At 38.3% G+C, this 288358-nt stretch overlaps 1 protein-coding gene across 1 annotated transcript; it reads left to right on the top strand.

Annotated features, from left to right (window-relative positions):
* The first annotated feature begins 88355 nt into the window (after positions 1-88355).
* SNTG2 (syntrophin gamma 2) lies at positions 88356-282234 on the top strand. The gene is made up of 17 exons (XM_052809394.1): positions 88356-88559; positions 109562-109699; positions 132157-132213; positions 132309-132366; positions 149314-149357; positions 149473-149514; positions 177359-177446; positions 184962-185053; positions 199934-200061; positions 215188-215317; positions 223598-223636; positions 234869-234985; positions 244500-244571; positions 249165-249374; positions 265585-265677; positions 270358-270468; positions 282049-282234. The coding sequence occupies exons 1-17, from the start codon at positions 88356-88358 to the stop codon at positions 282178-282180; spliced, it is 1755 nt and encodes a 584-aa protein (XP_052665354.1). The 3' UTR covers positions 282181-282234.
* The last annotated feature ends 6124 nt before the right edge of the window (positions 282235-288358 follow it).

The following is a 288358-nucleotide window of genomic DNA, read 5'->3' as shown; positions in this document are numbered from 1 at the left end:
CTGTGACCTTTTAAAGGAAAGACAAAAGCCTATTTCCTGTGCTGTCCCAGAAAACCCCAGCATTTTGTCATCTGGATGTTTTCTAGATGCAGGAGACTGAAGGCTGCTTGATGCGTCTCACACAGTGAGGGTCTCGTTTCGTTATTCTACAGCTTATGAGCTCTTAGGGCAGTAGGTTGGCACCAGAGGACAAAGTTGTTGAGGTGGTGATGCCACCATACCTGGATGTGAAGTATCCTTCTTTCCAAAGCCCTATGTGTTTCAAGCCTTATATATGGCCTTGAAAAGTGCTGCCTTTTTATGTATTTACTTTTATTTTTAACACTGACTCAGTAACAAAGGTGCCATAACAAAAACACCAAACAGAAAGATAGTCAAGGTTAAAACTGTAAGTTAGCAGCTTTTTCAAGTAAGGTCCGTTTAAGCTTTTGCTTTGTTTAGTATAGTAGTGTATGAAGAGGCAGCATCTTGATATCTTGCCAAATCATATACGCCTTTCTCCTTGCTTGGGCACAAAGGTACAGCATCTTGCAATAGTGATAACTATTCCAGGGCATTGCATCTCATAGTCCACACTGGGATGTTGTCAGCATGAAGCCTAGCAGTGTTTGATCCAAACCAGCTAGTGCTGACCCAAACCCTCCTCAGGCAGAGTTACAGGTTAGCAAGAGCCGGAGGAGTTTGGGTGAGGCCCCTGTGGTTGGGACAGAGAGCGAGAGCTTAATGGTAAGGACACGGGCTGTGTCAGCAGGGCTCCAGGCCAGAGAACAGTCCTGGCACATTTAATTCGTGAGTCTAGACATAGTTTTTGGACTGAAGCCATACTTGAGGCAGCAGCCAGCAGAGTAGGTAAGGAATGCATAGACCACAGACTTCTGCAATATCAGGCCTGCTTTGAATGAGAGCCGACTGCGCTGTTCTTCACCTTGTAAAGTACTTTGCTGTGGAAATGGAGCAAGTGAGCTCCTACTTGCTGAGCAGACAGAATATGTGCTGGGCAGTGGTGCGCAGCAGTCAGCAAGCTGGGAAGCCAAACACTATCCTTTTTGGCATAGTAAATGTCTCTGTCCTGGGGGTGTGCTCATCACTGGTTAAAAACTCTTGCTTCTTCCCAGGACAGGGGTAGAGGTGCTCAGGCACCTTTCTAGTGCCATAATCCTGCCCATCTCTCCTCTGTTGACATCTCCATGAAGAAACAGAGCTGCTGACAGTGTCAGCTGCTATTTTAATATCAGCTGTTGCTCATTCCAGCTAAGGGAGGAAAAGGGTTGGGCAAGATAAATATATAAGATCTGAATAGGGAAGGGCTAAGTTTTTCAGCTGTGGGTAGTGGATCTGGTTTTCTTGCAGGTTAGGCGCTCAGGCCTTCTTGTGAGGAGATGTAGCAGCTACTGGCAATGCAGGGGACTGAGGATGGATGATGGAGCAAAACTGTAGCTGGGACCAGGATGGACTGGGAGGAAAGCCTGGAAAGGATGGCATTGCTCCAAGGTGATCAGCTCTGACTTTGTTGGATCATTCACCAGGTCCCTTGGTCCAGCCTGGCCAGCGACTTAAGGCAGGTGTAAGTGTGCCTGAGGGAATGTTTTCCCTTGAGGTCTGCATATTTCTCTTGTACTTCAGTCAGCAACTCACAATAAAACTGCACTGAGTGTAGCTTGTTTCTTGACTAATTACTTCTTTGGGTAACACTTTTTTCTTTAAGATCATGTAGACTAAAGGTATTTGTAGGATATTCTGAGAAGTCCTTATGAATGTGCTTACAAATTATTTTCTGAGGCTGGTACTAGCAACAAAAATAACATATTTCTGGGTTTCATAGTCCATGCAGCGGTATGATAAGGCTTTTCTATCTTCTGGACTTATAGTGTAGGTTTAAGATATTAAGAGAGGACTTTAAAGTACCATTCTCTTCACAGAGCTGCAAATTAAGGAAGGTATAGCAGATGATAACAGGAAAGGGAGGAGTCCTATAGAATTATATAACAGCCTATAGTTAGATGGTATAACATAGTGTTGGGAGAATGATATGTTAAAATGTTAACTCTTTCCAGGCATCTGTAATATGCATAAACAAACGTGGTGCTAATTAGGAGTGGCATTATAGTAAATTAAAAAGTTTGCATGTATCTTGTGTTAATGGATGCTTCATTATATTCATTGTTTTTCAGCAGGCATCATCTGTTTCATTAATTTTCTTTAATCTTGAAAACATAATGCTGTGCCATATGTTGTGCTGTCTTGCTTAGATAGTGTGTAGACAAGGAAGACTTCTATATTTTGCTTCAGATTGCAAATTCTACTATAATTTTTTTTTTTAATAATTTGAAGGGACTCTCTTGGAAGACTGATGGGGGAACTTGTAATGTATTTTGTGTTGTTCAGGGTACAGGAGTGGAATTCTTAGTTCCTTTGAACTAACCAACTCTAGAAGAAATGTATGGGCTTAATTAAGAGATGTTAATAAATATTTTGTAAGGACTGCCTGAAAATGTCCACAGAGTCAGACTAAGAGATGACAGAATCTAGGTCTTAATTGGCAAAGGGATACTGCAGATAAACTTTTGCACAGCTATTTGGCAAGCTGAATTCCTTTGTTGTCAAAATCTGCCCATCTCACTTTCTTTGAGAACTAAAAAGTAATCCTTCCTTACAAACTGCTCGAAAAATGAAATGTAAAATAGGGTTGGAGTTGTCCTTAATAAAACATTAATTGCATATGAAGCCAACATATGTCAATGCATTCTTCTAGCCTGATTCTTAGTTGCAGTTTTGCGGAATGCATTTGCTAATTGAGTATGTAAAATGTTTAGCAGTCCAGATCTATAGTGACTTTGGAACATTTAGCATATATTAATTAATAGGGACTAGGTTTTTGAAGAAAACTTCAGGAGCCATTAAAAATGCAAGGGGATTCTGTTTTGACTAGCATGCTGTGTTTGTTTTGTTTGTTGTTTTAGCTTTGGGTCCTGCTACGTCTTTTCAGGGTAAGTTGTTCATGCTGATACTTTAAAATTGTTTGGTAAAAGCATTATGTTCATTTTTATAAGGTTTAAGCATGATACACTTTCTTAATATGTTGCAGTGAGATTTTATGTTCTCTGATGTGATTGTTGTCTAACAAGGCCTTTTTATAAATAAGGAGCATAATGTTTATTAACATTTAATGTAAATGCTATAATATAAATATTTATTGAGCTATACACCATACTAGAGATTATAATTCCAACTTACTTCCATTACTGCTTCATAAAAGGGCAGTGTTCCTAGTATTTCATAGTTTGGGGTTTTTTTCTTGGTGTTTCTTTTTTTTCTTTGAAATAGCAGTTGCTTCATAAAAATTTGGGAAAAAGAGTAAATAACTCTGCAATTTATTAAATGGTTAGTGCATACTTTTAACTTACAATTTCTATTAAAAATGAAAGATAGTACATTTAATATTTCCTGTGTTATGCTTGGGGCTGATGCAACTGTGTGGCTGAACTTTCTAGAGTTATGAGGTGCAAGTGAGACTAAGTACCAACCAAAAAAGCAGGGAGGAAGGGATAGAGAGTGAATTTTGTGAGGATGCTACCCAAGGACAAGCGACAGCTCATTTAAAAGCACTGGTCTGTTTTCTGCCCCATGTGTGCTACCTGTTAGACATGGTCTTTGGTCAGTGCTGTCTCCTGATGTGTGCTGGGGTGTTTGCTGAGGAATGCTGGTTAGCACAGGCAAAACTGTACCAAGGAGTAAACTAACATTTAATTAGTATGGGTGATTTCTGTCCATGTCCCGGTCCTAGCTAGTTTGTCAGAATGCATATGCTTTGGAAAAAGTCATAGATATTTCTTAGAATTTGTCATCACTTTTAGCATGTATCTGACTCAGATTGTTTCAGCCTCTTGTCGTTGTTTGATACTAAACTCTTGTCCATTAAAATGACAGGCCTTCTGTAACATACTGAATTTTTGTCACTTTAAACATGCTTGCTGTTATTAGAGTGCATGCTAAGAACATATATTTTCTTGAATTCCAACCAAATCTTTAAGAATTGTTTGGGGAGGGGTTTGCTGTGGGCTTGTTCTTTGCAACTCAAATTATGGATCTCCGATAGGGTACGAAGTAAATACTGTTCATCATGAGAAAGATCTGATAGCTATAAACAATGAGGAAATAACTAGAGTAGTGATGCCTGATAAGAAATTTATAAACTGGATATTTATTCACTTCATTGATTTATAGGTCTATGTCCTTATTGTTTCCAGGAGATTTGCATTTAAAAATGGTTGTATGTAAAAGAGCGAACTCGCTCTGCAGATATAACACTCCAGCATCTTTTAAGGTCAATATAACAGAGGATTTCAAAATCAGTAACTGTACATTTCATTTCCGGCATCATTTTTTCAGAAAGGCTTAGATTGCAAGTACCAGCAAAATATTTTAAATTAATGATTTATATAAAAGATGAATTAAATATTCATAGTGAATATAGGAATTATGTGTTCCACCTCAAAATACTGTAGGTACTATAGTAAAAAATGCTTCCAGTTCCAAAGAAGGTACTGCTTCTAGCTTAGGCATAATTAAGTGGTAACAGACAGAATAAACACCTACATAATGATAAAGATCACAGACCTGTTCAGGTTGGAAGGGGCCTCTGAAGATCATCTAGTTGAACTCGTCTGCTCAAAACAGGATCAACTACTGCAGGTTGTTCAGGGCTGTGTCTGGTTGAGTTTTGAGTATCTCCCAGTGTGGAGACTTCACAGCCTGCCAGGGAAATCTGTTCCAGTGTTCAACGACCCTGTCAATAAAATAAGTTCTTTGATGTTTAAACGCAGGTTTCTGTATCTCAGCTTGTGCTCATTGCCTCTTGTCTGTTCTGGATCTGTCTGGGTCTGTCTTCTTTACTGCCCCCATCAGTTTTTATATATGTTGATAAGGTTCCCCTGGGCCTTTTCTTTCTGGGCTGGACAGTCCCAATTCTCTCAGCATCTCTTAATGTCGGATGCCCCGTAGAAGTCCTTCTTGTTTCTGTTCACACCCCTCACCAGATTCAGCTTAAGGTGGGCTTTGGCTTTCCTAACCCCATCTCTGCACACTTGGACAGTGTCTCTCTATTCTTCCTAGATCATCTGTCCCTGCTTCCACCTCCTGGATGCTTCCTTTTCCTGTCTTAGTCCAGTCAGGAACACCTTGTTCACCCATGCAGGCATCTTGCCACCTTTGACTTGCTTGTCAGGATCAACCATTCTTGAGCTTGGAGGAGGTAATCCTTGAAAATCAATCAGCTGACCTGGACTTCCCTTGCTGTATCCCATGGGATTCTTCCAAACAAATGCCTGCACAGGCCAAAGTCGTCTTGCCTGAAGCCCAGTGTTAGCACCCTGCTTTTTGCTTTCTTTGCTACTTTTAAGATCATGAACTCTACCATCTCATTGTCGCTGCAGTGAAGGCTGTCTGTGGCCTGTGCATGCTCAGCTGGAGCATGTTTTTTACAGAGAAGTTATGAATAGAGCTATAAAATAAGTCTGTTTGAGCTAAAGCTTGCTAAAAGGCAATAAAAAGAAAACTTAAAGGATCTGTGTGGCATATTTGGATCTAATTATAAATTGCATATCTCTATAGAGGGTTTTTTACTAAGTTGTGTTTACCCAGAGATTTAATTCTTTTTTTTTTTTTTTAATTAATTTAATCCATTGTGCCAAACACTGGTAATAATGATACTATTTCTGACAGAGTTATTTCATTTGTTAAATGTCCGATATATATATTGTGAACTCTCTCATTTTGGTAGCACAAATGCAAGTCACAGGTAGCTGTCCTGACACAAATTGTTTTGACACTGAAGAAGAGAAAGTATGCCTTATAGGAGAGAAGAATCTTTTCTTCACTTCACATATTTATGCTTTTCTTAATAACCAGTTAGTGCAGTGACCACTAGTGTAAGATGTACAGCAGGTTTCTTTCATTATATGACAACAACTTCTTGTTTGGGGGAAAAAGTTCAAAGTTCTGGAGCTTTTGAATCCTGTTAGAAACTAAGTTCTGCTGTTACTGCTACCAATTACAATGAAAAATTACTGAAGATGTTATTGCAGGCTATTAATGTTCTGTGGTCCACACAGTATTTTTAAACTAATTGGAATTCAGTTTTTTCGAGTATGTTTTGGTTTACTCTTCATTAAAGTAATGGTATTATTGTAGCCTTTTCCTTTCTGACATTTTTGGTACCTCTTGAAGAAATGTGTTTCTGTATGAACCTTTTCTTGAAGGGAACAAAGAACATGTAAAAGTGTACTGTCTTCTCTGCCCATGCCTCATACAGCCTGAAAAGTGAAAAGTAGTTTCAGTTTCCTTTTTCTTACCATTTTGTGTTTAGATACAGAGACTACTTAGAAGCATTAGAAGCACAGATAACACAGGTCATTTAATGGGATTGAAGAGCATGTGTTAGGTGCTCTGTAACACACCATGTTAGAGGATCTTCTGTGACACTATGTCATGCAGTTCAATGTTAATGTGTCGTTCTTTTACCCTGTAATATCTCTTAGATGAGCATATCAAAACATACAAAAAGTGAGATGTGGAAAACTAGATTTCTGTAGAAATTAGTTGCTGAATTTTTTTTTTATTGGGTATTTCTTGAGTAAAATTGTGAAGATGGCACCCTAGAGCTTCACTTGGCCTTTGAGATCTTGCAGTCAGTAGATTGAGGAACATGGATGAAAATAATGCCAAGCCATATTTGTCCCTTTCAAAGAATAGGTTCAAAAAGACTCAGTGCTGTTTTATCAGAAGTGTCTCAAGTAATGAACATGATCTAACAGGTTTCAATATATGGAACTAAGTAGTCCTAAACTCTTTGAGAATTGCACGTGGTAAGCAAAGAGAATTTATAAAAAATTATATATGATTTCTTTCATACTGCAAGAGGAGTTCCACATTAGTTTTCTGTTACTAGTGGAAAAGATTATTTCTTACTACAGGCTTGGAACTGGGGATCTCCATGATGAATTTCACTTCTTTTCAGTTAATATCATTGCTCATAATTCTGCACAGCTAATTCTTTTCATTGTTGCCCCTGACCAGACCAGTTTGGGCCTTATAACTTGTATTTTAAAAGGTAATGGAAGTATATAGACTCAGTTAACAATAAATTATTCTACAGGTGATGAAGCTCTATCCAGTGATCTCCACTGCAGCGTTTTTAGTAAGCAATGGTCTATATGGATTATCTCATCTTAAATTTTCTTGCATCTTCCTCTGAAATATGTGGTTAACTTTCAGAGTAAGGATGCTAGTGTAGATAGCGTGAGAATCTGACTGTCGTGGTTTAACCCCAGCCAGCAACTAAGCACCACACAGCCGCTCACTCACCCCCCCCCCACCCAGTGGGATGGGGGAGAAAATCGGGAAAAGAAGCAAAACCCGTGGGTTGAGATAAGAACGGTTTAATAGAACAGAAAAGAAGAAACTAATAATGATAATGATAACACTAATAAAATGACAACAGCAATAAAGAAAGGATTGGAATGTACAAATGATGCGCAGTGCAATTGCTCACCACCTGCCGACCGACCCCCAGTTAGTCCCCGAGCGGCGATCCCCCACCCCCACTCCCCCCCAGTTTCTATACTAGATGTGACGTCACATGGTATGGAATACCCCGTTGGCCAGTTGGGGTCAGGTGCCCTGGCTGTGTCCTGTGCCAACTTCTTGTGTCCCTCCAGCTTTCTCGCTGGCTGGGCATGAGAAGCTGAAAAAATCCTTGACTTTAGTCTAAACACTACTGAGCAACAACTGAAAACATCAGTGTTATCAACATTCTTCGCATACTGAACTCAAAACATAGCACTGTACCAGCTGCTAGGAAGACAGTTAACTCTATCCCAGCTGAAACTAGGACACTGACTTAGTATGAGATGGAGACATGTAGTGGATCAACATTTTTTCTGGCTATTTTTGGAGGTGAAAAAATGTTGTATAGACATCTAAATTTTCTGAGCTAGGTTTTTATGTATTGTTAAATGACCAGAAATAGACAATGAAATTTCTCAAATGAAGCCTGACTTTTTTAGTTGAATGACAACACCTTTTTGAGTCAGTTTCTCAGAAAAGGATTGTATTCTTTTAAGTCAGTTAAATGCTACTTCCTTCTTATGAAGGTTTGTCTGATTTAGCTTATGGCTCTACAATACTGGTGATCTTCAGACATTGATTGCAGATTTTGTAATGTAGGAACATCTTATTTAATCCCTGATGCTGTCAGGTGTCTTACTTAGGACATGCTGATGCTACATTTTGATACTTGGCATCATCTAATTTGTGTCTTTAATAACTGTGAGGAACTTCACGCAACCACTGAACTCATTCCAAAGTGAGGTCATCATATCTAAAAGTCTTCATAAAGTCTTCTCTTGCCTCAAACATACTTTTGAAACATACACGTCTACGAAATCAGATGTTGTAAGATCTGTTTTAGAAAACCCTACATCATTTCCGAGAAGAGACGTGGCAATTTTTTTTGAAAGATCAGATTTCAGTGTTTTTCTCAAATATTTTAGTACTCACATTTGCTTATGAAAGTAAGAAAACAATTTGAAATACCCTGGAAATACAGGTAGAGTTCTTCTAACATCTGGCATGTTTTCTAAACAGCTTTCTCTAGACAAATTAAAGCATTGAACAATTTCCACTCAGAAGGTAATAGATTCAGAATGTTCTGAAAGTTTGTTTATAATAAAAATTCCGAAGCTTTGAGTCTTAGTCTAGATCTCTTGGAGTTGTTAACCTCTATTTTCAGTTTGGAGATTTTTGTGCGTGTATATGTGTGTATGGTTATGAAAATTGATCTAAATGCAGATGTATATTTTGCTAATGTCCTATATTTGCATCACTGCTTATCAATACACTCGTGAAGTGACAGTCTACCTTATACTAGTAAATGAAACCAGTGCTGGGGCTTAGACTGGAGACAATTCCGAGTTCAGGAGTTGGCACTGACCAAAGGCTGTCTACACTTGGCAGTTTGGGTGTGCCTCTTCCTTTTTGGAAACTGAGAGGTTTTAGAGAAACAGCTGTTGCCATACTATGCCCTTTGGTGTCCTGGTCAGAGAAGGGCCCTTGGAAGGGTTCAGTTTACTACTATAGAGATAACCTAACATTTGCTTGGCATTCCTTAAGGAATCAGAGCTCTTGCTGGGAAAACATGAATGTTTGGGTGATTTATTAAGGTAAATAATTTCATGTGGATTTTAGCAAAGATGGGAGAGCCTAGAGTTTGAGGGGCAATTCTGTGGGAGAGCTGGAAAAGTAACCAAGCAGGCACAAAAGATTAGCTCATGCAATAGTTCATTGTATTTCTGTCAGTGAAGTCAAATCCTAGGAATAAATGAGAACTTTTTGCCATGTTCTCGTGGGGAATGGCACTTGTTCGTAGGCTGATGGCTTAGATTAATGCTTGGGACTTTCTTTGACAAAGGAACAGTTTTTGCATATGATGGGGCAAGTGAAAGTTTGGGAGGATTTCTGTTTAATTAAGAGATAGCCTTAGTCTCAGTAATTGCTTTGATCTTTCCCCAGTGTCTGTCTAATTCAGTTAGAGTGTAACTGTGGAGGGAAAATACCTTTTAATATTTCCAAGTGAAAAAAGATAAAGAAGCAAACACAGAAAAATAGAAGCATATATCATTTAATTTTGATTGAGCTCATCTTCTGTGGGCGAGGGTGTTTTGCTGGTGAATGATGGATAGGCAAGTACACAGAGATCTTGCACTAAAAGTTCAGAAGGCAGACTGGTCTCAATAGTGTCAGTGCTTTTCTGCTTTCAGTTGAAGAAAGGAGGAAGAGGACAGGTGAGGATGAAAGCAAGAGCTGTATTAGAGAAGGCTGACTTGGTTTTCCAGATTTGATAGGAGGTATTTATAAATCTTCAGTTGATGTTTTCTGTATGATGTGGTTTCGTAACAGAATACACAATTATTGACATCTCTTAGTGTCCTCCTCCTTGCTACAGACCACTAGCTTTTCGTGAATGCACATGATGAACTTGAGGCAGAAAATACACGTGTGCATTAGAATTGGTCTTTATTCCTCTGCTTTTATCTTCAGATTTGATGGTTTCAAGGCTATTGAATTTGCCTTACAGATTAATTGTAAGTATTGAGGTCGCTTATTTACTTCTTACAGTTTGATATTTGATGTACCTTTTTACTGGGGAAAAGCTGTAAGTGCAATTAAGAAATCTTTAGTTATTAATATTGCAGTTTTGAAGTTTTTTTTTTTTAAAGTGGAAGAAAAGGGGGAAAAGCAGAAAATTTTATGCTGGGGAAAGGGTAAAAATTCAAATTTCTAGCCATTTTGAGCTAAAAGCTTTTTTCCCATAAATTTTAATTTGTGAAGAATTTCTGTAGAGGGGAAGAAAAAAAAAATCTCTCACCATTTTGTATTTTATTATTGTAGTAGGATCAAGGTATGATTGCCTTTATTAGGACATACACAAAACCAAACTAGCCTTATTTTTAAGATTCCCTTCCTCAGGAGTTGCATGTGGGTTATATGATATGGTAGAAGAGACATATGGATTGACAAATAGAAAACAAGCTATTACTGTGGTAAGGGAAAATTATGGAAGTTGTTACAAACAACTGCTGACCAAAGTGCTTGAAAGCCATGCGGTTTCTGCCAGCGTGTCAGATCTCTGCTCTGTTGATGACATCTGCTGCAGGAGGGTGAGCTGGCCCAGGGCATGCTTCTGGGCAGACGGGTCAGCCCTCTGCTCTCACAGGTTGCTGGAGGGGTCTCGGGCTTGGTTTTGGTGTGGGCCACGTGCCTTTCTCCATCTGTCATCGTGTGCATGGGGTGGAAGCTTGCGGGGATCGGGGCTGTTCCGAACAGGCAACAGTTATATTTTCCTCCTCTTCTGGGGGTGTAGAGTAGATTGGCAGGCTGGACCTGAGCTGTTCCATTTGGCCTCAGTGATAGAAGATGATCGTGGCTCCATCGAATTCATTTGGGTTTTATCCCATTGTGTCTGTTAGCTTGCTATGGGAATAGTGGGGGAAGATCCCTGACAGCTTTTACTCTTTATGCTTAGGGAGATATCAGTACCGTCATATTTATATTTAACCTGTTTTATAGTTTGTGTGATACCCCTGATGAGTATAACAAGTCTTAATAGTGTAATAGAAATAGGATTTTCCATCATTACATTGTTTGTGTTCCTGAAGGGGAGAGGTGTGATGTGAGAGGGTATGTGAGAGCAAAACAAATCCACATTATTGGCTTCTGACAACTGTTGTATCCAACTGAAGAATTTGATTACACTGTTAAAATAATATTTATTTTCCCAGTAGGTTCTGAATTGATCTTCAGTCATATTGTTTATTGAAAATATTTGCAGACTGTTAAAGGCCTATTTCTGTCCTAAGATTTTTGTTGATACACAAGGGTGATGTGTTTCTGATCATATTAGAATTTTCAATTTAATAGCCAGAAATTGAAGAAGCCAGTTTGAAATGCTAATGTGTTTATTTTCAGAAGAAAACAATTATGAAAAAGTTGTACCCCACCCTGAGAGTGCTGCTGGCTACTTGACACCAGCCTTTTCCTCTGGGATAGTTTAATTGTCCAAAAAGTTTAGAGGATTACATTAACTGGTAGAGGATTATTGGGTTCAAACAGAAAATACTTGCATGCTTTATTTTACTCTGATCTTAATCTTCACCATGGCATCCCACAGGACAGCAGCAGGGGAAAAAAAGTCTGCCCTTTTTGTCTTGGTTTGACTCTTTAGAGGCACCTACTTAGTGGTCATAGGGGGTTCTGCATTCATGCCAGAATGCTGTGGTCCTGGGGTTACCTCATTTTTCTGGAGAAGCAGTAACATCTCTTGGACTTGAGTGATTTCTTTGCTTCCACAAAGCATACAGTGTAATAGAAATCGTGAGAGAGTTATGCTATTTAGGAAATAATAGTATTGGAATCTCAGATATCCCTATATCTTAATATAAACAACTCGTATATTCTGAATTCCATAGATGGCTGAATGCATTTAAGAATCTAAAATAGCTAAATTCAAGTACCCAGCACATGCTGGTTATGCATTTTTGCAATCTTAAGGAAAAGTGATGTTTAGTTACAGAGGTTTTGACTGAATAACCGTATCAGTTAATTACCATTATTAATGCAGTAATTGGTGTTGTTGATCTACATAGGCTTTATGTAGAACTTTGTAGTAAACTAGAAAATGTGAAACAAAACCTTGAAAATAGTTCTTCCTAGCAGGGAAGGACAGCACATCTCCTCTACGACAATTATTTTGCCTATACAGTTTAATGTTTCAGATGTAAACAGTATGCAAGTGTCCCTTATGATGCTCTCAAATCTCATTTGTGACATGAATGTTTTTCTGGCAACAAGATCCAGGCAGTGAGTTCAAATGAATAATGTGTTTGAGGATTTATCCAATTTATGTTTTCCCATAAAACTAATTTTGTCTCTCTCTCCTTTTTCTCAGAGTTACCACATCTTGTGATGTTAGTGACCCAAACTTTCTTATTTCTGTCTTCCGCTAAAGTCAGTAAACATACACTAATAAAAAAGAACAAAAATAATCTTTACTTCTAATTCTATGCTATAAATCATGTATTGTGATCATTGTCAACTTTTAATCTATTTCGTTCTTTACAAATGAATTTGGATTAGTTTTGGTAGAATACCTGAGTCTTACTTCTTCTTGTGAATTACAGTTCTATTTCTATAATTTAAAAACTTCTGGTCAGCACGAAGGATATGAAAGAATACTAATTTAATAAATCCATGCTAATTTTGTGTAGGGGAATTGACTGGTGGGGATGCAGAAGATGAGAACAAATAGAACTAATTGCCAGCTAACCTTTATTCCCAACTCCTTCAGACCGTAGAAGAGATGGCTGTAGGATCACCTCCCTTCAGCTAGGAGTGGCAAAATGTTCTAGAGTAGCAAATATTGGAGTCTGTGCTGTACAGATTCCAGTTTTATCTGGTGTTTCTAGACTTGGCTACAAACCATTCTTTGCCATGTAAATAACCTTTTTGTGAAAAAGAGAACCAATGCCAAATAAAAATTAAGAAAAATCCTTTTCCCAAGATTGTTTGTATGTGCTACGTAGTTGATCCCACATTAATTTGAATTACATAAAGTCAGCTCAGATTTGGAATTTTTATCTTTTAATTAAAAAGTGTTTTCAGCAGAAATGATCGTTTGGCACTGAGTTTGTAGAGTGTTAATTATATTACAGTAATTAATTCTACCTCACTTTGTGACAAAGACCCTAAAGTATGTGCCAGCATAACAACACATCTGCTGAGTCTTTTGTTTATGCCTTGGCAGAAGTGTCCTCTCTCTCCCAGAAAAGAAATAATAGCTCTGCTTTAGATACATCTGCTACAACTATTAGTTAAACTGTATGCTTTTATGCTCTTCAGTAAGCTTTTCTACAAAGTTTATAGTTACATTTTTTTTAATGCTAAGTCTGTTTATCTTGAACAATTCTTTATTTATTTACTCATTTTTACTTTAGAAAAGCTACCAGTGGCACCAGTGACTCCAGTGGAGAAGACTGCCTGAAGGCTTTACAGTTTGTTAGGTACAACCTTACTCTAGCAGCAGTGAAGAGCTGCATCTTTGCGGAGGATCTCAGGAGAGACCCTTTGCAAGGTAGGGGAAATCAGCAAAAGCTTCTCCAGGGTGGAGAGAGAGCTCACCAATGGAGAGACAGCCTCTGTGGCTGGAGAAAATTGTTCTAGTAATATACTCCATGTCTAATCAGTTCAGCTGTCCAGTATGTATAACCATCTGCTGTTGGGGTTCACTTAAAGTCTTTGGTTACTCGGCTGTTTGTCCTTATGTTTTCAAATGGCTCTGGCACATATCTCTTCCACAACTGTATAGCCTTACTGCGAGAGATACATACCTTCCTTTTTTTGATTACTCTGGCTACTAGACTCAGTGTAAAAGTTCCAAGTCTTTATAAACAACTTGTATGTTCCCAGGCTCTGTAGCGGGCTGATAGGCATTTAGGGTTCTGAAGGGTCTGAATTCAGGTTCCTAGAAAACATTGGTTGTGTTGCTTTTGTACTTTTAAACAGTGGTGAAGGCAGAGCAAAAGGGTAATCTAGTAGCTACCTACAAGTATTTGAGGGGCAATTACAAAGTTGATGGAACGAGAATCACCTTAGTACTGCTAAGTACTATAACAAGGGCAGCCTTGGCTGCAGTGACCATGAAATGGTGGAGTTGAAGATCCTTAGGACAGTGAGAGCTCACAGCACGCTCACTACCCTGGACTCCAGGAGAGCAGAGTTTGGCCTCTTCAGGGATCTGCTTGGTAGAATACCATGGGATACAGCCCTGCAGGGAAGATGGGCCCAAGAAAGCTGGTTAATATTCAGGGATCACCTCCTCCAAGTTCAGGAGTGATGCATCCCAACAAAGAAGAAGTCTTTGAAGGCAAAAACACCAGGAGGCCTGCGTGGATGAACAAGGAGCACCGGGACAAACTCAAACACAAAAAAGAAGCCTACAGAGAGTGGAAGCTAGGATGGGTAGCCTGGGACAAATACAGAGAAATTGTGTGAGCAGCCAGGGATCAAGTTAGGAAAGCTAGAGCCCTGATATAACTGAATCTGGCCAGGGACATCAAGGGCAACAAGAAAAGCTTCTATAGGTACGTCAGTGATAAAAGGGAGAATAGGGAAAATGTGGGTCCTCTCCAGAAGGAAACAGGAGACCTGGTTACCCGGGACCTGGAGAAGGCTGAGGTACTCAGTGACTTTTTTGCCTCAGTCTTCACCTGCAAGTGATCCAGCCACACTGCACAAGACGTGGAAGGCAAAGGCAGGGACTGGGAGAATGAAGAACTGCCCACTGTAGCAGAAGATCAGGTTTGAGACCATCTAAGGAACCTGAAGGTGCACAAGTCCATGGGACCTGGTGAGATGCATCCACGGGTCCTGAGGGAACTGGTGGATAAAGTGGCTAAGCCACTATCCATCATATTTGAGAAGTCGTGGCAGTCCGGGGAAGTTCCTACTGACTGGAAAAGGGGAAACATAATCCCCATTTTTAAAAAGGGAAAAAAGGAAGACCTGGGGAACTACAGGCCGGTCAGTCTCACCTCTGTGCCTGGCAAGATCATGGAGCAGATGCTCCTGGAAACTATGCTAAGGCACGTGGACAATAAGGAGGTCACTGGTGACAGCCAACATGGCTTCACTAAAGGCAAATCATGCCTGACAAATTTGGTGACCTATGATGGGGTTACGGCATTGGTGGATAAGGGAAGACCAACTGACACCATCTACCTGGATTTGGGCAAAGCATTTGACACTGTCCCACACGACATCCTTGTCTCTGAATTGGAGAGACATGAATTTGACGGATGGACCACTAGGTGGATAAGGAATTGGCTGGATGGTCACACTCAAAGAGTTGCGGTCAATGGTTCGCTGTCCAAGTGGAGACCAATGACGAGTGGCGTTCCTTAGGGGTTGGTATTGGGACTGGTGCTGTTTAACATCTTTGTCGGTGACACGGACAACGGGATTGAGTGCACCCTCAGCAAGTTTGCCGACAACACCAAGCTGTGTGGTGTGGTCAACACACTGTAGGGAACGGATGCCATCCAGAGGGACCTTGAGAGGTGGGCCTATGCGAACTTCATGAAGTTCAACAAGGCCAAGTGCAAGGTCCTACACATGTGTCAGGGCAATCCTAAGCACAAATACAGGCTGGGCAATGAGTGGATTGAGAGCAGCCCTGAGGAGAAGGACTTGGGGGTGTTGGTTGATGAGAGGCTCAACATGACCTGGCAATGTGCGCATACAGCTCAGAAAGCCAACTGTATCCTGGGCTGCATCAAAAGAAGCATGACCAGCAGGTCGAGGGAGGTGATTCTCCCCCTTTACTCCGGTCTTGTGAAACCCCACCTGGAGTACTGCATTCAGCTCTGGGGCCCGCAACATAGGAAGGACATGGACCTGTTTGAACAAGTCCAGAGGAGGGCCACAAAGATGATCAGAGGACCTCTCCTGTGAAGACAGCCTGAGGGAGTTGGGGTTGTTCACCCGGTGGAATAGAAGGCTCCAGGGAGATCTTATAGCAACCTTCCAGTACCTAAAGGGGGCCTACAAGAAAGCTAGAGAGGGAGTTTTTACAAGGGTATTGTCCTGGTTTCAGCTGGGATAGAGTTAACTGTCTTCCTAGCAGCTGGTACAGTGCTATGTTTTGAGTTCAGAGCGAAGAATGTTGATAACACTGATGTTTTCAGTTGTTGCTCAGTAGTGTTTAGACTAAAGTCAAGGATTTTTCAGCTTCTCATGCCCAGCCAGCGAGAAAGCTGGAGGGGCACAAGAAGTTGGCACAGGACACAGCCAGGGCACCTGACCCCAACTGGCCAACGGGGTATTCCATACCATGTGACGTCCCATCCAGTATAGGAACGGGGAAGTGGGGGGCAGGGATTCGCCGCTCGGGGACTGGCTGGGTGTCGGTCGGCGGGTGGTGAGCAATTGCACTGCGCATCATTTGTACATTCCAATCCTTTCATTATTGCTGTTGTCATTTTATTAGTGTTATCATTATCATTATTAGTTTCTTCTTTTCTGTTCTATTAAACCGTTCTTATCTCAACCCACGGGTTTTGCTTCTTTTCCCGATTTTCTCCCCCATCCCACTGGGTGGGGGGGAGTGAGTGAGCAGCTGTGTGGTGTTTAGTTGCTGGCTGGGGTTAAACCACGACAGCATGCAATGATAGGAGAAGGGACAATGGCTTTAAACTGAAAGAGGGTAGATTTAGATTAGTCATAAGGAAGTTCTTCACTGTGAGGGTGGTGAGGCACTGGAACAGGTTGCCCAGAGAGGTTGTGGCTGCCCCATCCCTGGAAGTGTTCAAGGGTGGGTTGGATGGGGCTTTGAGCAACCTGGTCTAGTAGAAGGTGTCCCTGCCCATGGCAGGGTGGTTGGAACTAGATGATCATTAAGGTCCCTTCCAACCCAAACCATTCTGTGATTCCATGAAATTGTAGCTTGGGTGGTTTGGGTTGAGGAAAAAAATTCCCTCTGGAGGATGGGGTAGTGCAGCACTAGAGCACGTTGCTTAAAGGCTATAAAGCCTCTTTCCAGGAAGGTTTTTCAAGACTTACCTAGACAAAGGAAGAACTGAATTTGTGACTTCATGGTGGACATAGTCCCACTTAAAGCTCCAGGTCAGACAGGAGTCCTCCAAAGGTCTTTATTGTTGACATGATCCTGTATCTTAATTCTGAAGTGGATTGGCCAGACCCCAACCATGTGGTCACTGAGTTCAGCCTATTGCTCAGTGGGCTGCCAGGTCCTCCCATAACAGGCCTGACCTTTAGAGGCATACAATGTTTCCAGTGGAAAATAAGTTTTTTAACTATTTATTTTCAATTAAAAAAATTTATTGTTCAGTGACCTGGTCTGACTTTCCCTTAGTTGCTAATGCCCAAGCAGTAACAGGAATTTATGGGTGAGGCAATACTGGGCTTTTAGATAGGGAAAGGCCACCCATGGAAACACGATGCAATTACATGGGGGGGGGGGGCAGGGCAGGGTATAAACACCATTTTTGAATATAACTCTCTTCGTCTCTCAGTCACTGGAAATTCATATTTTGAGCAAAATATCCTTTACTTGATTAGAAAACTGCAAGTACTGAAGAATCCATTTACCTAACCAGTAGCATGCAGACATAAAGGAAAGACAGGTAAAGACAAGACATCAGGGAGAGACTCATGTTTATTTTATAGTTGGATGGTGTATGGGCAGTGCAGTCAAATTACAGCTCCTGCTTATATCACCAAAATCCCTGGATTAGAATAGAAAACAAGATGAAAAATTGTATCTAGTCAGGTGAAAAAAAATCTTTTAATAGGAAATTGTTTTGGGGGAACAGCTAGTTTTAATTAGTCTTGAAATCTGAGGAACTATCTATATGTGCTTTCATGGAATCCATATCTACTGGCATGCAGTACTTGTACACAGGCATTGCAAAATTAAGACCGTCTGCCACCCATTTACAGTTTCTTTTTAGAAACTACTGGGAAGATGCTTGTTTGGGGAGGATGTAGTTTTTCAATGATCTGAAGTCTGGGAAGGGTGATACCTGGGAGAATAAGTGCTTTTGCTTTCCTATGGAGTAACAGACAAAGTTGAGCAAGTTTAACATCTCTAAGTGCCTTTTTCATGGAGATTATTCTAATGTTGGGCATGGGAACTGATAGCAGGAAGGCTGTGTTCTGTGCTACAGGAAGGGGTTATGAGGTCATTTGGTCATCTGGAAGAATAGATTTCTAATACTAAAAACATTTGCTTCTCAAAAGAATGTAACTTTTTTCAGACATTTTGCCTTTTCTCATCCAAATTCATGGACAGTGCACCTTCTCAGAGCCCACTTTTGTCTCACATATGCAATGGTGCATACCACTGACTACTAAACAGTAACTCCTCTGAATAACAGATAAATATAGAAAGGCTTCAGGCATTCAGTAAAATACATTTCATTTTATGCTGAAGGAAAGAACTTAATCCTTGGCAAGTTGCATGGTTCTAACAGATAAAATTAAATTACTTAAATGTTATTCTTGTGAAAACCTGCTGTATTAGCAGCAGTCTTCAAAAATTATTTTCTCAAACAGTATTTTCATGTGGGAATATGATCCATTTAGCAGCTGCTCATGCGTGTGATTTCTGACCTAGTAATTGATCACTTAAACTGTAAGTTTATAAACATGCATATGTTTTAGTTGTGCAAGTATATTAGCTGGCTCTCTTGAAGAGTTTAAAAAAATAGTCAGGTATATGGAACTAGATATTTTTGTTAATTTGCTTTTCTTTGAAGACAAAACGTAACTGCTTTAAAAATGGAGTGTGGATATTTAAATGACTTGGAACAATAATCACTTTGAAACAGATCATTTTGCCTTCCTTGCAGACCAACCTGTCAGTGAATTAATAAGATTTTGGCAGATTTGCTATATGTAGAACTGTGTTTATGATGAATTCCTTATTTCTAGTTCAAATGAGTACTAGGCGTTTTTTTTGTTTGTTTGTTTTAAAGTACGTTGCTCCTTTAATTGAATGATTTAAAAAAAAAAAAAAAAAAAAAAAAGACCAAAGTCCATACAGCAAGCACTATTGGTATTCAGCAAAGACAGTGTGGGGAAATTTAAGTTCTGGAGTTCTGGATACTTCTGGATTTAGAAGAATATGAAGGTGTCTATCTTCACCTGAAATTTGCCATTCTCCTTGTCTACTGCTCGTTGCAAAATAAGTATTTTAATAATTTTTCCCATGTAAGTGGTTGAAGGCAAAAAAGGGTATTCTTTTATTACCTTCTTTCAAAGAAATAATAGATATGTTCATCTCCCATAACTGATTTCTTTTTTCCAGAAGTCTTTTATGTCGTCAGCCCTTTCCCGTATGAATAGGGAATGAATTAGTGCTATTAGTAAGGAAATGTGATGTTCTGTCTGTTTGGCAAGAAATATTTTATCACACTTGATGTGGCTAGTTTGCTCACAGTCAAATAGATACCTGGCTAAAAGGTGAATCAATCTGGTGGACAGAGGTGGTACAGAGGGCATAGGAAGGGACCCTTGATTATAGAAGTATTCCCATTTTAAGCATTAAAACCAAAAAGTGAACCTGATTTGTAACTCCTTACTCTGGCTGCTACTGGAGATTCATGTTGGAAGTAGTTGCTAGGAGTGCTCTGGGGTTTGTGTTGCAAGCAGAATAGCTGCCTAACTTTGAACGTTTTAGTTTAATTGGCTGAAAAAGTATACGTGCACCCAGTGGCTAGGGATTGGTATGCATCCAATTAAGTACAGCTATGGGACATATAACTGCACTTCAGTGTTAAAAGTGGATAGGACTGATTTTGGCCAAGCAGGATTTTTGAAAAATCTACAGTGTTGTTTTCTGTGTTTGCACTGCCTGCAGACTAGCTGTCCTCAGTCCCACAGCTGCTGGTTCCAAACCAGGAACCCTATTTGGGTAGCAAACTCATGCCTGAACCACAAGAAATATTTTCATTGTCCGTGACAGACTACAGGCTTGTCTTACCTCACTTGGCTTCCTGATAGGGCTTGTCAGGTATACTTTGTCTGAACTTTTCTTAGGCTTGCCTGGGGCTCTGTTACAGCTTGTTCAACCATAATTGCAATTGCATAATGACCAGGAAATTTTCCTTTTCTGTTTTGGTTTCAGTTAAGTTTTGTAGGATTGTGTAGTGAAAAGCGATTTTTCCCATAAAATTTCATACACTTCTATGAGTAATAATATAGTAAGGATAAGTTGCTACTCCATGTAGGATGGAGTAGCAAGTGTGTATGACCATAGGAGAAGGATATAGCTTAGAGGAGCAGAGGTGTGAAATGGCATCAAGGGAATTAAATTGTGAGCACAGAGGATGATATGCAGATCGCAGGGCTATAAAGACTTCACCAATGTTCAATTACTGGTTATGAAGGGAATGAACTTTTTGGAACAAAGTAGTATTGGTTTTAGGAATTCAAAGAAGAGAAAAGAACAGTATCCAAGACAGAAAACATAGTAAAGCATACCATTATGTTAAATGGTATGTAGAATTGCAGACCAAAGAAGAAAAAGGGATTCTGTTTTCTCATCTACAGTGCTTCATGATCTCAGTTTTGCTCTGCAGTTAATTTCTTTCTGTGTGGAGAAAGAGGAGGGTAAGAAAGGTGGCTGTGCAATGAGATACTTGAGCAAAATTCCAAGGCAGCAGCTCAGTCTTGGCTTAACTTCAGGAGGACTGTGTAAGTGTGTGCCCAGACATAAAAATTAAGAAGAATCTGAGCATGAGAGTGTAGTTTCTCATTGCTTTCTTTGGTACTAAGCTGAAATTGAGTTCTTGCTGACCAGTTCTTTTCATTAATCTAATTTACAGCCTGGCCCCATACAGAATTTCATTGAAATAACTGAAGAGGTTGCAAATTGGGGGATGGGAGAATTGGTTTGGATTCTTATATTGCCTTTGACATCCAAACAAGTTATAATTAAATCTTGAAGTCCTGTTTACCTAACAATGTCCCACTGTAGTGCTTAGAAAGAGTGCTTTTAAAATGAGTGTGTATTTGTGTTACTTTTTCACCATGTTGCATTTGTATAGGGCACAACAGTACCATGTTCTTTCCAAGTGTTTTTTGCTAATAATCTACCTGTTTTGCCTTCGTCTGCATTGTGTGGTAACATTATTTAATTAATTTATGAATGGTATAATAATAATTTCCATAAGAATCCATAAATTATAATTTACCTATCTATTAGCTAAAGCTTATGGCAAGACTTGTTAACAAAGTTTTCGCAGTATTGCATCTAGTCTCCCCTTTTTTTTCCCTAGATTCCTTTAGGCACCTCTGTTAAAGACTGAGAAACAAAATATTCTTAGCAAATGAGAAAGCATTTATGATGCAAGAAATTTGATGAGAAAATGTTTCAGCTTTTCTTAAATGTATTTTTTGGGCCAAGTCCTTGTAAAAGTCCACTGTATTAGAGAATCCCAAATAATTTCTGCAGCAGTTATGTATAGTTACCTTTAATATCTGTATGACCAATCATTTTTAAATTTGCATCATGTGTTTCTGCCATATGGTAACTGACTAAAAAGCAGTGTTGATTTTGTGCACTGTTATATGGTCAAAACAGATTTCAAGTTGGATATAGTCACATTCTGATTTTCGCAAAAATAAAATGCTGGAGTACTAGCAAATTTTTTGATAAACAATTGAACTTAATATTGTGAAGTGTAATCGCTTTCACTAAACTCATTGAATCACAGGTATATATTTATATATAGCCATGCATTTATATAATTCCAGATGACTGTCCAGTGTGGTCTTAATTTACCAGCATCTTCTCTCTTGCTACCGAAAGATATTAATAGTGCAAGCGTTTGTGATAATTCTGCTATAAGGCAGGTGAAGCTGTACTAAGTTGCCCAAAGGACTACGCGGTGAGAAAATACATAACAGGTAGTTGAAGACATAGCAAAGGTGTGCAGCGGAGACAGTAAGAGCTTGTCAGGGCATGGAGGAGAAATGGAAAAAAAAGTAAGGAGGGAGGGAATTTGAAAAAAAGAAAAGGAGACAAAATGGTAATAAGATACTTAAAGAAAAAAAAAAAAGTGCAAATTCACCTAAAGCTGCTGGTTTAGGACAGAGGTTATATGCACGAAATTGTATGCCTTAGTAGCATCATAGTTACTTGATTTGCATTCAATGCAGGCTATGTGGTGTTGTGATGTTAGTGACTATAGGATGTTTGGTACCATGGATGACATGTAGGATTTTTATAACTTGTTTTCAATTTTGCTCATTTCTGAATATTTTTGGTTGATTATGTGTGGTAAGGACTAGAAAAGAGGTACAATCACATCAGTTTCAAGTTTCAGTTTCATGTGGCAATGGTTTGCTTGCTAATAGGTCACTTGCAAGAGAGATGGAAATCCTTGCAGGCAATTTCTACATGGTATAATTAGCACTGTGTATGAAATCAAATGTAGTGGAAAATGTTTATGGGGTGTGATACAAGGATCTTCCTTATGAGGACTCTGGTATGGTCTCCTGTGTATTCATTATGAAATGACAACATTGAGCCAGAATGGGTATCTGCAGAAACATTTCTGGAACCTCGTAGTCTTGCATTAAGAACTGAGTGGAGCTTGGCAACCAATTTTCTGCTTACTTTTTCTGCTTCATCTTTAGGTTTAATCTCTGCTCATTCCTACTGGCCTTTATCATAGCTGTTAGCTCAGTGGGAGAATATGATATCACTTCTTGGTAATACAGATTGAATGCTAGTGCAAGTAAAACTCCTTGTACCATAAGTATTTTATAGCTACATTTATTATATGTTGCACATAGTGTGCTTATAGTAATCAGAAAAGAATAATGGATTTGGTATGTTATTCTGAGTTAATGATACCATAAATACTCTTTTAGGAGGATAATACACATAATACGTGGGGCGTACATATGCAACTTGTCAATGGAAACTTGGGGGAGAATAAAATGACTGCGTAACATCTTTATTGTTTCAGTGGAACAAGTGGGGATGTGAACAGTATCCTCCAGGGCTGGAATATTTGCTGAGGAAGGAAAGTAATCTCTGCTCCGAACATTCTCAGAAATCTGAATTTCTGAGAAAAAGAAGAAATAATCAATCTTCCTAATGACTTAATTGTCACAAACTGGAGTTGCTGTGGAGACTTTGTGAAATGGACTACAAGTAGGAACAAAAATCTACGTAATTGTATTGCCTCTAGCTGAAAAAGAGAGTTTGGCATTACACTGTATCCCCTAAGCACAAACTGAAATAGTACAAATGAATTTTAGAAAAGAGATGGACCATTGAAAGGTAGTGAATTCTTATTCATTGGCTCTGTCAGCAGTGCTAAAACAATAATACATTAGCATAAACCATCTTTAATAAGCATCTTCATTATTGACTCTCTTCTTTTTCTGATGTTACCATGCAGAAGTTCAGAAACCTTTCCTGTATAAAGTCATCTTCAATCTGTAGAGGTATTTCTTTCATGAAGGGACTGTTGCAGAAAACTGTATACTTCACAGATTTTATCTAGCATACTAATAATGGCTTGAAAGATTATATTCTTCACTGCTGAGGACACTTTTGAATATTTGTATTTCTCTTGTGTTACAGGTTGGTTTTTTTGTTTGTTTGTTTTTTGGGTGTGTGGGTTGTGGTTTTTTTCCCCCAAAGGAGTCTTTGGATTGCTTTTTAGTTTAGTCAGCTGTCATAGAGTTGTACTTGGCTTTTCCAGAATCATAATCAATATGAAGTCAAATGTTTTTAATGGAGCCATTTTCCATACTGAATACTTTGGAGCATAGGAAATAATTTTTATCATTCCTTCCAAATATTTTACTTTTTTACTTTATCTGTGTTGTGCCGATCCCATCAACATTTAATTTTGTTCAACCCACAGCAAAGAAACTGGCACTTTTTTCTATTTCCCATTGTCGGGAGGCTTTTGGATGTCATAAGCTTAGATTTTTGAAGGAATTAAGAATGTAGTGACTACATGAGCTTTCTCAAGCCTTCTTCTTTGCAGAGGTTTGGACAAGAATCAGACTCTTCCTCTCATCTATTGCAGTAATGCCCTAAGATAAAACCCTAGAGGGAACACTTTCCTGAGACTAAAAAGTAATCTGATAAAACAGCCTGGAGATCCAATTGAGGATCAAGATCTGATATATAGATTTCTGTGTGAGGTAACCTAAACAATAGATAATATGAATGTGTATACAAACAGATCTGTTTCCTACAGACTTTAGCCTCTGTTGCACAGAGTTGCCACACAGTTGGTTGAATGACCCCTGTGAAAATCATTTGGAGGAGAATGAGGAGGATTCCTGTGAGTTTGCATCACAACACTAACAATTGCAGTTAGTTGCATCTAAATGCAAGTTAGAAACTAATTTGTCTGGAGGCCACGAAGAGCATCTCTACAGTACTGTGGTGGCGTTCTTAGGCTCAGGCAAGATCGGAGCAGATGAGCTGCCAGCCTCTTTACTGTGGGCTTCATAGTAGGATGAAGTCCTTTGTATAGTGCTGCTCACTTCTTAAATATTGTAATAAAATGAATCCTGTAGGGCCTTTCTAGCAGTCTCCCTACAAAGAAGACCAGAAGTCAAGGATGGAAAACTGATTTTGCTGTGCTCAAGATTTGCAGTACCTATCGGTACGCTTCAAATGTAAGATAAGAAAATAGAAGTTAATAGAAACAGAAGAAACTTCTTACTGAGGTCAGAGCAGCAGTCTGTCTTAGCCCACCAGCCTGTTTCTGGCAGTGGCAATACAAGATGCTGTTCCATATTCTAACTTTGGAAAATGTTTTCCTTTAACTTAGCTAATTTCTGTTTTCAACTTGATGATGCTGTCTGCCTGGAGAACCCTTGTGATGATAGATTCCCCAAGTTTGCTACCTGCTGCCTAAATGAGTTATTTTTGTTTGTTTAAAAGTGATCTAGTTGATGCAGAGTTCTGGTATTGCACAAGGCTTGGTGAAAAGCACTTTTGTATTCACCTTACCCACTGCTTTTGTGATCTTGGAGACCTTGCTCATATTCTCCCCAGCCTTTCACTTCTGAGAGTTCCAAATTCCTTAATTCTTTGAAGGGCAGCTGCTCCACTCTCTTGGGTCTGCACTTTTAACTCTGCTGTGTCTTCCCTGAGATACAGAGACTGGAACTACACATAGAATTGTGGTATGGGTGCACTGAATTTTATCATTAGAAGTTGAAGAGAGATTCCAGAATAAGACTGGTGTAGTTTGTTGTGTGCCTTATGGTATAGATGCCCAGCAAATAGGGGCCAGAGGATGATCTTAAGATTGGTGTTCAGAAGTACTGTTTCTGTATTTGAGTAATACAACACTTCAGATTATGTAGCAGAGAGTGTTTTCACATGCATTAATTTCAGAACAACCCCAAAATTAGAGGAGATGGTGCATCAGTTCATTCCCAGCTCAACAGCTATGACTTCATGAAGGAGTAAGTATAGAACCTAATATGTTTTTTGGCAAAACTAATTTTATTAATTTCTGTTCAGAACTGGTCCAGGGACTTCTTTATAAGGCAATCATTTGTGTATGGTAGTTTCATACCTGTTACTTTCATATTTTTGGCAGAGAAAATCTGTGTAAAGAGAAATACACTTTTCATTGTAATGCTATGGAATTATTACACTATAAATTAAAAGTTTATTTCAGTGACAACTTCAGTGTTAAAGGTTTTGAGGCAGTATATGTGTAAAGTTTAGTTAAATTATTTTGGAGTGAAGTATATCTGAAAACACTTTTTAAGAAAACTGATATATTCAAGAAAGATATCAATGCAAGCAATATAAGAAAGCATATGGGTTGTCTAAGTAATTGCATTAATTAAATTTACCTAACTAAATGTTTTTTGAAATTACCAGGCAAAATATTTCTCCTTCCTATTACAATTACAACTTATTTTATATTGTATTTTATTTACATTTATTATCTTTTCTTTTCTTTTCTTCTTTGGGTGTTTTTTTTTTTTTTTTTGTCTTTTTAGGGGTTTTAATACCTTACAGGAAATTAAGCTGAGTTTATATGAAGCCACAATTTGGAGTTTGGGGTATTTCCCATTTGCTCTCCAAAATATCCTAGCAAGGGAAACTTTTAATGGTTGTTTATATCTACATTTATTGGCTTAAAAAGCTGAGGCTTTTTGTCTTGTAGAGAGAAGTGATGTAGACTCAATAGAGAGCAGTTGCCAATGGAAGCATAGCAATTTCAGCGTATTTATACCTCTGCATACTATCTCCTTCCATATCTTGAAGTAGCTATTTCATTTACACACATCTCTGCCAGCATCCCTGTTATTTGATTATGCATATTCATATGTCATAAACAAACTTGCTGTGAATATTTAAAATGTGTGCATATATATATGCATGCATGCCTACAAATATATCTACTTATGGCTGAACAGAGGAGGAAAATTTTCTTGTACTGAAGTGAGTCTGTTAAATACCTGTTGCAATCATACAAATAACACATGTAAAATTAAAACATAAATTTTTGATAATCAGTCTGACCAAAGTACTTAGAAATTTACTCCCATCTCTTATCTCGTTAAATGAATAACCTGAATTTATTTCTTACCTTTCAAGTTAGCAAAGATTTTTACACTTAGTGTCTTGTGGTATTGTATTCTGTGCAGACAAAAATATTCAGAGTTTTTATGTTCAAGCTGCACAACATGTCCTTTTAATTCAGTTTCTTTCCATTTTTTTTGTTTCTTTTTTCTTTTAAAGCGAGAAGGGTTTAATGTGTAAATAAACATTTGTCAATAATATGTTTCAGTGAATGAGTTTTCATTTTCCCAGAAAAAAAATGGGAGTTGAAATTTGAAGCATTTGAATTGCTATAGTACAAAATTTCAAAAGAGAAATTCTAAAAGATGGAGCAAGTCTGTAAGTTCCCCTGTCTGAACAAGGCAAGACTTTGATGCTACAGGAAAATTTACCATTTTGCAAAATTGTCTTAATGCTTTTGATTGTTCTTTGACTTCTCTGGACAACGTTTTGCCACAATTTTTCACAAGAAAAAACTCTCTACCATTCCTTATCTCTCCACTTGATATTCCACGTTCTGTCACTTCCTGTTCTGCCCAAGAGGTTCTGGAAATCGGTGGTTAGTTTGGAATCTGGAAGAGATGTGAAAGATAGTAAAGTTTTTACTGGGTTAGTGAAGATTGGTGACTGGTAAAGTAAGGAGAATAAAGTTAATCATCTCTTGCTGGGAAGGCAGGAGACTAAGGCTTGAGAAAAACTGGCAGAGTGATCGTGTATTTTTCTAAACCTTCTCTTACCTTGAGTAGAATGACAGATGGTGAAATAAAGGTGAGAAGTGGTAAGGTAACGAAGAAGGATCTGGGTTTATGGGAAGAAAGTAATAAAGAAGTGAGGTAATGAAGAAGGTCTGGTCTGCTTTCCTGAAGACGAGATTCTTTGGCCTGCTCAGGGACCTGCTGTGGAGGTCAGGGATCAACATGGGATGAGTCATCCCATGGGATACAGTTTCTGGAGAGAAGAGGGATCCAGAAGAGCTGGTTGCTTTTCAGGAATCACCTTCTCCAAGCTCAAGAATGGTCCATCCTGACAAACAGAAGATCAAGCAAAGATGGCAGGAGGCCACTGGCAGAGGAGCTTCTCACTAAACGCAAACATAAAAAGGAAGTGTACAAAAGGTGGGAGTAGGGACAGGTGACCCGACAGGATTATAGAAACACTGAATATGTAGGGACAGGGTTAGGAAAGCCAAAGCCCATTTGGAGTTGAATCAATAAGAGTTGTGAAGGGCAACAGGAAGGACTTCTACAGCTACATAGAATCATAAATAGTTTGGGTTGGCAGGGTCCTTTAAAGGTCATCTAGTCCAACCCCCCCCTGCAATTAGCAGGGACATTTTCAACTAGATCAGGTTGCTCAAAGCCCTGTCCAACCTGAGCTTGAATGTTTCCAGGAATGGGACATCTACCACCTCTCTGGGCAACCTGTTCCAGTGTCTTACCATCCTCATTGTAAAAAAAGTTCTTCAGCAGCAGCAAAAGGAAGGCTAGGGAGAATGTGGGCCAGCTGCTGAATGGGGTGGGGAACCTGGTGATGCAGGACAAGGCAAGGGCTAAAGTACTCAGTGCCATCTTCAAATTGGTCTTCCCTGGTAAGACTGGCCTTCAGGAATACCAGGTCCCTGAGACAAGAGGGAAAGTCTGGAGCAAGGAGAACTTTCCCTTGGCTGAGGAGGATCAGGTTAGGGGAAAATTGAAACAAACTGGATATACACAAGTACATTGGACCTGATGGGATGTACCCACTAGTTCCTATGAGGGAGCTGGCCAGTGTCATTATGGGGCCACTCTTTTTTCTTTGAGAAGTCAGGGCTAGTAGGGGAGGTTCTTGTGAACTGGAAGAAAGCAAATGTCACCCCTGTCTCCAGGAAAGGCAAGCAGGTGTATCTGGGGAACTACAGGACAGTCAAGTTCACGTCCTTTCCTGGGAAGGTGATGGAGTGAAAAATCCCGGAACCACTACGAAACATATGATGGACAGGAAGGTGATTGGGAGTACTCAGCATTCATTTATGAAGGGTCTGGCCTTGGGTTGGTCTGGCCTTACCAACCTCATAGCCAAGCCTCTCTCAGTGGATGAGGGGTTAGGAGTGGGTGTTGTTTATCTTGGCTTTCAGACGGCTTTGTGCACTATCTCACATCACATTGTCCTACCCAAACTTATGGATATAGATGAGATAAGTGGATAGTGAGTTGGGATGAGAACTGGATGAACTGCTGGGCTCAGAGGGTTGTGATGAGTGGAAAGAAGTTGAACTGGAGGATGGTCACTAGTGGTGTTCCCAGGGATTGATACTGGAGCCAGTACTGTTTAACATTATTAATGACCTAGATGATGGGACAGAGTACACCCTCAGCAAGTTTGCAGATATAATACACGGAGTGGTTGATACACCAGGTGGCTGCACTGCCATTCAGGTGGCTGGAGAAATGGGAAGAGGGGAATCTCATGGAGTTCAAGAAAGGTAAATGTGAAATCCTTCCACCTGGGGAGGAATAACCCCCGTACCAATACAGGGCAGGGTCTAACCAGCTGGAAAACAAATTTGCCAAAAAGGACCTGGGGGTCCTGGCCGACAGCAAGTTGAATATGAGCCAGCAATGCACCCTCACAGCAAAGGCTGTCAATGGCGTTGTTGCTTGCATTAGGAGCAGTGTTGCCAGCCGGTTGAGGGAGGTGATCCCTTCCCTCTATTCAGCACTGGTGAGGCTGCATCTGGACTCCTGTTCAGGGCTCCACAGTACAAGAAATGTGGACATAGTGGAGAGACCCTAATGAAGGACCACGGAGATGCTGAAAGGAGTGGAGCATCATATGAGGAGAGGCTGAGAGAGCTGGGACTCTTCAGCTTGGAGAAGACTTGGGGGCAGGGGGGGCTTCTTATCAACGTGTATAAATACCTGATGAATCATAGAATATCTCAAGCTGGAAGGGACCCATAAGGATCATTGTCTCCAACTTCCTGCTCCTCGCAGGACTACCTAAAACTAAATCATATGACTAAGAGCATCGTCCAGATGCTCCTTGAACTCTGACAGGCTTGGTACTGTGACCACTTCCCTGGGAAGCCTGTTCCAGTGCCTGACCACCCGCTCAGTGAAGAACCTCTTCCTAATGTCCAATCTGAACTTCCCCTGACACAACTTCATTATATTTTCATGTGTCCTATCACTGGTCAGGGACTAAAGAAGACAGAGCCAGGCAGTGGCTCTGCAGTGGTGCTCACTGATGGGCAATGGGCACAAACTGCAACACAGGAAATTCTGTTTAAATATAAGAAACGTTTTACTGTGATGTTGGTCAAACCTTGGAACAGGTCACAGAGAGATTGTGGAGTCTCCATCCCTGGAGATACTCAGAAGCTGTCTGGACATGATACTGTGCAGTCTGTTCTAGTTTATCCTGCTGTGAGTAGGTTGAACTAGGCAGTCTTCAGAGGACCCTTCCAGCCTTAACTCTACCGTGAGTGCTGTGGTGGGGTAGAGTTATGCATTATGTGTCTACCTAGATAACCACACTTTGAGGCCTGTCTAGTTTTTCTTCTTCCTTAACAAGCCCAACACCCTCTCCTGATTCTGTCCTGCAGTACCTTTTCTCTTGCCTGCTTTCTTGGGTGTTTTCCACATACTTTTAACTTGTGCTGCCCTCTGTCTGAGATATGTCTGAGCACTTTGCTGCTTGGAAAAGTGGGCAAAAATTGCTGTCTGTGAGCCACTTGATGCTAACTCCCACAGTCCTCCAGATGCTTGCCAATGCTGCTGAAGTACAAAGGGAACAGAAGCTATCTGGGAGAACTTCAGTAGCAGTGGATTCTTTCTTCACTCTGTGAGAGGTGGTTAGTGCTAATTTTCTTCTGTCTTAAATGAAAAATGGCAGTACGTGGTCTGATACAGTTAAAAATGTCGCAGTCGTTCATAGCACATTTAGCCTGTAATCCGTTTCTATTTTATTTTCTTGTCAGCTAAGCTTTCATTTTCAAAAATAACATCTAAAATTTCCTAAGGGGTGTTGACTTTAATGTCACTTTAATGCACTGCTCTGATTGTCAATAACTCGCACAAATAATTCTTTTTTTCCCCAAAAGAATAAAAGTATAGATTTTATTGAAGAAAGGAATGGTGTAAATGTCTGCCTTCTTTTCAGGTTTAGTAGTTATTAAAAAAGCTTGTTGACCCTTTAAATCACAGGTTGTACAGCAGCTACTTTATTGTTTTCTCTTGAGTTCTTTTTTAGCATTCTAAAATGGCGTCAGGCATGCGGTCCTATAATTTCCAGTGTGGAATCCACATCAAGAATAAAATAAAACTTTTTAAAAAAAAACTTTATTTTTTGTTTTTATTGTTTCATATCAATTCAGTAGTATGTCTCCCAGCAAAAGAGAAAAGTAAAACTATTTTTTGTAGAACAATGAGCTTTATTCTTTCTAGTTACTAGTAGTAAATCCTAATTTCATCTTTCCAACTTTACTTGAATGGTGTGACTGTGTGCTTTTAATATATTGAAGTAGGGGTTTTTTTTTAATATAAGGAAAAAAATCAATTTAGAAATTTTAACGATATTGCATTGCTCTAAAAGCTTTCTTAGTTTTTGAAGAAAACACTAGTTTTCTTGAGGTCAGGTGAGTTTTTTGTTTCATTTCTTGGACTTTAAGTTTGTGCTTTTCTTAGTTTGAATGTGGAGGTGAAATACCTTGCTGTTGGGAGTATATTTGCATAAGAAGCATTGATAGTAGTATAATATCAGCTGTTTTAAAGTACTATAATATATGGAAAGTAGAGAATTGAAGCAATGTTCAAAGCAAACTGGTGATATTTGTTAACTAAACTTAAATATAGATGATTAGGAAATGCTTGAAGAATCCAGGAGTGAAGCTTGGATTTTCTGGGTTTTTTTGTCAACTCTAGCCTCCATGACTATGTATTTATATTTTCTCTCTATTTTTCATCTTTTAAGCTCAAAATAAAGACTAATAAATTATACTTGATTTATGAATCGTTGCTAAATAGTGTCCAACTGTTCTGTATAATGTTTTGTTCTTTTTAAAAATTGTTGTATTCAGTGTTGCCTACTGTTACATCTATTCAATGTCCATGTATACTAGTTTATTAAAATGTCGCTATCAAACATTTTGTGTCAAAGAATGAAACTTCTGTCTATTAACAGATCTTTCTTTGACTTAAATTGTAACTTTTTAAGAATGTTGCTCTGTGATTGTATTTAGGTCAGAGAAGATGGTGGAAGTAGGAATATATATTTTTGTTCATTTGAAATCAGTTCTTGTTGTTCATATGAGGTAAATACTGGTGAAACTGAAGAACTCTGAAAACAAGTTTTGTTAGAGTAAAAGCTTAAACAAATCCCTCAAAGTCCTCAGTTGTGCACATTGCTCTGTCCAGCCCACAGAGAGCTAGTGGAATTGGTGAGAGATTTCAGTGTGCTAGAGGCCGATCAGTTCCCTGTCGGGGATTATAAACACTTCAAGGAAGTCGACAATTACAGAAATGTTTGTGTTTGAATAGGTGGGAACATGGAACAGAAGGAAACTTCCTAGTCAGTGGGTCCTCTTCTATCGCTGCTACTTATGTGTTAAGCAGTTTTGATAGGTTTATTTAGAAACAGGGATGGCTGCTTAATTTTGCTTTTTTGGATCGCTTGTTCTGAAGAAAATGCTGCCTTCAGCTTGACTAACTCTTACCTCCTGCATGTTCCCTCAACCTGAGGCAAGTTTGAGAGCAATCCTTTTCTTCTCCTCTCTTCTCGCTATGCAAAGCAAATTATTTCCTTGTAACATTCTTATCTTTAACTCAGTCCTTCTTGAACAAAAGTGACTAGAATTAAGCACAGTTTTCCATCTTTGTTGTGCTCCAGTTGAAATCTCCTTGTGACGTTTGTTTGTGTGATATTGATGGTTCAGAGCAACTCTGTACAGCATTCCTTCTCTTCCAGCCACGGAGATCTTAATGTTTCTAGTCTTGACATTCATAGCCTTAAACATACTATGAAATCTTAACTATTTCCTTAAGAAAGTATAGTTCTTGCTTATCATATTTTAAGCCTTTCTTGCACTGACGGTATCTCCTACCCTTGTGCTATTATTAATCTTCTTTTAAATACCCATATAATAAATTATAAATGCAATATTAGGTACATTTGGACAGAAGAGTATCCTTTGGGGAATTGCCCAAGTACCATCCCTCCAGTTTTGTACCTTTTCCTTTCAGTGCAGTGTGTGATTATTTTCTTTACTTGTTTCCTGCTTTCTATTTTCTTGTTTTACTGACATCTAGGAAGGCTAGATTGGATCAAATACCCTTATCTATAATGACAAGGTAGGTATCAAATTAAGTTGTATAAGGTAGTTGTTGTTATAATGATAATGTGTTTTACCATGTTTTGTGTTCACCCTGTCTTTTAATTATTGCTTTTATAAATTGTACTATCTCCTTGCAGGATCAGTGAGGTCACAGTAAGATGTCATCCTTGCCCATTACCTTCCTCCCAAAGGTAATGTAGGTGCTTTACATACTTGGTAGTCTCTCCAAATCTTTATAAAGGAAATAAACTTACATGACGACCTGTAACAACTAAGCTCTGTCTGTACAAGCAAAGAAGAGTATAAAAGATTATTCGTGGGATAGCATAATTTGTGTTGCTTGTAATTATTTTTTATAACAGAAACATCTGATAGCAATGCAAGCTTGTGTCAGAAGAGCTGTTAGTTATCGGTTATCTAGCCTTGTGAAAGTGCAGGTGGAGTACAGGTGGTTAACAGAGTTGGATACTCATTTCAAACTTCCTGACATGGTACTCAGTTTACATTACACTATACTGACTGAGCAAATATAACTCGAAAAACCTCAGCCCTTCTGCTTATTAACACTGCCATATATATATCACACACACATATGTATTTGTGTGCATGCGTAAATATATGTATAGATAGATGTGCATAGAAATATGGATACAAATAATCTGAATGCAATTGCCTCTTTTTTTTTCCCTTTCCCTCACCCCCTCTTAAAGTTACCGGGGGGGGGGAAAATAAGCCTTATACTCCTCTAGAGAAAAGTATTCTCCAGAATTATGCCTTTAGTAAATGAAAGGGATGCGTAAAGACCCGTTGCGAGAGTCGGGAAGCAGCGTGCTGTTACACTAAGTAGAAACAGAAACCTTGTCCATCAGTGTTCACTGCCCAGTTCATCTTCCTTAAGGCTTGGAGTCTCATTGGAGTATGTAACAGGAAGATGAAGCACATGTAGGCAGAGAAGAGAATAAACTCAATAGGAAAGAAGCTTTTACCTACATGAGTACAAGGAAGGAAGTATTAGAATAAAAGCAGTCAATTTTGCATCTGAAGTGTGTTTTTATGCCTTGATCTTACTGGCTTTTTCTGCCTTGATGATGAATAGGTACTGTGAAAGTAAACATTGTATTGGAAAAAAAAATATTTTTTTGCTTTTCTTATTAACTCTTCGGCTACTTCAGCAGGTTACAGTACTGAACTAAAGCTGTGAGTTTTGTTTACTGTCTGCTCAATAGCTGATTCTTCTTCCTCATTCAGAACACTGTTATCAAAGATGGAGCCAGGAGGGAGTTTGCATATTGGGCTCCATTATAGTGCAGTGTTAGTAAAAATATATAAATGAAATTGAAAGGTGACACAAGTTAAAATCAAGCTCTCCAAACTACTTATTCTGTGAACACAGGCCAGTGATTTTATAAAGTTACATTTAGCAGATGTGTGTTGCTATTATCTGTAGTCTATGCCAGCAAGAGAGAGTGCAGCTTCATTGTGCGAGCAGTATAATTTCATTAGCAAAGAACAGTTTCGAGTTTGCTGAAAGGTTTTGTGTACAGCACTTTAGTAAAGTAGCCAAATGCCCTCCTCGGCCAGGGTTGGCTGCTGTCTTGCCATCCTGGCAAACCAGCAGAAAAATAACCCTTTGTGCTTGTAGAAAGATCCTAATTGTCTTGAGTGTAATTAGAGGGAACACTAGGTCTGGAAGAATAAGTGCTTCATCAATTATGATGATGTTCTTGTAATAAAGGCCATTTCTTTTATCACTTCTGTAGCAATAGAATAGTCATTTACGTTGATTCAGAAGCACGGGTAATTAGTCCTTAACGTGAAATACTAGCTTCCTTTAACAGAAGTTTGATTTGCATTCACAAGTAGAAGAGACCTGATACTCTGCTGAACTGCCAGCCATTAAAGTTCCTGTGCTGTAGACTAGTAATTTAGAAGTGTATCATGTACTGATTTACTGCGTGACTCCCATCTAGGAACATAATATGGCTGATGTATAATGGGGTTGTTAGTGATCAAATTATAGCAGGTGAATATCCTTATAATAATGTTCAAGAACTATGTTGTAGGTTATTGTGATAATGTGAGTGAAAGCTGAGTTTGATAATTCACATAAGGAAATCTATAAGGTGGAGTAGGAATGCTAAGGGAAACATAAGAAACAGGTAAGAGTACTCAGAAAAAACATGACTCAGGGTATTTTGTATTAAATGTACTGTAAATCAAAGTAAAGGTCATAAGCAGATTGAAGGGGTAAGTTGATTGTGGTCATCTGCTTCAATTTTATTGGTCATTTATAATTGAACTTAAGCATTGAGCAAAATTTGAGTGTTGAAGTATCTGAGACTTCTTAGATGAAGAATTAAGTGATGGATTATCTTTCAGTGCATATTTGTGTACAGGTCTAACTGCATATGTTGTTTTAAGAGTGTAGAACTGATTCTGTACTGATTTTGAGATTGTAAAACTACTCTCATCTTTCTTAAATAAAACTTGTGTATTCAGAGGTATGTGTTCTGACAATGTTTTTACTGAGTTTAACACAGGTGTTTGTATAAAACACTAATGCATATATATGTCTAATTACTGGACAGGAATTAGATGTTAAATCAGTGTATATACCGTGGTGTTTCTTTTGTCTATTAGAATCTCTGTGTAAGTATACTTAAGCAGAAAGCTTCTTAGGGCAGAGTGTTTGTACTTTAAAGTAGGTTATTTATAGTAAGCTGTTCCTGTTGAAAGTGTATATCTAGTGAAGAAATGTTGCCATGTCTGACAGTAATGATGAGAATTGCTTGCAATCCTTCATTATGTTGAAGAATTATTTCCATGAGTTTCATAAGTGTTCTGTGAAATTGTATCAATTTATTTACTGAGACAGCACAACCTGGAGATAAATAATAAAAATGAGAAAAGTTACCGAGTATTTTGATTTTAAAAACAGGGAAAGACCATTGGCCAGTACTCCCTTGAAACAATGCCAAAAAAATTTGTTTATTTTTAAGTCCTAGAAGATTTAAAGAACGAATGTTTCAGGATGGAATTCCTTTAAAAGAAAATAATCCATTAAAAGTAGTTCTCTGTGTTTTGAGAAGTTTCTTATTGTTTCATTTGAACATGATGGTACCTCTTGAATTGAAAATCCTTCACACCAAGCATGAAATAGAGGTACCAGTTTTCTATTCTGCATCCTTTGGGAAAATTGTGTGGGATTAAGCAGGGAAAAACAGTGCCTCATTTTTTTCCAAATAAATTTATTTGTAATCCTAATTTGGGCATTTAAATGTTCTTTTTCTAAAGCTAAACTAGTCATCCTGTATACCTTTGGAAGATGAATTGCCATATGTAAAAATAGCTGATCTGCCATCTCATCCTGCAGTAGGAAAATGAGTCTCATTTGTATTGGTTATGTTAGCAGCTGCAAATATTAGGATATGGGATGCTTTCCTGACCTGCATAAACTCATGTAATTTTTCCTTATTTTTATTTCTTAAAGCAATTGAAGTTGTTTGAAAGACAAAAATCAGATTTTGATAACTTTAATCTAGATTCAGAGGATATCATATCTCATTCAATGAAGTTAAGCCCTGTTTTCAGAGATCACTATTGCAGTCAAGTTGTACAACTTCTTGGTGACGCAGTCCAGGGCATTTGTGTGGTTGAAAATTAAACCTAGAAAAACTTAAAAGTGTTCTTTCATCAACGATACCAAAGCAGTAGTGTTAGTGTGAAGGAGGCGGCAGAATATGCAAGTGGAAGTGGAATGTTTTAGATATGCTTAAGCTGTTGTAGAGCCACAGTCGGGTGTTTTGAGATGCTATTTTAAAATAATGCAGTCAAAAGACTAGTTTTAAGGAAGTTCTTTATTTCTAGAACATCAAGAAACTGGAAGAGGCCAGGTAAATACAGTTAATTCAAATTCAGAGGAAGATTTCAGCTTCTACAGCAAGTGACCAGGGTGGAGGAGAAAGGCATCTTCAGGCTGAACTGCTGCCTTCTGCTGGTGGGGAGAAACTCTGACTTCTTAGCTTATTATTGATTGGGGTGTCCTAGGCTGTGCTATGTGTGGTAGGGTAGGATAAGAACCTAATTTATAAAACATGTTTAGTGTGGTCTCATGGTTAAGGCTTTCATAAGTTCACTGTCACTTTGGTTCATTGCCACTTTGGCTCTTGTGTCTGCCTCAGAAGCATTTGAAAACTTTGAGGCTTTAGCATTAGTGGAAACTACAGGAAAACGTACGTTGTATGAAGTTAAATAGTTCTCTATTCTTCTTATATTTAAAAGTAAAATTATAAGCTGCATGCGATTTGAATATTTATAGTTCATGCTCTTGCCTCTTTTGCCATAGTTGAGCAGTTGCCATGGTTCCTATTATACTGTCTGCTTTAGAGGCAAACTTCATAAACAGACATTAAATGGAGCCAGGCTTCTGAAGTGTACTACATTTGTAGTGCCCTCAGCTGCATCTTGAATTGATCTGTATTTTCCACTGGCTCCCTCAATAGTGTGGAATCAGAGGTCAGGGCTCACAAGAATTACAAATATTAATACAGAATATTAATCCCCTTCATCTGTCTTACAAATAAAGAGCAACAAATTACTTATTAGACTGTTCGAAGGGTGTGTATTAAGAGGTAATTAATTTAAAAAAACCAAAACAACTACTGAGGTTCACTTAAATGTGGGTGACAACATACTCTGTTGGCATAATATTTCAACTTACTCTGCTTTGTGCAGGGCCTATTCTTCTTTCCAAAGGGATGTGAATGGGTATAGAGAGTTAACATAATTCTGTTTTGCAAGGATGAGAAGACTGGGGCAATTTGCAAGATATCAGCTTCAGGGAAAGACGTTGAAAACTTGGAAAAGGAGCAGATCTATATGTCCTGGTACTGTATTTACATCCTGTGTAAGCGGTGGGTATGTGGAGGTGTTCATATATCCAGTCAACTTCTCATGAAGAAATGAATGGAAATACAATATTCCTGTGAACTCCTGAACCAATACACACCTTGGGACCAAGCTATGACTTGAATTAAGAAGTGACTCTATGAAGACAACAGACACATTGAATTCATGGTCAAAGAGCAGAATCTTTCAACATAGTTTCTCAAAGACTGGTATAGCAGTTAATTTTTTTCAGTGATTTACTTTCACATTAATTGCAATTATTTTTCTTTTCTGTTCCACTGCAGTTCTCTTACAAGGGGAAATTATTAGCTCCGATCAACCTAATCAGCTGTCCATTTCTGACTAGAAAATATTACTAAGTTTAAATGTTGGGTTTCTTAACCAAAAAGATGTTAGACACTGAAGGTAAATGAAATTAAATGAGAAGTAAGTTACAAATGGTTTCTTTATACCTCTTTGTATGAAAGGGGTTAATGACGACTAACCCACTTTGATTCGTTATAACTTTCAGTGTTTTTAAATTGAACTTACTTGTCTTCATATAGTATGCTTCAAAAATTGCTCAGAGAAGTTGGTGATTTTCATAAAAGGCTGCTTTTCAAACAGAACTACACACACCTTGAATGTATTTTGGAATTAAATAGTATGGTCTGTGTTATTCAGAGAAAGCTAATTAAAGTGTAATGGCTCTGTTTTGCATCTGTAAGAATTTATGAAGAAAAGAGCAATGTACTATTTTTTTGACTATCAGATGCTTGATATTTGCCTGTTTCTGTGTGAGGATATAAAGGCGACTGCTGGAGTCTGTGTGTTTGAAACAAGCAGTTATGAACAGGTTTGAATATGGCTGCTACAATCCAAGGAACACCAAGGTGCTTGAGAAAACAGTGGTGAAGTAACTGATATGGTAATAATTCTGGCCTTGCTCTAGGCAGGTTGTCAAGGCTTGTTCTCCCTAGGTTTGTTCTAGGACCAAAGAGGACAATAAAACCTTTAACATTGATGGCACAGAAATGGGACTGAGCAGAGTGTTGCCATGAGAGGAAGCAGAGACAGACATGGACAAAGGAGTGCCCCATGGAGAGTACTACCATAAAACTGAAGGCTGGATGCCAGAGATTGATGTAGCTGGGCTGAATAACATTTGGCAACAGTTCATACTTTTCCACTCTTTTAGATAAGTGCGATGCTTTGTACAAGGCAATGATTTTTTCCTTAATATATTAATTTTTAGTAACAGCTGATGTAGAACTTAATATGGGTACTAAGTGCATCTGGGCATGTCCTGTCAGTGCAGTTAACTTGTTCCTAGAGTTGGTGAATTATACTCCAGCCCCTCTTGTCTCTTCCCCATCCCTTGGGAGTTGCAGAAAACCAGACTTACTGCCTTGGGGATGCACTTGACAATTGACTAGTTTAAGCTTACTTTACTAATTAAAATATAATTACTGCCTCGTTTCAGAAGTGCAATAATTAAATAGCCACAGAGGGATCTGGTATGACACTGCTGGGACCATTAGAGGAGCAGTCTTTATACAATAAAGTAGAAGAGGTGGTGGGGTGGCTCTTTATGTTAGGGAATGTTTTGACTGTTCAGAGCTACACGATTCTGATGACAAGGTGGAGTGCTTATGGGTGAGGATGAGAGGGAAAGCCAAGACAGATATTGTGCTGGGAGTCTGTTATAGACCGCCTGACCAGGTTGAAGAGACAGATGAATCGTTCTACAAGCGGCTGGCAGTAGTCTCAGAATCGTGTGCCCTTGTCCTTGTGGGGGACTTTAACTTTCCAGACATCTGCTGGAAATACAACACAGCAGTGAGTAAACAATCTAGGAGGTTCCTGGAGTGTGTGGAAGATAACTTCTTGACACAGCTGGTGGGTGAGCCAAGCAGGGGAGGAGCCTTGCTAGACCTGTTGTTTACGAACAGGGAAGGACTGGTGGGAGGTGTGATGGTTGGAGGCCGTCTTGGGCTTAGTGACCATGAAATGATAGAATTTTCAATTCTTGGTGAGGCAAGGAAGGTGGTCAGCAAAACCACCACTATGGACTTCCGGAGGGCTAACTTTGGCCTCTTCAAGGCACTGGTTGAGAGAGTCCCTTGGGAGACGGTCCTGAAGGGCAAAGGGGTCCAGGAGGGATGGACATTCTTTAAAAAGGAAATCTTAATGGCTCAGGACCAGGCTATTCCGATGTGCCGCAAATCGAACCGCCGAGGAAAACGACCGGCCTGGCTGAATGGGGAGCTTTTGCTAGGACTTAAGAAAAAAAGGAGAGTTTATCATCTCTGGAGGAAAGGGCGGGCATCTTGGGAGGAGTACAGGGATTTTGTTAGATTATACAGAGAGAAAATTAGAAAGGCAAAAGCTCAGCTAGAACTAAATCTGGCCGCTATCGTAAGGGACAACAAAAAATGTTTTTACAAATATGTTAACAGTAAAAGGAATCCCAAGGAGAATATCTGTCCTTTAATGGATACAGAAGGGAACGTAGCAACCAGTGATGAGGAAAAGGCCGAGGTACTTAATGCCTTCTTTGCCTCAGTCTTTAATAGTGAGTCCAGTCATCCTCAGGGTATCCACCCCATGAGCTGGAAGGTAAGGATGAAGAGCATAACATACCCCCCTTAATCCAGGAGGAATTAGTTAGGGACCTGTTACGCCATCTGGACACTCACAAATCTATGGGACCTGATGGGATCCATCCAAGAGTACTGAGGGAACTGGCAGAGGTCCTTGCCAAGCCACTCTCTATCGTCTGTCAGCGTTCCTGGTCAACAGGGGAGGTCCCAGAGGACTGGAGGCTTGCCAATGTGACTCCCATTTATAAGAAGGGTCAGAGGGAGGATCCGGGGAACTACAGGGCTGTCAGCCTGACCTCGGTACCGGGAAAGATTATGGAACGGTTTGTTTTGAAAGCACTCACATGGCAAGTCCAGGATAAGAGGGGGATCAGGCCCAGTCAACATGGGTTTATGAAAGGCAGGTCCTGCTTGACCAACCTGATCTCCTTCTATGACCAGGTGACCCGCCTAGTGGATGAGGGAAAGGCTGTCGATGTTATTTTCCTAGACTTCAGCAAGGCCTTTGACACTGTCTCTCATGGCATAGTCCTTGAGAAGCTGGCGTCTCGTGGCCTGGATAAGTGCACTATTCACTGGGTGAAAAATTGGCTGGATGGCCGAGCCCAGAGAGTAGTGGTGAATGGGGTGAAACCCAGTTGGCGGCAGGTCACAAGTGGTGTTCCCCAGGGCTCGGTGTTGGGCCCTGTTCTGTTTAATATCTTTATCAATGATTTGGATGAGGGGATTGAGTGCACCCTCAGCAAGTTTGCAGATGACACCAAGTTGGGAGGCAGGGTCGATCCTCTTGAGGGTAGGGAGGCTCTACAAAGAGATCTGGACAGGCTGGATCGATGGGCTGAGGCCAATTGTATGAAGTTTAACACGGCCAAGTGCCGGGTCCTGCACTTCGGTCACGGCAACCCCATGCAGCGCTACAGGCTTGGGGAAGAGTGGCTGGAAAGCTGCCCAGCAGAGAAAGACCTGGGTGTGCTGGTTGACAGCCGGCTGAATATGAGCCAGCAGTGTGCCCAGGCGGCCAAGAAAGCCAATTGCATCCTAGCCTGTATCAGGAACAGTGTGGCCAGCAGGAACAGGGAGGTGGTTGTTCCCCTGTACTCGGCACTGGTGAGGCCGCACCTCGAGTGCTGTGTTCAGTTTTGGGCCCCTCACTACAGGAAAGACATGGAGGTGCTGGAGCGTGTCCAGAGAAGGGCAACCAAGTTGGTGAGGGGCCTGGAGCACAAGGCTTATGAGGAGCGGCTGAGGGATCTGGGGTTGTTCAGTCTAGAAAAGAGGAGGCTGAGGGGAGACCTTATCGCTCTCTACAACTACCTGAAAGGAGGTTGTAGTGAGGTGGGTGTTGGTCTCTTCTGTCAGGTGTCTGGAGATAGGACAAGAGGAAATGGCCTCAAGTTGAGGCAAGGGAGATTTAGGTTAGATATTAGGAAAAATTTTTTTACTGAGAGGGTTGTCAAACATTGGAATGGGCTGCCCAGGGAAGTGGTTGAGTCACCATCCCTGGAGGTATTAAAAAAGTGAGTGGACGGAGTACTGCAGGGCATGGTTTAGGGGGCATGGTTAATGGTTGGACTCGATGATCTTGAAGGTCTTTTCCAACCGAAATGATTCTATGGTTCTATAATAAGGTTTTGAGTTTCTTTGATAAGGCTTTATAAGGGTCAATAGGTGAAGTACATGAATTTACTGCATAGAATACAAATGTGCCTTTGTGCCAATCCTCTCCGTCATAATTTGAGTTTAAGGTGATGCCTTGTGATACCTGTAATTTCTTGTCAGTGTTTTGCTTGTATTTTGTATTTTTGTATTCATATTGAGCTGCTGCAGGAAAAATGATCTTAGGTTTCTGAGCCACTTTTTTGTAGCAGTGGTTACTGCCCTTCAGTAGTGTGTGTATATGTGTGTGTGTGTATATATATATAAATAATGCACAAAATCTGAAGTCAAAGACTGATTTTTAGAGAAATGAGAATCAGGTGGACTAGGGGAGTAAATTTCATTTTGCTTAGAGAAGTCAAGTGAATTTGAGAATATTATAAAAGCAAAGTCCTATTTTTAGAGTAATGTTTTATTCAATATATTGAATAGCTAATATATTATTTTGCTAATTATATTTAGGGAAAGGTATTTAATACTGGGGTAATAATTTTAAATTCTTTTGCAATTAGATGTTATATATCACCTATTTCCTAACTTTCTCATAACTTTAAAATAATAAAATATACTACTAAGGGAAAGATAACTTAAAGTATTGCAGCCACTTTTTTACCATTAATAATTTCAATTAAAGCACTGAGGGAAATTATTTTAATAAATATTTGAGATTCACACATGGAAACTATTAGTGAAGACTTCCAACTGCAAGTTTTATTTTATCTTCAACTACATTATCTATTTGTATATAATTTGAAATAGGCATTAGACTACCATCTCTAGGCTCTTCAAAAACTTTGACAATGCCATTGCATTTCTCTTATCTATTTTCTGATTTTCATGTAAGTTAAAAATTTGTGTCACACTTAGAAAACGATCCAGAGTCTGAACTTCTCCTTTTTTCAGGTGCCATTTGAAATAGCATTATAGTTACAGTTGCAAAACAAGTTCTGTTCATCACATTATTTAACAAATCATTAACCTTTGTATTGCAATTTTTGCAACGATTTTGGAATTACTGTTCATGATATTTGGGAATATCAACATTATCCCCTGTGGAAATCATCTGGAGTAGAGAAAAATCTTCAAATGTTTAGTAAAAATCATAAATTAGATTTATGAGATTAGGAAACTTCCTCCTCCCTTTTTAGCCACACAAACTTTGTTCCCTGTACATGTATGATAAAACCTGGAATAATTTTCACTTCCCAGTTAAGAATTTATTATAAAAGGCTTCAAATGAAGCTGGCTGGAGAAAAATATGAAATTTATGAAATACCACTGATTGCTGCTTCTGTGACTCTGTTTTTCTTCCTGTTTACTTAATTCTCTTCAGTAACAATGGGACGCTTCTGAATGTGTTGTTATGGTGGGAGTTTGATAGAACGTCCTGTGCTCTGGAAGTCCTGACCTAGTTTTTACATCAACACTTTATGTTCATTAGAAGAGCCCTCAAGTTGTTCTGAGTAGGATATAAGGCCAAAGTATTTCCTGCCAGGAAAGAAGATAAGATGTTGAGAGAGATGGAGAAGTAGTCTGAAAATATGTAAATCCACTTCTCTCTTTCTGACTTGTGAGAACTACAATCTAATCATCCCCAAGAAACTGTTCTTTCTGTGAGCTATGGGAGATGTGGCAAGAAAGCATGTACTGTGCATGCTCAGTATTGCCAAGTGCTTATGAAACATCACAAATAATTACCCCAATCTTCCTGTTCTTTTAACCAGCCAGTCCTTTGAGTGGTGGTTCTGTCTCTTCTAATCCCACTGCAAGCACACACTTCAGAACACAGTTGAAGACCTGGACTATGCCGAGCTGTCTGTTGCTGTAGTGAATAATTCATATGTGGAAGTGATGCTTCATTTTCAGGAGTGTGGCAAAAAATAAATTAGAATAGAATGGAATAGTTCTAGCTGGAAGAGACCTATGGCAATCATCTAGTCCAACTGCCTGATCACTTCAGGACTGACCCAAAGTTAAAGCATGTTGTTAAGGGTATGGTCCAAATGTCTCTTAAACACCGATAGGCTTGGGGCATTGACCAACTCTCTAGGAAGCCTGTTCCAGTGTTTGACCACCCTCTCTGTAAAGAAATGCCTCCTAATGTCAAGTCTGAAACTCCCCTGGTGCAGCTTTGAACCATTCCCATGTGTCCTATCACTGGATCCCAGGGAGAAGAGCTCAGCACCTCCCTCTCCACTCGCCTTCCTCAGGAAGCTGTAGAGAGCAATGAGGTCACCCCTCAGCCTCCTTTTCTCCAAACTAGACAAGGACATTCCTTCCAGTCCTTTCACCAGCTTTGTTCCCCTCCTCTGGACACATTTGGATGCCTTAACATCCTTCTTAAATTGTGGGGCCCCGAACTGCATGCAATATTCAAGGTGAGGCTGCACCAACACTGAATACAGCGGGATAATCCCCTCTCTTGACCAGCTGGTTATGCTGTGTTTGATGTCCCCCAGGATGGGGTTTGCCCTCTTGGCTGCCAGGGCACACGGCTGACTCGTATTGAGCCTGCTGTCAACCAGCACCCCCAGATGCCTTTCTGCAGGGCTGCTCTCCAGCCACTCCACTCCCCATTTATACTTGTGCCTGGTGTTACTCTGTCCCAGATGCAGAATCCAGCATTTGTTCCTGTTAAATTTCATGCCATTATTGCATGTGAAGAACTGTATGGGAAGAACTGTTCTACATGCACAGGATGGAGTGGAGAAGAGAGTCGAATTTTTTTATTATTTTCTTTTTTTTAGCTCAGTGATTCACCACCTCTTAAGAAAGGCTTCTACAGGTACATCCATCAGAAAAGGAAGATTAAAGAAAATGTACCCCCCTGGTAAACAGGACAGAAGTGGCAACCAGCATGAGGGCACAACTGTTGGGGTTTTTTTTGCCTCAGTTTTTACTGATAGTCACTCTTCCTACATCGGTCAAGTACCTGAACGTCAAGGCGGGGACTTGGGGGATCAAAGTCCATCCCATAGTAAGTGAAGATCATGTTTGAGACCACCTGAGGAACCTAAAAATACACAAGTCCATGGGACCTGATGAGATGCATCCCAGGGTCCTGAGGGACTGCGCGGATGTAGTTGCTAAGCCTCTCTCCATCGTATTTGAAAAGTCATGGCAGCCAGGTGAAGTCCCCAGTGACTGGAAGAAGGGAAACTTTGCACCCATTTTTAAAAAAGGTAAAAAGGATGACCCTGGGAACTACTAACAGTCAGCCTCACCTCAGTGCCTGGTAAGATCATGGAACAGGTCCTCCTGGAAGATATGCTGAAACATACGGAAGACAGGGAGGTGATTAGAGACAGCCAACGTGGTTTCATCAATCATGCCTGACTAATCTAATGGCCTTCTACAATGGAGTGACTGCATCAGTGGACAAGGGAAGAGTAACGGATGTCATCTACTGGGACTTCAGCAAGGCCTTTGATATGCTCCCTCCACAACATTCTTACCTCTAAATTGTAGAGGTATGGGTTTGATGGATGGACCGTTAGATGGATAATGAATTGGCTAGATGACCACATCCAAAGAGTTACAGTCAATGGCTCAATGTCCAAGTGGAAACCAGTAACAAGTGGTGTCCCTCAGGGATCTGTACTGGGACTAGTACTATTTATGACACAGACAGTGGGATTGATCACGCCCTCAGCAAGTTTGTGAATGACACCAAGCTGAATGGTGCAGATGATTTCCTAGAGGGAAGGGATGTTATCCAAAGGGACCTTGACTGGCTTAAGGAGTTGGCCTGTGCGAACCCATGAAGTTCAACAAGGCCAAGTGCAAGGTTCTGTCCCTGGGTTGGGGCAATCCTCAGTGTCAATACAGACTGGGGCACGAATGGATTGAGAGCAGCTGTGTGGAGAAGGACTGGGGGATGCTGGTGGATGAAGAATTGGCCATGAGCTGGCAACGTGCACTCGCAGCCCAATCGTATCCTGGGCTGCATCAAAAGAAAGATGGCCATTGGGTCAAGGGAGGTGATACTCCCCCCTCTACTCTGCTCTTGTGATACCCCACCTGGAGTACTAGATGATCTTTGAAGGTCCCTTTCAACCCAAACCATTCTATAATTCTATTAAATAAACAGTGAAAATAATTCGTTGACAGCTGTAGAGTTGCCACATATAGACAATGACACTTGTGTAAAATGGATTAAGAGGAAAACCAGAAGGAATAAAGACAAGTTGAATTCATGTGCTGAAATTTCTAGCTGGTTCCAAAAAGGTTTTTGCTAATAGCACTGGTGGAGGTCTGTCTTCTCTCTAACAGACTGTGGTTTTGCTTCAGTGTGAAAATACACAGGGAGCTTAGCATCAGGTTAAATTGGATCAAGTGGAGACTATCAATCAGAAAAAATAAAATTAGAGTTATGGGGTTTGATGTAACCACATAATCATTTTGTTTCTTAACATTATTTAGGGCATATTTTTAGTTGTTACTTACATGAAGTGATACATTAGATGTTGAATTCTTATTTAGAATTTGAGGGGAAAATGTAACAGCCATGATTTTTATATTGTAGTTGAACAGTATTGCATGTGTTGAGTCTTCTCTATCTTAAAAGAAGCATTTTTGCTTTGGGTTTTTTTGTTCAGGTTTCTTCATCACTCAGTTATCTTTAACTTGATTAAGTGAATGCTCAAATGATGGACTGCTTGTAAAGAAACAGCTTTTGACTTACGATTAAGAGGTTAGAAGTGGGTAAAAAAAAAAAAAAGACATCACTGATTCTGGCTTAGGTTCTTCGCCCTGTGACAGCTGAAACCCAAGAGATGCTTCCCTGGCTGAGCTTCAAAAATGAAACAAACAATTCATAGTATTAGAATTCTCAGTATTCAAAATAAAGGTGAAATGAAACTGACCTTATCTTACTAGAAACTTGTTTGTGGGAGACTTCAGTCAGCTACCTCTAACAATAATCTTTGAAGAAGGCTTTGTCTCCATAGTGGTCTCTGTGGCATAGGTGTGCATAGTTAGCCAGCCAAGTAGCAAGCTTTCTTTCTCATCAGAAAAATGTGTGCAGTGAACTATCAGCTGCTGGCCCTGGTCTTCTCGCGCTCAAATGAAGGCTTGCAGTGTGCTTAACTGTAACAAATTGTCTTTAAGTACAGTGGAAGGACTTTGTCTGTGTCTTCGGTTCATAGGTTAATGTGGTTAGGTAAATTTCAGTACGTAACTGAATGTACAATTTTTGTGGTGTTCTGTTCTAAAAGCTTTGCTGGGTTGGTTATCTGACTGACAAAGACAGTGAATACAGTTGGAGCAGAAGGATGGCCAGGCCCAAAGAGTTGTGAATGGAGTTAAATGCAGTTGGCGGCCGGTCACAAGTGGTGTTCCCCAGGGCTCAGTATTGGGGCCGGTTCTGTTTAATATCTTTATCAATGATCTGGACGAGGGGATCAAGGACACCCTCAGTAAGTTTGCAGTTGACACCAAGTTGAGCGGGAGTTTTGATCTGCTGGAGGGTAGGAAGGGTCTACAGAGGGATCTGGACAGGCTGGATTGATGGGCTGAGGCCAGTTGTACGAGGTTCAACAGGGCTCAGTGCTGGGTCCTGCACTTGGGTCACAACAACCCCATGCAATGCTACAGGCTTGGGGAAGAGTGGCTGGAAAGCTGCCCAATGGGAAATGACCTGGGTGTATTGGTTAACAACTGGCTGAATATGAGCCAGCGGTGTGCCCAGGTGGCCAAGGCAGCCAATAGCATCCTGGCCTGTATCAGAAATAGTGTGGCCAGCAGGAGCAGGGAGGTGGTTGTTCCCCTGTACTCGGCACCGGTGAGGCTGCACCTCGAGTCCTGTGTTCAGTTTTGGGCCCCTCACTACAGGTGCTGGAGCGTGTCCAGAGAAGACCAACAAAACCGGTGAAGGGTCTGGAGCACAAGTCTTATGAAGAACACCTGAGGGAACTGGGGTTGTTTAGTCCGGAGAAAGGGAGGCTGAGGGGAGACCTTACAGCTCTCTACAACTACCTGAAAGGAGGTTGTAGTGAGGTGGGGGTTGGTCTCTTCTCCCAAGTAACAAGCGATAGGACAAGAGGAAACGGCCTCAAGTTGCACCAGGGGAGGTTTAGATTGGATATTAGGAAAAAATTATTCACTGAAAGGGTTATCAAGCATTGGAACAGGCTGCCCAGGGAAGTGGTTGAGTCACCATCCCTGGAGGCATTTAAAAGATGTGTAGATGTGGCACTTCGGGACATGGTTTAGTGATGGACTTGGCATTCCTTAGTTAACAGTTGGACTTGATGATCTTAAAGGCCTTTTCCAACCTAAATGATGTTATGACTCTATGATAATCCATCAGGTTACAAATGGATTCTGAGTCAGTGGATTCTAGGGATTCTACAAAGACTTACTTTGGCTTCTGTTTCTTTGGCTGTGTAAATTGTGAGATCAAGATCCCAAAGGTGTGATATTTGAGAATAAGAAAACAGAGTTTCAAAGTGTTAGGAAACTTTTTGTGATCTACCCAGGAAAAACTAGTTCAGAGGGGTTCTTAAAATAGAAAATAATTTCTTTTTTAATTGGATTTGATATTGTCTAATGTAGTGTCATGTGCCTTGCCAAAGTAGATTTTTATTTTTGAGGTCTACTATATGATGTTGGTATTATGTAGGTTAACCTACTTCCTATCAAAGCACTTGTATGGGTTGAGTTATGTATCAGCTCTACAAGAGTGCTTTTGATAATATGCTAGATGGAGAAATTAGGGTGAAGAAGTTTGTAATTGAATTTGTAATTCAGAAGAATTGTAAAAATGCTAAGACATAGCTGTGCAGAAGATACCAGTGGGTGAAAGGTTAAGTACTCTGCTAGGGAAAAGTATTTGTAGTATTTATCTTGAAATTAATGTTTTTATTAATCACCTAAGAAGGAAAACTTTGGAATCTGCCAATGAAATCAACAAAGTTAGTGATGATTCAAAGTTAGATGGTATGAAATCTGTATCTGGGAAAATAAGAATAACGTGAACATCCTTGATGACTAAGAGTCACAGAATGAAATAGGGTGAAATTTAATGCTAAAAAAGTGCAATGTCATTAATGAATTTTAAGGGAGAAAAAAAGTTATCTATATATACATTGCTATAAGCTTGAAACTCAGAAATTGCAAATGCAGAGGTGGAGAAAGAGTTTATATTAGCAATGGCAGGATATTTGTATAAATCACATACTGTGCTGTTTTAATCATGCATTTTGGAAAGACTAATTCCAAACAGAATACGTACAAGATGAGCTCCTACAATTATTAAGGTAAAGAGCAGCCATCTCATGAGGTGACTAAGTCTCATGTTGCTTTTTTGCTCAGCAAAAGGTCTGAGGCAGGAGGTTATAGTTCTCTATACACTAGCTGCTGGGCTTGGATGAAAAACAGCTCTTCAGAGAGGCTCTTCAGACACTAAAAGTAGCTGTGGTAGCTGGGGTGAGCTGTTCATATTGCTATTAGAATGAGCGCGTCCCGTGGTGAATCGGCTTAGTCTGGGATTCAACAAAGAAATGGATCACAGATACCTACTTGCTGCTGAATAGTGTTTTGTGCTCACTTCCTAGAGGAATTAAGGAAGATAAAGTGGTAGAACTTCGTGGAAAACGCCTTTCAAAAGGGTGGGACTAATTGCAAAGGAGTAGGTACAGATTCAGGATTTTTTTTTAAGGCCCTGAAAAATAGCTTAGGCTACCTTTTGCTCTGGTAAGTTTAACTGTGCTTCTCTGAAGTTCTGTAGTCTGAAGGCAAACAGTTTTTAGCAGCTTCATTTGTTAAGCAGCTGTGTATTTTCATGACCCGCAACAGATCCAGTGAGGCCATTGAGACTTGAGTTAAAGAAGAAAGCAAGAAACATGCTTTGGACTTCACTCTTTAGAGGTGGTAGCAATGAGGGGGTGGACCAGGCTTACTGGTGATGCTTACAGTGATATGAAGGGTTGCCCACACATAACATGGCAGGGGATAATAAAGCAGTGCTTTGCTTTTGTAGTGGTTTCTGCATGCTCATCAGCTCCCACCATCACATGACTAGTGTGAAGCACCAGTGCTGTTACACTGCCTGGGTCTACTTGGTATCAAATTGTGGTTAACTGGACAGTTGCTCTCATCATCAGTGCTCAGTTGCAGAAAAGCTGCAGATGAAAATTAAATTTAAGGATGCCTCTAGTTGTCTGCTACATTGTGAAGAGCTCAGTGCAGTGAGGTTGTGCTTGACTAATGTATTTTCTAAGAAAAATATGAAAATTCTATATGCCGAAGATACCAAATTACTAGTAGGTTAGTTTCAGGATGTGTAGATAAAGTCTTAGACACCAGAATGTCAAAAAATACTCAACAAACTTTGCAGGTCACTTGAATATTAAACAGGTTTCTGCTGGTTTTGATTGTTTCTTTTAGCATATTTTCACAGAAACATCAGGAAGAGTCCTTTCTCAATTTTTGTAGGTCGATAGGGTTATTCAAGTTGAAGGGATCTCAGGAAAGGGTCTAGCCCACCTCCTGCTTGAAACAGGGTCAGCTCTGAGATCTGACCAGATTTCTAAGGTTTTTCTTCATTCAATTCTTAAAAATCTCTGAGGGTGGAGACCCCCCAATATCGGTGCACAGCCTGCTCCACTGCTGGACTGTTCTCAGGGGAAAAGTGTTGCTTTGTATCCTATCTAACTCTGATTTATGCCCATTTCTTGTCCTTCTGCTGTGTACCACTGAAGAGCCTGGCTCAGTTTGCTCACTAATCTCCCTGTAGGCACTGGGGGGCTGCTGTTAGGTCCCATTGAAGTCACCTCTGCTCCAGGCTGCACAAGCCCAGCTCCCTCAGCCTCTTCCGACTGGGCCCACCTCAACTGCTGCGGTGGCCTTTGCTGAATTCATGTGTTGAGTCTCCCCCAGAGCAATGAAGGAAAAAGTCAGTGTCCACAAAGAAAGAGACTGTCTCATAAAGAGAGAGTATTTTAAAATATAAAAAAGTATTAAAAAGTTACCAAAAGTATTTAAGAAAAAAGTATGTTCTTTACTTCAAAAGAACACCCCTCCACACCCCCCCCCCCCGCCCCTTAAACTCTTCGCAGGTCTTGAGAACACAAGTTGAATCACTCCATAGTGCCACTATCTGCCATGTAAGTTAGTCAGACATTACTGTATAAACCTGTCAAAACAGCTCCTTCCTTTTTTCTAAATGGAAAAATTGACAGGCTTTTTCTAGTAAATGGCACAATTTTGCAGAAAGTACTAGCTACATATATTATTAAGAGTCACATTTTCATCAGGAAATAATAAAGTGAGTTCTTTGGGAAATACAACGTACACCTCTAAATTAAAAACAAACAAACAAGACTTACCAAATCATGTGTCGTACTTAACTACCCCTTTACAGTCTCTTCTTAAATAAGAAGCACCACTAAGATCATCAGAGTATAGAAATATAATCCTTTGTATTTCCTACTCTTTGAGAAGCCTATTCTCGTAATTATAGAAATAAATTCGTTAGGTGCCTTGCCATCTAGGTACTACCTAAATCTTACTAGTTTCACCAAGTTAAACACCCCAGTAGAGAAACAGGGATCTGGGCCTAATATTCCTTTTACGCAGAAAAACTAATGTTGACTGAAGTAAGCACATCATACAGACAGTTACATAACCAATAATGTGCTAAGCTGGAAGAGGCAGAGGCCACTGCTATTTCAAAACAGTGACTACTTTCTGTAGAGCAAGTTCTCCTTTTGATTCTTGTTTGCTTCATTATTGTTGTAATAGTTTCACTTTAGGCAGTCCCATGCTATCAGTTCATAAGTTCTTTGGTTTCTGGTTCTTTTTCTCCTCGTCAGACGAAGATGGCAGAAAAGTGACAAAATTGGAAAAAAAACAATTATTATGTAGAAGCCATCTAGCAGCTATGCTCCATACAAGTGCAGCCCATCATGAACTGTGATTCCAAAAGCACTCAGGTGTAGATGACTTAATACAATCCCTTTAAGCAGCCATCTGTACTGCAACTCCAGTGTTTCTCCCTTGAATTTTAGTTAATTTCCCCCTAGAACCACTGAAGATTTCTTCCATTTGGTGAAAGCAACTAGAAAGAAATTATTTTACTTTATTTGGCAAACTCCTCCTCCTACGTGATCATGAATGGTAAAAGATCATGAATGTAATAGGAGGTGTGCTAGAATACACAGATCGAGGTATGCTGGCACCAAAGTGGTTTCCTTTTGTTTAATTGCTGGTGTAGAAATTAATAGTGTACCACAAACTAAGTCACATTTAAATAAACAGGGGGCAGGGGGTATTTGTAACATGGACTTTAGCAAGCTTATTTTTCAGATATGATCTTCTGCTAGAATTCCCTTAAAGTCACCCCATACCATTTCTGTTTCACATTTCCTAGCAAAAATGAACGGTCAGGATTTTATTGATTGCAGTTTGCAGATAAAGCTAATGGCTAATACTTTCAATGGAAAGTACCCTCTGTGAAACAGCACAAGTGGGGGTGGGAGCGGCGGAAGACAAGAGACAGCATGGCAAAAGATAGGAAGAATGATAGACTGATTCAAAATTGGTAGAAAATCTGACCAATGTAACTCACAAAAAGGAATTCTGTGATATAGGAGTATGGAACTAAGAAGTAGTAGAAATAAAGGAAACTAGGAATGCAAGATGAGGCAACCAGGGCATGGCATGGCATGGCTGCAGTTCACCCCCAGCAGCTTGTCAGGCTTGCTTTGCCCCTGTTAGAATAAGCAAACAAAAGCTTAAAATGAGAACTGAACTGAACCACCTCACCTTGAATCAGAACAATTGGGAAGGAGAACAGGAGAACAGACCACTGGACCAACAGTGCTTTCTTGATTTGATGCTTTTGGCATAGCACCTATTCACAACTTCCAGAAGATTTAGCTTGCTTAAAGATACATTCCCTCAGAGTTTCTGTTTAAGTTCTCTGCTCTATCTTTGAGTAAAACAGGTTCTGAATCTCAAAAGGAAGAGAGGTCTGCTGCACATAAGCATGTAGAAAGAGCACATTCTGGTCTAAATTTTTTCATTAATTTATTTTGACTTCTTCAGGAAAGATACTCTGTTGGGGGTATGCATGCATATACACATAAATATGTAAATATAGATACGTATATTAACACTGGGTGATCTTGTAAAAATTTCCGGTATTTGCTGATTCATTCAGAAATGGCAGAACAGGTATCTGTTATGTTGGACAGCTCCATATATAACAAACACTTTTAATTTTTTTTTTTTTTAACATTGAATATTGTCTGGGACTTTATAAGCCTTTACATATTTACCGTTGCAATACCTTTAATTTTGATTCTCATGCGTGAGTGGTTTGAAACTTACTTAAAATCAGAGGGCTGTCCTGGTTTCAGCTGGGATAGAGTTAATTGTCCTCCTAGTAGCTGGTACAGTGCTATGTTTTGAGTTCAGTATGAGAAGAATGTTGATAACACTGATGTTTTCAGTTATTGCTAAGTAGGGTTTAGTCTAAAGTCAAGGATTTTTCAGCTTCTCATGCCCAGCCAGCGAGAAAGCTGGAGGGGCACAAGAAGTTGGCACAGGACACAGCCAGGGCACCTGACCCCAACTGGCCAACGGGGTATTCCATACTGTGTGACGTCCCATCTAGTATAGGAACTGGGGGGAGTGGGGGCGGGGGAATCACCGCTTGGGGACTAACTGGGCGTCAGTCAGCAGGTGGTGAGCAATTGCATTGTGCATCACTTGTATATTCTAATCCTTTTATTATTACTATTGTCATTTTATTAGTGTTATCATTATCATTGTTAGTTTCTTCTTTTCTGTTCTATTTAACCATTCTTATCTCAACCCACGAGTTTTACTTCTTTTCCCGATTTTCTCCCCCATCCCACTGGGTGGGGGAGAGTGAGTGAGCGGCTGTGTGGTGCTTAGTTGCTGGCTGGGGTTAAACCACGACAAGGGGAGTGAGCAACTTAATAGGCACTTTTTAGGTCTTTTTTTTTTTTATAAAATGAGCAGCAAAACAAACGAATCTGTTTATAGCCAATAAAACCTAAAACCAAACAGTGCTCCCCCCCCCCCCCCCCAATGGCAAAATCTTAACTTTAGCAAAGTGAGTACTAAAAGCAAGATTGTGACTCAGTGAGAATACTGCCATTGACAATAGTGGTACCAATATTTCACAGCAAAAGGGAAAGGTAAAAGTTCAAAAAGTCTAATATTTCTATAAATTTAAACAGCAAAACTACTTGTCACATACAGGATCCTTAGCCCTCAGTGTACACTCAACAAAATTTCTGCACGTTATTTCCTTCAAAGACTGCGGAGACATTTTGGTTGACTAGTGAAACGCAAGGCATTTTAAGATTGTTCTTTGAAGTGAAACTTAATGTTCGTATTGTGCTGGTTGTTTTTTTATGAAGCTCTGCAATAGTCAGTTACCAGAAATAAGATTAAAGCTACTTCTTAGTCTATTTGGGTATGGACAGGGAGAGTAGAGATAGATCATGCTTACTTAGAAGAATCTCTGCATGTTTTATATTGTATTGTGCAACCAAAAGTAATTCTTAAAGCTTTACAGTTATATATACTTTATATAAATTAGTGGTGTAGAACCTCTTTACAACTTCAGTGTATGTAAAAGATGCTGCCATCTGAACTTGAGCTGCTCTTTTGACCTTGAAACGTGCCCATTTCCCATCTCACGGGCTGCTCTGCGGCTGGTCTCGTTCTCTTCTGTTGGTCAGATAGTTGCTGCTTCTCACTGATGCTAATTAGAGTGATAGAGCCTCACATTATTAGGTCTAAATTAGATAACTTGCTGGCAAATCCAGCAAATACTGAATAATGCATTTCTGTCTGGGTTATGTAGGCTTTTGGAGGCTGTATGGACATTTTGTGGGAGAGGGGATTCATGGAGTGCATACACCTGCATTCACACCTATGTCAAAAATAGGTCTGTTAATGATGGTTTGTGGAGATGTCAGATATAAACAAAGAGCTGTTTTGTTCATAAGTTATTTTAAGATTGTGCCTCCTATGGCATTTCTACTTTTGCAAAGGGTAGTTACAGCTGGAATGATAAAAGGCTAAATAATATTTGAGACCAGCAACATCAGTTGTTTCTGCTATGTAATGGTAAATTCAGAAATACTGTTTTCAGTATTATTTCCTTCTGGAGTATTAACTGTCGTTATACAACCAGCTGTTTAACATTGAATACATTTTTTTTTTTTTTTTTTTTATTATCTTGAAGGTGGAGACACTATGTGAATTTAAAATAGATGATTTATTCCACAGTAACTCTGCCTCATCATCATTCTGCACTGTGATGACTGTATGGTGGCTTATGTCTTTTAATGATATATATATCTCTGTTTACTTGAGGACACTAGTATACCACAGTAAGCAAACTGCTGTGGAGGGCTGCTAAACTGTAGACTCCTATCTAGACTTTCTTATGTTTTCACATGCTGAGAATAACAGCTCTCGGGTTGTGACTGGGAGGGGACAATTTTAAAGTAATTTTTTTTCTGTTGAAACAAAAAGCAGTAGAGTTGAAGGGGATACCTAATGCAGTAGTAGCAGAAAGAGACTTCACAATGAGTTGTAATGTTTAATCCTTTGTTCCTGAGGAACAAGACTTTTAAAGACCGTGGCTGAAGTTTCTTTGTTGCTTCTCAGGCTCTCAGTGGCTGTTTTCACCCTACTATTGTTTTGGTGGGACTGCAGTATATTAAAATTATGCTGAATCAATAGGTTTTGATTTGGTAATGTGGATGAATAAATTAAAGACTTTCCATGTCCTCATTCCAGTAATGAAAATGGTGATGTCTTTGGGAGGGGTAATATAATTTGGGAGATGTTCTTGATAGCAATTTATTAATTAGTTATTGTTTGTTATTTTTCTTCCTTCCAACTTTAATGATGTTGCAGTAGTATGTTTTCCAGAACAGAAACTGTTATGTATGCATTTGTATGAACTGTAACACAGTAAAATCTTGACCTTTTCCAGACATTACTGTAAAACACACACACACACACACACACACACACACTGATCTTGCTTTTTGGCAGGGCATACAGTGATCACACTGTGCTGAAATTTCTGCGTGTGCAGCATTATATTACTGTATTTGTGTATTATTGGTGCTGGTGCTAGGTTTTTAACCTTAGATGGTAAACACTTTGAAAAAGCAAATTTTGTGATATGATCTGATATAATTACTGTTTCTCACTTGAATTAGAAGAATGCAGCATTAATGACACTTTAAAAAAAAAAGTTGGACCATTGAGAATATTAGTATAAACAGTAAGAAAAAAATAATTAAAAAATTATAGTATAAAGAGTCTGCTGGTATGTGGTTTTCAGTCTTTCTGTTGTATTGTGAAATAGCACATAGCTCTGTATTGCAGACTGAAGGTTTTTTTCGTTATAGGCTTATATCAGATATTTTATATGGTCTTTTAGATCCTTTGTAATGTATTTAATAGAAGAGTGGTTTGGTCAGATTTAGTACACTTTACAGAGAAGCACACTATCCTCTTTTCGGTGTATACCTAACTTCTTGTTATAATTCCTTTTTATATTGCTAACAAAATACCTTACTTCTATGAAAATACTTTTCTTATTATTTGAATGTTTGTTATCTTAGTAATGGAGGTACTCTACATCAGTGCATTAGAACAATATAAGTGAGCTTTTGCATATGTGTGACAAAATAATTCCTTTTCATTCTAGAAGTTAATTTTAAAACAGTCAGGTAGATAATACCATCTATTCAGGCTATCATGGTAGTGCAATTTTATCAGACTCACCTCGTCCTGTTTTAGGGGAGTATGCTGGACGTTTTGTACAGCAGCACAGTGGAGGACTGTTCTGGGGAGGGCTGTGCAGCCCAGTGCTGTGGCACTGCCGCTGTCCCTCGGGGAGAGCCGCGTCCCGCTGCCGAACAGCGCTGAAGGGGAAGCTCCGGCTGTAATGCTTGCAGTAGGAGTTTCTAACCTTTGGTCTGGTCAGGTGGGGCATCATGGAAGGGTATTGCCCTTTAACCTGTTTTCGATTTGAAAGTTGGATTATACAAATACCATAAGGCTAATTAGCATTGATCCATGAAAAATCTTAATGGGTAAGAGGTTCCTTTGTTTCCCCCCCAAACTGGGGACTTACAGTATGAAAAGGCAGTAAAACACGCACAGAAGGATGAGATGACAATGTCATGTGCCGAAACGACGTGACAAGTAGCTTATAGTAAAATTTTTATTGAGTAACTCTGTTACAAATTTCTAATACACCTTTTAAACAAAGTGCAAATGGTTGTGCAAATACAGGCAGCCAGGCACAAGGGTTTTATGGAGCTGTCAGCGTGCATGGGTATAAAACAGGGGAATCCAAGTGTTTTGTTTTGGAAAGAGGAAGATTAATGAAGAGTGCTGATAATTATAGTGCTGCTACAGTGTCAACGAAATACTGGTTCTCTTTTTTCCTGCTCTCATGTCTTCTTCATATTTTGTGGATTACTTTCTGATTCAGTGTGATCTTTTACAAATTGATCAAGTGGCAGAAATATGAAATCAAATTATGTTCCACTGCATTATATACCAAGAGTTCTTTCTTGACCATGTTGTTATTAATCTCTAATTGCTCTCATACTGGGATATTGTGTTGCATTATTAGTGTTTTTGTTTGTATGTGTAAAGGTAAAGCAGAACTGAAAACTGCCTCAATGCACACTGGATTGCTATCTTCCTTTTTTAATGGTTCATTATAAATATGGCAAACAACTTCTGGAAAAGACAATTTTAAATTAAGCAGTAATGCAAATTCTTCGAGACTAAATGCCTTCAATGCAACAAACCAGTTACTATTTCTGTTGCTAACAGCTAGATTTATCTGATCTGTCTCTTCTGGACATATTTATCATGACCTACTTGGCTAACCCAGCAAATATCATGTTAATAAAAAAAAAAAAAAAAACAAACAGGTAGATGCAAAGACAAATGATAGAATGAAGTCCAAAGCACTTTGCTCCTTTTTTTTTTTTTTTCTCACCCGTGATGGATTTCAGATTATGCTTGACTATGATGTTCGTCAATGCAAAAGACTTTTTCGCTAAAACTTAGAGAGGCTGAAGCCCCGTGAAGCTAATGGATGTGATCTGGGAACATCTGCAGATAAATCCTGGTTGCTGTGCCTTCTGTCCTCGTGCAGGCTTTAAAAGCTGTAAATGGAGTGGCGATACATCGCCTTGGCTTACCTGCCTTTGCTCCTCCTGCAACTAGAGGATCTCTGAGCCCACAAGAAAACCCCTGTTTTTTAAGGTTAGTGACTGGAGTAGCAGTCATCAGCCAGTTGAAGCACAGACAAGTGAAAAGTTACCTCAGTATTGAGATAAGTGAGAACTGCACAAGGGCTTTCAGGGGATTTGGGGAATGAGAAAAGGGGCTCATTCCTTGACTTTTGTTCTTTCACAGCAAATTGTTGGGTTTGGCTTCAGGTATGGACTCTTGCTGTATGCACGAGGACATCCTGGAGATCTTGAGTGGTGAATGTCAGTATTTTATATGCAGAGTGGAAAATTATTAGTTGAAGGAGTTTCCTTTTTCCTGCAGTCATAGGACAATACTGTTTGTGTAATTGAAATAATGGAAAAGGGTAACATTAGCCATCCTTCCACTTTGATGTATTTTTTTCTGCCTTGTTAAGAGAGGCAGTGTGCATAACCCATCCAAGTGCCTAACTCATATTTTTGCATTTTACTGTCCTGTTTAGTTCCAGGGTTCCTTAGTCCATATTCACTACAATGCATCTTTCAGGATGACCATAACCTCTATGAAATGTACAGTACTGGCTATTCAATGTGATTTTTTAAAAACTTCTGGCATATTTTGGCTGTACTGTAAAAATATAATATCCATGCAGACATATTTTTCCAGCTCCTTTTCATACTTTGTAAAAATATATGTATATAAATCATAATAACACTTATATCCTTTGACAAAGCAATGTTCTTACTTTTTTCTTCTTCCTAAGGCAAGATCTTCAGTAAAAGTTCATTTGTATTTAAAGGAAACTAATAGTTTTCTAAGAGATCTCAACAACGTTAAATAGTATGGCACAGCCATATTTCGTTTCCCATCTGTCTTGCAAATAATAATGAATAGGCAGGTGTTTTAGGAAGTATGTGTCTGTTCCATTCAGTTGCTACTTTTTTTTCACTGCCTGAGTGTGTATTTTGGCTGCAGTACTGCTCTTTACCTATCACTTGAAATTTTAAAATTCCATCTTTATTTCAGATTTAGTTTCTAAAAATGCAGCTTACATTTTCAACACCTCATTCAAGTAATGGACGTTTCAAATACCTGCTACTGAAAATGACACTTCTCAACCTTGTCAAGGTTTGGCTTATATTAGAATTGACACCTGCTGGTGGGGAATATAGTCCAAATTGGAGATGTATACAGTTTGAAAATTTGCCAACAAAATTTAGTCTTTATTTGAAGTTAGATAGGAATAAATAAAATTTAATTGACTTTATTTCAAAGATCTGCTTATTTTCAATTTTTTAATAGAAACAATAAAGATGAATTGAAACAAAACAAAAAGATGAAGATCACAAAACAAGGAAAGGCAAAATTCATTATGAAAATAATTTGTTTTTCCTAAGGAATTCAGAAAATGTAAAATACAGCAATGGTAAATCACTTCGTAGGGATATTTATTGAAATATTGCTGAAATATTGACAATCTAAGTTTTCAGGTTTTTTATTCATGGATATTCCTGAGCTCTTGAATGTGTGGGTGGGTGGTTGTTTTTTTTAAACTGTAGCATCCTTTTCATCTAAAGTTAGTCAGTATGGTTTCTCAAGATTGTATCATTGCATCTCTGCAGTCATCTAAAAAAAAAGCTGACATAGAGTCTTCATTAAAAAAACCCAAGAAACAATCCCACTGCCTGTGTTACAGGAGGAGAGGATAAATTTCCTAAAGGAGGCTATTGCTGTACCAGCTTGCTTCAGGTGGTTTCTGCTTTTAAACGTTCAGTATTGTTTAGATCTTAAAAGAAGGCATTTACTTTCCTTGTGCTCATTAAATAGGACATGCCTACAGTACATAAGAATATCTATTTTCAATATCCAATCCAATTAAAGTAAGAAGGTGTTTCTGAAAGTTCAAAGCTTGTGTCCACAGTCACCTCAGTGTAAGCCCAATGGATGAGGTAGCCAACCTTTTGAAGTAAAACCTAATTGGACTCCAAAGAGGGGAAATACCAATCTTGCTTTATCAGCAATATCTATAGACAGAACTGTGCTCATGAATTCAAATTGAATTAATGCTTAATAGATAACGCTGTACAGTTTTAAATAGTGCTAGCAAGTAAGTGCTATGGGACAATTAAGGGACAACTTACGTTTTGCTGAGGCGTAGGTAAACCAAACGCCCTCAGTTGGTGTTTCCTCAGTGGGGGGTTTGTGAGTGCATCTAGAATTGGTGAAGGTTTAAATGGCTGCTTTGGTGCTAGCAGGTCAGTGTTTATAGGCGTTTGTAGTTTGGAAATTTTTGTATGTCCTTCAGTCAATTGCATTTCATCTGCTACTCCCACCAGGTAGGCATACTATTTCCTGGTGGTGGCTTTTTGTGCAATTCCTTCTGGGGGAGTGGTTCCTTTTAAGACTGTTTCTAGCAAATTAACTGGCCCTCTAGTCTATATGGGTTGTCCCTGGTGTATTTTCTCAACTTGTTTAACTGCTTGGACTAAAGACAAAAGTCCCTTTTCCCACTGAAGTATCTCTGTTCTGTTTCTTTAAATGCAGTTGAGCTAAATAATAAAGGTCTCTTTGGTCCGTTAGGGCCAGTTTGAAATAGATTACAATACGTAACATGCTCTGCAAAACCCCATTCTGCTAGAAATGGCTCATGGGGGTAAATTGGCCCCAGTGATTGATATGTTTTCGATTCCTGTATCAAGGTTTTGACTGCCTCTTTATGTTCCGAGTTCCATTTCCACAGTTTTCCCTTTCATGAAAGTGACTACAGTGGGTGAGCAATGATAAAAAATCCAGGTACGTGTTTTTCTCCAGTACCCTAAAGTACCCGTGAGTTGTTGTAATTCTTTCCTAGATTGGTGTATTTCACTGCACTACCTGCAATCCACCAAGTGCCTAAAAATTTTACTTCTCTATGTGGTGCCTGACATTTCTTAAGTAGGATCTCAACTTCTGCTTTGTGTAGTGCTCGTCACACTGCTGCTGCTGCTTCCCTACCATCTCAGGGGAAGTGCCCCCAATCAGAATATCATCTATGTATTGGTATAGTTTCACATCTTGGGAGAGCGAGACTGTTTGTAAAAGTTCAGCAAGCGCAGCATGAGCAATTTTGGGTTAATGTTTATATCCCTCTGGGAGTCTGTTAAAGGTGTATTGTACACCTTCCCAAGTGAAAGCAAATTTCTTTTTATGTTTTTCTTGTAAGGGGACCATAAAGAACGTATCTTTCACACCTAGCATTGCCATCCATAGCAGTGCACCTGCTTGCAAAGTAGCTGTTAGGTTTGCAGTGTTTGGTACAGTGGCTGCTAGCAGGGCTGTATTAGCGTTCAAGCGCCAATAATCAATTGTTAAATGCCACCTCCCATCCGGTTTTTGGACTGGCCAGACAGGTGAATTATATGGGGAGTGGGTTCTGGAGATAATCTGTCTTTTCTCCAATCTGCTATTGCCTCTGAAATTCCATTTCGTGCCACAGCAGAAATCAGGTATTGTGGCACATTAGTAAGCTTTGAATTGGGGAGTGCAGGGGCTGCGTGAAGTATATGCCCTGCAGCCTCCCAGTTTTTATCGGAGCTAGGGTTAATATTTGAACTGAATGACCACACACTGCCGTTTGGCATGCGCCAGGTTTGGCCATTCAAAACATCAAAGCCCAAAATATTTTCATTGTGATTTTTGATTGTAAAGCAAGTAGACAACATATGGTTCTCATCCGGGAGCCGTAAATTAACTTTTGTGGATTTGGCACATAACGCTTACTCCATTTACTTCAGTGATTTTAACTCTTTGCTATCTGGGTTGTACACCCAGCTTCTTAGCATCTTATTGTGTTAATATTGAAATTTGTGCTTCCGTATCTATTAGAAATTTCATTAACTGTTGTCAAGGACCAACTGGAATCAAAATATAAGGGCCATTGCTATCTATCCATTGATAGGATTCCACTTGCCAGACAGACAGACCTAATTGTCATCCAGGCGCTATTCATTTTTTGCTCTCGAATTTTGGGGAGGAAAAGAGTTATTACCCCCTCTCTGAGGTGGCGATGGTATCTGAGCATTTGGAGTGTTTCCTCTCTGATTGCTGTCATCGTGTCTCTGAAATCCTTGAATTAGACTCTGGATAATGCTGGCAGTTTGTCTCTGAATTGCAGCTCTTGCGATACCTAATGACAATGCTTGATTATATAATTCTCTCTACCTCTGAGTCCTGGATTGACGATCAACGGGTTCCAATTCTTTGGAACTATTTTGGGTTGATTGTTTAATTTGTCTGACATTACGACCTGTCTTTTTGGTTTCATCAGATAGATCACCCCATCCCATTTCTCAACCATGATTTATGATGTCATGCATCAATGTTGCCCAGGTGGGGAGATTTCTATGTACCAGGGCTTCTTCCAGGTCGTCAGCAGTGTCCCTCATGGCCAGTAGGACATTGAAATTTGTATCTCTTCTAATTCCATCTCTTTTTGCAATGAGGTAGGGTTTGAGTACAGCAGTGGCTCCCTTAATTAACAGCTTTAGCATGTCATGATGCACAGTTGCTGGTATGGGAACATTAAGACAGTCGTGTTCATGCATGGCCTAGATACAGGCAGCTTTTGTAATAACTGTGGAGAGCTCATTCAAGGATTTAATAGGAATTAACAGAGATTCTCCTCTCTCTAATATATCTATTCCACCAGCCCAGTATGCCACCCTACTTGTTATCAAGGGGGGATCATTTGAGTGTTCAGATCCACCATTTAAAAAGACACCAGGACCCCAAAATCCATTGGCTTCATCGCTGTTGACTAAGATTCTATTTCCCCCAATTAGACATACTCACCTTAAATATTCAGTTTCAGTTTCACCTGGCTTACGGCCATAGCATTCTTGGAAATTTGCCATCTGAATTGGATTGAATGAAGTTGTTTTTCAGGTCCGATCTCCTGCTCTACCCTGAGGTCCAGTGGTTTCTTATGTTTTTATAATGGGCCTGGCCTCGTATTCGGGGGCAATTTGAAGGACATAAAGGATCATTTTCCCTTGGATTGCTATCATTGGGGTCACCCCATATGTTTCCATCCCATTCTCCAGGGGATACAATTAATTTTCTGATTTGCACAATGTCAGAGGGATGGGGACCTTGCATAAGCATCATTTCGACCCTTTCTTCCAACTTCTGTTTTTTGTCCTTTTCTTCCTGTAACTATTTCTGCAGCTGCTCAATTGTCAAGGACAGTATTAATTGGGCTGCTTTCCTGCATTCTATTTCTTTCTTTAGGTCCAGTTCCCTTTTATTGCCGTTCTTCCTAAACTGGCAAGTGACCTCTAGGCAGGTACCTAACATTCTGCAAATAATTCCCTTTCCTTTTCTATCCTTTATTTGGCCCCTGGTCATCTTTAACTGTTCTTCCACAGTTGTCCAATCATGCCAGTTATCGCGAGCCCGTTCTTCTGAAAACTTGGGATTCAAACTTATTCCATGCTTTCGTAAGTAATGAGTGATGCTACTTGCCGTCCTGCCGACTACACCGCTTTGTCGTGAATGAGTGGTTTGGGCCTTTTAAAGAACCACTGTCAAGGGTATTAGCAAATGTGATTTAACAGGGGTTTATAAAAGCGCAACTTCACAAAGTCCGATGGCAAGGTTCACTCTGTTACTGAAAACTTGGATGAAGCGTACAAAGTAAAATCAAGTTAGAGTCAAACTGGAATGATTTATACAGAGACTGAAGCTGCAGAAGGGTAGGGGAGAAACATACAAAGGCAAATTGAGTTAAAATTGATTTTTCATGGTTTGCACGGAGGTTGGAGAAGTAAAAAGGTGAGAGAGACACTCCCATTGAGTCACGAGGTTCAGAGAAGACCCCCTTGCCTTCTAAACTCCTGATGGAGCTTAGGTGTGTCTGGATCCACTCCTAGTCCCAGACTTCGTCAAAGGTTTATGTTTAAAGGGATTATGTGTTTAGCAGCAGTCTGAGGTTCATTCACAGTTTGAGGTGAATCACAAGATTTAGCAGAACTTAATCATTGACTAACACTTAAAAAATGATTCAATAGAATTTACTACAATCACAACAGTGACTTACTTACAGATTTGAAAGAGCAATATTTATACTATACTTGTTATCGGATACCAGGGTCAATTCACACAGACACTGAGATGGATAGATAAACAAAGGTATACCTGTTAAAAATTGCCCTTGAGTTCAGTGAAATATTCACATCAAATGTCTTGGCATTTTCTCAATGGGTGAAGGGTTGAGCCTCAAGGAGTGAAGGGTATCAGCCCAGGTCCCGATGTCAGCTTTTGGTGACGGTCCTCTGATTTTCACAAACTGGAGAGTTTGTGAACTCTTGAGAGGCATCCTCCTCAGAGGGAGATGCTGGTTGCAGCCTGCTGCGGTCCAGGAGAGCTCAAAGGGGCTCACTTAGGACCAATGTTTATAGGTTCACAAGATGATTGGCTTTAGTCATCAGCAAATTACTGGAATTCCAGTAACACTGGTACTGTTTCACTCGAGCTACAATCCGGGTAAGGGGATGACTAATTATTCTCGCTCTTCTTCCCTGCCTCGGCCAGGCAACAAGAATTCTTGGTATGGTCAGTGCTGCTCCCCACCTTAGCCATGCAAGAGTTCCTGATATGGTCAAGGGACGCTTAACTGCCCAACTCACTACACAAAGGCCAAAGCCTAACAGGAATTCCTGAGATCGTAGAGCGGCCCAGGAGGGCGGGTGGGAACACACCACCACACCTAGTCTTTCCTCTGACTGGTTTATTTTGGAAAGAGATGATTTAAAGTAATAAAATAATAATAATAATAATAATAATAATAGTAATATCCCTGTATTTTCTTTAAAAAAGGAAGATTCTTGCTAGTGGATTATTAAGGGAGGGAAATTAATTAAAGTTAGGAAACTTGTCCAAATATACATTTTGGTGGTATGTCCAATCCATCAAATAATTTGTAATTTCAAAGCATCTAGAAGTAGAGCAAAGTAATTTCAAAGCATGTGATTTTTTTTTTAACTGCATAAGTTGCTTTTTAATATGACTAATGTAATGTTCTATTAAGCAGAAGCTTCATGCAACAGTTGAGGGCTTTGTATAAAATTCAATCTTTCCTAGTACTTTCAACCTTGTGTACAAGATTGCAAAAATCTTTTCCTCTGATGCAATATAAACATGCATAGGTTTATTATCAATTGTAATCAAGTTTCTTTTTTTAATATACTTCTGGTGCTGTTTATTGCACCTGTTTGTGGCTGGTGCTTTCAGTTGCACAGTGATCACTGTATAAATTATTATTTTTTTGCATTCATGCTGAAATCACCTTCATCTTTATTGCACAGATTTATGAACTTTTATAGTTTTCTTTCTTGGAGAAACCTTCTTTTTTTGTTGTTTTTTAACTACACCTCTCATTTCTTGATTCAGTTTTGGATGGCTAGATGAAGAGAAAAAAATTGCAGAGCTTCACAAAGTAGAAGATGCAAATGGTAAAACCAATTAGCAGATTCTGGAAAATCTCTAGTCATGTTGCAGAGGCATGCACAATCAAATTAAACAGGTATTAAACTCAACAAAATTTAGCCTTCAATCAAAATCGGTTAAAAACTCCAACATCAGTAAACCACAGGTTCAATGATGTGAGGGGAAATTAATACTGCACAACTGACTTAAGAATTCTTAAGCTTTAGAAATGTTGAGCCAAAATGCGCACATCACTCGCTTAAAAGATGAGGGCTCTCAACCTCAAGGAGTTACGTTGGGCGGCATCCTGACTCAAGGGGAGAGTCCCCAACTGCAGACCCACTGCTCTGAGGAGGACCGACTCAATTTGCTCTCCAGTGGGGCTCCGTTTATACCCTAGTTGAATCTGATCTGTGGTCAGATAAGGTCATGTTAGTCCTCGCTGGCCAAGGGCCAACACTTCCTTGTTCCTTGACCGAAGTGTGTACCTGGCGGTTGTAACTTGACCCCACCATGTTAAGGGGGTGGCTCAACCCCCAAACTGTGGCTTCTATTTTTTTTCTCTTTTACGTGGCTGAGAAGTTTAGCTCTCTCTCAGGGCAGGTGTACCTGCTGCATCATTAAATCAGACGTTTGACATATTTCAGGTGAACGTCAGGAGTGAGGAAAGGACCCACAGAATTTTCACATAAATACTGAAAAAATAAGGGACATCCATTTTGGAAGTTAAGCCCTAGCTACTTATCTCAGCCTCTTGACGGGAGTATGGCTTATTACTGGGACTTTGAACTTGAACTGCTGCAACTCTGATCTTCCAAGAATTTTATGAGAGAGAGTGCATTTATATATAAAGTCAAAGTAACAGTGGAAATATGTCTGAATAGTTTTCTGAAATACTATCAATCTCTCAAGTTTATTAAATTGAAATTTTTATTGGTTACTGATTGTTGAGTCTTGAATGGCATTGGAGTATGTATTTAAGACACATAGGAAGGCAGCCCAGGAACTTCTATTTTACTTATTTCGTGTAGCCAGGGTGAGGTTAGAGAGTCCTGGAATGTGCCAACATTGCCGACGTGATAGCTCTATAAAGAAATCAGCAAGATGCTTTATACATAGGAAGTAAAGTTGAAAGAATGAGTTACTCTTGAGAGACTACGGCTTTAACAAAAAGAGTCATTGTAGTGACTTAAGGATGTTATTAGAAAAACATTGTGGCATCAAAGTGAAATAGTTTGTATTAAATTCTGCTTACAAGGAGCCACCGTAAATCTGAACAACAGTATGTTATAGTGGTGTAGTTCATGTACTCCCATGAAGAATCTATATAACCACTGCAGCATCGTGTCTGCCTGAATCAACTTTAGTAGTGTGTTAAAAATAGTATTTTATAGGTAATAGTATTAAAAAAAACCCCAACTGAGTCAAGTTCGCTTGACCATGTGGTTAGGTATAGAAATAACAGTCCTCTTTTTATCGTAAGTGCAATTCTAAATGCAATTTTGGTATTAAAACTTCTTCCTTGCTCTTCTCTCCAGTTTAAATTATAAGAAGTATAAGGAAAGAGATAACTATGAAATAGTGCATAGTGATTTTTTTTCTGTAGTTTTTCTGGATTAAAACTACTAGTAGAAGATTAACATAGGAGACACTAGTTAGTTTTGGAATTACTGGAAGATGTAGGTTTCATAGGATTTAGGTATAAAGGACAATCAGTCACTAATTCTGATCTCACATATTACATAGCATTTAACTTAAGCCACTTACCTCTGTCTTAAACTCAGTACTTGTTTTGTGGTTGAGTACAAGGCAACCCCTGGGAGAAAAATCTGTCTGCACATTTCAGTTATGTTACTGTCAAACATTATTTAACTTACTTTTAAATGCCAGCCATTGGTCTTGCTATTCCTCTCACCTTTAAAGATACTTATGCAAAATAGTCAAGATCTCTAAACTTCTTGTGATAAATACATTAAGATTAAATGCCAGAAGTGTCTCATGTTTTTCTCATTCTTGAGTTCTTGAAGGAATGTAATTTTTATCGCTTTTTCCTGTTTTTCTAGCTTTTAATTTTTATTAACATAACACCATAAATTAATGGAGTGTTTTAGGCTTTACAGGCGCTATGCGGAGATACCATGTAGTTATCTGAGTCACTTGTTGTATCAAAGATTTCTTTTAAGCATGTTGCATTAGATGTTAATGTTCAGTTGTATAGCCATTATAACTTGCATCTTCCTAAAGTAGCTTCTTGATTGTGCAATATATGTTCTTGGATATATAACTTTATATATCGTCAAAACTTATTAAAAATCACACTATTCAATTATAATTCCCCAATGAAGTTTATTTATTAATCATTTAATGAATTATGTTTTGTTTCTTCCAAGCTATTTTGGTAGCTTTTGTTTTTAACCTAAATATAAGGTGTATGTGAACTTGCCAATTTTCAGTCCATTGATCTAATTGTCCCTTAATCCACCTCTTCCCTTTCCTTTGGTTTCCCTTCATAACTGTCTAATAGTTAATTTCAAACAAATACAGAATATGTCAAAATTTAACTTGTTGGAAGAAGCTAAATTAGTGCCTTTACTAGGGGAAATAAAGTGCCTTTACGTGACTGTTACACCTGATAGTCTGGCTGGGTGACACTCTCATGGACAACCTGGTACATATACTCCTGTCCAGCCGCTTGCCCAGCCCAAAGTAAGGAGTGGGACCCAAGGAGAGCTGGGGGATAGTGGGAAGGGAGAGCAGTGTAAAGTGGGAACGTGAAAAAAAGGGCTGTTTATGAGGATATTGGATGGAAATGTGTGTAAAACCAAGTAACATCAGCTCTTCTGCTCAGGGAACCACATGTTTCACCAGTGCACTGCAGAGTTTTAAGTGTGCCAGCATATATGGTCTAAGTAGATCCCATTATGCACTTACCGTTATCAAGCTAACTTATGAATTTCTCTAAGAAAAAAGTTTTTTCTGAGAAGTCTGTTTTCCTTTAACCTTGGTGACTGACATTTTTTGGTTTCCAATGTGTTAATATCAGATGATGATGATTATTTTGCTTGTATATAATATTCTGCTAACCAGTTTGTAGTTATCTGGGGTATCCCACTTGCTTATCTAAGCGTGACACTGTGCTTTTTTTAGTAATTTGGAATTTTCCTCCTATTCCATGCTTTGTTCATAATTAATGTCAGTGACCTGAGGTGTCATGAGTTTTGCTATGGTGCTATCTGATGGCTATTGATGAAATTTTAAAAGTCTCTCTTCATTATTGTTTTATTTATCAGATTTTTGTAGTTCATATAATCTGACTTTGCTAATTTATAATTTTTTTCCTATTTGTTAGGGGTTTTTTTAATATATATTTATTAGCTACTTGGGCAAGGTAGCCTTTAATCCTTACTTTCTTTATGTTGGTCTTTTTTCACTCTCTTGTTCTCTTGGCCTCTTGCCTCTCCCCTCATTAGGATGATGATCTACCATCTACTCGCATTTTGCCATTGTTGCTCCTTCCAGCATCCTCCCCCTCTTCCATTCAGCTATTTTTTTCTCTGTTAGACTTTAGCTTTATGAACAATCCATCAAGTGGAGTGCAGAGTTGCAGAACAGGAGCTCTGAAGGCCCTGAAGTTTACTGTACATTAACTTGCTCATGTATTTTTAGAGGTTTATGTTCTCTAGTATAAAGCTTGTTCTTTCATAAGTGTAATTTCCTCCTGAGTGTTTGAGCAAGCAACAAGGTCTGCTCCTTTTTGGCTGTCCTTATCCTTTCAGGATCAGTATGTCTTGAGTGTAGGGACAAGGAGCTGGCAGAGGTTGAGCTCAGAGAGGTGTTTCAGGAAAAAACATCTCATTTGCATTGTTTAAATCAAGCCAAGAATGAAGGATTTTGTTTATTAATGATACATAATTAACTGATGATTGGTATACTGCCTGTTTGGGATCAGCATCAGCAATACAACAGATAAACCACAATAGTGGACACTTACCAAAATGTTGAGACCCACGAATTTCTAAACAGCCCTTATTTACACAGCACACGTTTACATCTCTGGCTGGAAGTATGGGTGCTCCAGCTCTGCACATACCCCTGCTGTTTCCCACAGCCTGCTGGGGCTTGTCCCAGTACAGAAGTCCCCATGAGGTCCCGTGGTGACACTCGAGGTGTGGGTCCCCTGATGTGGCACCCCCAGCTGGGCACAGGTGGCCCGCGGTGGCCTGCAGTAACCTGTTGATTGCAGTAGTAGGACTAGACTTCAGCAATACTCTTGTTAAATCCTGAGCACATACTTAAGTGGTTTGCCGAGTTAAGTCTTGATTGAGTTTTGAGTCACTGACAGGTCATCTGTTTGGCTTAATTTTTCTGTAAAAGTTGGACATACCTAATGCATTATTTTCCCATTCAATGTAAATACACTGAAATTGTTGAGTTTTTTAGGACAGTGACAGCTCTGCATCTTAGATGTATCCACATAAGGACTGAATTAATTACTGTCCTTTGACAAATTTGCCTACTTTTGAGTATGGAAGGTTTTCTACTTGACTGCAAAACCTGGCCTTACTAAGGTTAGTGTTATATAAAATTTATAATGCTCACTTTGTTTTTAAATTAATACCCTAATATGACTTCAAATATATTTGTCAACACATACTCAATCTGACCTCCAGTCTGACCCACCCCAGTAAGCTACTGTTATGTTATAATTAAACTACTGAAATAAATCCATGAGACTGCTTTGCAAAATTCAGATAACCCGGCAGCATGTATGCTGTCTTTTTGCACATCAGATCTGAGCTTTGGTTCAGTACCTGATGAAGACTTGAAGATGAAGTTTTGTCGCAGGAATGAATCTCTGGTATAGGGGTATTAATTACACTGACGTGCTTTACACTGTGTGGAAGTGGGTGTATATGCACTGAGGAGGGAGCATGTAGGTGATCCTAGGTGGCTTTCTTCTCCCCATTCTAAAACTGTATGTTTCAATTTGTGAATTTATGTTCAGAGTCTATCCTGTCTTCCCTGGTTTGCCAGAAAAAGTTGCAGTGTGTGAATGATTAAGTTTTTAGCTTGGTGCTACTAGCTAACTTGTTGGCTACCTAGATGCAGTCTAAAAGTAGTTATGGAGGTGTTGGCAGACAGTGGGACTAAATGTGGAAATTGCATATTGGAGTGTAATTCAGATTCTCTGCACATCACTCAAAGTGGAAACCAAAATGAAAGGTATACTGAAATGTTAGAAACTACCCTTAATTTTAATTGCATTTTCTACATTTCTGTCTATGCTATCTATTCCTTGTTTCGTATAGAAGTTACAGGATCTTAGATAATCTCCCCTGGTGCTTCAACCATTGTTATATGCCTCATGAAGTCTTTATTATTAATAGTTGGTGATTCTGAAGGAACAGAGGAAGTTTTGAAAGGTAGATCCCTTTTATCTAGGTAGGCAACAGCCACTGATGCAAGGCAGTTTTAATCACGTTTACATGATGATGGTGATGATTTTCTTTTTTTAGTATTGTGGTTTTGGAACATTGAGAAGGGAAATGAAATAAACTGATGTCCGATTTGTATTGTGTATAAGAATGACTCACAACTTGTTTCTTTTTTCCCCAGTAAATAATCTGGCCGTCCCACCATATTTTGACATAGGATATTGATGTTTTAAGAACTGAATAGTGTGTAGTGCCTTTTAGTAATAACATCATTTCTTGATAATTAATTTTTAGAATAATTTTAAATACTTAAAATAAATTCTCTGTTGGTGACTGGGAGCATTCTAGAAAAAAATAGGCTTGCTGAAATTTTTGCTGTTTATAGAGACTTTCAACTGTAGCACACGGGGAGGAAAAAAAGGTGTTCGCTGCATGTGTAATGATACACTTCTTATAGGTTAGAAAGATGACTATTAAATAATGAATACTTAAATTTTATTATACAAACAAGAGGTAGTTCTTACAGAGTAATATTCATAATCAGTTCCTTAGTGCTATGGGTTGCTGCTGTAGCCACTACTGCAATTTAACTAGCAGAGTGGATCTGGACAGAAAAAAATTGAACAGGTGATTAATGAAAGCAGCAGAGAGCTGTTAGCTTCATTTTCATGAATTTTGGCTGTGTTCTTGCAGATGCTAGTATTACATGTTTCTCAGTTGCTGTTGGCCATCCTACCAGGTAGGAATGAGGTGTCATACATAATAAAGTATCTGAGAAGTCATTAAGCTAAGCAACCTGTCTACCCGTTTCATCAAATGCTATTCCTCATGTCTCACTTTGGAAAGCAGTGTTAACCTAGAATGGAAAACGTGAAATTAACACAAATGTAAAGGGCCAAATCCTACTGCTGGTCTTCAGTGACCTTTTTAATATCTGAGAACAGGCTGCAGAGCACAGAATATTTTTCACTGTTCTAAATCTGTTCCAGTCTCAGATGTAAGAAGTGTTTTGTCACTAATGAAATTCACCTTCAAAATCATGTAGTCTAAGAGAACACAACTCATGTCTATGTATATGTTGCTTATTATGATCTTATTTTTTCCCCTCACGCAAACATCGTTAAAAAAATCAGCTTAAACTTACTGATTCCAAGTAGATATGATCTGTACTTCCCTGTGGCTGTGTTGCAAGGGTGGGTTTGCCAACTTAAGGAGGGTTACTCTTTCTTAGTGGAGACCCCATTGCTGTGTCATCAGTATCTTCCAGAAAGAATTCTGTCAGTTCCTTGTCTGTGAAGAAGTGAGTCTCCCCTGGTTGTAGGCTGTTGTTGTTTCAATAGAGGTGATGTTGTCTTTTCTCTAGCTCTCTTTTTGCCTTTTTTTTTTTTTTCTTGCCAAACTACTTCTATCTCAAGATCTATGAAAACAAAGCTACAGAAAGATCTCAAACAAGCACGCAAAAATATATTGTTTTCCCTGGAAGAAACTAACAAAACCTGTAAGAAAATATCCATCTTGAGGCATGTCCTGGTTTCTACTGGGATAGAGTTATTTTTCTTCCTAGTAGCTGGTATAGTGTTATGTTTTGGATTTAGTATGAGAATAATGTTGATAACACACTGATGTTTTCAGTTGTTGCTAAATAGTGTTTATACGAAGTCAAGGGTTTTTCAGCTTCTCATGCCCAGCCAGCAAGAAGGCTGGAGGGGCACAACAAGTTGGGAGGGGACACAGCCAGGACAGCTGACCCCAACTGGCCAAAGGGGTATTCCATACCATGTAACGTCCTGCCCAGTATAGAAACTGGGGGGAGTTGGCCAGAAGTTGGCCAGGAGGAGAGGATCGCTGCTCCGGAACTAACTGGACATCGTTTGACGAGTGGTGGGCAATTGCATTGTGCCTCATTGTTTTGTATATTCTAATTCTATTTCTTTTTTTTCTTCCTTTCTGTCCTATTAAACTGTCTTTATCTCAACCCATGAGTTTTACTTTTTTTCAATTCTCTCCCCCATCCCACTGGGTGGGGGGAGTGAGTGAGCAAGTGGCTGCGTAGTGCATAGTTGCCAGCTGGGGTTATACCCTGACAAGGCAGTGTGAGTACTGCAGAGAGAATGATGCCAGAAACTCAGCATTACAGTGGGGTGGGGTGGGGTGGGTGGAAATTAGGAGTATGTCTGCTTATATTCTGATTTGGAATTCAGTGCCAATTATGTGAATAACAGAAACTATAATAGGAAGACTTATTTCTGAATTCATGCATGACAAATTTAAATGTTCAGAAGAATGCTCATACTTTTATTTCGGCCTACATAATAATTTGGGAGGCTTTTCAGGTGTAAACAAGACACAGTTCCCCAAAATAAAGTCCCAATTATAAAACCATGCACTTTTCGTACTTCTGAAATATGAATTATCTCTAATTTAACATGGAGAGGACTGAGTCAGAAATACCGGCATACTGAAAGGCAAATAACTGTATCCTTTCTTAAACAATTTTGCTTTTGCAGACTATGGAAAGAAGCCTGCCAGAAAAGGAAACCCATCCTGTGCAATAAGGACAGTGACATTTTGTGATAATTTAAAAAACAAAACAAAACAGAGGCAGCTTACATTGGAATAGGTGTAGGTAACTATGCAGACACCTTCTTGTAAATGAAAGAAAGACTTAGGTAGAGAGAAGTTGGGAAAAGCAGGAGAGAATATATTCTTGGAGATTGTCAAGGTGGAAACTTGCTGCTTTTCTCAGCATAAACCAAAGAAAATTTCATTTAAGAGATAATTTATCTTTTGGCGAATGCTCATTTTTATTTTGCACAGCTTATGGCATCTGATTTCATCACTTTTACATCTTTAGCTATCATTCAGTTGGGAAGTTGTATAAGCAAATTTAGTATCAAAATTAGAATTATGTAATGTTTTAATTCATAGCTAGTTTTTGAGAAACTGTATGGACACCTGCACTTTAAGTATAGGTAAGCCTTTACAGCTAAAAATGTAAGCTACATTTATGGTAGCCAGTGGCTAGTTATATGTGTATGTAACGTACTGAAGATTTATGGTCTACTTACTAATTTTCAGAGTTTTAAAAATTGGATTTTTATATGTGTTAGAACTCTATGACAATGTGGATGGCATGGATGTCACAGCTGGAACAATACTGAGTCTTCAAGCTTTCACTTGCATTTCACTGCCTCTAGCTAAAGTTTTTCAGGGATATTTCCCTGAATGATGAGAGGGTTACCACTGAATATGTATGCTGGAGAAAACGCACTGCTGGTGGAACTGGCGTAGCTGTAGTGGTTTAACTGGAGTTACGACAGGATTCGCAGCTCATCTTCTACCCTGTGAAGATTCCCCTACGCAGTAAGTGTGACTTAAACATGTCTGGAGAAAGTGAAAACCATTTGTTTTCCCCTTTACCTGATCTTCACAATTAGGAATGTTCGGCCGTGACAGACACAAGTTAGAAGGGTGCTATGATAAGAGGACACAAAGTGGTTGAGCTAAGGAGACCTGTGATTTATGAATAGGCTTTGAGACACCATTGCTTTTTTTCTTCCCTTTTCTATTCTTTGCTGTTTCTGCGTTTTTGTACTGTGTCAAACACAGACCACTCTTCTCTTTGTTCAGTGCCTGTTGCTGTCTTAACTGTTTCCTCTTGCTTGGTAATGAGGCTGGCCTTTCCTATCATCAGATCATAATGCCAACTTCTGTTTTCCTCACAACTGTATATTTTCAAACAATATTTTCTGAAGTTTTGTTTCTGAATGGGCTCATTTAAAAAAAGAACTTCCTTAAAGTTCAGGTCTTTAATGTTTGGAAAGTGTTTACCCAAAATTTCTGTTACAGCATTTCTCTGTTGGGTTACTGGTTTGGGATCTATCTTTTGCTGAATGAGAGGCATCTTCAGAGGGTGGTTAATCTCTGAGTCCTTTGGAGATTGCTATCTTTGTTCACTGAAATCTCAGGGAGGTTAGTAAAAATATGTTATCTTAGGGATTTCAGCAAAATACCTAGAATGTGATGTGATGAATTTGGGCTATGTTATCTTAGTACCTTCTGTACAGACAGAACAAGGGCTTTTGGTCCATAATTAAGGTTCCAGTTACTGCATACAATGTACAGTCAGTAAATCCACGTAGCAGGATGATTAGTAATACCTTTTCTATCTCCATCCCTTTTCTAACTCCGTAAGATTTATTCATACTGCTTTTGAGTGTAAAAGGCACTGAAGTTGTTCACAAACCATTAACTGTTCCAGTCCTAAGATATGTTGAACGTATATAATGGAAACTTAAAAATTAATTTTGTAACTGCAATTCAATAATGTCTTATTTAACTAAGAACTGCATTTTGTAAGATACATAGTTATGAAAATGTTCCTAGATCTTTTTAATAATTTCTAACTTTGATCACAGTTCCCACCTTTAATCAAATATTCATTTAAGCTGAAAGCCCTTTTTAAAAAATGTAAATAAATGTCTGTCAGAAGGGCAAATAGTTCATCAAGTAGATGCTGCTGACACTTTGAATGCCATTTTGGTGCCTCTTTGTAGCCTGGGAACCTGCAATTTTATCCATCAGCTGTTTTAAAGCTGCTGCCTAACAGTAAATAAGCTGTTCTAAGTTCTCCCTCAAGCCAGAGTTTCCAAAACCTGATTTTTAATGGGAGAGAGAATACCCTTATGGCACAGGGCTTGCTTCCATACAGTCTGTGCTCAAACTATATAGAGACATCTGTTTGAAAAACTGATAATAGAATAGCCAGTTTTTGCTAGTGTGTCAGAGCAACTAGGCAGTCTGAGTCTCCTTCCTCTTCCTTGCAGGTTTTTTTTTTTCAGAATTTTACCCTAAGTTACCTTCAACAGGTTTCTATTATTACCTGACTCCCCCAAGTCCTCTTTTATTCACTCAGTTGCATACTCTATATGAAAAATCTGTGTGTAGTCTAGAGTGTTCTCTTCCTGCCAATGAAGTAGGGGAATGGTCAATAGGAGTTAGGCTGCTTAGCACAAACCAAGTCTCCACCGGGATCTTTCAGGATTTAACTGTTGGGTCCAATTGAGTAATATCTTATTCTTGGCTGCTGTATCCTTCATTTTACGTGACAGTCCAAACTATTACTTAGTGTAAAAAAGACTATTTAGGCTTCTGTTTTGCCAGATGGTTTATCCTTCAGCTCATAGGAGCATATATTGAGCCATTCCAGAGAGGGCCAATTATCCATCGTATCCATTATCTTCTGTATGACAGGAGCCAGTTTTACGACCCTTGGAAGAAAGCAAGAATTCTGCACAATCATATGGTAGTATAACATGGAGGAAAACCTGCCTTTCACTTACAGACTTAGAAGTGGCTTTTAGAAATAAAATTGAAAACAAACATTTTTACAGCTGTACCATATTTTGCATATTTTTGAGTCATTTCAAAATAATTTAAAACAGTTCTCTAATGCATGCATTGTCTTCATGTAAGAACATGGAAACTGAAATATAAGGCTTAAAAAAAATCCACAAGAGTCCACAGGACTGATCAAACATGGGAATTTCTGTCCGTATGCAGTTAGACAAAGGTCCCTACATGCAGAGTTGAAGTGACTAACCTAGTCTAGCCATAGCAGTATGGTGCTCTCAGTGGACAAAATTTCCACAGGGTAAACTGGTCTGTGCAACTCATCATCTTATAAGAGCTAATCTTTTTTCACTATCCTCACAAGGTCATATAAACCTTAGCTACTTTACCCAATGTATATCCCATATATGTGTATTTTTGTGTGGAAAAAAGTAGATACACACACACACACGGGTGTGGGGTTTTTATATATGCATGTATTGGAAATGTTATATTATCTTTTACTGACACAGTAGGATTACTTATCTCAATATGTTCATTGCTTATTTCCTGAAGGAGAATAGCAAGAGTTGATGCTTATTTTGACTTTGTAGATACTGGTATTTCAAAATTGTGGTATCACCAAACTAGTTACGAGCTGCTTTGAGGCTTCAGTAGGGAAAGGAATTAATTCTATGCAGATGTTTTTTTCCGCTTTTTCTTTTTGTAGTCAGGACTTCACTATGTCTAGTTTTGCTTCCATAATGATATGAATGATATGATAAGATGATCTCTCAAGTCATATATTTGCATCCACAATTGTAGCATTCTCCCGATTTGACTTTATCTGACTTGTTCCTATGTAGGAGGACCCATCCCCACAAGATCCTTAAATTTTGACCAGAGTGGAAAACACCATTTTCGCAGAGAATTTTTGGGGGAAGGATTTTCCCCCAAAATGGGAGTATGCATTAAGGGATCAGACCTTAAAACATTATACTTTATTATCTACTGCCTATATATTTGCATGATCTCTATACCACTGTTATGTTGCAGACTATTCTTTAAATTAGACCAGTAAACCTCTAAGAGAATAAATACTTTTTCACAGCCTTTCTTGTGGGTGTTTCAATTTAATAGATTGTTTTGGATTTATTAATTCAGTTGCATCAGTTTGCATGATTTACGTTTTCAGCTATAGCAGTGAATAATATAAATAACTTTAAACTTAAAAATTTTAGAATATCATAGTTTTTCCAAATGCAAGAGCTCCTGTCAATTCTTCATCAACTGCCTGTTTCCAGATGAGAATCAGGATTTACCTTTAAGTTTTGAGATAGTTTTAAGAAACATTTCTGGTATCTCAATATCTGATGCTGATACTCTCATTCACTTTATTTTCTCTTACTTAACCACAAGATGGTAGGAGTTCAAGATCCTCAGAGGAGAGAAAAAGGTGAAAAGCAGGATCCTAACTTCAGGCTTCTGGTAAGGAGACTTTGGCCTGTTCAGGGATCAGCTTGAAAGAATCCCATGGGATACATACAGTCCTGGAGAGAAGAAGGGTCCAGGAGAGACGCTTCATTGACTTTCAAGGATCACCTCCTCCAAGCTCAAGAATAGTCCATCCCAACAAGCAAAGGCAGCAGCAGGCCTGCATAGATGAACAAGGAGCTTCTCACTGAAATCAAAATACAAAAAGGAAGCATACGGGAAGTAGAAACAGGGACAGATGACCTGGGAGGAATGTAGAGAGACTCTGTGGTCATGTAGGGAGTGGTTATGAAAGCCAAACCTGGAGTTGAATCTGATGGGGGCATGAAAGGCAAGAAGAAAGGATTCTACAGGTACATCAGCAGCAAAGGGATACTGCTGAATGGGACAAAGAATCTGATGTAGAACATGGAAAAGGCCTTCTTCACCTTTAATGGTCTTTAATGCTTTTGCAATCCCAGGTGCTGAATACCAGTGGGAAAATCAGGAGCAAGGAAGACTTTCCGTCGGTGCAGTAGGACCAGGTTATGGAACACTTAAACAGGACATACACAAGTGCATGGGACCTTATGGGATGTATTCACAACTGCCGAGGGAGCTGGCTGATGTTATTGCAAGGCCTCTCTTTGTAATTTTTGAAAGGTCATGGCAATTGGGAGAGGCTCTTGCAGACTAAATGAAAACCTGTCTTCAAGAAGAGCAAGAAACTTGGATCCTTGGCAAGATCCTTGGAAAGAGGATAGAGCAAATTCACTTGGAATCCATTTCTAAACATATGATGGACAAGAAGGTGATTGGGAGTACTCAGCATTGATTTAGGAAGGGGAAATTTTGCCTGACCAACCTCATAGCCTTCCATAATGTTAGGAGTGGATGTTGTTTATCTTGACTATAGCAAGGCTTTTGACACTGTCTCCCATCATATCCTCATAGACAAGTTGATAAAGTATGAACTAGCTGAATGGAGACATGGATTGAAAACTGGCTGAATGGCCAGACTCAAAGAATTGCGATCAATGGCATGAAGTCCAGTTTGAGACTGGTCATTAGTGGTGTACTGAGGGAATCAATGAGTCCAGTACTGTTTACCATCTTAAGTAATGACCTGGATGATGGGACAGAGAAAACCCTCATCAAGTTTGCAGATGATACAAAACTGGGAGTAGTGGCTGATAACACTAGATCACTGTGCTGCCTTTCAGAGGAACCTGCACTGGCTGGAGAAATGGGCTGATGTGAAGTTCAGGACAAGGGAATGCAAAGTCCTGCAGCTGGGGAGGAATAAGTTTGGTTTTGTTTTTTTGTTACTAAGCTTACAGTCTCAGACAAACAATCCAAAAAAACCCCACTTGTGAGAGCAGAAAAATGAATGAGATTAGCACTTCCATGCTTCTAATAATCAGATTTCAGAAAAAAAAAAAAAAATCCGCACTGCATTTATGAATTTATCATTCTCAAAAAAGTAGCACAATCAGGAAAACAAGCAATGAAGTGGGCTACTAACATGGATTTCCTGCATATATTAAAGTAGATTACTCAGTATGTTTAGTGGCTTTTTGTTGGGTTTTTTTCCTTGTTTCCCTTTCATAACTTTGCTTGGAACATGTCCATAGAAATCTATTCTGTATCTCAACTATAACATTTTAAAAAGTTCCTGTATTGTCTGGTCTAGTTTTCATTTTTATGTTCAATTTTCACCTTTTTTTTTATACAATGCCTAAAGCTGCTGTTTTGTGTGATTGTTTCTTCATTCTTTTTTAGCAAATATTTTGATTGTTCTAACATTAATTAGACTCTTGGTCCCTCCCTATTCGGAGATTGTCTTGAAAGTAGTCAAATTTAAAATGATACAACTTGGATTTTTTTTTTTTTAATATTTTCATTTCTAAATTAAGAAGTTGCCTATGTTTATAAACTGATAATGTACCCTTTACTTGTTCAGGAACTTGAAGTAATTCTTAATGAGTTATGAAAACCAGCATAGTTTGTGGAGTCTTGATGTCAGTTGACAAAGTGGTTCAGATGGATTTCATCTAAAAAACTTTGCAAAATCCTGAAGGATGTCCTTCTGCATGAATTTTTATAGTTATGGTAATAACTATGCTATGAATGTTACAACTTGAAAAGCTGTCAACATTTGTGACAAAATTTAAACTAATTATTTTTACAATGAAAGCCTGACTTGACTGAGAATTTTCAATTGACTTCAACTTCACTGGGACTAAAATTAAATCCCTAGGATTTTTTGGAGCATTTGTGTTAGAATGCTGTTCCTCTTTTATAACAGGAAAACAATAGCTTAGTTTCAGGTACAAGGAAAGGAGAGAGATTATTTAAGATTACTCCCAGGATTTTTAATGGCCCATTAACATCAGTGTGAATCATGTGAATACAGAAAACGTGTATCCCTGTAGCACAGAAATCAAAGCACAGTAACAAAGGCTAAAGTAAGCCTTTGACATTTATGAAATGAAGAAAACCCAAGCAGGAACAAGGGAGGTGCCCTGTACTCCCCCTTCTAATGAAAAAATCCTTATACGCAAACCATAAAACCCTTACATGCGATGCCTTATGTGCAAAGGCATAGCAAAAAACCCACGGTAAGTTTTCAGTTGTAGGAATAGTTAGGTCTGAAACGAGCAAGTCAAAATGGAAATAGATGTTTACAGAAAGGCTGAAACAGTAGTATTCTGTTTCACCTCTTAACATTTGTATAGAAAAGGAGATTGTTTTTCTACTGTGCAGAATAGGGGTAGTGGAAATTATGACACTATGTAAAAGGGATGTAATACACACATATGTAAATAGTATAGCTGTGACAGAGGTAAATGGGGTTAAATAATTGATGATCAGCTGTAACAGTGGTCCTTATGGTGGCTCGTCCATCTGCGTGCTGGCAGGTGTCAAGAAGGAAGTAGTAGAGAGCGGTGGCACAGTTTACATTAATGGTCATCCCAGGAAGCCTTCTGACAGTGGGAGCAGCAGGGGTAAACCTCAGGCAGGATCCTGTTTACCACCAGATGTGTTTTATGGGCTTGTTATTTAGCTGTGCTTTCAATTGTTTTGGATAGCACTTTTGCTAAGTACAGCTTTTGTAAATTCTGTTTCCAGTTTTCACACAGATTTTTAATACCAACTCAGAGCAGAGTTAACGTCAAATTCTTTTACGGACTAGTAACCTATGCTGATAGTTCCTGGAAAACATAGATGTGTTTGTCGATGGGCAGCTACTCTTTCTCTTAAGCACGTGATTTTTAAAAATTGCCTTTCTTCATTTTTCCTCAATATTCCTTTTCTTTCATTTTCATCTTTTCCCCTCTTATTACTGTTAATTCCTCTTCCTGTTTTTCTGTTCTTAAGTCTTCTCTTTTTCTCTAACAACACTGTGTTATGCCTAGAACCGTTCCCATGTCTTTCCACCTCCATACCTCTACCCTTCTGCTTTCCTTCACAAAGTACAAACAATCTTGTCTCTTGCCCTGCAAATCTGACTTTTATACTTGCATAAAAATGTGAAACTGTTGATAGGATGTTTTCCAACACAGGCCTTTCATAAATGTGCTCCAAATACACACGACAGGATTTTGTATTCACGCTCTCCCATCACCAAAATACTTGTGCATACGTAGTCGTTATCTCCTTTGGCATTTCCACTGTGAAATATCATTAGGATAATCTGGTAGTAGTTCTGCTACAGTACTGGTGTGACTTAATGATGCTGCTGATGTTGGCAGGAAAGGAACAGTTAAACTATCTGCCTTCTCTCCACTTAACTGTAGTTTTTTGTCTGTTTCTGACTCTGTTTTAGTTCTTTGCTTCCATGTTCTGAACTTAAAATAAATACCCTCAGTCCCTTCCTTTTCTCCAGCAGACTGTCGTGGTTTAAGCCCAGCTGGCACCAAAGCACCACGAGGCCACTCGGTCACTCCTCTCCCACCGTGAGGTGGGAAGGAGAAAATGTGACAAAACGCTCCTGGCTTGAGACAAGGACAGGGAGGGATCACTCACCACTTACGGGCACAGGCAAAACACAGACTTGACTTGGGGAAAAAAATCAATTTCAATGAATTTCATTTGTTACCAATCAAATCAAAACAAGGATAATGGGAAATAAAACCAAATCTTGAAACACCTTCCCCCTACCCCCCCCTCCTTCCCAGCTCAAATCCACTCCCAGTTTTCTCTCCCTCCTCCCTCCAGTGGTGCAGGGGGATGGGGAATGGGCTTTTGGATCAGTTCTCCATGAACTTCTCTGGCATGGGTCCTTTCCACGGGCTTCAGTCCTTCAGTCACAGCCTGCTCCAGTGCGGGCTTCCCCATGGAGTCCCGGCCATCTTGGGGGGCATCCATCCCCCTGCTCCGGCGTGGGCTCCTCTCTCCCCGGGCTGCAGGTGGGCATCTGCTCGCCCGCTCCCCTCCATGGGCTGGGGGGGGACAGCCTGCCGTCTGGTCTCCCCACGGGCTGCAGGGGCATCCCCTCCTCCCCCGCTCTTCCTCCCCTCCTTCCTCACTGACCTCGGTATCCGCAGAGGGGTTCCTCTCACATTCCAATCCCCTTACTCACTGCAGGTTCCCCTTCTTAACTCTGTTCTCCCAGAGGCGCTACCACCGTCACTGATGGGCTCAGCCTGGGCCAGCGGCGGGTCTGACTTGGAGCCGGGGAAGCTTCTGGCAGCTTCTCACAGGAGCCGGCCCTGCAGCCCCTTCCCCGCTACCAAAACCCCACCACACAAACCCAATACACTCCCATTTCTCAATAATATGAGTTTGTTCCCCCGTTGCTCATGCTGTTCTGGTGAATGCCTTTCTCTGACAGCAAGGTTAACTTAAGATTTCCTAAAATCCTTGAGTTAAAAATTCTGGTGCCACTTGGCTGGCTGACGTTTGTTTAATGCTCCTTCCTGCTAAGCACTGATTCCTGCTTTACTTTGTGCAGGAGCTCTTTTTTCCTAACTTGCCTTTATTTCAACATGTGTTTAGTAAAGGTGATATCCCTCTCCCTCTGTTGTCTGCTTTGTTCGTTCTAATCTTGCTTGCAGGCCCAGCAGTGACTGCCCAGTCCTTTAACGTGGTGCACTGACTTATGAGTCCGATCAGAGCTAATTCAGCGATCTTTGCATCCATCTGCAGCAGATGATATAGGTCATCTTTACCCCCAGCTTATAGCAGTGAGGGTTTTGCATGTGGTGTCAACTCAGTATTGTGCCAGTCCAGTGCCCTGTGACTAACAATAGCGAGGGACGGATGACACTGGAGGGACGGTTATCGATAAAAAGCAAATTCTGCTGCAAGTTTATCACTCTGAACCATATCTTTTTTGTCAAAATTTTGTCAAAACCCTTGAGATGTCCAACTCTTCTGTCAAGGAGCTTGCTTCAAATGATTTTGTACTCAGCATTAGTTGTTTATTGTTTGATGTTTCCTACCAGTTTTATTTTTGTGCTCTGGTACTTATGTCCTGATGTGTAAATGTACCTCCATAGGCATAAACCAAATGGTTACAGTGCCTGTGTATCACAGTCAGTTGCCTGCACTGGCTGTCAATCAGCAAATTCTTGAAGTTGATGAAAGACACTAGGTTTTATATGCAACTGCCAAAATCAGACTTAACATGAGTTCCAGAATACTATTTTTAGTACTAATGTTCTTGCTTGTCTTGATGCTAATGAGACTGTGAGTGCTTTAAAAGGAAGAGTTTCTTTGAGTTCTGGACAAACATTTATTCATCCTAGACCATTTATTGTTTTTAAAATGAGAGTAGAACATGTATCTCCTCTTGCCACCCCAATTACATGTTTTTATTGCCTTTGCAGGGTGGTTTAGAATAAATATTCTTAATCTTAAGTGTTCATTTGAAGAAGTCTCATTCATAAAAATCACTGATTTTCAATACTTATATTACCTGCATTTTTTCCTCAGTTACTGGCTATTCTAGAAAACCTTTAGTTGTTCCCAAATTTCCTGTTTCTTTTCTGATACTTTCTTTATAAGCCTCCAGTTTCTGAAGGATATCTGTTTAACATCTTGATTTTGGTTATTTCTTCATTTTTTTAGTTTTTGTCCCCAGCAGTAAGCTTAAGTACTTTTTTTCCTAGTTGGAGTTGATCTTTATTTTCCATCTCTGGTATTTGCAGGTATTTTTCCAGCTTCTACATTTTGTGAACATCTATCTATTTATTTATAGTTTATTCTCAATACTACTTTTTAGTTCAGGCTTGATTCTAAAAGAATATGGGAGTGACTTACATTAAAACACTGTTAAATACAGTAGTTGCTTGTTTAAAGACTTTTTTTTGCAGAAGATTCAGTTGTGACTATCCCATCTTTGTGTGCTTACCATTGATACAATGATTTAATAAATTCAGTAAGTACTGTGGAGCAGTCCCAGGAAGCTCAGAAACTAATTGCTTGAAATCTTGTATATCCATTTGAAAAAGTCTGTTTTTTGTAAAGTTTATAACATACCAATCAACTATATACAAATTGAGTATGTACATACAACTCGTGGTTTTTTTTCTATTCACATTATTCCTAAGGAACATCCCTTAAGAACAGAATGAAACTGTAGGTGTTTGTTGATAATCTACTTTTGTTAGAGGACATCTTGTTTCTGAAATTTAGGTGTAAACAGATTTTCATCTTTTTTTCACTGCATGACATGCAATCAGTTTATAAACAAGACTCTTCTCCACATTTTAATAGTGGCTATCTAGCTGCTGCTCTGATTTTTGCTCTTGAATATGAGATTGCCATCTTAGAAACTTACCATCATCCTGCCTGGCTCCTGCCTTGGCTGTTCTCTGCCAATTCCAGTACTTTTTGTAGAGACTCATTAATTTAATCCGGTTTTATTTTTCATCTTGTTATGTAGCTTATGCTTTTCTCCTCTATAATGCCTCTAAATTATGGTTTTCTTTATTAATTTCAGTAATTAAAATGGTTGTTTTCCTGTTGATAAGTTATCCCCCATACTCAGTGTTTCAGCCACTTTGATGTACTTTAGGAGTGGTCTGTCTATTAAATACAGAAAGTATTAAAAAGTTACTGACATCACGATTACATTTGAGAATTGCAGCCAAGACTAGAAGAAGAAGGTTTAACAGAGGTTAACCTTAAACATGGCATTAAGTCTTTGGATAAAGCATGAAATTAGACTGTCTCATTTCTTTCCAAGCTAGCAGCCAAATGCATGACTGAAGGGATTTTCATTTCTAACCTCTGGGTTTATTTGAGCAACTGGCCTGTAAAAACAATAACTACACATGTAAGTAAAAGTTGTGGGGTTTGTGATTTTTTTTTTTTTCTTTTCTTTTCTGGACTTATTTTAATGCTTAGGAACTCTATTTTAAATCCTATTATATTCCCGTGATTAATCGTTGCTTAATCTTTCTATGTCCAGTAGCACTAGAAACCAATACAGTATGAGAAATTCTTACTATAATGATGATACTGATTTTTTGCCATTGCAGAATTCACATTAGGGTGATGAAACCACTGAATTTAATTTTGCCACTTTAAATTTAGAAAGAAGCTAGAAATATGTACACCCACTTTATTCAGAAATTAAGCAGTTAGATATGGCTTTGCTTAGTTGGTTTTGGCAGAACAACACAACACAGTTTAATAGAATAGAAAAAAAATTATTTTATGCAAAAGCTTGGAAAAGAATGAATGTGTTGGAGCTGTATCAGTGTAAAGGAGAAGGATAGCAAGAGTAGGATGAATCAAAACCTGCTATTCCATTACAAAAACCACGATGCCTTTATATTGGCCGTACTTGGTTATTCTAGATTAAGAAAATGGGTGGGTCTCTTTTAATTATACTCCCAGTTCTTCATTTACCTTTTGATATATCAACAGGAACATTTATTAATTGGCTGAAGTCCTACCAGGGTAAACTGCATGGTACTAGTAATAGAAATGCTCACATTAATTTTCTGAGAATCTATTAGCTGTTTCTTAAGTAGTCTCCAAAGAGAAATGTTCTCATGGTCTTTTTCGCCTCTTGCTAAGTGGTTTAGTTTGAAGTGTGAAATTTATGCTTTCTTGTTTAACTGGTATGAACCTACTGTAAGCATAGGAGCATCTTTATATTCTTGGGCTATTTAATTCTGTGCTACTGTCCAGTTGCCTGAAAAATGAGGTGTAGTAATAAGAAAGCAATTTACTTAAAGATAGTATCTAAATCAAAGTAAAACTAGGCAATTCTTTTAGTAGTTTGTACCTTGGCTGTTTTCTGGGATAGAGTCTGTATTCTAACATACTGAACTGTGTGGTGCTATTATTTAGCATTTATTAGAATTTTTAAGCAGGCAATTTTTATTCAATGTTGCATTCTGAAAGTTCATTTTCCAAACATGCGTTACAGGATTCAAATATTTGTGTCTGATGTTTTGAGAGGTGCATAAGGATGACAATAATCAATCATATCTAATTAGCTCATGACACACTGTGCTTGCAGTAATTAAACAAGACGTTACAGCTTACTTTCTAATGATTGAGATCACACAGATTGAGAGCCAGCTGTTAATCACTTTTCTTGCAAGGCTAATGTCATTAACAGAAAATCCCAACAATCTGCCCCTAAGGCTATTTTTAAAAGAGCTTTTGGTGGACAGGCTGTGATGTAAGCAGCAAAGTAGATTTTTAAATTTTGCATTTTGAGAGCATCTTTTCAAACTTCTGTTAACCTTGAGTTAATATTCTTTCTTGTAGATTTCTATATGCCACTTAAATATTTAGGAAAAACTCTGTTCTGAATTGCTAGAAAGTGATATTGCCATCCTGCAGTTAAAATCTTCTAAAAATTTGTAATGCTAATATACCTTTTGCAACTGTATGTAGTGAAATGTCAATCCATAATATTGTCATTAATGAATGCAGACATTTAAAAAGAAGTAAGAACAGTCTTTGTAAAACAGTAATTTCCAAGGTGCATATTCCAGATATAATCTGTGCTTTTGGGAAAAATACACTTAAATGTTTCTTAAATACCTGTTCTTGACCATCTTTGTTTCTGATGCTGATTCTTACCATATATTGCATTGAAAACTTACAATATATTATAATTCAATATCTTTAGTCTTAATTGTATTCCACTGGCTTTGTTGTGAATGTGAATCACCTTTTAAAAATGGGTTATTGGGAATTTGTGATCTTCTTGACTAATTGAGAACAGTGATCGTGTATACTAAGAAACCATGAAATGGGGTTACAACTCTAATAGAAATGCACAATCTGATGGTAGTCTTGAAATGCTCAAGAGAATTTAAAAATGGTATGACAAGGATAAGTACCCTTACTAGCTGCTTACTCATTGAGGCTACAAAGCAGTTGGGGTTTTTTTGCTTACTTTTTGGTGAGTTTGGCTTGAGGGTTTGCTTGCTTTAAATAGGAGCTGAAAGAAGATGCATATGTTTTAAATACATCTTAAAAGTTAGGCAGCTATTAAGTCAGTTTGGTTATTCTAGATTAAAAGGGTTTTTTTGTTGATTTTGCAATATTGAAAATAATCCACTGTTAAAAATTAACGTTGGCAGTTCCTTTCCAACTGGAATGAAATTCAGACTTCAGTTTTTGCTTTAATTTGAAATATTACCCTTCAAAAACAGACGAAAGCTGAAGGGCTGGATCGCTGGGGCAGCCACAAGTTTCATCAGCTGCAATGTTGCAGCAAGATGTTGGTGCTGCGCTCCCCACTGCAGTTCTTCTCCTTGTTGGGAAGGGAGGCAGGAATCAGCTGGTGGTGGGCTACGCGTCTGCGTGCACCTGGAGGGCGTGAAATGGGGGTTGTGGCCCCTGCCCGTGACTGTAGGTGTGTCCATCATAGTCCTGGCCCTTTGGCTCTGAGGCGGGGTAAGCAGGACTGCTGGGCCTAATGGATGTAATGGCATTGCTGCATCCTTCTGTACATAGAGATTGGATGGTCGTGATACTGGTGGTGGTGGGTAGTAGTACTTTAGAGCAGAAGGGTGTCTGATCCAAAGCACTGATCTCATCCAAATAATTTCTATATCATCTTCTGACATTTTTACCTGTAGTGACTGTAGTGGCCATAAGCAGTGATAATGATTTTTTTCCTGATCTTTTTTTTTTTAGGTCTTTATGCATTCATGTGTCAAAACAAACAAAAAATGTCAGTTTTGTTATTAACAGTATTATTGGGTTTATTATTATTTTGACATAAGGAAATAAATATACCCATTTGCTAGTCTATTGCTATAGCCTTAGTCTAGATGGGTGGGTGGACAACTGCTCAGATGCTCAGACTGAGGGTAGTGGTTAATGGGTTGTCCTCTACCTGGATTCCTGTGGCAAGTGGTGTTCTTCAGGGGTCTGTCCTGCGACCTATCCTCTTTAACATCTTTGTCAGTGACCTGGAGGAGGTCATGGAGAGCTTGGTTATCAAGTTTCCCGATGACACCAAATTGGAGGGTGCAGTCAGTACACCATGGACAGAGACCTAGGCAGGCTAAGAAATGGACTGCCAGAAAGTTCAAGAAATTTATGAACTAAGCTCATGAAATTCAACAAAGTCAAATGCTAAGTCCTGCACCTGGGAAGGAAGAGCCCCTGGCAATGATACAGGCTGGATGCTGCCTGTCTGGGGAGCAGTTCTGCTGAATAGGTCCTTGAGGTCCTGGTGGGTAGTGAGTTGTACTTGAGCCAGCAGTGAGCCATGGCAGCAGAGAAGTCAACAGCATCCTGGGCTGTATTAGGAGGAGCACAAGTAGGAGGTCAAGGGAAGGGATTATCCCCTTCTATTCCACACTCATGAGACTGCATCTAGAATACTGCATGCAGTTTTGATTACCCAATACAAAAAAGACATTGATAAACTGGAGCAAGTTCATTGTGGAGCCACCAAGCTGATTTGGGCTGGGAGGACTTGACCTGTGAGGGAGTTGGGCTTGTTCAGCCTGGAGCAGGCTTCAGCAGGACCTAAAGGCAGCCTTTCCATGTTACCAAGGAGGATATCAAGAAAATGGAGCCAGGCTCTTCACAATGATGCATGGGTGGGCAGGATACAAGGAAAAGCTTTTCCTCATGAGGACAGTCAAGCAGTGGAGCTGGTTGCCCAGCAAGGTTGAGCAGCCTCCATCCTCAGAGGCTTTCAGCCTGGGCTGATCGCATAGTTGCCTTGCTTTGAGGTTGGGCTTCAAACCTCTGAAGGTCCCTTCCTACCTTTGATGGTAAAATGATGTTTTCTCTCCTGATCTACGGGAGTCTTGAACTACTCTGAGATATTAGACAAATCCATACCATTTTGTACTCCATAGCATTTTTTACAGATGGTTCTTCCGACTTGTTCATAGAACCCCTCACCCTCCTAGTACAGGGGAACCATAACCTATCCAAATAGTCTAAGGGATTAATTATTATTGTGGTCAGAATTTCTTAAAGGAAAGACTATTAAGGTTAAGGATTTTTGTCTCAGCAGCTGTGAAACAGTGTCACTAGGTGTAAAAGCCGTAGTATGCTAAAGCTGAGAAAAAGGACAACTCCACGTATATTTACAGGAAAAACATACTCTTTAAGGGAGCTCCATATAACTAATTTCAGAAAATTATAATTAATCTCTGTCTTGTATCTGCTTTTAGTTTTACTGAATGGTTCTTTGTGTGCTTACAGTGCTAATGGAATCATTAATTTTCTGCGTTCCACAGCTGTGTTATCGCTCTCACTACATATCTGCTGTCCTTATCCATTTGTGCCATGTTGGTCCATTGAAAAGTCTGTATTTGTGTTCTTGCTCAAGGCCCCTTAAGCCTGGAATTATCTTCTTGTCATGAAAGACAAAAGTACAGTTCTTCTTAGGGTACAGTCCTCCTTCAGACTAAGTGCTATAAAAATTATTATTATTAACAAATTTTATTGTAAATGTCACTCATCCATTGTTAAGACCCCTAAATGATAAACTACTTCAGTCGTAATAGTTATTTTTCATCTCTCCTATGGCAGTTGCAAGTTGTTCAGTGCAGGTGTCCTTCTAAAGACAGTCAGGCTTTCTCCTGGATGCAGAGGTTCAGTCATATGCAAGAAGTCACGTAATTCTGAATATTAGCATCAGAGACAAATAGATCTAAAAGAAATTGTTTTTTTCTGGGAGTTTGTCCTGTGAGAGGATTAGTACCTGTACCATTTGGGCAGATGTTTGTTCGGTTTTCTCTCAGAATCCCTTAGCGATGGATGTCTGTAATCTGTCCCAGCAATCTGTTCAAGGACTTCAGTTTCCTTGTAGCTGGAATATGTTAAAAGGAGGAGATTTCTGCATTATTTTCTTATCTGATTGTTCCATTTGTCTTTGCAATAGATTTTGAGGTATTTAAAACTGTCATTATGTCCTCTTGTATTCTGTCTTTAAACTAAACAACCCAAATTCGTGCAGAATTACTTACAGGTCCTATTTTCCAGATCTCTGATCACTTTTAATTTTTTTGTATTTCTCATGACCCTGTTCAGTTCATTACCTCTTCTGTGGAGCATAGCCATGAATCAACACTGACGTAACACTGTATAAAAGGAAACAATATACTGGGATGTATTAAATGCAACACTGGTGATATATTACTTCATGGGCATGAAATTATTCCTCCCTCACATTCATCCGTGTTTAACAAACCTTCTGTACTACGCAGCTGAAGAACTGTGTTTACTTTTGGGCACTGTCTTGTGAGAGTGAGAAAAATCAAATCTGTAGGAAAGAATCTGAAGGAGAGCAGTCAAAATATCTGTTTGCCTTTATTGCAACAACAAGATATTGATGCCAATATTTTACTGTCAATTCTCACTGCTACCTGTTTCCTTTCCTTAAGAAATGGTGAAGAAAAGCTTTTCTTCTTCCATACAAGTGACTGTTCTTCCTAGAGTGTAGCACCTTGCACTTTTTTTCTGTTACGCTTAATTCCATTTTTAAAATCTTTTTTTATGTTAGTCACGGCTATTTTAAATTTTAATTCTGTCCTTCTCTGCCAAAATGTCTTTGTCTTTTGATCACAATAGGAGATGTGGTGTAGAAAACATATCAAACCAGTTACGAGAGAAAGAGTAAATCTGAGCCTGCTGTAACAGTGGTCGGAGCACTGGCTATGTGGGACCGCCTGAAGTTCTCTTTCTGCTTAATCTGAAGTGATTTAGGATAAAAATCAGTGACTACAATTCTCATGTGTCTTCAGCAAGTGTTCCAACCATCAGTATACCACAGATACGGAATTTCAACTGAGTTATTTTCATGAAAAAAAATTTGAAATTGGATTAGAGAATTTTATCACTAGACTTCTGAGGTGTAAATATTGCTGATAAAATATTTGTCTGGAAATATAATGTGTAATTTCAGTTGGAAAAAAAAGTTCAAACATAGTGCTTAATGAATTTTATTTACAAATGAAAAAACATAATTTATAAATGCATTTTAGCAGTTAAAAATTGAACTGCCATGCTGTCGTGGTTTCAGCCCAGCCTGTAACAAAGGACCACGCAGCCGCTCGCTCACTCCTCCCGCCCCCCTCTGGTGGGATAGGGAGGAGACAGAGGAGAGAAAAGAAAAAAAAACCTGGAACCTCGAGGGCTGAGATAAGGGCAGTTTACTGGGACAACACAAAAAAAGGTTACAACAACAACAACGGTACTAATGAAAGAATATACAAAACGAGTGATGCACAGTGCAACTGCTCACCACCCGGAACCCAACGCTCCGCCACCGAAAGTCGAGAGCCCTCCCCCCGGCCTGCTCCCTATTTATATACTGAGCATGATGTCACATGGTATGGAATAGCTCCTTGGCTAGTTCAGGTCGGCTGCCCCGGCTATGCCCCCCCCCACCTCCCATGTTCCTGTAAAAATTAACTCTATCCCAGCTGAACCCAGGACATTATCTACCCCTTATTCTATACCATCTATATCATGCCCAGATCTTAAATTTTCTAATCAACTACTACCACTTTCCTTGTCTTATATATATATATATATATGTATATATGTATATGAACACCCCCCCCCCCCCCCAATAGTATTCTCTTAGTTGATGGGCTATCCCTCCAATGTGTCCATCAATTTTATTTAGTCCATGACTTTGGGGCTCCATCTGTTGTAACAGTTCTTCAGGATAAGAGAGATGGTGTGAGGTGTTAGATTGTTGTATGCTGTCTCTGGAACTTGTGGCCGGTATATTTGGTGCAACCCACACCTTTGGCCTGCAGGTCGAAGAGGCTGATCTTGAGGAAATTGCTGGGCACCAGTTCAAGTTCTGTCACTGTTGTACTTGGCTCAGTTTCAAAGTCCATCCTTCAGTCATTTGGGTAATTCTTACAGTAATACCCTTGATATGGCATATAGACACTATAGATACAATGACATACGTTGGCAGGTTATTTAGCAGTTAAATATCAAACAGCCTAATTCACTGGCTATTCTCTCCCAAAATCAAATCTCCCTGAGGTACACATCGAACTTCCCCATCCTTCTGCATCACCCACCAGGTGTACCCAGGTCCCTGAGCAAAAACAACTCCTTGGATGGGTTTGTCTCTGCTTGAGGGGGGACTAACCCAGACTGTCTTTCCTAACATACTTCTCATGCGCACTACAGGGACTTTATCCTCTTCTACAGTATGTGGAAGTCTTGGTTGGGCAGGGCCAGCCCAATTGGCGGATCCTCTAGTATTAACTAACCAGGTGGCTTTTGTTAAATGTGTATCCCAATGTTTGAAAGTTCCACCCCCTATTGTTCTCAATGTAGTTTTCAGCAGTCCATTGTATCGTTCGATTTTTCCGAAGGCTGGTGCGTGATAAGGGATGTGATATACCCACTCAGTGAAATGTTCTTTGGCCCAGGTGTCTATGAGGTTGTTTCGGAAATGAGTTCCGTTGTCTGACTCAATTCTTTCTGGGGTGTCGTGTCACCATAAAACTTTCTCTTCAAGGCCCAGGATAGTGTTCTGGGCAGTGGCGTGGTTCACAGGATATGTTTCCAGCCATCCAGTTGTTGTTTCCACCATTGTAAGCACATGGCACTTGCCTTGGCGGGTTCGTGGGAGTGTGATATAATCAATCTGCCAGGCCTCCCACTGTTTATATTTCAGCCATCGCCCTCCATGCGACAGGGGTTTTAGCCGCTTGGCTTGCTTAATTGCAGCACATGTTTCACATTCATGGATAACCTGCGCGATAGTGTCCATGGTCAAGTCCACCCCTCGATCACGAGCCCATCTATATGTTGCATCTCTTCCCTGATGGCCCGAGGTATCATGGGCCCACTGAGCCATAAATAGCTCACTCCTACGTTGCCAGTCCAGGTCCACCTGAGACACTTCAATCTTGGCGGCCTGATCTGTTTGCTGGTGGTTTTGATGTTCTTCAGTGGCCCGACTCTTGGGTACATGAGCATCTACGTGATGTACTTTTACCACTAGCTTCTCTATCTGAACAGCAATATCTTGCCACAGTGTGGCTGCCCAGATGGGTTTACCTCTGTGCTGCCAGTTGCTCTTCTTCCATTGCTGTAGCCACCCCCATAGGGCATTTGCCACCATCCATGAGTCAGTATAGAGATAGAGCACTGGCCACTTCTCTCTTTCAGCAATGTCTAACGCTAGCTGGATGGCTTTCACTTCTGCAAACTGACTCGATTCACCTTCTCCTTCAGCAGTTTCTGCGACTAGTCGTGTAGGACTCCATACAGCAGCCTTCCACCTCCTATGCTTTCCCACAATGCGACAGGACCCATCAGTGAACAGGGCATGTTGCCTCTCATTTTCTGGCAGTTTATTATACAGTGGGGCCTCTTCAGCCTGTGTCACCTCTTCCTCTGGCGACATTCCAAAATCTTTGCCTTCTGGCCAGTCTGTGATCACTTCCACAATTCCTGGGCGACTGGAGTTTCCTATGCGAGCTCGTTGTGTGATCAGTGCCGCCCACTTACTCTACGTGGCATCAGTTGCATGATGCCTAGAGGAGACTTTCCCTTTGAACATCCAGCCCAGCACTGGCAGTCGGGGTGCTAAGAGGAGCTGTGTTTCAGTACCAACCACTTCTGAGGCGGCTCGAACTCCTTCATATGTTGCCAATATCTCTTTTTCAGTTGGAGTATAGCGAGCCTCGGATCCTCTGTATCCCCGACTCCAAAACCCCAGGGGTCAGCCTCGGGTCTCCCCAGGTGCTTTCTGCCAGAGGCTCCAGGTAGGGCCATTCTCCCCGGCTGCAGTATAGAGCACATTTTTAACATCTTGTCCTGCCCGGACTGGCCCAAGAGCTACCGCATGAACAATCTCCTGTTTAATTTGTTTAAAGGCTTGTCGTTGCTCAGGCCCCCATTTAAAATCGTTCTTCTTTCGGGTCACTTGGTAGAGAGGACTTACAATCTGACTGTAATTTGGAATGTGTATTCTCCAAAAGCCCACAACACCTAAGAAAGCCTGTGTTTCCTTTTTATTAGTCGGTGGGGACATAGCTGCTATTTTGTTGATCACATCCATAGGGATCTGACGACGCCTGTCTTGCCATTTTACTCCTAAGAACTGGATCTCTTGTGCAGGTCCCTTGACCTTACTTTCTTTTATGGCAAAACCAGCCTTCAAAAGGATTTGGATTATTTTCTTCCCCTTCTCAAAAACTTCTTCTGCCGTGTTGCCCCATACAATGATGTCATCAATGTATTGCAGGTGCTTCTGGAGCTTCACCTTTTTCCAGTGCAGCCTGGATCAGTCCATGGCAAATACTGGGGCTGTGTTTCCACCCCTGGGGCAGTCGATTCCAGGTGTACTGGATGCCCCTCCAAGTGAAAGCAAACTGTGGCCTGTATTCTGCTGTCAAAGGAATGGAGAAAAATGCATTAGCAATGTCAATTGTGGCATACCACTTAGCTGCCTTTGATTCCAGTCCATATTGAAGCTCTAACATATCTGGCATAGCAGCGCTCAGCAGTGGCGTGACTTCATTCAGCCCACGATAATCTACTGTTAGTCTCCATTCTCCACGAGATTTCCGCACGGGCCATATGGGACTATTAAAGGGTGAGTGAGTCTTGCTGATCACTCCTTGGCTCTCCAATTGGCAAATCAGCTTATGAATGGGGATCAGGGAGTCTCGGTTGGTGCGATATTGCCGCCGGTGCACTGTTGTGGTAGCAATTGTCACCTGTTGTTCTTCAACCTTCAGCAACTCCACAACCGAAGGGTCTTGAGAGAGACCAGGTAGGGTAGACAGCTGTTCAATCTCCTCCGTCTCCAATGCAGCTATACTAAAGGCCCAACAGTACCCTTTTGGGTCCTTGAAATAACCCCTCCTGAGATAATCTATACCAAGGATGCACGGGGCCTCTGGGCCAGTTGCAATGGGGTGTTTATGCCACTCATTCCTGGTTAGACTCATTTCAGCTTCCAATACGGTTAGCTCTTGAGATCCCCCTGTCACACCAGAGATACAGATGGGTTCTGCCCCTTTATAACTTGATGGCATTAGGGTGCATTGTGCACCAGTGTCTACTAGAGCCTTATATTCCTGTGGGTCTGATGTGCCAGGCCATCGAATCCACACTGTCCAGTAGACTCGGTTGTCCCTCTCCTCCACCTGGCTGGAGGCAGGGCCCCTCTAATCCTGGTTAGAATATCCGTTACTCACCTTTTGCTCATGTGAATCAGAAGTCCCTTCAAGAGGATCAGAAATGGGATCAGCCCATCTACTGCGTCTGGGGGACTGCTCACGGGAAACTGGAGCAGCAGTTTTCCAAGAAGAATCCTCTTTTCTGGTTGCTTTTTCTTGCAACTCCCGTACCCGTGCATCCAGGACTGAGGGAGGTTTTCCATCCCACTTCTTCATGTCCTCTCCATGGTCACGCAGGTAAAACCACAGGTTAGCCCGTCGTGTGTACTTTCTCTCTCTCCTCTCTCTTGGGTAGAGGAGTGCTTACTCCCAATAGCTGTGATGTGGGTCTGTATAGGTGGGGAGGAGGACATATCTACTTTGAATTGTTGGAACTCTCGGGACAATTTCTCTACAGAAATTTGTAGGGAGGAAGAGAGACTTCTTTCGTATTGTTGGAGTTGGACAGCCAATTCATCCACCGTTTGTCCATAGCTTTTTTTCTAGGACATTACTGTCAATGAGTTGGCATAGGTTGGTGGTGTACTTCGTAGAAACTTCTGCCACATGGGTTGTGTGTATTGGACTTCATCTGGATCTGTGGGTGACTGCGCATTTTCTGGATCATTATAAATCACCTCTAGCATGGCTAATTCCCTCAGGTACTGGATACCTCTTTCCATGGTGGTCCACTTGCCTTGGTGACATGTAACTTCATCCTTGAAGGGGTATCTTTCTTTTACACTTAACAGAAGTCATCTCCAGAGGCTGAGGACTTATGTTTTTCTCCCAATCGCCTTGTCGATGCCCCCTTCCCTAGACAGAGATCCCAACTGCTTGGCTTCCTTACCCTCTAATTCCACACTACTAGCCCCATTATCCCAGCATCGGAGCAGCCAGTTAACAATGTACTCACCTGGGTGGCGGCTAAAATCTTTTCGCATGTCACGCAACTCACTCAGGGATAGAGATTGGGTAATTATTTCAGGTTCTGCCTCTTCCTCCTGTTCTCGCAATGACCCTGGTTCATCTTCATCTCTCACTAAGCGAACTGATTTCTTTGTGTGTTTCTTTTTCTGTACAGGGGCGACTGATACTGGCACAGGTTGGTTCTCTGGTTTAGCTGCAGTATCTGTCACCGGAGTTGGGGTAGCCACACTGCCTGTTGCTGGGATAGGGGTAGCCATGGTGCCTGTTGTCGGGGTTGGGGTAGCCACGGTGCCTGTTGTCGGGGTTGGGGTAGCCACGGTGCCTGTTGTCGGGGTTGGTGTAGTCACACTGCCTGTTGCTGGGGTAGGGGTAGCCACGGTGTCTGTTGTCGGGGTTGGGGTAGCCATGGTGCCTGTTGTCCCGGTTGGGGTAGCCACAGTGCCTGTTGCCCTGTCTTCCATCTTTTCCCCCTTTTCCCCCTGAGGGTGCTGCCTAATATCAAGCAGTGTTTGGTAGATACTGGCCAGGGCCCAGCACAGTGCAGTGACTTGTACGTCTTTGGAATAGCCACTGCATTTTTCTTTCAAATATTCTACCACTTCATGAGGGTTCTGTAGTTGTTTGGGAGTGAACTTCCAAGCCACTGGAGGTGAGAAGTTCTCTAGATACCTGCCCATATCCTCCCACATGCCGTGCCACCCATGAATATCCAGCTTTGGGGCAGATCTCTGGGTGGTACTTTTAAAGAGCCTTTTTGTAGCCCTAAACAAGACCTGAAACATATTCAGGAGGCATAGCACTAACAGCACACTGGCTTGCGCATCCCAAGGATATTCAAAATTCTCAAAAGCTGTTGTAATTAGTCGAAAGGAGAGAAGGGAGGCGAATGGATGGGGGGAAGTATCCCCCCCTAACTTCCCCATGGATTGGGTGTAATTACCAATAAAATCCAATAGAAGGTGCCCGAAGTATGGAAATGATATCACTGCCTCATACAGATACCAGCTTAACCTCATGACCAGTGATGTAATCATTTCACAAGTCGACATTGCCCAGTACAGCAAAATGATAATCCCAATCACTCTCCCAGAGGTGAGAAACGTAACTACAGGCAATACATAGAGCATATAAGAACTTACAAAACGCCACCATGTAAACAAATGAATCAACATTGTGACTAACATCTATTTATCTAATATAAGAAATGCGTATGACAAATTTGTTTCAACACGCTCTGGCCAGATCTGTCGTTATCTCAACCCTTCGTGCCCCACATTGGGTGCCAAAAAAGGACTGTCGTGGTTTCAGCCCAGCCGGTAACAAAGGACCACGCAGCCGCTCGCTCACTCCTCCCGCCCCCCTCCAGTGGGATAGGGAGGAGACGGAGGAGAGAAAAGAAGAAAAAACCTGGAACCTCGAGGGTTGAGATAAGGGCAGTTTACTGGGACAACACAAAAAAAAGGTTGCAACAACAAACAACAACAACGGTACTAATGAAAGAATATACAAAACGAGTGATGCACAGTGCAACTGCTCACCACCCGGAACCCAACGCTCCGCCACCGAAAGTCGAGAGCCCTCCCCCCGGCCTGCTCCCTATTTATATACTGAGCATGATGTCACATGGTATGGAATAGCTCCTTGGCTAGTTCAGGTCGGCTGCCCCGGCTATGCCCCCCCCCACCTCCCATGTTCCTGTAAAAATTAACTCTATCCCAGCTGAACCCAGGCCACATGCCATTGAAGCTATGGATATATTTACTAAGGACGAAGATCAGCAAATGCTGATTTCTGCTGGAGGACTAATGTAACTCAATGCAGAGGATTTTTTAGATGAAGTAGGGGAGACTCCAGATGATCCATTTTTATAAGGGTCTAAGACACTAATACTCCATTTAATTGGCAACGGTAGTGATCACAATTGCTAAAATACACTTAGGCAGACGGAGTAAGAGAGAGGTTTGGAGTTACCGAGAACTTCACAGTTTAAATCAAAATAGTACACTGCAGAGCATGTACTCTGCCATCTGCTCTGAATACATACAAATATATTACATGATTTTATTATGAATCTCGTCTGAATTTTCTGACCGTCTGTGTAAGAGTCTTGAACATTTTCTGCCTCTTTTCAGTTACTAGCATGAAAAGCCTGACATTGCTCTAACGCATTTGAGAAACAAATGGACATAAACAAGTAAATAGTTTCTATAGGAAACCTAGTACACCTCAACACCACTTTTAAACTCTGCCTCATTTTTGTGCAAGCTTTTTCAAAACAAAACTTACAGCAGTGAAGACAAGTATATTTTATGCCAGTAAGACCGCAGTTTGCCTTAGAGATGCCTTTGAAACAGAATTTGCAGCTGTGAGCTTTAGGCTGCAGATACAGTGCATTGACAGAGTTACGGTATTTTGAGTAGGGTCCCAAAATATATGCTGAACAGGGAGTGCTTTAAAGCAAGTACACTGGCTAGGGACCTGCCTTAAGTAGTCAACAATAAAACTGATAAAAGGATTCATCTGCAATTCTAGCTCTCTCTAGAGAGTGATGTTTTCTTCTCTGTGGTATTGACAGTTTTTGAGCTTGCTTGAGAAAGTAGGTTTCGGTGGTTTTTTCTTTCAAAAACAGAGCAGTGACTAAGCTTTTTTAAAAGTTACAGCTACTGTGATGCTTGTGCTACTGATCCCCTTTTCTCTTCCTCCCACCAGGTATGTGGATGTGCACATGCATACCACACACCCCTTTTCCTGAGGCCAGTGTCTAGAAAACTGTTAGAGATATGAAAATCAACATTTAATTTCCTCATCTGCCCAACTGAGTTTAAGTTTATATTCCCCTACCTCTCATTGTAAGCACTTAAATCCTACTGAGATGCAACTCCCTATGCATTTTCCGCATGTTTTTTATTACAAAACACACATAAATTTGGTATACAATCTCTAACATTACTGCATCATTTTGGGGAGTTATTTCCACTTCTTCAGTCCTCACTTTCTGGTACCAGTTATTAGAACAGCTACTGTATAAATGAGAAATCAAGATGAACATAGCATAGTTAAAATGCTGGATATACATGTACATGCAAAGACTAAGTTCTCATTAAAAGATCCTTGTTTGAAGAAGCACTTTGTCTGGACTGGGATTTGCCCGCTAGAGTTATGTATGCCATATCTTTAACACAAAGAGAGAACAAGGGAATGTGCTGAACTCTGATTCAAAGCCATTTATAATGGTCTAAAAAAAAAAAAACAACTTGAAAGGCTGAGAGAAATCTAGATTAATCTTATTGATTCTGAAAGCAAATAAGGTATTGCTGCACATCATCTTGGATCACGTCAGGAGTTAGATGGAGTGTGAGGTAGGTATTGGATTTTAATAGGAATAGATGAGCTTCAGTGAGACTTTCAGTTTAAGTAGTGTGATGGAAAATGCTAAGTATTTAATGGGTCACTTTACATATTTCATTCGTTACTTGATCATCTGTTACAAATGAAAGTTCAGGGTTTTTTCATTGTGTTACTTCTAAACATACGTAACGATTACTAGCCAGAGAAATGTTCTGGGTTTAGGCTGTATAAAGAGCTCTCTAGAGCTCTGTTCTCTCAGTGTTTCTGTAAAGCATGCTCTGGTACCTCAGCAGAAGTAACAGCGGTTGCCAGTCCGTGTGGGATAGCGATGCACAACCTCTGAACAGCAGCAAAATGTGGGGACAGTGGTTTTTCAAGGCTGTTCTACTGTTTGAAAATACTTGCTGTTATGCAGCATGGTAAGCGGATGGTGTTGGCACGGTTTTCATATGTTGTCATTCACAAAATTGTATTGATAAAACATCCACACTTGCTGGAAATGCAAAAAATTTCAAAACCTTGGGAAAAGGAAGAAATGTTGGTTTCCAAACAAGTGACAATGATTGATTAAGGCTTTACGCCCTCACTGAACTTTGTTTCCTTTAGGCATGCCCAGCAAACACTAAGGACAAGATTTATCTGCCTGGAATTAGACACTTGTGTCTAAGTTGTTATTTATATTGGATTTTTAAGTCAAAGTAGAGAGCTATGATGCAGTTGGTTCCCTTCTAGATGGATGTATAAAACAGGGCAGGTAAATCATGCTTCAGAGGTGTCTGTTGCTCACCACTGGCTTGACAGGATCTTAATGACTGTCTTAGATGTGGATTTCTACACTGTAAACCTTTGGCAAGACCCATTTCAAGCTGAAGATACCTACATGTGGATGTCTGCTGGAATGGCTGATGTCTGTATCCCGTTGTAATAATGGAAATCTGGTCTAGCCTCCAGCTAGAAGAGGACCTGGATGTCCTGAAAAACCTGTGTCAGCCTTACATGTGTGGAGGTCTTAGGTATCCTGAAGTGTCTTAAGTGGCAACAGTGCCCTACATGGGGACAACTGCTTTGAGCCCAGGGACAGCAGAACCACATGAGAAATTCAGCTGAGCAGCTGGTGTATGTACTTCAGGGTAAATGGAATTGTTCTCTAGGCTGCATTTTCCATTTCTACTATAATGGAAGCTTTGACACTCAATTGCTGTGTAGAGCTACACCACGTCTAAATTTAAGTGCCTTAAGCTTAAACTGATCCTGCCTTTAAAGCCCAAAAGGTTTTATTGACAATCACCACAGGCCTTTCTCCCCAATTTTATAAAAATGAAAATATTATTATGAAGATAACGTTCCATGTTTAATTTTATTTTAAAATCCATCAAACATTCATTCAGTGCACAGGACATGTTTCTTCGTTAATTCCATTACTCTGTTCTTTACACAGTCTACTATTTAACAAAACATAGATGAACAACTTAATTTTACATCGTCCTTTCAAAACAAATGTTGCAGCTAAACCTTAAATTATCCTTGATTATTCTTCACTGGCGTAGAGGAAAATGCAGTGTTGTGATGATGCTGTTATATACATTATAAATTATTAAACAAATACTACTTTTAAATATGGTCATCCATTTCAGAACAGGTGTTTTGCTTTTTCTCTTCTGTGTAATGACTGTAAAGCTCTGAAATTGCATTAGTCTGCTTATTTTAACAAATAGCTATATGTCGTGGTTTAACCCCAGCCAGCAACTAAACACCACGCAGCCGCTCACTCACTCCCCCCCACCCAGTGGGATGGGGGAGAAAATCGGGAGAAGAAGCAAAACCCGTGGGTTGAGATAAGAACGGTTTAATAGAACAGAAAAGAAGAAACTAATAATGATAATGATAACACTAATAAAATGACAACAGCAATAATGAAAGGATTGGAATGTACAAATGATACGCAGTGCAATTGCTCACCACCCGCCGACCGACACCCAGCCAGTCCCCCGAGCGGCGAATCCCTGCCCCCCACTTCCCCGTTTCTGTACTGGATGGGACGTCACATGGTATGGAATACACCGTTGGCCAGTTTGGGTCAGGTGCCCTGGCTGTGTCCTGTGCCAACTTCTTGTGCCCCTCCAGCTTTCTCACTGGCTGGGCATGAGAAGCTGAAAAATCCTTGACATTAGTCTAAACACTACTGAGCAACAACTGAAAACATCAGTGTTATCAACATTCTTCGCTCTGAACTCAAAACATAGCACTGTACCAGCTACTAGGAAGACAGTTAACTCTATCCCAGCTGAAACCAGGACAGTATCCACCCCTTATTCTATACCATTGACGTCATGCACAGTTCCCATACCTTTAGTTACATCCTGATCAATCATCACTTTTCCATCCCTTTAAGACATATGAGCAATGATATATATATATATGTATACACACACAGAGATATCATTCCTTTAGTTCATGGGTCATGTTCATAAAATGTTCATTGAGTTCATTTAGTTTCCGACTCTGGGCTCCATCTGTCATACCAGTCTTTCTGGGCAGGAGGGATGGTGCAAAGTCCTCTCAGTCGGTAGAGCAGAATTGGGCTTCAGTGCAGTGTGACAAGCAGGTGACATTTGGCGCAGCAGGAGGATGGTGTGCACCGTTGGATTGTTGCATGCTGGAGTCAGTTCTGGTTCCATCACTACTGCGCTTTGCTCAGTTTTATCACAGTTCTTTTCTTGCTTGATCTAAGTGATTCTTACTATAGTACTATGGATATAGCACATAATTATAGTAAGGATAATATACAGTAGCAGGGTTATATAGCAACTAATATACAGTTTAATTCTGGCTGTTCTCACCTAAAATTAAATCCCCTTGAGGCACACATCGGACTTCCCCATCTTTTCGCATCACCCACCAAGTGCACCCAGGCCCTTGAGCAAAAGCAATCCCACGAATGGGTTTACCTTTGCCTGAGGCAGGAGTAACCCAGACTGTCTTCCCTAACATATTTTTTATGTGCACTACAGGGACTTTATCCCCTTCTACAGTATGTAAAAATTCCGACTGGGCAGGGCCACCCCGATTGGCAGATCCTCTGGTGTTGACTAACCAGGTGGCTTTTGCTAAATGTGTATCCCAATGTTTGAAAGTTCCACCCCCCATTGCTCTCAATGTAGTCTTTAACAGTCCATTGTATCGCTCAATTTTCCCAGAGGCTGGTGCATGATAGGGGATATGATACACCCACTCAATGCCATGCTCTTTGGCCCAGGTGTCTATGAGGTTGTTTCGGAAATGAGTCCCGTTGTCTGACTCAATTCGTTCTGGGGTGCCATGTCGCCACAAGACTTGCTTTTCTAGGCCCAGGATAGTGTTCCGGGCGGTGGCATGGGGCACAGAATATGTTTCCAGCCATCCAGTGGTTGCTTCCACCATCGTGAGCACATAGCGCTTGCCTTGGCGAGTTTGTGGGAGTGTGATATAGTCAATCTGCCAGGCTTCTCCATATTTATATTTCAGCCATCGCCCTCCATACCACAGGGGCTTTAACCGCTTGGCTTGCTTAATTGCAGCACATGTTTCACATTCATGGATAACCTGTGCAATAGTGTCCATGGTCAAGTCCACCCCTCGGTCACGAGCCCATCTATATGTTGCATCTCTTCCCTGATGGCCTGAAGCATCATGGGCCCACCGAGCCATAAATAGCTCACCCTTATGTTGCCAGTCCAGGTCCACCTGAGCCACTTCAATCTTGGCAGCCTGATCCACCTGTTGGTTGTTTTGATGTTCTTCAGTGGCCCGACTCTTGGGTATGTGAGCATCTACGTGACGTACTTTTACAACCAGATTCTCTAGCCGGGATGCAATATCTTGCCACAGTGCGGCAGCCCAGATGGGTTTACCTCTGCGCTGCCAGTTGCTCTGCTTCCATTGCTGTAGCCAGCCCCACAGGGCATTTGCCACCATCCATGAGTCAGTATAGAGATAGAGCACTGGCCACTTTTCTCTTTCAGCAATATCTAATGCTAGCTGGATGGCTTTCACCTCTGCAAACTGACTCGATTCACCTTCTCCTTCAGCAGTTTCTGCAACTTGTCGTGTAGGACTCCATACGGCAGCTTTCCACCTCCGATGCTTTCCCACGATGCGACAGGATCCGTCAGTGAACAGGGCATATTGCCTCTCATTTTCTGGCAGTTTATTATACAGCGGGGCCTCTTCAGCACGTGCCACCTCCTCCTCTGGCGACATTCCAAAATCTTTGCCTTCTGGCCAGTCCGTGATCACTTCCAAAATTCCTGGGCGACTGGGGTTTCCTATGCGAGCCCGTTGTGTGATCAGTGCAATCCACTTACTCCACGTGGCATCAGTCGCGTGATGTGTAGAGGAGACCCTCCCTTTGAACATCCAGCCCAGCACTGGCAGTCGGGGTGCTAAGAGGAGCTGTGTTTCAGTACCAACAACTTCTGAGGCAGCTTGAACTCCTTCATATGCTGCCAATATCTCCTTTTCAGTTGGAGTATAGCGAGCCTCGGATCCTCTGTATCCCCGACTCCAAAACCCCAGGGGTCGGCCTCGGGTCTCCCCAGGTGCTTTCTGCCAGAGGCTCCAGGTAGGGCCATTCTCCCCAGCTGCAGTATAGAGCACATTTTTAACATCTTGTCCTGTCCGGACTGGTCCAAGGGCTACTGCGTGAACAATCTCCCGTTTAATTTGTTCAAAGGCTTGTTGTTGCTCAGGGCCCCATTGAAAATCATTCTTCTTTCGGGTCACTTGATAGAGAGGGCTTACAATCAGACTGTAATTTGGAATATGCATTCTCCAAAACCCCACGACACCTAAGAAGGCCTGTGTTTCCTTTTTATTAGTTGGTGGAGACATAGCTGCTATTTTGTTAATCACATCCATTGGGATCTGACGACGCCCATCTTGCCATTTTATTCCTAAAAACTGGATCTCCCGTGCAGGTCCCTTGACCTTACCTTCTTTTATGGCAAAACCGGCTTTCAGAAGGATTTGGATTATTTTCTTCCCTTTCTCAAAGACTTCTTCTGCCGTGTTGCCCCATACGATGATGTCATCAATGTATTGCAGGTGTTCCGGAGCTTCACCTTTTTCCAGTGCAGTCTGGATTAGTCCATGGCAAATGGTGGGGCTGTGTTTCCACCCCTGGGGCAGTCGATTCCAAGTGTACTGGACACCCCTCCAAGTAAAGGCAAATTGTGGACGACACTCTGCTGCCAGAGGGATTGAGAAAAACGCATTAGCAATGTCAATTGTAGCATACCACTTGGCTGCCTTTGACTCTAGTTCGTATTGAAGTTCTAGCATATCTGGAACGGCAGCACTCAGCGGTGGCGTAACTTCATTCAGGCCGCGATAGTCAACTGTTAGTCTCCACTCCCCATTAGACTTTCGTACGGGCCATATGGGACTATTAAAAGGTGAGCGAGTTTTGCTGATCACTCCTTGGCTCTCCAGTTGGCGAATCAACTTGTGGATGGGAATCAGAGAGTCTCGGTTGGTGCGATATTGCCGCCGGTGCACCGTCGTGGTAGCAATTGGTACTTGTTGTTCTTCAACCCTCAGCAACCCCACAATCGAAGGGTCTTGAGAGAGACCAGGCAGGGTAGACAGCTGTTCCGTGCCCTCCGTCTCCAAGGCAGCTATACCAAAAGCCCATCGATACCCCTTTGGGTCCTTAAAATACCCTCTCCTGAGATAGTCTATGCCAAGGATGCACGGAGCCTCTGGACCAGTCACAATGGGGTGTTTCTGCCATTCATTCCCAGTTAGGCTTACTTCAGCTTCCAATACAGTTAACTCTTGGGATCCCCCTGTCACACCAGAAATAGAAATGGGTTCTGCCCCTTCATAACTTGATGGCATTAAAGTACACTGTGCGCCGGTGTCTACTAGAGCCTTATACTCCTGTGGGTCTAACGTGCCAGGCCATCGAATCCACACAGTCCAATAGACCCGGTTATCCCTTTCCTCCACCTGGCTGGAGGCAGGGCCCCTCTAATTCTGGTCAGAGTATCCAGTATTCACTTCTCGTAAAATTGGCTCAGAAGTCCCTTCAAGAGGATCAGAAATAAGATCAGCCCTTCTACTCTGTTTGGAAACCGGAGCGGCATTTTTCCTGGTAGAATCCCCTTTGTGGTGTTTTTTCCTCGCAGCTCACGTACCCGTGCATTTAGGACCGAGGTAGGTTTTCCATCCCATTTCCTCATGTCCTCTCCATGATCACATAAGTAAAACCACAGGGCACCTCGCGGTGTGTACCTTCTATATTCTTTCTCTTGGGCAGAGGAGCGCTCACTCCTAATAGCTGAGACATTGGTCCTTACAGGTGGGCAACAGGACATCTCCTCTTTGAATTGCTGGAAATCCTCGGACAGCTTCTCCACAGCCGAAATGCAGGCTTGTAGGGAGGAGGAGAGATTCTCTTCGTATTGACGGAGTTGGCGAGCCACTTCATCCACTGTCGGTGCCTCTTCGTCTTTCCAGGTCATTATTGCCAGTGAGTTGGCATAGGACGATGGTGCGCTCCGTACAAACTTCCGCCACATGGGTCGTGTGCATTGGACTTCGTCTGGATCTTTGGGTAATTGTGGGTTGTCCGGATCATGATGAATTGTCTCTAGCACAGCTAATTCCCTCAGATATTGGATACCTTTTTCCATGGTTGTCCACTTGCTTGATTGACATATAACATCTTCCTTAAAGGGGTACCTTTCCTTCACACTTGACAGGAGTCGCCTCCAGAGGCTGATGGCTTGTGTCCCTTTTCCAATTGCCTTGTCAATGCCACCTTCCCTGGCAAGCGATCCCAGCTGCTTGGCTTCCCTACCTTCTAATTCCAAGCTATTAGCCCCATTGTCCCAGCATCGGAGGAGCCAGGTGATAATATGCTCACCTATACGGCGGCCAAAATCTTTTCGCATATCCCGCAGCTCACTCAAGGATAGGGACCGGGTTATTACCTCTGGTTCTGCCTCTTCCTCCTGTTCCCGTGATGACCCTGGTTCGCCTTCATCCTTCGCTAAGCGAACTGATTTTTTTGTATATTTCTTTTTAAGTACGGGGGCAACTGATACTGGTGCAGGTTGGTCCACTGGTTCAGTTGCAGTACCGCTCGCCGGGTCTTGGATAACCGCAGTGTCTGTTGCCAAGGTTTGGGTAGCTGCTGTGCTCGTTGCTGGGGCTGGAGGGACCTCAGTGCCCGTTGCCGAGGTTTGGGTAGCTGCCGTGCTCATTGCCGAGGCTGGAGGGGCTGCAGTGCCTGTCGCTGAGGTTTGGATAGCCACAGTGCTCATCGTTTTGTTGTTAGGTCCAGAGACCTTCTCTTCCCCTTGAGGGTACTGAGTGGTGTCGAACAGGGCTCGATAGGCATGGGCCAGGCCCCAGCACGTTGCAGTAATTTGTATCTCTCTGGAGCTGCCGGGGTGACAGCATACCTTTTCCAAATATTTTACTAGTTCTTCTGGATTCTGCACTTGTTCAGGGGTGAATTTCCAAAACACTGGAGGTGCCCACTTTTCTAGGTACTTGCCCATACTACCCCACACACCCTGCCACTCATAATTATCCAGCCTTGGGGCAGATCTCTGGGTGATTTTCTTAAATAGTTGTTTAACCTTAAACGAGAGCTGAACCACATTCAGAAGCATGCTAATTCCTAGCAGTAGGGCTAGGACCGTGCTGGTCCCAACATCCCAAGAGTATTCAAATTTTTCAAAATTCTCAAACACCATTGTAACTGGACTGAAGGAGAAAGGAGAGGGGAAGAAAGGTATCCCACCCATAGACTGGTTTTCCAAGGAGGAAAGGTAAATGGTATAATTATTAATAGTTTCCCACAGATGGCTTCCACAGTATAAAGGTGACAATGCTGGGTGCAAGTACCGGATTAATCCCACAGCCGACGACTTTATCATACCATAAACCAGTGTTATACAATACATCAAAGCGAAAACCTTAATCCACCTCCCACGGATGATAAGCAGCAGAAGAGGGACTACATACAGCAAGCGAGGTGATACATAACAGAACTTTAAAAACCAGAGCAACAACTCTAAGAACACATAAATCAACATAATGACCAGCAACTATTAGACCGATATAATGAATGCTTATAACAAATTTGTTTTAACAAGCTCTGGTCAGGTTTGTCGTTATCTCAACCCTTCGTGCCCCACGTTGGGCGCCAAAAAGGACTGTCGTGGTTTAACCCCAGCCAGCAACTAAACACCACGCAGCCGCTCACTCACTCCCCCCCACCCAGTGGGATGGGGGAGAAAATCGGGAGAAGAAGCAAAACCCGTGGGTTGAGATAAGAACGGTTTAATAGAACAGAAAAGAAGAAACTAATAATGATAATGATAACACTAATAAAATGACAACAGCAATAATGAAAGGATTGGAATGTACAAATGATACGCAGTGCAATTGCTCACCACCCGCCGACCGACACCCAGCCAGTCCCCCGAGCGGCGAATCCCTGCCCCCCACTTCCCCGTTTCTGTACTGGATGGGACGTCACATGGTATGGAATACACCGTTGGCCAGTTTGGGTCAGGTGCCCTGGCTGTGTCCTGTGCCAACTTCTTGTGCCCCTCCAGCTTTCTCACTGGCTGGGCATGAGAAGCTGAAAAATCCTTGACATTAGTCTAAACACTACTGAGCAACAACTGAAAACATCAGTGTTATCAACATTCTTCGCTCTGAACTCAAAACATAGCACTGTACCAGCTACTAGGAAGACAGTTAACTCTATCCCAGCTGAAACCAGGACACTATAAGCAGTCCTAATTCCACAGTTTTTGCTTAAGGAAATATCTGACTGAATATTAGCGGGAAATTTGTATGTAAGTAAATAAACCAAAAATTAAAATAGAATTTCTTTTCTACTACTCATGGAGAAAACATTGTTTATACCAAATACTTGACTATCCTATAGAGTTTACTAGTTATTAGTGCAGTGATGATGTAACTTCAGAAATGTATGTCCATCTTGACCTAAACAAACATAAATTCTGTAACACCTACATTTATTTATGTGTTTTACAATGTAATAACATGGTTTTCCACTGTAATAGAACTCTGTATTTTAAAGGCAACATGTAGGAAGGGTACAGGTCTTATCTGACACAGTGAAAGGAATATCTCTAAGTCAGGAACAACATTGCACTTCCCCACTTCTTGCTGAAACTGGAAGATGTCTTCACATGCCTTTATACTTACCTATCTGCTTCTAATACAGTTTCATAATAAGTCATACGCTTAAAAACAAATAGGACATCATTCAATGGCAACACTCCTTTGTGGAACAGTACAATGGAGAATATTCTTTTTTTTTTTTACATATTAATGTCTACTTTGAAGACCATTTAGCCTGTATTTTACAGTACAGAAGAGGCTTTTTATATCTGATCCATTTGAAGACTGAAAAGCAGACCAGTTTTCCACTTTCTGTAAACAGTGCTCACTTATATGCATTTTATGTATTGAATGGGATAGAGGTTTATTTTATGTATTGAATGGGTTATGAAATATTCATATTCTTAAATTTTTGTTTATCTGCCTTGCTTTCGCAGACTAAAACTGGTATTGCATTGTCGTATGATGAAGTATCCGAAAATGCTTATGACATCCGACTGAAGCTTACAAAAGAGGTATTAACAATTCAAAAACAAGATGTCATCTGTGTTAGTGGAAGTGATCACAGTGCAAATGTAAGTGCTTCTATATCTCTGTGCTTTCGACTGTGCACTTTAATGTCTTCTGCAGAGATCAGTTTATGGTAGTGGAGTGCAAGAGATTTTATTGGGTAATAGAAATACATATAATGATCAGTTGTTGGGGTTTTTGTGCATACTTACATTCTTGCATATAAAAACTTTTTTTTGGCCAGTGCTATATGTCCTTTATTCTGACATATGCAACCTTAACAGGAGAGAAAATGTCTATAAATACCGAGATTACAGCATTCTTCCACCAAATATTATTAGGCCATTAAATGAAAGAAGAAAAGAAATAAGTATTTCCCATTGAAAGCATTTCAAGAGTAAACTAATACACCAGAGTTTTCTTCATTTGTGTATCAAGTATTGACAGGATGTCTGTTCAAGGGCAAAGAGCTGGCTGAGAGAACACTTGACAAACACTTATTTCACTTTAATTCTCTTTCAGGCACAGATGGGCCTTAATCAGTGCCAGCATGTATGTGGTGCTTTTTTTTCCCCCAAATTCAGTTACACTGCTTTTTCAAAAGATATGGTGCCCCTAAGCTATAGAGGAATCTTCTATATCACCATTTAATAATGTCACTAGAGAAACTGGTGGCATTTTACATAAGCAGTACAGCAGTGGTGTCTAGGTTATGGACGTTCCCAAATAGTGTATTTTATTTCCTCATAGAAACAGTGTTCCTCTTAAAAATAAGTGTAGGCATCCCAGATTTTACTGAGTAAAATAAGTTTCATAAACTGTGCTGGTGTTTTCTGGAGTGAACAATTCATGGCAGCCTCCTCAGAGAGGACCAAGGGGGAGCCTTTCTGTCTGCTTGCTGTATTGCATGTGTCATGTAAACATAAAATCTGGCAATAGGGGACATCAAGTGAGTTTGTGATACTCTGCTAAGATTTAGGAGCCAAAAAAGTATATAGTGGGTATCCGTATATACATATGTATGTCAGAGAGAGAGAGAGTCTGCCTATATAACACAAAATCATTTCATTCCTGCCATGGTAAGTATTTATATAAATTGTTTAATATCAGACAAAAAATAATTTGAAATAGCTTTTATTACTTAGAAACATTACATACTGGTTTCAAAACTTGTCCATGGAACTCTGTGGAACATGACTTGCTCTTAAAAATGTTCAAAAAGGCTGCATCATTTGGCAACTAGTGGGAGGCCACTCAGTGAAGTGAAAGGCATGTCTGATTCTGGCTGGCTTGCTGAAATAAATATAAGCCTCAGCTGAAAATCATCAGCTTGAATATATTTTCTACTTCACTGAGAAGCATGAAAAACTGCAGCTTTTAATTGCAGACATTGCTGGTAGTGCTGATAAGTTGTGTGCATATTGTGGTTGCAAGAGTCATAGTAAAATATCATGTGACTGCAATATATAGTGTCTGTGCGTATAAGTATACGATTGCTCTGGACTCAATGGTATTTAGATGCCTTGTGTATAAACCTTCATAGAAAAATAATTGAAGCTCTATCCTACCTAGTCCCAGATTACTTCTTGACTGAATCAGCACAGGCTGGCTACATCTGAGAAAATGTGTATCAAATCTGTATATGTATTGAACATCACTCAAGAAAAAAACCCAAACAAACACCACCACCCAAAAAAACAAACCAAAAAACCACCACCCCAAAACCCAAATCCCTCCCCCCCATCAAAGCCCAAACTAAAGCAGTACAAAAAAACACCCCAAACAACCCACCAGGTCTGCCTCTTCCTTTTAATACCAAGATTTGGGTTGATTTGGTTTTGATGCATTTTACTCCTACATTTTTTCAGTACCCTAAATAGTATTTTCTGGTGGAAGACAGGACAGGAAGACAAGTTCTGATAATACGTGAGGAGCTGGATTTTGAAAGAAATTCTGGAAAGTAGAGTCCCTGCAGAGGAGGCAGAACTGGGATATGCAGTCACTGCGTACAAAATGAGCTGACGTTCCTTGGTTGTATGTCATGACCAGTAATGATTACACAGTGGGTAGGCCTGGAGAGGAGTGACTCTTGGGACTGTGTCAAACAGAGACAGTTTTTCCAGGTTATAGAAGTAGTGTTAATGTGTAAAAGTGAGGGAATTTTAAGTATAGTTCAGATCTTAATTTAGGTTTGAGTTGCAAAGTATTATGTGGCTCTAGGTATGAAATCCATTCAGAAGGGATTTCTCCAAGCTCATACTGTTGATAGATAGCATGGGCAGTCCTGCCAAACTGACATTTCCTGGAAAACATTGTTAACATCATCTCCTTATTTTCCTTAAGTTTTCTTACTGAAGTAACTGAAAACTAAATTTTAAGGCTCCGATATGTTGCTTTTCCATGTCCCTTGCAAGATCTCCCCAAGATGTCCCTTTCTCAAAGTGTTATCTTCAAACATCATGGGCTTCTGTTGTCAAATTCTAATGAGAAAAATGGACTAAACTGTGGCTTCATGGCAATATTTGCTTTTTCTATATTATACTTTGAACCAAATAAAAACTTTTGGAACACTAGCATTTAATATAAAGGCCAACTGAGTATAACACGAAGATGAACACTGTCTTTTTTACAGTGTATAAATTGCTAATATATAGGAGCTCGAAACCAGAATTTGAAATCAGGCTGAAATAGGTGGTAGTTCTCTAGCACTATTTTTGGTAATTCTGAAGTTTTACACTTACAGCTACACAAGATAAATTCCAAAGAGATAAATGCTTTACTTTTCAAGTGGTTAAAGAATATAATTTTCATCCTTGTGCTGTATGATTCAAAATATTAATAGAAAATTGTAACCGGAAAGTCAATTCTATAGCAGTCATAAACAATCACATTGTCTTACTGATTTATTCTCCTTCTTTCTATACTTTTTCTTTCTCAGGTATTCATAGTTAACCTTTATTTTACACGTGGCCATTCATCAAACTAGTTCATTTGCAACAAAAATAGAAAAAACTTGTTTGCCGTCCTTCTGTAGTCAACTCAAACATGTAGGAGGGGAAAAAAATCTTTTGTTTTTAGAGTAAATTTTCTTCTTAGGTGGGATATCTGAATGGAAAAATATTGAAAAAGAAAGTTCTATGTCTACCTGTGGTAATACTTTGTTCTCCAGCCAGTTTTGTGGGACAGTATTCGTGGCATGCATTTGCTTCCAGCCTCCCTTTTGCTGACAGGTTCATTGATCCTGAGAAATACTGAGGACAGGATTTGCAGCTGTGCATAATTAGCTCTGCCAGTCCTGTCCAGTTCTGAGTGCTACAGTGAGGACTGGCAAAGACATCAGTGGTTGCTAGTGCTACTGTTGTGGGTTGGACTTTCAGCAATAGAGATTATTCCCAAGGATAAAAGGCTTTCACTATAAAATATCTTTTACTACCGTCATCTAGATCTATTCTTGTTTCATATTTTGCCATCCGCCATTCATTTAGGCACGACTTTCAAGCACCGAGAAAGCTTCACCTTTTAATGAGAAATTGTAGAGCTGGCTTTTTGTAATTGAATGGCCTTCAACCCATTTCACTAGTTCTTGCTGTCTTGGACTTGGATGTAGAATAATGGGAGAGAAGAGCATGGTTTGTGAAATTCAATGTGTGTATAGAAGAAGTAATGTAAAGGCAACTGTTTCTTTTCCTTAGTATTAACATTTTTCACAGTAGATAACATGGCTTTTAAATATCTGTAAAAATCCTTCTGGAAGTGGAACCATTATACAAAATAATATTTTCCAGTGTTTTCTAATATACTATTACATTTATAAAAATGATTTTTATATAACTATATACAATATTTATATATTTTATATTTATGTGATTAAACATGCAATCTTTCCACCAAGATGTATTTCAGAACTTCAGACTTGTCAAACCCAAGCGTTCTAAGCAAGTCTTTGTGACTTAGTGTTATGTTTGGGGTGTTCAGATTTGTAGGGAAAAGGAGAATGTATGGGTTCATTGGAATCAGTGCATGCACATAGAAGCCAAGCCCAAAGGTATTGACAGAAATGGTATATTGAAAATAAATAGACATTTTTCACTATCTTCTAGAGTATTTTTAACAGACGATACCCCTCCCCCCCCCGATTAAAAGTTTAACAATATTCACAGAAAGAAATTAATTGTATGACAGACAGGGAGAGATCCATTTTCAGTTAAAGGAGAAACAGGGAGGCATTTATTTTTATACTTTATGCTTCATTAAGGTATGATTTTGCTTTAACTTTTTGTCATTCCACATGCTAAAATTAATTTCTTACATACAGCACCTCACCCTTAATATTCCTTGTTTTTCTTCTATGTATATTGCTATCATCCTTCTCCTGTTGTCAGCCCACAGTTTTATGCCTCTCCTCTTTTCATAAGCAATTTTTTTTCTCTTACTTTGTATAATATTTCTTTATCTTTTTTTTCCTGCTAATTCCACTTCCAAAGTAAGAAAAAGAACATAAATGCATCTGGCTTTTTATCAAAATCAGTCCTCACAGAGCTGAATTGTCTCTGACTTGGTCAGTGGTCGGGCAAATAGGTTTCTAATGCAGGCTCCTGGCATCTTCATTGGAAGAGGACGCCTCAGAGGCTTATGTGGGTCTAACAGAATTAGAATAACAAAAACCTTTGCATCCCGGGTACCCGACTGTCCAGCTTCACAAGCTGTGTCTTAGCTGGACTTCATCAGAATGAAGCAAGGTAGGTGAATAGGGAAGAAAAATAGCAAGATTAGTTGTTTTGTTGATTCAAAAAATAGAAACAGTGCCTGAAAGTACTGTTTAAATCCCTGATGAGACTGCTATGGCTTTTTCTTTATAACTCAGATGCTAATCAGGACAGAGAAGAATGTTATTTTAGCAAACCTCTAGGGAACAGATCTGCATTAAAGTCGAAAGTTAATTTTTTTTAACCCAAGGAAATTTCTGTCTAGATAACTACTAATATTACTGTTTGCCCAGTGCCTGTTCTGCCATCGCTGGTATGGTATTTTAGTCCAAAATTATTTTTAAAACAGCTAATAATTAACATTTGCTGTCTTTTTGGAAACATCAAGTGGGTGATTAAGAAAGACTCTTCCTTTTGAAACTAAGATCACTTGTGTGGAGAAAATACATTATTTAACCATTTGTTATTTGTTTTCCATGCTCTGGAAAGCTGACCTAGATATTTAGAAGATAGCTATCAAGTCATTCCTTAGGATCTTTATTGTGAACGATCATAAGCTTGTGTTGCTGTCACTTTGAGAATAGTTAAAAGTTTTTATCACAAAACAAGTAATAAATATTGAGTATTCATCAGCATGAGAAAAAACTTTTATTATTAAAGATAAAAAGAGTAAGTAGCTTAAGTAGAAAGGCTAATAAATGTAACAGAACAGAAGAATGCAAAGGACACTATGGATATCCCTGAAAAACAATCTCTCCCTGAGACATGGGAAGAGTCCAGCTGAGGGTAAGCGCTTATACCAGCAGGATAGAAGAAAGGCAGCACAACATCAGTAAACCAGGCATATGGACAAATATAAGTGTCCTTTATTAAAATTTCAATTAAACTATTACACCTGGAGTCATGACAGACTGTCAGGACTGGTAAATTGCAACTGTGTGTATTGTGAGAGCTTGCATAGCAGTTTAAAATCTTCAGCTGTTAGGGGCAAAATTCTGACTGTGATGGAAGCATGAGCCTTTCTGGTTACGGTATGTGGGATATTGATGGGTGCAACCTCTACTGTTCATCTTTGTCTTCACACCAGCCAATGTGTGAAATGTTGCGCAAAGTGAATGCAAATGAAATTACTCAAATGAAGAACAGCTGTGTTCTGGCAGAATTTAGCTATAATTCATTGTTATAGGATGCCTTTTTAATTGAAAGAAATCAGCTTATTTTTAATGGGGAAAGGAAGAAGTATAATCATATCTTGACACAGGGTCCTATATTTCTTATGAGTAATTCTGGAAATCTGTATTTGTAGATGATCTGCATAGACTTAATCTGTATCATCAGTCTGAGAACAATCTGAGTCCCAGGTCCTCTCATATCACTTGCCAAAGAGAGCTCCTGTCCCAAATTAAGCATCTTACAACTCAGGGCAGGAGTTCCTGAGCATTCTTGTGAAGTCATACAGAGACTGAATATGTTTCAGGCACATTTAATATGATCACCACACCCTGGAGAATAAAATACCATGGGGTTTGTCACAGTCATCTTTACTAGAATAGATCATGTAATGATTTAGATTGAAAGGGACCTGTTGACGTCATCTAATTCAACCCACTGCTCAAAGTGGGGATAGGTTCCAAGTTTGGGCAAGTAGCTGAGGGCTACGTCCATTCACATTTAGAATACCTCCAAGGATGGAGATGCTACCAGCTCTCTGGGCAGCCTCCTCTAATGTTTAACTACTTTCACTGTGAAATTATTTCCTGTTGTTATGCTCAATTGGAATTTCCTTTGCTGCAAGTTGTGACTGTTGCCTCTCATCCTTTTTCTTTGTGCATCTGTGAGAACAATCTGGTTCTGGTTTTTGTATAATCCTTCTTTAGGTTGGCAGGCTTTGAAAATAAAATGAGTGACTTCATTTTACTCTAAAAAAACCCCAAACCAAACACAACCAAAAAAAACACTCCCCCCACCCAAAAAACCCAAAACAAACCAAAAAACCAAAACCCCAAAAAGCTTTTATCTATAGTAATAGAAACAGTTATAAGATAAACTGATAAAAATATGTTATTTTACCATATTTAGTAAGGATTCTCTGCAGCTGTCCCAGATCTTCACTAGCATGTGAAAAGATCTGCTGTCTTTATAGAAAACTCGATAGCGACTGGCATGCCTCAGTCGATTTTTATAGCTGCATTCTTCCTGTCCTTTTGGGAAAAGGTGAGATCCTGTGTAATGCAAGAAGTTAAGTTTCAAAACTCTCTTTCACATTCAAAATAATCTTTTGCTTTCTGTCTACCTGTTCCTTATTACAGCTTGCCTTCACTTCATGGAAGTGGAGAATGAGGTATCATGTGATGCCATGGAGGACTAATTTGTGTCTTGCCCTCTCTTTCTTGAGGTTTCTTGGCTTAAATTTCCACTGTCTCCATAATTTTTTTCACTTTCTGAGTTACACTGTCTTTTTAACCAATGCAACTGTTTCTAAGAATATTAAAGTCTATTAAAAATGATACAGACTTGGGACTAAAGTTTATACAGGCACCCTTTGAGCAAAAAGCTTTTCCTGAAAACCAGACATATAACCAATAATATAGCAAATCCTACTTGTGATAAAGTTCTTTGATTGACACCCACCCCCAACATAGTTTTATGGAAAAGCTGTTAAATTATTTTTCAATGCATTCTTTGACTGTTTACCTAGTTAGTTATAAGATGCTGCTGGTTACATTTCCTGAGACGGCAGTATTAATGACTTGTGGAAATGCAGAGATATGGCACATTCAGTCTGACCGAAGTAGCTAACTGTGTGACATTTACATTTTCCTCATGATGCACTGATTTACTAATACTTGTATATACTCATGATTTTTAATAAAGGCTGTGGCTCATATATAAGTAGTAACAGTAGTGAGTAAGGAAGTGATCAAAACTCAGTGCTTTTTGGCTTCTAGTTAAGTATTCTTTGACCCTGGACTGCCATGTACTGGAAGAAGGAATCTCTGTGTCCCAGTCGTAGGTGATGGCACTGGAGTTCATCTGATGTGCTGTAAGATATGTCATATGATATCTTTACATATCAGCATAAGGCTATGGGGTTCTAGCCTTACCACATTGTGATGGGTTGACCCTGGCTGGATGCCAGGTGCCCACCAGAGCTGTTCTATCACTCCCCCTCCTTCTCAACTGGACAGGGGAGAGAAAATATAACAATGAGCTTGTGGGTCGAGATAAGGATAGGAGAGATCACTCACCAATTACCGTCACGGGCAAAACAGACTCAGTTTGGGGAAAAATTAACTTGATTTATTACAAATCAACCGGAGTAGGGTAATGAGAAATAAAACCAAATCTCAGAACACCTTCCCTCCACCCCTCCCTTCTTCCCGGGCACAACTTCACTCCCGGATTCTCTACCACCCCCCCAGCGGCACAGGGGGACGGGGATGGGGTTTACGGTCAGTTCATCACACGTTATTTTCTGCCGCTTCATCCTGCTCAGGGGGAGGACTCATCACACTCTTCCCCTGCTCCAGCGTGGGGTCCCACCCACGGGAGACAGTCCTCCACGAACTTCTCCAACGTGGGTCCTTCCCACGGGCTGCAGTTCTTCACGAACTGCTCCAGCATGGGTCCTTTCCACGGTGTGCAGTCCTTCAGGCACAGACTGCTCCAGCGTGAGCCCCCCACGGGGTCACAAGTCCTGCCAGAAAACCTGCTCCGTGGGCTCCTCTCTCCACAGATCCGCAGGTCCTGCCAGGAGCCTGCTCCAGCGCGGGGTTCCCACGGGGTCACAGCCTCCTTCGGGAACCCACCTGCTCCGGCGTGGGGTCCTCCACGGGCTGCAGGTGGATATCTGCTCCACCGTGGACCTCCATGGACTGCAGGGGGACAGCCTGCCTCACCATGGTCTTCCCCACGGGCTGCAGGGGAATCTCTGCTCCGGCGCCTGGAGCATCTCCTCCCCCTCCTTCTTCACTGACCTTGGTGTCCGCAGGGTTGTTTCTCTTACATGTTCTCACTCCTCTCTCCGGCTGCCGAATACCGCCGTCCCAACTTTTTTCCTTCTTAAAAATGTTATCCCAGAGGCGTTACCACTATCGCTGATTGGCTCGGCCTTGGCCGGCGGCGGGTCTGTCTTAGAGCCGGCTGGTATGGGCTCTCTCGAACACAGGGGAAGCTTCCAGCAGCTTCTTACAGAAGCCACCCCTGTAACCCCACCCGCTACCAAAACCTTGCCACACAAAACCAATACACACATAGATGCCTATATTGTTAGACTCAGTGATTAATCATAATCCGGCACCATCTCTCGTTAGAGTGCTGCGCGCACTCTCTTTCCTCAGTATGGAGTTTCTTCTGAATTACATCTAGAAATAATTTTGGCAAGAGCAGCCCCTAAAAATCCATATTTCTACAAAGAGAGTTAGCCAATAGGTGGAGTGCAACCTGCAGCCTCTGGGTGGGTGGAAATTCACTGCTGATCACTGAGAAGTGAGGGTTGTGTGAGCAGAACTGCAGATCTCTATGTGGCAGGATGTTAAATACATGCAGAACAATTTGCTGAGGAAGCTCTAGGGCTGGAGAGGTGGAGGGTGTGAGCTGAGAAAATCCTCTTCTTGGGAACTCCCCATCTCGAGGAGAAAAATTCCTGAAAGATTTCACATATCCTTGTTCACCACATCCTCTTTTGTTCTTTTCGGATATGTAGCAACCAGCAGGATGTCTGCATTTCATGATACATTTTGCTGTGTCTCACATTCTTACAAGATCTGTTTCTTCAGTCATTTTTTTATCTTGTAACTTGCTTGTGGTAGCTTCAAGATTTGCTGAAGAAAAGAAAGATAAGATATGGCTGGTATGTTACGTACCTATCTTTATCTTCTTACCCTTTCTGGTATCAGACTGTTTTTTCCCTTGCATCCATGCAGGACAGGTTGCAGGCTTTTCTTTTAACTCTTCATATTGCATTTTCTTGTTCTGCTGTTTCTTTTCCCCTGCATCTTTCCCAAGGGCCTGGGTGGCAAGCTCTGCTGTTATTGCCATCAGTGCCTAAGACTGGCCTTTATTTTCTATTGTCAACCTGTCATGTAGTATCTGTAGTAAATTTGACTTCTTACTTTCAACAAGTAAGGAGGCCTACTCTTTCCAATAAATGACAGATTCAACTGTAGTAGTGGGGAATAAAGTTTATTTATTAATAAAAAAAAAAAAAAGTATGCTGAACAACTCTGAAAAGTGCAGCAATGAATGCTTTCTTTGTTCCCGTCTTCCTGTCTTCCTGTTTAGCCACTTACCTTGCTTAAGGAATAATCTGTTATCTGTTAAGGTAATAGTCTGTTGTGGTTTGAGTGTGGGGACTAGATGGGCTCAGGTACCAAGTCATGTTTGGTCATGGCTACATTTAATGTTGACAAGTCACTCGGCATCCAGACCCTACAGTGGGGGAGATGCCCACCCAGGAGAGAAGCCAGCACAACAGTTCCCCACATGACCTCCCTGCCCCATGGCAGGGGGACGGGGCAGCCCAGGAGGACACTGGTAGAATCATCACAGTGGTCTTACTGATAAGTAGAACGGAAAAATCAAAGTGTTGGGGATCTTTGTCTTCCAACCTGTTCTAGCTATTTTGAATGGACTTGTTTCTTAGAACAGTTTCAACAAAAATCTGAAGGACGTGGGCTATTTCAAGTGTTCCAGCATTTTCTACTGTGTGCTTCAGTTTGATGTTTGGAAATAATATATGTATTCATTAATATTTTCATGAAGGCTGGCACAGAAAAGGGAAGTATGGTACATATAGAATCTTTTTCCAAATATATCCGTTTATATCAATGAGTGTGGAGTGCTTCAAGCAGAATGTCCTTCTGAAATCCCTTTAGTACGTTGTTCATTAAGATAGATAGATAGATATAATATTTTTTCCTAATGAAAGATCCTTTACCACAAATGCCAGTCCTAGGTGTTAACAACCTGGTAATAATGACATAATGGGTAGGCATTGTCGGGTGGATATAAAATCTCGCTAAAAAACAGTACCAGAAATAAGGACTGTAATTGCCCTCTCATGTTGCCCATTAAGCTCCAATCATGTCACTTCATATGAATGAATACCAAGACATAAAAGACATTTCCAGAGATAAACTTTTCTGTTGAGTCACTGTGTTTTAAAAGAATCTAGAAAGTTTTCTATGTCAAGAGCTATCTCATACCTGAAAGATAGACATTTGACCATATAGTTCTCTAAATTACATTTGAAAGTGTCATTTATTTTGAAAATATTAAAACGATAGGATTTTTTTTCAGCTATATCATTCTTTGTAGCTATTACAAGCAGCATTACACCTTCTGTTACTGAGCAGTCTCTTCTCTGTATAGTTGTTGGCATGTTCTTTTGCAGTATACCTCCTGTTACCAAGCAGTCTCTTCTTTATATAGTTGTTTGCATGGTGTTCTTTTGTATGATGTCTGTGTCTTACATGTTTTAAAATTTATATTGTATCTGTTTTTCAATATATTCTTGTCTGGCATCATTCTTGGAGATCTTGAAATTTTCTGCCTCACTGGTCTTTATTTCAATATTGACGACTGAAACCATTTAAGGCTCTCCTCCCCCCATCTCTATAGTTACATCTGCTGTTTCAGTCCAGAGCTCTTCTGGAATTGGCTTTCCCTGGATTTCTAACACCCTTGGGAACTACACATAAGCAAAAGATACAGGCTGAATTTAAGAATATATTACTTGCATTGGTTTCATCTGTGGACTATGGCTATCAGCATCTTCAGTTGGGGCAAAATCTTTTATGCTTATTCACATCTTTAACAGCTCGTTCTGCAGTGCAGTTGTTTGCCCCAGTGCACAGAACATGATATTGTTTTGAAATAAAGCTCCTGTCTCTGAGCTATATGCTTTGACAAGATACAAACCGATTGGTTGTGCTCTGGCTCTCCTGCAAAGTAAAAGTTACTCTACGAGGGTGATAGTGACTGAGAGGAAGACAGATTGATCACACCTAAATATTGATTCTAACCCAGAATTTAAATTCTATACTTCCACTGTTGCAGCTATGCGAATTTTGTCCCTAAAAATTGCTTTTGAGTTTGTACCTAGCTAGCGGCTCAGTGGCTGTAAATCTTAGGATTTCACAAAGAGCAGGCTGCTTTCTTAAATGCAGTTTGGTTGTCTTTGAACAAATGCAAGCTTGTTCAGCAACACCTATATGCTCCAGTGTTTTCATGGTTCGGAACAAGACAAAAACTTTACTCAGATGTGTGCAATTAGGCAATATGAATTTTCTTTAATACTTAAAGCATTACAAAAGTGAAAATTTTAGTGGCTTTCTCAGGTTTACAATTTACCGTTCAAAGAGAAAATACATTTCCAAAATACATATTCTTCCACCGTAGACTAAGTCCAAAAGCGACAGCCAGGCTACTTGCTCAAAGAACTGCTTGACATAAAAGCAGATCAAACCGCCTGTCAAACACTTAGCGGGTAAATCTGCCTTCTCTTTTCATTGCTGGTACGTTTGACACTGGTCAACGCATTTGTTTCTCAGAACTTAGATACTAGAGAATGTCATGGCCAAATTGTTACCCCAATTCTTAAACATAGCAGTGGGTATTACAGACCCAGTATCACTTTGAGAAACAGATAAAAAAATCCTTGACAACTTGCAACAATAAAAGGTCTCAGAAAGATAGGAATATTTCATGTTGGTATCCTGGCCAATTACAGTTTTAATAACTACATTCTGTCTATTCAAATGTGTCCTGAAGTTTCATGCTAGGCACTTATTCTTCCTCTAATCTCCTAGAAACAGAAAACAAAACAAAACAGGCCTGGTATGGGGCGAACATAATTACTTCTGCTTTGTAGCACAACTGGAATGAGTGATCATTATAGTATACACATCAAGTACTTTGGAAGCCTTCAGAATGAAGAGTTTTAATAAACTGTAGATACTATTAAAATATATCATTAGCAAAACAAAATGCTAGTTAAAAAGCAAAAAAAAAGTATTAATTTCAGGTTTCCTGTTCAGATTGATAATTAGTACCACTTTCTAAAGAGTTTTCCTTGCCTATAATGAAATAAAATTATACAGCCATCATACTATCAGCTGTACCTCTGTATTTTTTTTAGTTTTGGGGTTTTTTTTAAGACTGATACAGATGTTTGGCTCACTTTAGCCTCAAAGAATAAATAAATTAACCTGAAAAGAAAATTATATCTAGCCTGCAGGCAACTAAAAAGTGAAATGTGTTGTTTGTAAGTTTGACTGAAGCATAAACACAGGGTTTTCAGCTGCATATGTGCATGACATTATTGTTAATGTCACAAAAAGATAGTGTTTTTTTCCCACAAATATTGCAATTCAATTTTGGCAAGAAGTTCTGGAGTAGGATTTTCTTTCATAGTTGCTTGCAAAGCTAGCGTGGGTTTCTGTCCAAATGAGGTAGTCATGAAATATTGTCATTACATAAGAAGTTCAGAACCAAGTCAGACCTAAAATCTGCTGTGCCCACTGTCCTTTTTCCAACAGCAGTCGTTCATGTTTCACTAGAAAAGCCAAACAGGGCAAGAATATGTGGTGCTTCTCTTACCACTTTCCCTCCCCCAAGTTATTCGGTGCCTTCCTGAGCAAAATGCAGTTTCTGTATTAGCTCTTAACAGATTTATTTTTGCTGTAGTTGTCCGATATCCCCTTGAACACATGTAGACTTTCAACATTCAGAATTTTTTTCTCACCAGACTCTGGAATCTACTATACATTGCACAAAGAATCACCTCTTTTTGATTGCTCTGATCCTAGTTCCTAATAGTATCATTTGATGCCTCCTAGTTTTTGTACAGGAAGGGGCTGTAAAAACTGATCCCATTCACTGTCTTCTGTGCAACTTTTACTGTATTGTAAAAGCTTCCTGATCCCTAGTCTGTCTCGTTTCCTGGAGGAGGAGTTATAGCCTATTCTGTTATTCCTTGTACAGGAGCGGGTTTGTGCTTCCATCATCCTTATTGTTCTTTTCCGAACCTTTTCTAGCAGTTTCAGGTACAAAGGGACCAAAACGGTATACAGTTTTCAAGGTGGGGTGAACTTTGGATTTCTACAGGGATATAATGACATTCTTTGCTTGGTCTCAGTTCTTTTGCTAAGACTTCGAAAAATTTGATTTGTGTTTTTGACCACTACTGAACACTGCACTGATGCTGTCATGGAACCATCTACTTTAACCCAAGGTCTTACTCCTTAATAGAAATGACTGATTTAGAATCAATCCTAATTCCTTATATAAATAATGTACATGGTAAAAATAATCTCTCACAAGCTTTGATCTGCTATCGTATTTTGTCTGCTATTTTGTTGCCCAGTTAATATTTTGTAAGATGTTCTGCAAATATTTTCACTTTGCTTATGCTTCCTGTCTCAGTAAGCAGCAAAGGTAATCTCATTGCTCATCCTTTTTTTTTTTTTTTAATTCTTCATGAGTATTTTAAATAATGCAGGTTGCAATATAGGCAACAGTAGAACTTCACTAGTGACCTTTTCCATTGAGAGATTACGCATTTAATCCATCCCCTTGTTTTCTATCTAGTTTCTAATTTTAATTAGTAATATATCTGTGCAAGGCTCTTCCCTCATGGTTCCTATGTTCCCCTAACTCACCTTTAAAAAATACACTATCTCTTCCAAGATAGATAAGTTCATCAAAGTATCTGCCAATTCTGTTCTTTGTTATAGTTTCTCTCACTGTCTATAGATTTTGGGGTTTTTTCCCCTATAGTTCTAACTTGTTTAGTGCAGGTGTTAAGTTTCCTAAGCCTTAACTGCAACCTTTTATGAAAAAATGGGATTTTATTTTCAGTGTTGTAGTCTTCATGTATCAAGGCTTTATTGAGGAGTATCAGTCCAGTACTCCTGCTTTGTTTCATCTATGCGTTCCTTTAAGACTAGGGTGAATGCTATCTGACCCTGGTGATTTGCTACTGTTATTTAGTCAATTTGCTTCTAAAGTGGTTTCAAATTCAGACAGATCCATACATCCTTTGTGCTAGTTGGAGGAATGTCTCTAGTTTCTTTCACACTAATGAAAAGTGTTCATTTATCTTCTCTTCAGTAACCTCATTTACTCTGAGTATGCCTTTTATATTTTGATCATAAATCGACCCTGTGGTTTCTTTGGCAGACCTCCTGCTCCTGATAGATTTTGAGATTTATTAATAGTTTTTATTCTTGTTGGCAGTTTTTGGAACTCTGTTTCCAGTTGCTGCCTAATTTTGTTTTTCAATTTTATTTGCTTATGTTCCTTTTTCTTGTCTTCATATGAATATGATGCCAATCACTCTTTACCTGTAACAACCTCCCTTAACCTCCTCTTTAGCCGTGCAGTTTTCCTTTTAATTAAGCCCTTCTAATAAGTGGCATTCATTGGGTCTGTGCTTCCAGTGTGGTACCCTTAAGTACTCTTCACACTGCCTATAAAGTCTTAATTTTCTTAGCTGCCCCCTTTATTTTTCCTTTCAACAAGCTTCCTCGCTTTTGCATAGTTCCCTTATTGGGGTCACAGTTGTGTAAATGTTGAATGTAAAGTACATAGCAGTTACTATTACACAGTAGCTTTTCAGCTATAAAAAAATTAACTAGATCCTGCATGCTATACTCAAGACTAGGGCAAATACTCAGTCTAATCATGTGAGTTCCATGAAGCAGTGGCTGATAGAGACCTGCTTTTTATTGACTGCATTATATCGTTATGTCCATCTGTCCAATCTAACAGAGGTTAAGTGAAGTCTGTTACTACGTGTTACATTTCTCATTCCTGTTGTCTCTTTGCATATCTGAGTCATTGTTATCATCCTAGTTGAGTAGTCACTAGAAAAGACTCTTCCTTGTATTTAGCCTGGAATCTGTTGTTTTACTTGTTGAGGTAGTTGCCTTATTAGATTTATTTGAGTCTTAAGTTCAGTGTAGCACAAGGCATTTACTCTGCTGCTTATTTAGCCTATTTTACCTTTCTTATATACCTTGTATCCCAGTATTAGAGTTTTTTCTACCTCTCCAGAGTGTTTATACCTCTGTTTAGTTCAGGTTTAGTGCAATTTTGGTTTTGTTCCTGGCACTCTGTTTTACATTTCCTATTTGTACTGTTCCCTCCCTAGCCTGTCCTTCACTTCAGGATATAGATTATCTCTGTTTATATCCATAATAGAAGCATCATCCATAATTATACTGTTTTCTGTACCTGTCAACTTTTCCATTGTTTAAAACTCTAGTTGTGGCCTTCCTGAATTTGAAGTACCAGCAGCTTTGGTTCCTTTACACTTCAGATGAAGTCTGTGCCTCCTGTACAGGCTCCCTTTGTTTCAAAAATGCCCCCAATTTCTGATGAACCTAAATCCATCTCCCGTGAGACATCTCTTTAGGAAGGGATTAAAACCTTGCCTGTTTCCCCAGCCTGAAAGAGACTACTGGGAAGAGTTCTGGAGAATCTTACTCTAGAAGTCCAGGTCTCTAGCTTCCTTTCTTCCTGCCTCATTTTCATACCTAGGACTTATTTCCTGTATGTCCCTACATTTTTGGTACAAATGCAGACCAAACCTGCCTGGTGCTTTTTGGGCTAAGCAGGATTCCTGTGAGATGTGCCACCTTGCACTTGTTTGGTCAAACATTTTGGAGTCTTCTCCCTGGAGTCGTAATGTATCTGTCTATTTGCTTGATGGTCATCTACCAACATTACAGCTGTCTGGGATCTCTGCTTTAGGAAGGGCATTTGCGTATCAAGAAAGTACATTGACGTTGTCCATTACGAGAACTACTAAGGGAATTACTTCCCACATCATCAACGTGTTACATCCTGCCAGAAGATGTGATTTGTGGATTCCGCCTTAAAATCTTCTCAATGAGCCGGGTATGTATCCCCTTTTCCTCTGGGGAAGTTAATCCTATCTTTGATACTAACAGAGTAAACTGGATAACTCTTATCTTCCATAATTCTGCCGCCTTTTCTTCTATGAGAAAAGATGGAAAGAGTCCTTTGAAGGTGGTTTCTGTTTTCAAAAGATTTGTAGCTTTCTCTTTCTGTTGAGCTTTTCTCAACTAACACATTCTCTGGACAGCCAGACATCTGCTTCTGTCATTGCCTTTGCCTCCTTGCTTTACACCTGTGGCTGGGCATCGGCATTATTACAGATTTCTGTTCCCTATAGATCACTTTATGAAAATTTCAGGTTAATTGCAGTGTACATGCCTGGAATCAAATATTTTCTGGAAACTTTATTATGTCACCTCTATAAAATCAGCTCTCTATTTTAGACTGCATTTGAAACATACTGTATGTGCACACAGTTCTGTTTTCACAGAGGTGTCCTTCACCATGCTGAAAATTGGGTATTTAATCCACATTTGTGTAGAAGATTAGGTTCTAATATGAAAGATTCTTGATAACATATCATCAGTTAGTCTTGTCCTTCCACCTCTGCACAGCTGATGGCTTGAAGGAAAGAGCGGAGGCAGACAGACAGCATTACCAGTAAAGTAGTCCACATTCAGAAATTGTGTTACCAGTAGTCACTTGAGTGCACAACCAGAAAATCCTGCTTTAGCAGATAGGGTTGTTAGCTGGATTTGCTTTCATGAAACCTGAGTTTGGCTAAACTTTTGGCTCACTGTTATAAGAATATTTTTGTACCAGTGTTAGTGTACTTATTACATAGTTTATAAAATTATTTATTAGTGTGACGCTATTAGAATTGTATCTATAGTGACAGCTATAGAAGCATCATCGTTTAGAGTATATTAAGACAAATTTTTTTTAATGTTCTTTGGACCAAGGACTTTGTCTCTCTCTGTGACAGCTGTCAGAATGTTACATGCTTTTCTATCAGAATTTAAATAAAAGCTAATACTAAGGTGTCTGTTATTTTACATGTATGTTTTTATTGTACATGACTACTAATGCTACCAGTACTTGTAGGGATAATTAGAAATCTGTGCACGTAGTTAATGTATATTGGTGTCCTTATTCTTTCTGTTTATTTATTGTGGAATCCATCATACACAAGTCTATGTGACTTAATCTCTACTAGAAAATAAAACACAGCCATAGCACACATTCAACATCAGCCCACAGTTGCCTATACTCTATGTAAGTGTGCTCCCTGGCTACGTTTTGACTTGTGCCAAATTGTCTATACTGGGGGTTGGTGTACTCTCTGTCTCCGTTTTGGCCAATGTAAGTTACAAGTCTCTTAATGCCTCAGACCAAATCAGGAGATGGCATGTGTCATGTAGTGTCCCAGTTAGGCAGTTTGGATGGTAGTCAAAACATTTTCAAGGAAGGAAAATTTAGTAGTGTGGACGGGAGTTTTACTGTGTTGCTTTGCTGGAGAAGATCCTCCGGCCTGCTTTATTTTAGCATAGGCATGGCTTGTGAGACTGGAATTGTAAGACAAATAGTCCATTCTTTGGTTTGAAAGAGAAGTGAAAAATACCTTCCTGAATTTTGAGTTACGAGATGGGGAATAATGAAAGCAAAGAAAGGTCCTGAGAAGAGAATGGGACTACAACAGGGTAAGTTAGAGGGGACAGAGAGAAGAGATCAAATAAAAGAGAATAATTACTGTTTAGCACATTTCCCTACAAAACCTGAAATTGAATTCAGTAGTGTCTTGCTTTCAGCAGGTATCTAATGTTGAGTCTCCTCTAAATTACCCACAGATTTTTATATTTTTTGGCTCTAGCAGTGAGCATCTATATTATGAATTTAAGGGTCCAAATGAAGGACTAAATGGAAACTAGCCTGTAGTGAACCTTGTGAATTTGTGGGTTTTCCCCAAAAATTGTTTTTTTAATTTCCTCCTTTAAAATAAAGTTGCAAAGTCAAATATTAGAAAGTTAGAAATATACAGGCTATTGTCTCTTGGATCTCGGCTTTGTGTTGTCTTTTATGTTGGAAGATATGCAGGGGATGAGTTGAGGGGTTACAGGAAGAAAAGGGTAGTCTCAGTATCTAGCGGTGAAGGATTCTTCCCCTGAAATAGAGGTGCAATATGATCCTAGATGTATCATGTACATAAACTAACACCAAATTAACACTGCTGATCAGGCATTAGGTGCATCTCATCCTCTAATGTGAAATTATGATATGTTAAAATGCTGGACGTTCAAAGCTGAAGCTGGTCAACAAGATACTTTGAACAGATAAAGTTCATAAAAATACTTTGAAAAAGCATTTAGGCATTTCAAATCACTAAAACAGAATTAATTGTCCCTAAATATTTGTGTGCCTCCATTCTTGCTCTGTAGAATGAGGATACTTGTGGCAGGCTGTGAAACTAATTTAATTTATGAAGATGTACCTCAATATTGTACTGCTTACTAGCATAAAAAAAGCCCTAAGTATTTTAGTAATACTACATTTAGAACTAAATTAGTGTTTATGAAATACCGTGACAGATTGTGCTTTAAATTAAGATTGAAAAAAAAGAAATATCTGTACACTGTAAGGTCTCAAGGCCATATTACTATTAAAAAAAGTTTTCTAAAAAATCCAGTTATGGTGTGTCACACTACAAAAGTTTAAATTCTTGTCTTGTGTCTATAGTCTGAATGTGTCTGTTTTCCTCTTCAGGTCATTGAAATTTTCACTGTATCTGTCTGTAAGGTGTGGTCATCTTCTACCAAGGAAGATGCTTTAAAACTATGCTTGATCATCCCTGAAAAGGGCTTAAAAAAAGCTAAATATATTTAACTCCTGGCATCTGTTTCACTGCTACACAAATCTCTCAAGCTGTTTGGCGTTCCTGTGGCTCTTGCCTGCTACCTCTCCAATTTAGTTGCATCATTTGCAAAATTAGTGTATCAGAACTACCTGTATTATTTAAAGTGTGTGGATCACTGCCAGATACAGAAATAATTTATAGTCTGCTTCTTCTTAATAGTTTCCTGATGATGTAGGATTACACTAGTGATTTTGGCTGTGGCTTTGTACAGGAATGCAGGTTTTTCTCATACTCAGCATGACTCATATGTTTAGGGTTTTTGCAAGACCACCTTTTAACAGATAGAGTGCTTTTCTCTATTTCTTTGAGCTGTTTTCCTTATTACAAGGATGACCTTAAATGACCCTGACCTTTAAGTGCTGTATGCTTAGAACCTGTGCTGTTCATCATTACATTATCACAAGTGTTGTCCCTTACAAACATTATTGCAATTAATTTCAATTAATTTTTTTTGATCACTGATTTTTTTTTTTTTTTTTAATAAACCAGGTACTGTCACTATCCCACAAGAAGCACATCCACAAAATAGTAGCTTTATCTCAGTTACATTTTGATTTGGAAACTTTTAACTAGCCAATTTACATATGCTTAAAATACACCATATTATTTTGAATAGTTTTATGTTTTCAATCGAGTTTTTGTGGGGTGTCAGATCACTGCCTTATAAGGGTTATTACAACACTGGTACTCTGTTGTCAAGATTGGCAATTTCATAGCAAGTATTCGTGTCATTTGAAAAGGTATTTTCCATAACACTTTTCCCCTTTAAAATTATTCGTCTTTAAATCCTTATGAACTGGTTTTACTGTTATTCCATAATGGAATGAATGGTTCATTGCCAGATTTATGACCATCTGACCTTAAAGCACTGTAATATAAAGAAGATCTATGGCTCTATTTATATGTTTTCAATATTGACCCAGTATTAGCTTTCTTCTAATCTTCTGGAACTGTACACTGTACAAGTTTTTAAAATTCAAAATCAGTAACAATAATCTGTCTATAGAAAATGAAATGTGATGTTTGGTCTTGTATGACCACTAGTTATAGTCATAGCAAATGATATATGATCATAGGATTGAGATAAGTTTATGTAAATGATCTTGATTATGACACTTGATCATGCCCAGCTTTTGGCATTTTACTTTGCAATTTGAATATCTTTAAAAGAAGGAAGTTTTTGCATTTTTTAAATGTAGCTCTAATTAAAAAAGCTGTTATGTAGGAGACATTTAGGTGCATGTTTAATACCTTCTTTCAAAGTGTCTTTTAATAGGAATATTTGAATAAGCAATGCTATGAACTCTGAAATTATAAATATCAGGATTATTACAATGTGTTATGCAAATAGATAGCTTCATAGGGCTACAAACTCAATTATATCATCAGTATTATTATTTGAAATATGCCTATCAAGCATATAAAGATACGTTAGTTGTCGTTGAACGTATAAGATGTCAATAAATAATACCTTGCTTGTCTTTTATAAAATGGCTAAACCTATCCATCTAGTGGTTTTGTATTTGCTGTCTGATAATGCTAAAGCAATCTAAACTGTCAAAATATTTTTTCCATCATCCCTATGTGATGGGATATATTGGGATAATTTGTTTACAGGGTGTAAGTATAGATGGAGAGAAACATGAATTAAATAAGCAGACAGGATTTATGTCATAGAAGATGACTCTTGGGAATAAGTCACTGAATTTAAAGGTAGAGCCGTATTCTAATTCAGGTTGGATCTGAACTTTGTCCATGCATATGATAATTTTGATCAAAAGTTTTGATGCAGTTCAAAAGAAGAAAAGAATCTCTGAAACAATTCGAATTATCACAGATTTCAATAAAGCTGAATTATATAATCTGAAATTGAATCATATAAATCTTTTGATATAAATCATGTACCATGTGTCATAATATAATAGTTTTCCATTTTTAGTACAGACTGGTGTAGTATAATGTTCATGGGAACAGAAGAGAGAAATTTTAAAAATGTGTGAAAGTATTCTTAACTTTTTTATTGCCATATGGATTAATTTTTACCCTCCTAAAATGAGACTGAAATTTATTATTTATTGTGTTACCCTTTCCCCTGAGTCAGTATGAACATATGTCTAGTAAGGTGAGTGTTAGAAAAAAAGCTAAAAATAACTTGTTAACATCAGATTATGGGCTTGACTACTGAAATAAAAATTTACATTTATCTGAATTAATGAAATAATAAAAAAATAACCAATCAGCAAGTATACATGTAGGACTAATCTCATATATAATTTCTGATGTACAGAAAAAGAAAGAAAAAAATTTTATCTTACATGTTCAGGAATTACTGTAAAGATGGCATTCTATGCAGTACTGTTCAGCATGTTGCAAAAAAGTTCCCCTCAACTCTATAATTATTGTCAACAGATGAAGTGCTGTTATTAAGTTGTCAGGCACCAGGAGTTACACATTAATGAAATGTCAAATTCAGCATACTGTTAAACATATGATAGGTTGCTGTGGAAAAATATTGATAAATGTTTATCTTCTTTATGCACTTAAACATGAAATGCAAGAAAATAACCATTTGAAGCAGACTATCACTAAAAGTCTTCTGGCATATGCTGCAAAAAAATGGTATAGGTCTGAACATATGGATTAGAAAACATTGGTATTTGTGATTGGAAAATAAGAATATTGTGCATACATGATAGCTATGAAAATGCACATCTCGACTCTTCATATAGTTTTCTCATGTCAAAACAAAGCAAAAGCATGTAAAAACTTCTGTTTAGGAAGAATATCACTTCAGCGATACAAAAACATTAAAAGTCTGCATGCACAATTCACACACAAGTTCTGCTCTCTGTGGTAAGGAATTAAGCAACTGCCTATAAATCAGTGTGAATGATATTTCAGAACTGAACTTGATCAGTCAGACTCTAGGCTACCTTTGAGAACTGATTTTTTAAAAGTAAAAACAGTTTAGAGACATCATCTATGTTTATTCAGATATTGTGTTTTCACCTAAATTTATTTTTTCTACAATTTTTTAAAGCACAGAACTGTTACACTTCGTAGACAACCGGTTGGTGGCTTGGGCTTAAGCATAAAGGTATGGATAACTTCTCATTTCTTCTTTTAATTTTCAGTACAACTAGTTACTTCAGTCTTAATTGAGATCTCATGGTTAATACACATCTTTTACAGGGTGGTGCTGAGCACAAAGTGCCTGTCGTCATATCAAAAATATTTAAAGACCAAGCAGGTAACTTTTATTTATGTTATTTACTTATATAGAACTGTAGTATATATGGTGGGGGGTTTTTTTAATTAAATGCTCTTTAAACTGAGGATTAAAACATATGTATGGCTCATCCTTTTAGCCTCACACTATCTTTAAGCCTTTCTATAAATGTCCAAATGGTCCATGTGCCTTTGTGTTGAATTTAAAATCTAGAATCTTTTCAAGTCTTTAGGACCCATACTTGAAAGTTTACTGGTAAGTAACAGTTTCAGAAAACATATTTTTTACTGCAGCAAGACAGTTGTGTTGTAAACAAAATATTTAAAGTTACTTGTGAAAAGAGAACTATGACATAGGAAATCTATTGATGTACTTAACTTTAGTAACCCAGAGGATAAAAAAATACAAACCAGATATATTTTTTTCCCCACACAGTAATTCACTGCTATATGGTATGACTAACTGCCTAGTTGCAAGCAGAGAGTGATTTGTAATGTTTATTATGGTGATGATAACACAAGATCTAAATCAGTGTGGTCTATCCCAGTTAAGTATGACATTGACATTTGTCTAGCAAAAGGAACTTTTGGGGGCGGTGTCAGACCTTGGACTAATCTGGGCAAGTTGGAGAACTGCTCTGGAAAACAAAGGGGCCCTTCAGTAAGGAAAAGTAGAACCGTTGCATGTGGTGGGCAGTGCCTTGCAATGTGAACTAAGGGTCTTAGCTGATCAAAAACAAAGTCATATTTTCTTCTCTGGTGGACAAGGACATGGGGAGTAGTTTGTTCTTTTCTTTGCTGAGGCATTCTTTTACATATTTGAAGATTTGTCGTGTTTCTATGATAAGCTTCTATGTGTTTCCTCTCTTCTCTGGAATAAATCTACCCATTTCATGTAACCTTTCCTGCAAGAAAAGACAGAGCACTGCACTGTGACCCTTGGTGCAAGTCCTACTCCTTAAAGGACTGAGAGCCACTGACACGATCTTTTGAACTCATCAGTGTCTCTTCCTGCTTTGCTGCAGTGGAGATTAAGCACATTTGCTTGGCACCATGTTCAGCCTCATGCTTTACTAGATAGCAGACTGTGCTTGTTTTTCTCCTCTGCATTTTCTTCAGGGGGTCCTTATTTGGCCTGAAATGTAATACTGAAACTTGGTAACCCGTTTTCAGCTGATACCTAGTGAATATTGAATGGATTGGGCATGCCAGTATCCTGTCGGAAAGACTGTTTCAAGTTTCCTATCTACAGTACTTATATATATTTCAGTATGATATTTATGATATTATTTCTGCAGTGAGGAAGAGAAGGTGTTTTTATGTCAATTGTGTTATTGTATATGGAACAACAATAGGCTCCTTGAATACACAGCATAATAAACCATACCAAGAAAATAAATACATAATAATAATACAATTAATATAAGCATTCAGGTCTAAGGAAAGTAATTCAGGAAATTAATTGCCAACAAGAAAAGCTATCTCCTGCCCTCTTAGGACATAGGACTTTCAATCAAGATTAGTAGTGAGTTTGTATGTAAAATACTTATATGCAGAGTTTTGTACACTGTGGGTAGTTTTTCATGAACTGTATTATTTGCAGAGTAACAAGTGCAACAACAATTTTATGGGGTCAGCTGTTTATCTCAAATTTGAAAATCTCTCTTCAGAAGATACTTGTTTTAAGATCTTGTAACGTTTTGTCCAAGGAAGCTTCAAAGTGAGTAGCAGTTATAACCAGAGGCAATGCTGTATCACAGTAAGCCCATATGCAATGTTCCTGGCTGAGTCAATTAATGGCATGAAGACACTGACACACCTGGCAAGGTATGAAGAAAGTAGTCTGTGTAGAATCAGTGCTTTAATGTTAGAGGAAACAATCGGTAATATTATTTAAGGGAAATAACAACAGTGTTCTAAAAATATGTGCATTCTTTCTCCCCATATGTGTGTATATATATGTATATGAATGCACACATATGCATACTTAAATATACATATATTTATGTATAAAAGAGATCTAGAAAAATATTTGTGTTGTATATAATGAGAGGAAATGTTAAGCGTGAGGGAGAGATGAGACTCATACAGATTTATCTCAAACTAAATTTTGGACTGAACATTTGTAAGTTCATAATGTGAATAAATCACCAGTGGACTTTCATTATACAAGGTACTAATAACAGTGAAACTGATAGGCTAGCTTCAAAGGTCGCTTGGAGTTAAGCAATGAGATTAGTTGCTGATTCAAGCAAATATATTGAATTAAAAAAAAAAAAGGCTGTATCATGCAGTAATATTTGAAAATACATCAGTTACCTGATAAAAAAGGGATTTCTTATCAGGAATTTTACTATGAGGGATTTTACTATTTTGGGTCCTTGAGTAAAATATCCGAATTTACATGAGTAAAATTCTCCTTACAGACTAAATTACTGATTTCCTAAAATGCCTGATAACTTGTGATATTTCTTGTGCAATTTAATACCCATTATATGACAACACTGCCAAATCGTATTTCCAACCTTACTTTGTTTGGATACGGTACTATTTTATAGTTCCAAAGCTAGAAGTATGATAGAATAAAGCAGTTGCTTCTTTTTTACATCTGTACAACCTTGGTGCTATCCTAAATAATATAATTAGTCAGCTATCTTTGTAGTCTTTGAATTTTTCAAATATAGAAGTGACTTTGTTGGTATTGACCTAAGCATCAGCTGAAGGCATTTGCACTTCAGTTGTTGAGATAGGGTGAACATGTCAATTGGATTTGATTTCATTATTAACACAAGCACTCCTGTAGCAACAGTGGTAATAAATACTATTCTTACAGTTTTGACTGGCTTAGAGATCTCTCAGCTGTGATCGCTGTGTTTATAACTTTCAGATTAAGTTATCCTAGATCACTCGATTTAATAAGACTTTCCTGAACAAGTTCACTGAAACATACACAGAAACTCAATTCAAGAGCATAGCTTTACATTTCTGAAAGACAAGATTAAGTGATCATTCAGTGCTGGAGACTAATGTCCAGTGTATTACAAATCGCACTGAAGAATGTCCTGAGTTCGTCCTGAGCATATGCCCTCCTCAACAGTCTTAAGTAAGAGCAAGTTCTGCTAATGCCAGTGACTTATCCCGGCATCTAGGCCTTTTATATTTTTCTTTGGATTCTGTCTTCCATTCTAACAAAGGTTACATTTTTTTCATATCACCAAAGCTTTTGCTAGAGTTAATGTCAGAGGGACAAAAGTCCTGTGTCAGACAGAATGAGAACAAATAAATGCAAACACATTTATAAATTCAAAAGCAAAGTGATATAATTAGCTACAGAGTAATTTTAATCCCGTAGGTAATTATTTCACTTCCAAAGCAAGGATTTTTTTCTTCTACCCATGTATCAAATCATCCAGTTGACCCAGCATATTAGCAACATTACTAATAATCTCCCAGATTATGAAAAGATACTATTGATGTTGAAGCTTCTCAGTAAGATTTTCTAAGACTGATTCATGCTTTCTCTAGGTTTTTTTAATGTAATTTAATACAGTATTGCTTTTCCTGTATTTTCCTTTTGAAACTGGTTTAAGATAGAGTACATTGTACTCTATCATTGTGTGATCAATGGTGATTGGCTAATAGCTTCTAGGTGTGTATTATTTTTATATATGTATTATAATTAGTATTAACAATTTATTTATGGTAAAGACTGCAGTAGCTTCACAGTCGAATAGATGTAGACTCCTGTTCTCAGAGATGTGTAACTGAATATCCTGAACTTTGAAAGGAATCAGATCAGTTAGGCTTACTTGTACAGTGAATCAGTAAGAAATTTTGTCAGGTTCGTTAAGTATACTTTAAAGAATTCTTAGACACAATATATGGGTAAAGTGTATGAGCTGTCATGTGTTTACATCTTTCTTTCTGTTATGCCCATTTTTAATTACTAAAGAGTCTTTATGAACTTGTGAAATCTAAAGGGTGGAGACTGTAAAAACTACTGGACTTTGAAATCTAACCTCATCGTACATACAAGTGACTTACTGCACATAGTATTGGAAATTCTAATTGTATAAACATCAAGCAATCAAATTTCTGGTTTGTGTTGCAGAATTATCAAGTTTAGCAATCACATTTTGTCACCTTGACGCAACTTTCCATTTTCGTGAGACCTGCTGCAATAATCTAGCTACTGCTGTGAGCTCTGCTCATATCTGGTACAGCATGTGGAGTCAGACAAGCAGCAACAATGAAACAGAACAGTGGGTTCAGCTGACTGGGGCGTGATGAAAATAGTTAAATAAAACTACATAAAACCCAGTGGAATAAGGATAGTTTGCATTTTGCCAGTTTCAAAAAAGGTCCTCTCTTGAGAGCCAAAATTCGTTAAAACCTTAATTTGAAAGCATTTTCCCACCTTCTGTGATAAAAGATGACTTATAACTCACGTTTTGCTGTATTGAAATATATTCTATTATGTGTTTAGTCCATTTCTGACTGGGGATGCTGTATACCTTGGCAGGATTGGAATGAACATTCAACCACTAAAACATTCTTGGCTTAAAACCATATGCTCTGCAAACACAGACTGTGCCCAAATATCACATCCTGGCTGCCTGCATTGAGGACCATCTGTTTGGAGGACATGGTGTCAGTTTGATGAGGGCTTTTAACAGTTTCACTTACACTTCTACTATGCCAAGCAAAAATGGTTTAGTATGGAAGCATATGTGATACTTCCCCCATAGGTATTTTTTACTGTGTTGACTGTGGTCAACCACAAGGCTGGTACAACTAGGGTAACCAAGCCTAGTCTGAACAAGTTGGTAGGCATGATGCGAGATTACAGTTCAGCTGCACAGCATGGTTGTGTTTGTAGCTGATGTTCTTCATCCCTACAGCTGTACTCACCTTTGCTTCACCAGCCTTGATGATTCATTCCACTGAGCCAGCAAGGTCAAGATTAAGGATGAGTTAAACCCAAATGGAGGTATTTGTGTTTATAAGGAAGTCAGAATAGATCAAAGGTTTTCATTATGCCTTATGCTAATGAAGGTGAAGACTGAAAACAAGGCCATCTTTGAACAGGCAGGCCTCCTTTGAACATAAGACATTTCAAGCCGGATGGTGTTTAATATTTGTATATTGTTTCCTAATATCACTTACAAATTTCTTCAATATTTTTTAGGCTTATTCCTATTTTCTATCACTAATTTTTAATTATCTTTGCCAGTGTTATTTTTCTTTATTACTGGAAAGCTAATGATACCTGAAGATAGCATCTACTCACTGTTCTCTCTCCTTGACTTATACCTCCAGCACTAAATTTATTTTCAGAAGGCAGAGAAGAACATTCTCAGCATTTTGGATTTCTTTCTTTATTGTTACCTTGTCGAGACTAGGCAGGTCCTCTTAATAGAAAGGACACCTTAATGAACTGTTAAAGATCAGTTAACAAGTAAAAGGAAGTTACTTTGATCCCCAATTGAGGAAAGTATTTTTATACAACCTAATAGTTAAGAACTTACTAAGGTCCAATGATACAAATAGCAGTCATTGTATGTTTAGTGAGAAGCATATAGGTAGATGAATTCTTCAGTTGAGGTTCTAGAACAATTAGGGGGATTTGTTTTGAGGGTTAAATGCTGAAGCAAGAGCCTTAAATTATTGACCCCAAAGAATTCTTTGGGTAGAAGGATGCAAAGAGTTAATTTTTAAGTGTTTATTTAACTGAACAGGCATATATTTAAAATCAGATCTAGTAAATGTTTTTAAGATGGTCATGTCTTCGTTGTTACAATGCATATTTTTATACATTAAAATTATTCATAAATAATTCGTGGACAGAAGAAAATTTGGGATGAAATATTTGTAAGTTTCACTTAGAAATTTTGTTTTGTTGTAGAATTTGTGTTAATTTTTTTTAATAGGATCTAAGAGTTTGATGAATCCAGAACTCATTTTTACAGAGAAAACCAAAGCATTCCCATTTTTGGTCAATTTGAAATTTGTTTTCATTCCTTTGGTTTGGCTAAAAAAGAGAAACAGGAAATTAGCTGTCCAGCTCTAGATTTAGGCAGTTGCTTATGTACTTTCCCAAAATGAGGCTTTATATATGCATACATATATATGTGTGTGTGTCTAAAAATGTGTGCATTAGGTTCCTGATACTGAATAATGCTTTCCTGTTAAGTGTACAACAAAATAACGAAATAGTATTCAAAGAGTATATTAATGATTAAATTCTTCTTCATGCGTGTGAAGAAGATCAATTTTCAATAAAAGATAATTAGTTTTGCTTAATAGCTATGTTAAAATATAAAATGTTTGTGGAAATTGCATTTCAGTCCTATAGGGTTTTATGATGAGTACTCTTTTTGGAAGGTGCGTTTTGCAGGTTATGAAACAAGAAGGTAGATACAAAATCTGGAAAACATTATTTGTAATTTCAGTGGACCTATAATATTATATTTATTATTCTTGTACTCTAAACTAAATAGAGAAAGGTATGAAAAATACATTATATTGTGTTAGTTATCATCTGTTCCAGGCAGCAGTTGAGTGAATAAACTGTGGCCTTAGGATGGCACTGACCTGTACAGTTTCTCTTCTTTCTTCCATTCACCTACCTCTGATTGACAATGTAGTTCCCTTATGAACTGCAGAAATCTAATGAAATAGCACTTGAAGTTACTATTTGAATTTGTTACCACTACAGTCCAGGTTGAATAAAAAGGTTAATGATAATTATTCCGTGCAGAGAAATCAGAGAACTATATAGTATGTTTTCATTCAGATAATATGTTCAGGAGAGAACTGCCTGAAGTCCCTCTGAGGATGGACGGTGTTTTGGACTTTGCATTTGGAGCTTGCTTTTACCACAGTGCTTTGGCACAGAAACTGGAGAAGCAAGCGGCTAGACAGAAAACATCTTTTAACTGTAACAAAGATTCCCATTGCACTGAAAGATACTATTTAAAATGAGAGTAAAACTCATTCAGATTATTTTGGGGCTGAAGCAATCGGGAATCATACAGAATATCTGATGGAAAGAGCAAATGTAACAACCCTTCTGCTTGGAGATAGTCACGTGGAATAATATGAGAAATATCCTTTAGCAATTTCAGAAAAGTTCTGGTTTTGGTCTTTTCACTGTTCTTCCCCTTGCTGGTTTCTAAACGAAAGACTTAGTGGGTTATTTTAGTAACTGCATCTCTTCTTTTCTTGTAACTCATTTAAAGCATGTATTTCTGCTACTTTTGGCATTCCTCCTTAGCCTCTAAGTTTGTTTTCTACATATCACCTCTACAGCATTTAAAACTTGTTGGCATACTATAATAGAATTTAATGGAAACCTAGTTACATATTTTGGAAGAAAAGATTGAAGATGCCAGATTATAATTTATTTCCTTATATAATGTTACCTATTCATAACTTGTCTAACTTTATATTATGTTATTCAGCTCAGAAAGCCTTTTACTTCTGATATTAACCAGATGTCTATTAGAGCTAACCTTATGCCTTAGAATATTGCAATTGTGTGATCAGATTAATCTTCCTTTACATTGTACTACATTTCTTTGTCAATTTATTCACCTAGTGATTAATTACTTTTAAAATGCACACAACTATTTTTACCTGAAAAATATTGTAATAATTCTGAAAATATTATCAGGTTTAGATTAATTATACACATAGAGAACCTACAGCTTCTAACACTACTAACCATGTTCCTAGAAATACCACATTTTTTGCAATTTTAAATAGCTTTTCTCTGACTCTTAATGGAGTGTTAGCTATGCTTGGCTAGTAGAACTTTTTTTTTTTTAAACAAAATATAACTTATTCATAGTTACAACTATTGCTTTTGTTTCTCAATTATTCCTACATATTTATGAATTCTGTCCACGTAAGTTGCATGAGTATTTTTACTTTTATTTTCAAACTCAAGGGATTTATTAGCTGTGGTTAGGGAAGTATCCCAAGTAATAAATGACAGTAGTAATGTAGCACTTTCAAATTTTCTGTAGATACATTTAAAAAAAAACTGCTTTGCTTTTCTTATAGTCACTTCTTAGTTGTCACGACTTTTCTTAAAAACGCAAAATTTTAAAGTCCTTACACTATTAATGTTCCAATTCTGTTTCCTTACTTTGCGAATTGAGACTTTTCTATAAAGGCAGAACCAAATGATGAAGAATTGATTTACTAAATGCATGTAAAACTGGAAGTATTTTTCTCTGGTAAGAATTTATGATGATAACCATTCCTGTGGGGTCTCTCTGTTGCAACGTCTACAAGCTAATCTGAGCTATATTAAGCCTCTTTCCTTAATTAAAGAACTAACCTGTTGTGTCTAGGTTTTCTTCACTGAGTTCATACTCTAATGTTACTTGTTTGGAAATGCCTACAAGAATCACATTGCCATTTGCTTTGGCTTAAGGATCTTGCATTGAGACATACAAATACCTGGACTTCTGCAGGAAACTCAGGCCATCTGAATTTTTCTCCTCTTGTTTCCTAAAGCAGGTCTAAAGTCTGTTTAATCACAGTGTATGCTGGTACTTTTTACAGATCATGTGATAAACTGGCACTGCAGCTCACGTTACAAACCTGTTTGCAATCAGAAAACCGTCCAAAAGACTTCTAATAAATTTTGCTTTAGTTACTGCTAAGAGTTAGATGGGTAGAAATAAAACTGAACTTTAAAACTTTTTTCCATACTGTCTTTCAAAGCACATTTAATTAAAAATAGTGTCAGGCCTACGACTTTTCCGGATTCTAGTCTTCTCAGTTTTGGTATATATACAGCCATTGTCCCCACCAGGTCAGAAAAAAAAATGGCAAATTTTGTCTGTAACATAGGATCTCTGAATTATTAGGCAATATAACAAAATGGTATTTTGGAATTGGCCTCAGAAGACTGTTGTAATATCATCTGCCTTCATGGCAGGGAATAAAAGGATTTTTTGTTTAAGGTTAAGGTTCCTTAATGCCCATTGGTATGCTCTTGGGATTGCTAATTGCCCTTATACATCTTCCTCATTTTACTTTTTGGCGTATATAAAATATAAAGCTATATTTGTTTGTACTAAAGCTAAGTTTAGCCCATTAATAGTTTGCAGTGAAAAATATTAGAATTTTGTTGTTACAGTAGTTTTCCTTTCAAGTTGGATTCAATGCTAGCCATTGACAGAAAAATGGTTTTATCAGCAGAAGATTCTAGTGAGCAGTATGTTCTGAAAACCTATTTTTTGCTGAGGTCATCTAAAAGAAGAAGGTGAAGGAGGAAAGCCAGTATCAAACACCTATCCTCAAAACAGATTCAGCTCTGTAACATTTTTCGTGTTCAATAGTTTCTGATTTCTTTAGAGTTAAAACATTTAATTTGAAAAAAAAAAAAATTAAAAGTTTTAGCAATTCATGTCCTGTGTTTTCAGTGTACTTTATTACTGACTTTAAAATCTCCAGGTTAAGCTAATTCTGTTTAAAAAAAATCTCATAAGATGGTCATAATTCCAGAAATAATAATATACTTGCTGATCATTCGAGAATAGAGCGAAGAATGGGGTGAGAGAACTGCCCATAAGGGACACTCACACTGAAAATTAATGGAGAGAGAGAGATGGGAAATCACAAAGATAAACAGGTACAGAGAGATAAAGTGGAAGATAAGAAAAATGACAACAATAATGGAACAGAGAAAATCATGTTTTGTTACAACACAATACGAGATATGACACTAAAAATAGGAAGTGTATATATGGTTAGAAGTGTCCATCACTTCAGGGGTTTTTTGCAGTGGAATCTGACTTGGTTACCTTTTTCCAGATGGGATTCTGCTATCCATGTGTAATTATTCTTCTTAATTTCCCTGGCAAGTTCTACTTAAAACTTCTAAGAAAATCTATCTACTCCCAGTCTGTGATTCTTTGCTCCTTATGATGTTTATCCTTTTCTATGAATTCAGTTCCCGTATCATTGTTGCTCTCATAGCAATGGGAATTAGAAAATCAAAGCCCAGGTTTCTCTTAGGAAGAAGATCCAGAAACTGAGATGGGTTGCATAGAATATGAAGGATAATTCTCATGAGACAAGTCAATATCTGAGAATTAAACTGTAAATCTAAATCCTGTTTTCATTCAGAATATCTTTGTTTACAACAAATACTTCCTTAATAGGTTACTGTTATTTCAACTTAGTGGTATTTTGAACAAATGTGCTAAAATATATAAGCAAATTAAATATATTCCTGTATGCACCTTTGCAAATCACAGGATGGTTGAGGTTGGGAGAGACCTCTGGAGGTCATCTGGCCCAACCCCCGTGCTCAAGCAGGGCCACTAAGCCAGTTGTCCAGGACCATGTCCAGATGGCTTTTGAATATCTCCAAGGGTGGAGACTCCACAACCTCTCTGGGCAACCTGTGCCAGTGCTTGGTCACCCTCACAGTAAAAAAGTGTAGTAAAAAACCAGTCCCAGCTCTCTCAGCCTCTCCCCACATGAAAGGTGCTCCAGATCCTTCTTCTCTGTGGCTCTTCACTGGACTTGCTCCAGTAAGACCACATCTTTCTTGTACTGGTTCTTGAACTGGACTCAGCACTGCAGGCGGGCCTCACCAGTGCTGAGTAGAGGGGAAGGATCACCTCACTCCACCTACTGACAACACTCCTCCTTATGCAGACCAGGATGCTGTTTATGAGAGCACATTGTTGACTGATGGCCAGCAAGTTGTCCACCAGGACCCCTAGATCCTTCTCAATGTCCTTTTGATAGTAGTAGTGGTACTCATGTATACCCCAAATACGAGGGAGTCTACAGTACACTTTGTAAATTGGTCTTTTCCAGGAACATGTGCAGTTGTTAGGAGTTAAGTGCCTTTCTCTTCCTCAAAGCAAAAGCTGTTTCTTTTCCGGTAAATAATATCAATTTATTTAACAATAGTTTCTAAGAAATTATGAAAAACACAAGAGTGGTATTTTCAGTGAAATAAAGCCAGAGATTAATGTCACAAGCTAGCATGGAATTTGGCTGAACTATTGACACAAACATTTCTATCACCATAAAAAAGTGATAAATCATCTCAAATTCTGCATAACTTTTTCCAGTTGCGTCTTCAAATAGCATAGTGTCCTCTGGAAGTATACTTTTGCTTACATTTGTGGTAAGGCATTAGTTTAACAATGAATTCATGTCTTGAGCAAAACTTACTGACTCGGAAAACATCACTTTTTGCAGCAGCAGTTATTTTATGGGTTTCTTATCCAAGTATTCAGCCAACCGAATCCTGTATAGTTTTTTGGAATCTGATGCAGCTACATATCATGATATGGTAAAAGGTTTAATACCCAGTTTGATTTTATAGTGGTGTAAGATCAGAACTTACAGTGTTTAGATACAGTTTTTTCCTCTTTTTCTTGGCAATATTATGTCACGTAATGTCTCTTGATTTTATAGATACACTTGTTTGTCCTCTACTTGCCTCTCTACATTTAGCTTCTGTCTGTGTAGCTTCATAGTATTGCAGTAATCTTGGGGAAGTAAAAAAATAAATAAGAGCTATAAAACTATTTTGATTTATATGCCAGTGGGGAAGAGAAGGGAAGCAGAAAGTGAAATTAGGCAATTCCTAATTAAAATACAAAGTCCAGATTTTTGCTCTCAGCTTTACTATCACCACAGAGCGGCAAGAAATGACATTTAATTAATTGTGTTCATTTCTTTAAAGGATTTAATTTTTTTGGTATGCTCCCCCTGATTTTCCCATCCTAATAACTACACATTTTTTATATGGAAAAAAAAAAAAATTTCACTTTTGAACATAGGAGAGCCAACTTCTTGCTATAAATAGTGGTTTCCCAAATTTTTTCATATTGGCTATTCTAAGAGCAGCAGCAAAAGTAATTGTCTTTTGACCAATGTACCCATTTGCTCTCTATCCCCACCTCTTGCACACATCAGCTTTCCAGCTAGGATCCCTGCTCATGACTTTACCTACCATTCCAGCGTTACAAGAGAAACACAGCCTTACCTTGTCCACAGGACCCTACCTGTTGCAGTGGATAGAACAGAAAAAGACTGCGTTTGTTAGTACTTCTTTTATGGAACAAAATTGGAAGAAATTTACAGTTCCTAGCATGTACATTGTCCTAGACAATTCTTGGTATCAATTGCCTGCATGTGTTGCCATATGCCAAACTGTAAGGACAACTATGTCCAGATTGATCAGTTCTTGCTCAAATGCTTGGATGAATGGTAGAGTCTTTCCTGGTGACACTTATGGTGCCCACGCACTCTTACAGTTATGTTGTTCTTCATACAGTCCAAGCTGAAGAGAAAACAGTTCTGACTTCCCAGGCCAAACCAGTTTTATCTTGTGTTAACTTTGCAGATAACTTTGTTGTTAACTTTGAGAAGTCTCTTGTATCCTATAAACCAATTTCTCCAGGCTTTTCTTTTTATTTCATCTAGTTTCTTAACTATTCCTTCAGATTGTCTTTATGCAGTGAAATACTTATGCATATATTTAAAGTTAAGCTTATGAATTGAGAGGTCCCTGAAGTCAGTGCAGCTCACTGTGTGCTTTAAGCAGCGTGGTTTTGTGCATCACTAATAATGACAGAGGACATAGTACCTGGTATGTTTCTTGTGTGATTGAGGAATTCAACAAAAATTGAGGGAAAATATGTATCGTGATCAATCTTGAAAAATATAAGGACATCAATTTATTTACAGACTCAAATCTGCATAGGGTTGTGCATCAATTAATGTGGTAAGTCAGAATTTCCTGAGAATCTGTTCAGTAAATTTACCATTTCACAAACCTGCAAATTTTGGAAAATTTAACACAGCCCTTTTTCAGCCCTAATGTGTAGAAAAAAGAAACAAGGCAAAGCTAGAAAGAATTACTGGTTCTTCTCCCTTCTTACTGAGTGCAAAATAATTTTTAATAATTCATAGCTCTGAATTTTTTTTTTTTAATTACTAGAGTGATAGGTCATTTGCTTTTGCAAAAGTTTTTCAAGTCTAATATTCTCAAAAATAAGATTTTTTTTTTTTAATGGTTATTTTCATATTATTTCTTCAACATAAGCCCCTTTGGATTTCCCTGATGCTTTCCTCCTACTTCAGTATCACTTGTGAATTTAATCAATGTACAGCATTTAATCAATACTAAACCTTTTTAAAGATAATTAAGATGTAGAATAAAGGTGATGTAGCACTAATTGTTGTAGCACACACTTCATTTTCTTTTACAGCCTGGTACATTTCTGCTTATCACTACTTTGTGCTTATTTTCTTTTCCAAGTCTTGTTTTTGGCCATGTTCAATTCACTGCTACTAAATATTACTTCAAGTAAAGCTTCAAGAGTTATACTGGATTCTAAAAAAGTTATACGTACTGTTTCTCTGAATTAGGTTATATGCTTCTTGGTATCCCAAAGCTCTTTCTCAAGTGTTTGTTTTTAATGCTGGTTCATTTTACACATAGTGACTGATAATTGCAGAGCAGCCTTTCATGGACACCTTTGTATATGAGGGTGTTACCAGTGGGAGAAAAAGTTCCACATAGCATGGAACATTTTACTTAACGTTTTCGTCATGTCGAGAATATATGACTTAATAATGTCTACGACAGAAGATGTCTTGTCTTCAGATTTAAAATATGCCTTAGAGATACAAGATGCCTTTTTGTTTCTTTCCAAGCAGTTTTTCCAGTCACTTTATTTCTAATATACTTGTAAAATATATGGTAACTTCTGCATCATAGTAACATGTCCTCTACAATTTGATTTGTGAAAAATATTTTTGTTAGAAATCATTGATTTTAAATTATAGACAATTGGCTAAAACCAAAGTGTTTCATCACAGACTTGCAAGCATAGTTTGCCAGTATACCATCACTGGCCATGATGGCAGCAGTCATGGTGTCTACATTATTGGGTTACTTTGCAGCATAATGCACTTTTGGAGCTAATGCCCTCATTGCCCCCGTTTTCTGTGCTTTGTTTCGGTTCATAGAGCATTTGGTATTGACCACATAATGCTCCTTCCCTCATTATACTTATCTGGACAGCTTTGATTGTGTGTAGAGACTCTGCAAGCAGGATATAATGGCTTTGTGCTCTTAAACTATAAAATTTATTGGCTAACACACACAGTAGGTAGCTCGGGATATGGCAGTACTCATCACCCCTGTGGAATGACCAATGAGTCTTTGCTGACCTGGCAGTCAACAGTCACGTGGGAGAAGTTCAGGCTCCATTGCTCCCTGGAAGGGATTTGTCTTCAGTGCTGCTGAGTTACCATCCTCCAGCTACCTGGTTTTCTTCCTTGAGATTTTATACCTTTTCATGTCAGTGCTTTTCCTCTTCAAACTTTGAGCTGTTAACTAGGCCTATCTCTGTCTCAAGAGTTTTACCTGTGTCTGGAATTTTACCTCTCCTATTTTGCATGGACACTAGTCTACATATTTTATTACAACTTTTGTTGGAACTAAGCAGTTTTCTCGGAAGACTTAGACAGGATTACGCAACTGTGCTGTTGTGTCATTATGCAGCAGATCATGGATAGCTGAACAACCAGGACGATGGTGATACCTACCTGCCTGCAAATCTTCAGGACGCACTCTTCCATCAGGATCTCATCTTTCACCCAAACATTTTCTGGCTCAGTATGCTTTCCTTTCTTACCAGCCCTACATTTTTCTGCTTTCACCTCTTACGGAAATTCTTTCCAAACTCATCTCTCACATCCCCACCCCTCTTTCTTTTATTGTGCTTCTTTTTCAATATTGCATTTCCAGCTGATCTTCCCAATGGCGACAGTTGCCTTGGCCTACCAGAAGAGCCAACAAGTCAGGGCCTCAGGAAAACAACACTGCCTGCTGCCCACGTGTGCCATCCTCATCACATCTGTGGCCTGCAGATCAACTGACTGGTACTTGTTGAAGTATAAACAAACACATCTGCCTCGCTGCAGTGAGTTGGCGTGTGAGTCCTACTGCGACCCTCACACAGACAAAGTAATATCCCAGGATTGGCTTATTAGAGGTGTCCTCCTGAAGCAGGTTGACAATCCCCTCTCCCTGTGTTACACCTCATTCAGTTGATGTCCAGGCTTTGCATTGATTCAAGTTGCAGGGACCATTGTATTACTTGTAAGCAAGGTCTGCTTTTGTGTATTGTGGCATGTTGTAGCTATTACTGGCAGCAGGAGTGCATCACTGTGTGACACTGGTGTGCCTTAGGATGGGCTGCTTAGGGGCCCACAAAACAAAGTTTTGTGCACTAGCTTTCCTTTAGCAGCTTCACATCACCTGGGAGCATTCAGGCTGGGAGACCAGTCTAACTGATCTAAATTAAAATCCCTGAAACCCATACAGCGTGGGCGTAAGGAGCCTCAGCACCAACTGCTTTGGTTCCTGATCTATCTCTGTTCTACCTCATCACTTGCTAATACAGACATACTCAAAATTTCTGCACTCAGTTCTGAGTCACACACAGTGGGCAAGGCACGCGCCCTTTGACTTTATCCTTTTATACTTTACCACAGCTGGAATTTCAAACACACCCTCTTCCTTCTGTCTCCAATTCAAGTATGCTCCCACTTGCCTAAAGCAGCCCAATGGCCCTAACATAAGCATTCAATTAAAAACGATTCACGTGTTTTTCACTGTTGGTATATGTATTACTAACATCTTGAACAGAAGTTTAGTATTGAGATGCCCAAGCTAATGTTCAGTGCCTCTAGCAATTATGTACTCAATATAGGCTACTTCGCACTGCTTCGTGATGTTTTTGAACTGCTTTAATTCAGTTGCATTTCTGTGCATAGATGTCTCTTTTCTATACCAGCTATTACAAATTGTGTGCATATTTTTAAATACAAAGCGGGATAAGAAGTGGGGTAAAGACCTTCAATACAACCTGTATCGTGGAATTTAAAATAAATGGTGAAATCTTTCCTAAGTACCGATAAAAGTATGACTAACGAACTGTTACATTTTATCTGCCAAAGGAGTGATGAAAAATCTATTAGAAAGATAAATTTAAGATAACAAAAAGCTATTTTGTACCAAAGGTACATTTGTTGTGGCAACAGCTATATTGCAGAAACGGTGAGAATACTCTATGCAGTTTTTTTCTTTCTTTTTTACCTCTTTTTCCATCTCTCAAAATACTGTCTTTGTTAACATTTATTACATTCTTCAAAGCCTCAAGCTGTGACCCTACAAGATCATATATAAGACTAATTGCCTTATTTAATCATATCAGTCTTTACAGGATCAGAGCCTTTCTTTCAATTAAGTAATACATTCCAAGAGATAAACATCCTCAAATTTGACTAAAAAGTAAAAAATGTAAAAGTTAAAGAGTACACATAAAAAATGTCATTGTTTGTGTCTGTGCAGAATTGTTTGCAGTTTCATTACGTTATTCCCATTAACTCTGTAAGGCAGGAAACATGCAAATTACAGACTGGAAGAATGTATTTTGTTATTCTGAGGAACAAAGCTAACTCAAACTTCATGTTAAAGAGTTGTATTAAATTCTAGGCACAACCTCTTTAATTATAGCAGTCCCTGTAAATTTGTTCAGGGGGAAAGGAATTGCTAAGTAGTTTCAGAAATTCCTATTTCCCTTTTGTGGAAGAATAATGAAAAGTGTGAATCACACTTTCGACATAATTTAATGAAATCCTTTGTTAGTGAGAAATGACATTTGTATTCCATATTAAATAAGTTCTTTGTGCGTGGAAAGTAACTCTCTTAATTTGTTTAAAATTGCTAGGAATCTGTTACCTTTATAGGATGAATACTGATTGCTATGCTATTGGTATTTTCACAACCCAATCACTTTCAAATGAAGGTTACAAACAGCATGCTAAACCTATTGCTGGAAGAGAATATAGCATTACTTTTCAGTACTACTTTCAATTAAAATGTGCTCCTTCTGTAATCCCACAGCTGACCAAACAGGAATGTTATTTATAGGAGATGCAATACTACAGGTCAGTAAACATTCACTTTTTCCACAGACATTTGTTTCATACTTGCCTTTATGTTTATTTCATTAACTTATTTACACATTGCAAATCATTTTCTCCCTATCGTATCTGTTTTTAGGTTAATGGTATAAATGTAGAAAGTGCTACCCATGAAGAAGTGGTAAGTCATTCCCCTTTGATTTTTTAATAGTGTACAGAATATCCTGTGTCCATACTGTTCTGTCTCTAGCCTTGCTTCATACGAGTTTACTCTTTTTTACTATAAAGACACAGTGCTATAGTCAGGTTTGTCATATATGTGATTATTAAAAGCTTAATTTTGGCTGTTAGCATTTGTCATAGTTTCTGCACTCTTACTGTGACTCTTCTTCATAGTAAGATATATTCACTTGTGGCACAAATGTACTACTCCAAAGTTGAGTCTCCATCATTGTTATAGTTTTTACATCCCTTAGATAAAATAAATATTTCAAAGCACAAAACAAGGCAAAAATGCAAAATCCTGGTTGGTTACCTCTGTTCTGTTCAGCAGAGTGCAACTGCTCTTCCCAGAATAGGAACTGTATCAGTTTTATCACATGATCCTTTCTTTTTTTTTCCCTGTAAACTGTAGACTGGGCTGCTTGCCATGAAAATTCAATAGAATGCAAAGAAAAAATTAAAAGGCCTTTACTATTTAAGAAGGAATGGTGAAAATATGAAAAACTTACATTATCTTTTTTATGATGCTACTGTAGGTATTGAAATGTCCTTTGGGTCACCACAATTAGCCTTTCAGAGGTTGCAAATAAATTGAATAGTTTTTTATACATATAAATGTATATGTATATATAACATATATATGTATGCATAATGTATATATAACATATATATGTGTGTGCACAGATATAGTCTTTATGGACTATGCCTTTGGTATAGTGCCTGATCCATTGGGATTGCAGGTGCTCCTAAAGGGTTCACCTGCTGTGGTAGTACATTTAAATGGTAATAAAATTCTTACCACCTTAGCATTGCAGGAACAGGGCTTGAATTAGTTTAATAAAGAATCTGATTTAACCTACTGTAAAAACAGCACTTAAAAATTAGAATACGTGGGGTGAACGTCACGATCCTGCTCAGGTATTTAAAAACTCTGATTCCCATCGCCTTCAGTGCAATTGAAAGGGACTCAACTTTTTGCAAGTCTTACCCCTGCATGCACTGAAAAACAGAAAATCTAATTAATGTTTTGCTACCTATTTCTAAATGTGCACTTGTGTGAGAACATGGGGATTCCTGATGGGAAATGTATAAAGGAACTCGGTTATTTTATTTGGTGAAATAATGTAAGAATTTCAGTTGCGCCCTATTTATATTTATGTATCATATACATTATTGTTGTGGGCTGTGGTGCACTGGACAGTGCTCCTGTTTCATGTTGAGAATTCTCAAGTGTTACGGAAGCGTAGATAGTAACAATAGCATACAAAGTTAAAGTGTTTCTAAATGAATGCTGGGACAAGAATGGGAGGAACTGAGAAACCAGTGGTGTTACATGTTTTCCAATTTCATCTTATTTTGTAAGTCGTTTTAAGATGCTATTTATCAGGTTTTGTGGAAGTTTCTTTATTAGGAGCCAAGAAATGTGCTTAAACATTGGCTCTTTTTGATGGTATCCATAGGACTAAGATGCACTTCCTGTCTTCAAGCCTGAGTGCACATATCGGACACATCCTAATTCCTAGTTGGTACTCCCAGAGGTTGTAAGGCTGTAGGTAATAAATAATCATAATAAAGAAGACTTGTATCTAATGACCATACCCATATCAAGAAAGAGAAGAATACAGAAAACATACAAAGATCTCAACTTCAGGCTGGGAGTTGATTAAGGCATACATTTCTGTATCTTGGTTTTCATGGGAAAGCCAGTGTGTGTGGATTGCTGTGACACACTGAAAAGGCCCCTTGCCCAGGATTGTACAGCACAGTGTGGAATGCAGTCACAGATTCTGCATAGCTTTTGAATCTGGTGATGTTCAGTTTAGAGGAATCTTGAGATTGAAGAATGGAATTATGGTGACTAGTTCTAGCACAATATACTGACTCTCACTGGTGCATTCATTTTCATGGTAATGTTCAAGAAACAGACCAAGGTCTCCCAGTGAGTTTTTTATTGCTTAAAAGGAAAATTATTAAAATGTTTTTTACATTGCTTTATAGAATTAAGATGGTAAGGACTTCTCTTGCGAAAAAAAACAAAATAGGGAACTACTTTCTTCTTCTAAAGAATGCTGCTTCTGTAGCATTTTCAGTGCTTAGATGCTTGCAGCCAAACCTCAAATAAAAAAGCATGACTCAATAGTTACTCTATATTACCTATCAGAGTTTAGACAAGAGGTAAGCCAGAAGTTGCTGGCTGAATTTCCAGAATATTTTTACCATCACATGTTCTCCAGTGGGCCTAAGATGAATATCTTAGACCAATATTCTGGCAGCATTTCTTGCACTTCCCCCTCCACTTCATACTCTACCCCAGCTGGAGAATCACTTCCACAGCAACACTCAGACTAATGCATTGAAAAGCACAGAAGATGGAAGATGGCTGGGAACCTGTCAATTTTGGAAGCCACTGAAACAAATCACCAGGTCTTGAGCAGGTGTATCCAAATGGCTCCTAGCAATAACATGTTTCATAGCATCTGTTCCCTGTGCTGCCTACTCTCACCTGAACCACTGATACCTCAGCCCCATCCTTCTTCTGTACTTTACTTGCAACCGTTCTGTACCATATAGCCTTGATAGGCCATTGCCTCTGCTGCACTGTTGAATGCTGATTTGGTAATAAATGGCCTAAGGTTTAGCAGCTTCAAGGCTTTTTCTAAGGATTCTTACCTAGCCTTATAATTATGAAAATTTTATTGGATTTCATTTGAAAATGTAGTGGATACCTGCCATTCTCATGGACTTAAAGAAAAGCAGCAGTCAATGATATGCTTATTTTTTTTCTCTTTTACTCTTCCAGTTATTTCATGCAGTTTTGAAATACAGTTTACCACAATGTTTGGTCTAACCTGAAACAAAATAATTTATTGAATAGTGGTTAGTTTTTAACTGGTTTATTTAATTTATCAGGTTGACTGTATGCAGATAAAGCCAGTTCACATTCACTCTGTGGGCAGTGTTTTTCCGGTCTGCAGTGCAAGGCAGTATAGATAAAAATTGTTATCCCCTGTTGCCTGTTTATTGGCATTTATCAGTTGGTTCATTGACAACTGTATCTCAGAATAGCATCTGTAGCAACCATAAATGACGTGGGCTTTGACAGTCTTATCAGCAAGGCAGAAATTACATGGGCAAAGGAACTAAACACGCTTGGAGGTGATCTCTCTAGGTCAAGATAAAGTGCAGCCGCATGATCTTGCAGTCCCTTTCTCAGTGTTGATTAATACCATCAGGCTGAATCTCTAGAATAATTACAGACAATCTCAGTAAAGCACAGAGTCAGGTCTACTGTGCATTGGTGAACTGCCCTACTGGTGCTTGTATTGTTATTGCACATACAAAACTCTAAACTTCCTGAAAGTTATTCCCCACAAAACAGTAATTTACATCCCTTAAGGATTGTTTTTTAGTACCAAGAAGCACTCCAAAACTGTCAATGTAACACAGCTATGCTGCAGTGGTGAGGAATGACAGAGAAATGCATAATGCTGCTCTTTTCCCTGTACATGGGAATTCAGTAGAAGAATTAAACAAAACTTCCTGGAACAACCGTAGGCCATATGGCTGAAGGAAGCTCCAGAAGGAAGAGAGATCACAATGGGCCAGGAGATGGATCTCCAAAGAGACTGTTCTACTACCACAGCATGCTATCATAATCAGAGTGGGGTTAGATAAATGGGTCAGGTGGTAGAGGAAGGGGCTGATTCTATGACATTTGAGATGAGGCAGGCTACTGCCAAAGTCCCTGAGAGAATGGAAGATGTTTTATTTCTCATTTTTATCAAAATTATGTCATTGCATTTTTATGAAATAATCGTTGAGATTTCTCATCCAAAATAAAAGTCTCCTTATTATGGTTTTGCAATTGAAAAGAAATGCTTCAAAAAGAAGGGTTCATTTAATATCCCTAAGCTTTCAGCTTGTAGGAATCAGTTGTTTGTCAGTAGCTGCTATTTGTAGGTGGAACAGGTCAATGATGATGTGCTTGTCTGCTACCTGTCAGGAGGTTAATATTTCTCATCTCATTTTTGTTGGATTACAGATGCCCAGAGTGTGTGCACTTGCACACAAACATGGCACATAAACATCTAAAGTAAAACTTATATTGAATTTGAGAATAAGTCTGAGCAATCCATTTAATTTTAAGAAAAAGGAATACTTCAGCTTACATTCTTGAGGGTCCATGGATCTCTATGCCCTTTTGTTTGATGAAAGTGGATGTGTTTAAACTTCTGGTATGGCACAGATCCAGAACTGAAATAATGTTTGGTTGAAAAAAGGGCTTTTTTCATATATAAGGTTTTTAACATATGCAAAATAGAAAATCCCACCCCTAAGTTCCATTTAGGGTTCAGAGACCACATAAACCATCAGCTTTGAGTTTTACATACAATACGGTAGGTTTGGGCACCTAGAAACACCACTGAAGAAAGTAGTGTTACAATCTATTAAGCTATTAATATAGTAGCTTAGTGATTAAGGGTATTTGTCCAGAAAGTAGGAGGTTAAGGATGGAGGACTCATGTAACTTTTAGAAAATCATACCTGCATCTTCTACCTCTGTAAAGAGGGCCCTATTTTCTAAGTGTGTCAGTCAGGTTAGGTGAGAGGCACTCCAGCAATTCTGGACACTCAGCAATGAGGCTTGGGTAGTCTCAATTCACACTGGGTTGCATTTTACACTTAACATTGTTAACATCATGCAAAGTACTTAATCAATGGGAGCCTGTCAAAGGTTATTGAGTAATTCTTTTGGCTTGCTTTATTTTCATCTGGCACCATGATGTCTTACATATTCAGTCATCTGCTTCAAGATGGGACTTCTGAAACATCATCCTCCAATATAGTTTGAACACACTCCTTGCCGCTTGCATTCTGGGTGGTAAAGACCTCTTTTGTAAATACCTAACTCAAGATTACGAACTGTACTGTGTCATCCAAGGGACTTTGTACTGGGTCAGGCTGGGATGGAGTTCTTTTTCTTCATAGCAGCCAGCATGATGCTGTATTTTGGTTTGTGACTAAAACAATGTTAATAACACACCAGTGTTTTCGTTATTGCTGAGCAGTGCTTGCATACCGTCAAGGCTTTCTCTTTTTCCCTGCTCTTCCCTCTCTCAATGAGTAGGCTGCAAGTAGGCAAGAAGTTGGAAGGGGACACAGCCAGGACAGTTGACCTGAACTGACCAAAGGGACTTCCCATGCCATATAACACCATGCTCAGCAGTAAAAATTGTGGGGAGGGTTTTCTGGGGGAAGCAGCCATTGGTCGGAGACTGGCTGGGCATCAGTCTACATGTAGGAGGTGGTGAGTGGTTGCCTTTGCATCACTTGTTTTGTTTTTACCTTTGTCTTTGCTTCACTTATTAAACTGTTTTTTGCTTTTGTTCTTCCTATATTCTCCCCTGTCCTGCTGGTGGGGGGAGTGAGTGGGCAGCTGTGTGGGTGCTTAGCTGCTGCCTGGGGTGAACCCACCACAGACTACTTAAAGGGATGCTGGTGGTAAAGGTGGGGATACTGAATTGCTACACTAGTGCCAGCCATAGTGATAAGCCATTAAGGGGTAGAAGCAAGTAAATGCTTCTTGGGTTTCTTTGGTGTTAGGCTGTTGTTTTTTTCCTGTTTGTTTGTCCTTTGGTGGTTTGATTTTTTTTTTTTAATTGTACCTCTAACAAATGTTTTCAAGCATTTTCTTCTCATTTTTTATTTTGTTTTGTTTCACAATAGCATGTCTGGATTCCTTGGTGTTTAGACTTCTTCGCCTTTTGTTCTTAATTTCCACCTTTTCAGAATATCTGCCAGTTCAACCTTATTGTCCTGGTTTCAGCTGGGATAGAGTTAACTGTCTTCCTAGTAGCTGGTACAGTGCTATGTTTTGAGTTCAGTATGCGAAGAATGTTGATAACACTGATGTTTTCAGTTGTTGCTCAGTAGTGTTTAGACTAAAGTCAAGGATTTTTCAGCTTCTCATGCCCAACCATCGAGAAAGCTGGAGGGGCACAAGAAGTTGGCACAGGACACAGCCAGGGCAGCTGACCCAAAGTGGCCAACGGGGTATTCCGTACCATGTGACGTCCCATCTAGTTTAGGAACGGGGAAGTGGGGGCGGGGAATCACCGCTCGGGGACTAACTGGGTGTCGGTCGGCGGGTGGTGAGCAATTGCACTGCGCATCATTTGTACATTCCAATCCTTTCATTATTGCTGTTGTCATTTTATTAGTGTTATCATTATCATTATTAGTTTCTTCTTTTCTGTTCTATTAAACTGTTCTTATCTCAACCTGCGGGTTTTGCTTCTTTTCCCGATTTTCTCCCCCATCCCACTGGGTGGGGGGGAGTGAGTGAGCGGCTGCGTGGTGTTTAGTTGCTGGCTGGGGTTAAACCACGACACTTATAGCATGTGAGGAGGTGCACTGAATAGGGACAAGCTCAGATAACCTGCATTTTGCTAAATAGAAGATTATGTGTAATTGTCAGTTTGGCTCACAGATTTTAAAGGCTTAAGACCTACTGGGGTAAATACATGGGAGAGAAGGCTACAAGATCTGGGAATTGTAGGAAAGGAGGCCAGTTTGTTCTGCCTGCTACCTGCCATCTTCACATCTGGCAGGTGTTAGGTAGATAGCTGATCCTGACTGTACCAAATACGTAGTTTTGTTTCTTGACCCTTGAACTTCCAGCAAACTTAAAAGGTGATTACTTCTCTGCAAGCCAAACAACTAGCTGGTCTGTCAGCAACAATTTAAAAATGAACTGGCTTTCCTGTTTTTAACTTTTAATTACTAGAATTTGCTTTTCTACACAGTTCTTCAAGCTGCGACTATCATACCTTAGTTCTGGCTAAGGGTATGGGTAGAAACATAAATAACTCAAAATCAGGACTGAGGAAAAATCCCACTTTTACAGTAGGTAATAAAATAGGCTGTGGAGAATTGAAAATAATTTATTTTCCTTGAAAAATGAGTTTATTTTTAGAAATAGCGAATTGGCGTGTAGAGACCGTGCATACAGAAAATGTTAATTTGGAGATTAATATAGTTTCTGTATTGCTCACCTGAGAGGAAAATAATTGTGTTTCCCTGGTGGCTAACCAGGTTATCACCCTGTACAACACAAAAGGAACAGTCAGTTCTCCTGCGGGGAGAGGGGGAAGCAGAGGGGAAGAGAAATTTAGTTGAAATTCACAATGAAGGGATACCCCCATAGAGTCCACTTGGCTGGGACTTCATTTTTCAAGACATTCACAATAAACTGTGAAAGGAAATGAAACACGATGTGACAGTTTGCTGATTCAACAGAATTATTCAGGTTGGCAAAGATAAGGGAGACCTGTGAAGACTGACAGTAGGATTCAGTGATTTGGTAGCAATACAGTAGAAGGTGAAATCTGTGTATATGAAAGATAAGCAGTACATGTGGGAGGGAACGGTCCTTACTTCACATACAAAATTATGGGCTCCAAACTGACCACTGCAGCTGTGAAATAAAATTTCAGGCTTTAAGAAATCAGGAAAGCTAATCAATTGTCAGAGGTTTTTTAGGAAAGACGTGGAAAACAGAACTGAAAAAAACCCATTGTATTCATCCAGTGTGGCTTTGTATCTTCAGTACTGATGGTACTTCTGATCCCCTCACTTCAAAGGATGTAAAAGTAGAAGGTTCAGAGCAGGCAACAAGGCATTGAGCAGCATCGTCAAGATGTAGGATAGCTTCTAAACAGTGAATAGCTAGATGGCAGATAGAACTTTACTCTGGAAAAGAGGTAATTGAGATGAGAGATAATGGAGGCCTGTAAACTGAGTGGTATGAAAGGAATAGTAAAGGACAGATTGTTCACTGTCTCTGCTGGTAGAGAAGCCGGAACTAAGAGGTGTCAAATGAAACCAAGACTGAGATTCAAAGCAAGCATGAGGACTTAGTGGAACAGGTATAGACCAGTTTCTAGTCCTTGAGCTGTTGCAGACACTGGAGGTTCACATGAATTCAAGGAGAGACTGAAGATAAGTCCAGTAAGGCTTGCTAAATGCACGGAAACCATTTCTGCCTCAAGGACTTTTCTGGGCTGCTACTTGTCGAAGGCTGGGAGAATATTTCATGAGTCATCACTACATGATGTTCTTGACTTTGTTCTGTCTTTGCTGGTTTTCTTTTAATTTTCATTACTATTTGGAATTTGTCAACTTAATTGAAAATCAGGACTTGAAAATTTAGGGTTGGTTGAGTTTTTTTGTACATCATACTAAATAGAGAACTCTTCAAGTAGGAAAAAAACCTTAAAATGGTATGCACATTCTCTGTAATGCTTAAAGAAACAATGTAAAACTGAGTCTTTCATATATTCCCATTTTTTCTACTCTGCAGCTTGTGTTTGTTCAAATAAAATTCATTCTTGGACTTTTGTTGGCAGAACTTGGGTTCTACAAACAAAATGACAACAAAGATTTTATTGGCTAATCTTTAATTTGTCTGTGTTGAGTTGTCTTGTAAAATCCTGATGTCCTTCTGCATTTTTATTGCTATTACTTGGGCAAAGGCTGCATGACAATATGGAGTATGGTTTGTTTACCAAAATCCAAAGATACACAGTTCATTATCGTAACAGTTAGTATCTTTATTTGCATTAAAAAGTACTAAATCATCAATTATTCCTAGGAAAAAAAACCTCGGTCTTTTGTGAAAATAACAGAATGATTGTTATTCTGTCACATTATATAAAATGGTAATTTTATATAAATATTGCATTCTTGAAATTGATTTCTATGTTTGTCATTCTACTACATTTAAAAAAAACCCTTAGTTTTCTCTTAAAATTTAGTAGCTTAATGCAGACAATCCCAAAGCAGAATTAATATTTCTTTTTTCTGAAATCATTGTTCATAACTTGCAGCTCTAAATCTACAGACATCTCTGAGTGTGTGTGTATACTGCTTAGCAGGTTCTGCTGAAGTCATATCATTAGTAATTTCTTTTTATTTAGATTAGATTAACTGAAAAGATGCATTCCCAAACAGTCAGGGGTTTTATATACCTAAGCAATACGGAAGGTAGAATATATTTTATAGAGTGTCATTCAAATTTCCTTATTTATCTATCATATAACATAACAGTGGTGAATTTAATGCCTTTTACTTGATGAAGATCTCAAGAGAAAATTCTGTGGTGGATTTTTACGTGTGCCTGGCAAGTGATTATGCAACAGAGGTTTAAGAGAACAATATTCTGCAAAACAAGATCAAGATAATATTATCAAGAGGCTTGTTTAGTTATTAGACATTGGGGAAAAAAAAACAACAAAAACCCCCACCATTAGCTTGTAGAGGGCCTTTTAACTTTCTCCGAAGTGCCCTTTCCACCATTAGCTGAGTTGCCACAAGGTTGTCTCTGCAAGATTGGGGATAGCAAGGGAAATCCCACAGATTGCTACTGCACAGGTATACAAATGCACAGGAACTCTCCTACATATTTACGAAAAAGCAGAAAGGAGGGTCTAGGTATATAAAATGAAGAACCAGGTGCTACGTGACATTTTTTTCTTACTGTATCTTAGTCATATATTTTTATAGTAAATTAGTATGTTTCACAAACTTATAGTATTTCACACAAATGTTAATCTAATTGGAATTTTGTTCACTGACCCAGGAAAGTACTTAGAAACATTTCTTTCTTTTTATTTATGAGTAGTCTCATGGAAGGCAATCACTAAGGAAGCAATATCCATTAAAACAGAGAATCCGTTCAATGGGGATTGTTTTAGATTTTCAGAATTTGAACTGCTTTTAGCCAGTAGTCATCAAGTGTTTTTGCCAGATCTTTGATAACTGCAGATGTTTATTGTAATACTATTTAGTGTGTTATTAGCATGTCTGGCAGGAAGTGATGAACTTGTGTTTCAATAGGCTGATTCATTGAGACACAAGGAATAAATCTGAAAATTGCTTATCTTCCTTGAGATATTGAAATTTTATTTTCATTCATCCCTTATTCCATCATCAATTCTGTGTTACCTATTTTAGAATTAAAGTTCTCTGCACGATCTTTTCGAATTCAGTCACAAGTGGTGGAACATAGATTATGAATTTTACCCCCACAATATCAGAAAGAAAAAAGTCAAATAGAAAAAAATTAGAAGATACATACCTAAAAAGGTATGTAATGCTTAACTGCTCAACAAATATATCAAATTTTATAAGATAATAAAAGCCTTAGAATTACAGTGATGAATTAATAAAATCAATAAAATAATAAAAAGAATTTAAAAATACTTTGTCAATGTGCTAGGTGCTTGTGACATAGCACGAATACATTCTTGTGATTTACTTATTTTACTGTGGAGTAATATCTCATAGTCATACTAATGAGTAGATTTTATTGATTTATGCTTATGTATTGGTTATTAAAACCATTAATGTACTGCTATCTTTAAACAAATTAAGATATATACTTACAATGTGAAAACTGCAGTGTTATGTTCTGTAGATTTAACTACACATTAATATTTGAATACGTAATTCAGTAATACTTGAGGCAACAACCTTGTGATGTTTGGAGAAAGTAAAAGTAAAGTTTTCCTTTAATATCCATAGAGGGTTTAATACCTTAAGATTCCTGCCAGAAATGATCATCAGTACAGATCAAAGTTCAAGAGAAATGCTCACTGTTTTGCTAGATTGCCCAGGTAGTTGCTACATTAAAATGTATAGACACCCTTACAGATATACACACTTTTCTGACCTAAAATTGATGCTTAGCTTCACGTTATTCCCTGAACTTTTTCAGTGTTTCTTGTAGGAAGCTTTTCAGTTTGAACATGCTCTTTCACACAACAAAGAAAATGTTATGAAGTAAAAAACCAAACAGTTTAACTGAAATATGACAAGTATAAAATGAGAGTTTGACCAGTTAAATGAAGGAAAAGACAAATATTTTTCTATGTAGAAAGACTGTGCATGTTTCATTTCTTGGAGAACTACCTTAATGCTGCCAGGATGAATATTCGCAGTACTTTCAGCAATACTCTGCATGGTTCACTTGAATAGTTGGTCCTTTATACTGCAATTTTGTTGTTATGTCAACATAGAAGAAATATTCTGCTTATATTGAAATGGTAATTCTACCAGATCCAGAAGAACCAGTAACTGAGATTTTCTCACATCATGCGAAGATTGTCTAATTCCTTTTAATGTCATGGAACTGTTTGATCTTTTTTTCTTCAGCTGCATGGCGCTCCCGTTTTCTTGGTACCTTCCAAAATTTGCTTTTAGATTTCTTCATTTTAGTAAATTATTTCTGTTGAGAGTTTAAAAGTGATATTATAAATGGTTTCCATCTAAATGAAGTTGCGCTTCTGTATTCCCTATCCCTTGCTGCCTCACTCGCACACCCTAACAAAAGCAATCTGTTCTTCATGTTCTTTTTTTTTAGACACACTGGAAGAACAGGTGGATGCTACTAAAGAGCATTTTAAAAATGAACAGTTACCAAAAAGAAAAAAAGATACAATAAAATTGTACACACTTTCTGAAATAGTCTATATACATTACTGCAAAGTTTAGCTGGAATTACATCTTACTGTATGAATGCAAGTTAAAAACAAGTATGTGGTATTGCACAGAAACAGCAGTAGTGTCGTAAATCACCTCAACGTCACACTGTATTTCCAGGAATTGCCATGTGTTCAAGTGATGCAGATGCAGTAGAAGTGAAATAAGAAATCAATCTCTGTAAAAATTATATTGAACACGTAGAGAAGAAGTGTGTGTTGCATTTTTGTGGGGGTGTATGCTTTGTCATGGAAAACCTAAAGAAATATGAAATAGAATAATCAAACAAAGCAGCCATTGTGCTTCCAGAGAGATGACAAACAAGTCTCAGGAAAATGTCAGAGAGGGAAGAAAAGGAAGAGCAGTAGGAAAGCACAGAAAATCTGCTCCAGTGACTTTTTGAAACTGCTTTTGCTGGTACTTTCCCTGATCTCACTCAAGTAACTATTAAATAAATTTTTTTTAAAAAATAATAACTTGAAATATGCAGTTGACTAACCTAGAGTTAAAGTGGTTTTCCTTCTCATATATATGTTTTTAGAGAGCTTAGTTAATCAAAACTTGTAGAGGAAATAAAATCAAGGTGTACACTTTCACAACCGTGACATTACCACTTCCCTTCTCCAGATCCTCTCTGTTCATGAGACCTGGAGAGAGAGGAAGGGGAAAATGACAGAGATTTCTCTAGAACAAATTGGCAGGGCTATGCTGTGAAATAACTGAGGGAAATCCATCCTTACAGGTACCCACTGAGTCTCCCTTTATTTTTTCCAAAGTATTTTTATGTGAAATGATTTTAATGTTTTAAAAATAGTTTAGGCATTTTCTGAATTTTCTTCTTAGATAGTTTCACATTTGTTTCCTCAAAAAAAATTAAAGGTGTTTGAAAAGAACAAAGCCAAAACCTTTAGCATATTGTACTTTTCTTACTCTAGCTGATTTCCAACCTACATTGTCATTGGATATTGGAAAAGAAATGTAGGGGGGTTTGCATATCAACTTTTGTATGACTAGTTTCTATGTATGAAATATGATTTATTTAGTTTGTGATTAGGTGTATTGTCTTCCCAATATGTTGCTGTTACCCTTATTTCTTTAAACGGGCAATTTGGGGCATGGAATAAGGGGGTCATATCTTGACTGGTGCAAGGTTTCGATGTGCTCCAGGCTAAAGAAACTATCTCCAGTTACACACAGACATATGAACAGAAACAACATGGGTAGAGTCCATCAGCCCTAAATATCATTGATAGGGAGCTTGCTGAAATGATCTCAGACTCTGACCACTGACTTTCCCAGTTCTTAGGAGATTCACATTTGGGATCAGCCAAAGCAGGCATGTAGATCTGAAAGCATTTGTAAGTCGCTTTCAAACACAATGCAGTTTTGAGACACAGCTGTATGAGAAACCCCAACATTTCTGTAAATAAGTTTCCAGGGGGAAACTCTTTAACCTTGAAACATTCAATAAGTTTCTGTTTAGTTAAAGCATTTTAATATATTTTTAGGACTAGAGAGACACAGACACACACACACAAAAGATATCAAGCTTCTGAAGTTTTTACTTTCTTAACTTCATCTTGGTAATTCTCACAGAGTTCCTTTTTCATTGCCTCAGTCAGTCCCAAAAGAATGCTTTAGTCACCTATTATGTGGACAGCAAATACCTGTTACAGTCAGTAGGTAGCTGCAGAACAGCTGCATGCATCAAAGACCTGAAGCAGGAACTGAAACAAGTAAATGATCTCTTTTATTCAGGAGCATTTATTAATGGGTATAACATAGTTGCTTTCATTAAATAAGACTTAGCATGTATTTTAGAAAATTTGCTGCTGCTATATAGGTGGACAGTAAAAGAAAGAGAGAAAATAATAAACATAATGCTAATCTGTGACATTAGAGTGCAGAGGGAAGTTCTGCTGTTCATAGTTTTCCTGTTTTTTCAGTTACCCTATAGAATTTTTGTGAGCTATTTTCTTGGGGATTTAGTCATTGTAGAACAGCATCCCTGTTATCATGACAGTGAGACAAATAATTAAAAAATGTTTTTCACCTTGCGTAGATGAAAAAGATCTGAATTTAATTTCTTTTCTCCAGGTGCTAATTTGCCATAAGTATTCTGTATCCCAGCACTGCGTAAAAATAAAGGTACATAAAATCAGCAAATTATAGTATAACTTTAAAATTTTGTGGGATGTACAATTCAACCTCACTGTTTCCAGATGCTCTAAGAAATGCTATTATTTCATCACTGAATGCATCTGGTAGCATTCCTCATTAAGAAGCAAGGTACAGTATACTTTTGGTCTCCAGTGTCTTTTACATGCAAATGATAAAACTCACATGCTTTAAAACACATTTTTGCCATTTAAATTTGCACCCTTTTGCACCTTTACTGTTCTTTTGTAAAGGATAGCAAAATTTCAGAGAAAGATTTAGAAAAATGGAGTAACATATTATGGTACCTGTGTTAAATGTGTACTTAAAAATATTACACAATTTCTGTAATTTACTTACGAAAATCGACTTTCTTTCAAGATCTAAACATGTTAAGAAAGCATCCACAATTAAGTAGTTCAGATTTCAGTACTACTGTTTTGCCCCCATCTATTTCACAATCAATTCCCTGGGTTAGAGAAGCAGCAAGTACTCTGGCATTATGAGCATTTACAATATACATAATCTTTCAGCACAGAAGCAGAATTACTATAATTAAAACTGATGGAAGAATTCACCTACCTGGCACAAAGGAGCGATAGGAAGAATTGAAGTCTTTGTTAAGGTATGGACACAAAATGTAGTACTTCTTAGGTAAAGCACAACAGAGAGTGTGGCTGGACAGCTACGATTTTAAGCAGTACTTCCTAAGGGTAAAAGGAGTTAAGATTAAAAAAAAAAAAAATTAAAAATAAAATTGGTGTCTCTCTTAACCCTTTTCATTTTATATTTATTTCATTTATAAATGTTGAAAGACCTACAAAGGATTTATAACAAATTATACTAGCCTCTTTAGTCATAAATAAAGGGGCTCGCTCTTTCATCTCCTCCTCCCGCCTATATAAAACTAAGCACCATGGAGGAAGACCAAATATTTAAGCTAAAGGACAACGTTGGACTAAGAACAAAAGGGTGTAAACTATCTGTGGATAAGACTGGAGGTTCTTTGAAAGGGTTGGTAGGAAAAGAAATTACCTGGGTTTGAAACAGGACTTGATAGATTCAGGAACAGTGCTGTATGATGTCCCTTGTTATCCCTGACAATCGCTGGGAAGACCTGTCCACTCTTGCTTCCTTTGATGCTTACATCCTGTGCACAAACTAGTTTATGTCTCCATTTTTGGTCACTTTGCTGTGTTTTCACTCTGATTGACCTAGCTTCTCTGAAGCAGTATCTTCTCCTTCTCATTTCTCCCTCCCTCACCTTCCTCTTCCTACCTAAACAATGTTTTGTGCTTTTGACTAATTCACTACCATATACTGGGTGACCCTCAGTATTTCATCAGGGTATAAAGAGCTACGGAGTGCTATCCACTGTAGCTCAATGTTATTAAGAGGATGAAGCTGCAAGCTAATAAAGAGGTAGTGTACACCCTTGTGATATTGAATAGATTAATTAAATAGATGTGTTTGTAAAAGATTAGACTTATGCTGTTTACATAAGTGAAACTCAGTTATTTTGTATTTTGTAAATTTCATGAAATGGAAAGGAAAATATATGTCATATAGAGGACTTACAGCCACATAAAATTAACGCATTAATAAAATTGTTGTACTTCTGATCACAAGGAAGATTAACTCCTTTGAGATCACTGCATGAGCTGAACATAAGTATTGTTTCTCTTCAAAAAGTCATTGACTTAATGGGATTATGATCTAAACAAGTGAATCGGTCTTATAGCTGTCACTAATATTTCAGGCACATCTGTTTAGCCACTGAATTGAGGCTGGGTAATGGCACCTGCTCTTGTTCCTTATTGTAGATAGCAGACAAAACACTCATAGAACAGGAGTGTATTCATACACTTCAGATGGCAAATAAGCTAGCACATTGCATCAAAACTGTTAAAGAACTGGATCAGGAAATCAAAAGGTTTTTTGCTCTTGTTGGTTTTTGTCTAATATGGTATTAAATGGCAAAAAGTTTAATAGAAAAAAGTATAGCACTGTATTTAAACAAATATGGCTCTAGCTGTAATCAGTACTCTGGGGGAAGAGAAAATGATTCTTCAGAAGACTGTAACATGTCAGTGAGATTTGCATGATGTTCCCCTCATCAATTAGAATGATTTTTTCCAGTACAGGAAATCTTTAGTCTTGAATAAAGGAATATACTTTATGGTGACCTGTGCTGAATAAATATTGGCCTGTACAGTAACAGAATTGCAAGGAATCATAGGCTGAGGTCCTGAGATAGTCTGCAGAAGGTTCAGGTATGGGACTTTACCTAACACAAATTTCTTTCTGGTGCGTACTGAATACTGCAGATGATCTGCTGTTTTATGGTGATAGTAGCACTTTCATGCCTGGGGAGTTGTGGAAACAAACGCATTGAAGACTGACATACAGGGGTACTATTACTATGAAACAGCGCTGAATTTTGTCCATAGGTATTGCTATTATCCTATTATGTTCTTCTACATGCTGTAAGGATTTCAGTGAAAAGAGGGATGTTTTTTATTTTCTAGATGCCCCAGTTCCTTAAGCCTGAAACAGTGAACATATGGATGATTACAAATAAATTCTATGCTTGATCCAAAGTGAAGGGCAGTCTGTAGAGCTGATCAGTCCATAGGCCTAGGAATTCTGTCTTGTACTTCAGCAGTGAATGTGTAGACACCAAAAGGAGTTCTCAGTGCTTCTTACATTTAGTCCTATATTAACTCTGGATGTCTGTGAAATCTCTGTTGGCCTAAGAACACTTAGTACAAAAGGATCATTATGGAAAAGTTTGTTGTAAGAAAAGGAAGCAGTGCCCAAATTGTCAATAATTTCTAAATCAGAGAATGCAGTATATGACATGCTGGGTTTGATACCTTCAAAAGCTTCTGGTTTAGCTTTTGCACTTGGTAGCACAGGACGGCCTTCATTAAATATTGTTCATCATTCAACTGAAATTACCTTCATCATCCTTTCATATCGTTGCCAGTAGACAGTGGCAGAAGTTTTCTGACTGTTACCTCTCTCCTCAGAGACACTTCTAGTCAAATAAAAATCCTTTTCTGAGAACTCTGCAGGTATGTTATGAATACAAGCAAAAACCGACAAAGAAAATTGGAACAGTAACAGCTACATGAAAACCTGCATTTACTCTTTCTAGCTCAATCTGTGCCAATTGGAGTTTGTATAAACACAACCACTTAACTATCATCTAGAAAGATTTTCAAATATATTTGAAGAACATGAACCTGTAGGGGTAGACTGCCCCAATTTGGTTGCTTGAAAAGGCCTGCATTTGGGCTAGAAATGTTTGCATTTCTACAGATTCTGATTCCACTTAAACATATGCATTTCCAGTCATGCTCAGTCAGATATGTGTACGTATATTTGAACTGGAAGTGGTGCTTTGATACTACAGTATGTTGCTGACATACCAGATATGTCAGTAATGATTTAATAAAGTTTCAATTTAATAATTGTATGTTTGTTTTCTGGTAATTAGGCCATTTCTGTCTGTTGTGATTTTTTGAAACCTGAGACAAATCTGTCTTTTTACAAGTAATGTGTAACAGAAGATGAGTGTGGTGGGTTGACCCTGGCTGAACGCCAGGTGCCCACCAAAGCCGTTCTATCACTCCCCATTCGTCAGCTGGACAGAGGAGAGAAAATATAACAAAGGGTTCATGGGTCGAGATAAGGACAGGAGAGATCACTCACCAATTACCATCATGGGCGAAACAGACTCAGCTTGGGGAAAATTAACTCAATTTATTACCAATCAACCAGAGTAGGGTAATGAGAAATAAAACCAAATCTCAAAACACCTTCCCTCCACCCCTCCCTCCTCCCCGGCTCAAATCCACTCCCGGATTCTCTACCTATCCGCGCCCCCCCCAGTGGCGCAGGGGGATGGGAAATGGGGTTTATGGTCAGTTCATCACATGTTATTTCTGCTGCTTCATCCTCTTCAGGGTCAGGACTCATCACACTCTTCCCCTGCTCCAGCGTGGGGTTCCTCCCACAGGAGAGAGTCTTCCACGAACTTCTCCAATGTGGGTCCTTCCCATGGGCTGCAGTTCTTCACAAACTGCTCCAGTGTGGGTCCTTTCCACGGGCTGCAGTCCTTCAGGCACAGACTGCTCCAGCGTGGGTCCCCTGTGGGTTCACAGGTCCTGCCAGGAGCCTGCTCCAGCGCAGGCTTCCCACAGGGTCACAGCCTCCTTTGGGCATCCCCCTGCTCCGGCGTGGGGGCCTCCCTGGGCCGCAGGTGGATATCTGCTCCACCGTGGACCTCCCTGGGCTGCAGGGGGACAGCCTGCCTCACCATGGTCTTCCCCACGGGCTGCAGAGGAATCTCTGCTCCGGTGCCTGGAGCACCTCCTCCCCCTCCTTCTGCACTGACCTGGGGGTCTGCAGGGTTGTTGCTCTCACATGTTCTCACTCCTCTCTCCAGCTGCCGATTCTGTGCCCGCTGCAACTTTCTCCCTTCTTAAATCTGTTCTCCCAGAGGTGCTACGACTATCGCTGATGGGCTCGGCCTTGGCCGGTGGCGGGTCCATCTCAGAGCCGGCTGGCATTGGTTTTGTCGGACATGGGGGAAGCTTCCAGCAGCTTCTTACAGAAGCCACCCCTGTAACCCTCCCACTACAAAAACCTTGCCACACAAAGCTAATACAATGAGCAATAAAACATACTGCTTATTCTAAAATTTTGAGTTCTGTGGCTTTTAACTGTTTTCAGTTATAGCACATGGATAACAGTTGAGACTGACCTGAATTTCAAGAGAGAAGCCCCTGTAATGCACTGATATTCTTGGAATTTTTTGAAGAATGGCAAAGTTAGTTTCTCAGGGATTGGTCTTCATGCTTCAGGTAATAGTTAGCCTTAAGCAAATTTATTTATACTTCCATTGCTTCAGGGAACAGCTGATTTTGCTCAAAATGTATTTTCCAATGCACGATATGCATCAGCATCTTTCATATCCCAGGTATTTCTGTAAGCATTGTTTTGAAGTGAAACATGGACTAAAGTGTGTAATTAAGTAGAAAAAATAATGTATAAAATAATGAAAAAACATTTAAATAATTTCCTTTTTTGTCTATAATTCCTGGTAATTCTGTCATACAGGAGCAGTCTTATTTGTTTAAATTAATACTGAAGCTTTGTGGTTAAAATGGTCTTTTACTCTGTTTGTAGGCAGAAATAACATAACGTGAGAATTTCCGTAAGCTGCATTGACTGTCATATTCGTAGCATATTTGTATAAATTGTTCAGACACAAATGCTTGTTTTGGAGTAGCCAATTAAATATTAAGAAAGAGTGTATTGCTCGTTGAATACTGCAATGCTAAGGAAGATAAGAATCAGAAGTATTTATTGGAAACCGGTTCATAATTGCCCAATGGAAAGGAGACAAGTGTCAAGAAATAATTATTTCTTGAACTAACTTAATTCTGCTTCATGCTTTTCCAATACTGTTTGCAATCCAATTTTAATTTTACAAACTTTTTTTTAAGGCCACTTTGCTTCCACTCTCATTTTAAAAACTATTTGTACTGTGAGGTCTCTGTTTGTCACGCATCTTCTTCGCCTACTCACAGACGTAAAAGCACGATATCAGCTTTTTCAGTTCTGCTCATATGAGTTGAGCTGAAACTGCCAAGTTTCCAAAAATACTTCCAAACATGCTTTAGTCAAGAAGGCATTTTAAGTATTAAGTACTATTGTTCCTTTTTCATTGTGAGAGTTTAAGAATTTTTTAAAACTTTAGTTCTCTAGATTTCATTGGGGTTTTTACTATTATATGTTATGATCTAATTCTCTTCATGTGTTTTAGTACAACTTCCTAGTTGTTTGCCAGCTGCATTACAGGCTTGTACATAGTCTTCCACCCAAGTACTTGTCAAGCCCAAGACTTGCACTTCATGTGAATTTCAAGTATTTTATTTGTGAAATGCATGTACTTCAAGATCAGACATTCATCAGGAGATTTACTTCCTTTTACTTCAGAATTTCTGCTTCAGACTTTTAGTCTGAGTTAGGCGTTTAATGTTAAATTTTCATCTATAGGCGTGAGATATGATTCATTTCATCTAACTTCAGATGTTTAAAGTGTAATGTTATCATCCAGACTCTCCTTACTTAGAGATAGACACCTGTGGGTGATGATTCCTTTTTATCCTAAGATCTTTACTGATTCCTAGAAAAAAATATTAACAACTTCTTTAGAGTTGAATCTTTTAAATGGCAAAAGTTAAATGATGTGACTTCTGCTCTTGGAAGAGATCTGAGCTAAAGGGTCATATGGGTGAATTCATTCATCAAAGACATGGTCCTTTTCAATTTTAATTGCTGTTAAAGTTCTGATCTATAATAAGACAGAACCTGATTCCAACAACCAAAACCGTGTCTAAATCTCTGAGCAGTGTGAATATTAATGATCAGGTATGTTTGAAGGTTTAGAGCAAGCCATGGTAAACACAAGGCACCAGAATTTAAAAAGAATGCACATCAGCTATGAATTATGCCATTGACTTGCCCACGTATAGGTATATAGGATTTCCCTAAATCCCTAAAATGGGTAAAAAAAATGAGGCAACAAAGGTAATTTGGTTTTCCTAAAATATGAGTCATATTTTTCTCTGCAGACTTTGGACTGTAGTTCGCTAAGTGAGATCTAGCAGCTCCTATTTATATTTTTAACATTCTCTCTGTTCTGTTCTTGAGAAATGCATGTGAAAAAGGGAAGCATAATAAACCCTGGCTTGATGAATACACTTAGAGATGTGCAAAATCCACAAATTAGAGCCAGCATGAAAAGCAAGCATCTCCCTTGATGCCCTTTTCTCCTTCATACGTATGAACACACAAGTAAGGACATGCACACACACAGTTAGCTGCAGTAAATGTATTCAATCAACTATTAAAAAAAAAACAAACCCAAAAACTGACTCACTTCTGTAATTGTCCTTTGATATAAATACTGCAGTAAGGCAACAGGGCAACAGTGAATGTTCCTCCAAAGCTACTGGATTTGTCTTTTTGGACTTACAGGACTTGTGCAAAAGCTTCAGCACCACAGAGCAGTGCATTATTTAGTGACCTTCCATAGTGTTAATACTTTCTTGCGAGCACTGAAGTTGATTTTTTTTTCCTTAGTATGTGTGTGGTTCAATACTATCACCTCTTCAGACAGTACCTAAGAAAACAAAGTAGCTCCAGGATAGTATGATACAGTATAAGTATCTTTTAAGGTATTACTGCTTGGTAATTTTAAACAAAAGCATTAATATTAGAGTCCTTTCCTTTTCAAAATATTATTTGAAATAAAAATCAAGTATCATGCTTTACCACAGTTTCTAATCTACTGTTTTGTTTTGTTTCATACAGTTTTTGGATTTAATTTATCTTCATAATATTTGACTAAGATGTTCCAGAAATATGTTAGGCAGTATGTCTGTCATGCTGTCTCCTCTCATCTCTTGACAAATATAAATGTTTGTGTGCAAACATTCTTTGCTTAATTAAGAGGAAACACAGCTCTTATGCTGTGTTTGAAAGTTTTTTTCAAAATGTTTATATCTATTAGGAAGTTGAAATTCTTGTTATTCCAAAGTCAAAGAATTAAAATGGTTCACATTTGTGGCTTTTCTAAAAAGCCAATTGTGAATAAAAAAATGAGTTGTTAGTATTAATTTTATTTGGTTTATGTTTCTTCCCATTACATATTTCAGTACAGTAGTGTGACTATACTATAAATGTGTTGATTTCATAATTATCTATTGGATTTTACAAAATACTGATGTTGCTACAGTCTGAAAAAAATACTGATAAGCTAAAGTCAGTGTTTCTAATATATTTACCACACAATGACAAGTAAAATGGTATTACTAAGATACAACAGCATTCAGTGACAGGATCTTGTATTTCTTGCCAACTCTGACTTCCTACTACCCTGATACTGACTTTCTGACATTTTTTCTTTGGAAGAGAATACATTGGGTGTCCTTTTCTCTTCCTACTGTATCACCTTTCTGGCACTGTTGCACACAGGCTGGTTTCACTGAACCTAGACTATGTGGATAGCACTGCTGCACTTCTTCCTTTATAATTTTTTTTTTCTTTGTAAAACTGTCTTGAACCCACAGGGGTGGGTCAGCCCTGGCCAGCAGCCAAATGCCCGCCCAGCTGCTCTCTCACTCCCCCTCCTCAAAAGGAGAGGGGGGAAAAATAGGATTAAAAAGCTTGTGGGTCAAGATAGACAAGGAGATCGCTCACCAATTATCATCACGGGCAAAATAGACTCGGCTTGTGGAAAATTAATTAATTTTATTGCCAGTTAAAATAGATTTGGGTAGTGAGAAACAGAGACAAAAAAATTGAACCAACAGCTTCCCCCCATCCCTTTCCCCAGGCTCAACTTCACTCCTTCATGCCCACCTCCTCTACCTTCCCCGCCGCGCCGTGCCCTGGGGTGGGTGGGTTGGAGCCGGCTGGAGCCGGCTGGAACCGGCTGTGTCCGGCTCGGGGCAGCCCCGGCCGCTCCTCACAGAGGCCGCCCGGCAGGTCCCCGCTGCCAGCGCCTGGGCACCCGCACCTGGTACACGTACACGTAACACGCATTACCCTCCTTGTTTCAAATCGAGGCATTTGTTACCCCCCTATATGCTGCAGATGTCAGCGTGGCTGCCTGTGGGATATTTACGTGTTGAATTTTTTTCAGCCGTACATACATGGCCTGAGGTTGGATTTTTTTTCAAGGATCAAGCCAAATGTTTTTCCACTTCGGGGACCAAATCAACTTTCACGTAAGAATCAGGAATTTAAAAACTTACAATTTTTTAAAATTATAATAGTATTGACTACTACCTGATTATGTGCAAGATTACGAAGTGAAGTGCATCTGCTGTTTCAAGCGCTTACATGTAATTTCATAATTAATTACTTTTTTTTAAAGAGAATGAAGTAATTCATTATTTGTTAACTTTACACATACGCTCATAGAAAATACTTCCAATTAAGCTTTGTTGGTCAATGACTCCAAAATTCAGTGGTTCTATCAGTACAGTGTGGCAAAAAACATGATTTACTGTCTTTTATAACCATTTTGGTCACATTTAAAAGCATTTGATGTAGTTGCGAAGGCTCTGTTGCAATGTAGTTTAGCATAAATATTGCAAAGTCATTAGGTGGTGTGACTGGGCTAGGAGGAGAACAATATTTCAAGGCCTAATGCGGTTATTAATGAAGTCTGGGAAGACAAATTCATTAACCAGAGACTGAAAAGTGACTGCAGTCTAATTTAAACATATACAAGGATATAGTGACAGTTTCTTCAATTTTTTTCATAGGCATTTTTCATCTCTGGATCAGTTTATATGGAGTTATACACATATCTGAAATACATACAAATTTTTGTATGTATGTCTGAACTATGTTTTCACATATGGTCTAATATGACTGTTATAAGAGTCTGTTTCAGCTTTTGAACAAAGCAAGCATAACCTGTGTATGTGTGTGTGTGTGTATGTATATATGTAGCTCAGCTATATATGGCAGAATGATAGTGAAGGTCTGTAAGACATGCTTTTTTTTTAGCTCCCATTCAACTCATCATGGATGTATTCCAGAACAGAACTATAGTCAGGAATATTAATTTTGAATCTTGGTGGTGCATCCAAATATTATGTGATGATAGATCTATATAAATACCTTAATATTAAAGGATTACTTTTGAGTAAAGGCTTATGTGAGTTGACATAGTTTTCATGAGTTTCTGAGAATTTTGTGCAAAGTAGCTGATCTAAATCCACAAAACAAACATTCTATTTTAATATTCTAATTCTATTCTAGTTTATTTTAGCTTAATTAATTTTAAACTATTGAGCTTTACCTCACTTAAAGTTAATCTAGAACTTATGATTAAAGATAATGTAGAAATCCAGAATCTTTAAATCAGATGCTAAATTTAAAACAAAGCATCCAGTTACTGCAGAATTTCAGAAGTATTTAAGAATAATGTGATAGCTGAATCTTGACTAAAAGTTTAACGCATATATATTAGTCTATTTTAATATATATAAAATAGGCCTTTATATATATCAAATAGACTGTTACATATATATCATATATATATATGTTTTATATGTATAATAGTCTGCCGATAAAGGGAAGAACTATCTTTGTAACAGTGGGGTAGGAGCAGCAGAGGTACCAATCATCTTCAGTCCTTAGTAAGTAATAAATAAGAGCTAAAATATTGCAGGAAGTAAGGGGCAGAGGATTTCAGGAGACATAGTTGTTCTTATACATTAGAACTCAAGACGCACGCACTGGTTTGCTTTGCAGCCTTGACACACTCTTGTAGGACTTTAAAGAAGCATTCTAATTTTGCTGTGCTTCAGTTCCTGGTTATTCCTACTCTGATCATCCTGGGAGGGTGTTGTGGTTTAACCCCAGCCAGCGACAGCCCCACACAGCCACTCGCTCACTCCCCAGCCAGTGAGATGGAGGAGAGAATCGGAAGAGTAAATGTGAAAAAACTCATGGGTTGAGATAAAGCCCATTTAATAGGTAAAGCAAAAGCTGCGCACACAAGCAAAGCAAAACCAGGAATTCATTCACCACTTCCCATGGGCAGGCAGGTGTTCAGCCATCTCCAGGAAAGCAGGGCTCCATCACACGTAACCATTACTTGGGAAGACAAATGCCATCACTCTGAATGTCCCCCCCTTACTTCTTGTTCCCCCAGCTTTATATGCTGAGCATGATGTCATGGTCTGGAATATCCCTTGGGTCAGTCAGGGTCAGCTGTCCCAGCTGTGTCCCCTCCCAACTCCTTGTGCTCCCCCAGCCTCCTCACTGGTGGGGTGGGATGAGAAGCAGAAAAGGCCTTGGCTCTGTGCAAGCACTGCTCAGCAATAGCTAAAACATCCCTGTGTTATCAACACTGTTTTCAGCAGAAATCCAACACATAGCCCCATATCAGCTACTGTGAAGAAAATTAACTCTATACCAGCCAAAACCAGCACAGAGACTTTAGTCAGAAATCAATCATCATAATGGTTTTTTCCACAATGTTTTTTTTCCACAATGAGATCTCAGGTTCTTCTGTAGTCAATTGTCCACAAAATCTTTGACTTGAGTAGAACACCTCATATCAGAGTACTGGGTGTGAGTAGGTAGCATTAGCTGTTGTATTTTTGGTAGTAAATCATTTAAATGTGGATTGAGCCTGTGAAAAAAAGTAAAAATGCTTGAGTAGAGAACAAGAAGAGCAGAGAAATGGGGCCCTGGGGGAGGGAGGATTCTGTCCATCAGGAAGGAAGAACTTGAAAGGAAATGCAGGTCCTTTCTGGGAAACTTGCCCTTTTTTTTTTTTTCTTTTTTTTTTTTAAATATATCCCTTTCTCTTATGCATCCCCTACCCCTTTACTTCTGGACCGTCATTCCTCAAGCTCTAATCTGATAGGACTGCCTGTTATGTGCATTCTCTGACCTTATTGAGCTCTTGCTTCTCCCCTGCAGAGCTGAATTTCCTAACAATGAGTGCAAAACGTTAACATTCCCTCCCAGGGACTGATCTGTGGTCATTAGTGCTACTGCAGCTTGTTAGCAATGGAAGTCATTGTTTGACAGACTGAAAGATGGGTGAGGAGGATGGAGGAAGACATTGTAAGTCTTTATCAAATATATGGATTTTACAGGTACAGCAAACAGTAAGCTTTCAGCAGTGGTACTTTATATGGGCGATTCATATGCCTGCTCACTTAATCACGCAGATCAGACCATAAAACCATAGAATGATTTGGGTTGGAAGGGACCCTAAAGATGATCCAGTTCTAACCCCCCTGCCATGGGCAGGGACACCTTCCACTAGACCAGGTTGCTCAAAGCCCCATCCAACCTGGCCTTGAACACTTCCAGGGATGGGGCAGCCACAACCTCTCTGGGCAACCTGTTCCAGTGCCTCACCACCCTCACAGTGAAGAACTTCCTTATGTCTAATCTAAATCTACCCTCTTTCAGTTTAAAGCCATTACCCCTTGTCCTATTACTACATGCCCTTGTAAAAAGTCCCTCCTCATCTTTCCTGTAGGCCCCTTTTAGGTACTGGAAGGCTGCTATAAGGTCTCCCTGGAGCCTTCTCTTCTGCAGGCTGAAAAACCCCAACTCTCTCAGCCTGTCTTCATAGGAGAGGTTCTCCAGCCCTCTGATCATCTTTGTGTCCCTCCTCTGGACTCGCTCCAACAGGTCCATGTCTTTCTTATGTTGGCTGCCCCAGAGCTGAATGCAGTACTGCAGGTGGGGTCTCACGAGAGCGGAGTAGACGGGGAGGATCACCTCCCTCGACCTGCTGGTCACACTTCTTTTGATGCAACCCAGGATACAGGGCTGCGAGCGCACATTGCTGACTCTTATTCAGTTTTTCATCCACCAGTACTCCCAAGTCCTTCTCCTCAGGGCTGCTCTCAATCCACTCATCGCCCAGCCTGTATTTGTGCTTGGGATTGCCCCGACCCATGTGCAGGACCTTGCACTTGGCCTTGTTGAACTTCATGAGGTTTGCACAGGCCCACCTCTCAAGCCTGTCAAGGTCCCTCTGGATGGCATCCCTTCCCTCCAGCATGTTGACCACGCCACACAGCTTGGTGTCATTGGCAAACTTGCTGAGGGTGCACTCAATCCCGTTGTCCGTGTCACCGATAAAGTTGTTAAAACAGCACCAGTCCCAATACCGACCCCTGAGGAACACCACTCGTCACTGCTCTCCACTTGGACATGGAGCTGTTGACCGCAACTCTTTGAGTGCAACCATCCAGCCAATTCCTTATCCACTGAGTGGTGCATCCGTCAAATCCATGTCTCTCCAATTTAGAGACAAATCCCTGTCCAGACAATGTTATCTTCAGTGTTAGTGTTGGGGGTTTTATGGTCAGTTTTCTTGCTCACTCTTTTCCAGAATATTTTTATAGCTTAAAATTCTTAGCTTGTGTGACTGCTTACTTGATTTCTTCACCTGTCCTGGGTTTTCATATCCATCACGCATAAGCTTGATGTTCTCATGTAGGTGAATACATCAGTCTCTGGTGGAAGCATTATTTCAGGTGCACAAGAGGAAGAGTTATAATGTTTGAGGTAATCCTGCATGTCATGTTGTTGGCCAATGTGGCATTGTGCTGAAGAGTGGTCTGAAGCAACACAACCACCAGCTTCCTCCAAGTACTGCATTAGAGCAGTAAATACATCTGTAGAAGTTAGTTTGCTGCGGTTAGTTACTTTTCTGCTTGATACATGCATGCTTTGGTTGTGCTCAGATTAGAGGCCACTGGCATTAGCATCCGTTTCTGAGAAACAGGATCAGGGCTGCAGACCCTGCGTGCAGGCCACATAGAAACCAAATGCAATACCTGTTTCCTGACTGTCATGGATATGAAAGTGGGCAATACCTCTGCCCTGTAATAGGAATCGAGTTCCATCAAAGATGTTATTTGAAGTCCTGTATTTAAAAAAGCTCCTTACGCAGTAGTGTGCTATGCCTATAAGTAAATTCTGATGTTGTAATACATGTGTCTATACACATATGTGTGTGTATGTGTTCCCTTCTGGTTAGCAAATACTTACAGATAATGAACACAGTCACAAAAATCAAGACTATATTTGAAAGAGAGAAATGTGCTTACTGTATTACCTAAATTAATCAAACCAAATACTTAAGATCTAGATATGTATGATGTATTAATAGATCTTTATGTGTCTGTTTATGTGTATACACACACAATTAATAAATTATCTCTACATAAACACATACTTCCCTACTACCCTATGCCAGTTTTATAAAATCAGTTTGTTTATAGTTGTGTTCAGGTGGTATATAAAATCAGCTTGCCCACCAAATTATTTATTCAGGTTGTTCCACTGGTCTTGCCTACTCTTATCCATTGTTGGTGTGACTTGACCCTCAAGATATTCTTCATTCCCAGTCAGAAATGTTCATACTGAGGTTATTATAGGTCAACAGAGATGTTGATTTCATTGTAAGTAATGTGCTTTCCATGACTGGTGGTTCTTTGGTTTAAAGTAGCTGTTATTTGTCACACTGACAGGTACACCTACTGCGAAATGCTGGCGATGAAGTTACCATCACTGTTCAGTACCTCAGGGAAGCTCCATCATTTTTAAAGCTCCCATTAGGTAAGAGGAAATTAACGGATAGGAGTAATTTGTTTTCCTCTTTGCAGTATTCTCATAATAAGATGACAGTGAGAGAAATACGAATTCAATCCTTGAGTGTTTTACAGGAAGAAGTAGAAAATTGTGTGTGTACTTCATTGTTTAACATGTAAGAATCTAATGCATACTGCATGACTGCTTCTGTATAGTTTATTCAAAATAAAACTGAAAAACTCATTAAAATGCAGTACAATCATGGGTGATATCTGAAAGTTTTTCTACAGAAGCTTTGCCTGAATACAATAAAATAGTGTTTGCAAACATTTGAATCATACATTCACACTGAAAGGTATTTTCAGGACACTTACCAAACAAACAGATAACATTAATTGTGCATATTTAATAAATTACTTTGATATTTTGATAATTTTTGTCAGAGAGCAGAATTATGATATGATAGCTGAGTAGTTTAACAGTAGCAATACTAAATTGTTTATGAGCAATGCAGATGAGGGAAGTTTTTGTTCTTCTGGTTAGCAAATACAAATATTCAAGATACTTGTAATCAATGTTGCAAGTAGAAAAGTGTACATAATATATCAGCTAACTTAATCAGACCAAATAATTTTGCACCAGTTTACCTTACATATGATTCTCTCTCCAAATTAAGTAAAACAGATTTAAAATGTGTCTTGTTCTGGGGATTTATATAAGTTGGGCTCAACTATGTACTTGTTTTTTCTCAATTTCAACAGAATCGCAGGTCTCAGGTCTAGCTCTTGTCATTAGAAGAGTGTCTGTCATTTCGTCTAGATTCTTACACCTATTAAAAGCAAACTTGACAGGCCTCCACTAAGCTGAACTATACATTTCATGCTAAAACCTTTATGTCAGTTCTTACTGTGTGTCATTTCCATTTGAAAATGGAATCTAGATTTGAAGAAATCTTGTGTTTACATTTGGAGATCTTTGTCTGGTCAGTGTTCCTTGTAATGAAACTTCAGGTTTTGTCTTCCTACTTTTCCTACTAGGTCATCAGACAACTATAAACTAGTGTCTGTAATGCCTTGGATAACTGTGTCCCAGCTTAAACATGATTTTGGCAAGCTAGCAGGGTCTTACTGGTAGTTTCTGTGTTATTGGCCATAGTCATTTGTGGTTATGACAGTCCTACTAGCAATTTTAACTCATCTTGTTGATTGACATCACTTGGACCCTATCGCTTATGGTTGGTTAACCTTAGCTAAGAGCCAAACTCCTACCCAGCCGCTCGCTCACTCCCCCTCCTCAAACAGAACATGGGGAGAAGATAGAATGAAAAAGCTCTGGGGTCAAGATAGAGACAGGGAGATCACTTATTAATTACTGTCATGGGCAAAATAGACTCAACTTGGGGAAACTTAATTAAATGTATTGCCTATTAAAATAGATTCCATGAGTGAGAAACAAAGACAAATCAATTGAAACAACACCTTCCCCAAATCCCTTTTCCCAGGCTCAACTTCATTCCTGACCCCTCTACTTCCCCTGCAAGTGTTGCAGGGGAATGGGGGGTGAGGGGTTGGGGTCAGTACACAGTGTTCCTCTCTGCCACTCCTTCCTTCTCACACTTTTACCCTGCTCCAGCGTGGGTCCTTCCCACTGGCTGCAGTCCTTTACAAACTGCTCTAGCATGAGTCTTCAACATGGGCTGAAGTTCTTCAGGAAAAATCTGCTCCAGCATGTGTCCCCCACAAGCTGCAGGTTCCTTCAGGGCACATCCACCTGCTCCAGCATGGGGTCGTCCCTGGGCTGTGGTGTGGGCATCCGCTCCTACGTGGTCCTCTATGGGCTGCAGGGAAATAACCTGCTTCATCATGGTCTCTCCATGGACTGCGGGGGAATCTCTGCTCTGACACTTGGAGCACCTCCTCCCTCTCCTTCACTGACCTTGAGTTTCATAGGATTTTTTTCTCACACTTTTTTCCTCACTCCTCTCTCTGCTGTTCTGCATTTTGCCCTTTCTTAAATAGTTGCCCAGAGGTGCTACCAGCTTGGCTGCAGGGCTCAGCCATGCCCTGCAGTGGGGCGGCTGGAGCTGGCTGGAACCAGCTGTGTCCAGCACGGAGCAGCCCCTGACCATCTCCCACCCCTGGAGCCACCCTGCCCCCCAAAACCTTGCCACTTACACCCAGTACACACTCTGTGTGAGACAGCTGCTACCTTCACAAGTAGTTCACGCAGGTCCAGGAATATTGGTGCCCTCTTGGTACATCATGGGAGCTAAGAGGAACTTAGCTGCGTCCTGTGTTGCCTTTCTCACCAGGAGGCACTGCAACCGTTCCTGTCTGGGAGGCTGAGATCATGGCACTGCTTCCATAAAGTACTGTTTCTGGAAAGAGAAAGCAGTGGTTAGCAGGGAGACCAGATCATCTTCTATCTCCATGTGACCAGAGGTGCGTGCAAAACTTCTGTAGGTAAATAGCTTCCATGAATACTTGAACCAGGAACTTTCACCTTACAAAAACCTCCATTCTCTTTCAGAGGGCCTGTTTCATGGCCTGTGGCCAGCTAGCACCATTTGGAGTCTGCCCTGATTACTGTTGTTCAAAGAAAACCTGTTTGGAATAGGGAAGACAGTGCCATTTTAAACAAACTATCACAGACTATCAACAAGCACAGCAGAGAAGCAATGCTTCTTAAATGAAAGAGACATCTTGGGTACAAACAGCTCATTTGGGGCAGCTTATTAGATTTGCCTCCTTTACGCAGAGCATGAGGAAATCTTTGGCAAGCATTATGCTATCCTGCCCAGTCCCATGCATGATCCCACGCCTTCAGTCCTATACTGCATCCTCAGCAAAAGGACTTGCTAAGTATGATCAAACAGGTCAGGAACTTAAGAAATGACCCTTCTGAACTGAACCTGGACCTCAGCACAGAGCTCACCTGCTCCTCTCCAGGGTGTTCTGTGCAGCCATCCAATACAGGCTGAAACCAAGCTCGGTGAGTCAGATGATCTTTGGTAAGTCACTTGACATAAATACTCATTCTTGTGGTGAGGAAATAAGCAAATAAGGTGTCGAAAATTATGGAAAATAGGTCTGGTTTAGGGCCATACACTGAAGTTAAGGAGAATAGCCGTGGGGGGACAAAGCACCCCATTTCAAGAAGAGCTTTTCACAAGCCCATGCACAAAAGGGAATTTCAGTTGTGAAGCATCAGTAACACATATAAGAAGCTAAGGAGCAATTCTACTATGCAATAAAGTAATTCCCAACTCACACTGCAGGCAAGATTTAAGTGCATACATGCATAAAACTGAAGTATCTTGGCCTTTCCTAACATCCCAGAAGACTCAGGCACATGGTGCCCTACCTTGAAGCATTCAGTCAGATCAACTGCTATTCTGGCAGTTTTAGTACTGTGGTGAGTTCACTTCAAATGCAGCCATAGTCTCTTCCTATTAAGCAGTATTACTACTATTTCTATAACTACATCATCCGGAGTAGCATCTGCCTCCCCTGCTTCCTTCTCACACCTCTTCCTTCCCTACACTATCTCATGCCACAGCTAGCAAAAGCACAAGATGTCACAACAGGGAAATACCTGCCTACAGTTCTCACCACATTTTTCTGGTTGCTTCACTCATTATTGTGAACAACAAATACAGGATTTGGCATGGATTTAGACATGGATACTGATTAACTGGCACTTAATGATGAGACAAAGGCCACTTGTTTCTGTGTTTGGAGGAGGCCCTAACCCAGGGTGGTATGCCAGTATTGATCGTTGTCTCTTTCATAGCTGCGTGGGACACTTGGCCCTTACTGGGCTATTATGAGACTGTCCATAATAGTAAATTAAATTATGCCAGCAAATATTCTCTGCCACACGGATTTGATCAGCAATTTTATAAAATATTGCCGAATGCTTGGCATAATTTTGCATAGGACAAACACTTCTTTCTCAAAAAACTATTGGGCCTGGATCAGAAGTTAGCATGGAACAGTAGGATCATTAACTGTCTGCTTCACTGGGTGGTCTGGGTCCATGGCTAGGATGATTCCTCATCCCATGGCCTGTGGTTTGCTCTAAGGTCGCTGTAAGCTAGAGAGAGGATAGATTTGTGTTTCTGGAAACCAAAGGAAGGCATTTTGGTTTTTGGAGCTGAGTCAGGAAGTTATTAGTGGCTATGAGGGTTATTTGTTAGCCTGTTACAGAATAATTATGGCATCAGCTCTTGGGATTCTCTGGAGCTAAGTCCATTACCCATCCCAGAGCTGAGCAGGGCTTGTAGGAGCCTTTTAGATAAGATTCACTGCTGCTGGGAAGACTCTTCAAGACATTTTGCGGTAAAACAGACTCTTCAGAATTTTTCTTTGTGATAGTTACACCAAATTATCAGAATATTTTGAAGTTGCAAAGCTTGCAGTGTAATTAAAAATCACCAGGAGTGTTTTCTTTGATTTTAATTTTGTCGTTGTTCTGGAATGGGCTTTTTGTCTGTTGGAGGTTGTCTATGACATAATTAGCAAGTTAGATAAATGAGATTTTATATGCAAGAGGTCTCCAGTATCATTCAGCGGTGTTGATCATCAGACAAATTGTTGTGAAGGATAAAGTCTTGCTGACTACTTGCTGTACATTGATCTGCTGTACTGTGTTTTGGGGGTTTTGTTTGTTATTTAGTTATTTAGCGTAATTCACTGACTGAAATAAAGAACCACCTGTTGATGGGACTCTGAGTTGATGACCAGAACTTTAATAGAGACCTTTCTAGATATAGAAAGCTTAAGGCTTTTAAAGTTAAAAATAAAATCCAGGCTTTATTAAAATAAGTAGTAGAATACCTAACTTTTTAAATTGAAAAATCTCAGTGATTCTGTCAAAAAAAATATAAAAGGATTTATAAACAACTCCTACCTATACAGCTGCAAATGAGTTCTTGCTTTAGGTTTAGTGTCAGCTAGCTTGGTGCTTTCCTGAGTTACTGCTAGCTCTGCAGAATCCCCTGTGATCCTTACAAAGTTTCTTTCCCTCACCTCGGAGTTCTGCCTGTCTTTTTTCTGCTGCCCCCAGGGGCGTCTCAGTCTCTTTTGTGAACTGCAGACTCCTATATCCTCGCTATCTCTCTCTCTCTGACCCCATCTCACCTTACAGCATAAGTTTTTTTTTTTTCTCTGAGCATACTCAGCTATTGCTCAGGTAAAGATAAGGCAAAGATCTTCTCTCCCACAGGATCCTTCCTGACCCAGCCTTCTCCAAAGAACAAAAATGCCACAGCTGAGAATAAGCAAATGAAACAGGTGAAGCCTGTCATAGCGTAGGTTTGCATCTCTCATAGTCTGGCTGTCTAACTATAATTTGGGTGAGATAAGAGGACAGCTAGGCAATTATGATTGCTGGAAATCTCACAACATACCAAATACCTTTTTTACTGGCATCAGTACCCATCAGGATACTGTATTGTGGTCATGGAGCAGGGCGTTACCTGTAGCAGATGTTTTATTTTACATAAACACTTGGAGTCTCAACTACTTGGGCAAGGGCCACAGTAGCAGATAGTACAAGACTTACTGTGTTAGTATATTTTGTATCATGTATATTGTGTGTGTGTGTGTACGCGCGCGCGCGTAATGAGAGCACTGCACCTTGCATGAAGGCAGTTGAGCATATACAGTGGGAGCTTCTAAAATGATGAACGAGGCCATGACGGAGTAGTCCATGAGTGAGTGAGGCAGAATAGGCAGGGAGCAGACTAAAAGACTTCTGAACTTGCTTGCAGTCAAGTGGTGGAAGTAGCATAGTCTGAGAGAGGCTGTGTCGTTTGTTGTGACTCAAAAAGCCAAAGCAAGCCGCTACACTGAAAAGCAAATCCACAGGAACACTGTGCGAGGAGGGAAATTTGTTCCTTAAACTTTTATTCTTGGCTTTCCCATGCAATGGATGTCAGTTTTCTCTACTTAAAAAAAATAAATTATTCTAATGTAGTATTTTGTATTATGGTAAAATCTGGATTTAGAGATTTGAAAATACCTAAATTCATGTCTTTTGATATGCTCAAATTGCTGAAGAGGTGGCATAATTCCACTTTAGGAGTCTGATTGACTCATGGACCTGTCATAGTTGTCTACTGCTGGAGACAGTGGGATTCACCAACAGGCAGAGTCTTCAGTGGAGAATTTAATGCCAACTTTTTTATTCCAGTATTTTTATTTAAAAAAATTAGAAATTATCTTCTGTTCCAGCAAGTCACTGTAGTCATCTATGAGTATGAACATAGATTTTTGTGGTCTACTGTACGTGTATAGTAGCTACAAAATGTTGTAGCTAGCTACTAAAGTTGGCGCTTGGGTTAGACCCATACAAGCAAAGCATAATGGTTCCTTCTGCTGACATCATCTAATGCTGTACAGAAAGGACTCCAAATGAAAACATACTGAAACTTCAGAATTCAGGGTAAAATTCTGAGACCTCAGCACTGAACTGGCACAGATTTGTTACGGAGAAAATGAGCTTTTGTTGAATTAAGTTCCGTTTTGCTAAATCTTCAAGATAGGTGGAATAGATACATACAAAAATATATGACTAAGAATGACTTTTTTACTTTTGTGATGTTAAACTTGACAGGACTATTAATGTGAAAGTATTTACAGGCAATTTCAGGTGACTTCTTCAGATGGAAAAAAATGAGTTTTCAGTGGTGATGAACATAATGCTGTAAAAATTGATTTTATGTGCTTTATTGATAAGACCAAGTGCTGCCTGACAGTAATTGTATATTATTGGTGCTATCTGTTAACATTTTACATTTAAGCAGAAGTTACACTATGATGTGACTTTGTGCTGTTTCCATTATTGTATGTTACAAAAGTAATAAGCTTTCATGGAGTCACTTTAACTACTAAAGCAGAATCATGATGCATAACTGCTGAAGGAAGAGAGATCTTGAAGAATGTAACTGTGTAATCTTAACATATTAACATAGTATCAACATTTCAAGATGACTGCTTTTAATTTCTCAGTTTGAGAAAGGACATAATTTTTGAAAGTAATTGGCATTTTAAGAAAAAGATATATCCATTAATAAAGTGTATGTATCTGTACAGTTAGTACTTGCCTGAGAGTTTCTTATTAGCTTTGTTTATAAATGCCATCCATGGTTATACTAAAGTGAGACTTTCAAGACTTAATAGGAAAGTTATTTATTAAATTAATGGGACTTGTGTAACTAAATTTCTTACTTGGTTTTTGAATATCTTCTTCTCAGTGAAAAAAGGCTTAATCCTGCAAACAGTGAAGGATACAAGTAGTTCCCATGAGCACAGCCTCTACAAAATGATATCTAGCTACCTTGTTTCTTTCTAGACATAAAGTATAGCATATGGACATTTTATTGGCTGTCATCCTAAAATGCAAGTAGTACTTCTGGCTTGGTGTGGTGATTTATGTTAAAAATGCTTCCTGTGTTTTACAGCTGGAATAGACATTTCCTGATGTATATATATATATATATTTAACATAAGCTATTATTTTTCATGGTCTGATTTCCAGGTTCCCCTGGACCATCCAGTGATCACAGCAGTGGGGCTTCATCACCTCTCTTTGACAGTGGCTTACACTTAAATGGAAACTCAACTAACACTGTAAGCAAATGAATAATAAAAACATGGTGTAAGCTATGTAAATTCTCTTCCCATTCTGAGCTTCAAAATGCTAGTGTAGGACTGTAAGACTACCCTAATTTTGTTGTTGTTGTTTGCTTGTTTGTTTGTTTGACTGATTTTTAAGTACATATACTGTAAAATTCTGTACTTACTTACAAAGTAATCAACATGGGGCCCTGGGCTGCTAGGTTCTTACTCTGAGGCAACTGAGAAGCTTGTAGGAGTGAGCACGGTAAGATTTAACCATTCTTTAGGCATGAATTCATGTGAACTTTTGTCATACTTTGTTGAATGGTAGTATTGTACTATTGAATTTAGTCCAGCTAGAGATGTTGAAATGCACAAGGAAATCAGAAAATAATGTAAGGTTAAATTATTTAAGCAAACTTTCATGATAGGAAAGAAAGGGAGAAAAAGAGAAAGAAATAAAATGGGAAAGCAGACTTAGGGGAAAAAAAAGGACTGTTTCTTTAATCCAGAGGATATTCAGTTCTTTTTTCTGTTGTGAACAGCTATGATTGAATTAATTGCAGCATTGTGGAAAAAAAAAAAAAAAATTCCTTTCTCCAGGAAAAATACAAGTCACCAAAGCCAAAGATGATAGGAAGTCTTAGTAGGCGACAATGTTGCTCTTTTAAAATTGAAGACTGAAGGCATAAATACTAGCTGTACAAGGACATGGAACTTCATGTTCAAAACTTGTTTAGCTCCTAACAAAGTGCAGCTGTAGTCTTTCGGCTGGTTATTAAATTTTACAGACGGACTGCCTAGTGTATGAAGTGAAGGCTTCTCCTTTCCTCTGTTTTTCCTTTTCTTTCCTACTCAGCCAGAGAAGTCAGTGTCTGCTGCTTACTGTACTTCTCCCAAGCTTTGCACTTCTTTGAGCACTGTCTCTCTAAACTAATCCTTAAGGCTCATTTTCATCTGATAAATACATATATATGATAATATAAATATATTATATATATATGATAAATAAATAAATAGAAATATGCTTTTCTGTGCTGATACCTGTTCCTTAGTGCTTGGGATCCAAACTGAGCATAAATACAGGTGGTTTCATGTTTATTTGTTTTTAATTATCCAGATAATTATAACCTTTAATTACCTTGTATTGTTGTCTTATTAAAAAACCCCAATCTGTCCTTAGGGTCCAGCATTCTGCAATGCATGTCTACCATGTGCTCTGCAGACAAAGTCGTTTCTGCAAAGAGCTTACGTTGTAAGAAGAGGGCTATGGTCAGATGAATGCCTGTGATTGCATTAGCATGTTTTAGTAAATTAATGCCTATTAAGTGCTAGACTGAGTGTGCCATAATAACTTTCAATAATCATTATGACTGTACTGTGGGAATTGCACACTTTGAATTCTAAGCATTATAAAAACATAAATAAATGGCTGGAGTTTTGTAGACTTGTAACAGAGAAATTTAGAGTTAGTTGCCAAGGTAGCACACAAAAGGCTGTGCATAAGCTTGAAATGTAAGTGGCGAAACAGAAAGTAAAAAAAAGGGAAATACTAAGGTACTAGCTTGCTTTTATATAGCACTCAATTTTTCTGAAGCTTGACATAAAGTCACATGAGGAGCTATGTACGCGCAAGACACTATGACCTAGAAGAGAAATAAAGCAAAACAATCTACCTTATATCTAGCCTAGTAAAAAAGCCATGATCTCCTTTCATAGGAAACAAAAGGAAAATGGCCAGATTCTTATTGTGAAATGCAAAAGCAAGGTCCTAAGTATTCTGAGCAGGAATGACTGGATTTTGAGATGTTCTGCTGGAGGTGTGTGGTCAAACTTTTATCAAACTAAGCTGTGAGTGTAACTGAGCTGTGATCAGATCTTCAAAAGTAGTTATAAATGTTTTTCAACTACCAGCTACTGAGTGCTTCTACTTTTTTTAATTGGTTATTTTCGTTTTTACGGTAAAGGAAGAGCAGAACTAACATTTCCTAAACTGGTATTGCCCAGTAAGGCTAAAGATATTTAAATCCCTTTTTAATGTCACCTTGGTAGGGGAGATCTGACTCACTTTGCATATTGCATCTTGTAAGTTTGTGTTGCAGTTGTATGTACCTTCCTAACCACAGTCAGATCCTTGCCATATTAGACAATGCACATATACTTATGAGCGGAATGCTGCTCCAAAAAGCACGCAGTGTAAAGGAAAGGACAGGAATGAAAGGTAAGGAATTACTGTTATGTCAGTTTTACCAAGCTGTCATTCAGTATGTCTGTTCTGAAAAACAAAGGTATAGAGACACTTAAGCTAGCTTGGATCACATAGACAGTAGTTTAGCCATGTTAATAACAAGCTGCTTCTGCCTAATACGATTATACCATTTTTGCCTAATATGATTATACCATTTTCAGTTCTGGTGCTAGCTTGCCTCTGTATGACATATCTTTATCACCTCTGCTGTGAAGCATCTGTTATATGTGATGTGATATCATCTTCAGGATTTATATACATCCTCCCTATAATATCAGAGCAGTTTGCATTATAGCACTTTAACAGGGTTCTCTGGAACACAGAGAAATGAGCTGAAGTGTTCTTTTCACACCTAATTATTTTGTGCTTGGGTACAGTGACAAATGCTATAGAGATTGGTAGTGGCAGATGCATTCATCTGTATCTTATAAGTGGTTTATTAAACACCATGTGAAGTTTCAGAGGGGAACATAAAACATTCAGAGGAGGTGGTCTCTAGGCTAGTGATTACAGGTTGTTTACTTGAAGATTTCTAACTACAAAACAATGAAGACAATACTGTAGAGATACTCTCCTAGATGTCCAAATATCCTAGATGTCCAGGCCAGCTCTCTGGAGAAACTGGGGGTAAAAAAAAAAAAAAGAGAGACCAGAAATAAAATTCCTGTTTAAGACACCATTGAATAATATGATAGTTACAATGCAAAGGGAAAATGTAGTAGCTTTTCATTTGTTTGGAAATCCAGCTTCTCTGAATTGTCCAAAAGTGATGTTCTAATAAGTGAAGTGAGACCAGAGTAAATCATGATTTTCTGTGTGTTCATGTAATTTAAGAACTCTAATTTAATTTTGATGGTGTGTGTTTAGTTTAGTTGGTTACATGAAACTAAACAGGCACTTAAAATTTTCTAAATTGCTTTAAAATATTTTTCCCTTGGTGGCTTTATTTCATCTGTTAAATTAGAAAGTTTTGCTTTAAAAAAGACATTGCCTACTTCATCACCAAGTACATTTTTTAAAAAAGGAAAAATACAGATGCTTAACTCTTGGTGGGACCAGTAGGATGCTAAATCTTTAATGTCTGTGGTAGTCCTGGTTCCAGAGTGAGAGAATGATGACTTAATCCCAAAAAGGCAAAAAGGGAAGAGGATCCAAGAAAAGTGGGTGGACACCCTTCTTACTGAGAGTAAAAGCTATTCTGATGGATACTTCAGTGGAGTGTGTGACCAGACCATTGAATTGAGATTGAATTGCTGCCCTACATCTGAAAGCTTCAATATTTTTTTTATTTTGAATGTTCCTGCAGTGTCTTTCAATTCAGTATAAACACACTATTGATCATTCTTAAGTTTTATTTTATTCTTCATTTTTATCATCCTGTAGCTCACTTTAAAGAATAAAAGTTTCAGGATTTCAGATCAATACCTTTTCTATTAGAATGGTTTAGCATGTGATATCAATAGACTCTGCCAACTCTTGATCTGAAAATCCATGATTTTCTCACTGAATATGAAAGCAATGTAACTTTAAATTGACTTCCAGTTCACAGTGTATCATTTGGTAATGTACGTGCATAAAATTTAATTAATGTAATAAATACAAAAAATATCTCTCTTAGAGATACAGCACTGGTTACTCTCATGAAAGTAATCATCACCATGTCTTCCATTTATTTGCTGAAGAGAAACTTAAAATAGATGAACACAGCTAGCTACACTTAAATATTTTGGTCTGCTGCTGTGCTGAGGACCTTTATGAAATGAGATAAACACACTGCAAATAAGTGTGCTTCTTTTTTGCGGTTAATAAAATATGAATTATCTGTCCCCTTTCCACCTACAGGGAAAAATAATCCAAGTTTTCTGTTTCTGATTACACCTCTCAGGAATCATAGCAGTAGAAGCTGGAAAAAGCCTACTAAATAACACCTTCCTACTCCACTACTATAGAATTGTTAAGGAAGTGCTTCTGATATTGAGTATTGAAATTGTTTGATTTAGATTTAGCTGTTCAAAAGTGCTGTGTTTTTCTAATTCTGATTAGAGTTGATTGGGACTTTCACTACGACATTAATGAAGTGAATAAAAGGTATCTTTAAAAGTCTTACCTTTTAGTTGTATTGATCCCCACTGTCACTGCTAATCCTTTCAGTAGACTTATTTCTTTTAGTATTTAACATCTGATCAGGTTGGTCATTTCTTCTGCACAGAAATTAAAAACTTGTTTAATTTCTTAGTTTCCCACTAAAGTTTAAGTCAAATACAGTTTTAGGATGTATTTTTTTAACTTAGAGCCTTAACAAAAGTTGCTGAAAGGAAATACAGCATTGGAAATACAAAAAAAGTCTTACTAGCTGCTAAATAAATGAACACTGAACAATATTTGCTGCTTTATGGCATCTAATACTAGTTTAAACAGTATTCATTTAAAACACTGAAAATTAATCTGATATTCACACACCTTCAAAGAAGGTGGCTTCAGTTTTTTAAGTGGGACTGGCCTAAATCCAAGTCTGTTTCCACTGGAAAAGAAGTCAAAGACCAAGAAAGGCCAGATAAAAGATTATGACTTCGTTATTTATCTTTCAGAAAAAAGTGCAGCAGGATCACAATGGAACTAATATGCCAAGTAGAAAACAGTAACTTGCATTTGTTAGGTATCTGGTTTCATTTTTTGATTACACTTATTCTTCCCATACACAGCCCTTTCGTGTGAATGTTTTGTTTCTTATAGTTCTTATGAATTTGTTCATTTTAGTTTGCAGCAGCAGCAAAAAGAAAATGGCTTAGGAGATAAAGCCCAGTTTATTACTTTTTTTAATAATTTCTGATAGATATTGGGTCATTTTCTTTATGCATTTCCTTTTTTTTTTTTTTTTAATTACACTTGCAATTAAAATACTTTGAGTCCCTTTACTTACTTGATGGATTGTAGGGAGCAATTCATCTGACTAATCACCAGGAATCTGCTTTAGGGAGAGTTGTATTGCTCTGTAGGTTGTGCTGAGCGTATCGAGCACCTTTCATCGGCACAGATGGACAAAGGAGTTTGGGGGAGTGGTGTTGTTTATTAATGAATGATGCTCTTCTGTTTGGCCTGTGATATTCACGAGTGCAGAATGAGAGCTGTGGAGGAATTAAATTTGCATTTGATTCTTGGACAAAATCATCTCTTTTTTCTCTTACTATCTGTTCTCCTGCCTATGACTACAAAGCTGCAAAATGGACCACTTCAGGTCAGAGCTAGATTATAAAGAGAGGTTAGAAATTTGAAACTCTGTTGTATGAGTAGATGAAATTATGACCATTTCTCACCTGTTGCCAACACGGTGAACAGAAAGAGCAGCCATCTTTCATGTGTTTTAGCAGGCAGTATCAGAAGTCCTTGGTTAGAGGGAAATACATGTGGTAGCATTATGAGATTGAAGACTAAATGAGGAAGCTGAAGTGTTAGAAGAAATGAAAGCAAGCTTTTTCTTTTCTTTTCTTTTTTTTTTTTTAACTGGAAGGATCCATCTACTGTTGCCCCAAGTTAGTGTTCGATTACTGTTCCAAATACCGTGCCCTGGTAATGATCAGCGTGGAAATAGAGGGGCATATAGTGATGACCTGTTTCCAGATTTGATGTTAGCATAGATGAACTCCAGCAGTTCAGGTACATGCTGTAAATGGCATATAGTGAAAAATGGTAGTAAAACTGAGGCAATGAGTTTTCCCACAAAGTTGCATCCAGTGTCATTCCACAAGTTCCTGCAACAAATTGACACTTAGTGAGCTCCTAGTTAGTGATACAAGTAAGAGGCAAGCCTCAGATTTATCCTGAGGGGTGTGCAGACTGTGTGGAGTTCAAAGAATTTCCCTAACCTTGAGGTAATTTTTCTAAGCAAGGACAGCACACCCCATTTGGGGATATAAAAGGCTGCCGAAAGCTGCCTGTAACAGCTGAAGTTTGGGTACACTTGCATTTATAGTGTAACGCCATAGTAATCTCAACATTATATTTTGTTCTATTCTTTTCCTTATATACCCTTAATGTTGAGTTTTGATTTCTGACTGCTGTTACAGTTTGAGAAGAGTCATAATTACTTCCTGCTTTTTGTGCTGAGACTTAATATAAACTACTCTGGCCCCTGTCCTCTACCCCCAAAGGAAGAATATATCTGGAAAGATGTTCCAGGCAAGGTTGTTGAGGTTACTCAGGAACCAATTACATACTAGCCTGAGGGAAACAAATTAAAGAAAAAGGTGCAAGATTCTGTCAAATAGTCCATATGTATTCTCTAAAAATATCTTAGTCAGGCTTGTACCTTACTGGTTCATTAAAAAAAAAATAATGTAATAGCACCTAGCAGCAGAGCTATAATGAAATATTCATTAATATTTCCATTGTAAATCACTTCTAGAGAAACTTACATAATTGAAACATTTTTAATTTGTTCCTCACTGGTAGAATAGTAATCCCATTGATTTAAATGCATAGCTACTGCAGTGAATAGGGCAGTGTAAGTCCCTAACGGCATGTAAGTCTGCCGTACAGACTCTCCATGTAAACATCACATATAGGTGCTCAGTGTCTACAAACCATCCATTAATTAAAAAGCATTAAATGTCTTCAAGAGCAGTCATTAAATTTCAAAAGCATGCATGTGATGCAGCATTAGAATTAAAATGGTGTTTCTTTTCTGTGCTGGAAAGGGAGTGGTAGTATCCTTGTTTCACATGCTGTTTCACCTTCCTCCCATTTAATTAAACAAAGTCTGTCAATTAAAATAATGTAGAATAGAGCTGTATAATTAAAAGTTGCTGCTTTCATTGAATTTTAAAGACATCAAATTACTTGTCCAAATTGTTACTTCGTCTGGAAGAGCTTGTTTCCTGTATGGAAGCCTTTATCTATTAAATGATTTGGTGATGCATACTTTACCAGATAATTACTGTCTTCTTAAAGCTGTCACAGAATTGTGCACCTGCATCTAAGAATTCCATTAAAAATAAATACACACAGATCCTCTCCTGAATTGATGCTGCATCAAAGGAATGCACAGGTATTTTGATATCGTCATTAAATCCCTCTGAATTCTGAGACAAGTCGAATGCTCTAATTGACTCCTATTTACAGTAGATATCTCAATAATGTGCTGCTTTAGCTGGGCATCACAAGAGTTTCACTCATGTCTCTACTCCCGGCTGAACACTTGTTAATTGTGTTGTTCAATGATTAAAGTAAGCTAATGTAAGAATCTTTTACTGCTAAATGGAGCGGTCTTGTTTTCTCCTCCAACCAGTCTACAGCCTCTGTTTCCTATCTGTCCCTGGAATAAGTATTAGCAAATATTCAGCCACACATTGGTCAGATCAGTTATTTGACCCACTGAAAACTAATCCTACCTATATATATAAATATATATAATATATGTATATAGAATATATACATATATTTCAGTCACAGACCTGACTGGAAACTATATAGAGAGCTCATCCAACTGTGAGTTGAATGGTTTCTCGTGCTGTTGCAAGAAATTATGTGACTCTAATTTTCTTCCTCCAGAATAAGTGTAAGACAATTCTGCCTACTTTGAAAAGTATATTATATTGAGGGCTTTTCTTTGAGTATGCTGTAGTATTTTTAGTAATGGAGTTTTGACAAGATGCACTCCAGTTTGCACCAAAAGTCAGGATTTGCTAATCTAAAAGTTTTTACCAAAATCCATTAAAATTTATTGGCCAATGTTTTCAGTTATGGATATTAAGCTATGCCAACCCATTTTTTAGCATTTCAGAGTTCAAGGACCGCCTGGACAATGCTCTTAGTCATATGATTTAGTTTTAGGTAGTCCTGCAAGGAGCAGGAAGTTGGACTCGATGATCCATGTAGGTCCCTTCCAACTTAAGATTTTCTATGATTCTACAATTCTATGATTTCAACTTCAGAGTTTTTTTAACTAGGAAAATATTTCAATATATAAATATAAAATGTATTAATGTTGCTAGCATTTTCATATACTTATTTTACAGAAAAATATTTTATATTCTTCTCAGAAATTCTCAGCAATGCTTACTAAAGCAGAAATAGCAAAAATACCTTGAGAGATAAATAACAGCATCATCATAATCATCTCCTTTTGAACCAGTATCAACAAAGACGGTAACTAGAATTAGTCATGCCTCTTACATATACATGTGCTTGGTAGAAATACCAGTTTACGGAACAGGCTCAAGACTTAAGGATACACTTTGAAATAATAAATCCTCTAAAGCAAAAAATGGGTAAATTCTGAATGATCAGTAAAAGGTCGTATTTTTTTCTAATGGGTATCACACTTGATTCTTATTTCACAGAATCATAGAATCGTTTAGGTTGGAAAATACCCTTAAGGTCATTGAGTCGAACTCGATGTTAACCTAACACTGCCAAGTCCATCACTAAACCATGTCCCTAAGCACCACATCTACACGTCTTTTAAATACCTCCAGGGATGGTGACTCAACCACTTCCCCGGGCAGCCTGTTCCAATGCCTGACAACCCTTTCAGTGAAGAAATGTTTCCTAATATCCAATCTAAACCTCCCCTGGTGCAACTTGAGGCCGTTTCCTCTTGTCCTATCACTTCTTACTTGGGAGAAGAGACCAACCCCCACCTCACTACAACCTGCTTTCAGGTAGTTGTAGAGAGCTGTAAGGTCTCCCCTCAGCCTCCCTTTCTCTGGACTAAACAGCCCCAGTTCCCTCAGCTGCTCCTCATAAGACTTGTGCTCCAGGCCCCTCACCAGCTTGGTTGCCCTTCTCTGGACACGCTCCAGCACCTCCATGTCTTTCCTGTAGTGAGGGGCCCAAAACTGAACACAGGACTCGAGGTGCGGCCTCACCAGTGCCCAGTACAGGGGAACAATCATTTCCCTGCTCCTGCTGGCCACACTGTTTCTAATACGAGCCAGGATGCCATTGGCCGCCTTGGCCACCTGGGCACGCCACTGCCTCATATTCAGCCAGTTGTTGACCAATACACCCAGGTCATTTTCCTCCGGGCAGCTTTCCAGCCACTCCTCCCCAAGCCTGTAGCATTGCATGGGGTTGCTGTGACCCAAGTGCAGGACCTGGCACTGACCCCTGTTGAACCTCATACAATTGGCCTTGGCCCATCAATCCAGCCTGTCCAGATCCCTCTGCAGACCCTTCCTACCCTCAAGCAGATCAACCCTCCCTCCCAGCTTGGTGTTGTCTGCAAACTTACTGAGGGTGTCCTTGATCCCCTCATCCAGATCATTGATAAAGATATTAAACAGAACTGGCCCCAGTACTGAGCCCTGGGAGACACCACTTTGTGACCGGCCACCAACTGCATTTAACTCCATTCACCACCACTCTTTGCTTAATTGTGGTATGAGAACATTTGCAATATATACATTGCCGCTCCATGTATAGTCCTTCATCTACATCCACTATGAAGACTTTGCAAGACTTGCCTTTCTGCAAACCAGATAGTATTTGTAATATGAGATGAAAAGTGTATTTAAAAGCAAGCTTAATCATGCTGAGTAATATGACCCTGAGTATTTCTGACTCCAAAAGTGAATTAACCCAGCTTCAACCTGCCTGAAGCCTATGTTTAACAGAAGAGCAATATGTCAACCTAAAATATCACTGTGGCTGCTTTCAAGGTGCAGCCCTAGCAGAAATTGCAAATTAAATTACTAGGGAGGATTCAGAAACACTTCCTTCTGAGGGCATGACATTTTTCTTGCAGAGATTTAGAATCAATGACAGTTTAAAAAAAAGCAAGGTAAAATAACTGAGTTTCCCAAGCTCTGCAAATCGTATGTCACAAAAAGATGAAAAATTGACAGTCCCAGCCAGCTGTGATCTTCTGCCTTGCTTCCTATGTTCTTAGTGGAAACTTAATTATAGAGACATGTCTGATTAGGTCTCCCACTTAGTGGAAGACTTTCTGGACTCATTCTACTTCTGGGAAGAATTCTTCCTTGCCCCATAATGAGTTGTTATATACTTGTTTAAAAAAACAACAAAGCACTTGCCTACATTGTCCTTCATAGGTCAATGATTGCTAATGGGATACAGAATCAGACCCTCCTCCAGGTCAACAGTATACAGCTGTCCCAGGTGGGTAGTGATTATGTGTCATTACAACCTGATTCTTGTTCAGTGTTCTGTCAAAAATGAGATTTTTGTGTTCAATCCATTTCTTAATGGACAGGTGTTACAAACAAATTGGCATTAATTGGCAACATTGTTGGCGGTCTCAGCAGAAAGCCAAAGGTGTGAAATGAACCAGGGGATAAAAGCTGTGATTGCAGAGATGATCTCTAAACAGCCAAATTTTTTTAGTGCTTTGGAGGAACAGTGTGGAGAGTTTTCAACATGAGCAGCAGCAGCTGTTTAGTAGACAGAAGGTGTGAAGGTCAGCCAGCTCAGAACACTGGGTCAGACCAAAGGACCACCTAGCCAAATAGCTTGTTCCCAGCAGATGCCCTCAAGAGAATACAAAAACAGAGGAAATACGTAAAATTATTTATAGGGTATATTTCCTGCATCTCCAGTGATTTCTGGCATAGGGGCTTCCTGAGCCAGGTTTTGTTTTATAGAGAAATACATTCTTTCTTTGTTTTTTTCCTACTGTCTTTTACTTCTAATCGATACCCCTGCTTCTTATATGAAAAGGGCAAGTGAACCACTGTTTCCTAATCCCTTTCTCTTATTTATTTTTTTACATACCTTTGTCATACAATTCCCTCAACTGCTTTTTTTCCAGACTAATTAATCTTTGTTTACTTAATTGTTATTTGCATGGAAACGATTCCATTCCTTTCAACATCTGCTTTTCCCACAACAGCAAGATCTTATTTTTGAGTGTTAATCGCCTGTTCATATCCCATTACAGTATGGAGAAAGTTAATATTGTCTTTCCTCATGTGCATTACTATACATTTATCTACTATATTTTTAGCAGTCCTTTTATCTCTCAGTCATTCAGTATCATGAGCTGCTTCTGCAGCTGTTTGCAGTTTCGTTTTCTTTTTATCGTTCTTTGTTACTTGTTGTGCATAGTAAACTTGGTCAGTCTGGTGTTCACCATCTTGTCCAGATCATTCATCAATATGCTGAACAGCATATGTAACTGTGCGAGCCCACTGGTAGTGCCCCTCCGCAGTGAAAACTGTTTCTTAACTGCTGTGTTTTGCTTGCTATATTTTAGCTAATTATTAATTTGTGTGAGGATTTCGCCTTATTTCACAGAAAATTAGTTAAGAAACCCAAGTAAGCCTTAGTAATTGCTTCTCTCATATTAATTAAGTTTGGACAACTCTAAAAGATTTGTGTGGCGTGACGTCTGTTTCCAAAAGTTGTATTGACTTGCTTCTTCCCCAGTTTGTTATTTTTATCTGTGTTTTGAAGGGGATACAGCAAAGAATCTGTCTCAGATTGAAATGTTAATAAATTATAGGGCAAACTGATCAAAATTAACTGCTGGTCCTATGATAGTGTTTCATTTCTATGCACTGGTCTTATGGCCACATGTATCCCCTCTTTTGTCCTTAAGAAGATAGAGGGGGGTCAGTCCAACTTTATGCTCTACCATAAACTGGTTAGTAGAGTTTGGCTTAGTAAGAAACTGACATTTGAAACTTGGACCAATTTGACCCCTTTGTATCCTTTCCCTGTCCTTGGTCGTTAACGTTCAGATCATGCAGTAGGGTTTCTGCAGGTATAAGTGGTTCAGAATGTTGCACGGGGGCGGGGGGGGCATAAATTACTCTTTCTAGTGTGTTTTTCAAATATGAAAACTTTGAAATTGTCTGGAGAAGCCACATTTTCTTTAGCAGTTTACATCAGTTGTAACACTTTAGCATTTTGGCAGGAATATTTCTATACAGTAGTATAGCAACTTTGGGGTTAATGGATTTTGACCAAGTGGTTTTGGCCATTTTTTCCCCTTCAATTCATGAATCTAATGAATAGCTGTGATGTAGATTTCCTAAAATTCTGATCTTTACTTATATTGAGATATTTTTTTCTTTACAGTGGTATCCTGCTAAAGCATTTGATTGAAGTGTAAGGGACTAAATGGAAACATTAAATTGCCATGAGTGACCCACTCATGAATTTTTTGCTGCCACATGCTCTTAAATTGCCTAGAATATTACAGAATATTGTTCAACAGCCTGCTAAAAGAAGTACAGCTAATAGTTCACAAGAAAAAGGCAGATTTTTATGTTTAAATTGTCTAGATGTTTTCTGTATCTTGAGGGTTAAGAGGATGGGAACAATAGGTGAAGGTGCTGTGGGAATTTTTATGTTCCTTTATTTTCTGATTCTTGGATTTAAATTCAGTGATCATATTCAAGCATTTATGTTTGACTGTAATAAGCTACCTTCTGCTTTATTCTTAGACATTTCAGTTTCCAGACAGGCACGTTAGATTATGTTGATCATTTTCAACTTCAGATTGCATGTGGTTCTGTCAATTATTTTCATTTGTACAGATTCTAAAATATGCATCAGATTCTTTACTATGATATTATTAAATTTATACTAAGCTTTGGAGACACCTTAGCCTTTTGTGGCTAATTCTATGAAATAGAATTAGTCTATGGACTTGATTATGAAATATTCATGCTGCAACAACACCAGGAGATCTCAATCAAATGAAAGCTGGATTGTTCCAGGGATTGCAAATACTCTAAATGAAATTCCTTTCCCCAAAGAGATTGCAGCCTGTAAGATTCTTTAGTGTTGCCAACTCTGGCAATTTCATTACAAATTTTTCATTTACTAGAAAAGTGTCCCTCAATCACTAACTCTCAGTCATCCTGTTAGAATGTGAAACTCACTATTTTGATTTATTTAAAGAAGTAAAGAGAAAGATCAGCCCTTGCTGACTGTAGGAGTGAGATTTAGGAGGAAAAAAAATTAACCCTAACTCCTTATGAGCAAGAAAAAGAAATAGAAATAGAACAATTCCCAGAATGCTCTTTATTTTGAATAAGTTTTACAGCTTTTGAACACCTGGGCATAACAGAGCTGAAGCTGGGCCATTCCATGGTTTATTTGCTTTTGTAAGTACTACTCAGTGCATATTTACAGCTTGTGTAAAAATAACCAACTTTCAACTCCCTTCTCTACCTGAAAGTTCTCTGTAGAATGTGGGACAAATAATTTTGGTTCAGAGACACCACAAATGCATAACTTTGACCTAAATATATACGTCTGTGAATCCTTCTGAGCTGCCTCCCTGTAAATAGTATTGCTATCTTTATAAAAGAGTGAAATGCTCAGCTGTCATGGTAGTGTGGAGATATAAATACCAATAAAAACTTTTCAATTTATCATTTTTATGCATTCTATAAGAAAGTTCTAGCTCGTTCTATTGTTTGTTTAATAAGCATTTTTTGAAGCTCATAATCATGCTCATAAATCTCGGTACACTGAGCAGTGGTTTCCAGCCTTTTCTAATCTGTTTCTAATTTAATTGATTTTTGCCAGTAAATGCTATTTTGAACTCATTTGCAAACAGAACCAGTTACCATCTTTTTGACAATTTGTGCATAGTTCTGTACTTTTAGTCATTGATACAATGATGTAAACTCCTGGTTATTATTTCACAAGGAACAAACTACATATTCTGCAAGTGTATATCAACTAAGATCTATATCTCTCTGCAGTTTCCTGAATGCTTTAGTGCTAGTGGTTCTGTGACAACTTTTAAAATTTCATAAATATTTTCTTTTTATCATGTTTCATTCCTGGTGCCTTCAGGCACTACTTCGTGGCATTACATAAGATGCTACATGTACGAGCAGGCTGAACAGTCTGTATATAAGCTCTAGGTTACGTTTGAATAGACCCTTTTATCAATAGCTCTATATCCAGGCTAATTCCCCTAACTTAATTTGCATTTGCACACATTTGATTTAAGGTTATTTTCTTTTGTATGCCGTAGTTAGATGAAATAAGTAGATTGTAAGATTTTATATTTTTACTATTCTGGGATCCGGACATCCTTTACTGCTTAGATAGTATCAGCAATCTTGCCTTTCTAGTAGAAGAATTTGAAGGAAAACTTCAAAGATGAAATTTCAATCAATATCCGTATATGGATAGTGATAACACAGAAATCAGAATTTTAAATCTACTACTAAATAACATTATGGGTAAAAGTCACAATGCAGAAATAAGAAACCAGTATTCTCTAATGTAGTCTTTACATTAGGATATTATTTGTGTCTTTTCCTGTGATGATTGTTTGAGGCATGTAGAAACGTTGCACAGACCAAATTAATTTAAACCAAAAATGTATTTTATGTTGCATTTAGAGAAAATTTAGGACATTTATGACTAAAAACTATTTCCTTTATATTGTCAGTTATAAATATTAACAATAATATAAATAACTTTAATGTTGAGGTAATACTGAAATTAAGTCACAAGCATAATATCAAGATAGGTAGCATTCCTTTCTACATGAATGCTTCTTTTTATTTCTCTACTAAATCCTGAGTTTCTTGAATAGTTTTATTGCTATGATTATTCACTTCTGAGACAAGGAGAGCCATAGATGCATATTCATGGTTTTTTTCATTATATTGTCTGATAAACTGCGCTTACTGATTCTCATTTATTCTGCACAGGCTCCATCATCACCTTCTTCACCCATAGCTAATGAACCAAAATACGAGAAGCGCTGGCTAGACACCTTATCAGTTCCTCTGTCAATGGCTCGAATCTCGAGATACAAAGCTGGAACAGATAAATTAAGGTTTGTAATCTAAAAGGGGAAGCACTGGGTTAGCTAGTCTAATATTTTGCTGTGGAGTGTTGGCTCTATAAGAATTCTTTGAGTGGAGATATGAAAGTCTTCTTATTAAAAACTATGTAGTCCATCTTCTCTTGAGATTAATGGCATGCATGGCGATTACCAAAGGTAAAGTAAAAAAGGAAATAAATATAGGTCCTACAAATATGTTTCCATAATCTGTTGTGTCTTGGGGATTCAGTTAGCATCAGCAGCTAGTACAGAGGTTAAGCTTAGTGTTACTTGAATTAATTTTTAAGATACTACACTTCATTCCGTATCTCTAATAGAATACTTCTATATTCCCATATTCTAATATTTGCAATTAACTCTCCTTTTTCTTTACAAATGATAACATAGTGCACAATCATCATAACTATGTTGCATATCATTGTCATACAGAAACTCACACTAACAAGAGATTTTGGCAAAGTACATGGTACAAAATATTGTATTTTTGATCATAGAATCTTTTTGCATCTCAAAGACCTAAGTAATGGTTCATAAAGTAGCAGTGGGATCGGATGTCAGAGGTGATCTTCCTGGACTTCAGGAAAGATGAAAGAAAAAGTGAAGTTTAGTAAAGCTTCAATAAATAATTGGCTTGAGAAAAGTTTAACACATCGCAGCATGCATCAGCTTTTTTCTGCAAACCATTTTGTGTGGTAGGACTGCCTCAAATCTACCAGCAGTTGTGGTCCATGTAGTTCACAGTCCTCCATATGTGTGAGAACAGGAGTTCATTCACCATTGTTATTTTCCATTTTCTTTATGGGTTACCCTATATTTATTTACTTCTAATTCTCGTTAATGAGAGAATTGGAATCTCTATTGAAGTGTCAAATATACAGGTCACCTGCTACCGGGAGGTACCAGAAATTCATGTGTATACCTTTCTTGATCTATGCCAGATTTGTTACCTGTTCCCTGAAAATGACCTGAAAACCATAATTTTTCTAGTAGGACAGTTATGCTGCTTTTAACTTAGAGCAATTGGTCTCCTAAATCAATTGGCAACTCCTCTCCCAGACTTTGTGTTAAAGCATCACAGATGAATAATAATAAATTGTCCAGAAAAGTTTTAGGTTCTTCCACAGTCTTTGTCTGAACTCTTAATTCCATTTTATTTAGTCTCTCATTACTTCCTCCACCACTTTCTTCCTTCCTATTTCAACTGACCAGTTCATGTGGTCTGACCCTTCCCAATCTATCACAGCCTCCAACCATTCAAGGCTTACAAGTTCTCCTGTGAAGTAAGTGAACAAATCTCTGTGTGTGCATTTAGACATCAACTCATCCTCAAATTATCATCAATGTTCTTAAATTTAAAGGATAAGTGGAAGAAGACAGAACATTTAAACCTGAGTTCAGTTATCAGCCTGATAGTTTGAAGCAGTTTCACTCCTGTTCTGTGCACTGTATGCATTAGATGGAGCAATCCCAAGGGATTCCAGTTCCCAAAACAGTAGCATGTGCATCTTGAGAATTCTTTGAAGTAAAACACCTTCTGATATTGTACTGGGTCTGGCTGAGATGGAGTTAGTTTTCTTCATAGCAGCCCATATGGTGCTGTGTTTTGGTTTGTGACTAAAACAATGTTAAAAACACACCAGTGGTTTGGTTGTTGCTGAGCAGTGCTTTCACAACATCAAGGCTTTCTCTTTTTCCTGCTCTGCTCCCACTCAATGAGTAGGCTGGGGGCAGGCAAAAAGTTGGGATGGGGCACAACCTGGGCCACTGACCTGAACTGGCCAAAGGGATATTCCATGCCATGTATCATAATGCTCAGCAATAAAAACTGAGAAGAAGGGGTTTGGGGGCTGTCCTAGTTTCAGCTGGGATAGAGTTAACTGTCTTCCTAGTAGCTGGTACGGTGCTATGTTTTGAGTTCAGTATGTGAAGAATGTTGATAACACTGATGTTTTCAGTTGTTGCTAAGTAGTGTTTAGTCTCAAGTCAAGGATTTTTCAGCTTCTCATGCCCAGCCAGCGAGAAAGCTGGAGGGGCACAAGAAGTTAGGAGGGGACATAGCCAGGGCAGCTGACCCAAACTGGCCAACAGTGTATTCCATACCGTGTGACATCACATCTAGTATAGGAACTGGGAAGTGGGGGCAGGGAATTGCCGCTCGGGGACTAGCTGGGTGTCGGTCGGCGGGTGGTGAGCAATTGCGCTGCGCATCATTTGTACATTCCAATCCTTTCATTATTGCTGTTGTCATTTTATTAGTGTTATCATTATCATTATTAGTTTCTTCTTTTCTGTTCTATTAAACCGTTCTTATCTCAACCCGCGGGTTTTGCTTCTTTTTCCCAATTTTCTCCCCCATCCCACTGGGTGGGGGGAAGTGAGTGAGCGGCTGCATGGTGCTTAGTTGCTGGCTGGGGTTAAACCACAACAGGGGCATCTAGCCATTGCTTGGAGACTGACTGGGCATCATTCTGCTTGTGAGAGATGGTGAGTGGTTGTCTTTGCATCACTTATTTTGTTGTGGGTTGGTTTGTTGGCTTTTTTTCCTCTTCCCTTTGCTTATTAAACTATCTTTATTTCAACCCATGAGTTTTCTTGCACTTTCTATTCTCTCTGCTGTCCTGCTGGAGAGGGGTGGAGGAGTGAGTGGCAGTGTGGGTGCTTAGCTGCTGGCCCAGGATCAACCCATCACAGATATATTTTTCTTGTAAGGATTGAGGAGTTTAGTGCTTTCAGTTTCAGTCTTGGAGAGATACATTCTCTTGTGATGCATCTCACTCCCATATATATTTAGTATACACAGCACTCCTTTTTTTACTGGTGTTTTTTTTTTCCTTTTTGTTGTAAACACTCTAAAGGAAGATGAAATCGTTCCATAAAGCCTATCACTATCCCATGATACTTTAGTTCTACTAAATGCTCCTTGCTTATTTTGGTAAACCAACAAGAACATCTATATGAGCATTAAAGGAATACCACCTTGAGATTAACTGCAGATGAGGTGTTTCCCGTGTTCTTACTAAAGGTGTTTATTTTTGCCTCAGGGATATCAGACTGCTCTTATCCTATTCTCTTCTCCTCCAAAATGCATGTACATATTTTTAATACTATCCCACTTGTATCCTTTCTTTTACATTTCCCCATGTTCATATAAGCATAAATTCCAACATTTGTCTTCAGTAGTTGCTCTCTAAAATCAAGCGTCTGCTTTGCATGAAATAAAACCTACAAGCAATTACAAGTATAAATGGTGGCATCAGTCTAGATAACAATCCTCCTTTCAACCATATCTACACATCTCCGCTCCCTTTCACATTTCAGCCATCAGTCTAAAGTCATTTGAATGATTCCATGACAATTCCCCTGAATATATCATGGATCCTTCTAACCAATTTGCTAATTTTGCCATTTTCTGAATATTTATTTGGAGCCTATTTCCGTACATTGGTAGACAGCATGCCTGCTTTTTCAGTGTTAAATGAGTCCATGAGTCTATATGTCATCCCTGTAACTTTTTGTCTCCCTCATGTTCTTTCTCATAAATTTGTTTTCTTGCAATGCTTCATTACATTTTATCCTCTAAGTTACCTCAGTTGGTCTTGAGAAGGTGCACTGTCACCAGAACAGCCAGATTACTTTTTAAGTCTGTGGTGTTGAAGTATTGGAACTATCTTCTGCAGCGTCACATGCACAGCTGTGTGCCTTCTCTTCAGCTAGATGGACTGTATGAAAGGTCTTTACCCCTACTCACTACCTGAATTAAATTCAGAGAGGTCCATTTCATTCTTTCCATCAAAATTATCTGTACCCCTTTGGCTTTTGACATTGCCTTGTAACTATGCAAAATGTTATGGCTTGTGAAAGGATATTGAAGCCTGTATGATTATTTTGCTGTCTATCCACTCACAGATAATGCACACTTTGCTTTCTTCAATCCTTCTTTTCCCTGATAGAAAAACAGCTTTTTCACCTGTGAAATTCTTGCAGTTGACTACAGCAGACTTAGCATACTTTTGTTACTAAAATCACAGACTGATTGTTTTAATACATAGTATTATATATTCTATGTATAGTATCTTTAAGTCCAACTGCTCTTGCTGTTCTGATGTGATAAACTGCTGTCAGCCAGTCTTGATGGCCCCTCTGACCTCATTCACTTTTCTTCTCTATCATATTCAAGATGGTTTCATATTTTCAGCATTCTTTTTCTGGTGGTAAATAAGCTCTGACTTTCAGATAACCTTAGGAACAAGAAAAAGATTGTCTGTCGTAAGGTCAAACAGAGTCTGATATGTTACTGAAGGACATCTTTTTGTTGCCTTTATTTTTAAAAAAATATAGTGTATGACAATGTATGGCTTGTCAGCATCTTGCTCAATACTTTTGACCATTTTTCAATTAGAGACATGTTATGTAGCTAGAGTTGTCTGTTAGACTGTAGTATACTTCTAGTGTCGTTTAAATCAAATCTAGTCTAATCTAATCAGATTAGGCTGTATTATTTCCTTTGTGGTTAGACTATGCAGTTAAAATTCCTCTGTAGTTCATTTGAGTTTTCCAGTACAAAAAAGGGCATACTTTTAGCTCTTGTTGATGAGATGGCCAGGAACACCTGTATCTGATTGTTATTCTTTTTTCATTATAAGAGAAAGGAGTTACCTTTGACTTTCCATTTCACTTGACTTTTCATTTTATTTTTCCCAAGAAGTCTTAAGACTGGTGACTTAATGACACAAGAGTATATATTTCATAGATTTTAGATTCTGTCAGCACCATGCATATTAACAGAAACAAGAGAGAAAGGGATAGATTTTTTTCCTTCCTTATGCATAAAAAGGACTGAATGTAAATACTGCAGACTGGGACTGTGAAGTATGTTTGTCCATCACAAAACAAAAGCAAAATTCCCCAGAATATTTTAAAGGAAACATAAGAAATGTAGTAGATGTCATTCCTTTTCTCAAGGGAAGAGAATCATTGTATTAACTACTGAAATCACCTTTAATTAGTGTATTTGATATTGTTGATATGATTGGAGTCTATCTGAATACTTCCATGCAGCATGCTGATTAGTCTTTTTGATTACTCATTAATTCAATAACTTTTTTATTCACTTGCCTTTATAATATAGCACTACTACTTCTATCATTCTACACTTCTGACCAATCCATCAATGTCATTTTTCTCTGTAAGAGGTAAGGTAATATACACAGTAAGAACTCTCTTCCTGTGAATACTCTTAATTGCTAGCTGGTAATGGAAACATTTTTTGACTGTTGAGGATAGAGTTGGTCACTGAATGTGGTGTAAGTTTAACAGAGAAATAATGAGATCAGTAAGTCTTTCTCACCCAAAGGAATTTGTAGTTCATGGTATAGTTTGGGGTGGTTTTATTTTTATGATAGAGAAGTAAACATATGTAACCTTATAGAAGGTGGAGAACATAGTTCATTCATTTATAATCTTTCATTTTTCTTATGGAATGTCAAAATCCTTATTTGCAAAAATGTGTAGATAAGTATTTTTAGTCCTTTACGGCAGATACTGACAGTGCTATATGATCATTTTTATTTGCTGTATTGACTGGAGCTTTAAGTGAAGGTACAATAGCTATAACCTCTTGAACATTGTGAGTTCAGAGATTGAGAAAAACCACCTGCTTATTTAGAAGATGGAAATTAAATTGAAGAAATGAATGGACTGGAAGTAATTCAGGCCCAGTAGCTATGAGCCCATGTAGCTATGATCCCAATTACAAAACAACTTAATTAGATTTAAGTGTTATTTTCTATTTCTTGGTATTCTGGTCATAGCAATTACTACAAAGTATTGTGTGATTTTTTTTTAAATGGGGTTTGTTGGTTTTGGGGGGGGGGGTTAATTGGCTCACTGGTTTCTTAACAGAATCTTTCTGAAGGATTCTATTTTCCATTTTAACATTTCAGTGAGATAACAACATGTCTTTAATTAGATAAATAAATTGGAAAGTAAGAAATGGAATAAACCATTTTGAGAAAGGTATAGGAATTAAACACAATCTGAGTTACAAAACCTGAATGATTATTTGCTGACAGTTTTCCGTAACAATTATGTTGAACATGAGGATAAGAAGAATGAGTATGTACCTGAAAGCTATCACAATCAAACTCATATGGAGCGATAGGGTGGGAGACAGTGGCAGAGAGATTAATTTCTGATAAAAGGTAAGATGAAAAAGAAAGTATAGGTTTGGAGGGATATTATTAATAGCTTGCCTTAAGAGCTATTTGATGATGCAGAAAACAGTACACTAATTGAGATCATTGGTGACAGAATCAGCATCATCAGTACAGAAGAGGAGCACAATATGTTATGAAAGGATGGAACTATTGGAAATGGGATGCAACATAATAGTTCAAAGTGCAGGGGGATGATATTAAGGATTGTTACTACAACAGAAAAATCCTATGACACAGTTTTTCGTGGGAGCCTGGTGAAGCCTTTTGGCAGATGGCAGCAGAGGAAGGCAAAGACTGGGTACAGTAGTAAGGCAGAGAATAGCTCTGAAAAACCGTTGTCCTGTTGACTTATAAAGGAGAAATAGGTATTTTAGGGTATAGCAGGAGAAATACTTTCCAAAAGTAAGAAGCATTAAAATCATTATACAAACACTACAAAGGCCTCATCTAAAATCCATGTACAGTTCTGGTTATTCAAATTAAAATGTAAAATTTTCTATTGGAAATTTTCTGTTTTCTCAAAAGGTATTGTACTGTCACCTGCTGTTCCTATTTTTACCTGTAGTGTTTTAGGTTTTGGCAACTGGGGTTTCCTTTGGCGCTTAAGGAACTTTAACTTTTTTTTTTTTTTTTCCATTCTGCATAGAGTTGGAAAGTGACATTCATTTTCAATGCCTTTTAGACCCGATAGCCTCGTGATAAAATTGATATATTTCACTATGGGCAATGTTTTGTGATTTCTACCATGCTTATTGACTTTTTGACTGTCGTTGCACTGTACTGAAACTAGCTTGGCATCTGCCTGTATGGGAGTCCATTCTGTAACCTTTGTTCTGAATTTGTTGATCTTTGGAGCACTCCAGCAAGCACTTTATTATGTCTTCAGGAATATGAGGGACAGGGCAATTTATTGTTTTTTACTACATTGTTCAGGCGATATATAAAAAGAATAAGCCATGAAGTCAGTGGATTTTTAAAAAAAGAATGTGCTATGTACAGTTCTTTAAGGACTGCCTGAAGACTGCTGTGTGTGTTTTTCTTTAAGAGCATCATTAAAATAAGTGTTTCCAGTACGTTTGTCACAATTCTGCTCAAGGAGCAAGACATTCTGGAAATCAATTGCAAAGGATCAGGTAAATGCAGGCTACAGAATAAGATCTGCTCAACAGACTGTAAACAGAAAGATACATGAGAAGCAACTAGGCATTCTGCAGATCTCTCCACAATTCTAGCCACTTACCCTTGGCTAGAGTAAGCTGCTAAATCAGAGAAAAATCAAGGTATAGGCAGGAAAAAGAAGCTAGACAGGACCTATGCCATACAGAATAAAAGATCAGCACTGAATATTGATTGATTCTTAGAGACTGGGACCACTTTAGTACCTGTTCCTTATGTGAGAAGTGACATAAAATGTTTTGGCCAGAATTAGACATACTTTTGGATGTAATATACTTGCACTCTAAAAGTGTATCAAAAATCAGTGACATGAAAACTAAGGAAATTGCTGTTTCTTTGCGCTCTAGGGCAATGTATTCACATGCTTAAATACATCCCTTTAATTCTGTTCAGTAGCATGAAGCCAACATAGGGAGAGTGAGCTGATTTATTTTTTGAATCTTCATCCTCGAGATATTTAGCTTCTAGTTTTAAAATCTGTACTGCAACTAAGTGCACAAGCAAAAATGAAGAACTTTCATTCTTTTCAGGATGCATGTACTCAGGAACCGTTTCTGCTTTCCCCCAAAGATGATGTGTTGCTCTGGAAAATTGATGTGACACCTGTTCACTCTTGTTTTTTCTCGTAAATACCATCCCTTAGAAGACAGAGTGGTGGATCACACCATGGCATATTGCCAGCAAGCAGAAGAAAAGGCAAAATAAATCCTGTCCCCCAAGAAAGATAAACAGTTTATTACTCTTGGGGAATTGTTCATATTAATATTACCACTAAGTTCAAAGAATTATTTTTTTGTTTGTTTGTTTTTTGGAGAAGTTGAGGCTTATTTTGTCTTCTGCTTGCTGACAACATACTGAATTCTAATCCACCAGGATTAGCTCAGCAAGGCTCTGCCCCCAGACTTCAATAAATGCCTCAGGATAAATAGCCTTGAGTTTCTGCAGCAGACCTGCTTGCTTCCCACTAACTTTGACACAAAAAAGAAAAAAACTCCAGAGCAATCTGAATATGTTGAAGTCTGTGATGCTCATTACTTAGCTTTATCACTGTTACTTTACAAAATACCTATTTGTTCAAGAAATACATGTTTTCAGAGGAGTGTTATGAGAAAAAAGAAACTGATTTGCAGTGTGTTATCAATACTAATAATAATTATATGATCAAGCTTTATTGCTTTTTCCTCTGAAAGCAGAGGGTATTTAGATTTCAGAGAAATCCACCACATTACTCAGTGTAAGTCAAGCACATGGACATCTATTTTTCACTAACAAACATGTCTGAATTTCATAGACAGTATAAATTGAATATTTAAATCATGTGGAGAATTGAACATCTTGAAGAAGTAATCTTTTGCATATAATTTAAATATAATGTCACTGATGATCTCTGTATGACAGATGACAGAGATTTGTTGTTGTGAACTATAGACTCTCCTCATGCCGAAAGACTTATAGAGCTTGAACCTGAACCAGCATTACAGTGGCAGGCAGTCCAATAATTATTATCCAAATATAGATTTTCTTAGCCATCTCAAGTATGTAAAAAAATTCCTAGAGACCCTTATGTATTATATTGGATACTGAAGCCATTGACATATCACATCAGCTCTGAAGACGTCATTAAAATAAATCCAGTTGTCCTACAAGGGATATTGTGAAATACAGTTGAGTGATTTATTATTTAAAATTTTGACCTCTCCCACACACTTCCATTGTGCTTAAGGAGTAATTAGAAAATAACATGCATCTTTATTATCCTAGTGATTAAAATAAATTGTAAATACTTGCATTAAGACGTTTTAAAAATACAGCTGCAGGGTTTTTAACTTTGGTAATAATTATTTTGCCAATGCATTCAGTAAAATGGTGTTTGATTTGCTGATTTATATTTACTAATATTTTCTTGTACTTCCTGAGTAGAATTAACATGTGACTTATCCTCTGAATCTAAGACGACATCTGCATGTCAATAACTTAAGGCAAAATTACATTCCACTTAAATGCTGTGCGACCATTCACATGCTTAAAATCTTTGTGAGATTGGAGTTTAATGGACGAGATTCATCTCACCTGACTGTAGACATCTAACAGTCATTCACCTACTAAATCCCTGGCCTCACCTTGGTAGTCCATGGAGAGAAATAAGCATCTCCAGAGAATGATCCAGCTCACCTATCTTGTGCATTTGCTTATGATAAAACAAAATAGTTCCTGAGTTTAGCATGAGTCACTTACAGAATCATCAAATAATTTAGGCTGGAAGGGAACCTGGAAGTCACCTAGTCCAGCTCCCTGTTCAATGCATGTCTAATGAGAACATATTGCTTAGGGCGATCTCTTGTCAATTCCTGAACGCATCCCAGGATGGAGATTCCACAACCTCACTGGGCAACCTGTGCCAGTATTTGTTCACCTTCGTGGGGAAAAAAAAAATCAAAAAATCTAATGTTGAATTGATTTTTGCTGTATTCCAGCTTGTGTCTGCTGCCTGTCATCCATATACTTAGGGAACAGAATTTTTATATGCTTGAATGGGGTGAAATCCATCTCACTTGAATTACCACTAACTGATAATTGTACTGGAATTATAAAACACATATTAGTAAGTATATATACACCCCATTCTCCAGCCCACAACAGTGACTGGTCCTGCTATACATTCTGCACTCAAGAGACAACAGTAGTACACTGATATTGTATATAGCTTTCAGTCATTCAAGCTGCTCCTATTTCCCTGCAAGACTCCTCCACCTCTTTCTTTCATACAAATAAAGCATGCTGAGACTGTAATTCCTCAGATTTTTCTGTCTGCAGCAAAGCCAAATACCTCACACCTGCATCCTACTCTCTTTTCTCTTTCCGCTGGAGATATTACCCTTGTTCTTTCTCCTTAGTAGTGCCAGTGTAACTATTTGTGTGACTTCATGGGGAACAGGACAAGAGGTCTCATGAATGCTAAAACTGTCCCCTCTCCCACTGTCCTTTTCTTCTGCACAAGTTATTACAAATCTTATGGAATACAGCTGCTTCTACTGCCACATCAGTTAAGAAAATACCTGTAGAAATGTAATGTCTGTGTTACTTCAGTTATCTTACTTCATTACTCCAAGTTTAATACAAAATAAACCAAAGTTACAGTACTGAAAGCTCACAAAAAAAACCAAACATGAAATGCAATCCAAGTTTATGTTTAATACTTTGATATCTTTTTAGCTACATAGTTTCTGTTAATAGTCTAATTATATAAGCAAATTTGAACATTTTTTAAAATAATGTGCTGTATGACCTTTACAGCACAAAATCCCATTATTTTTAACACAGAATTTCAAAGAGATTAAGTAATTCAGATAACTCTTTCTTGGGAATTTCCATTCAGATCCACCCATAGCCCACAAAACTTCAGGCTAAATAGAAATTCTAGTAAGAGGGCCATATAGTACTATAAACAAGCCACTAGAAAATGCTGTAAGAAAAGCAATAAAAACTCAAGTCAGACATCAAAAAATCATATAAACAGGAAGGAAGACTGATTTAGGACCTGGCGAGGTGCAAAGCTGATCAAATCTGTCTGTCTGTATCAGCACGGTAGTAAACTTCAGGTAAAACAGCTGCTGTCAGACAAGCATCTAGGTTTTTATTAAGGAAATACAGTAAAACATTGAGATAAGTCTAATGGAAAGATGGTTTCACGTGCCACAGATACTGAAAATCTTAAAATATATTTTGCTGCAATTCTTAGCCTCCAATAAAGTAAAAATTCAGCTTTTCCCATTTCAGCTGGCACTGAAAATACATTTTCTCTTAGAAGAGTCTTTGGATTTAACACCTCTATAGTAGCTAACTGCTAGTATGGCAAAATGTGCTTTATTAATATTCATTAATACTGTTTAAAAGTGTCCATGTCAGGAAGAGAACTTAAGTCCACCAATGCCCATCTGTTATTCTGGCTGCCATTCTCACAAAGACAGTGTTTATTTTATTAAAAGAAATTAATGCAGTAAAGAAAACCCAAAAGAGGCCAGGAACGCAGGGCCATTCATCATTTCACCATGAAAGTGAGATAGAAAGAGGCTGAGTATAGAAAACAGTGCCTCATGCTCCTTAGTGGAAATGCTTGCAGGAAAAAATTTACGGATTGGGAGACAAATCTGAAAATAATAAGAAATGTGAGGGTACTTTGGGCCACATTTCTAGAATTTAGGAAAAGCAAACATTCATTTCTGGTTCTAGTTGCAATAGTCATTACAGTAACAGCAGTAGTAGAAGAGATGGGAATTTCCTCTAACTCTGTTTTAAAATGGGCTTGCAGCCTCAGAGAAAAAAAAAAAAGCCAAGGCATGTCATCTTATTTTGTGGCGATGAGATGACTTCATAGCACCTTGAGACCTCTCAAACCTACTATTTGGTATTAAATGGAAAGCTCATCCTTGTCGGCAAACAGGAATAGGTGCTTAGTTGTGCCTCTACGTTTTTCTTTTCTATGTTTTGAGGAAGTGGAGAAAGGCATGGTATTTAATCCTCTAGAATTTATTTTCTCCTGAATTCCAGTGCTGCCTTGGTGCTTATATTGATTGTTTCACTTAAAACCAAAAGCCTCAGCATTCATTTTGTTAAGCTTTTATTTTTAGTCTGGATATTTGTTTTTACTTGTAGCCTTATATACACCATGCTTTTCAGACCACAGTGTGATACCTGTAACAATATATTATGGGATCTGTAGAGGGAAACTATTGTAACTGAAGGCAAGAAATAATCATACTAAAGTTGAGTAAGGTGGAGAGGAAAATCACTGTATTACTAGCACAGACTTTGTGGCTGGCATCTGTAAACTTTGAAAACCCCTGGCTCTTTCTTCTCCTATTTCATTTAATGCACTGAACTGCTTTCTGGTAAAACTAGCTTTCTTCCTGAGTCAGCACCGTGGGGCCAGTGGTGCCCCAAAGGTCTCCGTCCCCTGTGCCAGGCAGGGTGACCACCTCCGGCACATCCCCTGAACCAGACAGAGCTCCTGGGGAAGGGTGTCCTCGTGTCAGCCTGCAGGGGCGAGGGAACGGCTCTGCAGGAAGGGCTTGGGCATCTTGGCGGACACCCCCTTGAGCATGAGTTAGCTGTACACACTTTCAGTGATGAAGCCCCACACATGGGGCTGTATTAGCAGTAACATAGTCAGCAGGTCAAGGGAAGTGATTATTCTCCTCTACTTTGGATTCCTGAGGCCACATCTGAAATACCGGTGTCTAAAGTACTGTGTCCAGTTTTGGTCTTCCTGTAGAAAAGAGATTTGTATTTTAAACCAGTTAGTGAGGAAGCTGGACTAGAGGACTTGCAGGATCCCTCACACCCTATTTGATTCTGTGCAAATACCCCGACAGTGAAGCGCTCTGATCTCTAGATGCGTTTGTTTGAATCTTAACTGTCTTTCTTAACTGATCGCCATATTTTAGTAAGGTAAAGGACAACAAGAGTTTAAGTGTAATCTGAACGATGGCCAGCACCGTGTTTCAAACGATAAAAGATTGGTTAATTTTTATAATAAAACTTGTCATGTTTTAATCTTGATTGCCTGTGTTGGTTGCATTAGTTGAGGAGTTCCCTTCTGTGATGTTTCATCAGCCACTTGTATAACTTTGTGCCACTTGGATAAGGCATTCACATGGCGTGCCTTTATGCATCTACTGAAGCTGAGTTAATACCTAGGCACCCTGAGGATTCAGTGGAGAGCACGTACTATTTCTTGGCTCGGTTAAATGCTCTGGACTGTCCTCTCTGTCTTTGTAAGGATTCTAGCATCTTAGCTTTGATATTTGAATTTGGTATCTAAGTTAGGCATTGTGAATGGCTTCTCTTCACGGCACCAAATTAAGTCTGTTTCCATGCTCCACTGTGTATCAATGCATAGGGCGTGACAGATCTTCACTGTCTCAGTGGGATGTTGAAGAGATCATACCATAAGTCATTCCATTACAGCACTGTTGGGATCTTTGTCAGAGCCTTAGGTAAAAGGAACAGTATGCTGTTGAGAGGTGATTATTTCACTCAGTTTGCTTGAAGACAATAAAAGGATTTGTTTTGACCTTTTCTTTCTTTCTGAAGAGGTGAAACAGATTGACTGAAATGAAACTGATGCAGAATTGTCCTATTGTCATCAGGTTTTAGTAGTTACCATGATAATTCAATCATAAAAGGAAAAGAAGGGAATCAGCCAATATATATTTAAGTCTTCAGACCAAGAATCTTATTTTTGTGAACAGCAAGTATAATGCTTTACTATTCTTTTAACAGTAAAGTATATCAGTTAATATATATATATCTATTAGGATACTTCGTCTTGTTAATATTGTGTGTGCTGGGTATTTTATATGACCTTTTTTAGCAAGTATATAGAGTTTAGTATTCATGTTCACCATCAAACTCCCTACAAATGACAAATGTTAGGTTAATAACTTTTTCAGTAAGTCATGAATGAATGTCCTGCTTTCGGCCAGGTTAAACCACGTTAAACCACGCAATCAATAACTGCCTGTTAATCTCTATGTGTCATTTTGAATGCTCGTGTTTACATATATCTTAAATTAAGCAGTAGAGGACTTCATCTTAGATCAGAGAATCCCAGGAAAACCCAGCAACTTCACAGAGCAGTATTCTTGATTCAATAGTTTGCTTTCTTCTAGGTTAGTACCAAAAAGAAAGTGATGTAGCATGTAAGTATAAATATCTAATTTGTAACTGTAGAAGGCAGCAGTGATATTTTCCATATTATATACAAAACAAACATATGCACAATCATTCAGATAATTATAATTGTCTTTCACAATAGTATATGACTAAAATCTAATTCTCATGACACTCATGGGCACTTAAATAATCTAGGTAGCTTTCTGAAGTTTAGTTGCTGAAACTATTGCATGTCACATGTTTTAAATTTAGACCACTGTACTTCCATGCCACTACTTAATGAACTTCTGTTGTTCCTATTGAAAAATCTCATAGTAAAAAAAGCATATCACACCAGCATTCAAATGTGGGGGATTTCAGAGGTACATACACAGTGCCTAACTTACTGCAGATAGGAAGGAAAGCATTGGCGTTTGCGGAATAAAGTTGCTATAAACACGTAAAAGATGCATAAAAAATTAATAAAATGCAATTACACATTAGCATGTATCAATGTTGTTTTGAGAAAGGGCCCTACATTCAAAAATTATTTAAAGAAACTTCTAAGTACATTTTTCAAATTCCTATGTCATAAAAGAGCTTAAAGGAAACATTGCTTAGAATGTTATGTAGAAAAGTATAGGAATACAAGAAATTAAAGCTGGGAAGGCAGTTCTTTGCAACTTAATACATTCCTAGTAAATGAAACCAAAATGCAATGAAGAAAATAGTAATTTTGGTTTAAAAAATGTTTATGTTTGTTCAAAAAGATCTAATGCATACTTCCTGAATACACTACCTTAAGTTCAGTAATTATGAACATAATATGTATATTCAAGGGAGGTAAATGATCAGCACATATATATGCTGGTACAGAGAAAGTACTTATTGTATGTGTTGCTCCTGGTACTGCCCATTATTATCCTTCTTTTTGTTGTCTTTCTTTTGCTTTGTAAAGTTAAGACTCAAAACTTATCAAAAGGTTTAAAAATCACTGGAACACTGAGAAATATTGGGCAGTTTCAGAAAATTGACGTATCTTCCTTTAAGGATATATTTCTTCTTACTGCAGATCTAATGCATTTGAAGTACTGGCACTTGATGGAGTTAGTACTGGGATACTTCAGTTTTATACAGCCCAGGAGAGTGCTGACTGGCTGAGAGCAATATCAACTAACATCAGTGATTTGACACTTCAAAATGTATGTTACTTTCTGCATATTTTCTTGTCTATGGTATTGTAAAATTATTTCTAATTTTCCAAGGGTAGAAAATAATTGACATTTAAGATACAGTATATAAAACGCATGTGTATGGGGAGAAGGAGAAAGGAAAGAGCAGGGAGAAGTTGTCTGGTCAATCAAAAGTATCAAGAAGTTTTCAAGACTTGCAGTGTTATTATAGAAGAGAGAGTGGTAGAAAATCAGATGCATTTATTATTTTAAAGACTTCTAAAGGCAAACCATTTATCCTTTCTGGTCATTTCACAGAGCTTTAGATATGACCAAATATTTCATTTTTACATTTTTGTAATTAAAATGTGCTTGAAATTAGTATTTGTTGATTTTGAAGTAGGCATGTGGAAATTCTGTAGCTAGTGAAGTGTGACTTACAGAGGCTTATTGGGAGACAGTATTTTTTACCTCTCTAAGTTGTCTAAGAGTTGATTTATTTAAGGTCATATTATTCCATCTTTTTCCCCAGAAGTATAAAGGTGCTTATGCTGTTTTAAGTTATTCCTGTAAATTCACAAGAAGCATTTGCTATTGCAAGCAGAAGTATAAAATAATCCCTGGAGAAACAGAAAATTATTATTTGGACAGCACATTATTATTCCAAGAAAGGACAACTGAAAACTATTGAAGATTCTGGAATGAATCACGAAGTTAAATAGGGAACTCGATAATGTACAATATTGAAAATATATTTCAGTCTTTTTGAAATGCTAGAAATCGATGATGAAAACATAGAAGCACAGCTGTCCCTGGAAGAATTGCCTGTGCAGGTTTTTAATCTTTTTTTCTTTAGATGTGTTCAGGCTGTAACTTCTTTTATAAATTATGATTTAGTAGCATGTCTTTAATTTATGCTTTGTGCTCTAGGTTAATTATTGCTTAGGTCTTCAGATTATATTGTGTAGAATTTGTATTGGATTTCAACATAAATCTTTGGTCAAAACAGATTAGAAATTGAATTTATTTTTCTGCTCTTCAAAAGTTACTTGGAATCACATTTGATCGCAATAGTTCACTTATTACACTAATTCTTTTTAAATATTCAATTGCTTAAGCAATGTCTTTGACAAAATCAAACATTTTTGCTTATGATGCATCCTTTATAAATATTCTCTATTCCCTATTTAGTGATTTACAACATTTGCAGGGTATTACTATTTGATAATTCTAAGAAAGTGATGTAAATTATTCATGAATTTTCATAATTCCTTCTGTGTGAATAGCAAAAAGTAGTGTATGGTAATATTTTTAGAGCAATTCCAGTTCATAGTTACTAAGCCCAATTCTTTTGCTTTCTAAAGAAATGCACCAAATAAAAGCCACTCCAAGGATATATGTGAATAAGACAATAAAAAGTGGCTATATATGCAAGCAGGTTTTATTAGTCGTAGGGTTCTAGACTGTTTTTTCAAATGCACTATGTGCAGTAGCATGTGTCCTGACATAGTATCATCACTGCATTGTGACCTGTCTGCAGCAATATTTTGTTATGTACCAAGTACTTGCATTGGTCTTATCTATCACAACAGTGAATTCTGTAAACAAAGTAGTCCACCTGGTGTTCATGTAGGTGGCTGTTACGGGGAAGGGTCTGAGAAACAACAGCCATGATAAATTCCCATGTTTTGTGTTCTTAGTGAGAAATAGAGTAAACTCCATACAGACCATATGAGAAGCGAGTAAACTTTTTGCTTGGACTTAGTGCTTTACAGGTTTTGTCAGCTGTGCAGCCTGTGGTACAACTGGAAGGGTCTGGCCAGAGCATTATTTTAATTAGTGATCATCAGAACAGGAGATGTAGTGGTCAGTGAGAATCCCTTTTATTGCAAACTCTTTTTTAGAACCAGGACTGTGAGGCTGGAGTGCAACTGAAGTGTACAGCAGAAGAAGGCTGGAGAGCCCTCCCTGCCTCTGGGCAGCCACAGGACACAGATGGTTTGACATCCACAGTGCTTAGGGCAAGGCCTTTGGATTAGGCTTCTTGAAAATCCATTTTGAATGCTTTTTATTACCTTAATACTATCATTTCACAAAATGATGCTTTTCTTATCGTACTTCTGAAATTGACGTTAGGGAATGGATCTGTAATTCCTCAGAGCTTTTTCCTGTTTCTGCACTTCTCCACTTCTGTAGAGTGTCTCCCCCATTCTCCAGGAGTACCTGAAGATAATCACTACTGGTTCAGAGATTATATGAGATAATCCATTATCTACTTATGGGTTATTTTCATGAGTCCTTGCTGACTCTAAGTTCAATTGCTTCTCCAAATATTTAAACTATTCATTTCCTATTCTGTCCTATGCCATCATCTGTGTACCCAAATTAATTGCTAGATACATGGTCACAATGGACCTTCTTGCTGACACTGTTGGCAAAAGGAATGTCAGCATTCTTACCTGACCTATTACTAAGTATTTAAGCAATGCTTTCCATTGTTCACTTTTTACCTCCGCACATTTTTAGATTTTGTGCTGATACTTGTTTCTTGACTTCAGCAACTCGTCCTGCATCTCAGTCATTCTTACTTCATCTGTGCCTGTTTGTGCTACTCTTATATACATCCTTTGTCATACACGTTTGCATGCCATTTTGAATCATTTCTTTTAGAATTTTAGTTCTTAAAGAGCTCCTGATACAGACTAATTGTTTTCTTACAGTGCACCCTATCTTTCCTGTAGCACTTTACCCTAATATACTTTATTTTGCTATTTTACCCTAATACAGTCTCGTTCAGCAACTGGCAGCTCTTTGTCAGATCTCCTGCTGATGTCAGAAGACAATCCTAATGTAGGCAGTACAAAAATAGCTCTGCCACAAGGTGACACTTCTGCTAATGTCAGACTACTCTTTTGAAGTACTGAATCATCTAACTTCTATGCAAAGGCAAGCTCTCTGGGGGTCAAGTGTAAAGGAGGAGTCATCTTTCAGTAGTGAAGATGTGAGAAGTCGTCACTGCATAAGGATGCTACCCCTGGATGTTAACATATCTAGAAAGTGTTACTTGGTAGATGAGAAATAATGATTCTGGTACTAGCCTGTAGAGAATTAGTTCTTATAAGACAGAGGAGCACAGGGAATCTGCAACATGGAGAAAGATGTAAGGGTATCTCTTCAGCCCTCCTTACTAATATATGCCTTGTATGCTTAGCTCAGAAAATCTCCTAGTAACAGCTTTACAAGCAGTATGGATTACTTTTTTTTCTAAGGACCCTTGCCCCAAATTATTCATCACTCTGTTAATTTTCTTGTTTTTCACATAGTTTTCTACCAGCATGAAACTTCACTATCATCTTCCTTTGTGGTTCTATCCCCAATCTTCTCAATGTTCTCAAAGCTCTTCACATTTACGTTTGGCAGAAATAAACAGAGATGAATCAGCACCTCGCATTTATTTCTTCGTACACCTCTTTTCTCACAGCAGGAGGTACAGTTGAAGAAACTGAGGGGAGGGAGGGAACAGAAACTGGCAGTGAAGCTGCCATGATGAAACAAGAAGCACAGGAAACAAGTTGATCTGCATGTGCTTCTCACTGCTCCTGTTCTTAATTTGTTCAATTAGAGGGTTCTTTGTAGGCTGAAGTGTCAATGCTGTGCTGGAGATGGTTTTTTAGGAGAGAGTTCTTTGGAATAATTTATATTTCTCTGTTTTGCACCATTCAGATAGCCAGCTATTAAATATGTACAGCTTTTCTTATGGATCCTAATTATTTTCTTTGAAACGTAACACTGAACGTTAATGTAATCACAATCAGTAGAAGCACCTAAAGGTAATGCTGCTAGTTCATTTACATTATAGAGACTTGTTTCTTATATTTGTAACTTTCTCAAGGCTTTATTTTTTTTTTCCCAGTATGTTCTAATGGTGTTATTTTTAAAAAGAATATTCACAAATAAATGAGTGGTTCATAAGCAGGTAAGAGAACAAGTTAAGATGTAGTTGTTCCACTTTAAACATTATTTATGATTTTTATAAATCATTCCAGCAGTTTCCTTGGAGGATGGTAGAAACTTAAAATTTGGCTTCAAAACAGGGTTATTAATCCAGATCATATTTATGCCTTTGACGGCTTTTTTAATTGTATATGTCATAGTGTGTAAACCTTTTCTTTTATGCCTTTATGTATACGTATATCTAAGTGATACTCCATATCGCAGTGGAGTCGAATTTCTGTTTGAATAGGGAGACACTTATGAAATATGAGCTTTGAACATACATATAAAAAAAGAAAGAGGATTGGGAGGGTCTTGCTTTCTTTACGCAGCAGAATGTGGGGTACATGTAGATGGAAAGAAAATCCTTGTGTATAGGAAGCAGTATACAAATTCGACTGCCTCGATGATAGAAAGAATTCTATTCCTTGGGTGAAAACACGCTTATATTTCTTTGCTGCTGCTTTTTTTTTGTTTTTAAACTAAAAAATTTCCATTTGAATGTACCACAGTTGAAACCACTGAGGTTGTACAGGGAAGTCAGTAAGGCTAGGAATCACATCACCTAAATTTAGCGAAGCAACAAGCAGTCGCATAGGATCCTCTTATGGCCAGGAAAAAAAAAAGGTGCCTGTCAAGATCATTCTCTCTCTCTGCTGTCTGCTGGAATGAGAATATAGGTATATTAGATGTATAACTCTTTCCTTTTTTGGCTTGCCAAAGTTAAGTGAGATAAATCCCAGCCCGGGAGGTATTTAGATTTAGGTATATGGTTCTGAATCATTTCATCCCCATTCTTGCCCCATATGTATTCATTTCGGACAGAGTATAGGAATTACAACCACTTAATAGTTCCTTTTCCAAGTTGCCCACAGTCTTTGCAGATCCAGGTTTTTGGTTTTAGTTCCCCTGCTGTCTCCAATTCCCGTTACTGTACTGCAGTGCTGAAAGCTCATGCGCTGCCAGCAAGGTGTAGCATATCCCATTTGTATTCCTGTCTCTCTGCACCAGCTGTGGAGTCATGTAGAGAACATGTGGTGCCAGGTGAAGTGGAGAGCACATACTTCTCTCCTCAGCTCCATGACATAGGGACATAATGTGATGCAGAAGGAGATCTTTCCTCTCCCCCCACAGTTACATCAGGGCTGCAGCCATCCCTGCTTTGAATGGGGAATGAGCTAAGACTGTGCAGTGAATAGCTGTGGAGTCCAAAGCATTCTTCCCTATTGCCCTTACCAACAGGAAGCTGGACTGGTTATGAGGGTGCTCTTCACAATACTCTACCCTCATTCTGCAGAAAACCTGCATGGCCAGTCTAACACACATTTTTCCAGGCACATCTAAACACAATAAAATAAATAAAAACAAAAAACCAAAACCCCCAAATTTCTTCCTATCATATAGGGAGCTTAAGTAGTTTGAACCAAAAAAGAGTGTGAAAGGAGACAGGATCCCCACTAGCCCTGTTTATTTGCACTGGTTTATGCTATAATCATGTTATTATTCAGCATGTCTTTGGCCACCTGCAAGAACATATTATTTTCTGTCTGTGTAACATGGCTTCTGTGTAGTTACTTTGTGTATGTATTTGTGTCTGAAGCACTGGAGAAAGGTTGAAGCTGAATATGGGTAGGGTGTGATGGCATTCATACTGACCTTAAAGCCTTCCAGGTGCCTTCTCGTTATGTCCTGCACAACTGCTCAGGATTAAGCCTATTACCAAATCAGGCTGGTGAGGTCTGCCTCCTTCTGCAACACCGGGCATGTCACCAACGTGTTTTATCCAAGTTACAGAGTGGGGTTCTTGAGTTCCCACTGATTTGGTACTGTCAGGGCCCTGAGAGCACCAAGAAGCTCTGCCACCTCTTCCCCCGCCCAAAGTGCTCCAGGCCACCTCTGGCATGCTGCAGCCATGCAGCCTGGGGTCAGGCTGCTGTAGGCAGAGCTGTGCGAGAGAGCTGCAAGGAACCTTGCTGGGCCCCCCCCCGTCTGCTTGGCAGCTGCATGTCAGCTCCATCCTCATCACCAGTCCTCATCTGTGCTATGGTGCAGGAGCCAGCAGCTGCAGGCTGTGACCCCCCTCTGTTGTGGTGGTCCCCGTTCCTCCTCTGGGGTGGTTGGGAGGTGGTAGGGAGCATGGCAGGGCCCCTTCAAGGCGTTGGTAGGCTCTCCCAGCACTCTACCCAAGCTAACAGCCAGGTCTGGCAGATGCCCTAGGCTCCCAGCAGGTCTGGCCACCTCATCCCCAGAGCCTCAGTCGCTCCCAGCTGTCTGACCCACCAGCACACCTGCACCATTTGACCACACAATTCAGTTCAAACAGGCTGCAAAAGTGAGCGTGTAGGGGAGAAGAAGCCCTGATGGCCCATGATGGGTTAGGATTGACTGGTGAGTTCCTACAGCCCTGAGCCTTGGTATCACCCTCTGTCCGTACAGCCAAGGCTCCTGCTGTCATCCTGTACTCCTCCACATTGCTTTTTGTCCGAGGGTCATTTTGTTTACAGTTGTAGATAATTCACTGTATACAGAATAATGACGTGTTATTGCCATCTGTTAGCTACAAGTGTGTGTGAGTATATACACTTTATATACTTTATATATATACCTGTAGCTTTTATATATTCATGTCGTTAGATCCCACAGCTGTACTTTACTAAAATCAAGTAGGCAGTAGTCTCATGGTCATTAGATGTTTATTTTATAGCTAAACAAGCTGTAATACAGCTGCAAACAGTCCAAGACAAGTCCAGACAAACCCTGACATCCTGAGGTCTGTGTCATGAGCATAACGCAAAGCCTGTTGGCCTCTTACAGGTGTACTGGGTCTGGCTGGGATGGAGGCAACTTTCTTAGCAGCCATATGGTGCTGTGTTTTGTATTTGTGGCTAAAACAATGTTAATGACACACCAGTGTTTTGACTGTTGCTGAACAGTGCTTGCATAGCATCAAGGCTTTTGACTTTTTCTCACTCTGACACACCCCACCTCCCCCAGCGAGGGATGGGCAAGGAATTGGAAAGGGACACAGTTGGGACAGCTGACCCAAATTGGCCAAAGAGATACTCCATACCATATAACATTGTGCTTAGCAATAGGAGTGATGTAGCAGATAAAGAAGGTGGGGGTTTCTTGTCCAAGGTGGCTGTTGCTTGGAGACTGGTTGGGCGTCAGTCTGCTTGTGGGAGGTAGCGAGTGATTACCTTTATATCAGTTGGTTTTGTCCTGTTTCCTTCACTTATTAAGCTCTCTTTGTCTTGAGCCACAAGTTTTCTTGCTTTTGCTCTTCCTATACTCTCACCCTTCCTGCTGGGAGGGGGAAGGGAGTCAGCGGCTGTGTGGGTGCTCAGCTGCTGGCCAGAGTCAACCCACCACAACAAGCAATGGCATTACCATATTTATGGAGCTACAAGACTGCAGACATGCTCTGCTTCCGAAGATGATCCACAGATTTGATCTTACAGATCTGGTATGGCCAAGATAAAAGTGGTAGCCCTGGATTTCTTCTGCTCTTTTCCTGTAGCAATTGCAGTTTTCCCTGTGCATAGCTATAGCTTTTGGTCTTCTATCACAAGCCTTTCATTTGTTATAAAACGGCCTTTTTGATGACAAGATCCTTTGGAAGTACTCGACTGTAGGACAGTTTGAAGCTTACATCCTTGCATATAGGGGAGTCTGTCTTTCCAGTCTAATCTTTTTCTGTCTAGATTCCATATCGTTACTACACTTACTAATACTGTGTTTTAAAGAACGGAATATCAGGGTTTGTCCACCACTCATCTATGTAAACTAAGACTGCCAAAGAAAAGCCAAAATCAACAAAACTCTTCATTATCTGAACAGAGAGGAAGAAGAAAGATATGTAACTTTATCTTGAAGAGTAAACTAAAAGGAAAGCCTAAACAATATTCCCTTCATCTTTAAACTTACACTCTATGGCCTTCATTTCACAAGTACTTAATCACATGCTTCATTTATAGATCTGCTTAAGCAATTGTTTAACTGAGACCTAAGTGAGGTGTCTACAATACAGTATAATATTTTCACTTGGAGTGGCAAAGTTAAATTCATAAATGCAAATCTTTATGAAGGATTTAATGAAAACTCTGATAAAAGGCTTCCCGTCTTTTGAGTCCTTGGTTTTGTAGATTTAGTGTAATAGTAGAAATCTAGTATTTAAGCACTGAATGATTTAATTTCTTATACATATAATTTGGAAATATTACTACAGTGTTCAATAACTAAGTCAATGCTAATTGCATCACAGAAACTCTTAAGCATATTAATAACTCTGTGTATTCTTCCATCTCTCTTTCATAGATGAAAATGGCAAATAAATGCTGTTCTCCCTCAGACCAGGTAAGACTTTCATTATATTATCCATTTTTTTAAAATTCTTGTCATTGCGTTAAGTTGCACAATTATAGAGCTTACATGCACACATTTAGTCAGTTTTAAAAGTCTAAAACCAAGCTTTCTATGGTTTGAAGTTCTGAAATGACCTACTTAATACAGCAGATTGTTACTGAACCACAGTAATGAGTAGAATCCTCCACTGTAGACCTAAAAAGTGGATTAGATGGAGCCATGAAATAAATGGTCTTGGAAAGCATAGTGTATGTTTGCATGCAATATTGCAGCAGTGAGTCTAACAAGGTAACTCTGTATTTATATCACATACGGTGCACAGATAGCCAAGGAGTGTATTACAAATTCAATCTGTTTTGCATGTGTCATGCTGAGCAGACTACGTTTGCCATGACTGTTTGTCTGGGACTTTTGGAGCTCAGGAGCCTGATGAGATATTTCTTCTGCTCCAACTAACCAAATATCCTGAAGATCCAGATGAATTTACTGCATTGGGAAGTATTCTTACTTCTTGTAGCATTGCAAAGAGTTTTTTCATTTACTTTGTAAGATATAATAGTAGCATTTTCCAGGCTAATTCTGTAATTCTGGAAAGTACTTTGAAGCTTGTGTTATAAAACTAATGAGTTTCACTTACATGTGCTTTCATTGCATCAATCTGGCATTGAGTCATTACTCAGGAACAAAGAGCCTAATCCCTGCTGTTTCCAAAAAATAATGGGTTTGTAGATTATAAAAGTGAAAATTAGGCAAGGTGACTTTTATAGTGGTTTACTGCAGAAATTTATTATGGAATTTTATTACAGAAGTCAAAGACTGAGTCAAAAATTCTTCATATCAGGGTCAAATAAATATTTATTAGTTTGACAGCTTGTATATTCTTCCGTATGTCACCATTTTGTCATCATATTTGTAAAATGTACTTGGACATTTATAGACTGTCCTAGGAGTTATTAAAAATATTTAACCATTCACATTTTCTTACACAGGAAACTGTTTTCTTATATTTGGGTTGGTACTTTGAAAAAAAATGTACCTCAAAAACCACTACAGACTTTAATTCTATGTATAGTAAATAATCAGGTTACCCCCAAAACCAAAATAAATACCTATTCTTTATTAGAAGAGAGCATTTAATTACTCTCTTTGCCATGGCTTTTAATTATTAATTAAACTGATATGAAAAACAGGTGATTATGAATGCCAGGGGAAAAGGTATTGAATTTGGATCTTTTGTTGGATGAACTCTCTACTACAAGTACCTTAGTAACTACTCAAAGTTTATTCATATCAGTTTAGGCACACATAAAGGGTTTAGTTGAAAAAAGGAAGACATATTCTTCCTCAATTTTTAAAATATATTGGGGACAGTCATACAACCTATCACTACCTAATTTGATTTCCTAAATAAACGGGCTAGTCTCCATAAACTGCCTAGATAGTGCAGAAAATTTTTCTGTTCCAGAGAGATGTTCAAATGTGGAACTTGCTATCAACACTTTAAATCATCCTTTATAGGAGCCTCTTTTTCTGTCTTGACTATACTGAGGTCCTAAAAAGAGTAGCCTCTTAGCGTATCATCTAAAGTAGGTGCCTAAAGTTAGGCAGTACAAGCCTATCCCACTTTTTCCATTCCAAGTATGAAAAGAAGGGAAGATACAATTAGGACCTTAATTTCAGGAGTTGAAAATTTAAGGTGGGACTGACGGCAACAAGCATTGGATTGTTCTCCGCCAAAAAGTGAGAAAAAATAATGTTTATAATGAATTTGGGCAGATCTAGTAAATAAACCATAATATTTTAAAGGAGCAATGTGAAAAATTCAGACTTTAAAATGTCCTGTCAAAATTTGCTTTAAAAGCAACCAAAATGTGAATCTCTCATATATATATATATATATATATATATATATATATCACAGAGGAATACAAGACAACTTGGCAATGATAACTGAAAACAGAAGAGAACTTGATCTGCCCTAGATTAATGGAGCCTATTAATGTCAGTTACATAATGTTTGTACAAACCTGAATGGCTCTTGTTAATGCACTTGATTTAAAATTCAGAGAAAGGATAAGCTTAAGAGATTGAAGGTCACTTGAAGAGCTTCCTTGAAGTAAAATCGCTGATAGCTGCAAATTTATCTTTGCTTTTGAGTATGGACATTCCTGAAGAATTAAACAGGTCCTTAGAGTTTCATTATTGTGTCACCTGTGGTGAGTTTTCTTCATTGCCTTTAGAGTCCAACTTAATCTTTTGTAAAGGAACAAGGTTGGATCAGGATAGGTTTTGTTCAGATTCTGTTTTTCGTAGGTCATTAACAAACTGAGATTCAGGGTTAAGAATGTAAAAAATTACTTTGCTAAACCTGGCTTTCTTCCTTGTCTTTCATATTGCCCCTGACTGGTTTTACTGGAAACCGAGTCTCCAGAACATGATGAATTCCATGGGCATATAACTAAAGAAAATTGGAAAGTGAAGGGACTAAGATATTGGTTCCCAGGTCTAAACCAGCTGTATTTATGGGTCTCTTTGCCAAAAGGTGTCAAATAAAGTTAGGACTTTGCCCTGTGTCTATGATCCAAAGATAGAAAGAGGCAGTAGGAAAGGTAGTAGTAGTTGTAGTTATTATGAATATATTTGTACTGTTAAAATAAACAGTACAAGGTCATGAAATTAATTGGCATGGTCTGACTACTTCCACACATTTAAATTCTCTTCTCCCACCAAAGCAGGGTGTCTGCATTTAAACTGCCTATTGGAAATTATTCCCACTAATGCTTAAATTGGGAATTGTTTGGAGAGTTCTGGTTATCCCAGGGCAGGTCATGCTAGTTAGTCTGTTGAGGACTACAGGGTTTTTAACAAATAAACAGGGATTACACAAATTTGAAAGGTATTAAATAAGTACCACTGCTGAAGCTCTGGCTTTAAGTGTATATGTAACCTGTGTAGATGACAAAGCACACGGCATTTACACACTGCATACTTTTAGAGCATGTTGGTGCTCCACAAGAAGAGAGGGGGATTGAGCCAGTTTGTACATTATTTTATTGAGTGTGGAGGATGTTTACAGCCACCATTCTCCAAATATTATACCTTTTGATTCTGCTTGATTTAGTTTATTACAGTGAGAGACTTGAAAGCACTTGATTCTGTGTTATCCGTAGGCAGTTAGATTTGGGACTTGACTTTCAAAAAGATACACACTACTGGATTGCTCTGTATTTTTTATGAAACAGTAAATTAGGTAATTCTCTCTCTGTACAGAAAAACTACTTGCAAGGTTCTTTATTTTGTTTACTGGGTGTTTTTTTATGTTTTTAAGACTAATATGATAATTTCCTGTCCTTCACTAAAACAATACAGTTTCATCTCAGCAGAAATAGGAAAATACTGATCAGATATTAAGACTATGTATATTTTTTCTTGTGATGCTATGAAACAGATTTTCACTACTTCCTAGGATGTCTCTTCCCTTGTTTGTTTTGATTTTTTGCAGGGACCTCTTCACTGACCTCCAGAGGAAATCATACAGAAAATGCAATCTAGAGACAAGGATTGTAAAAGCATAGCATGTGATAGTACCAGGAAGGCCAGGACACAGATTAAGATGCAACCAGCAAGGGATAGATGGGTAACAAAAAATTACCCTCTAAGTGCATTAATAGGAAGAAGACAAAGGAAAATGTTTGTCTTCTACTCAGCATATCAGAGGTCAGCCTTCACTAAAAAGGTCAACTGCAAAAGATGGTTATTGCACATAATACTAGCAAACCCCAATAAAATCTCAGATTACAATACAAAGGGAAGTTTTGGTGGTATGTATGCTTTTAATGCCTGGTGATATTTGAAAAACTGGTCAAAGTAGTCTCAGAGCTATTGTCAACATATTTCAGGGAATTTGTGTCTGCCAGGTGACATCTCAAAACATTAGGAAAGAACAAAAATCATGGCTGTTAATGGAAAAAGAAAGAGAAGTTGGAGAATTAGAGACTAGCCAATTTGACTTCAATGTCTAGAATGAATTTTGAAATAAATAAACAAAATATTGGTATGCAGCTGCACGATAACGAATGAGTGCCCTGAAGGATTTGTCAAGAATAAATAGTGACAACCAATCTAATTTCCTTCTGTGATAGTAGAACACATCTTGTGGATGGGTGACAGGTGGTTGCTGCAACGTATCTCGATTCCAGTAAGGTTTATGACATTTCTTGACATGACAATACTTTAAACAAGTATTATATGGATTTGGTTGTACAGACTTTGTTGGATAATCCAATAATAGGTATAAATGATTCACTTTCAAAACTGACATAATCACTAGAAGTCCTGAAAAGGTCTGTGCTGGATCCCATTCCTTTGAATACTTCCTTTACAGTGCATTAGCAAAAATAAGCCTACTAGTTTTGCAGACATGAAGCTTTAAAATACAGTTTTAGACCTAAGAATGATCTTGACATATTGAAGAATGAATCTGAAAAACAGGGTGGAAGCCAATTAGGGTACAGCACATAGACAAGAATAATCAAGTATATGTGAGAGGCTGCGGGAAACAACTGGAGAAGATGTTGCTAGAAAATACTTGAAAAGTATCTGGGGATGCAAATTCTTTTAGGGAGGTTTGGTCCATCCTCCATTGCCTTGCTAGCACTTAGGGAGGCCATCCCAGATGCCCCTGTCTGCAGAAGCCAGTCAGACAGCGACAATAAGAAAAACAACAGGTTCATTGTTACGATTTATTATTACATTATATTATTACATCAGCCTGTGGTAATCAGGTACAGGGCTGATCAACAGAGACCCCCAAAAACCCCATTCATATGGTGTACCTTATATTCCTTTTTCCCCCTCCCAAGTAAGGAACCTACCCATGTTTTACTCCTTCTTCATTGGCTCTTGTTTTTTCTGTTTTTTACATGCTTATTTAGTTATTTCAGCCTTAATCTGTGATACCACCACCACTGTCTGTAAGTCAGCACCCCTTTTTCATTATCTTTTGACATTCTTCACCCATTCTTCACTTCCTTTTCATATATTTCACCTGCTAGTTTATCTCCTTATTGTTTTATTAGTATAACCACAGGCTTGAGATAGCCAGCGAACTTCTCCCTTTGCATTGTATGCAATGTCCAGTAGTTTCTCACATTGTTACCTTGTCAGTTTAACATCAGGCCAGGGCTGGCCATTTACCTGCATGCCATAACAACCATGTCTCCTTTGTGGCTTTTGAGAAAGAGGCAAGCATCGTGGGCTGTACCTAAGTGAGTTACTGCAAGACATGCAAAGCGTTCCTTTTGCTGTAAGGCCTTGGCAGGAGTACTGCATCTGATTTTGTGCACTATGTTTCTGAAAAGTTATTGACCAGAGGTTTTCCATGGCCTCTGTGGACAGGTTGAAAGAAAGACAGGGAAAGAGGTATGTGAAAAATATTCAGGAATGATGGCTTTGTGCTCAGAGAATAACATGAAAAGAAGCAAGGAATGGTGCCTCACAAGCTACATATTCTTGTTCATGGATTTTTCCTCCATTTCTGAACTGAATAAGCAGTTTGAGTCATTTGAGTCTTTAATGGATAGGGCAAAAAAGTTCTTAAACTGTGGTTACAGCAAGAGCAGTTATGTTTGACATGAGGAATAAAGTGCTAGAATAGATTGTTGAGAAAAATTACAAAGTCTCCATTACCGGAGATCCTCAGGACATTAAGGAAGCATTTTTTTTAGCATGGGTACTGCATTTTGGAGAGGGTAATGTACTAAATTTCTCAGAAGTCTCCTTTCCACTCTGTTTTTGGTAATTACATGATCCTAATTCTAAATAAGGAACTTTTCAAATATGGAGGGTTTTCCCATTGTTCCTCATAGTAGAACTGCTGCCCCACGTATGCCATGAACATGTTTGCTTGGCTTCATCCTGCAGAACTAAAGAAACCCTGCACACACTCTTGTAAGACTAGTTTCTCTTTTTCTTTTTTTTTTCATTTTCTCAAAAACAGAGAAAAATGTTTTAAAAATACACCATATAACAATAAAATTACTTTCTCCTAATTGTTAGTCTGGTAAAGTTAGATTTTTGCAGACTATAATTTTACAACATACACCTGTAGAAAGGGAGCAGGACTATATGCATTATGTTCTGAATAGTAGCCATTTGGACATAACTGAATGCAACTGATGTACAATGGAAACTATTAATGTAATGTATCAAAACTTCTAGCATTCCAAACTTTTTTTTAATTTTTTTTTGTTTTTAGTTAATCATTACGTATGTGAAAGGACTGCTTTTCCAGTATCTGTACTTTTCAAAACATGCAGTCTACCACTTGCTTTGGAAAAGACCAAAAAAAAATTACTTAAGCTACCTCAAGATGTACTTGTCTTTACTTTCCTAATTTTGTGTTGTTCCATTGTGCTTCATGGTATGACACTTGTTCTTAACTTGCAGGCCATGCTGGCATCTGTTCTAGAATTTTATCCCACTTTAATTACATAAGTGTCCCCATCTGTTCTGACATGTCATACATCAGAGATCTACTTGATTTTCTTTCTTCATTTCCCTCTGGAGCCTTTTGCATCATTTACTTTTCATAACTATTTAACTAAAAGTACTATATACAAAATGTACCGATCGCTTTATTAAAAGTAACACATGTTAAGTTTCCAGGCATTGCAGCATCTAGACACTTTATTGCTGTAGGAAAACAATAAGCTCAAATAAGAACTTTCATTTATCTGCTATGATTGGATTACATTTTGTTAGTGACTTGTTTTATCTCCTCATAATGAGTGCCATTGCTCATTTTGTTCCTACAGGAACTTTTGGAAAGTGTATTAGAACATTTTAGAAACTTAGTAATACATCGATGATGTATGGGTAATTTTCCAGATGTATGGGTAATTTTCCACGCAGTTTCAAATAGCAGTCTCAAATTGATTATGCAGTATGGGAATAAAGTGGTGAAAGCAATGCTGAGAATGGGATAGTTTGTAGTGTTATGCCTTATGAGCACTGCTTAAAACTTCAAATGGCAGGTTTCAGTCTAAATACCAGAACAGTTTTTCCCCTCTTTATATATTTGTATAGTGTCCTTCCTTTTGTTCTTTTCATTTTAATTTCATATTTTCTCCTGTTTCTTTATTTTTGGTCTCACTAAATTGATTTCTTTCTCCTCCTAAATGTCTTTTGCTTTGTCTTTTCCTCTTTCTCTTTCATATTCATTAGTACTTACTTTTTAGCTTGCTGTCCTGTTCTCCCCAACCCATGCAAATGACAGCAATGCAGCTTTAAACCCACTGAGCTCACCACTTACCTTCCGGTAGCAATCCTTCTTCACCTACTTAGCCTGACTATTGCTTCTTCCCCAAGAAAGTATCTCATCCAGTCTTTCACATCTGGTGGAGCAATCCGTATTTAAATCAACTCAACCCTTGGTTTTCTCCTAAATACACAAAAATTCTAAAACAAATGAACAAACAAAAAGCTTGCGTGCCTTCTAGCTGTACTATATTTCTCTTCCTAAATGTATATATGTACTGAGACTTCAGTCAGTATTCTGCAGAGATACTCTTCTCCAAATTCTGAATTGATCTACAAATGTGCTACTTGTTGAATTTTTTCACATCTTCATTTAAAAAAAAATGGAACAAGTTGATGTAGGCATTCATTTTATAGGTGTCTTTTAGAAAGTTCAGGAAATGCTGCAACATTTTGTTTACTAGCACCTTTAATACTTACATAAGCATTTCATGGTGTTAAGACACAAACCGTAATCTTGGGATTTAAAAGACTTTTGGAAGGGTTTGGTTTTTGGTTTTTTTAATGACATTGGGCTTTTATATACTAGCTAGTTTTTCCAGATAAGTTTTTATTTTCTTTGGTAAGATATAAATCAGCAGACCATTTTTTCTTATTTCTACTCTGAGGTATGTAATTGTTTCCTTGTTCCACAAATTATGTTGACAGTGCAAAGCTACGTAAGGGTTTTAAAGAAAATGAAAATTGAAAAACTTTTAATCAGTTTCTGATATCTCTTGGGAATTATAATCTAATTTAGAAACAAAAAGGGTCTTTTTATATTTTTAAGGGTTCTAAGACTTTCTCTTTGCTTTGATGATCTATTATTTGTTCTTTTCTGATTGAAGTTCTTTTTTCCTGGAATTGGAGTTTCTGTTAGTCGTTTCAATCAAGCAGAGTAATATTCAGTGCAATGTATTCAAAATGTAACTGAAGTATTGGTGTTTGGTTTTGTGTAGACTTTGGTAAGTGGAAAGAATAGGTGACCTTATCACAATCCATATGGATCAAGAGTGATATTACAATGTTGTAATAATTCAGTGAGGAGAAAGACTATTCCCCCAAAATCTAGTCCAGTGAATGTGGTTTTGTATCATTCTTTTTTTTGTCTGAGGTTGAAAGAAATTCCAGCATACAGAACAGCTTAACATTGAGTTTATAGCTCTTAATAATTATAAAAATATGTTTGTCGTAAGGAGAAGGGTATACTTCAACCCAAGTCTTTTGATTCTGATCTGCCACAGGTAGACTGATCACAGTACACTGTGGCTGCAATAAAAATAACAATACAGTTCCATGTCAGTAAAACACTTAGAACACATGCCCAAAAAATATGTCTGCAGCTAATTAGAAAATGCAGTCTTGTGTTTGTGGCTAAATATGTACTCAAGATAATTATTCAGAAGATTAATTGCTACATTAAGTCAAGGCTATAACATTTGGTGCTCCTATCACATCTTACAGCCATAGATAAGCATATAACAGTGATAGGGCCTTCACACGAATTCCATAAAATAAGTAAAGGAAATTATTCCCATTTCACAGATGGAAAACTTTGACATAAACCATATTTTCATTGAAAAACAAATCTCATTTTACTCCAGTTAGAGAGATTCAGTGCCCTTTTTCTAAATTTAGAGTTTTATTCAAAGACAGTATGGTTGTCTTTTGCACTGCTGTTGGTACTTAGGACCAGTGCTTACGGGCCAACCTGTGGTTTCTGCCAACTAGATAAATCAAGTTTTTCCTGTCAATCACAGGAAATCACATGTGTATTTTGAAGTGAAAACACAATCTTGAGAAGTGGAATTCCAGTCTTCTGATATCATCCTGCCCTGTGTTTCAAATAAGAACTTCATATTTTCCTTCTTTTAATATATTAAATTAACATCTTCGGTTTGCAACAAGATATATAGTTATATTTCTCAGAATGTGTCATGTTTGCTTTAATATATGATGTTTGATGAATGACCTGGGCAAGCTGCAGACTTTATCTGTGACTTAGTTTTGCCATTTAACATTGAGGATAATTCAAAAATTATTTGGTGAGTGCTGCTGTAAGCATAAATGGTGATGATAATGATGATGAACAAAGGAAGAACATAATAGAGAGCCATATCGTTTGCTTATCAATTTATCAATTTAGTCAGTAAATTACTTTTTTAGAAAAGATTCTACTACTGTTAGAGGTTAATAAATGGTGTCCAATTGCAAGTCAGCAAACATGACTTGATGAATGTAAAGGAGTATATTATATTGTTTGTGCCCTGTGATTTGGACATTATTATTTTTGTCTGTATTATTTGATATTATATTACCACAGTGATAAACTCAATATATAATAGAGTTTGTAGTAGATTATCAACAATACTGTAGTATTTTTTGTTAAAGTAATGAAGTGTCTGAACATCCTGTTTCTAAACATTTGCTGACTACTACAGAAACAATGTTTTGGTGAGAGTTCTTAAATTTACACAATAGCAAAGTGAGAATTGGAAAGGCTACTATATTTGTTGTGCTGTTTCTTAGATCTCCTTAAAATGTTAATGCTGGAGCTCGGTAAAAGTACAGAGAAGGATAACCTGGCTCAACATAATGATTTATTATTTATTTCTGAATAAGTTGATTGGTAAGAAATGTAATTGATACATTAAATAACAAAATCAGAAAACAATGTGTGAGATTTTCATGATATAAGAGTATGAGCATACATCTATACTATTAGCTACTCCCTGTCCATTCTTTCCACCTTTGTGCTCTGTTGGTAATAACTACAGGTACGCACACTGGGCTTTCAATAGAAAAGCATTCCTGAGATCATCAGATTTTTCCCAAATCTATCCATGGAGCATATGCTGAATTTTTCATGCAAGTTAATGAATGCCTTCTTCAGGCTGTTTCCACTGACTTCCAGCAAAGCTCTGTGGGCTTAATATGTTCACAAGTGATATGACATTTCTGCCGATGTGTAACAGTATTTTCCATAAGCGTAGCCTTAATTGAAAATGAGCAAGCTTGTCAGCAATAGCTGTATATTCAGATTGGTGGATCACTCTAGATTGGAGTACCTGTTTCAAGGGCAATATCTTCCTCTTAATGTATGCAAAATGAAGCCTAAAATGTTTACATTTTTTATTTTTGGTGGGTAACTATATTCATGATATTCTAATACCACACTATGGCATTATTCCTCTATAAATTTGCATTTACCTGAAAAAGGAAGCATGCGGCCTTACTTCTTGATTTTATTTTTTCTTAAAATGAATTTATCTGAAATATAAAGACATGTATTGTAATACTGTTAGAGCAAAGTTGTGTAACAACTAAATTTGACATTTAATTCTACAAGAACCTAAATTGTCATGAGATAAAGTGTATATTTCAAAAAGTATGTAAGCTCCAGAAGACAATCAGTGTGACAAAGAAACTTTGTTAACAGTGGCAAACCTGAGCATACGGAAAGCTGTGTGATTTCAGATAAATCTCGTGATTTGTTCGGATGTGTTTCTTCAGAGGTACATGTGACAGAAATTTCAGTATGTCGAAGTTTTGACTGTGCTATAGATAATGTAGGATCAAGTTTTTTATAAACTGCTGGCTGAACTATTTCAGTACACCTAGGTTTTCTGCTGGCTCAAGTGAGAGTCTGCTGAGGCATATATAGGTGGCTTTTAAAGTGGTGATTATTTCAGACAAGATTCAACCTGTACTGTAAGTTTAGTCTCTTCAAGGACTTCTGACACACTGGCATGATACCATACACTTCAAGACTTTGATCTAGTGGTGGGAAGGCAAATGTGAAGAAGGGGATGATGCATCCTATTCTAATATGATCACTCTTCCTTGTGGAAAGACTTGACCTATTCAGATATATCTTATGCTCCACTGGAAAACAGAGCTTTAATTTTAAATTAATTTCTTTCACAGGTCATACATATGGGATGGGTAAATGAGAGACTTGAAGGAACTGATTCCTCTCAGCTCTACAAATTCAAGTTTCTGGCACTGAAGGGTTCATCCTTCTACATTTTCAGCACTCCACCGGTAAAAAAATATTTTTGTGACAGTTTCATTGTAAATGGAAACCTGTTTGTTATGTCTGGGTATGTTTTTCCTTACCAAGTGAAGTTGTCAGCTGAGATTGCAAAAGAAGTTAAAGCCATAGTTGCCACTGAATTTCAATAAGCTTTAGATATTTAACTTCTTTCAAGGTCCTCTGAAATTCTTACCATAGCTGGATAGTTCAAAGAATTCCTAATCGGGAGTAAGTATTTTACTTTTTAAAGTCGTTAAGTTCAGATTTTTCTCTGGTTGGTTAGGCCCAATATTTCTTACCTTATTTATTCTGAAGTATCTTGTAGATGTAATGAGTTGGTAGTTACCCTGGTTTCTTAAAGACAAGATACGTCATGAAATACACCATCCATACTATTAGTAGATATGTGTGGATTTTGCACACAGGCAAGGGATTGATTCAAACAAATGACATCATCTTGCTTTGATAACTTACACAGCTGGTGACTAGAATTCTATTTCACAACAGATGACTTATCTAATACTTCTCTAAAAAAAATCCTCATAAAAGTTAATTTAAAAGAAAGAAACAGAAATGAGCTGTAGAATTCTAAACTCTCAAAAAGTGACCCATACTTAGCACATGGTATTGTTTTATCCTTTCTTTCTTTTTTCTCTGGAGAGTCTTCACTTTAAACAAATCGAAAAGAATAAAATGTGGAATTAGAATGCAATTTCAATTATACAGCTTTCTTACGTTTTTGCTCAGAAGGTGGTCAGTCTCCCAGTTACTTCAGCTGATCCAGAGAAAATCTGATCTTTACATGTGTGCTATCTGCAGTACCTTGGGGAAGTACATACTCTTTGAACCTTATTTATGAACCTCAATGAGAAGCAATCAGTAACATTTTCTCTCTCTCTAGATTGAAATTCTAAATCCAAGGATTCCTATTAACTTCAAGCATTTTTAAATGGCCAGTAGAATTCTTTTTAAAATGAGACAACACATCTGGGAAAGGTTTATTTTTCCCCTCTAAAAACTATTTGTCTATATGTTAAGTCAAGGAACTAAAATTTGATTCAATTACTACAATCCAATTAAAATGCAAAAACAATACAAAAATATTAAACAAATAAATAACACACCACATGAATGCTTTTCCTTTATAAATTATAATTATTGTCTTCAGACATGGTTTTGAAGAAACATTTTTGATATAATTAAAACTATCCATCTACATGATACTAATTGGGCATAAACTACTTCATTTATCATGTTCAGCACTCTACTAAGAACAGACAAGTGAGGATGAATGTTTGGTAGTATTCATACCATGTTACTTGTCAGTATCTACTACACTCTATTGTGTTTTGCACAATTTTTTTGTAGAAACGGTGGTTTTTCAAAAAAATTAACAAAGGGCACCCCTTTGGTCAATGAGTTATGTCATCCCAGTAATCAGATGCTCCAGTAAGTGTGACAGAGCCTATAAATCATAAAACCTGTTAACCAGTTTTCTTGCTATTTAATCATTCCACAGATGTTTTATATCAGGGGAGAAAAATAAAATGGGAAATTGGCCGTTTGCAGCAGCCACCCACCTGGAGAACTCAAACCTGGATCTAAAGTCACACTTCAAAGATGACTGTCAGTGTCCTGAGGGCACCTCCAGCCCTGACTGTCCCTGACCCCCTTCCCTGGGGCTCCCCCGACTCTCCCCACACCCCAGGACCCCATTGCAGCCCCCCCATGGCCACCAGCCCCTGCCCCAGCAATGCAGCAGGGCCGGTCTTCAGCTCCCCCCAGCCCTGTCCTGCCCAGCCGTGGGCCCCGATGAGCCAGGCCCACCCACGGGCCCATGTCCAGGCCCAGCCTCAGCCGGTCCCTGTCCCCAGGGAGGAGCCTGGTGCCTGGCGCTGGGGCTGCCCCCAGTCTCCATGGCTGCCCTGCTCTTGTCTGGGGGCATGTGCTGGGCCTGGCTGGGGTGGAGGTAACTTTCTTCATAGCAGCCCGTATGGCAGTGGGGTTTGTGTTTGTGACTAAACCAACGCTAACACAGCGGTGGTTTGGCTGTTGCTGAGCTTTGCTTGCACAGTGTTTCTCTGTTTCTCACAGTGCTCACCCTAGGGGTGGGCAGGAGGTTGGAGGGGACACCGCTGGGATAGTTGACCCAAATAGGCCAAAAGGATATTACATGCCATAAAACATCATGCTCAGCAGTAAAAAATGGGGATTTGGTCTTCAAAAGTAGCCATTGCTTGGAGACTGGCTGGGCATCTGTCTGCTTGGGACAGTCAGGGTGCGATCACCTTTGCATCACTTGTTTTCCTCTTTCCATCAGTTATTAAGCTGTCTTTATTTCGACCCAAGAGTTTTCTTGATTTCGCTCTTCTTAATCTCTCTCCCATCCCGCTGCGGGGGGACGGGGAGTTAGCGAGTGGCTGTGTGGGCGCTTAGCTGTTGGACGGGGTCAGCCCACTACAGGGTGATGGGCTGGGCCCTGGCTGGTGAGGACCCTGCCCTGCCAGACCCCGGGGGAGCTCCCGTGGCAGCCAGGAGCCACCGACCCGCGCTCTGCCCTGACGCTGGTTCTGTGTCACACGCCCCAGCTCTGTAGCTGCAAGCACAGGTCCCCACACAAAGCTGTGCATCTTCACTGTTTCACTGCTTGTAGAGATATTTAATGGTACTGCTCTTACCATTACTCCCACTGACTTTTCTTTTACTATATCAAGTGAAACATTAAAAAATGGATTGTTCTATCACAAAAATACAGATGTTTTAACTTGCTTGATCTTTAGAAGACAAGAGTTTAACATTATGTTCTATTTCAGAAATGCTTCTATGATGGTATTGCTATTTGTATACCGAATCAATGTGGTGTATCAGTGTATCAATGTAGTGTGCACAGAGTAGATTACCTACGAGTCATACAGTTATCTTTAGCTGCAATGACCTTACCCATAACTTTACAACTGCCTGTAAAAGGATCTGGTACAATTTCTACTCTTTTTCTACTTCATTGTGTGCAAAAGATGATATGAATGTAAACACAGCTGCTAACTTTCGTAAGAATGGAAAACATAGCTGCCCATGGGCAAAAATAAAGAAAATTTTGGAAAAAATGTGGATATTATCATTTGAAAGAACTGTTCTGCTTATACTCCATTTCAACAATATCTCAGATGGTGTTTCCAAAAATGTAGAAGCTTCACTATAGAAGTAAATATCAAGAATGGTATGATTAACAGAGAATGGTCTTGCTGCATCCCCAAAGTGGCTTTATCTGACTGTGTTTAAGAAATTTACAGATTTCATTTACAGATTGTTATATTAGAATTGTGACACTTCATTTACAGATTGCTATATGAGAATTGTGACACATTTCTGAAAACTGGACATGAAAAACACCATTGCACAAATAGAAATTATTCTTGCATCAATGTTAATATACAAGCAGTATTTTATTACCTTCTAAAAGCATCTAATAAATTTTTGTCAATTTTCAGACCTTGAAAAGGTTCTGAATTCATATCCCAGAAGAAATTGAAGAGACATTATTCAAAATTGTCATTCAAAACCAAACTATTTTTCATATCATTGAAAATTTCCAGAAAAATGAAGTGGTTTGGGTTTATGGAATATGGGCTTTATGTAGGGGAGGATTGTATTGTTTGATTTTTTATATATTCCTCATAGTTCAATACGGTTTTTAAATTCAGGTCTTAAAGTAGCCGTATCTTTGGAGCTGTTGTGTTACCCTTAATTACAAAACTGTCTTTTTTCAACATCATTAAATAAATAACACTGAAGTGCTTTATGTGAAAACAGCTAGGCAATCACTGCATATGCTGCTTATAGTTTTAAGAAAAGGAATAAATACAAGAATAATGTGAAAGTAACAGAAATAGTTCCACCTTTGAAAAACATTACAAAGAAGAAAAGCTTGCATAATGTATTGAGCACGAGCAATGCTTTGAATCTTAGACTACTGCTATGTAAGTTCTGAATGCTTGTATTTGTAAATCACATTATACATAATGTCAATGTAACATATTGGGAAAGAGGTGGCAGTGAGTTGGAGGGCATAGACTTGACCATGAATACTTTTGATGAACTTTTTAACTCTGCAAACAAGTCTATTTATTTTGTTCACATATTTGCTAGGATCTGACTGTGTGTGTTTTGTACCATTGAGTTTGAGTTGTTTTGGATGCCTTTAGGCTTCTTATACTGCTATATTGTAGATCATCTCAAGAACATTTCTTGATTTTTTTTTTCTTTTTAATATCTTTTAATAATTTTTTTAAATTATACTTGGCTTATTTTTTCCATTGAAGAGTGAAGAGACCAGTGAAATGAATTACTCTTGACCTAAAAGTATTTCATCTTTTGCCTAGAACTTTTTAGTACTTCTAGGTGGGTTGGATGCTTCTGCTTAATTGTCAGATAATGCAGCATTCTCTGTATTCCAGTAATAAGTATTACAGCCACTTTGATCTTTTTTTTCCCTTAAGTTCTACTCTTTAAATCTATTCAGGTTTTTTTTTTAATATTGGAGGGGGGCACTGGAGATTTCTAGAATCAGATTCAGTGTTCATAGAAATTCAAAGAGTATGTTATGTTCCCTTTGACCTTAGTGAGTTTTGAAGTGTGATTCTCTTTTACATGGACCCCATATTTATTTTTCATGTCTATGCAGTCCTTTAGTGCTGATCTCTGAATAGGCATGGAAGTCTTTTGTGCTTATTTTATAATTGCAGAATTCTCTTCTAGGGAGTAACTGTTTTTCAGTTCGTTGTTTACTACATGTATGTGTCAATGACTTTAACTCTATTGTTTTCCCTCTATTTTAAATCATAGTTTTTTAAAGAAAAATCAATGATTAACACACACATTTAAAGCTAAGTATATTTGGAATATGAGCCTGAACTGATGCTGAGATCGCTTGGTCTAAGTAAAACTAGATTTTAGTAGTTTATTTATTTTTGGAAATCCACTGTAATGCCTGTTTTTAAAACATGAGGAACTTATAGAAACTCATGCTGAAGTAATGTACTTCTGCAACACTTAGCACTTTTGTACCTCTACATACTTATTTCAGTCTCTCATTATGGACTTAAAATTGTAACTTCAGGTTCTTATTTTTCTATGTTCATTTTTATTATCTCTGTGATCAGCTCAGTGTTACATGTGAGTTTACAAATGTGTTATTTTACAATCTTTCTGAAAGGATTAATATAGCTAAATATCTACAAAACCAAGTATTCAATACATCACATAATGCTTTGAGTTAGCTAAGGAGTTGGTCTTCCAATAATAATAGTAGCACTCAGCTACTGTTGGTCATAAATTCATGCATTAGACAAACAAGAATTGAAGTGGAAGCTCAGTGAATTCTAGTTGGTACTTTCATGTATTTTGACACTATTTTTGACAGAACTAAATTCATATGAATGAAAGTATGTCTTATTAAATGACCCATTCTGAAAAATATTTTTTGAAACATTTTGTCAAATGCTTCACTAAAAAACAATTATCTTGTCAAGCTAAAATAAACCCAAGAAATTGCAATGTATAGAATACCTACAGGACCAATTCCAAGGGGAAATAATGAGAAAAACTTTTTTATTGCCTAAGGAATATATTTCAGTATCTCATTTATCTTAGTTACCTGTCATTACCCAGTCGTTAAATGTGTGATGATGGATAAGCCTGCAATACACTGAAACATCCTTTAAAGCAAATGAAGGATATTGCACTTTTTGTGAACTTTTCTGATTCTTTCCAGCTTTTCTCATTGACTAGAACTATATGATCATTTGTGATTTTTTTTAAAGCGATGCAGTCTATAACAATAACATTTTAAACTTAGACATACTATGATAGTTCTGATAAAACTGTAAATAATGTCAGCTGCCTCTTTGAATTCTAGTATCCCTTTGTAGATGTTTGTTTCCCCTCCTTAAAATCCCTCTCAACATGTAATTCGTGCTCTCCTGAAGACCTTGCACACTATGATATTCAGACTGTTTCACTCATGGCTTTAAGTATGGTAGCCTTCCTCTGACATACACAGTAAAAGAAAATCTTGGCTTGTATAGGTGCCAACAGTTATCATCATCACTAGCTGTCTCTGCTGAAAAAGTCATAAGAGGTTACAGAGAGTCAAAGGATGAAAGAGATGCACAGGATAATGGGGAAAAGGCTGAAGTATTCAGAGTGAATTTAATGGTGCAGCAGTGTAACCATAGTCCATGATAGCATCGTTAATAGCAGCAAAGAACCCAAACAGTTTAAATTAATCTTCAGGAATCAAAACAAATGATATGAGCAAGTGAAAGTTCAGTCATGTCTCAATAGCTTTTAGGTTATAGCCTGTGTCACTAAATTCAGTTTCACGAACAGTAGATTAAGTCAGTGCTTTTGCTTTTATATCTTGTATAGCCACTAATAGGAATGAAGAATTCTCCTGCTTTTAACTGAGATTGAAAAGAATCTTTCCCTTTGAGAAATTCAAGCCCAAATAATGAACTAGCCACCATTCTAAGCTGTAAACCTTATTTTGCAAGAAGCATGAAGATCTCTTTTGAGGATCAACAGTAATAGGCCAAAACCTGTATTATTTAATTATTTTCTTTTTCAAAACAGCCATCAAAGTAAAAAAGATTTCCCTGTAAATAAGGATTGAGCAGAGACCTGCAGTACTTGCTCTATGTGAGCATGTTTATATGTATAATATTTCTTTATGAATTGGCTTTATAATTCCTCAGTTTCAGTTGTTTCTAAGCTTGTGTTATTGCTTACTCTTAGCAATAATTAAAAAGCAAAACTCAGATAAAATATTGAATGGACCGTACTAGAAGGGAAACAGTAACAGAAATCTAAAAATTAGAAATGTATGACTCTAAAAATTGCTACATCTTATAAAGTGATGGGAGGACAAGGATAATATCTAAAACTGCTTTAAATTAATTTTCTAAAAAAGCTAACATTAGATTTACATTTGACAAAGTTCCTTTAAAGTAGTACTAAGTACTTTTAAAGGTAGCTATATGTAATGTTTCAAGCTTTAATTTATGGTGAGAAATTGCTTATGATAAAACAAAGTATATAACATGCTTTTACATATTCTACTGCATGCATTGTATTCAAGTGATATTTGTCATTCGATTGTTCAAATATAAAAACTGTCAAGTGGAGAACCCTAGCATACAAGTCCCTTTATATCCTGAAAAGATGTGGTGATAGGATTTTCTCTTCCAGAGGTCTTCAGTCCCATTTGCAATAGGTGATTCATCTCACCTAAATTTAGTCATCTAGAAGTTAAAGTTAGGGAAACTGGGAGAAAGAACTGCCTCTTTTTCTTTTTTTTTTTCCTTCTCTCCCAATATGTTGAAATTAAGATTAGATTATTAAGAATTAGATTAGGTTGTTAAGATTAGGTACTTTTGATGTCTAAATTTAGGTGGGATGAATCACCTATCACACTAAGAAGAAAGAATTCAGGTAAATTCTGAAACACTGCCTTGAAACACATAGGTGCGAGGTCTACTCAATAATAATGTGTATTAGTTTCAATTGGACTGGACATAAGAGCATATAAAATTAGAAAGAAACTAACACCAAGTTCATATTACTCCTCCAACAGCACTCTCTGAAATAACATTTAATAACCAGTCGAAGTCACATCAGTCTGCTCCTAAGTGTTGTAGTGGTTTGGATTTTCACCATTTTATTACCATTTTGCTTAATGGCTTAGAATTTATGAAGACCTGGAAATTCAACTTAAAAGTAATTTAAAATCATGTTGATCTCATGCAAAACATTAGGAACAATACTGATTATTATGTGTTACTGTGAATACAGAGAAAAATAATCTGTTACTGAATTTCGTAGCTTTTTCCTACTTAAGTTTCATTCACAGAAGCCAGGTGTTTTACAGCCAAATTTTGCTTTACCTAAATAATTTAATTTTATTTTTTTGCTTTCTTCCTTTTGGGAGGGGGACAGGAACAGGACAAAGCTGCATCTCCCTAGTATTTCAAAGTATCCAAATTGCTATTAGAGTCACCAAAACACTTCTTTCCATGTGCTAGAAGCCTCAGAGTTACAATTTAGTCAAATTCTTCATATAGCTATGCAGCCATTCCTGTGCATTCACCAAGAGCTAGGATTTTGCTCTAAAATATATAATCAAAATGATGTGTGTTCCCCTTGTATTTTTCCCATGTAAAGGTCCTTTTTTTCTTCTTGAACTACATAGGCTATGTAATGTTTTTAAGAGAAAAGAGATTATCACATTATATCATGAACTAGAATTTAGGGAAAAACTTCAAATATCATTCTAACTGCCAAATTTTAACAGCCTGTCATGTCAACAGGATAAAGTAATGAAATCAAAAGAAAACTAAAAATATGTCTTTCCATATTCATTATTGGCTGGGATAGAGTTAATTTTCTTTCTAGTAGCTAGTATAGTGTTATGTTTTGGATTTAGTATGAGAAGAATGTTGATAACACACTGATGTTTTCAGTTGTTGCTAAATAGTGTTTATACGAAGTCAAGGGTTTTTCAGCTTCTCATGCCCAGCCAGCAAGAAGGCTGGAGGGGCACAAGAAGTTGGGAAGGGACACAGCCAGGGCAGCTGACCCAAACTGGCCAAAGGGGTATTCCGTACCATGTGACATCATGCCCAGTGTATAAACTGGGGGGAGTTGGCCAGGGGGCGGATCGCTGCTCGGGAGCTAACGGCATCAGTCGGCAAGTGGTGAGCAATTGCATTGTGCATCACTTGTTTTGTATGTTCCAATCCTTTTATTATTGTTATTATTATCATTATTAGTTTCTTCCTTCCTGTTCTATTAAACTGTTCTTATCCCAACCCACGAGTTTTAACTTTTTCCTTCCACTTCTCTCCCCCATCCCACTGCAGGGAGGGGAAGTGAGTGAGCAGCTGCGTGGTGGTTAGTTGCTGGCTGGGGTTAAACCACTACAATTATTAAACACACAGTTGACACTCTTCTTAATTTCAAATATTGCAGTTACATAGTCCTTTCCAGTTTTTAATATAAGTATTAAGGTATTGGTGCCCTAGTGTATGTAAACTCAAATCTGAATTTAGGAACACATCTTGGTCTGTTGATTGTAAGGTTTTTTAAAATTGAGACATGAAGCTGAATGACTCTGGGTTTGAGACTCTGGGTCCTCTGTGTTAGCATATTGGAAATTAAATATGCTTATGTAACTCACCACAGAGATTACAAAGAGGTTTCCATCGTACTGTAGTAATAATGGGGAAAAACATCAATGAAATTATTTAATACCTTTTAATTATACTAAGACTCCTGTAGATGCTGTTTCTGTAAAAACTGAATGCTATTTGACAAACTTTTCTAAATGCTGGATATTAAATGTAGTAACTTGCCTATATTTAGAGTATCCAGTCGAATAATGATGGGTGAAATCTTTTCATTTTTTTTCATCTGTACATGATTTTTGAACAAAGAATGTGTTGTTAATATTTTCTTTTGATATTATAGGTAAGCACACTAGACTGGGTACGAGCTGAAAAAATCTATAACCTCTGTGAGGTTCTATTTAAAATTCACAAGGTAGGTTTCCTAACGATTACAATGATATTATTTCGTAAAGAAAGCTTGCCTTTTCCTGTTAATGATAATCTCAAGTTAATCTTAACTAGGAGTTGCCAACATTCAAATAGTTCATCTGTTGTTTTTTCTAGTGCATTAGCTATGCAAGTATAAGAGAATATGGAAAATGGATTAAGCTCCAAGTGAGCAAGTTACTAAAATACTTCCATATTGAAGAAATTTTTCAGTATACAGGTGAGACACACAGCTAAGCATAATGAAGCTGGATATTGCTTTTTTCTTAGTGGCTCAGATTTTTAAGTGACTGTGATAAAGAATGCTTTTGCTGTAATTCCTGGTCTATGTAAAGATACTTTTATTTAATTTCAGTAATTAGAAGTATAAAATTATGTCCTTTTTAGATCATGTGCAAATACTATAGTAGGTTTTACCTTACAAAGGGCAACATGGTGCATTTGTGTACCATAGAAGTCTTCATTTTTTCCACCACCTAGAGATAGTGTCATGTTTTCTGCTTAGCTTGTCCCAAGCAAGGATTTTGGGCAAAACCCTAGCAGTTTGTTTCAATAATTACAGAAGATATTTTCTAATAAGTTGCATCAGATAGATTAATTTACTTCTCTACCAGCTAAGCAAAAACTTCTTTGCAGGTGAGGTAAAGCTAGATGAAAGCCTACTCGCCTAAGACAGTAAAACCAAATATATTATCAGGGGAAAAAAAAAAAAAAAAAGAAAAAGATCAGTCTTTTCAGAGAAAATGCTGTTTCACTGAAAGATTACAAAGCAGCTTTAGTTCTCACCAGCTGCTGTCCTACTCTCTACTGTTCCTCCTTTGACCACGTACTAATGTTGTGGAGAAGGAAGGTTGTTGCTCTGTTACCTGTACAGATCCTGACTTAACATTGCTCTGAAGGAGAACTGCTTAACTATTTTGGTTTTGGTTTTGTTAGGGTTTGGTTTTTTTTTTCTGATGCAACACAGTTATTCAGGACAATTTACAGAAGAAAAAATGAAAAAAAAAAAGAAAAAAAAAGTCATAGGCCTGACAATAACATTCCATTTCCCTTTACTGCCCTGTTCAGCATAGAAGGGAGATCTCTGTAGCACTAAATGGCCAAATTCTTCAAAGAATGGAGTGGCAGGGAATTTCTATGTCCTGACTGCTCGAACTACTTGTCCCAAACTGACTTTCAACAACATGGGCACGTTTCCTACACCAATTTTGTTGACTGTGATTTAAAAAAAAAAGACAGACATTGAAAACATGATGAAGTTAAAACCAACAGAGCAAGGAGCACACGGAATTTGATAGAAATCTAGAAAAAATATCTCTCAAATATGAGCTGACATCTGCATTTTACAGAGGTGTCAGTCCCATTAACTGGCTGCTAAAACAGCTTCTGCTGATGTCAACTGCCAATTTTGCAGCCCATCGCTGCCTTTTTTTTCTCTGTCGTAAGCCTGCTGTCACTGGGCAGGGGCAGAAGGTTCCCTTCTCTGGCAAAAGTGGGGAGAGGGAAGGGTCTTGGCCAATGCCATGCCAGGAAAACAGCAATCCTGGAGCTCGGGACTTGAGCTCAGCTCCGGAGTGCAGGATGCAGGAGCACAGCCATTTTCTTGTAAGCATAGCATTATTTTAATGTGATCATGTCTCCAGCTGGGTACACAGGGGCAGCTTCAGGTCCTGCCTATCGTTGAGACAGCAGCAAAGAGCAGAGGTTCTGTCCCAGATTATTTGTTTGGTCTCCTTGATCTTTTTTTAAAATTTGCTTTTTCCTGTAACACAAGTCAGGCACCAATGAAATATATACCCATTATGCCTTTTGAAAAGATTTTTCTGTGGTTTGGGTTTTGGTTTTGTTTTTTCTCCTTTAAATGTTACTACTGATTTGAAACTCAGTCCTTCCTTGAATATTCTGGTAATTTCAAGGATAATCTATCCTTAAAGCAAATTCTGTGATATTTTTTCATTAAGAAAAAGAAGTGGGAAATAAACCACCCAAGATTCAACTCTTTAATGTTCTTGACGTTTTAATAAATGAATGTTTAATTGCCAGTCTTCATGAGTACATTAGCTGAAGCACAAAAGCTCAAATTCAACACTTTAACCTATTTTCTGTTGATTCTTTGGTATAAGTGGCAATGAGGCAAACTGAGCAAATCCAAAAAGATAGGAAAAAATCTTAAGAGGTTAAGGTTTCTACATTGCAGACTGAAAGATGGACTTTATCTTGTAAAAACTGCCATTTGGGGAGGGTGTTCTTAAGGATTCTAACTAGTTAGAACTAGTGCAAAGCTGTGGTGGAGAGTGCTATTGTATCTTCTCATGAAAGATGGATTTTAAGGCAAGGTGCACTTATTACTCACCTAATTGTAAGCTTCTCATCTATGTTAATTATGACAGAAGAGTTAAACGTGGAAAATAAGAACCCAATATGGAAATTACATTTTAAAACAAAATGTTTGCTGTATTTTAGATTTGCGTGTGTGTGTACATACATATAAATACACACTTGCATACACAAACATGCATATGCAGATGTGTGAATTAAAATTCATATATATATCATGAACTTGCATATTCATGGACATTTAGTGGTAACAACCAGATGATTGAAAATGTGATCTCTTTTACCTCATGTGTTTCTTCCTATACCTTGCCTCATACTCATAGTTGCTGGAACTGTTACTGAAAACTTGTATTTTTCAGGGGCAAGAATATTAGATGCATTTTTAAAAGCCGCCTGTCTTAAAAACAGTTTATTTTCTTTTATTGCCTGGTATTTTCACACATCACATTTTCACATGCAAAGTAAAAAATACTAATATAGTAGTCTATGAGCCAGGATGAGCAGCACTGAGTCTTGAAGCAGTTGTAGCTGTAATACCTGTCACTCCATAGCTGCTGAACACCAGATGATACGCAAGTATTTTGTTCAGCTTCCTTTTCAGGAGCATTGTAAAATAACTTTGAACTTCCTCAAGACTGTTCTCTCTTCGGGTAGCTGCAGGGCTGTTTTTGACAACAAAGTGCTGCGTACCCTGGTGGCATTACGTGCTGCTTCTGAGGTGCCCCACAAAACATCCGTAGCTTAACAGACTAGACTTGAGTAAATTGCATAAGGTTAGATTTGCTAGCTTTGTGTTACTCTGTAATTCACCAGCACAAGCAAAATTTTCAGTTCCCATCTGAGTATTTTGACCCTGTTTGTGAATATGAGAGCAGTACACAGAGGAGGGTGTGCTAGCAGAGCATTTGTTTCCTCTGCTTTTCATTACTAAAAAGTGAATCTTCATTGCTGTCCTGTGAGGGCGGTTGTGTGTGCATCTGGAACAGGAGGGACACAAGACCCTGAACATGTAAGCATTTATTTGACACGCATCGGAATATTTTACATTACATTTGAATGCTCAAATTCCAGTTGTTTGTTTGTTTTCATGTGTATGGAGTTTCAACTCTAGCCTCAATAGGCTATGATAGACTATTAGAGGTTCTGGAAAAATAAATTCTAAATCTTTATAAGGCTTTTCCTGACTACAAGTTTCTAGGACTTGGCTACTACTGCAAAGCTGCATTCTGGTCTTTTCAAAGCCACCTAAGTCCAGTCAAACATGACTGCTTTTACCTCAGATCTGCTTGACTAGAGTCAAGTCTCCTAAACTTAACCTGGATCACTAGAGAAAGAAAATTCTGTTTGCTGGTGACTTTAGAAAATAAGAGATAACATTCTCTTTGCAAATTACTTTTTTATTCTTTCAATCTTTTCTGCCCCATGCCATCATAGAGAAATGGAGATAGGAAGGGGCCCTATCTGATAAATAGAAATTTTAAAAAATGCATAATTTGGAAATTCAGTCAGCGAAAGTACTCAGATGTATAAGCAGTAGCTTTTTTATTTAGTTTTCTCTATATTTATGCTAATCAATGAAGTTTTGAAAGATTAGGGAAGTTTCTTGTAAGAGTTTGTTTTCATTTACAAAACATTCTGTTACAGGAATATTTTTTATTAGGAGAGACTAATGTGAAGTTTCTCTTCATCTTGAAGGTGATGGCAGGTGATCTCACTTCACTCCCCTTGTAGTTGCAGAGCAGCATTGGCAGCTATTAGGGGACATTTGAAAGCTCATGTTGTCATTTCCAGAATTAGCCCTTGAGTGCTTGATAAATTACTGCATTCCTTGGTGTTTAGCCTGTTGGAACCCAATTAGAACAGAGTAGTTTTATTCTCCTGTAAAGCTGGTACACAGCTCTTGAATTGTATTCAAACAATTCAGAGATTTCCATCCTTTTCACTGTAACAATGTATTGCTGCAAATTCTTTTTAAATTATGTATGTATTGCTTAAGTAACTGACAGTATTTTGGAACTGCAGAAGTAGCTCAGATTACATGACACAGGGTAAAGTGAATAAGAAGCAAAGAGAGAAGTTGTCTTTGAAATTATTGCTTAATTCTCAGAACATTTCTTCAAGGTAATTATTGACATAATGATATAACGTATCCAAGTACCCATCACTTAGAGAAGACAATGTTGCTTTAACTGTTTGGTTTTGCTAGATGATGAAGAATCACATACTGAAACGTGTCTTTCAGCTCTGGCTTGCTGATGATTGCTGGCTACAAGCAAACTTGTATTTAGGTATTCACCAGGACTTTGATCTTGAAGACCAGAGGCCATATTGTTTCAGTGTTATGGTTGGACATGGCAAGAGTCATTATTTCAATGTAGAGCTGGGGAGCGAGTTGGCAGTGTGGGAGAAATCATTTCAAAGAGCGATTTTCTTGGAAGTTCAAAGAACAGGGGTAAGTAATGAATAACTTAAATCCTGGAGCCATTTCATCAGTAAAATAAGTATAGCAAATTTTTAGATAAGTTGTATGTTTAATAATTGCATCAGATTGATGTGCTCCATGACTATGGATCTGAGTACACTTTAATACACCGAAGGCTTCTGAAAGCTTCATCATCACATCCATATTCATATGTCAATGACTATGTAATAACAGTCTGTAAGCGTGCTATGACAGTCTGAAAATTGGAAGTTGACCTTGATTATAACAAACTGGAAATGAATACATTCTACCACTGGAAAACAATTTCTGTGGAGACTCTTTAGTCCATCTTGAACATTTTCTTCCAGAAAGCTTATTTTCCACTCACATAAGGCAAATATATTAGTTTTACATAATGGTTCTGTTTTCAAAGAAGAAATATTTTGCTCTTACATTGTTAATTGTAAATGGGAATTGTCCTTGTTAACATTGGAAGTGTTTGAAGACTCAGCATAAAAGTGAGAGGAAAGTTTGTGATAGTCTTAAATTCTCAAAATTAAACAGTTTATCACTTTCTACTGGCGAGTAAAATTGTCTCAAGTCAATTATTTTCTCAGATCTGAGGGTGCATTTCCCATTAGGTGGTCTTAAATTTAAGATCAGGATTCCTGGTATAGTTGTCTAAATGTGGGTGTGTATTAGCATTGTGGTGACTAAGCTCCCATTAGAATCAGTGACTTGAGTCCAAAGAATGATTGTGCTTATCCTAAAGCAGATACCTTCTTCTAAAGGAGGTATTTTGTGGTATGAAGACAGAGAAGATAAATTGATTTTGATTTAAGTTGCAACTTAAAGCACCCCTATACTGTTTTATAAACAAGTTATTTGCTGAATATCTAGATCCATACTCCTAAGTGAACTGGAGCAGTGGTATGGGAATGTATGGATTAAAAGTATAGGCCTTCTCCAATTAGAAACATATTTACAGTTCAGCACAAATGCAAGCTTGATCTGGTATATTTGGGTTTGCAGGGACCTCCTAAAGATGTTTACAATAGCAAGAGCACTGGATCACAACATTGTGTTACCACAGCTTGCAAGGAGCAGGAGTCCTAGCACAGGTGTTGAATCAGCTCTTTTAAATTTCCAACTCTCTGTGATTCTAACAAGGTGTGCAGGTGGTTGCTTAGAACCCTTCCAATTGTCTCTTCAGACTGATGAGGTAACGAAAAAGATTTTGTAATGGTGATGCTGTTGCTCCTGCACTTCTGAGAAGGAATGCAGTTCTTCAGAAACAAATTGATTCTTCCTGAAAAATTCCTGGGCATCAGGGAGGGATTAATAGTTCATATTGAGTTTGCATAAAGTATTTTCTCACATGAACTCTCCAAGAAATTATGATATGACTCTTTGGCCAACCATTCAATGATCCTATTTATTATCCATATGAAAAGCAGATAATATATAGTTAAAATTAAGTATAACAAAGGTGGAGATTAGGTGGTGCTGTAGCTGATTCAATTTCTGAAGTATTTATTGTTAAATATCAAAACTTGTTGTTCTTTTACAACCTAACAATCTTAAGTTAAGGGATGATTCTTTGCTTGTGCAATGATCTTTTGTCATTTGAATCCAACAATCTTCCAGACTGATATCACACAAAAGACATTGATATTTTTTCTAGCTGTGGTTTAACCTATCTGAAACCTCCAGGAGAGGCATTCAATTAAAATCCTGATTACACTGTTTAAGTCTCCATATGTGTGTTCCCGTATCTTAATTTTCTCTCACTCAGTTGCATACATTCAGGTTTGTTGTAAACCACTATGTCAGTAGGATGCAAAGCACTGCGGTCACTCTCCAGCAGAGAAAAATCTTTTGACTCCACTACTTTCTTTCTTCAAGACGTAAGTGCTGCTTTTAATGTCCTTCTTTTCAGGAGGATATCAAGAGCAGCATGAATGAGGTGCAACTTAACATTACATAGATTATTTCAAGCCATAGAAAAAGAACTGGCATTTCAGTATCCAGAAAATTGAAGGTTGTCACTGGTAGGTTAGATTGTCCATAAAAATTCTTTCTTTTGGATAAGGACCATAACTGCAGCTGGAAATTCATTTTTATTAATAAATGATTGGGCAAGATTCATGGCAGGTGTTGGGTTGCACCGTGTCATTTCAGCCATTCTTGTTTAAATGTGCCTTCGTTCTGTTTTCTGTTGAGGGTCATTAGGATCTTGCTTTGACAGAGTTGTTGTTAACATTATCCTGTACGCGTTCTTTATGTTTAGTGTTTCTATAAGAAGAATTGTATTTCTGAGAAGATTCTGTACTTACACAGTTTATGAAAAGAAATGTTAAGGTGCAGTTGTACATTCATAAGTGCTTTTGAATTTTATACTGCTCATGTTGTGTGATTTTTTTATACATTTCTTCTGAAAATGGCAGCAGTGTTAAATGACAGAAAGAATGCAGTAGAGCAAGAAGTAATCCCCCTCACAATATTGTTCCCCTTTCTGCTATCAGAGAGCCATATTTCAAGCTGCAAATGCTTACAAAAAGGAGTCTACCGAGAAACTATGAAATTCAGTGATCCTGATATAATGAATCCATTTACAAACAATTATAGCAAGCAAACTTATGTTAAATCCATGTGCTAGAAATAACTATATTTTCTTTCTATAAAAAATTTTCTAGTCACTGATGGCATAATTTGGACAGATGGGGGCAATAAAAATGCAATAGAAGTAAGGCAGGAAGGCAGTTGAAAGGCAGAAAAAGTGATGTTAAAAAGTATTTCCATGAGGTTGGTAATCAAAGTCAGCATTGCAATGGAGGAAGATAGGCAGTGAAGTCCTCTCAATCGTAACTAGAAATTCAGTCATCTCCCACATCCCAGCAAGCCTCTCTGTCTCACTTGGAACATCCTAAACAGTGCAAGACCAATTAATGATGCTCAGATGAAGTAATTTTTTTCTTTTTTTTTTTTAGTTTTTTACAGTGTAGGCAGTCTTCAAAAATAAAAGGCTAGCACTTCTTCCAGATCCCTTACTAATTCTTTGACCCTTCAGGATAGTCTTGTCAGTACTATGGGATGTTATTCCATGTTTTTTCAATGTTGTCTTTTTTAAGTTACTTTCTCAGTATTCTTTCCTCTCCTCAAACAGTTCTTTCCAAAGGAAATTATCTTGAATCATCTGACTCTTGGATATGATTGTTAAATTAATGCAGAAACATCTTGATGGGATGATTTGGATCTTTGGGGTCTTCAGTCTTCTTCCACAGAAGGACGGAGAAGGATATTGCAGTAGTATTTGGTAGTGGCCAGAGGGAAGAGTAATACATTTTACTGTCAGCTGTAGAAAGGTTGGGCTAACTGTTTTGCCATCTTAAACCTTTGTACATGGATGGCAGAAGACAGAGAACAGGAATCTGCTTCACAAGATGGAAGAGCTCTCAGGAGACTGAAAAAAACATGCAGGGGGAAAATCATCTACTGCAGTGTCACTGAAATACCTGCAGTTGGTGTATAGCGAGGAGACATGGTTACATACTCTCCTCATTTATCTAGCAACTTTTAAACATGAAAGTTTTCCCTTTGTGCTTCCAGCTGTGATGCAGATGCTGCAAGCTCTTTTGAATCCTCATACAGCTGAATAACCTAGTTTCATGAAACCATTTGCTTTACTTGGACAAAAAAAAGTTGTTTAATATGAGTTACTGCAAAAATTAAAATAGGTCAGAAGTTGGACTCCACTCAGTCATAACAGAATAATCAAGAAGTTTTGCCGCATGGTTATTTTCTGTGCTTAAACGTAAGTACTTCTGGCGAACTTCTTTCCATTTTGTTCTTAACTCAGTGACTGATCTTGACAGACAAATAACCCCTGGAAATAAAAATATAATATATATTTGTTGAGGACAGGGATATGAATGTATTGTGCTAGAGAAATGCTAGCAGTAAAATTCGTGTTCCTGGAATGATACAAATTTCTGCTGTGAGGAATATACATTAAAAATAACCAAAAAAAAGGTGGTTTGTTTCCCCCCCCCCAAATGTAGTAATAATATTTCACTTAAATCCATGTCATGTGAATATTATTGGAAATCCAAAACTAGTTTATAATGAACATAAATGTATGATGCAATTATCCCATGTTTTCCTTCTTTATATTTCAGTTAACATATATCTGCTTCTGTGGATGTTTTATCTTTTTGTATATATTTTTAACGTTTACTTTTTTTCTGAAGAGTTAACAACAAACCATTCTCTATAGTGAGATTCTTGATGCTGAACGTGTAAGCCAGACTGGCTCGTTGTGGCTCAGAATTGCTTGCTAATTATGTCTGTTCCTGGATAAGTGCAAAAATAATTATTGGGAATAATTGTGCATGCAAACCTGGAGCTTTGTTTCTACAGGATTCCCATTTCAATTTTCTTTCCACAAATATTGTGCTGGTAAAACACCATGATTAAAATTCCTTAAAAAAGAAACAATAGTTAAAACAAATGCAATTAATTAATTCCTTTTCTGTTTTGTAAGCAACAATGAATTCCTTTTCAATATTAGTTGGTCTGGCCAATCTCTGTTTTCATCTGTGAGCATGAGCAGTGTTCCACACATATAAAAGATGTCAGACGTGAGAGTAAAGTATCTTATGGTATCCTTAGTTCACCATCTTCCTGTTCCAGACTTTAACATTTCCCTCTATACACTCTATGTTCTTCAGGATGATCTATATGAAATGCCTGAGGAGTCTACAACCACATTATAGATGATTAAAACAAAAAAAAATAATCATGTAATTATTTTGAAGAAGTAGTTTACACAATATCCTTTCTTCAGCTTTGTATCTCTTTCCCTTTTTGCTTCATGGACTATTGCTGACTAAGTGTCTAGTCCTGGTTACTTCTTGGTATCCTGTCTTCTATTCATCTTTTTTAATTTCCTTGTAATATCTTGTCATAGATTTTACCAGTTCATCAGTTTTAATTAATTTCTAACCCATTCATAATATTCTCATCTGAGAAAGACTAAGTTGCTTTCCATGCAACATACATTGTTTATTCTAAAAATCTCTTCAGAATCCATACTGTTGACAGATTTTGGTTTTCACCTTTGTTTTTCTAGAAAAGATCTATGGTTTTAAAGTTTTCTTTATAAAACTTGTCCATGTGCTGCTTCCCTCTCATCCCTTCTCCGCAGCTCAGCAAATAATCTGTGCAATCTCCTCATTCCTACAACCGCTTGCTGTTTGTTCTGGACTGTTACTTAATTTTACATGTGTATTTCTGTTAAAAATCCTCTGAAAGGGTTCACTAGAACTATTTGAAAACATACAGAAGTGAATAGGTTGCTTCCAGCTGATTTCAATAACCTTTCCAGGAAAGCAGTATTTTCTCATAATCTACATTTAAAAGCATTCAGTTGACTATGTTGTATAAAATATCAATATAGTAGTGACTGTGTGCATAGATCTTAGAGACTGTGTCCCAACTGGGACTTGGGCAGAGGTTAGGTATCTTTCCACTCATCTTTCTATCACACCTAACCTAACTCTTCCAACTACCTGATTTCTGAGATGCTCAGAAGACTTTGGGTATCTCAGTAACTCTGCAGTCAAACAAACACACTCATTGTTTTAGGCATCTTTGGGAATTAAGTGGTGCTTGAGTAATGGTAGTCTAAATCACCCTCTGAGACTGAGCAAAAGAACTCCACCTAAATAGACAAAATCTAACAGAAATTAGGCAGTCTGAATAAGAAGTAATTGTCTTTTGTAGCTTATCAAACTATTAATTCTTCATTGTAAACCAAGAGGATGAGTAAAACAGGATTGGTTAATCACAGTGTAATCCTTGTGAGTTCCAAATAATGTATTATTTAAAACGCAAAAATGGTAAATACAGTTGGCAATGCTTAATTATCTTTATATTCCGTGATGATGACAAAGCATATATGAAACAGAATTATATATGTAGGAATCCCTTTAAGAATGGAAACGCCACCATGTGCTAATTTCAGAACTAATTTCTGAAATAAACAAATAACCAAACGAATATCCTCCTTAAATGCAGGTGAGATATTAAATAGCATTTAGATTAGGTTAGATTTATAGGGTCATTAAAAGATACTTATCAGTTTGTTACCGAGAAGCACTCAGTTTAATTACACAATTAAGTTTTAGATTGTTTTCATTATGTACAGAAAGCTTATTACAATTCCAATTTAACTGGTCATCTTTAGAAATGCTATTAGATTCTAATTCATTTTCACACTGATGCAAAAAAAGCACCATTCTCCAACACAAAGAAAGATGCTGAGAACCATACAGATTAATTGTAAATACATTTGTAAAAATGATTAATAATTCAACAATTCAGATGCCAGGTGAGAATCAAGCAATGCGCCTATTACAATTTTAACAAAAGCAAGAGAATGTACCAATTTACATGGCTATTGAACAAAATCTTGTTTACACATACTGTATTTTAAACATGATTAATATAAAATGTTGATTTTCATGAAGCTACACCAGTATTTCTACAAATAGTAGTATATTCTTAAAATTACAAATTATTTATATTGAAAGGGTAAATCCAAAGACTTTTATATATATGTCTCTCTCGAGATAAATTTCTTAATATATTTATATTTATTTATAAATCCAAAGGTTTAGATAACAACTATGTGGTGTGAGTCTGGTTTCGTTATTATTTTCCAGAGGATCTTATAGACTTGAATAAGGATGAAACTATTAAAGCTGTCAAGAAGTCACTCTCGTGGAATTTCAAATTTATAGAGTAATATTACCTTAGAATTCTGATATTTGATTTTATGTTTTCAAAAGTTGGTGTTCCCTATTACCCTCTGCCCATGATTCCTTTATGAGAATCAGGCAGAAAAACCAAAATCCCAGTCCAAGCATCATTAATTCAGAACTGAATTTTCTACTCAGTAATGTCTCTTGTTGATATTTCTATTAGAAATCCTTTTTCACCTGCAAAATTCCAGAATTTATAGATCACCAGAAAAGACCTTTATTATATAATAACAAACTGTAGCAAAAACAAGTCAATGCCTTTGCTGAAGTAAAGCAGTAGAGTTCCACTAACACAAATGGTGCCAGCCTGATTACTATGATTGCTACTGAGAATCTGCCTCAGGTATGTGAAAATATACTTGGGGCAATCTACAGGTAGGAAACTTAAACATTCCAGTCACTGTTGTATCTTGCTTTTCTTTATGGAAAAGTGAGTTGCTACAAAACCACGAAGCTGTTGCTCAGGCACAGAGATGAGGAAGCACAATCTGTTCCTGACAGAAGCCAAGGCTAAAGAATGGACTTTGAATTTTCACTAGAGGATGCTAGAGGATGACCACTGCTAAGCTGCTGGCCTTTGATTTTGTCCTCCCACCTCCATTTCTCTCACTGCCTTTTCCTACAACCAATTTAAGCCATAGGCTGCTTGTTCAGCAGAGGAGGTACCAAGTCTTCTTTCTTCTGTCAGATTTACATTAGTCATAGATTCATATTACAGAGAGAATGCCATGGCCATGAGTAGGCATCCATAACTGCATTATCTGCTCATCTTGCCAAGTAATAGCTGAACCTACTATGGTTTAGGAGAAATTAGTTGACTTATCAGTCTTCCTATAGGAACACAGTTCCCTGCAGAGGAACATTTGCTTGAGGCCTGATGTGCATGTAGCCCTAATCTCTCTGTGGTAGTGTTTTAATGCTTAATGCCAGTTATGCTGAAGTTTTCCAAAAAGGCAGTCTGTCCAATGAGAGCTCTACTAAGAAAACAATTTTTGCAGTTAGCTGCTATAATGTCACGAGCATTACAAATTACAAATAGGTGAGATCAGATAGATATTTATTTCAGTTAGAACAGCTGTTGTGTGGCAGGAGTTTTACTTATGAGTGTGGCTGAGATGATTGTAATAGATGACCTAAAGGCAAAAGTTTCAAGCATAGCAGTATCCTGAGAAAGCCAGCATTTAAAACATGAGCATACTAAGAATAGGTGTTATTTTCTAAAGCACTAAGCACTGAGCTAGCACTACTTCTACTGAAATCAATAGAAGCTTTCTTTGAAGTTCAGTGAAAGTATAATGAGCCATTATTTGAGTCCTTTGAAAAATCTTACTTTTAGTGCCAGTGTGTCTCTTGCATACATATATGCTGAACCACAGATGTGCATCGACGTTCAAAAAAAACAACCATCATGTCTTCTTGAAATCATGAGATTACAACACTATCTTTTACAAGAAAATGTACATTTTTATACTAATACTCAGTCAAGAATGAAAAAATGAGTCATTTTAGGGCATTAAGATGCAATTCCTTCAGTTGCAGCAACTGCAGATCTTGAAGGAGTGTACAAGATTTTTAATCAGATCTGTTTTGTTTCAATAAAGTGATTTTAATTGTATCTATCCATAATTATCACACTTCTGTTACCTTTTAATTGTGACATCATGAATTCCTTAAAGGTATGGCCAAATGAGTAGATCTGCCACATTTTTTAAGTGAAGATGGTATTCATTTGATCACTCTCACAGAAATTATTTCACTGATGCTTTTGCACAGTTATCTGGAACAGGAATAACCTGAGCTTTGGAAGTCTGTTCTGGATGAGATTTCTGAAAACTCTCATGCTTTTGATGAATGTCAGATTTCATTGTCATTTCATTTTCTCGTATGTAATGTAGATTCAGAGTAAGAATGCTTTCAATGTACTTCATAAATGTCTTCTGAAAGTTTTGCTTAAAAAAAAAAGTGATATATAATATAAAATATTTTGTCCTAAAATAACAATCGGAATTTTAAAATATGAGAAAGCCAAAGTATGTGCATTTTTAATTCAACTATTTTGGAATTTCAAAGAGTTTAAAAAGCACTTCTGTTTAGCACAAGTAATTCTACGCGAAAAGACTATTGAAGAAGATTTTGCAGGCTGTCTTCAGAATTAAGGGGTTTAATTTTGTATGCCTCCTAGTACACTCTGTATGTGGGCTGAGATATATTTCTCAGTACAACCATAACAACTCTGGTTGCTCTTATCATCATCTCCACATCCTACTCACAGTTTTTTTTATGCTAAAAGTGGAATTTTCAAAAAAAGCTCATTCTTGACATAGGCAGTCCCATATTAAGGCTTTTACCAGACTCTGTGTTTTGGTAAATACATTGGATGCATTAAGAAACCTCACTCCTGTCACTCCTGTGTGATTTAATAGCTTTTACAAAGCCACTGTATAAAGTCTTAATGCAAGAATCTGTGTTCCAAACTGTCTGCTGTTGGTATAATTATTTTTTTCCTTACCCTCACTGTATTTTAAATGCTGTTGTGCATTATTTTATTTCTAATGCATAGTAAAAGAGCACATCATTTAGGTCCTTCCCTGTTTCAGGCATTAAAGTCCCTTGGACAAGTCCTAGAAACTTCCATTTTTTACAGATACCCACACTGACAGAAAGACTAAAAAAAATTAAAAAATTAAATATAATATGGTTGAGATTTTGTCTCAGAGATAAGAAGAAACAAATATCAGTGATGTTTGGATTATATTAAAACTTTATCAGTTCAAATTGGCAACCTTGGAGTCATCTGTTAACATGATTGAAATGTTGACCAGTAATTGATTTCTAGGGAAAACTTTTACTTAATTAATTAAGTTACTGAATTAATTAAATTCAATTATTGTGTTAATCTTCAGTTTAATAGAGATTGACAAACAAATTGCTTCATATACATTTAGCCCATTAGAATTCCACTCTCCTCCTCATCTGTATACAATTCACTTTCTTAAGTCTTTATGAGATCATGGCATTTGTTGAAAGGTCAACTCCTTTAATAGGGAAAAGTGCTCAGTTTGGGGTATTTCTAGTTGGTCTGTTTGAGATTTTTAGTCACTTAATTTTAATCAGCATATGGCTAAGCTTTGATTATTTTTTTTTTACATTAAATAACAGACAAATCTTGAATAGCTCAAAAGAGCTTTGCCGTTAGCTTTAATAGATTTGGGGGTCATCACTAAATTAAACATGTTAAATGCATGCACTGTTGTTATTGGCTTGCATCTATATTCATTGGTGGTTAACTATATAAAAGGAAAAAGACCTGAACCAGATGATGATGGCTGTTTTATAATATATGAAGTAGGTACTGTTTTACTGAACAAATAAAACTGTGTTCTCATCAATTGTGTTATTTTACATGTGAAAGGGATGACTTGTCTCTGGAACACAATATTACAAAAATATATTAATTAGATTAACAAAATAATGTTATTTTAATTTTAATGGAAATACTCCCTTGTTCTAAGCAAAGTCAAAGTTTTGTTAAGATTTTAGCATTTAGTATATTGATGGCATATTATTTCCACACAGAGGCATAGCACATATTTTAACTTAAAGTGAATAATATGAATATAGTGTGCAATATGTATACTGTATGCATATGGATATGGTTCTTGCCCAAATGCTTTGCTGTCTGGTTATTTTCATCACTTATTTTTAGAAAGTGTGTGTTGAATTCTATACCATGAGTATAGTGAGAAATATTGTCTGTGTTCCCACCTACATGTAATAAACCTTCACAGCCCATCTTAGAGCAAACATATGTATACATCTATAAAGTAGTTGACAGAGTAGCAGGGGAAATGTGTAGTTTAAGCAGTAAAGTGTAATGTTATTGTCTACTTTCCAATTGCTTTTTGGAAAATAAACAAGCAAAATCATGTATGGGCCGAATTTGTATTTATTTAGAATAAAAGACCGATATTTATTTCTGTATTTTGGCTGATCAAAACCACGAGAATTCCTGCTCAACAGAACATAGCTGAGTCTAAAATGAATTCATGTATTGCATATGAATGCTGCAGCTAAAGCAAAAGTGAGGTTTTTCTTCATGCAAGACAATAATTAACCACAATGTAGCCAGGCATCAGCTAAATTTTTGAAGCTGTGAGCTTGCTGAGGCATTAGGAACAACAGCACTAGATTTATAAAAGTAAACTCCATTAAAAGGGATATACACTATGTCATTTTTCTGTGTTGCCCTAATGTGAGCAACATCACTGAATCTCATTTGTTCCTTAGAAACTTTATTTGCCAAGGAAATAAAGTTGATCTTGGGAAAAGGACTATTGACTGAAAAGGTTGCTAACTGACCACCTTGATTCTTTAAAAACGGTATGAAATGGTATTTTTTTACTATGAATCTTTGTTGATGATCTCAGAAGGTAACATCTCAACTGACAGGCATTATTTGTAGTCATGATTTTAAAGAATTTTACTGAAAAACATAAACAAGTGGAACCCCTATTTCTTGGGACAGAATACAATCCCACATCAGAGTAACATTAAATACTACATTGGACACCTATGACAGAACTTAGGCAAATTTAGGCCCTCCAGCTAAAGGATTTCAATAAGCTCATATTCCAGTAACCACAATAATCTATTGCATGTCCAGATTTATTTAGAAGCATTTGGACTGCACAGTCCCTGAAGCAACCAAACTCACTTAGGGCTTCAACCTACCTGGGAGACCCACATGTCTGTGCCAAAATCAGAAGGCCTCTGATCTAGCGGGCATGCTTGCTTCCTTCTGGCTTCATACTATGGCTCTGTGTGGCCAAGGACCCCTATACACAGAAGGCAACTCAAGAAGAGGAGGGGTCGTCTTTTTCTTTCTTGCCTCTCTTTCCTAAGCAGCCTGTGTCTGGGCTGCAATGGTGCCTATTACCCACCGAGCCTTTGTGCTTCCAACCATGTCACAGGCCAGTGACTACACATGAAATTGTCCCCCTTTCTCTTTGTTGCCCAGGCTCTGTCTCTCACTGTACAGATATTTGAGGTCTATATATGCCCTCCTCTGAGTGGAAAGAAGAAAGTCCCTCTTGTAGTCTTTTCCTGTGCATTCATTCTCCAGTTTTAGCATTTACTCACCTCTTGACTTGAGTACCTAACACCCATGAACCAAGATTGAAGCCCTTCTTGTTAGGTTAGCAGATCTGTTTGCAAACACATTCCCTCCTTCTAAGGGAAAGAGCCATCGTAACTGATGATCATAAAAGCTGGTTTTGAAATTAATTAGCCCGTCATTGAGCATATTTGTAAAGTCTCTTCTCATTGTTAGACAGAATCCTACATCGGTCTTTGTTTTAGAGTACTGAAGCAACCTGTCCCTTGTCCTCTCCCTATTGTAAAAACTGATGGAAGATAAGCATGAAAGAAGCTTTTTGGGGTTTTGCATTAAGAGATAATTAACTCAAGCCTTCAATGCTAATTACCTTCCGTGGATTCCAAGATGTGTGCATAGTCATGGAAGATATTAATTGATGTGGATAGCAACAAAAAAAATACTAAGTTCCCCAAGCCTCACAATATTAGTTAACTGTAAGATCATGCTGAGATGGAATTGTCAAGTTTTGTGGATGGGAGTGAGAGGCAAACTACTAACCAGCTGATGTGACCTTGTTAGACGGCTGAAATCTTGCCCTAGGGTAAATGTAGGGACTTAATTTCATTGTGAAGGCTGCAGTAGGAGGATGCTTACACACTCTTGCCGACACCTCCTGCTCCTAGATGCAGGCCCTCTTTTCCCATCATTTAGCTTCCAGGACTCTCTTTTTCCTAACTCTGTGCCCTACCCAGCCTTCTTAGTCCCGTCCAGGAATCTCACTCCCCTGCAGTTCGTGTACAGACAAGAGTTCGGCTTTGTATCAACGATTTGCTGAGGAGAGGCAGGAATTTCATTAGCAAGAGGGAAATGCTGTGGCCTGCTTTTAACCTTCCCCTTCTGCTTTTGGAGCAAAGAGGCTTGCTCACTCTCAGATGAGCTACTCTGGTGAAGGCGACCCAGTATGGAGGCATGGACAAGATAGGCAGAGAGTACATGTGCTCAGGACTACTCCAGGCTGGTATTGCCACTATGTGAGATGATAATGCTAATTAATGCACAATGATACTAATATTGCGTGATACTGCCTACATTTACAGTGCAGTGCTACCATGATGGTGTCCTGCTGGCCACCACCACTCTGCCCAAAGAAACAACTGGAACATCCATTGGTTCTGCAGAATAGCTGCAATGGAACCTGCCATCGGGAGCTCCAGGATCGTGAGACAGTCTGCTAAACGAGGAGGATAGGTCAAAGCTGAATTATTTCTGGGAAATGTCTATGTCTATGGGAAAGATAGTGAGTGTATACGTGTAGTCATTGTAACCATTAAGCCCTCTTAAGGTCTGGGAGGACAGATACCAATGCCAAAGATAGACTAGTGCCATGCTTCTGAATAGGGACAGGAGGCCTAAGAAATTCCTTCTATGAATGAGGCAGAAACACTATTCTTCTGCTATTTGGACAGTGATATTATCAACTTATCATTAACTCATGAAAAGATCATTCTTTTCATGAGTTAAAGGTATATGCATTGAGATACTGATACCTGAACAATTACAGAGATAAGAGTTTTGTAAATTGTCTTTTATTACAAATAATTACTCTACAGATCGTTTCACCATTGCTTGGAAAAACATTAAATAATTGATCTAGGATGGATACTAAAATTTTCTTAGCTGTTGCAGTTCAGGCATGAGGCCTTCCTTTTAACAGCTACATTCTTAATACTTTGACTAAAGAATCTTATCAGGCTTAAACTCCCAGTCTACATCCCCATAATGTTCAGAATCACCAAGGTTAGAGCTGGAAAAACTTTTACATCTTGTCTGGAGCAGTGCAAGCCAAAGATGGCCACTATACCACATTTGCTAATGTTTTGAATTTTCATACGTGTATGAGCTATGTAAATTAATGTGGCTATTAGGGTATAGCTGTATGATTGGAAGATAGTTTAATGCATATCTTAAGGTTGATAACCTTGTAGATTCTCATCTACCTTTACTTACAATCCCCAAGTGTTTTGTGATAAGCTAGTATAGTATAGACCTACTAGACCTATGAGAGAAAAACTCATTTCCAATCGGTAAGGAAGGTTTTTTAAATAACTTATTCTTTTCCTCTCTCTTGCTTAAACTGTGAGTTCTCAAGCCGGCTAATACACAGTGCTATTTTATTTTCTGCAAAATTCACTAAAAGACTGCTAAGCCTTGATTTCTTGTGTTAAACTTCCACGTAAACAATTGTTGTAGGTAACCAAGGGTGATCACACAATTGCAAGCATACAGGAAGCTTATTCCAAAGGCAAGAATGAAAAGGGATAGCGCTCTGTACTAGTGATAATGAGTGGAGATGGGGGTCCTTATCACAGAGCTGTCTGAGAACCTGTTCAAAGTCACTGAGGAAATGCCATAGGCAGGCTTTTAAATTTATACGGCAAAACCCATATTAATTCTGTTCTAAAGAAAATGCTGTTAGTGTATTTTGTAAGTATAAACCTTATATATCTATTTGTAATGTTTATCACAGTGAAAATGCAACATATTCTGTTTATCTCTAGTATTTGTCTGCGAATAATTTCCAGACCAGTTCCATTATTTGCAAATATTGAATATTTGTAAAATACTCCAGGCTAATTATTTGTGCATAGTTCATTTTAGTATTCACCATTTGTGGCTAGGCAATTAGATGCTTACCCATTGGGGGAAACTAATTTAATATGTTTTAAAAATTGCTTTGCTGAGTCAGAGCTCAGCTAGTATAACCTTTTTAATTGGAAAATAATGGAGAATAAGTTATGACTGGTGCTTAATGCCACCTTATAATTACTGAATAAAATGTAGGGATATTTAAATGTCATTCTAATTGAATATCAATCACTAAAATCTTTTAAAATGCCAAATAATATGACCTTTGAACATCAATGAGCAAAATAATTTATTCAGAAATAATATACATCTCTGTCATTGTTGAGCTGATTATAATACTAATCTGTACTAATAAATTAATTTCATTCCCAGCCCTTTCAAAATCCTTTATAAAATGTCCTATCTGTAACTCAGAAATGCTTATTTTAGTAGAACTCTAAATATTTTTATTAATAGTGGAATGAGGAAACCTTTACAATTACTAAATGCAGAAGGTTTAGATTATACTAAAAATCTTTAAAAAACAATTAAAAGGATGATTTTCAACTTAAGCTTATTAATTATTAGTAATATTTATTACTAATTTCAATCACCATTTTTGTGTTGAAATCATTTTTTGGAATTAAAAGAAACTATCCAGATACAAAAATTTCATGTAAACAAATGTCTAAGCATGAGGCAACATTGCAGTTTATGAAGTATCAATGAGAGCAAAGTAATGCTCCCTTGGAAGAAAAAAAAAAAAATCAAAGATTTCATAAGGCACAAGGGTATAATTTTAAAAATGGCTCGTAAGGGGGGGCGACGGAAGGCTGGAGACAGGATCTGATTTCTAGTCATGCTGAAGACAATGGGCTTTTTGCTGTTAACTGTGAATGGTGAATGTCATCAAACTGTTTCACACTACATCATCAGCAGAAGCTTTTTCATGTGCTTTCAGAATCCATCATATACCCAAGTTAGCTAGCCTTCAAAACACATGTAAAGAAGAATGTTAACAGACTTTTTACTGTAAAGCTTATTCAGAAGTTTAAACAGAACTTCTGTGTTTTGTTAATAAAACAGATTTTTTTCTTTCTAACCTGAAAGATGGTCAAAGAATTGGTGTATATATAGCACTGTCTAGCAAGTATCAGTGCTAACTAATGAGTGTTAGTTGCTAGTTCTTATTATTAAATTACATTAACTAACATAGTGCTGCACTGGCATGTCACCCAAGTTTACAAATGAAAAAATGTTGCAAAATAAAAGACTGTCTACAAAGTTTAAATCAGAGAGGTCAAGTAGACAGACAGCTTTTTCATAACTAGATTGCAATGACTAAACACTTAGGCACTGTCACCTGCACATTTGCTGGAAATGATGTCAGAAGTCATTAATAGGTCAGGTCTAAGCAGTTTTCCAAAAGTTCAAAATAGTCAGATTTTTCTTTGTTCTGTGTTGCATTTTGTGAGGGATGGTTTCCAAGAATCCCTTACAAGAGTGACTTGAAATATAGAAGACCTCCAGTTAGTGTCTAGCTGACAGATCTGATACTGATACTGTCAGAAGTTTTTGACAATTTTCGGTGTTGCCAGCTGAGTGTCTTCCCACACAAAAACTGCATAAAATATTATTTTTATATGATAAATGACGATGATGGTTGTTCTCTCAAAAATCATACTTTTTTTTCCAGTCTAAAACATATATGTGCAGTTGGCAAGGGGATACCCTGTGTTTCACAGTTGACTTTGCTCTGGGATTTACCTGTTTTGACAGTAAAACAAAGGTAAGAGGAAAAAGAAAAGAAAACTCAGTTTTATTTTACTGTTATTGAAGTAATCGTAATTTTTTGTGTTGATCAGAATGGTAATTTTTTATGTTGATGTCGAGTATTTCTTCCTCAAATGTACTGTACTTTTTATTTATATAGCACTACTGAAATGTAGTCAGTTTGGGACTTGAAAGGAACAAGTATAGTTGTTCCTTAGCATGTAAAGATAGATTTTTGGAGAAAGATATTAAAAAGTATTTTCCTTTTCAAGTTATAAAAGCAAAGGAAGGTTATATTTAGCAGAGAACTTAGTGTCTTATAATGAAGAAACTTCAAGATTTTTAAAAGATTACCAGTCATGAAAAAAATGAAGTGTCACCTGATTCCATTTGTTTTGAAGCTACAGGTATAAAATAGGATTAATTATTCTTCCATCACAAGAAATTTAGGCCATGTCTAAAATAAACAGAACAAGGGCAAACACATTTCAAAGTCATAATCTATAAGATTAAATTCACTTATCTTGCAAAACAGTGGCTATATATAAAGTGCTGACAGGGGATGGTTTATGATATATGCCAACTTCCAAGGCCTGTCTATAATTCTACTATTTTATATATATAATTTAGTGATACTTTAAATTATTCTGAATGGATTTATACATTTGTTTGCCAGTAGGAGTAAACATACATACAAAAAAATGTTTCTGCACTAACAGAGCTGTACAGTAGAAGGTCTCTCTTTTGAAATATGGTCTTCAACTCCAAACTGAAAGGATTTTTTAAATATATATTAAAGAAATTCAGTCAGTCATTCTGAGTTAAGAGGAAACATACTGCATTTTGAAATATTAACACAGGATCTAGTTTTTGTGTGTTGGTATTTTGGGGGTTTGGGGCCAAAATGCACAAGTCTATTGAAATCTTTGTGCACAGAAATAATGACCAAGATCATTGTTATTTGAAAATTTAGACTAATTGCATTAAGTGTGCTATCCTATGAGGTAGCATAAAGCTTCAGGAAATATGTTTGCATACATTTCTCTGCATCAGGTGATACTGCATTCTGAAATAGTGCTTTTTTCACAACTGTACACATTTACATGTAGCCACAAATTAACTGGAAAGTAATCATCTCATTAGTTTAGACTATAGAAAATGTTTCTTTCAAATTTGAAGATTGATTTAAAATTATAAACTTCTCTATTGATAGGACTTTGGCCACAATGCCTACCTTCAGTATTGATGATGAGGAGGATTTAGATCAACCTTTGTTGCTTACCTAAGGAGAAATACAGAATACCGTCATATAGATTGATTCTGTTGTTAAACTGTAAAAATTCTGGAGACCTCAAATACATTTATAGTTCATCTGTGTGAGAGATGGAGATATCCTCTGCATCCTCAAGCCTGAGTGAGGCAGTAATGGGTGGCTTCTGCAGTTCATCTTACTTCCATAATTGTCAACTGGAGTTGACTGTGTTGCCCCATACTCATAGCTTTTTCAGAATACTTCCTACCAGCACTGAATAGGTTGTTGAAGTGGTCAAGCAATTAACAGTTCATTAGGGACACAGCAATTTTGCTGAAAAATTTATTTTTTCTTCAAGATAATGAATTTCAAATTAAAGTCACCTATTGATGCAAAGAATGCTCTTACACCACAGCAGGTGTTCATACAGGCTTATTAAAATAAAGGCCAGTCCCCGTCTGCTCTATGACTCTAAGCCTGGATCTCAAATTTTGGGCAACCAGTTCATGTACTCATTAAAAAATGTTCTTCTTTACAGTCTGGAAAATAATATTAAAAAGGCCTTCTTATTACAAGTGATGAAATAAAAAGGGCAAGAGCTTTTGCTTAGGAGTGTGGTGGGTTGACCCTGGCTAGATGCCAGGTGCCCACCAAAGCCGCTCTATCATTCCCCCTCCTCAGCTGCACAAGGGAGAGAAAATATAAGGAAAGGCCCGTGGGTTGAGATAAGGACGGGGAGAGATCACTCACCAGTTACCATCACAGGCAAAACAGACTCAACGTGGGGAAATTCATTTATTTTATTACCAATCAAATCAGAGTAGGGTAATGAGAAATAAAAACTAAATCTTAAAAACACCTTCCCCCACCCCTCCCTTTTTCCCAGACTCAAGCCACTCCCGGTTTTCTCTCCCTCCTCCCCCCCGAGCGGTGCAGGGGGACAGGGAATGGGGCTTGCGGTCAGTTCCTCACACGTTGTCTCTGCTGCTCCTTCCTCCTCAGGGGGAGGACTCCTTACTCTTCCCCTGCTCCACCGTGGGGTTCCTCCCATGGGAGACAGTCATTCACGAACTTCTCCAACGTGGGTCCTTTCCACGGGCTGCAGTCCTTCAGGTACAGACTGCTCCAGCGTGGGTCCCCTGTGGGGTCACAAGTCCTGCCAGAAAACCTGCTCCAGCCTGGGCTCCTCTCTCCACAGGGCCACAAGTCCTGCCAGAAGCCTGCTCCAGTGCGGGCTTCCCACGGGGTCACAGCCTCCTTCGGGCATCCCCCTGCTCTGGTGTGGGGTCCTCCCCAGGCTGCAGGTGGAGATCTGCTTCACCGTGGACCTCCCTGGGCTGCAGGGGGACAGCCTGCCTCACCATGGTCTTCCCCACGGGCTGCAGGGGAATCTCTGCTCCGGCGCCTGGAGCACCTCCTCCCCTCCTTCTGCACTGACCTGGGGGTCTGCAGAGTGGTTTCTCTCACATATTCTCACTCCTGTCTTCCGGCTGCTGTTGTGCAGCAGTTTTTTCCCCTTCTTAAATCTGTTCTCCCAGAGGCACTACCACCATTGCTGATGGGCTCGGCCTGGGCCAGCAGCGGGTCCGTCTTGGAGCCAGCTGGCATTGGCTCTGTCGGACATGGGGGAAGCTTCTAGCAGTTTATTACAGAAGCCACCCCTGTAGCCCACCCACTACCAAAACCTTGCCATGGAAACCCAACACAGGGATTTTAAGTGTCATTTATAAAACTCTTTTCTAGAACAGTTCTGGTTGATTCTGAAACTTATTTGAAAGAATTACTTCATTTCCTACATGTTCTGCCCCAGGGTCATCATGGGCTCTAACTCATTCAGCTTTTACCAGTTTGGGCCCATAACAGAGATGCTCTTGTGGCCTGAAGCTGCTTTATATCTGATCGTAGAGATTATTTTTATCTTGTTGGCTTGGTTGGTTCATCTTCCCCATCCTGTGCCTCCAGCCGCTCATCCAAGATAAAGGGATCCCAAAGTATGCATTTTCTTCCACCTTCCAGAGCCATCCACTTCTCTTCTTTTCCACTCAGTGTCAACTGTTGAGAGAGATTATGACTCCAGCAATGCCTATTATTGCTAAATTGTTCCTAAGTTCTTGTTTCATCTCCACCCTAGCAGTTATATTATATAGCGAACATTCATCTATCCTATTTAGATCCAAACTCATTTAAGCTTTGAATGCTTTTCAGGTGGTCTAATTAGGCCCTCTGGACCCAGTTAAATCTGTTCATGAATGTAAAGTTTAAGCACCATCACAATGCTGTAGCATAGTTGGGTTTTTCTTCATCTGTTATATTTGTCTAAGAAGTCAATGACATTTATGTCTGCAGGGAACCAGGAGATGGAATCAGGCTTTTTGTACCTTCCATAAATACTTTTTTATTTATAGGGCATTCTCTATCAAACTATAAATAGGGTTCTGAAGACCACTGGTAGCACCGGTCTACATGAAAAAAATATTTTGTGTTGAGGTATATTGGAAAATGGAATATAGCAAACTTTTTTCTGTGTGTGCTTTTGAAATAGCCTTCAAAGTATTTAAATTGTGTTTCCTCAGCAGTGTCCAGGGACTGAATCCCATTTCAACATGTGCATAGAATTTTCATTAAGATTATAGGTATTAAGGAAACATCAGCAGGAAGTCCGAATGCAAGTTGTTACCTTGTGGTTTTTTTAAACTTATACATTTTTGGGCAATCAATAGAAACCATTCAAATAAACAGAAAATGACATTGGTTTCAAGAATAATTTCCCAATATTTGTTTTTAAAAAGTATCTCCATAAATATTAAAATATACCTGTCAATTTAGGATTTGCCAACAGTAGTAAGATGCCATTCATAAACCTGTAGGAGACCAAGAAGCCTAGAATTCTTAGATATTTTACAATTATGTAATGTAGAACATATTTTGGGGGTTTGTGAGGCTACATTCAATAATAATATTTTTGCATTTCTATAGCTTATTTTATCTGAGGATTTCAAACCACGTTACACACATTAGTAAATTCAGCTTTGCAACATCTATGTAGGACATTATTATCTACATTATGCAGATGAACCAGCTGAAGCATGAAAGAGTGAGATATGGTATGGAATTGTGTTCATAGTGAAACTGATGCAAATATCCTCATGGATCTTTCTGGAATTAAGCTTTTGCCTTGGATTTTGATATTATGTAGGCAACTGAAACATTTACATTTCAGGGAATTTCTAAATAATTGTTTTATTAGTGAATATTAATATTGCATCTTTTGCTTTCACATATGATACAGAGCTGTTAATTTTATTTGCTCTGCAACCAGCCTGTTATCATGTGCTGTGTTTACTGCCCCAATGCTTTATCTTAATACATAAACATTGATCATCAATCTATAGTTCTAGGTAGGAGTCTGTAACAGAGTCCTTAATCAAGTTTCTTTCTGTTTAGAACGTGCTGTGGAGGTTTAAATTCTCTCAGCTCAAAGGCTCTTCAGATGATGGGAAAACAAGGGTAAAGCTGCTTTTTCAGAATCTAGACACCAAACAAATTGAGACAAAGGTAAGCAATATCCTCTTTCTCAGTTTACTAAAAAATGAAATGGAATTTACTGTCAAGGCATCAAAAATTCCATTTACTACTGCACATGCTTATGGTAAACTCCACATCACAATTTATCTTTTTTTTCCTATTCTCTAGAAACCCCCCAATAAACCAAAGTGGTGTAGTATCTGTAGATTTATTACACTATTTGTACAAACCTGTTACTGAGTTGCGTTATGATGATGTTTTACTGTTTCAGAAAGATGATTTCTGTGAAGTTGTTTAGTCAACCTATATATCTAAAAACTGCTTCTAAAAAGGATAAACCAAAACTTTTTAAGCTGCTATATAGTAAACTTAAAATTTTAAGCAAATAATATGTGCTTAAGCTTTACCAATAAAAACATTATGTAACATTTATTAGCTTAGAAAAGGGAATATTCTTGCAAGAGGCCAAGCAATTCCTGAAACCTATTGGTTCTACCATGAATTAAGAGCACACAGTCCTTTGCAAGATCTGGAATTAAGCTGTGGAGACATCCAGTCACTAATATAGATAAGATATTACTGGTGTCTCTTTTTTTTTTCCTGCAGCAATCATCAAATAAAATTGTGAAACTTAGAATTCAGATTCCCAACTGAACTTCAGCAGTTTCTAATTCAGGATTCTAGTTTGAATCATCATCTGGAGGTTTGGCTGTAATGCCTTGATCTGTACTGTTTCTGTCCGGTGATCCAAGCTTGATGATGAATAAATAAATAAAAAGATAATTTTTCAATCATGCAGTTTTAAAAAGAATGAGGAGAACTTTGATGTGATATGACAGAGAAGAGGAAGCTAAGAGTGAGGTTCAACTGGGATTGGTGGACAAAAGCCAATGAAAACAACAGAAAAATATCTGAAGATCTATGAAAATTCTCAAATACTTTTACCTGGGGTTGTACAGGTTGAAGTCACTTATAAAGTGATACTTCTCTATAGTGACCATATGCAATGGTTATATATTAGCTATCCTTCTAATGTTTAAAAAAAGTTGTAAGAAGAAAATCTCTAACCTTCCTTGTTTATCATAAAGTTACAACAAATGCAGTATGTCTTTCTCTGTACATCTATATTAGTAAATTATTCAGTATTTCATCAGCAAACTTAACCGGAGTTGTCTGTTGGGTCTACTGTAAAAGATATTATAATATCTGTTACAAAAGGTACAATACTATAATAACTTGACTAGAGTAGCAGGTCATTTCCACTTCATTTCTCACAGTACTCCTTGGAGACAGAAAAGGACTACTATCATCATTTTATACATGATCATCTGTTTCAGACAGCTCACATAACTTGTTCCAGGTCAGACAGGACGATTGTATTGGTGCAAAAAACATAATCTGAATCACTGAATCTGTGTATTAAATCATTAGATAATCCATGTGTGTGATTGGCCAAGGGCTCCAATTCCATTGCTTGCAATGGAATTCCATTGCTTTCATACTGGATCATTCCTCTTCCTGTTGTGGTAGAAAAATCTGATTATTTTAAATTTTATTTCATTTTTATTTCTGTGCTCACTTAAATTGTTTTTAATTGGTTTTACCTGTATTTTACTCTTTAGATAGAAAAATTGCAAATTTCAGCATTTTTATGAAAATTTTATTATCTGTAAAATAATGATAAAAGTGAGTTCTAATGATAATTTTACAGCAGATTTTGTCCAGGAGACAGATTCGTTAAAACATTAAAAATTATTCTGTTGTATAGCTCTAATGAAAACACCTTGTAATTGGTGAAGTTTTCATGAATATTTGTGAGGTACCTTGAAATTATCAGTTAGAAGATGATACATGATTGGTTCATATAGAATTCTAAGTATGTATGTACCTGAATGTACATACGTGTTGTAAATGTTGGAAGAGCCCAGGAAAAGCTCATTAAAGGCAGAGGAAAGGCTGATACTAAGTAGCTGAGGATTTATCAGAATTTCAGTGATTATACCTTTTACCACTGCCTCTGCACAGTGCAGTGTACCCACTAGGATTTCACGTTAAATGGTACTGGGATACAGCTGTGCTGTATCCTCACAGCTGTGCTGTGCCTCTCCACTTCAGATAAGTGGTATATATATTCAGGTATATGCCCACCACCTAAACCGTTTTATTTCTTAGATTTCAGAATTACAGACTCGTTGGGAAATAACCAACACTAATACCCGTAGCATAGTACAGTATCTGCCTCAGTTTATTGTACCGAAAGAGATTTCATAGAGCCAGATGGTGCTGTACAGTGAAATGCAGCCAATGATGAGAAACAGAAAATGTCATCAAATAACAGAAGTTTCATTTTTCCTGAGTAAATGAGCCACTACATGTGAAATAAAGCTTGATACAGATGACTTATGTTCACTTGGCAGTAAACAGTAGAGTTAAGGCTGCAAAAGAATTTTCCGAATTATGTCTAATTTTATATGCTTATAAATTCTTGGGCAAAAAAAATCACATTTGGGAATCCTATTTTTGCATCTTGGTGACTAGTTAGAGATGATGTTTTTTCTTCTCCTATAAATTTTAAGCCAAGTGCTTCTTCCTGTGCACTTCAGTTTTAGGTGAACAATACATTTTTCCATTTTAAAAGTTTTCTGTTCAAAGAAGCTAATAAGGCCTAGATTCCTGTCAGTTGTTTCTCCTTCAGGTCCTTCTTATTCCCTACAACTTCTCATAGTTTCCTACTTCAGTACTTCCCTGAACTTACCCTGCCTTTAATACTTCCAGTAATAATTCCACTTCGACTCCTTGAAATCCTCCAAAAGTCATTGCAATGCATTCATATTACTGCCAAGTCCCAGCATATTTTTGTCCAGCCTGACAACAGGGAGAAAGTTCTTGCAGGTGGTTTGTAGGTATGTATGTATTACCTGGTTAGATAACCCATAAATAATGGGTGGCCAAGGGACCCCTGCCCCAGCTGCTGGTCAAGGCAGGAAAGGACGATGCTCTCCCTGCCTTCACTTCCCTGCAGGGTGGTACCAGGACATCCCAAACCCTACCAACAGCTTGTGCCACACTATTAGAAATTCAGTTCCTTCGAGATGTCCACCTCTTTGACAAATAGGGCAAAAATTGCACACATGCACATATATGTGATTTCATTACTTTATTTCTGTAGGAAATCAGACTTACTTTTTTAGAAGAGAGACTGAAAAATTCTGAAATTGCAACATAGCATGTAAATGGATCTGTGTGAAGCAGTAGTTCTGCAATTATTTTGAAAGGGGGAGGAGAGTGATTGATTATGAAGTATTCCTGGATTGTGGCATTAATGTAGAGTTTGTATGGGTTGTGGTCAACTCTTCCTTGGATCAGCAGTTTGGAATTCTTTGAGCTGGAGATGCCTTTTCATGTCCCTTTGGTGGGGGGCTCTTAAACCTGTGTGCTCTTCAGCCACAATGGAGCATGTTGACTACACATGTGCCTCTTACACAAAAGAAGTTCATGTGCAAAAAAGATACTTGTTTTTATCTTTTCTTAACAGTTACAACTAAAAAAAAGACATGAAAATGAGAAGAACAAAAAAAAATCTCTGAATACTTTAGTAGTAGGAGAGAGCTGAAGGCATGAAGGCACCTCTTTAATTACCTGCTTGGTAGAAGTCTGAAGCTGGAGCATGCTCTGTGAAAATTGTATCTTTATATAATATAAATTTTTGAAGTAAATTCTCCAATGAACAAATGTGAGCAGATTTCACACGAATAGTAAAAAGCAGCCCCCTGATGCAAAAAACATCTTCCTGCCAAATTTTAGAGTCTCAGAAGTGAGTAAGCCATTTTGGCTAAAATTTTCATTTGAAAAGTAATCTGTTGCAGAAAACTGGTATGGTAAATATCGGCCAAAACATTTTATATTTGGCAAAGTTGTATATAGCTTATGTATCTGAATACAGGATCCAGTACCGAGAAATTACAAGTAATCGTAATAACAGTAGATATTCTTAGCCTACATGACATGTACCCTGAATTTTCAAGGTTGCTTTGAAAAAAAAATAAAAACTAAGTTTAATACTTCCAGGATTGTATTGATGCTTTATCTCCCTTAGCTAAACTGTAGCTACCTGGAGGATAACACTTTCTCTTCCAAGCATATTTTAATTGAGCATTTCCCTTTTCTTCTTATTTTTTTGTTCCTTTTGTACTCCTTGGAAAAGAAGAGATGAAATTAGATTTCAACAATTCATTCACCTTAGAAATGGAAAGAGAGTTTATTTATCTTTCTTCACTACATTTGCTCTTTTACTAACTTGGTCTCAAATATTTCACTGAAGAAAGAAAAGAAATCACAGCATCGCTAGACTATTGTGAGCCATATTGGAGCTTCAACTAAATGTTGCTGGTCTCATACACTTCTTGTCTGTTACACATATAACTTAAGAGGCCTGCATATTTATCTGAGTGCATTCAGTATGCTTTCTTCAATGACTTCAAGCCTCAACTCTTCTGTAATTTCAGACTGGTACAGTGGTACAATGTGATCTGATTTTGCAATTAGACTCTGCAGCAGTTTTGCATTTATCTTGTTCTCTTTATGTTTTGGGTTTGTGTGGTGGGGTTTTGGTGGTGGGGCAGGGTCTGCAGGGCCGGCTCCTGTGAGAAGCTGCCAGAAGCTTCCCCGGCTCCACGTCGGACCCGCTGCTGGCCCAGGCCGAGCCCATCAGCAACAGTGGTAGCGCCTCTGGGAGAACAGAGTTAAGAAGGGGAACCTGCAGTGAGTAGGGGGATCGGAATGTGAGAGGAACCCCTCTGCGGATCCCGAGGTCAGTGAGGAAGGAGGGGAGGAGGAGCGGGGGAGGAGGGGATGCCCCTGCAGCCTGTGGGGAGACCAGACGGCAGGCTGTCCCCCCCCAGCCCACGGAGGGGAGCGGGGCAGCAGATGCCCACCTGCAGCCCAGGGAGAGAGAAGCCCACACCAGAGCAGGGGGCTGGATGCCCCCCAAGATGGCTGGGACTCCATGGGGAAGCCCACACTGGAGCAGGCTGTGACTGAAGGACTGCAGCCCGTGGAAGGGACTCATGCCGGAGATGTTTGTGGAGGACTGTCTCCTGTGGGAGGGACCCCACGGTGGAGCAGGGGACGAGTGAGGAGTCCTCCCCCTGAGGAGGAAGGAGCGGCAGAGACAACATGTGAGGAACCGACCCCAACCCCTATTCCCCATCCCCCTGCGGGGGAGGAGGGAGAGAAAACCGGGAATGCAGTTGAGACAGGAAGGAGGGAAGGGTGAGGGGGAAGGTGTTCTAAGGTTTGGTTTTACTTCCCATTATCCTTGTTTTGATTTGATTGGTAGTAAATTAAATTGATTTTGTTTTTTCCCCAAGTTGAGCCTGTCTTTTGCCCGTGACCATAAGTGGTGAGTGATCCCTCCCTGTCCTTGTCTCGACCCATGAGCCTTTCTTTATATTTTCTCCTCCTCATCCCCCCGGGGCTGGCGGTGAGGAGTAAGCGAGCGGCTTCATGGTGCTTTGTTGCTGGCTGGGCTTAAGCCATGACACTTTGAAACAGGAGAACTTCAGGAGAGTGATCAAGGACAGGTCAGCAACCGTATTTCTTTCTTTAGATTTACTGTATTTATCTGAAATTATATTTATTCCATATTAGTACTGTTGAGAGATATGGCAAATTAAGGAGAGTGCAAGCAAAGCTCTCTCTTTACAGCAACATTAATCTCTAGCATCAATAAAAAACAATCTAGCACTCAAGCCCTTCTGTATTTTTAGTAACATGTGTCTTCTGTTGCTGAAGTCTGGCAGTTTACTACTGAACATCTTGAGATCTTGAAAAACATTTGCAAGATGATGGTATATAAGAGTTAAGATTTTGCCTGTGTGATGCTGTTGGACAGTCTGATTGCGGTTGGAAATTTATTTTAATATTTGCTGGAATGGGTGAATTTAGTTGGCTGCTCTTAACCAAGCATGTCCAGAAAAACTTTTCAGATGAGTTCCTTTGCGTTAGTAAAGTTTACATCTGCCAATGCCACATTTAAAAGTGTTTCAGATTTAGCAGTAGGTATTGGCATTTGGAATCACTCAAGCTGAAAGTGAAAAGCCATCTGACTCTTCCAGATCCCTATAGAACACTGTTAAAAGACTTAAGTACAATTGATAGAGTTGCAATTAATCTGGCACTGAATGTTGGCATGATAGATCTGGTTCTTATGCTTGCAGGGTAAGAGCACCATTGTAGCTTTTCCTTCTGCTCTTTGTGTGAATGACAGTCACAAAGAGGAGGCCAAATAAAAGTTTATAGCTGAAGAAGCTTTCATACCATAGCTGATAATTTATCTTTGTGTGTTTATAACAGTCTTGACAAGCTGTGCAATACTAATACATTCGTTTTTCTCAACCATGATATAGCAACCAAGCCCTGGTATACTTGCTGAGATATAGAACGGAATTTAGAATTTCCCTTCCTGTTTTGACTTCCATGTGGACTGGAGCTAAAACCTAGATACCTTTATCTGTTCTTTTTTTACAAAAGATATGGTTATCATTTCAATCTGATTGAAATAATATGCTGAAGAATACAGTAGTAATAGTGCTCTTGTGAACAACTAATAAACACTGAGGCTTACCAATGTCCTTAAAGAATTCATGAAATGCACAGGGCACAATAACACTATCTGTCAGTGTCTCTATTATCTGCCTTTTATGTGATACAGGCTCATGTCTTGTTCAAATAGCGATTCAACAGCTCTCGGAAGTAATCAATAAAATTAAGTGTGTGCATGGTAATGATGCAACAGGCCTGTCAAGCTCTTTATGATATGTAATAAATCCAACTCTCATAGGTGGGTGGACAAAACAAGAACATATATTTTTCTCACTTGGCTGTGCACATGTAATGATTGAGGTCAGTGCAGTGTGTGCATTTTTTATATTCTCAGTACCAGCAGGCAGTTTTGCAGTCTTTTCCTCCCACTGCTTTAATCCAATCTTTTATATTCCTGTCTTGCTGTCTTCCCTCTAGTGCCTTTGTTGTGTTTAATCCACTTATTAGGATACATACAGTAAACTGAAATAGCTTTGGTTATTGAAATATTAGACATGCACAGATTCTTCTAAATACACCAGAAATAAACTGACAGTCTTAATTAAAGAAAAAAAACAGTGATCACAGATAAGGCAAGCAAGCATAAGGGTGGTGTTACATGATGTAGAGCAAATAAAATGATCAGTTAGTCATCTGCCTGGCTGGGTATGGAGGGGAAAGTTGCTTAAAAAAAAAAAGAAAATTATTAGAGCAATGCACTCATTTGAAAGAAGTATCATTGGTGGTTTTTTCTAGGAAAAATTCACATTACATTCTAAACCTGAGAAAGCCAGATTTCCACCCTTAAAACTATATTCAAGATAGTTTCTTGCTAAGAGACATATAGTGTCCATGTCCTCTGACTATGCAACATCTACATTTCCCCAAGCCAGAAGGCCATCCTTATCTTTTAGCAAATCCGTGTTTCCAAACTACCCCCCCGTCCTCTTCCCCTGTTGTACTCTGCATGCAAGCTATATCCACCACCAGAACACCAGTTCTCTGAGCAACCTCTATCCTGAGCCTGCACAAATCCATACCCCAACTTTTGCTTTGGATTTCCTCAACATCTGCACCTGACTAGCCAGCTTCAGGATTGTGAAGGCAGCTAGCGCAGACATGAAGCATCCTTCAAACATGAAGCACCACAGCCTAACCCCCATTTGTGGCCTCCTGGGTCAAATACTACTGTGATAAGCTGCATTTCTGGGAGCTTCTGGTGCACGAGGCCTCAGGCGAACCCCACCTCTCTGATACCACCATAGTGACCACATCTAACCAAGCACTGCAAGAGGACACCTCCAGATCTCTGCTCCTCTTTTATGATCCCAGATGATCGCTCACCCCTACAGACAACATAAAATAGTGAAGATATGAGAGAAGCGAACCAGCTGGTGAACTGCATGAGGAGCTTACATGACACCTATTTGGCTACCCAGCTCTATAACAACTTCCAAAACTAGCACCACTCTTGAAAATAATCCCCCTAACTGAGGGACTTGCAGTACTAACTGGAGAAAATACACTATTGTATTCACATAAAACATAGGTTTAGCAATACTGCTCCTCTTTCAACTGTATGTAGATTATCTTTTATAGAAATAAGAGCATATTATTAGTATTCAAAAGATTATTCACAACAGATTAGACAACTTCTCTCAGATATGCAGGAGGGACTACTGCAGTTTGATGCATACTCTGAACTCTGATAGAAACAGAGATGACTCTGCAGTAGGGGCATTGGGAAGGACTGACTCCCAGTGATGAGACATTCCTGTCTTTGCTCTTTTCTTATCCCAAAACTATTCACGTGTCGTTGTTAGAGCAATGAAATCCTGCCTACAGTCTATGTTAGGTTACCTCTGATTGCTTATCTTGATAAACAAGTATAGATTAGAAGTGCATAAAGCCAGAGCAGAGAAATGGAAAGCTTTCTGAAGGGCTCTCCTCTCAGTTCATTTGGCTGCATTTGGTCAGAATGTTGAATGTCAGAACCTGAGGTGAAATTGTTGGATGATTTCAGCTGATTTTGGAGCAAATCTATGATTAATGTGAGTGGGTTTCTATTTTAGAATATATTGTTTTTAAAGATGGTAATTCAGGGGTTGTTAGCCCTTTACTTGAGCCAAGAACTGATATACTGAGGCCTGTATTATTTCATATTGAGTTGTATTTCATTAATGCTCATGAGTGTGTACTTCATTTTAGTTTTATAAAATTTAGACAATGAGAGTTAAATAATGGCACTATTTTTTTCTGAAAGTGTTTAGATTAATTTTTATTAATATTTATAGTAGACATCTACTGTCAATAAAATATATTTTAAGAAACTTATTCCCATACTTGCTCCATAACTATCAATCAAAAGAGAAAAAGCAAGGGGTTTAATGCCAAAAAAAAAATCAGAATAAAGATTACATGGGCTTAAATTCCTCAAAGGATTTTAACCAACATTCACACTTCATTTTTCTTTCACAACAAGATCTAATTTTGAGTATGAGGACCAAATGATTACTTCAGCAACCAAATGCCAGTTATTAACAGTTACCTAAGTGCTTAGTTTGACTTAGTTCTCAAGAGATTTTTCTTCTTTTAGGATAATTATTGCTTAATTTGTTGACTAGCAAGTCCAGCAAGTATGCAAAAGCAGAAGTTTGAGAGAGTTTTGCCTCTTCCCTCAATGTTACCTTATTTTCTCCTTATTTAACTAGGCATGAATGATAATAAATAGCACATTCTGCTTATTGGTTATATTGATTTGTGCCCCTCTTTTTTAATTAGATGTGTTTTGTGTTTGCTGTTCTTTATAATCTTGGAAGTGTCAGTTTGTAATTTGTACTAGATATCGAATTACAATAATCTGTTTTAAATTGCTTATTTCTTCAACAGTTAGCATCAAAAATGGCTACACATTGTTTCTGAATTCAGATATTTTTTCTTGGAAAGTTGTAGGAAAAACAGTCAGCAATTCCAGAGAAGAATTTTTGAAGGGAGGGGAGAGTCATTCCATTTATGTTAACATATTCTCAAAGCTGTTTAATTGAGAAATTCTTATATTTCCAGGATCCGGAAAGAGTTAAAATTTGTTTGTCTGATGATGACCCACCCAAGACGAATTATTATACGCATCTAAAAATCTCTGCTTACATATTCTTTGCAGGACATAGGGGCTGAAAGCATTGTTCTCTTAGGCTTCTGTATGCACTGAGCAAGCACTATAAGGAGGACAGCTTGGTCCTGAAACTTTCTCTCTTCCAAGGCTACCATGTCTGAGAAGGTCTTTCCCTGTAGTTTTTGTGGATGTTTCATAGAGGATAAAGGCATTCGTAAGGCCTGTTACACCGCAGGAAGAGCCTGTCTTGGGAGCTTGTTGAATATCATTCTGTAACTCTTATTGTCCAGTAATATTGCTTATTGTCACCTTATGCTGGAGAGAGCAGACAGTAACAGAAAATTACATTTTTCTGGGAATAATAAATTTGCTTAGTGGAAAATAAAATCCCTGAGACAATGAACTATATGTGCCTGAGGTTGTAAAGAAACTGTGCACAGGTTTAAAAATCAGTAGAATGTCATCATCATGAAGTAGAGCCCTCGAATATTGTCAGGGTGTAATGGTTTCTTTCTGCCATTCCTTGTCTCTCTTTTCCTTTGCTGCTCCTTGCTTCTTACTCATTTTGTCTGCTCAAGTGCAGCTCCTCCATCAGTTGTGGTCCTTTTGGAGGTGTTACCTGCTCTGCCATGGAGCACCTCCTACTACACTGGCCTTGCTGCCTTTTGGGGGAATTTACTGCCCTTTCTTAAACACATTTTCCCCCGAGGCGCCCCGGCCTTGTCTGCGGGGCTGAGCGGTGCCCTGGCGTGGGTGGGCTGGAACCGGCTGGAACCGGCTGTGTCCGGCTCGGGGCAGCCACGGCTGCTCCTCACAGAGGCCGCCCTGCAGGTCCCCCCACTACCAAAAATTTCCCAGTTATGCCCAATATGGGGTCACAAAATCATGCCCCACAAACACTAGCAAACAATTTAAGACATTCATTAGTAGTAAAACCAGTCCTGCCTAGTAAATACATGGCCTTTCATAGCAAAATGGTGTGATGGTGAGCTTTTCCAGAACAGTAACCTTGAATTCCAAATATTCTGTTTGAGGCAGTTTTGTTGAGAAGATACTGTAAAATACTGTGATAGGAAAAGCAGAAGTCCAGTGCTTTGCTTTTTGTTTAAAGGCAAGCGTATGGAGTGTGCCTCAATAAACTACTATGTAGCCAACATGTTATTGAAAACTCTTCTCCCCAAACCAAAAACTGTCCCAAATGTCCCCACAATATATTTCCCAGCTGCAGACTTTACAAATAGGAGTATCATGTAAATTGAATATGTTTCTTGTATTAATCAGAATATCACTCCATTTCTGTCTGGGGAGATTGGGAAAAGGAATTTAACTTGTGCACAGAAGGTGAAATATATTCTAAAAAGTCAAGGGAATCTGTGAGCTGGTTAAGAGTAACTCTGCCTTTCTTTGTGAATTAGGGCATATGAATTTCATACCCAGCCATATTTCTATATGCAGGCTGTGGTGTGACTTTACCTTAGCTTCCACACTGCCTCTGGCCTCCCAGCTTGCTTATCTGACTCTCCGTCAGAGGCTGCCAAGTATGTGTCTTCCTCACCCTCCCCATCTCTGACTTGACACCCCATCATCCTTAACTTATCAAATACTTTAAAGTATCTTGCAATATTTGAATGTTCTTGCAAGTTGAACGCTTTCATTGTCCAAGCTGAGTAAAATGTAAACAATACAGTAGCACAGAGTAAAAACTAAATTGACATGCAGAACTGGCAGTGAATGAGGTACGGACATAAAGCTTTTATTCTTAATACTTTTCACTTTACAGTTCCCTATATTCAAATTTTCATTTAAAGTCCATTGTTGTTTTCTGACTAGTCTGTTCTGTATTTATGTAAAATGTTTATAAACCTGAATATGAATTCACATTTTCTCTTTTTTTTTTCTCTTACTTCCTCTTTCAGGAACTGGAATTTCAGGATCTGACAGCAGTTTTACACTGTATTCACTCCTTTATAGCAGCAAAAGTGGCATCTGTGGATCCAGTATTCATAGACAGTCAGAGTATTGCAAGAAAATATATGTACAGTAACTGATATCAGCTTATATGTCATGACTATGGAAAATAAATTATTTTCTTAAAGAAAGTAGTTATTTCATGCACAATATTGCAACTTTGTGATTTTATAAGAAGTCTGTAGTTGTGTTATCTGTAACGTTAAGGGTTTTCACAATCCGTTAAACATTTTGAATCTATGAGTTAACAAATACTAAGTCAAACTGAATCAGTTTGTCATATTCAGCATTAATCTAAAATTCTAAGTGAGTATTCAGTCAATACTATTTCTGGTGTCATTTTGATTTCTGCTCTCATGGTCATACATACATACTTCCCCTTATTAGATAGAAACATGGAATAACATTTCATAGAATCATAGAATGGTTTGGGTTGGAAGGGACCTTAAAGATCACCTAGTTCCAACCCCAGTGCCATGGGCAGGGACACCTTCCACTAGACCAGGTTGCTCAAAGCCCCATCCAACCTGGCCTTGAACACTTCCAGGGATGGGCTGTCCACAACCTCTCTGGGCAACCTGTTCCAGTGCCTCACCACCCTCACAGTAAACATTTTTTTTCCTTACATCTAATCTAAATCTTCCCTCTTCCAGTTTAAAGCCATTACCCCTTGTCCTGTTACTACATGCCCTTGTAAAAAGTCCCTCCTCATCTTTCCTGTAGGCTCCCTTTAGGTACTGGAAGGCTGCTGTAAGGAGTCCCTAGAGCCTTCTCTTCTGCAGGCTGAACAACCCCAACTCTCTCAGCCTGTCTTCATAGGAGAGGTGCTCCAGCCCTCTGATCATCTTTGTGGCCCTCCTCTGGACTCGCTCCAACAGGTCCATGTCCTTCTTATGTTGGGGACCCCAGAACTGAACGCAGTACTGCAGGTGGGGTCTTATGAGAGCGGAGTAGAGAGGGAGAATCACCTCCTTTGACCTGCTGGCCACACTTCTTTTGATGCAGCCTAGGATATGCTTGGCTTTCTGGGCTGCAAACACACATTGCCGGGTCATGGTGAGCTTCTCATCAACCAACACCCCCAAAAGTGTGGGTCCGAAATTTGGCCTCTAAGTCTGTTTTGAAAAGCGCTGGGCACACAGACAATTTCTACAGCCTTCACTGTAGAAAAGAACCAATTATTGAAGACAAGTGCCATAGGAGTTGAACTTTTATCTTGCTTCTATATGTTTGAAAATTTATAGTTCCACAGTCCAGTTCTTTTATGGCCTGAGAGTTTAGGTCTGGCAAAATACTAAGTACTCTATTTCAGATCAAGGAAGAGAGTTAAGCACACACTTGACTCTAAGCATATAAAGTAGCCCCAGTGTATGCACAATGTAATGTTAAGTATGTATTTAAATATCGTGGTAGATCAACTGAAGAGCTTTAGACTCTGCTAAGGAGCCTAACCATCGGCGCTCAGTTTTAGAAAACTTGCCATAGGGTTTTCTTACCTATTAATAATGCTTCCATGAATCATTCATTTATTCATTCATAGATTGCCTTGACACTATCCTTTGATGTGATGCTCTGTATGGTTGAGAACAGCTTCTTTAATGATTGTTTTGTTTGGAGGAGGAGGCTCCCAGTATAGGGTGAATATAACAAAAAGTAAAGATTTTTCTGGGCCATCTACCTTTTTTTCCCTACAGCTCTAACCCTGGCTTATGCACAAGTGAAGTGGGTTTTGTCCTTGCTAAGGAAATAATATGGTTCCACTTTTCACATATTCCTAACCTTCCTTCTGAAATCATCTTCTTATGTGCACAGATACTAATTCCTGCTACTGAAAGATTACATAAAAAGAAGATGTTTTAATCTTATGCCATATTCCCTGTAAATAATACTAAATATTGCAGGTTTCTGTGATAGAAGTCTCAGTTGTTCTCAAGTGCAGTTTTGAGGCAGCATCAGGTAATTTTTTTTTTTCAAGAAAATAATAAAAAAATCAAGCAAGAAGGATACCCTAAATCGATACAATGGATATGGAGCAAATTCATCAAAGTTCTCCCTGAATTTTAGGAGTCTAGTAAAGTGTCCTGTTAAAGTAAAAGCCTAAAGTTACTGTATCCTAAGGAAAAGAGGTAGGTGCCTTTAAAAGCTCTAAGGTGAGGAGTGTTTCTACGAACTTCAGTGCTTAAATTTAGTCAGAGAAGTTCCCCCTCTGAGGTCTAAAGGTAGTTAGCTGTCTTGGCAGACTGCAATGGGGCCTCAGTCACTTATTTTAAATGGATGCTTATCTGTCCACCTAAAGCTTAGGCACAAAGAAAGTGCCTAAAGTACATGATTTGATCCTACCATAAGGATTACCTGTTGCCAAGTGTTATCCACAGAGAAATTCATTTGAACAGTAGGGACTCTGTGTGCAATTCCGGTGTTGTTCACGGTTCTAATGTTGTTTGCAAGGAGGAGTAGTAGGAGTGCTAATTCCTGCTAAAACAATATTTAGCAAAGGTGAGAAGTATTTTTATTAATTGTAAATAAATATTTATAGCCATTCTGGTATTTTTAAACAAATATCATGTCAATTTTATATTCCTTTTTTTTTTTCCAAAAAATCAAACAAAAAATTGTCTTTCTCAAACATGCTTTTATTCAAAATGTTTCATTTAATTTTCAGCTTTCCATTTTATTTTCAGCTCTTTGTATTTACTGAGATTTTTACATTCATGAATTATAGCATTAAAATTAGAATAGCTTTCTTACAATCAATTTGCAGTTATTAGCATGAAGAATTATAAGTGACAGAGTGTCTGTAGGATGAAGAATGATGGAATTCCTTCGATTTTGTTTTTCTGCCATTTTCTCATAAATGAAGTTCAACACTAACATGGAACAGTAGAAAGCTGTACCAGCTAGTACTGAACTGATACTACAGTCAGGCCTCTAGACTTAATGTTTTAAGTATCATGTGATTAAAAACACAGTGTATCTTCCCAAATACTGTAATTTAAAACTTAGAAGAAATTAAGCTTAGTTTATTAAATAATCTTTCATTTCTACCAAAAAGTTCTGCAATTGAAAATGAGCATTATTAAATCTTTTTTTTTTTTTTCTTTTTGCAAGAGCAGCTGGATATTGCACATTTTCATAGCCAGCTTCAGATTTTTTAATATGAAGTTGCTTATACTGATTTGAAGTAATTTTGTTACTTGTTTCATGGAATTTCTAAATTCTTTCAGTCTTTTGGTGAGCTATGTTCTCTACCATTTTTGCAAGACAGTAGTTTTCTTCTGATGTGTCCAAATCAATCTCAAGGAATATTAGAGAAAAATTTCCAATAAATTCACCCTCTGGATTTTAGGGTCGTATTTTAGAAATAATTCTCCAAATGTATTTTTAATGAGGAATCTGCAGATCCTTGTTAGCTCACTTGCTTTTCCCTTACTTTCACATTCTGCAACAACCTCAAGGCAGGGACTAAAGGCCAGTCTTTTGACGAATTTGCCAGAACCTGGGAAAAGCTAATGGACTGCTAGTTACTCAGCTGTTATATAGGTTGTATAGGACTTCCACAGTACCTTGCATTTCTTTGTAATTCTCTTAACAGGGTAACGTATACCTCATATGTGAAATGTTGTGCTTCCAATTTGTTTGGTTGCTTATGTTTGTTTGGTTTGGTTTTGTTTTTTTTTTTTGTCAGTAAAGCATATTATTTTATCATTGCCTTGAGACTGTGTGTCATATAACGTGTGTATTTTTCCCCATCAAAGTTCTTGAGTGTTTGTACCACTTTTCAGCTCTATGAAGACCTCAGAATAGTAGGATTCACAAACAGTAAATAGATCTGCTGGTGGGTAGGTACCTTTCACAGTCACCCATCAGGAATCACACACTGAGGCGGAGGAGAGTTGCTTTATGGTGACTGGGAAGTGGGAATGTCAAATACTTAATTGCTAATCAAAACAGGAAACAAATTTTAATATGCTTTGTTTTGTACTTGTGATATATTAAGCTTTAGTCTTACTACCTCATTATTTATTTGTGTATAGTTTTCCTTTATTTTTTCTAGGGAGACAAAGTGGTACCAGAATGGAGTAAGGGGTAGGAGGAGAGAGGCATTTCCTACAGCAGAGCCATAAACAGCAGGCTGGGGAAAGAAGCAGACAAACGTAGAGTAGAAAATTGTGCACCATCACAAAATCAAGCTAGCCACTTATGACTATAAACAGAGTGAAAACAGGATCATTTCTGTGTGTCCAGATTATCTTTATGTCTTTAAACTCAAAACTTGGTTAAAAGGCTAAAAATAATCCCATTTACAAACATGATTTTGAGCAAATGGGTAGTACTGTTGATTTAAATCAGAGCAAGGCTCATCAGTGACATACAAACTGAGGAGTGGTACGGCATGGACTTGGTCACTGGACTTGAATCATACTGTTGATTTGTTAAAATAATTTCTGGCATTTTTTGCTCTACAGTGATTGAAATCTGCAGAAAAAATACTGTGCACAGTTGAGGTAGAGTCAGCTCAGGACTGTTCCCAGTGAGTGGCTTCGTTGTGCTACTCTGTTTAAAACACCAGAGCGTTTCATAGAGGGGATGTGGCCAAACCCTGCTAGATGGCCTCATGGATAGAAAACAGGCCCTGACAATTTTAGTTAGAAATGTAGATGTTGCCAGAGAGTCTCACTGACTTCAGTGGGGGCAGGGCCTCACCCACTGTATCCGACCTATATTATTTAATTTTATTTTTGCTCATAATCATAAAGCATAGAATTATAATATTGAGGCTGTGCTGATCCAAAGCTCAAGTTCCGGAAATCTGACTTAATTCTTTTCACACTAGGATCTTAGAAAAAGTATTTCAAAGTGATTTGCACCCTTGAGCCAGTAGGCCTGAGGCTTAAACAAGAATTTGGGGGGGGGGGGGGGGGAAGGGGGTGCTAAGCTCTGACAAACTTTGCAACCATAAATCTAAAATCCTGTCTTATATCTGAACTACAATAATTCATAAGTAAGTTCAGAAAAGGCATGCCTTTTCCACAAAACCTTTAATGTGTAGTCTGATCTTTGTAGTGGCATAAGGAATATTTAAAAATGTCTGAATTTCTGTTCCATAAATGCTTCTACTAAAATACTGTCAGTATTTTATAACGCCTCCCCACCCACCTGAATATCTCCTCTGTCACAGTGTTCAAAGTTGTGGGAGGGTGGGGGGTGTAATGGCAATGCAGTTTTTCTGCTTTTTGTTGACTGCTGTGGTTGATTTTTCATTTAATATAGTTTGCCCATGTCCTCCAGTAAGCTTTTGAGGGCAGAGAGGGTGAATGTTAGAAAGGAAACTGTTTCCTCCATGCTCTCATGAGGGGCGAAGAGAAGTCAGTGGTGATTTCTGTCCCTCTTTCCAATGCATGGGAAATGGACCAAACTGCACAAATGGAAGCAGGGGAGGGATGGGCAGACTGTACAATCTTAAAAACCTCCTTTGCTTAGGCAGGCAAGCTAAAAGTACCTATCAATCTTGGAATTTCATTGAGAAATCTTTGTTCAGTGTAGTTCTCTTACTTTAAATTGCTATTCACCGAGTTATGGCTGCTGAATAAGAAAATATTTCAAAGAAAATAATGTAAAATATATCGTGTAATCATGTATTTTGTTTCTTAACCTGTGCTTCAAAACTGTTTAGGTACTTTTGTGTTGAAGCATGTAGAGAAGAGATTATCTTATGTGAAGTAAAAGACCTTGTAGTAAATTTATCAGGAAGTACAAAAGGGATTTGTGTAGCATGCAAGATGAAATTGAAGATGTATATTAATCTGGTTCATCCAGAAAAACTCTACAAGTAAAATCTTTTCATTAAATTTGAAGTTATTAAATTCCATGGACTTGAGCCAAAATCCACTGCTGTTTTAAGTCCCAGTGACTTAAGCTGGACGTAACCTGAAAAATTACAAAAAGGTATACAATTTTAAATAATCCACAGGGGAAGAAAAAGTCTTTCTTCTCTAATATGCCCTTGGTGCACAGCTGCCTACATTGTCAGTAAAAGGATTCATTCCTACAGAAAAAGCTGCTGACTTTTCAGTAAGGAATCAAAGTATTTGGACTGAAAGCTGTAATCTTTTATTTTAAAAGGCTGCCATGGTGCCCTGTAAGAGTTGCAGTTATGCAGGTATTCAGACCTCTAGTCTAGATGTATTGCTCTTTTTTTCAGTGCGAAAACATGATCTATTGTGCAAGTCTACACTACATCAGGAGCTGTGAGTGGCA

Source organism: Harpia harpyja, chromosome 15, assembly GCF_026419915.1.
Source record: "Harpia harpyja isolate bHarHar1 chromosome 15, bHarHar1 primary haplotype, whole genome shotgun sequence".
Lineage (NCBI taxonomy): Eukaryota > Metazoa > Chordata > Aves > Accipitriformes > Accipitridae > Harpia > Harpia harpyja.
This window is presented reverse-complemented; position numbering and strand designations above follow the sequence as displayed.

Bases quoted from the DNA above. Each gene is read 5' to 3' on its own strand.
- SNTG2 (XM_052809394.1), top strand. From the start codon at position 88,356: ATGGGTGGGTGGACAACTGCTCAGATGCTCAGACTGAGGGTAGTGGTT. The intron at 177,447-184,961 runs GTAAGAGGAAAT...TCTGATTTCCAG, and splicing joins ATTTTTAAAGCTCCCATTAG to GTTCCCCTGGACCATCCAGT. The intron at 200,062-215,187 runs GTTTGTAATCTA...TTCTTACTGCAG, and splicing joins GCTGGAACAGATAAATTAAG to ATCTAATGCATTTGAAGTAC.